The 288,358-nt window shown below is 47.4% G+C and overlaps 1 protein-coding gene and 1 long non-coding RNA gene across 4 annotated transcripts; both read right to left on the reverse strand.

The window, feature by feature from the left end:
• Nucleotides 1–18,097: 18,097 nt before the first annotated feature.
• On the reverse strand, nt 18,098–234,197 carry WHRN (whirlin). Of its 3 annotated transcripts, XM_063936429.1 has the most exons (14): nt 233,612–234,197; nt 231,977–233,048; nt 140,243–140,461; nt 122,179–122,304; nt 120,735–120,940; nt 110,899–110,935; nt 109,012–109,224; nt 101,505–101,702; nt 70,089–70,121; nt 29,273–29,344; nt 25,950–26,487; nt 22,784–22,947; nt 21,442–21,564; nt 18,098–18,947 (listed from the first exon to the last, which is right to left on the reverse strand). In XM_063936429.1, exons 2-14 carry the CDS (start codon nt 232,940–232,942, stop codon nt 18,765–18,767), a joined length of 3,078 nt encoding a protein of 1,025 aa, XP_063792499.1. In that variant the 5' UTR covers nt 232,943–233,048; nt 233,612–234,197; the 3' UTR covers nt 18,098–18,764. The 3 variants fall into 3 exon arrangements, with proteins under 3 accessions (XP_063792499.1, XP_063792498.1, XP_063792500.1); XM_063936428.1 differs by having other exon boundaries at nt 231,977–234,197; XM_063936430.1 differs by lacking the exon at nt 140,243–140,461 and having other exon boundaries at nt 231,977–234,196.
• Nucleotides 234,198–249,025: 14,828 nt separating this feature from the next.
• On the reverse strand, nt 249,026–257,110 carry LOC134948451 (uncharacterized). Its single transcript, XR_010182958.1, has 3 exons — nt 257,033–257,110; nt 252,974–253,095; nt 249,026–249,108 (listed from the first exon to the last, which is right to left on the reverse strand). It is a non-coding gene; the product is annotated as an uncharacterized LOC134948451 (long non-coding RNA).
• Nucleotides 257,111–288,358: the final 31,248 nt, after the last annotated feature.

Consider the following 288,358-nt stretch of genomic DNA (forward strand, 5'->3'; position numbering starts at 1 on the left):
GAACAATGGGAACAAATAGGGGTTTACGCTTCCAAACTATAATCCATTGACTGCTGTAACTGAAGCCAACATATACCAGACCCCGTAGTAACTGCAGGATTTCTGTATTCCTTTCCATAGAGCCAACCATAAGGACACCGCACATATACCCAGTATCACTGGACTTATGAGACGCACTGCGTACATACTTTGTGCCTGATTCCGATGTGTAAGGTATTGGCACAGCTGCAGGGAAGCGCAGGGAGCGGCTGTGCAATTCCGTAGACGTAAAATGCAAATGCAGCAGGAGGTATCTGTAGGAGATAAATCTGCGAGATCTGGGGACACCGCATCAAATTACCATTGAAAGCATTGGTCGCGACTTGTGATGTTAGCAGACTGTGGTCAGTTTAAGCACACTCAGACTGGCCATACGATATGGACAGCTGGGTCCAGGCAGGGCAGCCATCAGGGGGGGACTATGGGGACTGGTGTCCTGGGCCCTTACAGAGAGGGGGGCCCACCCCTGGCTCCTGCCGCCAATACCTGTAGAGCTGCACCAGTCTGTGAATCAACAGCGGGTTGATGTGCAGGGAGGACTTCTTAAAATAAGGCTTCCCTGCGCATCAGATCTCTGTGAACTGTTCCTGTAGGCAGGGCCGGTACTAGCCCTTGTGGCACCCCGGGCCAAAATAGGGGCGTGGCTTCATACAGGGGCGTCGTCAGTTATGCTCCATGTAGAGTTGTGCCCCCATTTGTGCCCCCTGTAGAGTTGTGTCCCCATTTGTGCCCTTAGTAGAGTTGTGCCCCCGTTTGTGCCCCCAGTTGAGTAGCGCCGCTTACAAAAAAAAATAAAAAATGAATACTTACTATCCCCGCTCCTGATTCCCGACCGCTGATGACCTCCGCCGGCGCCGCTCCTCGGATCTATGGGAGAGACGTCATGACGTCTCTCCCATAGCACAGCATAGACACTAGAGGTCAATTATGACCCCTAGCGTCTATGTGCCAGTCCCACAATGCTGTGCGGTGCGCGATGACGTCATCGCGCACCGCACAGCAAAGGTACTCTCCTCGAAGGGAAACTAGACGGGTAGCGTCTAGTTTCCTTCACAGCACCGGGGGGCACTGACCAACTGATAAAGCTAAATATTTATCTTATATAATACCCTTTATGAGGTCTAAGAACACTGTACGCTAACTACGTATGAAGTACCGTAAGGGTACGCACGTTGCGTAACAATCGCTTAGCCGTGGTCGAGACGCTCAAGCGTTACGTTCGCTCACGGCCAAGAGATCACTGGCAGGCACTCTATTGGCTGCCGACTACCGTAATGATTCGCTATAGCGATGCGACCGCTCGAGACCACGAAGAGATCACCAGCGGCACACACGCTCACAATGTAAAACCTTTATATCTAAACCATAAACAGTGTATTATGCAGTAAACCCTTTGTGTAGTGATATGGTGTAAATGCAACACAGTATAACCTTACTAGCTTAAAAGCAGTTTGAGCGTCACCGACGCTCTGAGAATACTTAACTCTATAAGAAATACACAGATACCTGGGCTTAGGGTCCAACGCCTAATATATATATATTTGATTGATATACTTGCAAAAGAATTAATACAAATACAAATCATACACTACAATATAACATAGACTAACTAACTAGGTAACTACACAGTGAATACAATACAATTAAGTTTAAGAGAAAAATGAGAGAAAGAGAAGAGAGAGAAAGATATGGCCCATAATAACAAGAGAGAAACAGTATGATTACGGAGAAAAACTTACGCACAAAGGAAACGATCGCATGCGCCTCTGGACATCCAGCTCCCGATTTTCAGCAATGATAACCGTTGAAGAGTGAGCTGGATGTGATCGGCCTTCCTATTTATGCCCCACACACAATGCAATTCAATGGTCCCTACAATCTCATTGTTCATTGGACACAGGAATTCGGCTTCGCATTATAACAAAAGGTCATAGGTTGATTCATACAGGTGGGCTGTGACTATTTCCAACAGCTCAGGTGGGAGGGAAACTGGGTTTCCCGCCGCATGGGTAATAAAGTGCAAATAAAGTAAATGTTCATAAACTTCTTATGTCCATAACTATTCGCACGAGCGATTGATCTGCTTCAAACCAACACCGGAATATTTCTAATTAAATATTCTTCCGATGGATACTAAACACCACTGTATTACTCCTGTCTGACCCTTCGTATCAAACAAAGAGGGATTTCTCTGTTCATGAACATTCTATATTAACCAAACTTTCAGAATCTATCAAAGGGACCATGATCTACAAAATACATTATATAGTGAAAATATGTAACGATTGAGTCGCACGCTACGATCACATAAACTCTACCGTAAATACGCATACCGTGCGCCTGCGGGTGCCCGCGACTGTGAGTATGCGCACGTACGGGAGAGCGTACGCATGCGCAGCACGGACCTGTGTGAGGTGCAAATATGGTAGTGTGCATAGAGATATTTTTCTGACTTTGACAGTCCACCCTTTGGCAGTCAACAATAACTGCCACTTCCTGAAAACATTTCAAAAAGAGAAAAATATATGTTAGGGGTTAATACATTTACATGGTTGGGTAAGGGAGGAGAGGAGATGGTAGGAAAAGGGTATGACCTAGTGAGATAGCAGAAGCATGTGTGTATGAATCCGTGCTTGGGGGTCATGTATCATCGTGCCGTACGTGTTTTAAATCAAGCTTCGAGGTATTGCGAAGTATACATTTGAATTCCTTCTTATCCCGTGGTACGGGTCTGTGGATGGGCTGTCAAACTTTACCGAGCTCTTTTCGGCTTTGGTTGTAACAAAATGGGGGAGCACATTTTAGTTGATGATACATGAATGGGGGAGATATGTGATTGCTGATATCTGTGCCTGTATTCCCTATCGACTATGTGTGTCATTACCTGAGGGTTGTAGAAATGAAGAAAAGACATAATTACGGTAAATGCGGTGGTATTCTATGTCAGGTAAATGTACATTCGTCGATTGAGGTCTTGTTTGGTGTCTGTTGAATGCAGTCTTCTTTGTGCTTTTGCTCATAAGGTGCGAGCAAAGCTGTCAATGTCCATAGATTTACAAAAGTGTTGGGCTAGCGTAATTTTAAAATTTCTAGGGAAACTGGGGATCCATGGCATAGTTCATCAAAAATCTGTGTATCAGGTTGTCAAACTTCTTCTTTAATCCCTCTGTTGTCTGTATATCGGCTCATCAAATTCCTCGTCCAAGTGGGTCTTGTTACCTTGGAGGAAACGGAAAAACAGGTGAAAGAAACGGACCGTAGAAATCGCATTTTCATCACATCATTGTTTCTACATTTGGGTCATAAATCAAGTCCATTGGAATTACAGTTTCCTCACTCCTTAAACTCATTACCCTAGTACGATGATTGCACTTCATTAAAGCCTGACCGCATCTAAATATCAATCCAATCGATATGACAACACCTAAGATACATAGGAGAAACTTCCCAACATCCATTATGACTCCTTGAGCCCAGTCTCCTAAACCAGAAAACCAATTTCGCGGGTTCAACCATGACACCCAACCAGTCAGCTCATTACCTACAGCAGCAAGAGTGAGATTGTGTCTCCTGCGAAATTCCCACTTCAATTGGAGAATATCGTCCATCTTTTGGTCTATGACCTTGACCGGATCCTCGGTGCTATTCGTAATATATGTGCAACATTTCACGCCGTATTGTGTTGCCAGTGTGACACAATATCCGCCTGTCACTGCTGTGAGGTAATTAAGAACCATTCTATGCTGTACCAGTTCTGTTTTATAAGCCTGAAGTTCCCTTCCAGTATACCTAAACGTGTCATCATACATTTCAGTGATATTATCTAACAAATTTGCGAGCGCAGAAATGTATTTATAATTCAGCACTCCTCTAGCGGTGCGGGTGAAATCTAACGCGATTAAGAATTGAATCCCGGTGGATTCACTTATCAGATCAGAGGCCGGATGCTCTGTCTTCTCTATCAGGTGCCTTTTAACAACGTGCTCGTAATGGGTGTGAGTATAAGGAGCTTGGGCACCACGGTGTATGTCTTTCATTTTGTCATGTGATACAGTCATTACTTCAGGCAGTACTTTTCCAATATAACACAATCCTTCAGAGTTTGGGGCAAGCCACTTATACGCCTTTCTCCCGCATATGAAATATGCATCATCAGGGAGAACATATGGGACGGAGTAGGACATAACCATATTACACACCTTCCATGTGAAATCTCCTAACCCTAATTCTTCCATCTGCTTAATACACGTATCAGGTTGTACGATATGTGCACAGTATCCTGGTGATACCTCTCCAACTCTAGTAATCCTATTTCCTAAGGTATACCTATACCGGAAAGATTTTCCTCTACTGTCTATGTGGCGTACAAGCTCTGTATCTGTAGGCATTCTATCTGCTCTATGCGAAAAGGTCATGGTTTGGTTACTCCATGACACTTCCCAATTTCCCGGCTTTCGGGGATTGGAGATGTTGAAACATAATAGGGACCTATCCACATGGTATTGGTGGAGCTTCAAACTAGGAGGACTGGAGATATTAAACCTTCTGTCCACCGGTCTCCCACCACTTAACTCAAGTACCTCCCCTATCGTTAAAGGAAATGGTACTAGCCCTGATTTGCTATGACCTTGAGGTACTTGAGAGCATACCCAACAATCTGTTTTATTTAACACACTACCCACTAAGGAGTGATAGTCACTCAATGGATGCCGGTCCATATGGATATTAAAACTGGATTGGCATTTCTTTATGCACCCATCCTCAATGACATTGTTACAGAGCCGACAGATACAGTTTTCTTCAGCTAACAATCCTTCACAATTCCTTCTATGGTCAATGCTATCGGATCGTTTTCTGATACTCGCCTTTGCTTGTTGATTATGTTGTTCTCGGAAAACTACGCCTCCATTTCTGTCATCAGAACCCATTCCAGAACCTCTCTCGAACTCCATGGTACTCTCGCCGGAACAGACTGCTCTGGTCAACATCATGGTCAACAGGAAAATCCGGATCACAGTCTCTTGAGGCAAGTCCATCTTAGGAGGAGACGAAGAAGAATGAGAAGGGGGGAAAAATAATTTGAGGGAGAGGGGATGGGAAGTGGAGAAAAACAATAAAAGGGAACAGGGGATCGACAACTGCTTTTGATCTTGTGGTTCTCGATGCTTAGGTGCCGCCTTATTCCTCCTGGAACAGACACTCTAGTGATACAACCTCTACCGTCTGTTCCTTATCACAGGACTTCTCTGGATCAACGACCTTCTTACAGTGGGACGAATGAACCCAAGTCTCTCTCTCAGCAACCTTCAATGCTGTAGTGCTAGTCAATAAGACCTGGTATGGTCCTTCCCATCTGTCAATAAGGCAACCTGAGCGTAGAAAATTCCGTATCATTACATAATCCCCAGGTTCAATGTCATGACAATTACTATCTGGTAAATCAGGAATCACTAACTTCAGATTATCATTTTGATTCCTTAACTGTTTACTCATGTTAATCAAGTATTTTACAGTCACTTCATTGTTACACTTCAAATCATCCTGAGGGTTAATCATGACATGCGGTTGTCGACCAAACAAGATTTCAAAGGGAGACAGATTAAGAGGGGACCTGGGAGTGGTTCTGATGCTGTACAGTACAATGGGTAAAGCTTCTGGCCATGTCAATCCTGTCTCTGCCATCACTTTACTTAGTTTATTTTTAATAGTGCTGTTCACTCTTTCCACTTTCGCACTCGCCTGTGGACGGTATGGAGTATGCAGCTTGCTATCAATTCCCATCAATTTACACATTCCTTGAAAGACATCACCTGTAAAATGGGTACCCCTATCACTTTCGATAATTCTGGGGATACCATATCTACATACAAATTCCTGCACAATTTTCTTAGCAGTAAACATAGCGGTATTTGTGGCCGCCGGAAATGCTTCGACCCAATTTGAGAAAACATCTATACAAACAAGTACATATTTCAAATTTCGACAAGGGGGTAATTGAATTAAGTCAATCTGTATTACCTGGAAAGGGCCGCCGGCAGGTGGGATATGGGATGGTTCTGTAGGTATTGCCTTTCCAATATTCTTTCTCAAACAGGTAAGGCATGACATGGCTCTTTTACTCGCATGAGAGGAGAATCCTGGGGCGCACCAATATGCTCTTACCAACTTGCACATCCCTTCCTTGCCTAGATGAGTCAGCCCGTGAGCTGCTTCAGCCAAACACGGAAGATATGCTCTGGGGGCCACTGGTTTACCATGTCCATCCGTCCAGAGTCCTGAGGACTCCTGGCCATATCCCTTTGCCTTCCAGACTGCCTTTTCCTGTGTGGAACACAAATTTTGCATTTCACACAACTTCTGTGTGTTGATGGTATTAAATACCATCAATTGTGTGGTGTCTGTCTGTCTGGGGGTACCAGCTGCTAATTTAGCCGCTTCGTCTGCTCGGCTGTTACCAAGCGATACTGGGTCTTGGCTATATGTATGTGCTTTACATTTGATAACAGCCACTCTGTCGGGTTCCTGTATCGCTGTTAGAAGCCTTTTTATGTGAGCTGCATGCGCTACCGGTGTACCAGCTGCCGTCATGAAATTTCTGAGGCGCCATAGGGCTCCGAAAACATGGACTACCCCGAATGCGTATCTAGAGTCGGTGTAGATATTGGCTGATTTGCCCTTAGCCAATTCACATGCTCTGGTTAGGGCGACCAGTTCAGCAACCTGGGCTGAGTGAGGTGGGCCTAGCGGTTCCGCTTCTATGGTGCCTTGGTCATCTACGACTGCGTATCCAGTACACAAGTCTCCCGAGTCTGACTGTCTATGACAACTACCGTCCGTGTAGAACGTAAGTTCTGCATCTTCCAGTGGGTTGTCACTGATGTCAGGCCTTGCGGTAAAATTTTGGGTCAAATATTCCATACAATCATGAGTGTCTTCCTTTGTATTAAATCCTCCTTCCCCACCACTCTCATCCTCCACCCTTTGTGCCTGTCCAGGCACACCTGGGAGATATGTTGCAGGATTTAATGCACTGCATCTCCTTATGGTGATGTTTACGGGGGCCATTAGTGCCAATTCCCATCTTGTAAACCGCGCTGATGAGACGTGCCTGGTTTGGGCAGAATTTAACAAGGCTGACACTGCATGTGGTGTATGAATTGTGAGGTTGTGACCTAGCACGACGTCTTCGCTTTTCGTTACTAGCAATGCTATCGCAGCAACGCTTCGCAAGCATGTGGGGAGGGATCGCGCTACTGTGTCTAGCTGAGCGCTGTAATATGCTACTGGCCTGCTGGCATCACCGTGCTTTTGGGTTAGTACGCCTGCCGCGCAACCAGCACTTTCTGTTCCGTATAGTTCAAAGGGTTTCCCATAGTCCGGCATACCTAATGCTGGTGCCTGCGTTAGGCACTGTTTAAGTCTCTCAAATGCTGCCTCAGACTCGTCTGTATGCGAAATCCGATCAGGTTTGTTTGAGGAGACCATCTCCTGCAAAGGTAACGCTAGGATGGAAAACCCTGGGATCCAGTTACGGCAATACCCACACATTCCTAAAAATGTTCTGATCTGTTGCTGGGTTTGTGGCAGAGTCATGTCTCTAATTGCTTGAATTCTATCAGCGGTCAGGTGTCTCAGTCCTTGTGTTAAACAGTGTCCCAAATATTTTACCTTAGTTTGGCATAATTGCAACTTGTCTTTGGAAACCCTGTGTCCTGTGTCTGAAAGATGAAACAGGAGCTGTTTCGTATCCTTCAGGGATGCCTCCAATGAATCAGAACACAGTAGTAGATCATCCACGTACTGTATTAATACTGATCCACTCACTGGTTGGAAAGACTGTAAACAATCATGCAAAGCCTGAGAAAATATACTTGGGCTATCTATGAATCCTTGTGGTAATCGAGTCCATGTGTATTGGACTCCTCTGTATGTAAATGCAAACAAATATTGTCAGGGTGCAGAGGTACCGAAAAGAAAGCGGAGCAGAGGTCAATAACAGTGAAAAATTTCGCAGTGGGAGGGATTTGCATTAGGATGACAGCTGGATTTGGCACTACGGGGAACTGACTCTCAACTATTTTGTTAATCCCCCTTAGATCCTGCACTAGCCTGTAACCCCTCCCCCCACTCTTTTTCACAGGGAAGATGGGACTATTAGCAGTGCTGGACGTTCTTACCAGAATGCCCTGTTGTAGCAAGCGCTCTATTACTGGGTAAACTCCTAACTCCACCTCTGGCTTCAGAGGGTACAGTGGGATTTTTGGAGCTATCCTACCATCTTTTACTTGTACAACTACCGGAGCTACGTTTGCCATTAATCCAGTGTCCTGTCCATCTTTTGTCCAAAGTGACTCTGGTATCTGAGATGTAATTTCTTCTACTTGGGAGGGAGTCCTATTTGTCATAATGGTATGTGACATTAATTTTGACGGGGAGTCTAACATGTCTCGTACTTCCTGAGCGTGATTCTCAGGTATGTCCAAGAATACACCTTCAGGAGTACAATAAATGACGCACCCCATTTTACACAGTAAGTCTCTTCCCAGGAGATTGGTCGGTGCCGATGCAGCCAGCAAAAAGGAATGCTTGGTATGTAAAGGCCCTATTGTAATCTCTGCTGGTTTGCTAACAGGGTAATGCTGGACTACTCCTGTTACTCCCACGGCTGGAATTGTCCTACCAGTGGTCCTCATGCCCACTGTCGAATTTATCACTGATTTGGCCGCCCCTGTGTCTACAAGAAAGTTTAATGATTTACCAGCTACATTGATTGCAATTTCTGGTTCACTTCCAAGGCTTGCAATCAATTTTACTGGCTGCAGATTACAGGTATGGCCACACCCCTATTGGGTATGGTGACCTCCCTGAATCCCGCTGGCAGCAACTACTTGTGAGGGAGTTAGCTGGGAACTACCAGAGGTTTGCCAATCTCTGTTTGGGGGGTATCTTTTTGTTTCCCCTGCATGTGGCTCATAACTCCGTTTCTGCGGACCTTGCTCCCAATGTCGTGTGTCGTGTCGTTGTCTAGGGGGTTGATAAGATTTTTGTACATTTCTCGATCTACAGTCTCGTGCAAAGTGTCCCTGTCTGTGACAAAAATAACATGTTACCACATTTGACTTACCCACAGGGTTTGGTGATGTTAACACAGGCTGTTTTGTGGTCAGGGCCTGTATACTTACTGCCATTAACTTATCACTTTGTTGTTCCCTGTGTCTGGTGATGTTCCTATCGTGATCAATAGCAGCCTCTCTCAAAGTAGCCACAGACAGACCTCGCCAACATGGTTGTGTGGTCTGTACCCTAGTCTTTAATGATTCTTTTAAACCATCCATCAGTACCGATACTGCTACTTCTCGATGGTTTATGTTTGTTTTAATGTCCTCTATGCCTGTGTATTTTGCCATTTCTGATAATGCTCTGTGAAAATACTCTGCAGCTGTCTCTGACTCCTTCTGTTTAATGGAGAATATCTTGTTCCATCTGACTACCGCTGGGAAATACTCTTTTAACTGTAAGTTTATTCTTTTTACATTATCTTTGTTGTACACATCTGTAAGAGGTACATCCTGATCTAATCCGCAATCAGCTAAAAATTGAGTTGCGTCAACATTGGAGGGTAAACATGCTCTCGGCAATATCTGCCAGTCTTTATTGTTGGGCTCTACAGTGTTACCTAAGTCTCTGATGTATTTTTGACTGGCAACTAAGTCTTTTCTAGGGTCAGGGAATTCAGACACTATGGTCCTTAATTCCATTCTGGAAAATGGGCTATACATGGCAATGTTCCTCACAGGGGTGACTCCTGATGTGTCAGTTTTCCCATTTGGAACAGCTATTACCCTAACAGGAGTAACTCTAACAACATCACTCTGTGTGGGTTCTACAGCCTGTGGTGAAATGGCTTCAGCATAGTGTATGGTGCCGTACTTACCTGTAGATACGACCTCACCTATCCCTCCGCTAGGGGCCTTTGTTACTAATCTCGTGGGTGGAGCTGTGCCTACTGTGGTCTCTGCTATGGTGGCTGCTAGAGAGAGCGCTGAAATTGTTGCCGATTCGTCTTCTTGATCACACTCCTGAGGAAAGTTCAAAACAGGGTACAACTTGCACGGGTTAATACTTGCATTGGTTAATTGGTTAACATTATCTTTAACATTTACACAGTTGCTAAGTGTTTGTGTGTTACACCTTAGTGCGTCATTCTCCGCAACCAATTTCTCTCCTGATATGTATGGTGGCGGTGGGGCCGTGGCTATCAGTTTTCTGATTGAGCCAGATCCCGCCGCCTGAGCCAATCCTCTCTGTATGTCACCCTCCTGTTGCCACAACTGCAAATAATCATAATGCTTGATTCGTCTCTTTGCTGATTTAATGAGACATATCCTTCTCCTTAAATTCGTTAACACTTCTGTGCTGAAGCTACCTACTCTTTGGAATTTCTCCCCGTCATGTACTGTCATTCTCTCCCATTCATCACATAAAGCTTCTGTGTGACTTCCGTATTTCTCACACATTACATACCTTGCCGACCCAATTGGTCGGTTCACTGAATCAACCCGAACCGAGGTTGATCGCCCCCTACCTGAACAAGTGGCCCCCATAGTTCGAAGGTGTTGCTTTATTCAACCAACCCTTACGCAAACCAAATGTCCAAAATAGGCTGACGGTGGCGGTTTACCGAGTACCCCACTCACTCGCCCACGCCGACCAATACGACCTGATCACACCGATATGGTGCTGGCGTACTCGACCTAGGGCCCCTGCGACCTGAACCTCTATTTACTGGAACCTGTGAGGGTGATCCGAAGAACACTTACTCTTTCCAGTAACTATTGGTTGCTGGATAGTTCCTGAGTGAGCAGCGAACTTCCCTTAAAATAAAAAAGTTACACAAATCACGTTAGAATGTACAAATAGCGTTTATGACCTTCGTACACAAATAGTACCGGTCAGGTTTACTAATGTACACAATTACGTGCGGTACAGTCGTTCAGCACATAAGCAACTAATCTTATGTACGGAGCGACCAGTGGAATCGAAAATTGCGGCTGCGAATTCCTTCAGCAAGAGCTTGTATGGCCTATATGGGTGTTGCACCAACCCTTTCTTGGTGTTGTGCCTGTGGACTGTATAGCGGACTTCCTTGTCTGCTGTACCTGAACCTGCTGGTCTGCTATGACCTCCTGGTCTGTTACAGTATGACCTCCTGGTCTGCTACACTCTAATGCTCAAATTGTATATTTAACCAGGGATGCCTCCCTAGCCACCATGTACGTCACTTACACGCATGTACCTCACGAGAACTCGACTTTTCTTGTGGTTCAACCTGTAAAATTGTATACAACACACTCACTCACCATATGTACACTTTTGTTTCTATTTCTATTTCTGCGCAGAAATTTCTCTTTAGACCAGATGTGTTACAAATTAGGAGAAGGATCTATTAATTTAAATTTAGAATTAAAAAAAAAAAAAATAGATTTGCGCGATTTATCGCCTGGCGTTATTTACCGCGTGGCGCTACTTATCGCGTTGAGAGGAGAGAAAAAAAACTTGTGATTTGAGTTACGTGGGCGTACCCGTACGCTCCGTTGCGTAATATACGCTGCGTGCGTCGGCCCTTGGATTGCGTACGCAAGTCTCAGTCTTTTGTTAGAGACACGTGTACGCAAAGCAAAGATCCACCGTAACACAATTTATACGTTTATCAATGTAGATGATCCTTGATCATCTACCGCACACCACACTGACTTCGCCTTATCTCCCAGGCAAAACTGTGTGTTTGTCTATACTTTAACTATGTTACCTTTACTCTTAAACTATAAAATAGTGACAAATCTTTCTTAGCACGTTTATCAACTATAAAACTGGCAAACAGAAGAGTGATGTACGAAAATACACAAATGAAAAAGAAATGCAGATATATATGTGCGTGCGTGTGTACGCAAGACAGAAAAAAAAATAAACAGTTTAAAAAAAAAACACTATTGTTTTGTTCTTACCTCCGGTTCCCGGATTCCTTCAGCACCCTTTACTAAGAGAAGCAGACGCTTATCCAAACAGCACTACGAGGAATATGATCTCCCGCCCTTTGCTGCTGGATAATGTCTGCTGAAATTACCTAGTGTAGATATGTGAAGGACAGGACGAGCCCGCAATTGATAAAGCTAAATATTTATCTTATATAATACCCTTTATGAGGTCTAAGAACACTGTACGCTAACTACGTATGAAGTACCGTAAGGGTACGCACGTTGCGTAACAATCGCTTAGCCGCGGTCGAGACGCTCAAGCGTTACATTCGCTCACGGCCAAGAGATCACTGGCAGGCACTCTACTGGCTGCCGACTACCGTAATGATTCGCTATAGCGATGCGACCGCTCGAGACCACGAAGAGATCACCAGCGGCACACACGCTCACAATGTAAAACCTTTATATCTAAACCATAAACAGTGTATTATGCAGTAAACCCTTTGTGTAGTGATATGGTGTAAATGCAACACAGTATAACCTTACTAGCTTAAAAGCAGTTTGAGCGTCACCGACGCTCTGAGAATACTTAACTCTATAAGAAATACACAGATACCTGGGCTTAGGGTCCAACGCCTAATATATATATATTTGATTGATATACTTGCAAAAGAATTAATACAAATACAAATCATACACTACAATATAACATAGACTAACTAACCAGGTAACTACACAGTGAATACAATACAATTAAGTTTAAGAGAAAAATGAGAGAAAGAGAAGAGAGAGAAAGATATGGCCCATAATAACAAGAGAGAAACAGTATGATTACGGAGAAAAACTTACGCACAAAGGAAACGATCGCATGCGCCTCTGGACATCCAGCTCCCGATTTTCAGCAATGATAACCGTTGAAGAGTGAGCTGGATGTGATCGGCCTTCCTATTTATGCCCCACACACAATGCAATTCAATGGTCCCTACAATCTCATTGTTCATTGGACACAGGAATTCGGCTTCACATTATAACAAAAGGTCATAGGTTGATTCATACAGGTGGGCTGTGACTATTTCCAACAGCTCAGGTGGGAGGGAAACTGGGTTTCCCGCCGCATGGGTAATAAAGTGCAAATAAAGTAAATGTTCATAAACTTCTTATGTCCATAACTATTCGCACGAGCGATTGATCTGCTTCAAACCAACACCGGAATATTTCTAATTAAATATTCTTCCGATGGATACTAAACACCACTGTATTACTCCTGTCTGACCCTTCGTATCAAACAAAGAGGGATTTCTCTGTTCATGAACATTCTATATTAACCAAACTTTCAGAATCTATCAAAGGGACCATGATCTACAAAATACATTATATAGTGAAAATATGTAACGATTGAGTCGCACGCTACGATCACATAAACTCTACCGTAAATACGCATACCGTGCGCCTGCGGGTGCCCGCGACTGTGAGTATGCGCACGTACGGGAGAGCGTACGCATGCGCAGCACGGACCTGTGTGAGGTGCAAATATGGTAGTGTGCATAGAGATATTTTTCTGACTTTGACACAACAGTAGCGGATCTTGCCATGGCGGCGGCGCCCTCCGGAAGGCGGCGCCCCGGGCAAAAATCCTGTGTCCTCGTAGCAAGATCCGCTACTGCCTGTAGGCCCGCAACACTCCAGCTATGTGTAACGTCACAGTGTATGACATCACATAGGGGTAGAGCAGTGCTGCTGAATTTTTTTTTTTTTAAGGAGACAGGGTCCCTGTCCGTTTTGTCAGTCCTGTACCCCACAATTTCTGATGGCAGCCCTGGGTCCAAGAAGCCTGCACCTAAACACTGCAGCATGCCAATTGTGCTGCAGCTAAGAGGGATCTGCCAGCGATATGGCAAGACCTATTCTGCACATGCTCAGAACCACAAACATCGGATGTATATGTAAACCATCGAAGTTACGTACAAATCCGGATCATGCTTTGTGCAGATATCGCTTGAACAATATGTAACACTGTAATTTATGGATAGAAATGGAAAATGATGAAAACATTATTTATAGATAAAAACAGATTATTCCAAAGTATTTTGTTAGCTAATACTATTTTAATGCTAATCGTAATACACTATTATATCTAGTTATGGATACCATTCATATCTATAGATTAATTCTATAAGGTTTTTTACTGTAAGACCTATTTTGAGACGGTTGCTCGTAAAAGATATGGTTGAGGTATCAAAATAAAGGCCTTACCGTGTAGATTTGCCAGTGGCTGAGGAACATTATATTGGGGCAACGGTTCGGACGTTGCGGAAGAAATAACCCTAGGTTTTGACGGGTTTCCACTAGTTACAATAATCTTGGCTATATTTGCATCTCATTAACTATGATATATTAGATTTTATTTAAAATGTCATTGTAATATATGTGTATTTCTATATAATAATGTAGAATAACTGATGAGTTTAACATAAAAATGAGCAGGAAAATGTTCCAATGAGGTGAATCAGCCCAGGAAGGTTGTATAATTGATGTTCTCATGGAGTCATTTAGTTGCAATGGTGTCTGCGTTCCCTGTTCAGGGGTTAACTGCATAAGTTGCCCCCTGAGGTCCCTATGCCAAGACAACAGCTGGCTACACCTGGGGTAAGTGCTTTAAGTGATGGGGTCTTTTGAGGAAGCAGTAAAAAGTGTAGAGAAGTGAGCCAGTGGAGAAGTTTTCCATGGCAACCTATCAGCTGCTGCATATAATTTTATGGAATGCATTTTATAAATGTTACCTCAACACTACTTGGTTGCCATGGGCAACTATTCCACTGGCTTCTACACTCTTTTCACTGCTTCATGAATAGACCCTATGGTGGCTTACTTACCTTTACTTTATGTTCTACTATTTCTGCATATCTGAGTCTTACCAATATAACACTTCTTACAATGGCATTTATAGGTTATACTGCTGCTCCAGTACAGTTTTGAAAAATGAAAAATAAGTTTCTAATAATTGAATTGACCTTACAGAACCGTAGGCCCCGATGATTGTACATTAAATAAATATAATTTGTAGTCTTAGATTTATTGCGTCCAACAGGGGACAGTTCCATAAGATAAGCTAAATAGAAAACTAAGAAATGTGAACAAATAACTTCCAGATAACACTAGAAAAACAGATATAGTCCAATTCTATATTATATATCTAGTCATCCATTATAGTATTTTATAATGAAGCTATCTTTGTTATAAAATATACCGCTTCATTTCTATTTCATTTATTCTGTCCTTGGGGATATGAGAGCAGTTACCCTTCCCTCCGGCTGCCAATAGTCTTACTTCTTTGTGTCACCGCCTTGTACCACCACTTAAATCTTGCTGCATCAGGGTCAACGTCCCGCTCTGCATCAGACCCAACGTCCAGCTCTGCATCAGGCCCAACATCCAGCTCTGCATCAGACCCAACATCCAGCTCTGCATCAGACCCAACGTCCAGCTCTGCATCAGGCCCAACATCCAGCTCTGCATCAGACCCAATGTCCAGCTCTACATCAGACCCAACATCCAGCTCTGCATCAGACCCAACGTCCAGCTCTGCATCAGACCCAACGTCCAGCTCTGCATCAGGCCCAACGTCCAGCTCTGCATCAGGCCCAACATCCAGCTCTGCATCAGACCCAACGTCCAGCTCTGCATCAGACCCAACGTCCAGCTCTGCATCAGACCCAACGTCCAGCTCTGCATCAGACCCAACATCCAGCTCTGCATCAGACCCAACGTCCAGCTCTGCGCCAGGCCCGACGTCTAGCCCTGTATCAGGCCCGATGTCCCACTGTGCACCAGTCCCGATGTCCCACTGTGCACCAGTCCCGATGTCCCACTGTGCACCAGTCCCGATGTCCCACTGTGCACCAGTCCCGATGTCCCACTGTGCACCAGGCCCGACGTCCCACTGTGCACCAGTCCCGATGTCCCACTGTGCACCAGGCCCGATGTCCCACTGTGCACCAGGCCCGATGTCCTACTGTGCACCAGTCCCGATGTCCCACTGTGCACCAGTCCCGATGTCCTACTGTGCACCAGTCCCGATGTCCCACTGTGCACCAGTCCCGATGTCCTACTGTGCACCAGTCCCGATGTCCCACTGTGCACCAGTCCCGATGTCCTACTGTGCACCAGGCCCTAGCTCCCAGCTCCTTCCTGCTTTGAATCCTATTTGTTATAGCTTGTATCACTTGTTTAAAAGACCTGCTGATGTGTTATCATAGATAGGTGTCTCTTTCATTGATCAAATTCATTCTATCTTACTATTGAGGTTGACAGTAATGTACGGCCCTATTGAGGTAATTGTTTCTAATTGATATCAAGTAGCATCATATACAATATTTGAAGAGTTATTAAAGGGACTATATTAATTCTGCTTAACAACGATGCAAGTTTCCATTTCTAAACAAACCTATACATGTGGCCTCAATGTGCACCGACAAAGGGCCTAATTCAGATCTGATCGCAGCAGCAAATTTGTTAGCTAATGGGCAAAACCATGTGCAGTGCAGGTGGGGCAGATACAACATGTGCAGAGAGAGTTAGATTTGGGTGGGCTATGTTGTTTCTGTGCAGGGTAAATACTGGCTGCTTTATTTTTACACTGCAATTTAGATTTCAGTTTGAACACACCCCACCCACATCTAAAGGGCCCTACACACTGGCAGATAACACTGCACGATATGAACGTTCTCGTTCATTATGAACGAGAACTCGTTCATACCGTTCAGTGTGTAGGCACCAACAATGAACGATGCACAGCCCCGCACTCGTTCATCGTTGGTGCCCCGTCGCTTATGCATGCAGGCCAATATGGATGAGATTGTCCACATTAGCATGCATTGCTATGGAGCCGGGTGACGGGGGGTGTGAAGAAACTTCACACCCCCGTCACCTCCCCCCCTGCCGCCGGGTCACCCGTCTGCCGTATCGGCGGCCGGGCAGCTTGGCGGCGGGACGCCCAGTCTGTAGGGCCCTTTACTCTCTCTGCACATGTTATATCTGCCCACCTGCAGTGCACATGGTTTTGCCCATTAGCTAACAAATTTGCTGCTGCGATCAGGTCTGAATTAGGCCCAAAGTCACAGTAACCTGGATTACCAACGTTTGTCATACAAATGATCTTCTGTAAAGTCATTGAGACAGGACATTACTGCCAAAAAGACTCTATCGTTCAATCTGGAAGAGATTCTTTTAATTGAGCAGTATAGTTATTTAAGTATACTGATAGTGTTTGATATTGATTGATTTAAATATTTATACAATTCCATTACAGAATGTAATACAAGCTGTATTGTTGGTCTGTAGGAATTCATGAAACACATTAATTAGGACTTTAGGAAAATTTAATTGTATCTAATATTTAGTATTTAATCAGGTAATTTGTACTTAAAATAAGCTAATTGTTGATATTGTCGTAATTATGTACCATACTCAACCAGCTAAAGAAACAGTCTTGGTTCTAGTGGTCTATTCCAGCCGTCCTGTGTTTTTATTAATGTTGTCAAACAGTTGTCTGTGTCTGGGGAACCCTTGCCTCTCTGCCTGGGCCTAAAGTTACTGCCAAGGAAGAGAAACCACCAAGAAGGTAACTCTGGTTTGCATCCTCTCCATAACATTCCAGTTGTGTCTGTTACCTTCGTGCTCAGGACCTGGAAGTGACAATACTAGAGGGCAGGAGAGCACTTTCGCCCTTACAGCACCTAAATGTTTTCTTCGTTCTCCGTTCGTTTGGGGTAATTTTATTTTTATATGCAGCATTGGATCGTCGCGGGCTCTTTTCGCTCGCCATGCTTCGGGCTCGGTGTCTCGCTTCGCTGGCCACACTTTACTATTCCAAATAGATTGTGACATGGACCCAGGGGTTTATGGGAAAGGTCCTCTCCACGAAGGTAAACTAGACGCTACAATAACATTACACAGATCCTCACTTTCAGGGTATATTACACATACAAGACCCTATTACGCTGCCATATCAACCCCCACTAATTCATGACACACTGTATTACATTCGGATTATACTTCTTTATCATCCACGCAATTATACCGCATTCCTTTGATATGAGGTTTATTGAAAAATAAATGTGACAGGCTCTGTAATTACATAGCTATTACATGAATGGTCACGGCGTGGGCTGCACGTCACTACACACACTGCAGCAGGATGGAATTGGGGTTCCGTCACCGCCATAAAAGCGCAATAAGTCACAGAGCAGAACTGCGCAGACGAGATCAGCACTGTCTTATTCTAGAAGCTACAGTAAGCTCTCCACCTGTATCTATGACTTTAGCAGTGACTGGAGTATACAGTATTCTATTTATTTGATCTTGTTTATATATATATATAATTGTTGTGTCTCTTTATAGGCTCATTTATATATTTCTATCTTTCTCCTGGAACTATCATCAGTTGACTTCCCATGGACTGTTGTCTGTTTGCCCAACAGGTTGGAGTCTCCAGTTCTGTATATAACTGATATTTGGTAGACAGTCCTATGTTATGTTTTCCTCTCCTAGCCACCGCCCCAGCTATAAGCTGACACCACATTTATTGTATACTGAGAGTATATAAGCCACACATCGGACAGAAGGACCACGTATGCAGCAACAGCACACAGATGGCAGCCACGCAGTATACACAGTAGCATGTCGGACGTGTCTTTCGTGGCAGTGACCCCTGGCTGGGTTACATGCTGACGTGGATACCCTGAATAGCCACTATAGTGACACATTGAACTCTGTGACCAGAAAGTCCATGTAATCCTTTTCTTTGGTCTTGAAGGCTTCAGCAATGATCCTGGCAGCGTCCCGATGTTCTTTATCTTGTAATGAGACCCCATTCACCTCTAGGATGACCTGACCCACGCGTAGCTTGCTGCAGTTGTGAGCAGAGCCGCCTCTCTGTAACAAAGACGTAAGAAAGACAATAAGTTACAATGGTGGAGGCAGTGCTAACCGTACGATATTCGGTCTCTAGGTTGACAAGACTTAAGTCGACAGTGTCTTGGTCGACCACTGTTGGTCGACAGTAAGTAGGTCGACATGTTCTAGGTCGACATGACAAAATGACAAAAGGTCGACATGAGTTTTTCAATGTTATTTTTTATTTTTTTAACATTTTTATACTTTACGATCCGCGTGGACTACAGTTGGGAACGGTAACCTGTGCCGAGCGCAGCGGTAGCAGAGCGAAGCACCTTGCCCGAAGCATGGCGAGCGGACATGGTGCAATAATTGGGGTTCTTGGTCACTTTACGGAAAAAAACAACACCCAAAAAAGTGGAAAACCCCCCCTCATGTCGACATTGTATTATGTCGACCTAGAGTCCCTGTCGACCTAAAACCCATGTCAACCTACTTACTGTCGACCAATAGTGGTCGACCTATACACTGTCAACCTAACTCTTGTCAACCCTCCATACCACACCCAACCGTACTTATGGGTCTATTCAGGAAGCAGTGAAAAGTGTGGAGAAGTGAGCCAGAGGAGAAGTTGCTCATGCCAACCAATCAGATGCTACGTATCATTTTATAGAATGCACTTTATAAATGTTACCATAACACTGATTGGTTGCCATGGGCAACTTCTCCACGGGCTTCTCCACTCTTTTCACTGCTTCATGAATAGACCCCAAATCACCAGATAGTAATAGTAATGACTTCACCGCCATGTCCGGCACTCTCCCATACCGCTCCCATAAAATGTGTCTGACTAGCCGCTCCTCTGTCACCACCTAGGAGAGCCGCTCTGGGTGAACAGATGGAAATGATATATGTCAGGAGGTATGTAATCGGGACGCATTCGCAGTGAGACTTAGACGCATGCACAGTATAAAAGCATTGCTCCATCGAGTCTGACATTGGCAGTGAATCAAACCCATAGAGTACAAAGGTTTTTTTAGGTGGCCCAGCTCAGTCTTGCACATCTCAACAGCGCTAGATAAGAATCACTGGCTTCTTGGAAAGTACATAAACAATGCGACAATTAGGGCTGTTGGGGCAGATTTATCAAAGGGTGACCCCCCGTACATGCAGACGACGGTATGATTTTGCTAAACTCCATGTATAAAGAAGGCTACCATTTGTCATAACCACATTGACTCTCTTTAGCATGGGGGAGACTATTTATCTATTTACTGCGACAATACTTGTATCACCGCTATCCTGTGATTCTATACAATAAGAAGCAATTAAAACATTACACTTATCGCAGTGGTATCTGAATTAAAAGTCCCCATAGTGAGGTGGGTTAGATGCTCTGAGAACTGTACACTACACTCAGGGCCTAATTTAGGCCCTCATTCCGAGTTGTTCGCTCGTTGCCGAGTTTCGCTATATTGCGATTAGTCGCTTACTGCGCATGCGCAAGGTTCGCAGAGCGCATGCGCTTAGTTATTTTACACAAAAGTTAGGTATTTTACTCACGGCATAACGAGGATTTTTCATCGTTCTGGTGATCGGAGTGTGATTGACAGGAAGTGGGTGTTTCTGGGCGGAAACTGGCCGTTTTATGGGTGTGTGCTGAAAAACGCTGCCGTTTCTGGGAAAAACGCGGGAGTGGCTGGAGAAACGGTGGAGTGTCTGGGCGAACGCTGGGTGTGTTTGTGACGTCAAACCAGGAACGAAACTGACTGAACTGATCGCAGTGGCAGAGTAAGTCCCGAGCTACTCAGAAACTGCTAAGAAATTTCTATTCGCAATTATGCGAATCTTTCGTTCGCAATTCTGCTTAGCTAAGATTCACTCCCAGTAGGCGGCGGCTTAGCGTGTGCAATGCTGCTAAAAGCAGCTAGCGAGCGAACAACTCGGAATGAGGGCCTTAGATCTTATCGCAGCAGCAAATTTGTTAGCAGTTGGGCATAACCATGTGCACTGCAGTGTGTGTGTGTGTGTGTGGGGGGGGGGGGGTGTGTCAAATATAACATGTGAAGAGAGAGTTAGATTTGGGGGTGGGGGGGTTGAAACTGAAATCTAAACTGCAGTGTAAAAATACAGCAGCCACTATTTACCCTGCACAGAAACAATATAACCCACCCAAATCTAACTCTATCTGCCACCCCTCTGCAGTGCACATGGTTTTGCCTATTAGCTAACAAATTTGCTGCTGAGATCAGGTCTGAATTAGGCCCTTAGAACAATTACAGGATTCTTATTATGGAAGATAATCAGAGTCCCATAACTAGGTTACAGCAGCCAGAATTATTCCACAGAACCACGGAATGAAAGGTCAGAACTCCTAAACCCAAGGTATTCTGGGTAGAGCTATAGCATTCCCGCTGTGCAGTTTATCTGTTCTATTTTTCTGCAGGACAGTACGGTTTCTTGTATACACACAGCATTGGATAGTATTTGATTTACGGTTGTATGAAAAGTGATACCGTATGGTGATAGGTACCTGTATGGTGACAATACGTGGCAAAGGTTGGCGTGTCTTGGCCCCTCCTTCAATAGCTATTCCCAGGCTAGGCGCACTTTTCATCACCCGCACTAAGGTGGCGGAAGGCTCCAGCAGACCTGGCTACAATAGGACAATCCATCAGTGCCCATCATAAGTGAGGATTAGTGTCATGAGCGGATAAAGATTAGCACAGAGCAGAATACATACAGCCACACAAACAGAAGGGAGCTGTAGAATAGGACATCTCTCTGTTACAGAAACACAATGGTGACACAATGGCCTAACATTTATCCTTCCCGGAAGTCATCATACACAGCATGCTGCTGATACAGCGAATCAGGGGGCAGACTAAAGATAGAACAATAATGCTTTAATCAGCACGGTGACATTAAGATTCTTTAAAAAAAAAAGCAAATACAGCGATGAGCCCCAAGACAACCATTGCCCATGCTATAAACAGAATGATGCGGCTTTTATTGAATTCATCAAGATCTTAACATATGGGGCCCGATTCTGAACACACGCTGCCGCGACTGCTTTACTGGCTTTTGCCGTAGTCACATCTGCAGCTTTATACTAATGCTAGAAACAGCCCTTCTCCTGGTGTACAAGCTGCTTCTGACTGCTAGGGCTGAGACAGCCACTCTGAGCATCTATAAGCGATATAATACTGCTTGGTGCTTAGACGCCACCATCGAAACTTGCCCTTGCCCCACGCTAACTGCAGATTCTCTGTTTGAGTATGGCTTCCAATGGGAGAGATTAAAGGGTGGATTCTATCAAATGTCAGCCCTGAGCGATTCAATGAAGTGTCGCTACCCCACACGTTAAGCCCCAGCGGATGCACTTAAAGTGGATTTTTCCTTGCAAATGTCATTTTTCAAACACAGGTGCTCGTCTATCAACGAAAAACTTGTTGTGAGTGATAAAACTCATTGCGTATGATAAATGGTGATCCAGCCAATCAGCTCCCAGCTGTGGTGTTCAGTTCCTGTCATGTGTTTGAAAAATGACAGCTGTGAGCTGATTGGCTGGGGCACCAATCATCAAATACAACAAGTTTTATCATTCACTACGAGTTTTATAATTTACAATGAGTTTTATCACGTGTTGATAAATGGGCGCCACAGCAAAGGCAAATCCCACCAATACCAAGCAACTTGTGTCACAATGTTCCATCCACTGTAGCGTGATGATGCAATTTGTGCCATCATGTTGCACTGGGCGGGGCACTATGGCACAAGTGGTGTAATTATGTACCACTGGGCCCCAAGTTCACGGATGTCTGAAAGTTGGCCACAATGGGGTCAAGGGGTAAAAGGTCACTACTCCGCCTTACCGGCTTTGCTATGCTCTCAGATCCTTTGAATTTCTGAGGCTGAGGACTGCTGTGCTTGCTGCCCCCACCAACGTCCCCTGCGTCCACGCCGCTGTCCTCGCTGAGGGTCAGTCCGCTGTCAGACAGCTGGGAGAGAGAGGCCGGGAGAGAGACGGGCAGGACAGCTGAACAGAAGAAAAACATCACAGATGAGCAACATGTAAATACACCAAAACAGGACACAGTTACGGATACGAGGGGTCTTATGTAACAGTCTGTGAGACGCAGGTATGGGCGCGATCCCAGCGAGCTAGCCTGTTCTTAAAGCGGCAATCATTTTAAAAGCAAAACAAACTTGCTTTGGCCTTTTAAATGCTTGGGCTAACTCACCGGAATCGCACCCATGCCAGCGCCTCTTACATAAAGCCCAATACAGTCAATCACAGTAACACTTGTGTTTAAAGCCTCGTTCCCCTGCAGCAGATTGCCATGGTGCCAGGATAGAGGTGCAGACAGCAGCAACCAGGTTTGTGCTACGCAAATGCACTGTGAGGGATTGGTAGGCTCATACACAGGGGCGGGGCCAGTAATGTTGCTCGGCCTAGGGGGTCATTCCGAGTTGATCGCTAGCTGCCGTTGTTCGCAGTGGAGCGATCAGGCTAAAAATCGCCATTTCTGTGCATGCGTATGCACCGCAATGCGCACGCGCGACATACGGGTACAACGTCCTTTGTGGTTTTGCACAGGTTCTAGCAAAGCTTTCAGTCACATGGCACAACGCAGAGAGATTGACATGTAGTGGGCGTTTCTGGGTGTCAACCGACCGTTTTTAGGGAGTGCTTAGAAAAATGTAGACGTGTCAGGGAAAACGCAGGTGTGGCTGGGTGAACTCTGGGCGGGTGTGTGACGTCAAAAGCCGTCCCACCGTCATTCTGCAAAGTGAAAATACACTCCCTGGTGGGCGGCGACAATGCGTTTGCACGGCCGCTAAAAACTGCTAGCAAGCGATCAACTCTGAATGACCCCCTATGTTTCATACGTGTCTTTGGGGCGATGCGTAGGGAGGTATGAGAAGAGGAGGTGGGATTGACATATGATGACGCTCTCATCTACTTAGTATTCACTGAAGTGGGCGGTGCTTGAATATTTCATTTGCATAATCCCTGTCACCTTGCTGCCAGGGTAAGCACCCGTATGGGAGAATTGTCTGCACTTTCAGGAGGATTCTAGGAAGTATGAAACTAAATTGAGCTTTTCATGGACCTTACTATGGCTAAATGGAATCTGTATTAGTTACCTTTAAGGTTCATTGAATACAAATGTCCATCATAAAGGTGGACATATACAGTGGTCAGTACATGTTACTTACACCCCAGCTATCCATATTTTGCTGGGATAGTCCAGATTTCAGGAAATGTGTGATGTATTAAATTGCGTCTAACTATCTAGGCATGGAGGGTGGTCTAGCACTTCTGGAGTACTAAGCACGCCCTATGTGGGTGTGGCCATGACAACAATCACACAGTCCCTCCCTCAGCATGTTGCAGCCACGGCCACAAATTTGGAGTCTACTAATATGGAAGGTATGCACGTAGACTTACAGAAGTCTCAGACATCACCCGTTAGAACTGAAGTGAATATGCAAATAATTTCTTCATACCGCAATTGCACAACTGACAGACTTTCAAGGGCATAGCTATCATGAATTTTATATTATGCTATGTATCTGTAAAGCGCCTTGAGTCCTATTGGAGAAAGAGCGCTATATAAATAAAATTATTATTATTATAATTTGCGGTAATGTCAGAAGACATTCTGACGTAGTGGCTCATTTATCAACGAGTGATAACACTCGATGTGAATGATAAAACTCGTAGTGTATGATAAATGTGCCCCAGCCAATCAGCTCCCAACTGTCACTCTTCAAACACATGACAATTAGGAGCTGATTGTCTGGAGCACCATTTATCATACGCAACAAGTTTTATCATCCACAACGAGTTTTAACACTCGTTGATAAATGAGCCCCTTATAGTGACGATCATTGTGATGACATGGTCAAATTTTTTGTGCAAATTTCTTTGCCGGAGATTATATTATTTTGTTTGCATAGAGAATCGCATCCATGTGTCGCAGATGCAATGTTCTTTTGTAATTTGCGCATGCGCTGAATTGGCGTCGGGCATGCACATTGTTTGGATGAGGCCGGCTGTGTCCACTTGCCTAGAAGGCATCTGGACAAAAAGAACATTACAAAGATCATCTGACCTTCCTCCTGCAGAGACATAGCAGCAAGTCTTGTAATGAATGATGCAGCCTAAATGTAATACTGCAGCAACAAAAGATGGCGTTACAGAAACACTACAAGCTCTGATGCATTCCTTAACATCACCGTGCCCATAGAGGACAAAGAAACACTAACACATCACAGTAAATGATGAGAGTTTAGGAACGCGGGAGACTATTGCGATATCTCCTGCGTAACCTTGTAATTTATGCAGACACCTAAAAATGCGTTATACCATAAAACCACAAGAGGGCACTATTTGCTAGCAATATTTTATGGTCTGCAGTGTCTGTACGCTTGACTATGAAAGGCTTATGCAAACATGTATTAGCTTTACCGTAAATGTTTGACAACTAATGCCTTATCTACATTATGGGGTCAATCCAATTGCAGGTGATGTTCTCGCACCTGTGAGTTAGTGTGGCAACAGCTGCATTTGGACTCGCACAATTTTGTTCGTAGCCCCATATGGGAACATGGCACTGTCACTGCATCACTGCCTCCAGTGTACAATGCCGCAATACACATCTCATTCCCGCAATGACGCAATTCACCATGACCTGGCGAATCTGTGGAGCATCATTTTACGTTCTACGGCAGTGTTTCCCAACATCGCTCCTCAAGGCACACTAACAGTCCAGGTTTTAAGGATAGCCTTGAGTACAAATGGTTAAATCAAAATAACTGAGGTACTAATTAGGTCACATGTGCTCAAGTATGGCTATCCTTGAAACAAGGACTGTTAGTGTGCCTTGAGGAGCGAGGTTGGAAAACACTTCTCTACGGACTCTCTGGGAGAGTAGACATGTATGGCTTAATGGTAAATATTGGCTCCATTATTGCAGATGTGAGGTACATGTTGCTGCAAGAATCTAACACTAAGTTAAGAAGTATTCATACCTCGAGTTTGGGGTACAGCTCGAATTTCATTCACATCAGGTTCACCGTTAGGCCGATGGACTTCCACCATCACAAAATGCTGGCTTGTGTGAGGATCTGATGTTTCTGGGTGTGAGGGAGAAGGTGGGTGAGGAGCACTTTCTACCACAGGCTTTAACCTAGTAGGTGACTGCACTCTTGGGAAGGGGGTCATCGGAAGCTGCGTAACCAGAGCCAGCTGGGCGGCAGGACATATAGGAATCAGATTTTTAGGAGCGATGGTGGCATATATCGCTTGGTTTTGGTTATGTGGAGACGTTGGGGGTGTACTGAGAGGTGGTAGTGGAGGGCTTGGTGTTGAGGGTGATGTAAGAGGTGGAAGTGGTGGACTTGGGTGAGGTGGAGCTGTGAAGAAAAGGCCAGATTGTGATGATCCGGAGGAGGGACGCTTGGCTCGCTCCCCACTCTGTCGCCGAAATACTGCAGGTGATTCTTCTTTAGGGAGAGGAGGTGGAGGCCTATAGGCTGGAGGCTCCTCCAGGAGGGAGTTGACATCATCCTGTAAATAATAACCCAACAAAAAACAACTTTACTAGGCAACCTAAAAATGTTGGTGTTGTGCCCCAATAGAAGTTGATATTCAGTAAGATGCTGCCTTGCCTGGAGCCAGACTACAATGTACTATGTAGAGAACAGACTAAAATGTAGGACACCTACATTCCTACCACTTTCAGTGGGACAGTACCGCTCTTTGGCTTCTGTTCACAGTGCTGGGAGAGCTCGGGCCAGCCGTGTATCTCTGAGTGTTGGGCAGGACCCCAGAGTGATGAAAATGGGGGCATGTCGCAAACTCTTGCCCCATCTTAACAAGGCCATGCCCCCTTCAAAAGAGATCACGCGCCCTTTTTGGATGCTCGTGCCTTTGGTGTGCTCAGGGGTCCTAATTTTCCAATTCGAAATGTTGGGATGTGTATCTCTAGAACGTGTGCGCATACAGTCTGTGCTCACTGTAGGGGAGTTCTATCAAGCCTTGGTGAAAGATAACTCATTTCAAAGACAGACTTTTTTGTGTGTACAGTATGTGTGTAAGCGGTGCTACTAGGGGGCACAATGGCTCGGGACACAATGGCTGGGGGCACAATGGCTAGGGGAACATCTACTGGGGACACAATGGCTGGGGGCACAATGGCTGGGGTCACATCTGCTGGAGCACATCTGCTGGGAGTACAATGGCTCGGGACACAATGGCTGGGGGCACAATGGCTAGGGGCACTGGGAGTACAATGGCTCGGGACACAATGGCTGGGGGCACAATGGCTAGGGGCACATCTACTGGGAGTACAATGGCTCGGGACACAATGGCTGGGGGCACAATGGCTAGGGGAACATCTACTGGGGGTACAATGGCTCGGGACACAATGGCTGGGGGCACAATGGCTAGGGGAACATCTACTGGGGGCACAATGGCTGGGGTCACATCTGCTGGAGCACATCTGCTGCTGGCACATCTACTGGGGGGCACATCTGCTGGGGGCAAATCTGCTGCTGGCACATCTGCTTGGGGCCACATCTGCTGCGGGCACATCTGCTGGGGGCATAACTTCTGACTGGGGGCACAACTACTGGGGACACATCTATTGAGGGCATAACTTCTGACTGGGGGCATAACTATTGGGGGCACAACTGCTGGGGTCATGTCTACTGGGGCACAACTACAGGGGCATAACGTCTGACCGGGGGCATATCTACTGGGTGCATAACTACAGGGGGCATATCTACTAGGAGCATATCTACTGACTGGGGGCATAACTACGGGGGACATAACTACTGGGGGCATAACTACTGACTGGGAGCATAACTACTGGGGGCGTAACTACGGGGGCATTACTACTGGGGGCAACACTACACGGGGCATTACTACTGGGGGCACTACGAATGAGGGCATTGCATAGGGGGCACTTTATAAGGGGCATTACTCCTGGGGACATAAGGGGCACTACTACTGGGGGCATTGTATAAGGGGCTCTATTGCTGTGGGCATTATGTGTATTTGGGGTGCTACTACTGTGGGCTTTGTGTATAAGGGGCACCAATGTGTGTCATAACAAGAATAAGGGACACTACTATGTGGTGTAATGTTAATAATATTGTGCTACTGTGCTGCATAATTTGAATTGGGGATAGCCAAAATTGCGGACAAAAAAATAAAATTGCAAAATAATGCGCAATTAAATGTATGTATAAGTTTAATATTAGTATATATGCACAAAGTACCCTTAATAATTTTAATCATGAGATGTATAAGTATTATACGCAGACTAAAGCCCCCCCCCCTTCCCCCCCCCAGCACCTTGCTCAAAGCATAAACTAGGAGCGTCAAAATTAGGGTGACACACAGAGTAGGATCCTCCAGCAGAACAAGGCTGGCCTGATCCTGCTGCATGAGAGATCGCACTTCTGGCAATCTACTTTCTTTCAAAAGCAAGTGTGATAATCTGCCAACATGTGCAGGAAATCCGTGCGACTCAAAGTGGAACCCTGTCCCACCCATTGGGATTCCATCTCAGTCATAACGGAACTTGCACCAGCCCCATGCTAAGTGCAAAAGATCCGTCTAAAACGGTTGTTCTAGCTCTGCCTGATTGTGGGTGTCAGGACTAGGATGACCCGATGTAATTGCACCATCCAACCTCTTAGCCACCCACCTCAGTCGGAAAGTGGGTGTTACCGGGAGACTGACAACTCTGTCAGGAGGTTGGGACAGCCCTCCCAAATTCGTGACTCTCCCTACCTTTCCGGGAGAGTTGGCAAGCATGCTTTATATTCCATCCCTCTCTCTGCGTGTGCAGGGTAATGATTGGTCAGTGGGTTTAAAGAAACCAATCAAGTTGCTGTGTGTATGGGAAGCTGCTTACTTATGTCAGAAAATAATCTTTTCCAGATATCTGCTTTGCATGCCAATGACTTGTCTGCTGAAATGGGTCTATTAAAGTGAGAAAGACTATGGCCGTCCAGATTAATGGAAAGATCATATATAATGCATGGACTTTAATTTGTAGAGCTGAGCAATCGGCCCTTAGGGTGGAATGTTTCATTTTCGGATGTGCTGGACTGGACTATTTTTAGCGCTGGCTGTCCCTTCCGTCTGTCCCTTGTGGCTTCGGATAAAATATAACGAAACCTTTCTAATGTTATCAGCGGTTATTACCTTATTATCTGTGTTATTACCGGCGTCCTTTCTGCCTTTGATGTGTGTTTGTCATTAAAGAGTACAATACTGGGTCTGTCAGTGACTAGCGGGCAACCTCATGATTAGCAATCCCAACATAGACCATTATACTGACCAGGGAGATGTCAGGCAGCGTCGTCCGTGTGAGGCTCCCGGAGTCGCTGCTACCCTCAGGGTCTGCGCCATTCTGGTAGAGGTACAGGAGAACACAATCAGGACAAAAATGGATAAAGAAAAAATTCTGAATAAACTGTAATAATACACATAATGTGCCTTATTCAGCTTCAGTTGTAGTTTGGCTAATATAGCAAATCTGTAACTGCTATCACTCGCAATAAAATTGAGATCGCTGATTTAAGGTACAGTAGCTCTCCTGTTTCCAGTCGCAACGGACACGTGTGACATCACAAGGCCACCCCGAACCCGTCCCCATTCCCGACGGCACCCCCCAGCTACACAGAGTCAACGCCCCTGCAATGCCGCGTTGACGCCCCAGACCACCCTGAAACACCTCTGCCTGATTGATCACATCTCACTGTGTGCGCACTGGGCATAAATACGTCAGTACACGATCGCCCATACTGAATGAGGCCCAATGTGTAGACATCACGGGACAACATGAGCAGGGTCCACGTATGGATCAGGCCTGTTTTCTTCCATATGTACACCCAGTTGCACCTATTTCATGGACTGAGAGAAATGTCTGCGATGCCTCATATTGTAAAATGTATTACTATTCCAGTTAGTAATGTCTGAATAGTGCACCTGCATTCGGTTTCTTTGTGTGTGGCACTACAGGTCTCAGCAAGGTAGGACCTCTTACTACTTGTAGTTAGGGTACGCAGTCTAGGGCCCCTTCCTTAAATATCTGAGATGCGTCTGACTCAGTCTTATCCGGGGATAAGCAGAAATGCATATGTTCGCTGGGGCGCGTGTGCAGTTTGCTAAAGCTCACAGGGGGCTGATTTATCAACAAGTTTTATCATGCGCAATGAGCTTTAAAACTCATTGCATATGATAAATGGTGGCCCAGCCAATCAGCTCACAACTGTCATTTTTCAAACATTGACAGTCAGGAGCTGATTGGCTGGAGCACTATTTATCATACACAGCAAATTTAAAACTCGTTGCGAATTATAAAACTCGTTGATAAATGGGTCCCTATATGTGGCCTCATTCAAACTTACAGTGCATCCAGAAAGTATTCACAGCGCTTCACTTTTTCCACATTTTGTTATGTTACAGCCTTATCAAAAAATGGAATCAATTAATTCCCCCCCCCCCCCTCAAAATTCTACACACAATACCACATAAAGACAACGGGGAAAAAAAGTTTTTGTTTTAGATTTTTTGCAAATTTATTAAAAAATAAAAAAAACTAAGAAATCACATGTACATAAGTATTCACAGCTTTTGCTCAATACTTTGTTGATGCAGCTTTGCCAGCAATTACAGCCTCAAGTATTTTTGAATATGATGCCACAAGCTTGGCACACCTATCTTTGGGCAGTTTCGCCCATTCCTCTTTGCAGCACCTCTCAAGCTCCATCGGGTTGGATGGGAAGCGTCGGTGCGCAGCCATTTTCAGAACTCTCCAGAGATGTTCAATCGAATTCAAGTCTGGGCTCTGGCTGGGCCACTCAAGGACATTCACAGAGTTGTCCTGAAGCCACTCCTTTGATATCGTGGCTGTGTGCTTAGGGTCGCTGTCCTGCTGAAAGATGAACCTTCGCCCCAGTCTGAGGTCAAGAGCGCTCTGGAGCAAGTTTTCTTCCAGGATGTCTCTGTACATTGCTGCATTCATCTTTCCCTCTATCCTGATTAGTCTCCCAGTTCCTGCTGCTGAAAAACATCCCCACAGTATGATGCTGCCATCACCATGCTTCACTGTGGGGATGGAATTGGCCTGGTGATGAGCGGTGCCTGGATTCCTCCAAACATGACGCCTGGCATTCACGCCAAAGAGTTCAAACTTTGTCTCATCAGGCTAGAGAATTTTGTTTCTCATGGTCTGAGAGTCCTTCAATTGCATTTCGGCAAACTCCAGGCTGCCATGTGCTTTTTACTAAGGAGTGGCTTCTGTATGGCCACTCTGCCATACAGGCCTGATTGGTGGATTGCTGCAGAGATGGTTGTCCTTCTGGAAGGTTCTTCTCTCGCCACAGAAGAATGCTTTAGCTCTGGCAGAGTGACCATCGGGTTCTTGGTCACCTCCCTGACTAGGGCCCTTCTCCCCCGATCGCTCAGTTTAGACGGCCTGCCAGCTCAAGGAAGAGTCCTGGTGGTTCCGAACTTCTTCCATTTACGGATGATGGAGGCCACTGTGCTCATTGGTACCTTCAAAGCAGCAGATATTTTTCTGTACCCTTCCCCAGATTTGTGCCTCGAGAACAGTAGCGGATCTTGCCACGGGCATGCAGGACTTTTGCCCGGGGCACCGCCTCCCGGAGGGTGCCGCACCAGGGCAAGATCCGCTGCTGCTGTGCCCCCCGCTGCCGCTGGCCGCTGTGAAGGGAAACTAGACGCGTACGCGTCTAGTTTCCCTTCGTGGACAGGTCCTTTACTGTGCGGTGCGCGATGACGTCATCGCGCACCGCACAGCAAAGGTCCTCTCCACGAAGGGAACTAGACGCTACGCGTCTAGTTTCCCTTCGTGGAGAGGACCTTTGCTGTGCGGTGCGCGATCGCGTCTAGTTCCCTTCGTGGAGTGGACCTTTGCTGTGCGGTGCGCGATGACGTCATCGCGCACCGCACATCATTTCAGTCTGTACAGGGGGCGTAAATGACCACGCCCCCTGCACGAAGCCACGCCCGCTATTGCCGCCCGGGGCGCACAGAGCCCCAGAATCGGCCCTGCTCGAGACAATCCTGTCTCGGAGGTCTACAGACAATTCCTTTGACTTCATGCTTGGTTTGTGCTTAGACATGCACTGTCAGGTGTGGGACCTTATATAGACAGGTGTGTGCCTTTCCAAATCATTTCCAATCAACTGAATTTACCACAGGTGGACTCCAATTAAGCTGTAGGAACATCTCAAGGATGATCAGTGGAAACAGGATGCACCTGAGCTCAATTTTGAGCTTCATGGCAAAGGCTGTGAATACTTATGTACATGTGATTTCTTAGTTTTTTATTTTTAAGAAATTTGCAAAAATCTAAAAAAAACTTTTTTCACTATGTCATTATGGGGTATTGTGTGTAGAATTTTGAGGGGAAAAAATTAATTTATTCAATTTTTGAATAAGGCTGTAACATAACAAAATGTGGAAAAAGTGAAGCACTGTGAATACTTTCTGGATGTACTGTATGTTAGACGATTCAGGCTCTATATCAGTGATTTCCAAACTTGGTCCTCAAGTCACACTCAGGTTTTAAAGATATCCATGGCTCAGTATAGATGGTTCCATTAAATTGATTGAGGTATTAATTAAGGCATACCTCCCAACATTTGTATCGTCCAAGTCGGGACTCCTGGGCATGGCGAAGCCGTGCGGTGCCTATAAGGGGCATGGCCTGTTGAAAAGGGGTGTGGCTTTACGTGAATGACGCGATCGCGGGCCACGCCTCCAATTCCCATCACAATGGTCCCAGTCCCTCTGCCTCACTGGAATAGACGCGGAGTTCATGCGCACAGCGTCTATTCACCGCTGCTCGGCACTGAACTTAGCAGAGCAGCGAGAGCTAGGGAGCCTCCCAACTGCCCCCCCACCGCAGGAGGGACTGCGGGACAGACCCAAAAAACGGGACTGTCCCGTGAAAATCTGGACAGTCGGGAGGTATGATTAAGGGGGTTCTTCATAGTTGTTGGCAAACCAAAAAGTTAGCAATTGGTCAAAACCATGTGCACTGCAGGGGGGGGGGGGGGGCAGATATAACATGTGCAGTGTAGGTGGGGCAGATATAACATGTGCAGAGAGAGATAGATTTGGGTGGGGTGTGTTCAAACTGAAATCTAAATTGCAGTGTAAAAATAAAGCAGACAGTATTTATCCTCATCCAAATGTAAATCACTCTGCACATGTTACATCTGCCCAACCTGCATTACACACTAGACTATGGGTCCTTAACGATATATCAGGTATAAATGTAGGCAGTCCATACACACTGCATGATGTGCTAAACATCGTTAGCGACATCCTCAGATTAAGCAGCACGTAGGGCCAACAAATGACGCGACGAACGACTCTCGGGAGTGTGCAATAGTGAGTACACACTGTACGATGTGATTGATTTATTATTATGATTCGTTGCTGAACGACAAATCGTCTAAAAAAATCATCTATTGCGTACCCAGCGTTAGTGTACAGTATGCTTCCTCCAGTGTGTGGGCCTGTTCACTGACAGTCTAATAGCTACGGTAACCTAGCAGCAGGGGCAGATGATTTAGGGATCAGGCTGCCCCTAGGCACAACATTACTGGCATCCTCCATTTCTGTTATTTACTTTAACATGATTGGTTTTCCCTGCCTGGAAGGTGAGACACATGTTTCTGTCCAGCAGATGAATTAGCATTAAGTATCTGTGTCAGGGGACAGAGCTGCTGTGCAAGATGTCCCTGGTATGTGAGAAGTGAGCGGAACACGGGCCCGTCTGTCACACACTCAGGTAGTCCCCAGGTGACAGCTTACACGGGAGGGTTTCCATGTATGTGCTGTTCCCTCAACTGATGACTCGCACTACAGCTGAAAGTGTCGGTCTGCTTCATCACAAGGGAAATATGGAATTATTCACCCTCCCAGTGTTCCAACCAGGCCAGCGGTCTATCAGGCTTATAATGTAATGGGGGAGGGGGGGGGGGGGGGGGGTTGTGCTGCCCTCAGCAAATGCCCCTAGACATATGCTCCTGGGAAATCGACTACTGCCTATCAGAAGTCCTTTTCTATCTTCATATCCATAAATCAATTAACAATCATCCATATTAATATACAATAAACATGACATTAACAGATGCAGATTATAAAATGTGTCATAACATTTTTGGGATTTCATTCAGTTTAAATTTCAAGCTGTTATATAGGAAGCAGCAAGCTCGAGATTCATCTCTTATTCAATGGATATTCCTGGTGGAATGCAGTAATTGGCAAATTATGCCAGACGTGCATAATAATGTGTGCCAACAATTTATTCTTTAGCTGCTGTAAATTTAGAATAAATCACCAGCCAGGATCCACTTTGCTAGGACTATGGGGTAAATTTACTAAGATTCGTATTTTCCCGTTTCAGGTCAAAGTTCAATCACGAATGACATCGAAAGTGTAAAACTGCAACTTTTTGAATTTGTTACGATGGATTTACTAAGCTGTCGTATTCGGGTTTTTCTTTTCTTCCGATGTCGATGTCATTCGTGTTTTTTTTGTGTTTTTTACGGCAGTGATTAGCAAAACACTGCCGACTTTTTTACAATTAATCTCGGCCGGATCTGTGTGATCCATGCTGGGGTTCTATTTTTTATTTTTTTTTAATTAAACACTGTAAAATTTTAAAAAAAAATTGCGTGGGGTCCCCCCTCCTAAGCATAACCAGCCTCGGGCTCTTTGAGCCGATCCTGGTTGCCGAAATATGGGGAAAAAAATGACAGGGGTTCCCCCATATTTAAGCAACCAGCATCGGGCTCTGCGCCTGGTCCTGGTTCCAAAAATACGGGGGACAAAAAGAGTAGGGGTCCCCCGTATTTTTAAAACCAGCACCGGGCTCCACTAGCTGGACAGATAATGCCACAGCCGGGGGTCACTTTTATATAGTGCCCTGCGGCCGTGGCATCAAAAATCCATCTAGTCACCCCTGGCCGGGGTACCCTGGGGGAGTGGGGACCCCTTCAATCAAGGGGTCCTCCCCCCCCAGCCACCCAAGGGCCAGGGGTGAAGCCCGAGGCTGTCCCCCCCCATCCAATGGGCTGCGGATGGGGAGGCTGATAGCCTTTGTTGTAAAAGAAAAGATATTGTTTTTAGTAGCAGTACTACAAGGCCCAGCAAGCCTCCCCCGCATGCTGGTACTTGGAGAACCACAAGTACCAGCATGCGACGGAAAAACGGGCCCGCTGGTACCTGTAGTACTACTACTAAAAAAATACCCAAAAAAAGACAAGACACACACACCGTGAAAGTATAATTTTATTACATACATACACACATACATACATACTTACCTTAAGTTCCCACGCAGGTCGGTCCTCTTCTCCAGTAGAATCCAAGGGGTACCTGTTGAAGAAATTATACTCACGAGATCCAGGGGTCCAGGCTCCTCGGGAAATCCAGGGGTAATCCACGTACTTGAAAAAAATAACAAAACGGTGTCCCGACCACGAACTGAAAGGGGACCCATGTTTGCACATGGGTCACCTTTCCACGAATGCCAGAAACCCACTTTGACTTCTGTCTAAGTGGGTTTCTTCAGCCAATCAGGGAGCGCCACGTTGTAGCACTCTCCTGATCAGCTGTGTGCTCCTGTCCTCACTGACAGGCAGCACACGGCAGTGTTACAATGTAGCGCCTATGCGCTACATTGTAACCAATGATGGGAACTTTCTGCCCTGCGGTTGACCTAAAGTGACGTCACCGCTGAGCAGAAAGTTCCCAGCATTGGTTACAATGTAGCGCATAGGCGCTACATTGTAACACTGCCGTGTGCTGCCTGTCAGTGAGGACAGGAGCACACAGCTGATCAGGAGAGTGCTACAACGTGGCGCTCCCTGATTGGCTGAAGAAACCCACTTAGACAGAAGTCAAAGTGGGTTTCTGGCATTCGTGGAAAGGTGACCCATGTGCAAACATGGGTCCCCTTTCAGTTCGTGGTCGGGACACCGTTTTGTTATTTTTTTCAAGTACGTGGATTACCCCTGGATTTCCCGATGAGCCTGGACCCCTGGATCTCGTGAGTATAATTTCTTCAACAGGTACCCCTTGGATTCTACTGGAGAAGAGGACCGACCTGCGTGGGAACTTAAGGTAAGTATGTACTGTATGTATGTGTGTGTGTATGTATGTAATAAAATTATACTTTCACGGTGTGTGTGTCTTGTCTTTTTTTGGGTATTTTTTTAGTAGTAGTACTACAGGTACCAGCGGGCCCGTTTTTCCGTCGCATGCTGGTACTTGTGGTTCTCCAAGTACCAGCATGCGGGGGAGGCTTGCTGGGCCTTGTAGTACTGCTACTAAAAACAATATCTTTTCTTTTACAACAAAGGCTATCAGCCTCCCCATCCGCAGCCCATTGGATGGGGGGGGACAGCCTCGGGCTTCACCCCTGGCCCTTGGGTGGCTGGGGGGGGGGGGACCCCTTGATTGAAGGGGTCCCCACTCCCCCAGGGTACCCCGGCCAGGAGTGACTAGTTGGATTTTTGATGCCACGGCCGCAGGGCACTATATAAAAGTGACCCCCGGCTGTGGCATTATCTGTCCAGCTAGTGGAGCCCGGTGCTGGTTTTAAAAATACGGGGGACCCCTACTCTTTTTGTCCCCCGTATTTTTGGGACCAGGACCAGGCGCAGAGCCCGATGCTGGTTGCTTAAATATGGGGGAACCCCTGTCATTTTTTATCCCATATTTCTGCAACCAGGATCGGCTCAAAGAGCCCGAGGCTGGTTATGCTTAGGAGGGGGGACCCCACGCAATTTTTTTTGAAAAAATAAGCACTTTCCCACCCCTTCCCACTGATATACATGCACGGATCTCATGGATCCGTGCATGCCTATCCAATCACGAATAAAAAAAAAAGGTCTGTTTTTTTTTAGCACTTTTTTACGAGTTGTAATTTTTCACGGCAGTGTTTGTTTTTTTTTTGCTTTGCACTTCTTAGTAAATGACCGAGATTCATACTTAAACAGCCGCGTTTTGACCGATGGTGTATTCATTCGTAATTTTTTACTTGGACTTGCAAAAAATTACGAATGCCCTCATCTCGTGATTAGTGTTTAGTAAATTACCGAGATGACACTTTGATGAAAAAACGGCATCTCGGTCAAAATCGGGAGCTTAGTAAATTTACCCCTATGACTTCTACAAAGTGTGTCTGAGACGAGCTCTTGTTGGATATTTTACTATCTGCCCAGCAGGGGGCAGCACATGCAGAATTGATATATAACAGCTCCTCCTTCTAACAGGCCCTTGATCATTTCCAGCCCCAGGCCCATGTGGTCCCTAATCCGGATTTAATCCGGACTTGATGCCAACATCTCACCCCTTTTATTATTATTATTATTTATTAACAGTTATTTATATAGCACACACATACTCCACAGCGCTTTACAGAGAATATTTGCCCATTCACATCAGTCCCTGCCCCAGTGGAGCTTACAATGTATATTCCCTACCACATGTACACACACGTTCATGTTAGGGTTAATTTTGTTGTGAGCCAATTTACCTACCAGTGAATTTTGGGAGGAAACCGGAGTACTCTGAGAAAACCCACGCAAGTACGGGGAGAATATACAAACTACACACAGTCAGGGCCATGGTGGGATTCGAACCCATGACCTCAGTGCTGTGAGGCAGTAATGCTAACCATTACACCATCTGTACTACCCCGCACCCCTCTCTCTGCCAAAATCACCTTTCCCACTCTCAGAAGAGTTGCATAGATTCAACCTCACCATCGCATCCCTTATAATACTCTACTAACCCTCAGTCCTCACACCCCTCACTCCTCACACCACTCATACACCTCAGCCCACACACCCTTCATACACCTCTCATTCCTCACAACCCTCATCCTCCTCACAGCCTTTCACACCTCTCATACACCTCACGCTACTCATACTCCTCACATCCCTCATACTCCTCACGCCCCTCATTATCCTCTCAGCCCTCATCCTCCTCACGCCCCTCATTATCCTCTCAGCCCTCATCCTCCTCACGGCCCTCATCCTCACATCCCACATCCTCCTCACGCCCCTCATCCTCCTCACACCCCTCATCATCCTCACATCCCTCATACTCCTCACGCCCCTAATCTTCCTTACATCCCTCATACTCATGACTTTCATCCTCCTCCCACCACTCAAACTCCTCATGCCCCTCATACTCCTCACATCCCTCATACTCCTCACGCCCCTCATCCTCCTTACGACCCTCATCATCCTTACATCCCTCATCCTCCTCACGTCCCTCATCCTCCTCACATCCCTCATACTCCTCACGCCCCTCATCCTCCTTACGACCCTCATCATCCTCACATCCCTCATACTTCTCACATCCCTCATACTCCTCACACCCCTCATCTTCCTCACACCCCTCATACTCCTTACACCTTTCATACTCCTCATGCCCCTCATCCTCCTCACAGCCCTCATCCTCACATCCCTCATACACCTCACACCCCTCATACTCCTCACGCCCCTCATACTGCTCACGCTCCTCATAGTCCTCACGCCCCTCATACTCCTCAGTCCTCACACCCTTCATACACCTCTCATTCCTCACAACCCTCATCCTCCTCACAGCCTTTCACACCTCTCATACACCTCACGCTACTCATACTCCTCACATCCCTCATACTCCTCACGCCCCTCATTATCCTCTCAGCCCTCATCCTCCTCACGCCCCTCATTATCCTCTCAGCCCTCATCCTCCTCACGGCCCTCATCCTCACATCCCACATCCTCCTCACGCCCCTCATCCTCCTCACACCCCTCATCATCCTCACATCCCTCATACTCCTCACGCCCCTAATCTTCCTTACATCCCTCATACTCATGACTTTCATCCTCCTCCCACCACTCAAACTCCTCACGCCCCTCATACTCCTCACATCCCTCATACTCCTCACGCCCCTCATCTTCCTTACATCCCTCATACTCATGACTTTCATCCTCCTCACACCACTCAAACTCCTCACGCCCCTCATATTCCTCATCCTTCTCGCACCCCTCATCCTCCTCATAGCCTTTCACACCCCTCATACACCTCACGCTACACATACACCTCATACTCCTCATGCCCCTCATCCTCCTCACACCCCTCATACTCCTCACAACACTCATCCTCACATCCCTCATACTCCTCACGCCCCTCATCCTCCTCACATCCCTCATACTCCTCACGCCTTTCATACTCCTCACATCCCTCATACTCCTCACGCCCCTCATCTTCCTTACAACCCTCATACTCATGACTTTCATCCTCCTCACACCACTCAAACTCCTCACGCCCCTCATCTTCCTTACATCCCTCATACTCATGACTTTCATCCTCCTCACACCACTCAAACTCCTCACGCCCCTCATATTCCTCATCCTTCTCGCACCCCTCATCCTTCTCGCACCCCTCATCATCTTCACACCCCTCATCCTCCTCATAGCCTTTCACACCCCTCATACACCTCACGCTACACATACACCTCATACTCCTCATGCCCCTCATCCTCCTCACACCCCTCATACTCCTCACAACACTCATCCTCACATCCCTCATACTCCTCACGCCCCTCATCCTCCTCACATCCCTCATACTCCTCACGCCCGTCATACTCCTCACACCCCTCATACTCCTCACGGCCCTCATACTCCTCACGGCCCTCATCATCCTCACATCCCTCAATCTCCTCACGCCCCTCATCCCCCTCACGCCCCTCATCCTCCTCACATCCCTCATACTCCTCACGCCCCTCATCCTCCTCACACCCCTCATCCTCCTTACGACCCTCATCATCCTTACATCCCTCATCCTCCTCACGTCCCTCATCCTCCTCACATCCCTCATACTCCTCACGCCCCTCATCCTCCTTACGACCCTCATCATCCTCACATCCCTCATACTTCTCACATCCCTCATACTCCTCACACCCCTCATACTCCTCACACCCCTCATCTTCCTCACACCCCTCATACTGCTTACACCTCTCATACTCCTCATGCCCCTCATCCTCCTCACACCCCTCATACTCCTCACAGCCCTCATCCTCACATCCCTCATACACCTCACACCCCTCATACTCCTCACGCCCCTCATACTGCTCACGCTCCTCATAGTCCTCACGCCCCTCATACTCCTCACGCCCCTCATACTCCTCACGCCCTCATCCTCCTCACATCCCTCATACTCCTCACGCCCCTCATCCTCCTTACGACCCTCATCATCCTCACATCCCTCATACTTCTCACATCCCTCATACTTCTCACATCCCTCATACTCCTCACGCCCCTCATACTCCTCACGCCCCTCATCTTCCTCACACCCCTCATACTCCTCACACCCCTCATACTCCTCATGCCCCTCATCCTCCTCACACCCCTCATACTCCTCACAGCCCTCATCCTCACATCCCTCATACTCCTCACGCCCCTCATACTCCTCACGCCCCTCATACTGCTCACGCTCCTCATAGTCCTCACGCCCCTCATACTCCTCACGCCCCCCATACTCCTCACGCCCCTCATACTCCTCACGCCCCTCATACTCCTCACACCCCTCATCCTCCTCACGCCCCTCATACTCCTTACACCCCTCATACTCCTCACGCCCCTCATCCTCCTCACATCCCTCATACTCCTCACGCCCCTCATCCTCCTCACATCCCTCATACTCCTCACGCCCCTCATCTTCCTCACATCCCTCATACTCCTCACGCCCCTCATCCTCCTTACGACCCTCATCATCCTCACATCCCTCATACTTCTCACATCCCTCATACTCCTCACGCCCCTCATCCTCCTTACGACCCTCATCATCCTCACATCCCTCATACTTCTCACATCCCTCATACTTCTCACATCCCTCATACTCCTCACACCCCTCATACTCCTCACGCCCCTCATACTCCTCACGCCCCTCATCTTCCTCACACCCCTCATACTCCTTACACCCCTCATACTCCTCATGCCCCTCATCCTCCTCACGCCCCTCATACTCCTTACACCCCTCATACTCCTCATGCCCCTCATCCTCCTCACATCCCTCATACTCCTCACATCCCTCATACTCCTCACGCCCCTCATCCTCCTTACGACCCTCATCATCCTCACATCCCTCATACTTCTCACATCCCTCATACTTCTCACATCCCTCATACTCCTCACACCCCTCATACTCCTCACGCCCCTCATACTCCTCACGCCCCTCATCTTCCTCACACCCCTCATACTCCTTACACCCCTCATACTCCTCATGCCCCTCATCCTCCTCACACCCCTCATACTCCTCACAGCCCTCATCCTCACACCCCTCATACTCCTCACACCCCTCATACTCCCCGTGCCCCTTATCCTCCTCACGCCCCTCATACTCCTCAAATACAAGCCCCTCAGCCTTACTCATACTCTGTAAGCTGGATATCATCTTCTCACTTGACTATGATAGTAATACATTGCCAGTATGCTCCGCCAGAACATATTTTTGCAGTTTTAGATATTTCTCCTGAAAACAGCAAGATACTTGTCACAGAACACTGTGACTGATGAGCTAATGTGTTATTTCTTTCCCAGAATATGCTCTGCGAGTGAGCTGCTATCAGTACAACATCCAATCACTGCAGATTTGTCAGATATGATGTAAATGAATTTGATTCTTCTACAATGTACAAAAAAATGACAAAGTTATGCTGCTTCCTTACTTGCAAAACGGCACCTAATTGTCTGCACCGTGTATCTGTGTGCATGTGTGGCTGCCACCCACGCTTATTCCAATCTCATCTGTCATGCCATTCGTCTGAAATAGCGTCCATTTATTTATATTCTGCCTATTAGTATTGGTCATGTATGTCATTCTGTTGTCCTGTGTGTCCCTGTTACTCGCCTACCTTGTGATGTTGTAGTAATGCGTTGTACTTACACTATGGTTATCTGTTGTGTTGAATACTTGTGCTCTGTAATTTTTATATATTTTTTTATGTCCAACCCTTGTATGGCGCTTGTGAAACTTTGTGCCACCTTATAAATAAAAAATAATAGTAAATTAAGCACCGGCATTCTCAATTAAATTACAATAAAAGAGAGACTGTGCCTGATTCTATGTCGTGAGCAAAAGTGAACGCAGCAGCGGTCAGCCATCTGGGGGTTTATGCAAATTGCATCCAAGCTCCTTCTTTTGTGTACATCTGTGTGGCGAATGTGTAAGGACTGAGATAGGGAGGTGGGAAGAGCCCACCCATTGTCCCACAGAGAGACACAAAAAGCCGGTACTCTCTCTGCTCTGCACTGGGAAGGGGAAGGAGGCTTTCTGTTTTCACTGACTCCCATGCAGACAGCCTGGGCCTGATGAGGTGTATCAGGCAGTGGGTGGGATGTACTAAATGGAACATGCATTTTCATATGTATTAACCCCCGGGCGCCGGGTTTTCGCTGCCGAGGGTATCACCATCTTTTGATGGTGATACCCTATTGAAGCCTATGGCTTCTTATCGCCGGCTTCTGCATCCCGCTGCCCCGCGCCGCTCACACCTCCCCCCGGCATATCTGTGTGTAGGCAGCCCTGGTCCCGGAACCCCAACACCTCCTCCCCTTAGCAACACAACCGGAGATCCTTTCCGGCTGCAGGGAGGAGGAAGAGGAGCCTGGGACTGACTGCTGCCTGCTTGCCGGTCTAGGAGCTGACGAAGACCCCCCACACACACACACACCTTCTCACAGGTATCGCGGGGGGCCTCCGTCACTGCATTGCGATGTTAATCGCTTGTGTTAGTACATATGTGATTAGCATCGCTGCGGTAGGTGGCGAGGGGTGGCGGTGTATTTTAATTCATCCCGCCCTGTGTATTACAGATGTGGGGTCACTGCCAGGTCACAGTGTCTGCTCAGGGTTGGGTTAACAATGGGGGTTGAGGTGCAGTTCCAGGCTCCCCTGTGAAATTAAGCCATAGCACATGGATCCACTGAAGATAGTTCTAGCAGAAAAAATAAAAATAAAATCCCGTCACCACTCCCCGACACTGCCTCTGCCTGAGATAACCTTCTGTACTCAGATCCCCAGGGCCAGGCATAAAATTAAATCACGATGTGCAATGGTCCTGCAGAAATTGCGTCAGTCTGCCTCTGCGCAATGGAGAACAGGGGGGGGGGGCACAGTAATGGAAACAGATGAGTAGGAGGAGGGGGGAGACAAGGGAAGGAGATGATAGTGTGACTGAGGGGTGCAGGGAGGAGATGATGGTGCGGCTGAAAGACAAACGCAGGAGATGATGGTGTGGCTGAGAGATGGAGGGAGGAGATGATAGTGTGACAGAGATGGAGGGAGGAGATGATAGTGCGGCTGAGAGATGCAGGGAGGAGATGATGGTGTGCCTGAGAGATGCAGGGAGATGATAGTGTGACTGAGAGATGCAGGGAGGAGATGATGGTGCAGCTGAGAGATGCAGGGAGGAGATGATGGTGCGGCTGAGAGATGCAGGGAGGAGATGATGGTGCAGCTGAGAGATGCAGGGAGGAGATGATGGTGCAGCTGAGAGATGCAGGGAGGAGATGATGGTGCGGCTGAGAGATGCAGGGAGGAGATGATGGTGCGGCTGAGAGATGCAGGGAGGAGATGATGGTGTGACTGAGAGATGCAGGGAGGAGATGATGGTGCGGCTGAGAGATGCAGGGAGGAGATGATGGTGCGACTGAGGGATGCAGGGAGGAGATGATGGTGCGGCTGAGGGATGCAGGGAGGAGATGATGGTGCGGCTGAGAGACACACGCAGGAGATGATGGTGCGGCTGAGAGATGCAGGGAGGAAATTATGGTGTGGCTGAGAGATGCAGGGAGGAGATGATTGTGCGGCTGAGGGATGCAGGGAGGAGATGATGTGCGGCTGAGAGATGCAGGGAGGAGATGATGGTGCGGCTGAGAGATGCAGGGAGGAGATGATGGTGCGACTGAGGGATGCAGGGAGGAGATGATGGTACGGCTGAGGGATGCAGGGAGGAGATGATGGTGTGGCTGAGAGACACGCAGGAGATGATGGTATGGCTGAGGGATGCAGGGAGGAGATGATGGTGTGGCTGAGAGACACACGCAGGAGATGATGGTGCGGCTGAGAGATGCAGGGAGGAAATTATGGTGTGGCTGAGAGATGCAGGGAGGAGATGATTGTGCAGCTGAGGGATGCAGGGAGGAGATGATGGTGCGGCTGAGAGATGCAGGGAGGAGATGATGGTGCGACTGAGGGATGCAGGGAGGAGATGATAGTACGGCTGAGGGATGCAGGGAGGAGATGATGGTGTGGCTGAGAGACACGCAGGAGATGATGGTGCGGCTGAGAGATGCAGGGAGGAGATGATGGTGCGGCTGAGAGATGCAGGGAGGCTATGATGGTGCGGCTGAGAGATGCAGGGAGGATATGATGGTGCAGCTGAGGGATGCAGGGAGGAGATTATGGTGCGGCTGAGGGATGCAGGGAGGAGATGATGGTGCAGCTGAGCGATGCAGGGAGGAGATTATAGTGTGGCTGAGAGATGCAGGGAGGAGATGATGGTGCGGCTGAGAGATGCAGGGAGGAAATTATGGTGTGGCTGAGAGATGCAGGGAGGAGATGATTGTGCGGCTGAGGGATGCAGGGAGGAGATGATGGTGCGGCTGAGAGATGCAGGGAGGAAATTATGGTGTGGCTGAGAGATGCAGGGAGGAGATGATGGTGCGGCTGAGAGATGCAGGGAGGAGATGATTGTGCGGCTGAGGGATGCAGGGAGGAGATGATGGTGCGGCTGAGGGATGCAGGGAGGAGATGATGGTGCGGCTGAGAGACACACGCAGGAGATGATGGTGTGGCTGAGAGACGCAGAGGGCACAAATCTGGTTGAATCTCTGTTGTATGATCATGACATTGGTTATATTCCTACACAAACAGGTATCTTCTGGACCATGTCATTTTTTCTACATGAATAGTGAATACTGACTGAAGATACCATCTGCCCGGGAAGGATACATTTCTTCAGAGGTTCCCCGTTGTGAAAAAACACTATATAGGTAAGGTGCATATGGATTGGAAAGGAATGCCGTTAGGTGGCGCTAGACACACCCCTCTGACGGTGCACCCTCTCATAAAATGTGCTGCGCACGCCTATGGATATAATGTTTTTTGTATATCATTGTTTTCTTTTTTATGTATAGTCACTTTGTAATATTTTTATATGAAACCTGACACCTTTTGATTACAATAACCTGACATGTGGTGCACTCCAGTGAGGCTTTCTCTGTTTCTTCCGTGTCCGGGTTCCCTGTGAAATCTTGGGGCCCGGGTACAGCTGCAGTGGTATCCGCACCCCTCTTGAGTGTGGAGTGGGAGGTTTTGGGTTGCTGCAGCCTGGTAATTGTTTGTTTACTTAATTTGGGGGCACACTATGAGAAGCATTTTTAGTCACTGCAAGCCCATTTATTTAGGGACCCAGATCTTAGGGGTCCCCCTGAACTTCGGGGCCCTGTACAGGTGTCCACTTTGACCCCCCCCTGTCGCCGGGCCTAGATACGCACCACAGGTTGCAATTCCTACTGTATCTCATTGTTCCCAGGTGTTGATGATGTCTAGGAGTATTTACAGTAGATGACCGTCTTTCTGTAATCAAATTGTCCCTGTTGAAAGTCTCGGTTTAGCAGAATTGTCAACTTAAAGGATTGTGTGTTTAGCGGAATCTTGTTTCTTCATAGGATGGCAACAGAGGAGAGGATACTTTTATGCTGCATGGGGGGGATCCTGCCCCCCCTCGACAGCCTCCACCCTCTCAACAGACTCCGCCTCCGTTAGGGCTGCATTCAGAAATTTTCCGGGCTGGTTTTTGATCCCAATTCGCTCCTGCTTAGTGCTAATATTTGTATTCATACTAATACTTATATTATGCCTTATACTAATCTCCAAAGTTTAAAGTAAAATTTGAATTTACAGAACTTCGTTATATACACAAGATTTTTTAAAAGGAGAGTATACATAAAGATTTGTATCTGTTCCTACTCTAGAGCATCCTACATACAGTTGACCATGGGAGAAGCCGTCCTCTTGTCGGCCGTCCTCTTGTTGTTGAAGCCCAACAACTTTAAGGGGTATATTCAATTGAAGTAGAAACCTGCCGTCTGTCGAAAAGACGTCAGTTTTCGACTTTTTAAGGTCGAATCGTGATTCGACCTATTCAATATAACCCAAAATTTTTCGAAAAGTCGAGGAATTCGACTTGTTGAAAAGCACGTGGATCGGCGAAATAGCTGCCGATCCACGTGCTTGTTTCGAAACGTTGGTTTTGGCCCCCTTTTCGACCATCTCAGTCCGACATAAAAAAATGTCGGACTGAGATGTGGGACCCAGAGGAGGAGAGGCGGTGTAGCTGCAGGGAGACGGGGGACAGCCGCGGGCATATAGGGGAGATCAGCGCTATAGCACAGCGCTGCAGCAGGATGTCTCACACCCGTGTCGCTCACAGCAGCGTCCACCCGGCTCCAGCAAGTGAGGTCACGCTTGCTGGAGCCGGGTGGACACTGCCGTGAGGTCGGGCGGCTGTGTGACATCCTCCTGCAGCGCTGCTGTAGCGCTGATCTCCTCCGTCTGCCGGCGGCTGTCCTCGCTGGTCTCCCCGCGGCTCCCCCCCCCCCCTCCCTCTCCTCCTCTGAGTCCCTCATCTCAATTCGACTTGAAAAAGTCGAATTGAGATGAGATTTGAATAGGGGTTGTCGGATCCGTTCCAACAAATGCATGTCGGAATGGATCCGACGCTAATTGAATATACCCCTAAGTGTTTCTCCCTGGGGTTTATTGATCAACATGGCAAAACGTAATCTCACTGGAAATTGCAAGCGTTTAAAGTGAACCGGTGTCTCAGATGTTATTGGTGGTATTTTAGGAATAAAAGTGTCTTCTCTTTTGCACAACCAATTATCCTTCTGTATAACATACTAGATTTGAATTTAAAGTTATACTTTCACTTAATACATGCATATTTTGCGAGATTTGTTGCATTGTTGCGTTGACCTTATGTCGTGTTGTCTGAAGGATTGCTTCCATCAGTCAAACAATTCTTTACAACCCAAAAATGTATGTTTTCAATATTTTATTATTATTATTACAGTTTATATTATTATTATAATGATGATTATTATTTTAGATGTTAACTTCTTTCACTAGAAAGTCAGGGCAAGGTTGAAGAGAACATTTTAATCCCACAGCCTTCATCTGTCCTCTATAATGTATTATCCCACCACAAATCTATGACAAAACAAACTGCAACAAACAAATACTATAACACAACCTTTCTATGAAACTACAAGAGCGTCACCCCAGTGACGGTTCAGAGAAGGAAATCAAAGAGACGCATAGGCAGAAATAAATTGGTCTAAGCTGAAGGGTAAAAAAAATCGATACAAACAAAAAAAGTTTTATGGTCTAATCTCAGACCACTAAAGATAACAATCTGGAACCAGACTGCAGATGCAAGCGGCTCGTCTAACACCTGGCATTAATAACCCCTTTATTGGAAGTGGCCTGGATCTCACTTACTTCTCCCCTTGACAAGTTTGAAGAACTTTGGAGTTTTTGACGCAGTTGTTCAGTTGGGGATCCGGTCTGAAGATCGACAGTATCTAGGTCGACAATGTTTAGGTCGACCACTATAGGTCGACAGTCACTAGGTCGACATGGATGGAAGGTCGACAGGGTTTCTAGGTCGACAGGTCTAAAGGTCGACATGAGTTTTTCACATTTTTTTTTCTTTTTTTGAATTTTTTCATACTTAACGATCCACGTGGACTACGATTGGAACGGTAAAGTGTGCCGAGCGAAGCGGCAGCGGAGCGAAGGCACCATACCCGAAGCATGGCGAGCGAAGCGGTGCACTAATTTGGGATCCCGGTCACTCTACGAAGAAAACGACACACAAAAAAAACCCCTCATGTCGACCTTTAGACCTGTCGACCTAGCACATGTCGACCTAGAAACCCTGTCGACCTTCCATCCATGTCAACCTAGTGACTGTCGACCTATAGTGGTCGACCTAAACATTGTCGACCTATATACTGTCGATTTGATGAACCACACCCGTTCAGTTGCTGCAGCTGACTTCCTCTGACTATGATATAGTACTGGCACCATTGTGGGGTCATTCCAAGTCACACGGTGCTGCGTCGCACAACTGCGGCACGTCTGCGACTGTATACTAATGGTAGTGTCAGCCCTTCCCCCAGTGTACAAGTGTGCGTCTGAGTGTGCACGGAATGAGGTGCCCACTTTGTGAATCTTTGGATGCCACAAATTGGATGCACTACCAAAACTAACACCTCCCTTACAGTTGTTGCAGATTCTCCATCAGAGTATGGCCTCCAATGTAAGCGTCTGAGTTTGCAACCCATTCATGTCCGCGACAGTCCCATAACACGATACCGTCTATATGCGTCTGAATAGTCACCATGCAGGAACGCCCTATAAATTTCCAATACACTTCTGAGACCCTGTGTGTCTCAGTCTCTACTGCAACTCAATGGGGTGCATGAGCTGGAGACTATAGCAACTCTGGGGGAGATGTACTAAGCAGTGATAAAAGTGGAGAAGTGAGCCAGTGGAGAAGCTGCACATGGCAACCAATCAGCATTGACGTAACATTTATAATTTGCATACTATAAAAGTATACAGAGCAGCTGATTGGTTGCCATAGGCAACTTCTCCACTTTTAGCACTGCTTAGTACTTCTCCCCCTTAGACACACGCGCAGTTGAAAAACATCGACCATTTGCACGATTATTGGGATTGCGCGTGACTCAGGTGCTTAGTGAGCTGGCACAGTCTCTACCACCTGGAAATAACTTTTACCTGTAACTGTTTCTGTACTGTTTGTCTGCGACCAATAAAGCTGGGGAAAAAACTTTGCTTTTTTGCCTGTTGTTCTCATTATTGGAATTTACATCTTTGCTGCCTGGTTACAGCTGCAAAATTAGCTCCGCCTTCGGTCAGCCCAAACTCCACCCTGTTCGCCCAAGCCCTGCCCCAATCTATCCAGAAACACATAGGCCAGCTACACACATTAGCGATAGCCAATCGTCCCGATGGTCAGACTGAATTCCCTACTGCCTGGACCACCGGAGATTGGCCGTACACACCTGCCCGATGTTATGAATGACGGAGCGAGATGCGTTCCATCCTTCATTTCACTGCACTGGGTCGCAGGAGATATTTTCTGTTTGGCCATGCAGCAGGGCCAACCGGAAGATGTTGCTTGCGACCGACAGGAACGCACCATAGTGCATACACACTAGGAGATATGATATCAGACTCGTGTGTACCCACCCTTACTTAATTTCACAAGTGCTTGGGGACTATGAATTGGGAATGGAGTGCCCAAATCAAGACAATTGAGCGTTATGGATAATGGATGAGGGATGATGAAGGCAGGGCCGTCTTAACAGCAGTGTAGGCCCCTGGGCAAAGCAATGCACTGGGGTCCCTACCCATCCTCCAGCAATAGGGGTTGGGGTGCTATCAGCTGCAAATTTGATGACCACCGTTTGTCACGATCCGGGTATCTGGACGCCATTTCTTACCCATCAGATGCCTCCTAAGGCTGGCTCAGCGCTCCAGGACCGGATCCCATCTGTTATCCTAATGTTCACATTCCTGCATCCTCTCCTGTCTCTCTGAGACGCTGTCACAGTAACGCCTTATTACATCTGGCATGGCGTCTCCCGCGGCCTCCGCCGCCGTCCCTGAGCTTCTGCATGCAGAGTGTCAGAGTGGCGATTACGTCAGCCGCGGCCTCCGCTGTGTCCGCGTGGTTGGATGTGCACTTGTCAGCCTGGCGTCTCCTGTCTCCAGTGGCCGGCGCCGCCATTACTGTTTTCATTACCACATGGATTACAAACCAAACTTCCCTCCAAGTGTCTGCATGGGCGCAGCCATCTTGGATTCTGTCAGCTGATCATTTCCTCCAATCTGTTGTCAGTATTGTTAATCTGCATAATTGCCTAGCCAATCCCTTCCTTGCTGCAGGTATAAATACACTGTGCCTGAGCAAGGAAGGCGTCAGTGCTTTGGTTGTCAAACCTAGTTCCTGTTTGTCTCTCTCCTGTGATTGTCTTCCAGGTTCCAGCTCCTGTCTCAAGACTTCCACCATAGAGACCCGCACCAGCATTCCACCTGCGGTGTAGCCTGACTCTCCAATCCATTGTGGATTCATCTGTTTCCAGCTACAACATTACCTGCTTCCAGCTCAGCTTCCAGCAGAGTACAGCTTCCCTTAAAGGGCCGGTGTCCTTTCTACACTTTACCACTCTCCACCGGTATTATTATTTCTCCGCTCTCAAGTTCTACATTTCAGTTCATATTTCATCGCTCCCAAGTTCATTTATTATTTAACTGGTTCCAGCCAGTATCCACTCCGTGCTAACAACAGTCTGGTTCCAGCCAGTATCCACAGCAGCTGTTTTACCTTCAGCAACCCAGCTTTTCCTGGAACACCAGCTGGCACAATCCTGGGTTATCTCCATTGCTACAGTCGGGCCTGGTAAGGACTTTCCATCTAGAAGATCATAAGAACTATCTCACACTACCAGTGCCCTGTGGCTCTTGCCATCCTGTAGTACCCAGGAACTGTATTTTTTATTTGCTGACTTTTACGTTTTCTTTTACTGCTGCTGTGTTGCGGAGTTGTCATAATAAACATCATTGACTTTTATCCAAGTTGTCGTGGTCACGCCTTCGGGCAGTTATTATTCATGTTACTTACATGTCCAGGGGTCTGATACAACCTCCCAGGTTCCGGTACATCTCAGCCCCTACAACTGAGGCTGCCTCCCGTCAGCTCAGGCCCTCAGTTGTGACAGTAAGCACTGACCTAATGAATCCAGCCGGAGACCAGGATCAAGCGGCCAGGCCGATGCAAGAACTGGCAGCCCGACTAGAACATCAGGAGGCTGCACAGGGCCACATCATCCGCTGTCTCCAGGATCTCTCTACTCGGCTGGATGGGATTCAGACAACTCTCCGTGGATCAGGCGCATCTGGTGCGTCAACCACAGTGACTCCAGCTATAACCCCACCCACCTTACCCATTTTTGCTCCACGTCTTCATCTTCCAACGCCAGCAAAATTTGACGGATCTCCAAGATTCTGCAGGGGATTTCTCAATCAGTGTGAGATTCAGTTTGAGCTACAACCTGGCAATTTTCCCAGTGACCGTACAAAAATTGCCTACATCATCTCTCTTCTCAGTGGCTCCGCCCTTGACTGGGCATCACCGTTATGGGAGAGGTCCGACACCCTGCTATCTTCTTACACTGCATTCGTGTCAACATTCAGGCGCATCTTCGACGAGCCAGGCCGGGTAACCTCAGCTTCATCCGAGATTCTCCGTTTACGCCAGGGGTCACGTACTGTAGGACAATATCTGATACAGTTCCAGATCCTGGCATCCGAACTGGCATGGAACGACGAGGCCCTGTATGCTGCATTCTGGCATGGCTTATCTGAGCTTATTAAAGATGAGTTAGCTACCAGAGACTTACCTTCTAAGTTAGATGAGCTAATCTCACTCTGCACGAAAGTTGATTTACGTTTCAGAGAGAGAGCAACTGAGCGTGGAAGATCATCTGCTCCAAAATCTTCTGCTCCTCCTCCTCGTCAACTGTCACCATCTAAAGATGAGCCCATGCAAATTGGCCGTTCCCGTTTAACTCCTGCTGAGCGCCGAAGACGTCTCTCTGAGTCTCTTTGTCTTTACTGTGCAGCTCCGTCTCACACCATCAATGCCTGTCCCGAACGTCCGGGAAAACTCCAAACCCTAGCTCGCCCAGGAGAGGGCCGGCTAGGAGTAATGATCTCCTCTCCATCTCCTCATGATTGTAATCTCCCAGTCTCGCTTCAAGTTGCTCAACGTTATCGGAACGTCATTGCTCTCCTTGATTCCGGAGCAGCTGGGAACTTTATTACTGAAGCCTATGTTAAACGGTGGTCCCTACCCACCGAGAGACTTCCTTCCTCCTTTTCCTTAACTGCCGTGGATGGCAGTAAAATTTTTGATACTGTTATTGCTCTAAGGACTCTACCAGTTCGTCTGAGAGTGGGAGTTCTTCATTCCGAACTTATTTCACTTTTAGTGATTCCAAGAGCCACACATCCTGTGGTCCTGGGCCTTCCATGGCTCCGTCTTCACAATCCTACAATTGATTGGACGACTACGCAAATCCTGGCATGGGGTTCCTCCTGTGCAGAGACATGTTTGTTTAAAGTATTGCCTGTCTGTTCTTCCTCCCCCAGGTCGTCTGATGTTCCACCTCCTCCATATCAAGATTTCACGGATGTGTTCAGTAAAGCTTCTGCTGATATCCTTCCTCCTCATAGAGAATGGGACTGCCCGATTGATCTCGTTCCAGGGAAGGTTCCACCTCGGGGCCGAACTTATCCGTTGTCTCTGCCTGAGACGCATTCTATGGAGGAATACATTAAAGAGAACCTAGCAAAGGGGTTCATTCGACCTTCTTCTTCCCCAGCCGGCGCAGGCTTCTTTTTTGTAAAAAAGAAAGATGGTGGTCTGCGGCCGTGCATCGACTACAGAGGTTTGAACGACATTACCATCAAGAACCGTTATCCTTTACCCCTGATTACTGAGCTCTTTGACAGAGTTAGCGGAGCTACCATCTTTACAAAGCTGGACTTGCGAGGTGCATACAATCTCATCCGGATCCGTGAGGGTGACGAGTGGAAGACCGCCTTTAACACCCGTGACGGACATTATGAGTACCTCGTCATGCCCTTCGGATTGAGCAATGCTCCAGCTGTCTTCCAGCATTTTGTCAATGAGATTTTCAGAGACATTCTATACCGTCATGTCGTGGTCTATCTAGACGATATCCTCATTTTTGCCAACGATTTAGAGGAACATCGTTTTTGGGTTAAAGAGGTTCTGTCCCGTCTCCGTGTCAATCATCTCTATTGCAAATTAGAAAAATGCGTCTTTGAAGTCAAGTCCATTCCGTTTCTAGGGTACATTGTGTCCGGTTCCGGACTAGAGATGGATCCTGAGAAACTACAAGCAATTCAGAATTGGCCGGTACCCTTAACCCTCAAAGGGGTCCAGAGGTTCTTAGGGTTCGCCAATTATTACCGAAAGTTTATACGAGACTTTTCCACCATTGTGGCGCCTATTACTGCTTTCACCAAGAAGGGTGCTAACCCGTCCAAGTGGTCTGAAGAAGCCATGCAAGCTTTTCATCTTTTAAAACAGAGGTTCATCTCTGCGCCTGTCCTGAAACAGCCTGACATCGACTCTCCTTTCATCCTAGAGGTGGATGCCTCCTCCGTTGGAGTAGGAGCGGTGTTATCTCAGAGGGCTAAATATGGCCATTTACATCCTTGCAGTTTCTTCTCCCGGAAGTTCTCCCCAGCTGAGCGCAACTATGCCATTGGCGACCAGGAGTTGCTAGCCATCAAGCTCGCTCTAGAAGAGTGGAGGTATCTGTTGGAGGGAGCTTCTCATTTAATCACCATACTTACAGACCACAAGAACCTTTTATACCTGAAGGGCGCACAATGTCTCAACCCTCGTCAGGCCAGATGGGCACTTTTCTTTTCCAGGTTCGACTTTAAACTCCAGTTCTGTCCGGGCTCTCAGAATCGCAAGGCCGATGCCCTTTCCCGCTCATGGGAGCAAGAAAATGAGTCAGAGTCTTCAGACAAGCATCCTATTATAAATCCGTTGGCATTCTCCACGGTAGGGATGGACTCTACGCCCCCATCAGGGAAAAGTTTTGTGAAGCCGATGCTAAGGAAGAAGCTCATGCATTGGGCCCATGCTTCCCGTTTTGCCGGACATACAGGTATCCAAAAAACCCTGGAGTTTATCTCTAGGTCCTATTGGTGGCCAACTCTGAAAAAGGACGTCTTGGAGTTTATTGCATCTTGCCCAAAGTGTGCCCAACATAAAGTATCCCGCCAGTCGCCTGCGGGGCAACTGGTTCCACTATCCGTTCCCCGTCGACCATGGACCCACTTGTCGATGGATTTCATTACAGACTTACCCATGTGCAACAAGTTCAATACCATCTGGGTGGTAGTTGACCGGTTCACCAAGATGGCACACTTCATTCCTCTCACCGGTCTTCCGTCAGCTTCCAAGTTGGCTCAAGTATTCATACAAGAGATCTTCCGACTCCACGGTCTTCCTGAAGAAATTATCTCAGATCGAGGAGTTCAATTCACAGCCAAATTCTGGCGAAGTTTATGTCAAGTCCTCCAAGTCAAGCTAAAGTTTTCCACGGCTTACCATCCTCAGACCAATGGTCAAACCGAGAGGGTGAATCAGGACTTGGAGGCCTTCCTCCGCATCTATGTGTCCTCCTCTCAAGATGACTGGGTTCAATTACTTCCCTGGGCCGAGTTCTGTCATAACAACCAGTATCATTCTTCATCTGCTTCAACACCATTCTTCACTAACTTTGGATTCCACCCTAAAGTTCCTGAGTTCCAACCGCTTCCAGCAACTTCTGTTCCCGCAGTGGATATCACCTTGCATCAGTTTGCCAATATCTGGAAAAGCGTACGATCAGCTCTGCTCAAGGCATCGTTCAGGTACAAGAAGTTTGCGGATAAGAAGCGTCGAGCAGTTCCTGCTCTCAAGGTGGGTGATCGGGTATGGTTATCCACGAAGAATTTGAGGTTAAGAGTTCCCAGTATGAAGTTTGCACCTCGCTATATCGGTCCTTTCAAGATTGAACAAGTCATCAATCCTGTTGCTTACAGACTCCAGTTGCCTCCCTTCTTAAAAATACCCAGGACATTCCATGTTTCCCTGTTGAAACCGCTGATCTTGAATCGGTTTCATTCCTCACTTCCTCCAACTCCGAAAGTCCAAACTCAACGAGGCGTTGAGTATGAAGTGGCCAAGATCCTGGACTCACGTCACCGTTACGGTCAACTACAATATCTTATTGACTGGAAGGGTTATGGTCCTGAGGAACGTTCATGGACCAATGCTTCTGATGTCCATGCTCCTGCCTTGGTCCGGAGATTCCATTCCAAGTTTCCTCAAAAGCCAAAGAAGTGTCCTGGGGCCACTCCTAAAGGGGGGGGGTGCTGTCACGATCCGGGTATCTGGACGCCATTTCTTACCCATCAGATGCCTCCTAAGGCTGGCTCAGCGCTCCAGGACCGGATCCCATCTGTTATCCTAATGTTCACATTCCTGCATCCTCTCCTGTCTCTCTGAGACGCTGTCACAGTAACGCCTTATTACATCTGGCATGGCGTCTCCCGCGGCCTCCGCCGCTGTCCCTGAGCTTCTGCATGCAGAGTGTCAGAGTGGCGATTACGTCAGCCGCGGCCTCCGCTGTGTCCGCGTGGTTGGATGTGCACTTGTCAGCCTGGCGTCTCCTGTCTCCAGTGGCCGGCGCCGCCATTACTGTTTTCATTACCACATGGATTACAAACCAAACTTCCCTCCAAGTGTCTGCATGGGCGCAGCCATCTTGGATTCTGTCAGCTGATCATTTCCTCCAATCTGTTGTCAGTATTGTTAATCTGCATAATTGCCTAGCCAATCCCTTCCTTGCTGCAGGTATAAATACACTGTGCCTGAGCAAGGAAGGCGTCAGTGCTTTGGTTGTCAAACCTAGTTCCTGTTTGTCTCTCTCCTGTGATTGTCTTCCAGGTTCCAGCTCCTGTCTCAAGACTTCCACCATAGAGACCCGCACCAGCATTCCACCTGCGGTGTAGCCTGACTCTCCAATCCATTGTGGATTCATCTGTTTCCAGCTACAACATTACCTGCTTCCAGCTCAGCTTCCAGCAGAGTACAGCTTCCCTTAAAGGGCCGGTGTCCTTTCTACACTTTACCACTCTCCACCGGTATTATTATTTCTCCGCTCTCAAGTTCTACATTTCAGTTCATATTTCATCGCTCCCAAGTTCATTTATTATTTAACTGGTTCCAGCCAGTATCCACTCCGTGCTAACAACAGTCTGGTTCCAGCCAGTATCCACAGCAGCTGTTTTACCTTCAGCAACCCAGCTTTTCCTGGAACACCAGCTGGCACAATCCTGGGTTATCTCCATTGCTACAGTCGGGCCTGGTAAGGACTTTCCATCTAGAAGATCATAAGAACTATCTCACACTACCAGTGCCCTGTGGCTCTTGCCATCCTGTAGTACCCAGGAACTGTATTTTTTATTTGCTGACTTTTACGTTTTCTTTTACTGCTGCTGTGTTGCGGAGTTGTCATAATAAACATCATTGACTTTTATCCAAGTTGTCGTGGTCACGCCTTCGGGCAGTTATTATTCATGTTACTTACATGTCCAGGGGTCTGATACAACCTCCCAGGTTCCGGTACATCTCAGCCCCTACAACTGAGGCTGCCTCCCGTCAGCTCAGGCCCTCAGTTGTGACACCGTTGGTGGTAGTGGGTGGTCTGCTCAGCATGTAGGTCCTGGAGCAGTAATTTTTGCTAATTACTCCTTTACTGCACATATGTAGGGAGATGGGGCGGGAGGGAGAACACTAAAGTGTAGAAGAGGGCATTGGGCTGAATGAAGGGTCCCCGGTACATGACTTCCAGGGTGGTAGCGGGTGTTTAATATGCAGGGGAGGGGTGGATAGTGAAGTGGGCTTACTAGTCATCATTTTCCAGTGGGAGGGCAGCTTGCTTGACTGCAGATATCTCAAGTTCCTGGAAATAGATTTCTTAGCTTTCAATGGCATAAAAAAAAAACTAGAGAGTCCCACTTTTCAGGATGTACTGGGGAGTGGAGGATCAGAGTTCAGGATCAAGAGCAATCCACCGCTGAAAATATAAAACTGCATACCAGGCATGTGGTGCTGGATCAGGGACTGGCTGCTGGAAGGCTTAGTGGAGACATCATCCAGAAGGGAAGAGTCTCAGCTATTAGAGTATAACCTCAGAAAAACTCTAGATCAGACAGAACCCAAGATATCTGGCTGAGAAGAGCAATCAATGGGCTTGGATGGGGACAAATTCTTTGAAGTCGGATATTTCCGGTTCCCCAGGGCTGATTTTCAAAAATCTGGTACCCCTGGAAAAAGGTGACCCTCAGCTATTAGCCTAGGGCCCTTATACTCCTATGGGCCTTGGGCAATTGCCCATTGAGCCCATACGAAAAGATGGCCGTGGATGAAGGTAATTCCTACTATCCTTTTGGGGGTTTCTTCCCACAATCCAAAAATATACTGGTAGGTTAACTGGCTCCTGACCAAAAATTAACCTTAGCGTGTGCATGTACATAGGCAGACTAGATGGGCCAAGTGGTTCTTATCTGCCATCAAAGTCTATGTTTCTGTGTTGAAGTGGAGGCTACAGTATGACGTATGTACAGTCCAGATCATAATGATCCACTTCTAAACTCACCTACCTTACTGTGTACAGCTCTGGAGACCATTAATAAACCTATAATTACAGAGGAGGACTACTAAATGGTGCATTGGCTGTATCAGGAAAGACTGAATATCTACAGCGTGAAATAAATAAATTACAGAGGAAGTATTAAGGTATATTCCATTACATTAATAATAGTGCTCAGGAAGAAGTATTTTTTTTTAAATGGGCAGATTTTAGAAGAAGACGGACACTGGAATCGGAAAGAAGAACTGTCCCCACATGGTTAACCATCTAGCTTAGATTACACAAACAACATCCCTCAGCACAAACAGCAACAGATTACCACTTGAAATGCAAAGGACGCCTTTGTAGTACAGCATTGGAAATTGAATATACATTTTAAAATGAATTGATTAATGCAAGAAGGCGTTTTGCTAAATATATGCTAATAAACATTAGAGATGAGCGGGTTCGGTTTCTCTGAATCCGAACCCGCACGAACTTCATGTTTTTTTTCACGGGTCCGAGCGACTCGGATCTTCCCGCCTTGCTCGGTTAACCCGAGCGCGCCCGAACGTCATCATGACGCTGTCGGATTCTCGCGAGACTCGGATTCTATATAAGGAGCCGCGCGTCGCCGCCATTTTCACACGTGCATTGAGATTGATAGGGAGAGGACGTGGCTGGCGTCCTCTCCATTTAGATTAGAAGAGAGAGAGAGAGAGATTGACCTGATTTACTGGAGCTTAGGAGTACTGTAGAACTGTAGAGAGTGCAGAGTTTACTAGTGACTGACCACAGTGACCACCAGACAGTGCAGTTTTATTTAATATATCCGTTCTCTGCCTGAAAAAAACGATACACAGTGACTCAGTCACATACCATATCTGTGTGCACTGCTCAGCCCAGTGTGCTGCATCATCTATGTATATATCTGACTGTGCTCAGCTCACACATCTTATAATTGTGGGGGAGACTGGGGAGCACTGCAGTGCCAGTTATAGGTTATAGCAGGAGCCAGGAGTACATATTATTATTAAAATTAAACAGTGCACACTTTTGCTGCAGGAGTGCCACTGCCAGTGTGACTGACCAGTGACCTGACCACACTGACCACCAGTATAGTTAGTAGTATAGTATACTATATTGTGATTGCCTGAAAAAGTTAAACACTCGTATCTGACTGTGCTCAGCTCACACATCTTATAATTGTGGGGGAGACTGGGGAGCACTGCAGTGCCAGTTATAGGTTATAGCAGGAGCCAGGAGTACATATTATTATTAAAATTAAACAGTGCACACTTTTGCTGCAGGAGTGCCACTGCCAGTGTGACTGACCAGTGACCTGACCACACTGACCACCAGTATAGTTAGTAGTATAGTATACTATATTGTGATTGCCTGAAAAAGTTAAACACTCGTCGTGTGACTTCACTTGTGTGGTGTTTTTTTTTTTATTCTATAAAAAACTCATTCTGCTGACAGACAGTGTCCAGCAGGTCCGTCATTATATAATATATACCTGTCCGGCTGCAGTAGTGATATATATATATTTTTTATATCATTATTTATCATCCAGTCGCAGCAGACACAGTACGGTAGTTCACGGCTGTAGCTACCTCTGTGTCGGCACTCGGCAGTCCGTCCATAATTGTATACCACCTACCCGTGGTTTTTTTTTCTTTCTTCTTTATACATACATACTACTACTACATCTCTTTATCAACCAGTCTATATTAGCAGCAGACACAGTACAGTACGGTAGTCCACGGCTGTAGCTACCTCTGTGTCGGCACTCGGCAGTCCGTCCATAATTGTATACCACCTACCCGTGGTTTTTTTTTCTTTCTTCTTTATACATACATACTACTACTACTACATCTCTTTATCAACCAGTCTATATTAGCAGCAGACACAGTACAGTACGGTAGTCCACGGCTGTAGCTACCTCTGTGTCGGCACTGGGCAGTCCGTCCATAATTGTATACCACCTACCCGTGGTTTTTTTTTCTTTCTTCTTTATACATACTACTACTACATCTCTTTATCAACCAGTCTATATTAGCAGCAGACACAGTACAGTACGGTAGTCCACGGCTGTAGCTACCTCTGTGTCGGCACTGGGCAGTCCGTCCATAATTGTATACCACCTACCCGTGGTTTTTTTTTCTTTCTTCTTTATACATACATACTACTACTACTACATCTCTTTATCAACCAGTCTATATTAGCAGCAGACACAGTACAGTACGGTAGTCCACGGCTGTAGCTACCTCTGTGTCGGCACTGGGCAGTCCGTCCATAATTGTATACCACCTACCCGTGTTTTTTTCTTCTTTCTTCTTTATACATACATACTACTACTACATCTCTTTATCAACCAGTCTATATTAGCAGCAGACACAGTACAGTACGGTAGTCCACGGCTGTAGCTACCTCTGTGTCGGCACTGGGCAGTCCGTCCATAATTGTATACCACCTACCCGTGGTTTTTTTTTCTTTCTTCTTTATACATACATACTACTACTACATCTCTTTATCAACCAGTCTATATTAGCAGCAGACACAGTACAGTACGGTAGTCCACGGCTGTAGCTACCTCTGTGTCGGCACTGGGCAGTCCGTCCATAATTGTATACCACCTACCCGTGGTTTTTTTTTCTTTCTTCTTTATACATACATACTACATCTCTTTATCAACCAGTCTATATTAGCAGCAGACACAGTACAGTACGGTAGTCCACGGCTGTAGCTACCTCTGTGTCGGCACTCGGCAGTCCGTCCATAATTGTATACCACCTACCCGTGGTTTTTTTTTCTTTCTTCTTTATACATACATACTACTACTACATCTCTTTATCAACCAGTCTATATTAGCAGCAGACACAGTACAGTACGGTAGTCCACGGCTGTAGCTACCTCTGTGTCGGCACTGGGCAGTCCGTCCATAATTGTATACCACCTACCCGTGGTTTTTTTTTCTTTCTTCTTTATACATACATACTACTACTACATCTCTTTATCAACCAGTCTATATTAGCAGCAGACACAGTACAGTACGGTAGTCCACGGCTGTAGCTACCTCTGTGTCGGCACTCGGCAGTCCGTCCATAATTGTATACCACCTACCCGTGGTTTTTTTTTCTTTCTTCTTTATACATACATACTACTACTACATCTCTTTATCAACCAGTCTATATTAGCAGCAGACACAGTACAGTACGGTAGTCCATGGCTGTAGCTACCTCTGTGTCGGCACTCGGCAGTCCATCCATAATTGTATACTAGTATCCATCCATCTCCATTGTTTACCTGAGGTGCCTTTTAGTTGTGCCTATTAAAATATGGAGAACAAAAATGTTGAGGTTCCAAAATTAGGGAAAGATCAAGATCCACTTCCACCTCGTGCTGAAGCTGCTGCCACTAGTCATGGCCGAGACGATGAAATGCCAGCAACGTCGTCTGCCAAGGCCGATGCCCAATGTCATAGTACAGAGCATGTCAAATCCAAAACACCAAATATCAGTAAAAAAAGGACTCCAAAACCTAAAATAAAATTGTCGGAGGAGAAGCGTAAACTTGCCAATATGCCATTTACCACACGGAGTGGCAAGGAACGGCTGAGGCCCTGGCCTATGTTCATGGCTAGTGGTTCAGCTTCACATGAGGATGGAGGCACTCAGCCTCTCGCTAGAAAAATGAAAAGACTCAAGCTGGCAAAAGCAGTAGCACCGCAAAGAACTGTGCGTTCTTCGAAATCCCAAATCCACAAGGAGAGTCCAATTGTGTCGGTTGCGATGCCTGACCTTCCCAACACTGGACGTGAAGAGCATGCGCCTTCCACCATTTGCACGCCCCCTGCAAGTGCTGGAAGGAGCACCCGCAGTCCAGTTCCTGATAGTCAGATTGAAGATGTCAGTGTTGAAGTACACCAGGATGAGGAGGATATGGGTGTTGCTGGCGCTGGGGAGGAAATTGACCAGGAGGATTCTGATGGTGAGGTGGTTTGTTTAAGTCAGGCACCCGGGGAGACACCTGTTGTCCGTGGGAGGAATAGGGCCGTTGACATGCCTGGTGAAAATACCAAAAAAATCAGCTCTTCGGTGTGGAAGTATTTCACCAGAAATGCGGACAACAGGTGTCAAGCCGTGTGTTCCCTTTGTCAAGCTGTAATAAGTAGGGGTAAGGACGTTAACCACCTCGGAACATCCTCCCTTATACGTCACCTGCAGCGCATTCATAATAAGTCAGTGACAAGTTCAAAAACTTGGGCCGACAGCGGAAGCAGTCCACTGACCAGTAAATCCCTTCCTCTTGTAACCAAGCTCACGCAAACCACCCCACCAACTCCCTCAGTGTCAATTTCCTCCTTCCCCAGGAATGCCAATAGTCCTGCAGGCCATGTCACTGGCAATTCTGACGAGTCCTCTCCTGCCTGGGATTCCTCCGATGCATCCTTGCGTGTAACGCCTACTGCTGCTGGCGCTGCTGTTGTTGCTGCTGGGAGTCGATGGTCATCCCAGAGGGGAAGTCGTAAGCCCACTTGTACTACTTCCAGTAAGCAATTGACTGTCCAACAGTCCTTTGCGAGGAAGATGAAATATCACAGCAGTCATCCTGTTGCAAAGCGGATAACTGAGTCCTTGACAACTATGTTGGTGTTAGACGTGCGTCCGGTATCCGCCGTTAGTTCACAGGGAACTAGACAATTTATTGAGGCAGTGTGCCCCCGTTACCAAATACCATCTAGGTTCCACTTCTGTAGGCAGGCGATACCGAGAATGTACACGGACGTCAGAAAAAGACTCACCAGTGTCCTAAAAAATGCAGTTGTACCCAATGTCCACTTAACCACGGACATGTGGACAAGTGGAGCAGGGCAGGGTCAGGACTATATGACTGTGACAGCCCGCTGGGTAGATGTATGGACTCCCGCCGCAAGAACAGCAGCGGCGGCACCAGTAGCAGCATCTCGCAAACGCCAACTCTTTCCTAGGCAGGCTACGCTTTGTATCACCGCTTTCCAGAATACGCACACAGCTGAAAACCTCTTACGGCAACTGAGGAAGATCATCGCAGAATGGCTTACCCCAATTGGACTCTCCTGTGGATTTGTGGCATCGGACAACGCCAGCAATATTGTGTGTGCATTAAATATGGGCAAATTCCAGCACGTCCCATGTTTTGCACATACCTTGAATTTGGTGGTGCAGAATTTTTTAAAAAACGACAGGGGCGTGCAAGAGATGCTGTCGGTGGCCAGAAGAATTGCGGGACACTTTCGGCGTACAGGCACCACGTACAGAAGACTGGAGCACCACCAAAAACTACTGAACCTGCCCTGCCATCATCTGAAGCAAGAAGTGGTAACGAGGTGGAATTCAACCCTCTATATGCTTCAGAGGTTGGAGGAGCAGCAAAAGGCCATTCAAGCCTATACAATTGAGCACGATATAGGAGGTGGAATGCACCTGTCTCAAGCGCAGTGGAGAATGATTTCAACGTTGTGCAAGGTTCTGATGCCCTTTGAACTTGCCACACGTGAAGTCAGTTCAGACACTGCCAGCCTGAGTCAGGTCCTTCCCCTCATCAGGCTTTTGCAGAAGAAGCTGGAGGCATTGAAGAAGGAGCTAAAAGGGAGCGATTCCGCTAGGCATGTGGGACTTGTGGATGCAGCCCTTAATTCGCTTAACAAGGATTCACGGGTGGTCAATCTGTTGAAATCAGAGCACTACATTTTGGCCACCGTGCTCGATCCTAGATTTAAAACCTACCTTGGATCTCTCTTTCCGGCAGACACAAGTCTGCTGGGGTGCAAAGACCTGCTGGTGACAAAATTGTCAAGTCAAGCGGAACGCGACCTGTCAACATCTCCTCCTTCACATTCTCCCGCAACTGGGGGTGCGAGGAAAAGGCTCAGAATTCCGAGCCCACCCGCTGGCGGTGATGCAGGGCAGTCTGGAGCGACTGCTGATGCTGACATCTGGTCCGGACTGAAGGACCTGACAACGATTACGGACATGTCGTCTACTGTCACTGCATATGATTCTCTCAACATTGAAAGAATGGTGGAGGATTATATGAGTGACCGCATCCAAGTAGGCACGTCACACAGTCCGTACTTATACTGGCAGGAAAAAGAGGCAATTTGGAGGCCCTTGCACAAACTGGCTTTATTCTACCTAAGTTGCCCTCCCACAAGTGTGTACTCCGAAAGAGTGTTTAGTGCCGCCGCTCACCTTGTCAGCAATCGGCGTACGAGGTTACATCCAGAAAATGTGGAGAAGATGATGTTCATTAAAATGAATTATAATCAATTCCTCCGCGGAGACATTGACCAGCAGCAATTGCCTCCACAAAGTACACAGGGAGCTGAGATGGTGGATTCCAGTGGGGACGAATTGATAATCTGTGAGGAGGGGGATGTACACGGTGATATATCGGAGGATGATGATGAGGTGGACATCTTGCCTCTGTAGAGCCAGTTTGTGCAAGGAGAGATTAATTGCTTCTTTTTTGGTGGGGGTCCAAACCAACCCGTCATGTCAGTCACAGTCGTGTGGCAGACCCTGTCACTGAAATGATGGGTTGGTTAAAGTGTGCATGTCCTGTTTATACAACATAAGGGTGGGTGGGAGGGCCCAAGGACAATTCCATCTTGCACCTCTTTTTTCTTTTCTTTTTCTTTGCGTCATGTGCTGTTTGGGGAGGGTTTTTTGGAAGGGACATCCTGCGTGACACTGCAGTGCCACTCCTAGATGGGCCCGGTGTTTGTGTCGGCCACTAGGGTCGCTAATCTTACTCACACAGCTACCTCATTGCGCCTCTTTTTTTCTTTGCGTCATGTGCTGTTTGGGGAGGGTTTTTTGGAAGGGACATCCTGCGTGACACTGCAGTGCCACTCCTAGATGGGCCAGGTGTTTGTGTCGGGCACTTGGGTCGCTGAGCTTAGTCACACAGCTACCTCATTGCACCTCTTTTTTTCTTTGCGTCATGTGCTGTTTGGGGAGTGTTTTTTGGAAGGGCCATCCTGCGTGACACTGCAGTGCCACTCCTAGATGGGCCAGGTGTTTGTGTCGGCCACTAGGGTCGCTTAGCTTAGTCATCCAGCGACCTCGGTGCAAATTTTAGGACTAAAAATAATATTGTGAGGTGTGAGGTATTCAGAATAGACTGAAAATGAGTGGAAATTATGGTTTTTGAGGTTAATAATAATATGGGATCAAAATGACCCCCAAATTCTATGATTTAAGCTGTTTTTTAGGGTTTTTTGAAAAAAACACCCGAATCCAAAACACACCCGAATCCGACAAAAAAAATTCGGTGAGGTTTTGCCAAAACGCGGTCGAACCCAAAACACGGCCGCGGAACCGAACCCAAAACCAAAACACAAAACCCGAAAAATTTCAGGCGCTCATCTCTAAAACATAAGCAGCTGTTTGTCTTACATGAAATGTCATTGTAATGTCAGAAGCTGAGAGAAAACAAGCAGGGAGGGGTAACAGGAGAGGATACACTGTAAAAAAAAAAGTGGTGGGTACAAATTCGCTAGAGACAGAAGAGGATTTACTGTAAAAGAAAAGCGCGGGAAAGCGAATAAGTAACAGCAGAGGATTATAGAGCAATGTTTCTTGTAATCTCAGTGATCTATAATTAGGCATACCATACTGTCCCTTTAAACCGAGACACCCATGAATTACACAGGTTCTGGGACTGGCTGACTGCAAGCCTGCATATCCCTGGTTTTCATCAGCCACAGAACCTGTGTAATTTGTGAATGTCCCAGTTTATAGGGACAGTATGGTAAGCCTATCTATATATGTAACGGGTAAAAGTATAATCTAGTCTACTCTGCAAATTGATGCCTAAAGAAAGTGCTATTCAGTGCAACCTTGCACAATGGTTGTTTCAGTGCATAGGTTCTTATTTTAACTACTGTAACTTGGAGACCACTCAACCAACAGAGCATTGCATGCTAGCCAACCCATTAGTCACAGGTGTGTATGCTAGAAGCCAGGCTAAGCTTGGGATTGTATACTGATTGCACAATAGGGCTCATTTTTGCACACTAGTATACAAATCTTGCCTATAGCTTATAGCAGGGGTTCCCAAACTCGGTCCTCAAGGCACCCTAGCAGTCCAGGGTCTCTGACGCATGCGCAGCAAAAAAACATAGTCCAACTGCCTCAGTCAGGCCCATTGTGCACTAAGAATTAGAGTTTGGGTAGGAGCGAGATTTTGGCAGAGGAGAACGCATACTTGCCTACTCTTCTGCAATTTACGGGAGACTTACATTTTTTCGAGAAGTCCCCCGCACCCACAGAAGAGTGGCCGCATTTCCCGCATCCCATCCGCTTCCTAGTGAAGTGGGCAAAATGAGATTAAACCTGGTATTTTCTGGTCTGTAAGAGGGGGCATGGCTAAGTGTCATGAATTTGCATCATTTAGCCCCACCTCCTGTTTGTGGACACAAGAATCGTGGCATTTTCCAATGCTAGGGGTAGGGCTTTAGCGACATGACAACCCTGCTCCACCCCCTTGGGGCTTCCTACAGTAGCTCCTCTCCGGGCTTCTCCCGGGTGGAGACCATAAAAGTAGGTAAGTATGGGAGAACATGACAAGACCAATGGGTAAAGGTAAGGTTGATCTACAAGAGTGTAAGTGGTGCTATGATTATATAACATGTAATAGGCAATAACAGGTATTATTTAGTGTGGTTGCATTCTTATCACATTATCATTTATTTAAAATATACAGTAGCTACAATTAATGACCATATAGTAGTTAGTTGCCCAGAGGATGATGTCACAGGATATAACAGGAGAAAAACAAATCGATTTAGGTCCCGATTCAGACATGTACGCTATTATAATGTTTAAGCAACTGAACGATTAACTGCAGTCTGTACATGGGTCTGAGTCGCACGGCGCGTGTGCAGCGATGGTCTGAAGACGTCGGTCACAGAGATGAATCTTCACAAACTGACTGACAGCCAGAGACCATTTGTTGGATTAATGGGGGAGTGGGGGCAAAAATGCAGGCGTGTCATGACTGTTTTTGGTGATTGCAAGAGCCTGAGGCTACAATCACATATATGCCCGAACAGTGACTCTGGCGCAGTGGCGTCACTAGGGTGGTGCGGGCAGCACCCAGAGGTTTCACCCTCGGAAGGGGTGACACCAACATGCCAGCTCCTTTGCAGTGGCAGGAGCCGGGTGCTGCAGTGTGAGTCTCCTGCTGCACTCAGCTCCTGTCAAAGAGGAGGAGCTGACAGTGCAGCCACTAGTCACCGGGGGCAGCCCATCATCTCTTGGGATGCTGGGCACGCCCCCAAAGTGGTGTCATCGGGATTTCCTGTGATGCAATGCTCCTTCAAATTAGGCCACCCCCCTATGTGTGCCTCTAGCAAGGGGGGGGGGGGGGGGGGGCGTTCAGAGTGTTGATCATCTGAACTGCAGAGATTTGCAAAGCCACCTGTTGGCGTCTCAATACGCATTCCAGCAGCTGCGGCAATTCTAGATTTTTTGCACAGTACCTGCGTACAAATTTGCAATGGCAACACTATTACCGTACATCTGTGAATCAGTTATTTGCTGGGAAATAAAATGTCTGTAGTAACTAAATAAGTTATGTACAATACTATGCTATTCTTCTATTTTACATTATGAGCATTGTGTGTGTTATATGTTTTTTGTTTATTACCAGAAATTTTATTTGCCATTTTTTGGTAAAAAAATAACAAAACAAAGACAAAACAACTAAAAACATTAAATCCAGGCAAAGGAATGCATGGGAATCTTCTGATTGCCAAAAACACGTGACCCAAGCATAATGCTCCCTGACATTTACTATAAAAAAACTAAGAAATTTGAAACGTCACCGAGACTCTTGGCAGGACTCTATAGCAAAGGATAGGTAATTACATTGGGGCTTCATTATTACTGCTGACATAATGATTGTATGGTATGGTTTCTATCATGTCTAATACTGTGACAGGCATTTTATATATACTGAGTTTTTGGTGCATTTCTGTGACTTATTGGTGTTGCAGTGATTGATGAGCGCTATTCTGCTTTTAGTATACCAGGAACCCATTTTGTTTTGCTAATATTTCTTTTGAATGCTTGATTGCTTCGGTGTATTGGTCTGTGTTGTTCGCAGCAGTGTAAAGGCAATCGGTAAGTGCTGGCTTTCAGTTGAGAGGAGGCGCACAGAAGGGTAAATGGCATGAGCGCTCAGAGATGCTGAAGAAAAAGAATATGATGGAAAGAAAATCTGAGAAGTCTTAGTAAAGAAAACAGTGAGCTGTTAGATTAGCAGTGAGATGTCTAATGTAGTAGGGAACGTACAGAAGGAAAGGGGAGTATGGCTGCAACAGAGAGGCTGTTAGATTAGCAGTGAGATGTCTAATGTAGTAAGGAACGTACAGAAGGAGAGATGAGTATGGCTGCAACAGAGAGGCTGTTAGATTAGCAGTGAGATGTATAATGTAGTAAGGAACGTACAGAAGGAGAGGTGAGTATGGCTGCAACAGAGAGGCTGTTAGATTAGCAGTGAGATGTCTAATGTAGTGGGGAACGTACAGAAGGAAAGGTGAGTATGGCTGCAACAGAGAGGTTAGATTAGCAGCAGTGGTGCAAGTAGAATTTTTTTCTTAGTGGTACTGATAGTAAAAATGGGTGTGGTCACGCGTCATGAGGGGGCATGGTCACACGAAACTAGGAGAGTGGCTACATGACAATAGGGGCATGGCCACATTATGCCACACACCATAATGCTGCTTACACATTATGCCAAACACCGTAATGCCCATTACACATTATGCCACACACCGTAATGCTTATTACACATTATGCCACACAACGTAATGCCCATTACACATTATGCCAGACAGCGTAACACCCATTACACATTATGCCACACACCGTAACACCCATTACACATTATGCCACACACCGTAATGCCTTACATATTATACCACGCACTGTAATGCCTATTACATATTATGCCACACACAGTTATACCACTGACACCATTTCATGTCCCACACACAAAAATGCCCCTTATAAATTATGCCCCAGCAGTGGGCTGGTAGTAACCATATTTCTTAATGGTACCCGTACCACCCTACTTTCAGCACCGATTAGCAGTGAGATGTCTAATGTAGCTGGGAAAGTACAGAAGGAAAGGTGATTATTGCTGTAACAGAGAGGCTGTTAGATTAGCAGTGAGATGTCTAATGTAGCGGAGAACATACAGAAGGAATGGTGAATATGGCTGGAGCAGAGAGGCTTTTAGATTAGCAGTGAGATGTCTAATGTAGTAAGGAACGTACAGAAGGAAAGGTGAGTATGGCTGCAACAGTGAGGCTGTTAGATTAGCAGTGAGATGTCTAATGTAGTAAGAAACGTACAGAAGGAAAGGTGAGTATGGCTGCAACAGAGAGGCTGTTAGATTAGCAGTGAGATGTATAATGTAGTAAGGAACGTACAGAAGGAGAGGTGAGTATGGCTGCAACAGAGAGGCTGTTAGATTAGCAGTGAGATGTCTAATGTAGTGGGGAACGTACAGAAGGAAAGGTGAGTATGGCTGCAACAGAGAGGTTAGATTAGCAGCAGTGGTGCAAGTAGAATTTTTTTCTTAGTGGTACTGATAGTAAAAATGGGTGTGGTCACGCGTCATGAGGGGGCATGGTCACACGAAACTAGGAGAGTGGCTACATGACAATAGGGGCATGGCCACATTATGCCACACACCATAATGCTGCTTACACATTATGCCAAACACCGTAATGCCCATTACACATTATGCCACACACCGTAATGCTTATTACACATTATGCCACACAACGTAATGCCCATTACACATTATGCCAGACAGCGTAACACCCATTACACATTATGCCACACACCGTAACACCCATTACACATTATGCCACACACCGTAATGCCTTACATATTATACCACGCACTGTAATGCCTATTACATATTATGCCACACACAGTTATACCACTGACACCATTTCATGTCCCACACACAAAAATGCCCCTTATAAATTATGCCCCAGCAGTGGGCTGGTAGTAACCATATTTCTTAATGGTACCCGTACCACCCTACTTTCAGCACTGATTAGCAGTGAGATGTCTAATGTAGCTGGGAAAGTACAGAAGGAAAGGTGATTATTGCTGTAACAGAGAGGCTGTTAGATTAGCAGTGAGATGTCTAATGTAGCGGAGAACATACAGAAGGAATGGTGAATATGGCTGGAGCAGAGAGGCTTTTAGATTAGCAGTGAGATGTCTAATGTAGTAAGGAACGTACAGAAGGAAAGGTGAGTATGGCTGCAACAGTGAGGCTGTTAGATTAGCAGTGAGATGTCTAATGTAGTAAGAAACGTACAGAAGGAAAGGTGAGTATGGCTGCAACAGAGAGGCTGTTAGATTAGCAGTGAGATGTCTAATGTAGCGGAGAACATACAGAAGGAAAGGTGAGTATGGCTGCAACAGAGAGGCTGTTAGATAAGCAGTGAGATATCTAATGTAGTGGGGAACATACAGAAGGAGAGGTGATTGTGGGGAACGTAATGTAGTGGGGAACATACAGAAGGAAAGGTGAGTTTATGGGCGGTAGATGCAAGAGGGCAGAACAATTGGAAATGGGAAAAGAGCTACATTGAGAATGACACTATATACACTGAGAAAAGATGGTACAAAGATCAAATATACTGACCTCCATCACATCCAGGAGCCAGAGCAGCCGTTCCTAAAAAAACATAAGCGGACACTTTCAATACAAATCCATAAACACTTTTGAGGCTCTCGTTCTGTAGTGTTAACGAGTGAATGACCCTAGAACCTCACCACCCAATGACAAATGATGGCTTTAATGTTATGAAGACAATCAATGTGCATGTGGAATGACGTCACTCAGCTAGCACTAAAATGCTCAAACTATTTCTGGCCAACAGTGTTCACAGGTTGTATTTAACAATCAGTTACAACCAACCAGCGTCTGTCATTCTATAGACTGTGCTAGATAAATGATAGCTAGAAGCGCATTGGTTTCTATAGGCAACGCCTGCACTCTCTGGAAGGTTTGATACATCTCCCCTTTGATGCTAACACTTGAGAATCAATAGGTCCTCTGTATAACCGCTAAACGTTGGAGGACCAGAGCGGTGCTACAGTATGGGCTATGACTATAGGTGAACGTAATGGTAATTTCTGTGCTGAATTCAAACATAATTTTAGTATGTCTTTATCACGTACGGATTTTGAGTGAGAACTAATTAAAGTTTACTAATACATACATAGTAAACAATTAACTCACTTATAATGTAGAATTATAGGATTTTCTGCTGTATTTTGCCTCTGGAGTAACCCCTTTAAGGATCCAACAATATTGATCAGGGGTGTGGATCATGGGGTTGACCAGAATTAGGTCAACAGTCAACAGGTCGACCCCATATGAGTCGACATGCAACAGGTCGACAGGATCACAAGTTTTTTGCGTGTCACTTTCTATGATAAGCCACTTGTGACCCCAATTTGTGTAATGCTTTGCTCGCCATGCTTCGGGCAAGGTGTCTCGCTCCACTACCGCTGTGTTTGAAGAAGGTTACTATTTCCAATCATAATCCAAGTGGATGGCAATGATGAAAAAGTAGAAAAATGTAAAAAGTCCAACAAAAAATCTGTGTTGACCATATGTGTCGACCACTGAACCTGTCGATCTTTTGTACCTGTCAAGCTAATACATATTTACCATATGGGGTCAACCTATGGACTGTTGACCTATTATCCAGAACCCAGTCAGCAAGCATACTTGGGGGTAAATTTACTAAGGTGGGAGTTTTTTAGAATCAGATTCCACTTAATATTTATCTAGCTGCTTCTAGAAGATAATAGATATAATCTGATTGGTTGCTATGGGCAACATCAGCAGTTCTAAAAAAAAACCTACCACCTTAGTAAATGTACCTCCAAGTATGCTTGCTGACTGGGTTCTGGGTAATAGGTCAACAGTCCATAGTCCATCACAGAAATATCCTGGTGGAACCATTCGCCATGCTTATAACTCATCGCTGACTGCTCAAAGATTTTCTGGGAATAAATCCAGGTCCGACTCCCAGAAATGGATTTTCTAAAACATGTTACACCCCATGGTCTTAATCTGTTATGCCCTGTGACTCTAGGGGAACACTACCAGCACTATACTATTCAAAACGCACCAAGGCCATTGGGAAGGTGCTTCCGAACCAAAGTTAAGTATTAACATATTCTGATTATGAGTTGGTTTCACAATAACATTGACAATTGGGCGGTATTCAATTCTTTTCACCCCCTTCCACACCCGTTCTGTTTCTGCTGACGGGCGTGGTATAATCATTTTAGCTCGCTAATCCTGGGGTAACGAGGTCACCCAACCCTTTATGCAGCTAAACCTGATTAGTATGGGCGCAATATGCACTATAACGGGGATCACTTTAGAAAGGAGATTGGGCGTGATATATTATTTGAATACCGGCCATTGTGAGTCAATATCCACACTAACTGTGCACCTACCAATTTCCTATTCTAAGCCAAAAAATCTATACAACAATGAGAATGTGCTACTTCAATCTGATGTAGATTTTAATATACAGAAAAATAATCCACACACATCATATTGATACCGGCCAGTATCATATAAACAACATTAAAAGACATATAAAAAGGGGGGGGGGGGGGGGGGGGAACACATATACAGTAAAATAAAATTGCTCCTCTTATATCCTTAAAACATATGGAACTTTAACCATACATTTACTTAACTGCATGAACCATCAATATATGTTTTCAGCTGCTTCAAATATAATATATATACTTTGAGTGTCCACGTATCTCTATATAGCTTTAGTGGAAATACAAAAAGCCTTGTCGTAAGCTTTTCAATTTGCAACTTTTGTTAGTATCCAAGCAGAAAAGATCTGTAGTCAAGGGTAAGAGCCACTATCATGCGCACGCAAAGCCACACCCCATTTTTATGCGCACACCTTTCGGTTTGACGTTTGTAGGCGTATGACCTTATGTCATAACCAGGGCCGGCAACAGAAATCTCGGGGCCCGGTACACTGATACCCCTGGGGCCCCCCTCTCCCCCCCCCCCCCCCCGGATATCAGACCCGCACATCCGTCCCTTGCATGTGCCAATAAATGTATTGCCATATAGGTGCATTGTTCAGGTGAACACAAAGAAATAGAGAATTTGACAGCAGATAAGATCCACTTGGCCCATTTAGTCTGCCCTAAACACGTGTACACACACTGATTTACACACAGTATATCTTTGGAGTGTGGGAGGACACTCAAGTACCCAGAGGAAACCCACACAAGCATGGGGAGAATGTACAAACTCCACACAGTTAGGGATGTTACTATACATACAGTACACTGCACTACTGCTGAGCAAAGTGGACCATAATATATTATCTGCACTTTGAATAGAAGTCCTCTACAAGTGAAATTAGTATTTGTTATTAATATTGTTGAATTGCTGGCATAATGTTATTTAATTCTAAAATAACAACAATTCAACAATATTAATAAAAACCACTAATGTCACTGCTATCAGGTAGAGACGTTCTATTGAAAATGCAGATAGTGTTATAGCATATCCTCAGCAGTAGTGCAGTATATTTTTATTACATTGCATATTGAATGTTTTTTTAAATATTATAAAAAAACACAGATAATATTCACTATGCACTTTAATAAAAATATGCTGCATTACTTTGAAATAGCATTGCATTATTGAATATTATCTGGTTTGTTTGTTTTCTCTGACGTCCTAGTGGATGCTGGGAACTCCGAAAGGACCATGGGGAATAGCGTTTTAGGTCACCTGGTGTGCACTGGCTCCTCCCACTATGACCCTCCTCCAAGCCTCAGTTAGATTTTGTGCCCGGCCGAGGTTGGATGCACACTAGGGGCTCTTCTGAGCTTCTAGAAAGAAAGTATATAATTAGGTTTTTTATTTTACAGTGAGACCTGCTGGCAACAGGCTCACTGCAGCGAGGGACTAAGGGGAGAAGAAGCGAACCTACCTGCTTGCAGCTAGCTTGGGCTTCTTAGGCTACTGGACACCATTAGCTCCAGAGGGATCGACCGCATGGAACTGGCCTTGGTGTTCGGTCCCGGAGCCGCGCCGCCGTCCCCCTTACAGAGCCAGAAGCAAGAAGAGGTCCGGAAAATCGGCGGCAGAAGACATCAGTCTTCACCAAGGTAGCGCACAGCACTGCAGCTGTGCGCCATTGCTCCTCATGCACACTTCACACTTCGGTCACTGAGGGTGCAGGGCGCTGGGGGGGGGCGCCCTGAGCAGCAATAAAAACACCTTGGCTGGCATATATATCACAATATATAGCCCCAGAGGCTATATATGTGATAAATACCCCTGCCAGAATCCATAAAAATGCGGGAGAAAAGTCTGCAAAAAAGGGGCGGAGCTATCTCTCTCAGCACACTGGCGCCATTTTCTCTTCACAGTGCAACTGGAAGACAGCTCCCCAGGCTCTCCCCTGTAGTTTTCAGGCTCAAAGGGTTAAAAAGAGAGGGGGGGTACTAAATTTAGGCGCAATATTGTATATACAAGCAGCTATTGGGAAAAATTCACTCAATATAGTGTTAATCCCTAAATTATATAGCGCTCTGGTGTGTGCTGGCATACTCTCTCTCTGTCTCCCCAAAGGGCTGTGTGGGGTCCTGTCCTCAGTCAGAGCATTCCCTGTGTGTGTGCGGTGTGTCGGTACGGCTGTGTCGACACGTTTGATGAGGAGGCTTATGTGATGGCAGAGCAGATGTCGATAAATGTGATGTCGCCCCCTGGGGGCCGACACCAGAGTGGATGGATAGGTGGAAGGTATAAACCGACAGTGTCAACTCCTTACATAAAAGGCTGGATGACGTAACAGCTATGGGACAGCCGGCTTCTCAGCCCGCGCCTGCCCAGGCGTCTCAAAGGCCATCAGGGGCTCAAAAACGCCCGCTCCCTCAGATGGCAGACACAGATGTCGACACGGAGTCTGACTCCAGTGTCGACGAGGTTGAGACATATACACAATCCACTAGGAACATCCGTTACATGATCCCGGCAAATAAAAAATGTGTTACGCATTTCTGACATTAACCCAAGTACCACTATGTTTGGGGAGAAAAAGCAGGCAGTGTTTTGTTCCCCCATCAAATGAGTGAATGAAGTGTGAAAAAGCGAAGGTATCCCCTAGGGTGGATAAGGCGCTCACACGTTTGTCAAAAAAGGTGGCACTGCCGTCTTAGGATACGGCCACTTGAAAGTACCTGCTGATAAAAAGCAGGAGGCTATCCTGAAGTCTGTATTTACACACTCAGGTACTAGACTGAGACCTGCAGATAGTGCTGCTGCAGCGTGGTCTGTAACCCTGTCAAACAGGGATACTAGTTTGCGAACATAAGACGTCGTCTTATATATGAGGGATGCACAGAGGGATATTTTGCCGGCTGGCATCCAAAATTAATGCAATGTCCATTCGGTCAGGAGGTTATTAGAGACCCGACACTGGACAGGTGATGCTGACTTTAAAAGGCACATAGAGCCTTATAAGGGTGAGGAATTGTTTGGGGATGGTCTCTGGGACCTCTTATCCACAGCAACAGCTGGGAAGAAAATTTTTTACCTCAGGTTTCCTCACAGCCTCAGAAAGCACTGTATTAACAGGTACAGTCCTTTCGGCTTCAGAAATGCAAGCGTGTAAAACGAGGGAAGAGGGAAAAAGCTGCACCAGTCAGCCAGTTCCCAGAATCAAAATTCTTCCCCCGCTTCCTCTGAGTCCACCGCATGACGCGGGGGCTCCACAGGCGTAGCCAGGTATTGTGGGGGGCCGCCTCAAAAATTTCAGCGATCAGTGGGCTCGCTCACAGGTGGATCCCTAGATCCTTCAAGTAGTGTTTCAGGGGTACAAGCTGGAATTCGAGGCATCTCCCACCCGCCGTTTCCTCAAATCTGCCTTGCCGACAACTCCCTCAGGCAGGGAGACTGTGCTAAAGGCAATTCACAAGCTGTATTCCCAGCAGGTGATAGTCAAGGTGCCCCTACTTCAACAAGGACGGGGTTACTATTCCACACTGTTTGTGGTACCGAAACCGGACGGTTCGGTGAGACCCATTTTATATTTGAAATCCTTGAACACATACATGGAAAAATTCAAGTTCAAGATGGAATCGCTCAGGGCGATTATTGCAAGCCTGGAGGAGGGGGATTACATGGTATCCCTGGACATCAAGGAGGCTTACCTACATGTCCCCATTTACCATCCTCACCAGGAGTACCTCAGATTTGTGGTACAGGATTGCCATTACCAATTCCAAACACTGCCGTTTGGACTGTCCACGGCACCGAGGGTCTTTACCAAGGTAATGGCAGAAATGATTATACTCCTTCGAGAAAGGAAGTTTTAATTATCCCGTACTTGGACGATCTCCTTATAAAAGCGAGGTCCAAGGAGCAGTTGTTGGTCGGAGTAGCACTATCTCGGGAAGTGCTACAACAGCACGGATGGATTCTATACATTCCAAAGTCACAGCTGGTTCCTACCACACGCCTACTGTTCCTGGGGATGGTTCTGGACACAGAACAGAAAAAAGTGTTTCTCCCGCAGGAGAAAGCCAAGGAGCTGTCATCTCTAGTCAGAGACCTCCTGAAACCAAAACAGGTATCGGTGCATCACTGCACACGAGTCCTGGGAAAAATGGTAGCTTCTTACGAAGCAAAATTCCATTCGGCAGGTTCCATGCAAGAACCTTTCAGTGGGACCTCTTGGACAAGTGGTCGGGATCGCATCTTCAGATGCATCGGCTGATAACCCTGTCTCCAAGGACCAGGGTATCTCTACTGTGGTGGCTGCAGAGTGCTCATCTTCAAGAGGGCCGCAGATTCGGCATACAGGACTGGGTCCTGGTAACCACGGATGCCAGCCTTCGAGGCTGGGGGGCAGTCACACAGGGAAGAAATTTCCAAGGACTTTGGTCAAGTCAGGAGTCGTCCCCTACACATAAATATTCTGGAACTGAGGGCCATTTACAATGCCCTAAGTCTGGCAAGGCCTCTGCTTCAAAACCAGCCGGTACTGATCCAATCAGACAACATCACGGCAGTCGCCCATGTAAACCGACAGGGCGGCACAAGAAGCAGGATGGTGATGGCAGAAGAAACAAGGATTCTCCGATGGGCGGAAAATCACGTCTTAGCACTGTCAGCAGTGTTCATTCCGGGAGTGGACAACTGGGAAGCAGACTTCCTCAGCGGACACGACCTACACCCGGGAGAGTGGGGACTTCATCCAGAAGTCTTCCAACTGTTGGTAAACCGTTGGGAAAGGCCACAGGTGGACATTATGGCGTCCCGCCTAAACAAAAAACTAGAGAGATATTGCGCCAGGTCAAGGGACCCTCAGGCGATAGCTGTGGACGCTCTAGTGACACCGTGGGTGTACCAGTCAGTTTATGTGTTCCCTCCTCTGCCTCTCATACCAAGGGTACTGAGAATAATAAGAAAACGAGGAGTAAGAACAATACTCATGGTTCCGAATTGGCCAAGACGAGCGTGGTACCAGGAACTTCAAGAGATGATCTCAGAGGACCCATGGCCTCTGCCGCTCAGACAGGACCTGCTGCAGCAGGGGCCCTGTCTGTTCCAAGACTTACCGCGGCTGCGTTTGACGGCATGGCGGTTGAACGCCGGATCCTGAAGGAAAAGGGCATTCCGGAGGAAGTCATTCCTACGCTGATTAAAGCCAGGAAAGATGTAACTGCAAAGCATTATCACCACATATGGCGGATGTATGTTGCTTGGTGTGAGGCCAAAAAGGCCCCAACAGAGGAATTTCAACTGGGTCGATTTCTGCATTTCCTACAAGCAGGAGTGACTATGGGCCTGAAATTAGGCTCCATTAAGGTACAGATCTCGGCTCTGTCGATTTTCTTCCAGAAAGAACTAGCTTCACTACCTGAAGTTCAGACGTTTGTTAAGGGAGTGCTGCATATTCAGCCCCTTTTGTGCCTCCAGTGGCACCTTGGGATCTCAACGTGGTGTTGAGTTTCTTAAAATCACATTGGTTTGAGCCACTTAAAACCGTGGAGCTAAAATATCTCACGTGGAAAGTGGTCATGTTATTGGCCTTGGCTTCAGCCAGGCGTGTGTCAGAATTGGCGGCTTTGTCATGTAAAAGCCCTTATCTGATTTTCCATATGGATAGGGCAGAATTGAGGACTCGTCCCCAGTTTCTCCCTAAGGTGGTATCAGCTTTTCACTTGAACCAACCTATTGTGGTGCCTGCGGCTACTTGGGACTTGGAGGATTCCAAGTTACTGGACGTAGTCAGGGCCTTGAAAATTTATGTTTCCAGGACGGCTAGAGTCAGGAAAACTGACTCGCTATTTATCCTGTATGCACCCAACAAGCTGGGTGCTCCTGCTTCTAAGCAGACTATTGCTCGCTGGATTTGTAGCACAATTCAGCTGGCGCATTCTGCGGCTGGACTGCCGCATCCTAAATCAGTAAAAGCCCATTCCACAAGGAAGGGGGCTCATCTTGGGCGGCTGCCCGAGGGGTCTCGGCTTTACAACTTTGCCGAGCTGCTACTTGGTCAGGGGCAAACACGTTTGCAAAATTCTACAAATTTGATACCCTGTCCTCCTCAGGACCTTGAGTTCTCTCATTCGGTGCTGCAGAGTCATCCGCACTCTCCCGCCCGTTTGGGAGCTTTGGTATAATCCCCATGGTCCTTTCGGAGTTCCCAGCATCCACTAGGACGTCAGAGAAAATAAGATTTTACTCACCGGTAAATCTATTTCTCGTAGTCCGTAGTGGATGCTGGGCGCCCGTCCCAAATGCGGATTGTCTGCAATACTTGTATATAGTTATTGCCTAACTAAAGGGTTATTGTTGAGCTATCTGTTGAGAGGCTCAGTTGTTTTCATACTGTTAAACTGGGTATTGTATCACGAGTTATACAGTGTGATTGGTGTGGCTGGTAAGAGTCTTACCCGGGATTCAAAATCCTTCCTTATTATGTCAGCTCGTCCGGGCATAGTGTCCTAACTGAGGCTTGGAGGAGGGTCATAGTGGGAGGAGCCAGTGCACACCAGGTGACCTAAAGCTTTCTTTAATTGTGCCCAGTCTCCTGCGGAGCCGCTATTCCCCATGGTCCTTTCGGAGTTCCCAGCATCCACTACGGACTACGAGAAATAGATTTACCGGTGAGTAAAATCTTATTTTTTAAAACATTGTATGCTCTGGCTCATGAGAGACACTGCGTGACAGCGTTTCCAGACTCTGACTGCTGTCACTTACCAAAATACCACTGCTATCCTCCAGTTCCAAGCTGCCTGGGCTGTTTCTCCTGCAGTCCAGTGTTTCTCCTGGGCACTGGACTGGGCTCCTCTTAGGACCGTCGCCACTGCAAAGACTTAAGTGAACTGTGAAAGGCGGGGAGTAAGTGAAGGGTGTAGCGTTGCATGGATGCGTCATGTGATATCTACGCACACAGTGGGACACAGACAGGTGAATGTGGGCAGTGGCTGGGTTACCGCCGCAGAGGGGGGGGGGGGGGGGTTCCAGTGGCAAACGCAGGATTTCCATAGGGGGGTTTCCGTACATGTATGTATTCATGTGTTTGTATACGTATATGTGTGGGTGGGTATACATGTACTGTGTTTGAATATACTGTATATAATCCCAGTAAAAAAGGCAGGTGCACTCAGATTTTACAAAAAAACTGTAATGATGCAAAGTCACAGCATATCAACATGTCAGGGCTGTGGCCCCCGAAACGTGAATATGCTGTGACTTTGCATCATTACAATTTTTTTGTAATATCTGAGTGCACCTGCCTTTTTTATCGGGATTATAATTATTTACAGAGGGCACTTGAGTATTATTTTGAATGTCAGAGGAGTGGCGGACCACCGTACATACACATACAGTAGCATACACACACACACACACACACACACACACACACACTATACATGGACACAGCATACATGCATACACACACACACACACACAATAATAAGAATTTACTTACCGATAATTCTATTTCTCGGAGTCCGTAGTGGATGCTGGGGTTCCTGAAAGGACCATAGGGAATAGCGGCTCCGCAGGAGACAGGGCACAAAAAGTAAAGCTTTAGGATCAGGTGGTGTGCACTGGCTCCTCCCCCTATGACCCTCCTCCAAGCCTCAGTTAGGTACTGTGCCCGGACGAGCGTACACAATAAGGAAGGATTTATGAATCCCGGGTAAGACTCATACCAGCCACACCAATCACACTGTACAACCTGTGATCTGAACCCAGTTAACAGTATGATAACAGCGGAGCCTCTGAAAAGATGGCTCACAACAATAATAACCCGATTTTTGTAACTATGTACAAGTAATGCAGATAATCCGCACTTGGGATGGGCGCCCAGCATCCACTACGGACTCCGAGAAATAGAATTATCGGTAAGTAAATTCTTATTTTCTCTATCGTCCTAGTGGATGCTGGGGTTCCTGAAAGGACCATGGGGATAATACCAAAGCTCCCAAACGGGCGGGAGAGTGCGGATGACTCTGCAGCACCGAATGAGAGAACTCCAGGTCCTCCTTAGCCAGGGTATCAAATTTGTAGGATTTTACAAACGTGTTTGCCCCTGACTAAATAGCCGCTCGGCAAAGTTGTAAAGCCGAGACCCCTCGGGCAGCCGCCCAAGATGAGCCCACCTTCCTTGTGGAATGGGCATTTACATATTTTGGCTGTGGCAGGCATGCCACAGAATGTGCAAGCTGAATTGTATTACACATCCAACTAGCAAAAGTCTGCTTAAAAGCAAGAGCACCCAGTTTGTTGGGTGCATACAGGATAACAGCAAGTCAGTTTTCCTGACTCCAGCCGTCCTGGAACCTATATTTTCAGGGCCCTGACCACATCTAGCAACTTGGAGTCCTCCAAGTCCCTAGTAGGCGCAAGACACCACAATAAGCTGGTTCAGGTGAAACACTGACACCACCTTAGGGAGAGAACTGGGGACGAGTCCGCAGCTCTGCCCTGTCCGAATGGACAAACAGATATGGGCTTTTTTGAGAAAAAAAAACCACCAATTTGATACTCGCCTGGTCCAGGCCAGGTCCAAGAGCATGTTCACTTTTCATGTGAGATGCTTCAAATCCACAGATTTGACTGGTTTTAAACCAATGTGTTTTGAGGAATCCCAGAACTACGTTGAGATCCCACAGTGCCACTGGAGGCACAAAAGGGGGTTGTATATGCAATACTCCCTTGACAAACTTCTGGACTTCAGGAACTGAAGCCACTTCTTTCTGGAAGAAAAATCGACATGGCCGAAATTTGAACCTTAATGGACCCCAATTTGAGGTCCATAGACACTCCTGTTTGCAAGAAATGCAGGAATCGACCGAGTTGAAATTTCTTCGTGGGGCCTTCCTGGCCTCACACCACGCAACATATTTTCGCCACATGTGGTGATAATGTTGTGCGGTCACCTCCTTTCTGGCTTTGACCAGGGTAGGAATGACCTCTTCCTGAATGCCTTTTCCCTTAGGATCCGGCGTTCCACCGCCATGCCGTCAAACGCAGCTGCGGTAAGTCTTGGAACAGACATGGTACTTGCTGAAACAAGTCCCTTCTTAGCGGCAGAGGCCATAAGTCCTCTGTGAGCATCTCTTGAAGTTCCGGGTACCAAGTCCTTCTTGGCCAATCCGGAGCCATGAGTATAGTTCTTACTCCTCTACGTCTTATAATTCTCAGTACCTTAGGTATGAAAAGCAGAGGATGGAACACATACACCGACTGGTACACCCACGGTGTTACCAGAACGTCCACAGCTATTGCCTGAGGGTCTCTTAACCTGGCGCAATACCTGTCCCGTTTTTTGTTCAGACGGGACGCCATCATGTCCACCTTTGGTAATTCCCAACGGTTTACAATTATGTGGAAAACTTCCCCATGAAGTTCCCACTCTGCCGGGTGGAGGTCGTGCCTACTGAGGAAGTCTGCTTCCCAGTTTCCATTCCCGGAATGAAACACTGCTGACAGTGCTATCACATGATTTTCCGCCCAGCGAAAAATCCTAGCAGTTTTTGCCACTGCCCTCCTGCTTCTTGTGCCGCCCTGTCTATTTACGTGGGCGACTTCCGTGATGTTTTATCCCACTGGATCAATACCGGCTGACCTTGAAGCAGAGGTCTTGCTAAGCTTAGAGCATTATAAATTTACCCTTAGCTATATTTATGTGGAGAAAAATCTCCAGACTTGATCACACTCCCTGGAAATTTTTTCCTTGTGTGACTGCTCCCCAGCCTCTCGGGCTGGCCTCCGTGGTCACCCACATCCAAAACTGAATGCCGAATCTGCGGCCCTCTAGAAGATGAGCACTCTGTAACCACCACAGGAGAGACACCCTTGTCCTTGGATATAGGGTTATCCGCTGATGCATCTGAAGATGCGATCCGGACCATTTGTCCAGCAGATCCCACTGAAAAGTTCTTGCATGAAATCTGCCGACTGGAATTGCTTCGAAGGAAGTCACCATTTTTTTACCATGGCCCTTGTGCAATGATGCACTGATTTTAGGAGGTTCCTGACTAGCTCGGATAACTCCCTGGCTTTCTCTTCCGGGAGAAACACCTTTTTCTGGACTGTGTCCAGAATCATCCCTAAGCACAGGAGACTTGTTGTCGGGATCAGCTGCGATTTTGGAATCTTTAGAATCCACCCCTGCTGTTGTAACAGTATCCGAGATAGTGCTACTCCGACCTCCAACTGTTCCCTGTACTTTGCCCTTATCAGGAGATCGTCCAAGTAAGGGATAATTAAGACGCCTTTTCTTCGAAGAAGAACCATCATTTCGGCCATTACCTTGGTAAAGACCCGGGGTGCCGTAGACAATCCAAACGGCAGCGTCTGAAACTGATAGTGACAGTTCTGTACCACGAACCTGAGGTACCCTTAGCGATAAGGGCAAATTTGGGACATGGAGGTAAGCATCCCTGATGTCTCGGGACACCAGATAATCCCCTTCTTCCCGGTTCGTTATCACTGCTCTGAGTGACTCCATCTTGATTTGAACCTTTGTAAGTGTTCAAACTTTTTAGATTTAGAATAGGTCTCACCTAGCCTTCTGGCTTCAGTACCACAATATAGTGTGGAATAATACCCCTTTTCGTGTTGTAGGAGGGGTAATTTAATTATCACCTGCTGGGAATACAGCTCGTGAATTTTTTCCCATACTGCCTCCTTGTCGGAGGGAGACCTTGGTAAAGCAGCCTTCAGGAGCCTGCGCAGGGGAAACGTCTCGACATTCCAAACTGTACCCCTGGGATACTACTTGTAGGATCCAGGGGTCCTGTACGGTCTCAGCGTCATGCTGAGAGCTTGTCAGAAGGGTTGGAACGCTTCTGTTCCTGGGAATGGGCTGCCTGCTGCAGTCTTCTTCCCTTTCCTCTATCCCTGGGCAGATATGACTCTTATAGGGACGAAAGGACTGAAGCTGAAAAGACGGTGTCTTTTTCTGCAGAGATGTGACTCAGGGTAAAAACGGTGGATTTTCCAGCAGTTGCCGTGGCCACCAGGTCCGATGGACCGACCCCAAATAACTCCTCTTCCTTTATACGGCAATACACCTTTGTGCCGTTTGGAATCTGCATCACCTGACCACTGTCGTGTCCATAAACATCTTCTGGCAGATATGGACATCGCACTTACTCTTGATGCCAGAGTGCAAATATCCCTCTGTGCATCTCGCATATATAGAAATACATCCTTTAAATGCTCTATAGTCAATAAAATACTGTCCCTGTCAAGGGTATCAATATTTTTAGTCAGGGAATCCGACCAAGCCACCCCAGCTCTGCACATCCAGGCTGAGGCGATCGCTGGTCGCAGTATAACACCAGTATGTGTGTATATACTTTTTATGATATTTTTCCAGCCTCCTGTCAGCTGGCTCCTTGAGGACGGCCCTATCTATAGACGGTACCGCCACTTGTTCTGATAAGCGTGTGAGCGCCTTATCCACCCTAAGGGGTGTTTTCCAACGCGCCCTAACTTCTGGCGGGAAAGGGTATACCGCCCATATTTTCTATCGGGGGGAACCCACGCATCATCACACACTTCATTTAATTTATCTGATTCAGGAAAAACTACGGTAGTTTTTTCACATCCCACATAATACCCTCTTTTGTGGTACTTGTAGTATCAGAATATGTAACACCTCCTTCATTGCCCTTAACGTGTGGCCCTAATAAGGAATACGTTTGTTTATTCACCGTCGACACTGGATTCAGTGTCCCTGTCTGTGTCTGTGTCGACCGACTAAAGTAAACGGGCGTTTTAAAACCCCTGACGGTGTTTTTGAGACGTCTGGACCGGTACTAATTGTTTGTCGGCCGTCTCATGTCGTCAACCGACCTTGGCGCGTGTTGACATTATCACGTAATTCCCTAAATAAGCCATCCATTCCGGTGTCGACTCCCTAGAGAGTGACATCACCATTACAGGCAATTGCTCCGCCTCCTCACCAACATCGTCCTCATACATGTCGACACACACGTACCGACACACAGCACACACACAGGGAATGCTCTGATAGAGGACAGGACCCACTAGCCCTTTGGAGAGACAGAGGGAGAGTTTGCCAGCACACACCAAAAACGCTATAATTATATAGGGACAACCTTATATAAGTGTTTTCCCTTATAGCATCTTTTTTATATATTTCTAACGCCAAATTAGTGCCCCCCCTCTCTGTTTTAACCCTGTTTCTGTAGTGCAGTGCAGGGGAGAGCCTGGGAGCCTTCCCTCCAGCCTTTCTGTGAGGGAAAATGGCGCTGTGTGCTGAGGAGATAGGCCCCGCCCCTTTTTCGGCGGCCTCGTCTCCCGCTCTTAACGGATTCTGGCAGGGGTTAAATATCTCCATATAGCCCCCGGAGGCTATATGTGAGGTATTTTTAGCCAAAAAAAGGTTTTCATTTGCCTCCCAGGGCGCCCCCCTCCCAGCGCCCTGCACCCTCAGTGACTGCCGTGTGAAGTGTGCTGAGAGGAAAATGGCGCACAGCTGCAGTGCTGTGCGCTACCTTAAGAAGACTGAGGAGTCTTCTGCCGCCGATTCTGGACCTCTTCTCGTTTCAGCATCTGCAAGGGGGCCGGCGGCGAGGCTCCGGTGACCATCCAGGCTGTACCTGTGATCGTCCCTCTGGAGCTAATGTCCAGTAGCCAAGAAGCCAATCCATCCTGCACGCAGGTGAGTTCACTTCTTCTCCCCTAAGTCCCTCGTTGCAGTGATCCTGTTGCCAGCAGGACTCACTGTAAAATAAAAAACCTAAGCTAAACTTTTCTAAGCAGCTCTTTAGGAGAGCCACCTAGATTGCACCCTTCTCGGCCGGGCACAAAAATCTAACTGAGGCTTGGAGGAGGGTCATAGGGGGAGGAGCCAGTGCACACCACCTGATCCTAAAGCTTTACTTTTTGTGCCCTGTCTCCTGCGGAGCCGCTATTCCCTATGGTCCTTTCAGGAACCCCAGCATCCACTAGGACGATAGAGAAATAGCACACATAGTATACATGCACACAGCATACATACAAACACACACACAGACTATACATGCATGCAGCATACATACAGTATACATGCACGCAGCATACATACACACTGCATACATACATACATACAGTATACATACGCATAGCATACATACACACAGTATACATGCATACATACACCCACAGTATACATGCATTCATAGTATACATACACACACACTATACATGCATATAGCATGCTTTGCATACACACACACTACACATGCCATACATACACACACCATTATAAGTAACTACAGCCTTCCATCACCATCCCCCCCAGCCAGCCAGCCTATTTTATTACACACCACCGGCCTCTCCTTCAATCCCAACATACAGTATCTAACACCCACCTGGATTCAGTGAGAGTATTGGACACATCCACTGCCGCCTACCCAGTGCCCTCACCGTCACCAGCCTTTTTCTCTTTCACCTCACGTACAAGTACAGTACCTCCTGAGAGGAGCTGTGTGCTGCGCTGTCACTGCAGCTCCCTCTACAGGCACCAAGAAGCAAGCGTCTCTGTGTAAGGATGGAGCTGCTGCAGCCTGTCAGTTCCTCACGCTGTATACACACACAAAAAACGATCAGCAGCGCAGATGGATCGGCGACCAGGGGGGGTTTCTAGGTACTCGGAACCCCCCCCTGCGTGCACGTCTGGGTTCCACCGACGGAGTTATCAACTATACAGTGCCACGGCTCTCTTCCGGCCAGCGCAATCCATTTAAATTTTACCCCATCCTACGTGTTGCACTGACACAGCTTGATGCCATGGTTGATGCCCACAGGCGTGCGCAGAGACTGACTGGCGGGTGCCGCTCCGGACTTCCCCCCCTCCACGGCATTATAGTGTTCTCTCACCTCCCCTGTCCTGGATATAAACTGCTCACCTGGGCGGCCCAGGTGAGCGGACCAGGTGAGCAGTCTATATCCAGGACAGGGGAGGCGAGAGATCACTATAATGCCGTGGAGGGGGGGGGAGTCCGGAGCGGCACCCTCCAGTCAGTCTCTGCGCACGCCTGTGTTGATGCCCAGATCCTTGGGGCCCCTCACAACGTCTGGGCCCGGTACGGGTGTCCCCTTTGACCCCCCCTGTCGCCGGGCCTGGTCATAACCCCATTTTTAGTTATGTTGTAGAGTGCCACATACAAATAAAGCCCCTGCACAGTTCCACATACATATAAAAGCACCAAAAAATGGGTGATCCACAGTGCCAAATACATATATGCCCCCACAGTGCCAGATACATATATGCCCCCACAGTGCCAGATACATATATGCCCCCACAGTGCCAGATACATATATGTCCCCACAGTGCCAGATACATATATGTCCCCACAGTGCCAGATACATATATGTCCCCACAGTGCCAGATACATATATGTCCCCACAGTGCCAGATACATATATGTCCCCACAGTGCCAAATACATATATGCCCCCACAGTGCCAGATACATATATGCCCCCACAGTGCCAGAAACATATATGTCCCCACAGTGCCAGATACATATATGTCCCCACAGTGCCAAATACATATATGTCCAGGGCCGGATTAAGGTCTGTGGGGGCCCCTGGGCAACAAATTTGTGGGGTCCCAACACACTGTCCTCACAACTGCAAAAAAAAACATCGGAGTAGGAGTAGAGCATTTACCTGTCTCCTGACCGTCCTCCTCGGCAGCTGAGCTGTTCCTTTACTGCTGCGGCCGTATGTAAAAATCAACTAAAGAGAGTATTTTGTTTAAATGTATGTATTTATTTAATTGTATTTAAATGTATCCTATTCCATGTGCGTATTTAACTATGTATATGCACCCCTGATTTATATTGCTGCCTCATCATCTACTATACATAAACATACACATTAAATACAAAATATTTTTATCTTTTTTATGTATACATTTATACATTTGATTATTGTCTTATTCATCTGCTTATCTTATGTAATTGATTTAATTGATTTCATTTATTTTTATCTAACTCAATTTATCTAATGTTTTTATCTGGTATAATTATAATGTAAAGATTGCGTAGGTCATGAATGTGGCCGAGACAACATAAACTCACCGCTGGGCATGCGGCACGCCTCTTAATGCATCACTCTGGCACGGAAGGGGTTACAGTTTTTGTGGGAGGAACGTAAGGGAAACTGCCTGGATTGTGATTGGCTGGATTCTGTATAGGGGCCGGTCTGACATACATATAGTCTTCAGACCTAGGAAATCCTGCCTCTTTCAAGTTTTTTCGTGGAACTGTTGAGTACTGCTGATATTACAGTGTTTTATTGCTGCATATTAATTATTTTATCCTCTCATCTTTCCTTCTGCTCTCCTTATCTATAATTCTCTCTGTATCTTCTACTAAACTCTACTCCTGTTCTACCTCCTTCTCCCCTACTTTCCCCCTTCTCCTTTCTCATTCACTGTTCTATTTGTGTTTGCTTATGGCCGCCAGACCCAGGGCAGCGCTGTCCTGCCTGCTCGGGGTCCGGCCGAGCGGAGCGGGCTTGCAGCGCCTAAAGCGTGGGATCCCCTTGGCGTCCGCGGCTGTTCTTGCCCGTCCGCGCTGTGGTCCGGCCGGCTCAGGGCAGGCATGCCGTGCCTGCAGTGCGGGAGACCCGTGGCGTGCGCGGCCGGGCTCGGCCGCCCGCCCGTGGTCTCTTACTGCCGCTCTCTCTGTCTCCGTCCCCGCCGCTGGCTGCGGCCGGGGACGGAGCGCCGGGGGTCTGGGGGTGGCTTAGGCGGCCTGCAGGGGACGGGATTGTGCAGTCCCTGCACCCGCCACTGTGAGGCTATGACGTCGGGCGGCTGGCTGGCGCGCTGGTCTCTTCCTCTCCACTAGCCTGCTCTGATGGATCGGCGCTCCCGCCCAGCTGCCCCCCCTCCCTCCCTCCCTTTCCAACAACAGCTTCCAACGGGCGGGCGGGGGGTCGCGCGGCTGCCGGACGCGGTGGGTCCGGGCAGCGCGTGTGTGGGGCATAGGATTCACTCTCCCTCTCCACTAGGCGGACGGGAGGTCGTGCGGCTGCCGGACGCGGTGTGTCCGGCCAGCGCGCGCATGCTGCATTTGAGCTAGTCCACCACAGTGGGGGCGGCCTCCATGACCCACGCCCCCTCTCCTCTGGACAGGCAGGGAGTCGCGCGGCTGCCGGACGCGGTGGGTCCGTGCAGCGCGCGCGTACTGCCATATCTCGGGCCCGCACCTGGGAACCCCCAGGGAGACCTCCTCTTGCTGGGCCCGGTGGCGATCGTAATGTCCCTGCTCAGGGACGGGTTGGGCGGGGCGGCGCGACGCGCCCGCTCTGCCGTTGGCTGATGTGGCGGTGCCGCCGGCGGAACTTTCAGGGGCTGTTGCGCAGGGATGCTCCGCGTCTGCCCGCAGTGGGAGAGGCTACCAGCCCCCTCCTGCCGTGGTTGGACCTGTGGCTCCGCCCCCATATGGGGTTACACGCGCGTCGTACTGTGACGCCGCCAGCCGTGGCCGTGCGGTCCCGGCCGGTCCTAGGCTAAGGGGCCCGGTCGCAGGGTTCACTGGCGGGTACAGGGTTGTCTGTCCCTCACCGCGTCCATACTGAGAACTCGGACGCTGCTGCGGACACCCCTCTGTCGGACGATGCGCTGCATCTTTCTAGTAGTTACGGCGCTCGGGTATTTTATCGTGAGTCCAATGATCGAGATAGGAAGGGGTCGCAGCGCAGGCGGTCAGGCAGAGCTCATTGCAGCAGGACTGCGAAGACGTTATACCCGACAACGAGGGTTCGTCCGGGTCCTGGCTCCCTACGGGTGGTTTGTGAACCTCCTGTGGGGGCGCGGGACTCGTGTGCCGTGTCTGAGCTTAGAGCTACGGTGTCCGCACCTTTGGTGGACGTCACCGTCTTGTCCGCCATTCGGGCCGCAGTCGTGTCGGCGGTGCCCCCCTTGCATCCTCCGTACCCGGGGGTCAAGGGCCGGCCACCGCTTCTTTGGCTGATAGCATTGTGCAGACACTTCTGAAGCTCCTGTCCTCTGGCAGAACGCTTGCGGCAGCTGCGGGACCGATGGGGGTCCCGGGAACAATGTCTCTTTTGTTTCCCCAGTCTTGGACGTCGGGACTGGAATGGAGTCGGCCGGTGCCTCAGCAAGTCATCCGGTGGGTGCAGGGACGGACGGAGTTGCTTCTCGTGCAGGTGAGTCTTCATCGCACCCTGACTGGTCCCGGGGTAGTGCGGTTACCCCCCGAGCGGGTTGGGATCTAGTCCTCAGCCCGCTCCTCTAGCGTGGGTGACAGTACGCATAAGGTTTTCCGGCAAGCGCTGTAGACACAGGCGTAGGCATCGGGGCACAGACTCATCCCTTGGCTCCACATCCTCGGAGGGGGTGTCCTCCTCCGACGGCGGTTTACACAGGGTCAAACGGCGTGTGCGGCGGTGTTCAACCTCTTCCACCTCGCAAGTATCGGTTGAGTCGGACACCGGTCACTGCGCTAACACGGCGGTGCAACGTGGTTTGAGGCCCCAGGTCTGGGGCAGGATCCGTAGGGCCAATACGTCCATATCTTCGCCCTTCCTGGCGATGCTCCTAAAGCTTTGCTTTCGACTAGACAACAGGACTGGGCAGCAAAGACGCTTTGCGATCCCCCCTACTTGAGTTAGGTGCATGTTAATCTTCATGGCGTGTTCTTTAGAGACGCGTCCGGACAAGCACAGGACCCTAGTGCGCTACCAATTCCTTATACACGTACTGTACCATGAGTATAAGGGGTCGGCTTGGCGACATTACGGTAAGGGCTTCCGGCGCAAACAGCATGGCCGGGAGATCTACTAAAGGATGTCGAATTGGGCTCGGAGCACACACAGGGTTCCGAGGCACCGAGGACGGCGGGATGGCGAGACGATGGCCAAATCGGCCTGGCTCTCGTTCTGCCATTCTTCGAGCGGGTCCATCGCGCACGGGGCATGGTGAATGCTTCTATTTCCATAATGCCCACTGTGACCCACTCCTGCATCGGATGTGGCGGAGCCCATGGAATCAAGGACTGCACCAGTCCTGGGACAATGGGTAATTCGGGCCCGCAGGCCCGGCAGAGTTGCGTTCCCGCGGCCCCAGGCGCTGGCCTTGGCCCCCACCCCAATTCAGATTACTGGCGCTCATACCCTGGCTGCGAGGGTACCCGCGGCGGGTGGCCGTCCAATTTTTTGGTCTCGGGTTTCACCTCCGGTTTCCCATTACCGATATCTAGGCTAGTAGGTCCCGGGGCTGGTATGAACCTGCGTTCAGCTTGGGAGTTTCCGGACATGCTCCGCTGAACCTTCCGGGTGAGCTGTCGTTGGGCAGGATGATAACCCCCACCCCCTATTTTCGGACCCCCCCCCCCCCCCCCCCTTACAGGGTTTGATCTTGTTCCCCATCGGGATAGTGCCCCAGAAGTCCGCGGGCACATTTAGGCTCCTACAACATCTTCTTGTCCCCTGGGGTCATCAGTACATGATGCTAACCCCGATGATCGGTGTAGGGTCATTTACCTGTCCTTTGATTCGGCCATAGCCACCATTAGGTCCTTTGGAACGGGGGGTCGTGATGTGTAACTTGGACATCCAGTCAGCATTTCGTCTTCTCCCTCTGCACCCTTCCGCCTTTCGGTTTATGGGTTTTTTATATTTGACGATGGCTATTACTTAGATCGGTGCCTCCCTATGGGTTGTTCTCTCTCTTGCGCATACTTCAAGGGATTCAGTTCTTTCCTTCCTTGGTGGGGGGAGCATAGGACGAGCGAACGGCGTATTTCGCACGGCTTGGATGATTTCCTTTTGATCGTGCCACAGGACTGGGATCGCTGCACTAGCTTCTTGCGGAGGGAACTCGCCCTCTTTGCACACTTCGGTGTTCCTGTGGCGCCTGAGCGGCTTTATGGCCCTCTGCATCCGTAGTTTATCTCGGAATTCAGATTGATTCGGTCGCCGGGCTCTGTAGGCTCCCAGTGGATACGGTGTTACGTCTTCACGAGGACATCCTTTACGCACTTGCTGCGGCCAAGCTTACTTTCAGTCGGGCTCAATCCCTATTGGGCCTGTTTAATTTTGCTTGCAGGATTGGAGCGGGCGACAGTTGGGATTCGACGCCTGCATCACTTTTCTCAGATGGTCCCTCGAAATTCGACGAATTACGTACAAGGGATGAATTTCTGGATCGTTTCAGCGGCGTCTGTGTTGGGTGGGAGGCGGTCGTGTCTGGCGCATCCCTGGAGCTTTTCACGGACACCTCTGGTGCTTGCGATTAGCGAACGCTTCCTGACACACTTGCTATCGCTGTATATTTTTCCCGTACTGGGCGCATCGGAGCTCTGGCGCTATGCCTGAGTAACACACAGGGTGTCTTCTGGTGCGACCAGTTTGGCTGTGGCTTTTGCCATCATTAGGCAGGAGTCCACATCCTTGCCGGTACTGCTGGTCTTCGCACAGATAGTCTTGCTATGCTGGGTGAACACCATTACGTTGCGAGCCGCGCATGTCCCGGCCGAGTGCAACGACATTGATGATACTTTTTCTCGCGTCGACTGGCAGCGGTTTAGGCAGTTGGCTCCTGCAGCTCTAATCCAAAGGGACTTCTGCGGATTGGTGGACTTAGCCCACAGGTTTTTGGCTCCTGCAACTTTCGCGGCTTGTCTGGCCGCTTGGGAGCGGTGGAGTCGCTACCTTCTGGAGCGGGGCCATAGTGGTAAGACCCCTCACGAGGCAGATGGCCCACAGTTGCATTGGATTCGGGATGTCAGGGATGGTGGCAACAGGCCGATCCCTGAACATTTGGGCAGCCGGCCCTCAGGGATGGTGGCAGAAGGCCAATCCCGGAACATCGGGGCAGCAGGCTCTACAACATTTAGGATATTATTTCACTTATAATTTTGAGATATTTTATTTTCATGTGCTGTATGCTTTCTGCTATGTGTGATCAATATTTCAACCGTCCCTCAGTTAGTGAGAGTTTTTCATCCAAGTTTGGATTTAATAGGCATTCCTTTCCGTCAATAACAGCCGTCAACATATGCCTCGACGGTTTGCGGTGTAGGATTCCGCGCTCACAAAACGGGGATACGATGCGGGGATACGAGGTTCACCTCTTCATTGACTAGGTATCAATTCCTGTTGGTTTTGGGACGTTGTATTTTATACCTGGGTCTATCTCTGGCCGGCTATGGGGCTCACTCTTTCCGCATCAGCGCTGCTTCGGCAGCCGCTGCGGCGGGTTGGTCCGAAGTCGATGTCCGGGCACTGGGTAGGTGGAGGTCTGGTGCAGTCAGACGCTATATGAGGCCTTTTCCTCCCAGTGCGCCCCTTTTGAGGATTAGCCGCTCGTCACAGTTGCACTTTGCGATTGCGGGGGCCTTGAGGAATTTTTGTTTTATCGTTGGTTTTAATTACGGCTTTTGCCGGCTGACGAAGTTTTGCGTTTTTGCCTCAAGTCAAATTGGGCGACCCGCCTCCCCCCCCTTCCTGTTAGGGATGCAGGTTAGGTTACCCAATTTCTCCTTATATTTCGTTTCTTAACCTCAGTGGTGGGCCTAACACCCTTCTTTTGCAGGCAGGCGGCTGGATCCGCGCTTATGTGGCTTGTCGGCCGGGGGTGGCAATTTCTCTGGTGCGCCGGGTCTTGAGGTCTTTTTATTTTCGTATTCTGTTTTCTTTAGTTTGAGTTGAGTGAGTTTTCTTCGTATTCTGTTTGTTTAGTTGAGTTGAGTTTTCGGTTCAGGTGGCGGTGGCAGGTTGGTAACCTGGCAATTGGCCGGTTTCTGAACGGTTATTTTAGTTCAACTTAAGGAGTTTATTGTTAGTAAGTTCGGGTGAACTTTTAGGTAATTTTATAGTCGTATTATTAATTGATGGGCACCACCGTACCTGGTGGGCCCATATGATAGATCATAAACATGTGTGGATATCGGGGCCGGTGGCCCTATTTTTTAACCCATAGGGGCGGAGCGTACCTCCATCCCTACAACTGTTGGTGGACAGGGGTAGTGGCAGAAGGTCGACCCCTGGCCTTGGATTTTGGATTTACGATGTCTGGGATGGAGGCAGGAGGCCGATCCCGGAACATCTGGGGCAGAAGGCCCCCTCACACTTATGTTTTTATTGTTCGGGATGGAGGCAGGAGGCCGATCCCGGAACATCTGGGGCAGAAGGCCCCCTCACACACACATGTTTATTGCTCTATTTCGTCATATCATTTTGGATTACCCTTATTAAGTTGTTTATCATGCTTAACCGTTCTTCTCCCCGCCACCTTAGTTAGAGAGGGAAGTCTGCATTTTAGTTTTAGTATTAATAGGCCTCCCTCTCAGTCAAAATAAAAAGCTGACCCCTTTCACGCCAATTACGGTTGTTGTGTCTTTATTTACTAAGATAAGTGTGCTTGAGTGGCGTGCGTATGCATCTGACGTGTGAAGTTTAAGATTGCGTAGGTCATGAATGTGGCCGAGACAACATAAACTCACCGCTGGGCATGCGGCACGCCTCTTAATGCTTCACTCTGGCACGGAAGGGGTTACAGTTTTTGTGGGAGGAACGTAAGGGAAACTGCCTGGATTGTGATTGGCTGGATTCTGTATAGGGGCCGGTCTGACATACATATAGTCTTCAGACCTAGGAAATCCTGCCTCTTTCAAGTTTTTTCGTGACCCACCCTCCCGCCCTGGGGAGTTGGTTTTTGTTGCTCCAATGGGGTTACTTGTGTCGGCTTTTGGTGGCCGGTTTCTGAACGGTTATTTTAGTTCAACTTAAGGAGTTTATTGTTGGTAAGTTCGGGTGAACTTTTAGGTAATTTTATAGTCGTATTATTAATTAATGGGCACCACCGTACCTGGTGGGCCCATATGATAGATCATAAACATGTGTGGATATCGGGGCCGGTGGCCCTATTTTTTAACCCATAGGGGCGGAGCGTACCTCCGTCCCTACAACTGTTGGTGGACAGGGGTAGTGGCAGAAGGTCGACCCCTGGCCTTGGATTTTGGATTTACGATGTCTGGGATGGAGGCAGGAGGCCGATCCCGGAACATCTGGGGCAGAAGGCCCCCTCACACTTATGTTTTTATTGTTCGGGATGGAGGCAGGAGGCCGATTCCGGAACATCTGGGGCAGAAGGCCCCCTCACACACACATGTTTATTGCTCTATTTCGTCATATAATTTTGGATTACCCTTATTAAGTTGTTTATCATGCTTAACCGTTCTTCTCCCCGCCACCTTAGTTAGAGAGGGAAGTCTGCATTTTAGTTTTAGTATTAATAGGCCTCCCTCTCAGTCAAAATAAAAAGCTGACCCCTTTCACGCCAATTACGGTTGTTGTGTCTTTATTTACTAAGATAAGTGTGCTTGAGTGGCGTGCGTATGCATCTGACGTGTGAAGTTTAAGATTGCGTAGGTCATGAATGTGGCCGAGACAACATAAACTCACCGCTGGGCATGCGGCACGCCTCTTAATGCATCACTCTGGCACGGAAGGGGTTACAGTTTTTGTGGGAGGAACGTAAGGGAAACTGCCTGGATTGTGATTGGCTGGATTCTGTATAGGGGCCGGTCTGACATACATATAGTCTTCAGACCTAGGAAATCCTGCCTCTTTCAAGTTTTTTCGTGACCCACCCTCCCGCCCTGGGGAGTTGGTTTTTGTTGCTCCAATGGGGTTACTTGTGTCGGCTTTTGGTGGCCGGTTTCTGAACGGTTATTTTAGTTCAACTTAAGGAGTTTATTGTTAGTAAGTTCGGGTGAACTTTTAGGTAATTTTATAGTCGTATTATTAATTGATGGGCACCACCGTACCTGGTGGGCCCATATGATAGATCATAAACATGTGTGGATATCGGGGCCGGTGGCCCTATTTTTTAACCCATAGGGGCGGAGCGTACCTCCGTCCCTACAACTGTTGGTGGACAGGGGTAGTGGCAGAAGGTCGACCCCTGGCCTTGGATTTTGGATTTACGATGTCTGGGATGGAGGCAGGAGGCCGATCCCGGAACATCTGGGGCAGAAGGCCCCCTCACACTTATGTTTTTATTGTTCGGGATGGAGGCAGGAGGCCGATTCCGGAACATCTGGGGCAGAAGGCCCCCTCACACAAACATGTTTATTGCTCTATTTCGTCATATAATTTTGGATTACCCTTATTAAGTTGTTTATCATGCTTAACCGTTCTTCTCCCCGCCACCTTAGTTAGAGAGGGAAGTCTGCATTTTAGTTTTAGTATTAATAGGCCTCCCTCTCAGTCAAAATAAAAAGCTGACCCCTTTCACGCCAATTACGGTTGTTGTGTCTTTATTTACTAAGATAAGTGTGCTTGAGTGGCGTGCGTATGCATCTGACGTGTGAAGTTTATGAAATTTATCTGATATTTTTAAAAATGTAACAAAAAATCTAACATTCATTAGTATTGATATATTACAGTGTTATAAATGGATAATAGTTTAAATACAAATGCTTTTCCACGTATAGTTATCACACACCCTTTTAGACATTACTTCAGGTGTCCTTACTAATTAATTAATTGGACTCCTGCCTCTACAAGAATAGAGACAGGGAAGGAAGTGACTATTCATTCCTCTGAAGAAACGACCAGTCGGCACGGTCGAGAAACGCGTCAGAAGTTAGGACTCTTAACCTTCAATACAGACGCAAATCATCTCTATCTGTCATTATCAGCCTCATCCAGAGCCGCCTTGCACAGGCTTCTCTGCTACATAGAAAGCCGCGGCAATTACTACGAGGCTGACCGCCAGCACATCTCCTTCATCCAGCGGCTCACGCACCACTCCAGTGCCGCTTGCCCGGCGGCCCGGGAAGCGGCTAGCCGCATTACTCTGCAGAACGGTTATCGGACGAAACAGATCACGGGTCGGTCAGCACCTCTGCCTGCATGCCCTGCTACCAGTGAACCCGGCTCATTGGAAAAACAGTACATCCACTGTTGCCCCTCTGGCTCACTTTAACAACAAGCCGCGGCTTACAATAACGCTGATATCAGATGACTGCACCATTTCCAGTTTCCACGTGAGTTAATCACCTTTTGGTTCATTACACCTTCCTTCAATTGAGATAAGAAGATGTTCTATGACTTTAATCATATACTTTAAATACCAGTCATTCAGACCTTTTTCAGCTTACTAAGCAAGTATACTGGGTATCGCCATTTATCACCACAGAGATCTCACCACAACGGTTATCTGATTCATACTACTACTAAATGAACATCACAGCGGTATAATTTTTGAGGGACTTTTTGGACACTCATACCCAGTGGCGTAAGATAATCACAGTTGCCCGGAGGCAAAATAAATATTGGTGCCCCCCTATTTTATTTTAAATCACACATTTCTTAGCAGTCATATCCAGGATTAGAACCCATGACCTGTTACACTAACAGCAGACACCTTACTGATGGAGTTATTTGCTCCTGTACAGGAAGCATGAGAATTCTAACTATATGAAGTTACGTGTAATTGTCAGAGAAGTATCTTCATATAGTTAGAATGCTCATATTTCCTATACAGGATCAAATCAAATAGGTCGTGGTTTCTAATCCTGGGTGTGATACTTGTAAAATGTGTATATTCAGTATAATAAAGAGGGTGTGATTTGTAAGGTGGAGGAACCAGTGAGGAAGTCGGCCACTGAAGAGATAGCGGCAACTATCAATTAGCTTAATTCAATGGTGTCACAGAATGGGAGTAGAGGTGCCCCCCTTGAGAGCAGGAGCCCGGCGGCAAATGACTCCGTTGCCTCCCAGAGTTACCAATTTTCTTTTATATCTGATATTTGCCTCAAGGATTTCATTCATCTTTTGACTTTTTTTAGTTATTGTTTATCTGTTTATTGGAAATGGCAGATGTGCCTTCACTAATGCAGTATTAACTCAGTCTGTATTAATTTGTATAGGTCATTCCTTTACTCATTATTAAACTTTAATACAATAAATTTTATCACATTCATTTTTCTGTTTGCGCTCCCTACTTTTCTTTTTTATCCTCAGATACATATATGCCCAGGGCCGAATTAAGGTCTGTGGGGGCCCCTGGGCAACAAATTTGTGGGGCCCCCACACACTGTCCTCACAACTGCAAAAAAACATTGGAGTAGGAGTACAGCATTTACCTGTCTCCTCTCCGTCCTCCTCGGCAGCTGAGCTGTTCCTTTACTGCTGCGGCCGCCAAGGAGCTTCACTCACAGCAGTCTCGCGAGATAATGTCAGAGAGTGAAGCTCCTCTGTGGCCGCAGCTGTAATGGAACATCTCAGCTGCCGAGGAGGACGGAGAGGAGACAGGTAAATGCTGTACTCCTACTCCAATGTTTTTTTGCAGTTGTGAGGACAGTGTGTGGGGGCCCCGGGACGACCGCCCCTTCCGCCCCGCCAATAATCCGGCTCTGTATATGCCCCACAGTTCCAGATACATATATGCCCCGACAGCGCCAGATACACATGTCCCCACAGTGCCAGATACATATATGCCCCCAGTGCCAGATACACATGTCCCCACAGTGCCAGATACACATGTCCCCACAGTGCCAGGTACACACATATGCCCCACAGTGCCAGGTACACACATATGCCCCACAGTGCCAGGTACACACATATGCCCCACAGTGCCAGGTACACACATATGCCCCACAGTGCCAGGTACACACATATGCTCCACAGTGCCAGATACACGTCTCCACAGTGCCAGATATGCCCCAGTGCCAGATATGCCCCAGTGCCAGATATGACCCCACTGCCAGATACACATCTCCGCAGTGCCAGATATGCCCACAGTGCCAGATATGCCCACAGTGCCAGATATACATGTGCCCCCAGTGCCAGATATACATCTCCCCAGTGCCAGATATGCCCCCAGTGCCAGATACACATATCCCTCCCGGTGCCAGATATGACCCCAGTGCCAGATATGACCCCACTGCCAGATACACGTCTCTGCAGTGCCAGATATGCCCCCAGTGCCAGATACACATGTCCCCCCGGTGCCAGATATGCCCCCACTGCCAGATACATATCTCCCCAGTGCCAGATATGACCCCATTGCCAGATACACGTCTCCGCAGTGCAAGATACGCCCACAGTGCCAGATATGCCCCCAGTGCCAGATACACATGTCCCTCCCGGTGCCAGATATGCTCCCACTGCCAGATACACATCTCCCCAGTGCCAGATATGCCCCCACTGCCAGATACACATGTCCTCCCAGTGCCAGATATGCCCCCACTGCCAGATACCCATGTCCCCCCAGTGCCAGATATGACACCAGTGCCAGATACCCATGTCCCCCCAGTGCCAGATATGCCCACACTGGCAGATACACATGTCCCCCCAGTGCCAGATATGCCCCCACTGCCAGATACACGTCTCCCCAGTGCCAGATATGACCCCAGTGCCAGATACACATGTCCCCCCGGTGCCAGATATGCCCCCAGTGCCAGATATGCCCCCAGTGCCAGATATGCCCCCACTGCCAGATACACGTCTCCACAGTGCCAGATATGCCCACAGTGCCAGATACACATGTCCCCCTGGTGCCAGATATGCCCTCAGTGTAAGATACACATGTCCCCACAGTGCCAGGTACACACATATGCCCCACAGTGCCAGGTACACACATATGCCCCACAGTGCCAGGTACACACATATGCCCCACAGTGCCAGGTACACACATATGCCCCACAGTGCCAGGTACACACATATGCTCCACAGTGCCAGATACACGTCTCCACAGTGCCAGATATGCCCCAGTGCCAGATATGCCCCAGTGCCAGATATGCCCCAGTGCCAGATATGACCCCACTGCCAGATACACATCTCCGCAGTGCCAGATATGCCCACAGTGCCAGATATGCCCACAGTGCCAGATATACATGTGCCCCCAGTGCCAGATATACATCTCCCCAGTGCCAGATATGCCCCCAGTGCCAGATACACATATCCCTCCCGGTGCCAGATATGACCCCAGTGCCAGATATGACCCCACTGCCAGATACACGTCTCCGCAGTGCCAGATATGCCCCCAGTGCCAGATACACATGTCCCCCCGGTGCCAGATATGCCCCCACTGCCAGATACATATCTCCCCAGTGCCAGATATGACCCCATTGCCAGATACACGTCTCTGCAGTGCAAGATACGCCCACAGTGCCAGATATGCCCCCAGTGCCAGATACACATGTCCCTCCCGGTGCCAGATATGCTCCCACTGCCAGATACACATCTCCCCAGTGCCAGATATGCCCCCACTGCCAGATACACATGTCCTCCCAGTGCCAGATATGCCCCCACTGCCAGATACCCATGTCCCCCCAGTGCCAGATATGACACCAGTGCCAGATACCCATGTCCCCCCAGTGCCAGATATGCCCACACTGGCAGATACACATGTCCCCCCAGTGCCAGATATGCCCCCACTGCCAGATACACGTCTCCCCAGTGCCAGATATGACCCCAGTGCCAGATACACATGTCCCCCCGGTGCCAGATATGCCCCCAGTGCCAGATATGCCCCCAGTGCCAGATATGCCCCCACTGCCAGATACACGTCTCCACAGTGCCAGATATGCCCACAGTGCCAGATACACATGTCCCCCTGGTGCCAGATATGCCCTCAGTGTAAGATACACATGTCCCCACACTGCGCAGTCCCCCCCACACTGCCCACCCACCCACCCAAGTGCTGCTCAAGACCGTGCTGCTGCTCTGCTCAGTCTGCTGCTTGTGAGGGGAGGAGAGCGCAGTGTGCGCCTCTCCTGCCCCTCAGTCTCTAGCAGCATTGATTCTCTCTAATTAGGTGCCAGTCCGTGAGCCAATCAGAGCTCGCGGACCGGCAGCTAAGACACTGATTGGCTGCCGGCCTGCGAGCTCTGATTGGCTCACGGGCCAGCGCCGGGCACTGCAGTAGGGCAGCAGAAGGCTCCACGGGAGCTTATGAGCCGCATGCGGAGATAGAAAGAGCCGCAGGTTGGCCATTGCTGTTGTATTGTATATATGGGTTTTCCCCCCTTTTTTATATGTCTTTTAATGTTGTTTATATGATACTGGCCGGTATTAATATGATGTATGTGGATTATTTTTCTGTATATTAAAATCTACATCAGATTGAAGTATCGCATTCTCATTATTGTATACATTTTTTTGGCTTAGATATTAAGGGCTTATAAATAACCAATTACTCTTGAGATTTGCTGCCTTCAATTCTGATCAATCACAACGCCAGGAGATTTTGGTTGTTAATTTCCTATTCTATATCCCATGGTCTAGTAAGATTTTACAAGACCGTCCACTATTTCTTTGTAGTTGTCTGCCTTATGTTTGCCTAAGAAGTTCCGGTAAATACTCTTGAAAGAATCCCATGCTGCTTTTTCTGCCTGATTCAACTGACCATCAAAGCTCTCATCCTGAATCACGTCTGAGCATAATGATTTCTCTGGTCTCTGCTGTCTTACAAAAAAGTTGTGAAACCAAGTTGTAGTCCACGCAAAAGAACAATGACTTGTAAGTCACCACAGACATTCCATGTCTACTCTTCATACTTGTTTATATCCAGCAGGAGTTCCATTCTCTCATATGTTTCTTTCACTAGCTACTGGCAGGGCTGCCATCTCAAATTGTGGGGCCCGGGACTGACAAAATAAACAGGGCCCCTCCCCCCAAAAAAAAGATTCTGCAGCAGCGCTCCACCCCTATGTGATGTCCTACATTGTGACCTTACATATAGGTGGAGCGTAGCGGACCTACAGGAACGGTACACAGAGAGCTGGTACGCAGGAAAAGCTTGTTTTAGGAAGTCCTTCCTGTGTATCAGCCCGCTGTTGTTTTACAGCCTGGTGAAGCTCTCCTGGTATTGGCGGTAGGAGCCAGAGGACACCAGTCCCCTCAGTCCCCCCCCCCAAGGGCTGCCCTGGCTACTGGTACCAATGCAAACTTAGCACTACTTTCAAGTTAACGTTAGAACTATGGGAGTAATTCCAAGTTGATCGCAGCAGGATTTTTGATAGCAATTGGGCAAAACCATGTGCACTGCAGGGGAGGCAGATATAACATGTGCAGAGAGAGTTAGATTTGGGTGTGGTGTGTTCAATCTGCAATCTAATTTGCAGTGTAAAAATAAAGCTGCCAGTATTTACCCTGCACAGAAATAAAATAACCCACCCAAATCTAACTCTTTCTGCACATGTTATATCTGCCTCCCCTGCAGTGCACATGGTTTTGCCCAATTGCTATCAAAAATCCTGCTGCGATCAACTTGGAATTACCCTCTATGGGTAATAGAAAGATTCTGAGATAATTTTTGAAATCAGCATAGAAACATACAGTATATAATGCCACTTACAAGGCAAAACCACGCATTGAAGGTCATTGCCCCTTTTAAAAAAAACTCTCAGAATTCGGCCGGCATCCCGCACGCTCGCCGAACTGTGGCGTCATTACATCCGGCCCGATATCTTTGTTTACCAGGGCAATTAAATAGTATATTAGGTGCAGTATTCTTACCCGGGCAGCGCTGGAAGTGCTGGCAGTCTGGTGGCTGTCTGTGGATGAGGTGCTGGGACTCTGGGAGAGGACAGAGATGGTGTCTCCAGAACGGTGACGAGATTTCATTGACTCGATCTCTCTTTTCAGCACCATGTTATCAAACACAGCCAAATCGTGAGGATAAATCTGGGGTCGCAACTCGGACAACAGAGCAAACTGCAAGGGATGAAAGTTTGGTTTCCATAATGAGTAGAGCTGAAGCAGGTATCATACTGTTGCTGAAGCCCACTCCCAACACCAGATATCCCTAAGGTAGGTGTGGAATTAGAAAGGTCTGGACTAACAGTTAAATCACAAATATGCTGGGGAAGGGGGGGGGGGGGGGGTATTTGTCCAACTAAGCATGAGCTTATATCTGATGCTAACAATAAATGGGCGTTGCTTCAATGGAACCTTTGACCATAAGACAGACATCGCCAATTTGGAAAGTGATTAGTTTGAAGCAGATCTGTCTTTATCAGTAGGGGGGAACGGGTACTAATTACCCGGGCACGGACTTGTTGGAGCAGCCTGGGTCTACCCCAACCATCTTATCTGTCAGCAGCAGCCCCTCTCCCCAGTCCAGCACATGCTGCTATGTGCTGGGCTGCAATGGGGCAGGTAGCAGCAGCAGTCTCCTCTGCCTGCTCTTTTGGGTAGCGATCACACTGATCCCCCTCACCTCAGCCCTTCCACTTGAGTTGACCTTGGCTGAGGTGCTCACGGCACCCTCCTGTTCAGCGACTGGTGCTGAAAATACTATTATTTCTCATACGTCCTAGAGGATGCTGGGGACGACATCAAGACCATGGGGTATAGACGGGATCCGCAGGAGACATGGGCACTCTAAAGACTTTTCATTGGGTGTGAACTGGCTCCTCCCTCTATGCCCCTCCTCCAGACCTCAGTTTTAGAAATGTGCCCAGGCTGACTGGATGCACTCTGAGGTGCTCTACTGAGTTTCTCTGAAAAGACTTGTTAGGTTTTTTATTTTCAGGGAGATCTGCTGGCATCAGACTCCCTGCTTCGTGGGACTGAGGAGGCAGAAGCAGAACCAACTTCCTAAAGAGTTTCATGGCTCTGCTTCTGGCTGACAGGACACCATTAGCTCCTGAAGGGAACTGAACGCTAGCCGTGTCTAGATGCTCACTCCCACAGCACGCCGTCACCCCCCTCACAGAGCCAGAAGTCAGAAGACAGGTGAGTATAAGAAGAATGATCTTCTATCAAGTAAGTGAAGGCTGAGGTGCGGCGCGGCTGGCGGGAGCGCAGCGCGCCATTGCTGCCCACATACACAGGCACTGCAGGGTGCAGGGCGTGCGGGGGGGGGGCGCCCTGGGCAGCAAGAAAAATATCTCAAACTGGCTAAAAGGGGGCATAAGTTGCTGGCACAGCCCTACCCCTGCCAGTATAAATATTACAGTGATTTTATGAGTGTAAGGACGCGCCATTGCGGGGGCGGAGCTTCTTCCTTAGGCAGCCAGCACACTACTCAGCGCTATTTTCTCTCTCTCCTCAGGCTGCAGAGAACACGCTGGTCCTCTCCACTTCTGACAAGTACAGGGTGCTATTAAGGGGGGGGGGCACAAAGCAATTGTGGTGCATTTGATAGTGTATATTACTATTTAAAAGCGCTGTTGGGCTGTGGACATACTGTGTTCACAGGCAATACTGGCGCTGGGATTGTGAACTGGCTGCTCCTATCCTGTGTCCCTCTGACAGATTTTACTGTGGGTCTGTCCCCAAAATAAGTCCCAGTGTGTCTGTGAGTGTGCTGTACACGTGTGAGGCATGTCTGAGGCAGGGAGTTCCTCCCCGGAGGAAGCCATTTTAGGGACACAGAGTTGTAATGTGGTGGCGCTACCGGCACATCAAGAGCCTGCATGGGTGATATGTGACAGTATGCATCTGATTAACCGTAGATTAGATAAGTCTGAATCTAAGGCTGCATGCTGGAGAAAATCTGTGAAAGTTGTGATTTTTTCAGGATGCTGTTATTCCTTATGCGGGCGGCCCCTCTGGGTCACATAAGAGACCATTTGCAAATGTTGTAAACACTGATACCGACACGGATTCTGATTCTTGTGTCGACAATAGTGAATCCAGAGAGATAGATCATAAATTGGCAAAAAGTATACAATATATGATTGTGGCTATAAGGGACGTGTTGGAGGTTACAGAAACCACTCCTGTACCTCAGGAGAAGGCTTATTTATGTAAGGAAAAAAAGTCCAAAGTCACGTTCCCTCCTTCACACGAACTAAATGCTCTGTTTGAAGGGATGTGGGTGAATCCTGATAAAAGATTTCATATTCCCAAAAGGATTCACATAACTTACCCTTTCCCGGCTGAGGACAGGAAAAAATGGGAGAAACCCCCTGTGTTAGACAGTGCACTTTCCAGGTTGACAAAGAAGATAATTCTCCCTGCTCCTGGCACGGCTTCTCTTAAAGAGCCGGCAGACTGCAAAATGGAAACGACATTGAAATTTATTTTGGTTACCAATGGTACGCTGCTCAGGCCCGCTATTGCCTGTGCATGGGTGAGTCGCGCTATTGAAAAATGGTCAGAAAGCGTATCATCAGAAATTGACACGACTGATAAAGATGAGATACTCCTTAAGTTAGAGAATATCAAGGACGCTGCCGCCTACATGCTGGAAGCTATGAAAGATATTGGACTCTTGAGTTCACAAGCCGCTACCATGGCAGTATGGGCTAGGCAGGCATTGTGGATTCGCCAGTGGAATGCGGATACAGATTCCAAAAGAAACATGGAGGCTCTCCCATATAAAGGTGAGGCCTTATTTGGCGATGGCCTGGATGCGTTAGTCTCGGCGGCTACCGCAGGTAAGTCGACATTTTTGCCCTCTGCGCCTGCACCGGCAAAAAAGACCAAACACCCGCAAATGCAGTCCTTTTCGGCCCAATAAATACAAAAAGACGAGAGGTTCCCCCTTCTTTGCAGGTAGGGGAAGGGGAAAGAAGCCCACAGCGGCTCCAGGTTCCCAAGAGCAGAAGTCTACCCCTACTACAGCCAAATCCCTAGCATGACGCTGGAGCTCCCTTGCAGGAGGCCGCTCGGGTGGGGGCACGTCTCGAACTCTTCAGCCAGGATTGGAATCTGTCTGGCTTGGACCCCTGGGTGTTGAAAATGGTATCCCAGGGATACAAACTGGAGTTTCGAGACGTTCCCCCCATGCCGATTTTTCAAATCGACCTTGCCAGTTTCTCCGCCAGAAAGAGAAGCAGTAACAGCGGCAATCCAAAAATTATGTCAAGACCAGGTCATAGTCCTGGTACCGTTGTCACAACAAGGGAGGGGTTTTTATTCAAGCCTCTTTGTTGTTCCGAAGCCGGACGGCTCGGTCAGACTGATCCTAAATCTAAAAGATCTGAATTGTTACCTAAAAAGGTTCAAGTTCAAGATGGAATCACTTCGGGCAGTGATTGCCAGTCTGGAGGATGGGGACTACTTGGGTGTCGGTGGACATAAAGGATGCTTACCTGCATGTTCCCATTTATCCTCCTCACCAGGCTTATCTGAGATTCACGGTTCAGGATTGCCATTACCAATTCCAGACGTTACCTTTCGGTCTCTCCGCGGCGCCGAGGGTATTCACCAAGGTGATGGCGGAGATGATGGTCCTCCTTCGTCAGAAAGGAGTCAATATAATTCCTTATCTGGACGACCTCCTGATAAAGGCGAGATCCAGGGAGCAGTTGTTACAAAACATATCACTCTCTCTGTCAATACTCCAACAACACGGGTGGATCATAAATTACCCAAAGTCACAGCTGGAACCGACGACAAGGTTGTCTTTCCTCGGGATGATTCTGGACACAGAAGTTCAGAGAGTATTTCTTCTGCTGGAAAAGGCTCTGGAAATCCAGAAAATGGTAAAACAGATATTGAAACCATCAAGTGTGTCGATCCATCAGTGCATTCGGTTGTTGGGGAAGATGGTGGCGGCCTACGAGGCCATACAGTTTGGCAGGTTCCATGCCAAAGTATTCCAGTGGAACCTGTTGGACAAGTGGTCGGGGTCACACCTACACATGCACAGAAAGATTATCCTGTCGTCAAGAACCAGGATTTCGCTCCTGTGGTGGTTGCACAACTCTCACCTGCTAGAGGGACGCAGGTTCGGGATTCAGGACTGGGTCCTGGTAACCACGGATGCAAGTCTCCGAGGCTGGGGAGCAGTCTCTCAGGGAGAACACTTCCAGGGACGTTGGTCACATCAGGAAGCCTGCCTTCACATAAACGTTCTGGAGCTAAGAGCCATTTACAACGGCCTTCAACAAGCGGTACATCTTCTTCAAGACCGTCCCGTGCAGATCCAGGCGGACAATGTAACAGCAGTCGCATACATAAACAGGCAGGGCAGAACGAAAAGCAGAGCGGCAATGGCAGAGGCGACAAAAATCCTCCGCTGGGCAGAAAAACATCTACAAGCTCTGTCGGCAATATTCATTCCGGGAGTAGACAACTGGGAAGCAGACTTCCTCAGCAGACACGATCTCCATCCAGGAGAGTGGGGCCTCCAGCAAGAAGTCTTTGCAGAGGTGACGAGTCTTTGGGGAGTTCCTCAAATAGACATGATGGCATCTCGTCTCAACAAGAAGCTTCAGAGATACTGTTCCAGGTCGAGAGACCCTCAAGCAGTAGCAGTGGATGCACTGGTGACCCAGTGGGTTTTTCAGTCAGTGTATGTTTTCTCTCCACTTCCGCTGATCCCAAAAGTACTCAGGATCATAAGAAAAACAAGGGTTCGAGCAATCTTCATTGCCCCAGACTGGCCAAGGAGGGCTTGGTACCCAGATCTTCAGCAGTTGCTCATAGAGGATCCTCGGCCTCTTCCTTCTCGAGAGGACCTGCTGCAGCAGAGGCCGTGCGTGTACCAAGACTTACCACGGCTACGTTTGACGGCATGGCTGTTGAGCGCCGCATCCTAGCCAGGAAGGGTATTCCCAAGGAGGTCATCCCCACCCTTATTCAGGCCAGAAAGGGAGTAACGTCGAAACATTACCACCGTATTTGGACAAAATATGTGTCTTGGTGTGAATCCAAGAAAGCTCCTACGGAAGAGTTTCACTTAGGACGTTTTCTCCATTTTTTGCAGGATGGTGTGGAGGCGGACCTCCGATTGGGGTCAATCAAGGTCCAGATTTCAGCCTTGTCAGTGTTCTTCCAGAAACAATTGGCCTCTCTTCCAGAGATTCAGACCTTTGTGAAAGGGGTTCTACACATCCGGCCTCCATTCGTGCCTCCAGTGGCACCATGGGACCTTAACGTGGTATTGCAGTTCCTTTAATCGGATTGGTTTGAGCCTCTACAAAAGATAGAGTTGAAGTTTCTCACTTGGAAAGTGGTGATGCTTTTGGCTTTGGCATCCGCAAGGCGGGTGTCTGAATTGGGGGCCTTGTCTCGCAAGAGCCCTTACCTGATCTTCCATGAAGGTAGGGCAGAGTTGAGGACTCGTCAACATTTTCTTCCGAAGGTGGTTTCATCTTTCCACATAAACCAACCTATTGTAGATGCCAGTAGTTACTGACACATTCACTGATTCAAAATCTCTAGATGTGATTAGAGCTTTGAAAATCTATGTTGCTAGAACGGCTCGTATACGGAAAACAGAGGCTCTGTTTGTCCTGTATGCTCACAACAAAATTGGCTGTCCTGCTTCCAAGCAGACTATTGCACGTTGGATCAGAAATACGATTCAGCAAGCTCATACTACGGCTGGATTGCCGTTAACGACATCGGTAAAGGCCCACTCCACTAGGAAGGTGGGCTCATCCTGGGCGGCTGCCCGGGGGGTCTCGGCATTGCAACTTTGCTGAGCAGCTACTTGGTCAGGGTCAAACACATTTGCTAAGTTCTACAAGTTTGACACCTTGGCCGATGAGGACCTAAAGTTTGGTCAATCGGTGCTGCAGGGTCATCCACACTCTCCCGCCCGTACTGGAGCTTTGGTATAGACCCCATGGTCTTGATGTCGTCCCAAGCATCCTCTAGGACGTATGAGAAAATAGGATTTTGATACCTACCAGTAAATCCTTTTCTCCTAGTCCGTAGAGGATGCTGGGCGCCCGTCCCAGTTAGTTTTTTACCTGCAGTTTAGTTATTACAGTTACACAAGTTGTGTTATCTTAGTTTCAGCATGTTGCTGCAATTGGTTCATGCCTGTTGGCGTGTTATGTTGAATGCCATGTGTGCAGCATGGTTCAGGGTGTGAGTTGGTAGATATCTCACCACTAGTTAAGTAATTCTTTTCTTTGAAATGTCAGTCTCCCTGGGCACAGTTCTTACAACTGAGGTCTGGGGGAGGGCCATAGAGGGAGGAGCCAGTTCACACCCAATGAAAAGTCTTTAGAGTGCCCATGTCTCCTGCGGATCCCGTCTATACCCCATGGTCTTGATGTCGTCCCCAGCATCCTCTACAGACTAGGAGAAAAGGAGTTACCGGTAGGTATCAAAATCCTATTTATTTTTTTAAATTTTGCTTTTTTTTCTAAGGGGGCACCGGAAACTAGTACTGTACCAAACATTATCAATTGGCTGGCACCAAAAGCTAGTACTGTACCTGTGGTTATTCACTGCATGAAGTGATGCATTCCTATAGTGTAATTAATCTCCAAGTGCCCAGGGCCTAGAGCTAGTGGTTCACCTGTCATTGTCAAATGCCTGGCGCTATGAACTAGAACAGTATCGGTGATCAGCAACTGTTCAGAGCCTGGAACGTGCACAGTTCCTGCATCCAGGAATATGTATCCTCTTTTGTGCATAAAGGGGGTAATTCAGAGTTGATTGCAGAAGCAAATTTGTTAGCAGTTGGGCAAAACCATGTGCACTGCAGGTGTGGCAGATGTAACATGTGCAGAGAGAGTTAGATATGGGTGGGTTATATTGTTTCTGTGCAGGGTAAATACTGGCTGCTTTATTTTTACACTGCAATTTAGGGGTATATTCAATTAGGGTTGAAAGCTGCCGTTTGTCCCTGCTATTTTTATTCAACAAGTCGGGGAATTCGACTTGTCGAATTGAGATGGGATTGAATAGGGGTTGTCGGATCCGACCCTAATTGAATATACCCCATAGATTTCAGTTTGAACATACCCCACCCAAATCTAACTCTCTCTGCACATGTTATATCTGCCCCCCCCCCCCCCCCCCCGCAGTGCACATGGTTTTGCCCAACATGGTTTTGCTGCTGTGATCAACTCTGAATTAGGCCCAAAGTGCATCCAGCATACCTGAGCCTGTAACCCTGCTTGGCCGTCTTAACCTTCTGCTTCATACTACTTCTGCTTCATATTATTTGTTAGTAACGTGAGCCCCTTAATATACAGAGCTGCCTGATAGATTGGATCTCTATAATTAGTGATTTCCACAATAACTATGTTCCACAGCAAATTTGCACAGCACACACCTTGCTCTAATCCCCAGAGCTAGCACTCTTCACCCAGCAGTTCACGAGTACCTTAGCTTGCGTGTTGAGAAGCTCGAACATAGCCATTATGAAGGCGTGTACTGGGATGTGGCTCTCCTTGTACTGATGGAGATAGTAAGACATGGTGCTCCTCTCGGGTTCAGTCAGGAGCAGACGTGCCCTCTCCTCTAGGAGGGCCAGGGTCTGGTTCCCCAGGCTACTCAGAGTGACCTGTGATCCTGCTGGTCCTCTGTAGAAGACTGGCTGTGTGAGACACGGGCACAATAGACAGTGTTATGTGCAAGCACTACATCAGCATCCGGTCAGGCAACATATTATTTTAGACCCCTGGGATATAATGATGACTATCTGTATCTGACTGTACAATCTACTGTAAGCAATATGTAATTATGTTCTCTCATGTTTGTTTAAATACATGACCATAAGCAAGATCATATTGGGGCACATTTACTAAGCTTTGAAAAGTGACAAAGTGGAGAGAGAGACAAAGTACCAACCAATCAGCTCCTAACTGCCATGTTACAGGCTGGTACTTTGGGGGCCATTCCGAGTTGATCGTAGCTGTGCTAAATTTAGCACAGCTACGATCATCCACACTGACATGCGGGGGGACGCCCAGCACAGGGCTATCCCGCCCCGCATGTCAGTGCCGCCCCCCCCCCTGCAGAAGTGCAAAGGCATCGCACAGCAGCGATGCCTTTGCACTTCAAGAGTAGCTCCTGACCAGCGCAGCTTTAGCATGCTGGCCGGGAGCTACTCATCGCTCCCCGTCACGCAGCCGCTGCGGCCCGCCTTCCCCCCCCCCCCATTAGGTCCGGCCACACCTGCCATTGGCCGGACCGCGCCCACGAAACGGCGGCCAAAAGCCGCCGTTATGCCCTCCCCAGCGACCACCTCTGCCTGTCAATAAGGCAGAGTCGATCGTAGCGGCCCGGCGGCCTTCGGCCGTCTGGCATGCGCCGGCGCATGCGCAGTTCTGACCCGATCGCACCACTGCGATAAACTGCAGCATGCGATCGGGTCAGAATGACCCCCTTTATCTCTTTCCACTTTATCACTCTCCAAAGCTTAGTAACTGCCCCAATATTATCTTGCTAATAATATAACTAATAATCTGCAGGACATAGTCATTTGGTCGACAGTAATGCTGTTGACGGTCAAAATTTTAACAGCAGTGTGTCTACACTGGAATGCCAACTAAAGATTACTAGCAGAACATTCCACAGCTCATACACACTAGCAGCAGCAGATGCTGATATGGGTTGGGTGTGGGTTACCAACCCCGGGATCCCGGCCGCAGAATGCCAGCGGGGGTAGGGGGGCAAACGCAACAAAGCCCGTGGGCACCCACAAGTGGGAATAGTCCCTGTTAGTCTGCATGCCGGCTGTCGGATTTGAGAGTCAGCAGAATGTCGTGATCGGAATTGTGACCGCCAGTCTCCTGACCGCCGGTCACATAACTACATCCTGTTGATATAAGAAGACACAGATCACAGGGCTCAGGAAAGCTGTATTCTCTACTGCCAGGGGTCCTACAAGGTTTTACTGAGAGTGGACAGAAGTCACAATATTGACTGCAGCAAATCACTGTTCTTGCCCAGAAATAACTTGGTGGAACCCTGGCTGCAGCGAAGAATCCAAACGAATCGTGAGATCTGATTTATAATGTAGGACAGCGGGAGATACAGGACTCTCCCGCAGCTTCCGGCAGTGTAGGCAACTATGTTTATGCGCCCTGCTGTATTGCAGTTGTTGTGCTGTCCTCAGCCACCTTATCTTCTGCTGTGTTATACTAACAGTAACAGACATGGAATAGTTGCAGTCTGCAGAAATTATAACAATAACATCTTTTATTATACAGAGTAGTTTGTGGAAATTATTAAGCAAAGCATTATATCATCAACCAGTCAGGCTCACCTTGGTGGTGGGTTCTGGTGCGGAGTTCCCCAGGATCCTGTGGGGAGACACAAACCCCTCTTTATCAGTAGAGATTTACCAAAAAAGACTGTTACATTGTTACGGTAGAAGATAAAGAGCTGGCTCGGTGGGTAAGAGATCTGATAGTGAAATAATAACTCGCAAAGGACATTGGTAACCTGAAAAAAGTAAAGAGACTACCGAGCATCTAGGTCTGAGTGATCGCCCCTTGCTCTCCCTAATGAATTATCAGACTAGAATAGTGCTGGTATGACATTTTAATAATCGATAAGGGTAAAAATGCTGGTTTACTGCATAAAAACCTTTCAAAATCATGAACATGGAAGAGCTTCCCAGACACAATTTGATGGCTACAATACTTAATGGCCAAATGTAATAGAGTGAGAGTTTCAAAAAGTGAGAGATTTGGTAAGTTTTTGCTGTTTTTTTTTTTAAAGTGGCAATCACACAGCAAGATCAACCTGGTTTTGCAGTGTAAATGATTGCCACTTTAAAAAAACAAACTGAAAAACCTTACCAAATCTCTTACTTTCTGAAACTCTCACTCTATTACATTTGGGTGTGGTGTGGAAGGTAGATAGTAACTAGGTCAACAGTGTCTAGGTCGACCACTAATGGTCGACAGTAACTAGGTCGACAAAGTCTTTAGGTCGTCAGGGTCTAGGTCGACAGGTCAAAAGGTCGACATGAGTGTTTTATGGGGGGTTTGTGTCGTTTTCTTCGTAGACTAACCGGGAACCACAATTAGTGCACCGTGTCCCCTCTTCGGGCAAGGTGCCTCGCTTCGCTCGGCACAGATTACCGTTCCAATCGTAGTTCACGTGGATCGTTAAGTATGAAAAGTTCAAAAAAAAGAAAAAAACTTGAAAAACTCATGTCGACCTAGAACATGTCGACCTAGAAACCCTGTCGACCTAGTTACTGTTGACCAATAGTGGTTGACCTAGAGACTGTATCCCATTACATTTGGCCCCAGGTCTTCATATTTGGACATACTGTATAAAGGCAAATGCATGCTCAGACATAATAAGAATTTACTTACCGATAATTCTATTTCTCGTAGTCCGTAGTGGATGCTGGGGACTCCGTAAGGACCATGGGGAATAGCGGCTCCGCAGGAGACTGGGCACAAAAGTAAAGCTTTAGAACTACCTGGTGTGCACTGGCTCCTCCCCCTATGACCCTCCTCCAAGCCTCAGTTAGGATACTGTGCCCGGACGAGCGTACACAATAAGGAAGGATTTTGAATCCCGGGTAAGACTCATACCAGCCACACCAATCACACCATATAACTTGTGATCTAAACCCAGTTAACAGCATGATAACAGAGGAGCCTCTAGAAAAGATGGCTCACTACAGCAATAACCCGATTTTTTGGTAACAATAACTATGTACCAGTATTGCAGACAATCCGCACTTGGGATGGGCGCCCAGCATCCACTACGGACTACGAGAAATAGAATTATCGGTAAGTAAATTCTTATTTTCTCTGACGTCCTAGTGGATGCTGGGGACTCCGTAAGGACCATGGGGATTATACCAAAGCTCCCAAACGGGCGGGAGAGTGCGGATGACTCTGCAGCACCAATTGAGAGAACTCCAGGTCCTCCTCAGCCAGGGTATCAAATTTGTAGAATTTTACAAACGTATTTGCTCCTGACCAAGTAGCTGCTCGGCAAAGTTGTAAAGCCGAGACCCCTCGGGCAGCCGCCCAAGATGAGCCCACCTTCCTTGTGGAATGGGCTTTTACAGATTTTGGCTGTGGCAGGCCTGCCACAGAATGTGCAAGCTGAATTGTACTACAAATCCAACGAGCAATAGTCTGCTTAGAAGCAGGAGCACCCAGCTTGTTGGGTGCATACAGAATAAACAACGAGTCAGATTTTCTGACTCCAGCCGTCCTGGAAACCTATATTTCCAGGGCCCTGACAACGTCTAGCAACTTGGAGTCCTCCAAGTCCCTAGTAGCCGCAGGCACCACAATAGGTTGATTCAGGTGAAACGCTGAAAACCACCTTAGGGAGAAACTGAGGACAAGTCCTCAATTCCGCCCTGTCCGAATGGAAAATCAGATGAGGGCTTTTACAGGATAAAGCCGCCAATTCTGACACGCACCTGGCCCAGGCCAGGGCCAACAGCATGACCACTTTCCATGTGAGATATTTTAACTCCACATATTTAAGTGGTTCAAACCAATGTGACTTTTGGAACCCAAAAACTACATTTAGATCCCAAGGTGCCACTGGAGGCACAAAAGGAGGCTGTATATACAGTACCCCTTTCACAAACGTCTGAACTTCAGGGACTGAAGCTAGTTCTTTTTGGAAGAAAATTGACAGGGCCGAAATCTGAACCTTAATGGACCCCCATTTCAGGCCCATAGACACTCCTGTTTGCAGGAAATGTAGGAATCGACCTAGTTGAAAATTCCTCCGTCGGGGCCTTACTGGCCTCGCACCACGCAACATATTTTCGCCAAATGCGGTGATAATGTTTTGCGGTTATATCTTTCCTGGCTTTGATCAGGATAGGAATGACTTCATCCGGAATGCCTTTCTCCTTCAGGATCCGGCGTTCAACCGCCATGCCGTCAAACGCAGCCGCGGTAAGTCTTGGAACAGACAGGGTCCTTGCTGGAGCAGGTCCCTTCTTAGAGGTAGAGGCCACGGATCCTCCGTGAGCATCTCTTGAAGTTCCGGTTACCAAGTCCTTCTTGGCCAATCCGGAGCCACGAATATAGTGCTTACTCCTCTCCATCTTATAATTCTCAGTACCTTGGGTATGAGAGGCAGAGGAGGGAACACATACACTGACTGGTACACCCACTGTGTTACCAGAGCGTCTACAGCTATTGCCTGAGGGTCCCTTGACCTGGCGCAATACTTGTCGAGTTTTATAAACATGTGGAAGACTTCTGGGTGAAGTCCCCACTCTCCCGGGTGGGGGTCGTGTCTGCTGAGGAAGTCTGCTTCCCAGTTGTCCACTCTCGGAATTAATACTGCTATCCCATGATTTTCCGCCCAGCGAAGAATCCTTGCAGCTTCTGCCTTGCCCTCCTGCTTCTTGTGTCACCCTGTCTGTTTACGTGGGTGACTGCCGTGATGTTGTCCGAATGGATCAACTCCGGGTGACCTTGAAGCAGAGGTCTTGCTGAGCTTAGAGCATTGTAAATGGCCCTTAGCTTCCGGATATTTATGTGAAGTGATGTCTCCAGGCTTGGCCATAAGCTCTGGAAATTCCTTCCCTGTGTGACTGCTCCCCAGCCTCGCAGGCTGGCATCCGTGGTCACCAGGACCCAGTCCTGAATGTCGAATCTGCGGCCCTCTAGAAGATGAGCACTCTGCAACCACCACAGGAGAGACACCCTTGTGCTTGGTGACAGGGTTATCCGCTGATGCATCTGAAGATGCGACCCGGACCATTTGTCCAGCAGGTCCCACTGGAAAGTTCTTGCGTGGAATCTGCCGAATGGGATTGCTTCGTAGGAAGCCACCATTTTTCCCAGAACCCTTTCATTGATGTACTGAGACTTGGCTCGGTTATAGGAGGTTCCCGACTAGCTCGGATAACTCCCTGACTTTCTCCTCCGGGAGAAACACCCTTTTTCTGGACTGTGTCCAGGATCATCCCTAGGAACAGAAGACGAGTCGTCGGAATCAGCTGCGATTTTGGAATATTGAGAATCCAATCGTGCTGCCGCAACACTACCTGAGATAGTGCTACACCGACCTCCAACTGTTCCCTGGATCTTACCCTTATCAGGGAATCGTCCAAGTAAGGGATAACTAAAATTCCCTTCCTTCGAAAGAGTATCATCATTTCGGCCATTACCTTGGTAAAGACCCGGGGTGCCGTGGACCATCCATACGGCAGCGTCTGAAACTGATAGTGACAGTTCTGTACCACAAACCTGAGGTACCCTTGGTGAGAAGGGTAAATTGGGACATGAAGGTAAGCATCCTTGATGTCCCGAGACATCATGTAGTCCCCTTCTTCCAGGTTCGCAATCACTGCTCTGAGTGACTCAATCTTGAATTTGAACCTCCGTATGTAAGTGTTCAAGATTTTAGATTTAGAATCGGTCTCACCGAGCCGTCCGGCTTCGGTACCACAACAGCGTGGTATAATACCCCGTTCCCTGTTGCAGGAGGGGTACCTTGATTATCACCTGCTGGGAATACAGCTTGTGAATGGCTTCCAAAACTGCCTCCCTGTCAGAGGGAGACATCGGTAAAGCCGACTTTAGGAAACGGCGAGGGGGAGACGTCTCGAATTCCAATTTGTACCCCTGAGATATCACCTGAAGGATCCAGGGGTCTAATTGCGAGTGAGCCCACTGCGCGCTGAAATTCATTGAGACGGGCCCCCACCGTGCCTGATTCTGCTTGTAAAGCCCCAGCGTCATACTGTGAGCTTGGCAGAGGCGGGAGAGGGCTTCTGTTCCTGGGAACTGGCTGATTTCTGCAGCCTTTTTCCTCTCCCTCTGTCACGGGGCAGAAAAGAGGAACCTTTTGCCCGCTTGCCCACGAAAGGACTGCGCCTGATAATACGGCGTCTTCTTATGTTGAGAGGCGACCTGGGGTACAAACGTGGATTTCCCAGCTGTTGCCGTGGCCATTAGGTCTGAAAGACCGACCCCAAATAACTCCTCCCCTTAATAAGGCAATACTTCCAAATGCCGTTTGGAATCCGCATCACCTGACCACTGTCGTGTCCATAACCCTCTACTGGCAGAAATGGACAACGCACTTAGACTTGATGCCAGTCGCAAATATTCCGCTGTGCATCACACATATATAGAAATGCATCTTTTAAATGCTTTATAGTCAATAATATACTGTCCCTATCTAGGGTATCAATATTTTCAGTCAGGAAATCCGACCACGCCAACCCAGCACTGCACATCCAGGCTGAGGCGATTGCTGGTCGCAGTATAACACCAGTATGTGTGTAAATACATTTTAGGATACCCTCCTGCTTTCTATCAGCAGGATCCTTAAGGGCGGCCATCTCAGGAGAGGGTAGAGCCCTTGTTCTTACAAGCGTGTGAGCGCTTTATCCACCCTAGGGGGTGTTTCCCAACGCACCCTAACCTCTGGCGGGAAAGGATATAATGCCAATAACATTTTAGAAATTATCAGTTGTTATCGGGGGAAACCCACGCATCATCACACACCTCATTTAATTTCTCAGATTCAGGAAAACTACAGGTAGTTTTTCCTCACCGAACATAATACCCCTTTTTGGTGGTACTCGTATTATCAGAAATGTGTAAAACATTTTTCATTGCCTCAATCATGTAACGTGTGGCCCTACTGGAAGTCACATTTGTCTCTTCACCGTCGACACTGGAGTCAGTATCCGTGTCGGCGTCTATATCTGCCATCTGAGGTAACGGGCGCTTTAGAGCCCCTGACGGCCTATGAGACGTCTGGACAGGCACAAGCTGAGTAGCCGGCTGTCTCATGTCAACCACTGTCTTTTATACAGAGCTGACACTGTCACGTAATTCCTTCCAACAGTTCATCCACTCAGGTGTCGACCCCCTAGGGGGTGACATCACTATTACAGGCAATCTGCTCCGTCTCCACATCATTTTTCTCCTCATACATGTCGACACAAACGTACCGACACACAGCACACACACAGGGAATGCTCTGATAGAGGACAGGACCCCACTAGCCCTTTGGGGAGACAGAGGGAGAGTTTGCCAGCACACACCAGAGCGCTATATATATAGGGATAACCTTATATAAGTGTTTTTCCCCTTATAGCTGCTGTATTGTTTATACTGCGCCTAATTAGTGCCCCCCTCTCTTTTTTAACCCTTTCTGTAGTGTAGTGACTGCAGGGGAGAGCCAGGGAGCTTCCCTCCAACGGAGCTGTGAGGGAAAATGGCGCCAGTGTGCTGAGGAGATAGGCTCCGCCCCCTTCTCGGCGGCCTTATCTCCCGTTTTTCTGTGTATTCTGGCAGGGGTTAAATTCATCTATATAGCCCAGGAGCTATATGTGATGCATTTTTTTGCCATCCAAGGTGTTTTTATTGCGTCTCAGGGCGCCCCCCCCCAGCGCCCTGCACCCTCAGTGACCGGAGTGTGAAGTGTGCTGAGAGCAATGGCGCACAGCTGCAGTGCTGTGCGCTACCTTGTTGAAGACAGGACGTCTTCTGCCGCCGATTTTCCGGACCTCTTCTGTCTTCTGGCTCTGTAAGGGGGCCGGCGGCGCGGCTCTGGGACCTATCCATGGCTGGGCCTGTGATCGGTCCCTCTGGAGCTAATGTCCAGTAGCCTAAGAAGCCCAATCCACTCTGCACGCAGGTGAGTTCGCTTCTTCTCCCCTTAGTCCCTCGATGCAGTGAGCCTGTTGCCAGCAGGTCTCACTGAACATAAAAAACCTAAAACTAAACTTTTCACAAAGCAGCTCAGGAGAGCCACCTAGTGTGCACCCTTCTCGTTCGGCACAAAAATCTAACTGAGGCTTGGAGGAGGGTCATAGGGGGAGGAGCCAGTGCACACCAGGTAGTTCTAAAGCTTTACTTTTGTGCCCAGTCTCCTGCGGAGCCGCTATTCCCCATGGTCCTTACGGAGTCCCCAGCATCCACTAGGACGTCAGAGAAAAATGGGTATTTCAGCCACATCTATGCTCTGCCCCTTTCCCTCTTCTGCTGAATGTAGACATCAGACAGCAGAAGCACACATGTGCACCAGCCCTATCCTTGGTGCAGATAAGGCGACTGAAAGAGGCCAGTTCTTTGCATACCCTAACCTCTGAATGGGGGTCAGGGTCGCTAATGTTTCCCGCAGATGACCGTTGTGTAAGCCTCAGCCTACTCGGGCTGGCCGACACAGGGCGCCTTGCAAGGCCAAGAAGTATGCATCCAGAGACGCCTTGTCACTATCGGAATATGCCGTCCGTCCCCGCATCCACACCACTCCCCGAACACCTCTGCTTGTCAATCAGGAAGAGGCAGAAGGGGGACTGCGTACACTCACTCAGGACCAGTTCTGCACATGTGCACATTCCGATAATCGGGAATTTGCGTGGGCATTTGAATAAGTGTCTACTGTTGAATCACATAGGGCCAAAAGTAAAACCCTATGATTTGAGGGGTATCCAGTTGAGTAAAAATATGGGCAGTAAATAGGTCGACCCGAAATGGTCGACATGCAATAGGTTGACAGGATCAAAAGGTCGACAGGTAAAAAGTAGACAGTGCTTAAGGTTGATAGGCACAAAACGTGAACATGACAAAGGTTCACACTCACATATGGTCAACAAACTTCAACTTTTTCATCATTTACCATCTACGTGGACTACGACTGGGAATAGTAACCTCCATGCCCGAAGCGTGGTGAGCGCAGTGAGCCCGTGATGGTACACGTTTACACTAATTTGGCTCAGGTATGGTGAAACATACAAAATGACACAAAAACAAACTTGTATTTTTGACTATTTTTGTGTCAACCATTTTCATGTTGACCTTTTGTACCAGTCGACCTTTTCTACTGTCTACCTTTTCCTTGTCGACCTTTTAACCCTGTTGATGTTTTGCATGCTGACCATTTGGGGTTCACCTATTGACTATCTGTCTTTTTACTGTAGATCTCTTGGCCCGCACCCGATTTGGGGGAGGTGGCGTGAGTGTCTGTGCCCCCCACATTGTTATCTAGCATGCATTCACTGGCGTATATATAACGGGTGCAGTGTGTGTGGTGCACACGGGCCCCCAGGGTCCAGGGGGGGCCCACATCGCACACCCTGTACCCATTATTTTTAATACTTACCCCCCGGAGACCCGCAGCGCAGCAGCAGCGCTGCAAAAAATCACTGGGAAAATGGCACAGCGCCATTTTTCCAGTGTTTTGCGCATGTGCAGTTGGAAAATCACTGGAAAAATGTCCGCCACGCCATTTTCCCGGGGATCTGGGCATGCGCTGTAGACTCTGGGACAGCGCTAGGGAACCTAGTGCCCAGAGCTAAGTGCTGCCGGCTAGAGAGGAGGCGGCCCAGACAGATCCCCGACACGGGCCATCCTCTCTAGATGCTCCCCTGCATGCATTGCTGATATCCATACCATCACCAAGGGTGATTTTCTTCCCCTTCATTCTCATAAATGTTTCTTAATCCCAAATTGCAGCCTCCACTAAGTATAGATAACAGGTGCACCTGCGTTAAGAGCTATTTCCTGTATGGTGCAAACATAAATAGAAGTGTATTTAATAAGAATGCATTACACAGAAGTGCAGAATATTCTGAACGCGTTCCACCAGCACAATCTATTTAATGATAGCATTTGTAGAAATCATAAAACAAAAGCAATTAAAACGGATTATGTGTGATCAGTGTGAGTGCTGGCAGTTACGTTCCCTCCCCTGGGTGTAAGTAGTTCCCAAAGGCTAGCAATGTCTGTATCTGCAATTCATTTCTAATAGTTCTCCATGTGACATTACATATTACTTCTTATTTCAAATTGGAAAGAACATTCCCTCTCTCAGGCCGTCCTCATGCTATCTCTGGGAAATCGTATCGTACGGGGATATACCGCAGTCAATATAATTAGATCTTGCAAGCAAAAGGAAACACAAACTATGCTTGCAACTCTTGTGGTAATAAGCAGATGTAATGAAGTACGAATTCCGCAGCCATGCGCGATGCAGGCAAAACTCTGACTTTTTTTTAAAGGGGCAATCATGTAGAAGGCATGGTTTAGCCTTGTACATGAATGCCCCTTTAAAAAAAGCAAGAGTTTGTCCGGCATCCCGCTCGGCCGGCGAACTCAGACTTCGTTACATCCCGGATGTTACGTGAACTGGTCTTAGACATCCTCTGCTAGTTATTTCTAGTATTCCCCAGCGTTAGCTGCCTGTTCCACGCATTCAGGGGCCAATGTAGAATCGCACACATATACGCATCTCAGTCGTAACTCTACTTTCACTTAGAGTGGGTAATTGGGCATGTGAGCGTAACTATAGCCAACCTGTGTGCAACTCTGATTCGTTGCATGCGCTACTAGATTGAGCAATGGCAACATAGGAAGCCAGGGCCGGATTAAGCCTTGGGGGGGCCCGAGGCACTTTAAACAGGGAGAGAGCATTTTGTCCAATCTGGAATGGGTCATGTTGGGATGTATCGATTGTGTATATTAAATTTAGCCCAATGGTGTATATTAGATTTAAACTAATAGTTTAATAATGCCTGCGTACTGTTAATAGCTCCACCTAACTGAAAGACAACTTTGTAGTGGAACAAAGACAACTTAAACAACCTTAAAATACACATTAAAAAAATAAAATCTACACATGCAAAAATAGCAGCAGCCTCTGTACTACTTACACGCTGGGACAGGACTCAGGAGGACTCTATGTGTGTGTGTGTGTGTGTGTGTGTGTGTGTGTGTGTGTATGTGTGTCTCTCTCTCTCTAAACCCTCATAGGTAAGAAGTTACACAGGACTCAGACACCCAGGTGTGGAGAGAGCTGTAAGTGACACAGGGATCCCACTCTGTGTCACTTACATCTCTCTTCACCCTCCTATCTCTCCTCTGGATGAGAAGCTCCGTTGATAGTTCATAAAATCTGATACTCCTGTGTCTCTGCCTGCACTGCATACTGTCCTGCTCACATTCTGGCTGTTTGGTTCTGCTGCTGCATAAGAGGGAAAGCTAGTGATGTCAGTGTACTCTGGCCGGGGGGACAGTATGCCCTGCATCCCCCCCTTAATCTGGCTATGTAGGAAGCCCCTTACTAATATCATGTTGTCCACCCAGGTGGACTATGTATTGTGTGCCCAGCATTAGTTAAATATACAGTACTCACCCTGTAGATATGTGGGGGTCTCCAGTTCCTGTGTAAGTGCTACTGAGCCACTGAGTCTCATCCACTATGGTGCGAGCATGTGGGATACGACCCACATCCCTCACAGTCATCATGAGATGCCGCGAAGAGCGGAGAACTCTAACTGCCTCATCGTGTGGGATGGAGAGGAAGCTGAGGCCGTTTATATCCAGGATCTGATCTCCCACCTGCAGAGAGTGAGACAATCAGTGTGCAATATACTGTACCACATGACCACATTCTAGAGCAGCTCTGCTTACACACAAAACCTCACATGCTTTACCCAATGATGTTCTCTTGTTGTTTTACTCTCCAAGGGCACCAAGTAAGGGGGTACAGCTAGCCCCCCATCAGCTGGCAAGACAGCAGGTAAAAAAGTGCTCCGCTATTCCCCACAGGCATAGGGGTAGATTTACTATAGCTTCTAAAATAGACAAGTGGAAGAGTTGCCCATAGCAACCAATCAATTCTGTCTATTATTTTCCGCATCTCTCACTCTGCTCTCGTTCCTCTCCTTACATTGTATTGTACATATAGTATACGGGATAAAGCATCCTCTTATGTAAGTGGTTATACTGTACATAGTAAAGGTCACCTCCTATCTCTGTAACCTGTACTGATCTGCAGTGGTTTTCTGATATATAGATAGATAGTGTGACCGGAAAGTCATGGAGTCAACGCTGGATAGGTGGGCCTATAGTTGTTCTCAGACACAGAGGGAGGTGGGACACACTCATCATCTGATAACCTAGGTGTAATGTGTTTGGCAGGTCTGTTCCGGGTTTTGCTGCCTACTGGGAACAACAGTCAGGTAATCACTAATCAGCAACACCTAAGAGCTTGACTTAAACCCTGCAGAGTTCAGGGCTCCTGATACTGCACAAGTCGGCCAGGCCATAGGCTGGAGTTGGTAGGTATCGTCAGGGTGCTGGAACCAGGAAGGTCCACTGATCTCATGTATGTCGGCTATGGCCAGAAGTTGTGTGCCTACGCAACTGTAACCTGCTGTTATATAAGACCTGACACTTGCTGTGCAGGGGCCTGCTAATTGTAGGTTATAAAGAACCCACTATTTACTGTACTGCCGGACGTGGTTCTTCCCGAGTTGTCGCAATAGATATACAGCCTCTTACTGATACATAGGCAGACAGATATACAGCCACTTGCTGATATATAGGTATATACATATACATTAGATACAGTCTCTTATATAAAGTTACAGAATTCTATGATGACTTTTGTTCTCCCTATAATTTCCGGTATGGAGTGTATAATCCTATATAGACATTCAAATAAGTAGAATAAAAAGGAAAAAAAAAGTAGCAACTCAAATGATAGAAGAACAGCAAAATAATATTTCTAAGGTAAGCCTGAAGGTTTTGTGTAAGAGAGAAGGAGAACCTGAGAATAGCACCAGAAGTGTTACCTTAAGTCCAGCACTCTCAGCCTCCGAGCCCTGATCCACACCTGTGATGTAAATCCCCAGAGAATACTCAGCACCTCCACGGATGAGCAGCCCGAGGGAACTCCCCTCTCCCAGCACCAAATTCACCTAAGGGTGAGAGCCGCTGATGAGATCCTCATGGAACGAAATATTCATATACATTTATAGGGTCACCATATTTTCAGTTAATATTTGGCATGTGACGTGTTATATATAGAAGAAAAACATAATTTTCTATACTGTTATGTAAAATACAGCAGAGGAAGAAAATAAAAAGGTAAGGGGGGCACTTACTGTGAGGCAAACAGGAATAAGTGGCACTATTGTGTTGCATAATGTGTATAAGGGTCTCTACCATGTGGCATAATGTGAATAAAGGGCTCTACTGTGTGGCATACTATGTATAAGGGGTACTACTGTGTAGCATACTGTGTATAAGGGGTACTACTGTGTAGCATAATGTGTATAAGCGGTACTACTGTGCAGCATAATGTGAATAAGGGGCACTACTGTGTGGCATAACAGATATAAGTGGCACTATTGTGTTGCATAATGTTCATAAGAGTCTCTACTGTGTGGCGTTATGTGAATAAAAGGCTCTACTGTGTGGCGTAATGTGAATAAATGGCTCTACTGTGTGGCATACTGTGTATAAGGGATACTACTGTGGCATACTGTGTATAAGGGGCACTACTGAAGAACAGGAATAAGTGCACTATTTTGTTGAATAATGTGTATAAGGGTGTGGCGCGTAATGTGAATAAAGGGCTCTACTGTGTGGCATACTGTGTATAAGGGGTACTACTGTGTGGTGTTGTTTGAATAAGGGGTACTACAGTGTGACATAACATGACTTAAGGAGGACTACTGTGTGGTGCAATGTGAATAAAAGGCACTACTGTGTGGCATAATGTGAATAAGGGGAACTACTGTGCGGCTTTATGTGAACAAAGGGAATTACTACATGGCATAATGTGAATAAGCGGCACTTCTGTGCTGCGTTATGTGAACAAAGGGAATTATTGTGTGGCATAATGTGATTAAGGGGCACTACTGTGCACTGTAATGTGAATAAAGGGTACTACTTTGTGGTATAGTGTGAAAAAGGGGCACTACTGTGTGATGTAATGTGAAAAAATAAGATTTTACTTACCGATAAATCTATTTCTCGTAGTCCGTAGTGGATGCTGGGACTCCGTCAGGACCATGGGGATTAGCGGCTCCGCAGGAGACAGGGCACAAAAATAAAAGCTTTAGGACTAGCTGGTGTGCACTGGCTCCTCCCCCTATGACCCTCCTCCAAGCCTCAGTTAGGATACTGTGCCCGGACGAGCGTACACAATAAGGAAGGATTTTGAATCCCGGGTAAGACTCATACCAGCCACACCAATCACACCGTACAACCTGTGATCTGAACCCAGTTAACAGTATGACAAACGTAGGAGCCTCTGAACAGACGGCTCACAACAATAACAACCCGATTTTTTTGTAACAATAACTATGTACAAGTATTGCAGACAATCCGCACTTGGGATGGGCGCCCAGCATCCACTACGGACTACGAGAAATAGATTTATCGGTAAGTAAAATCTTATTTTCTCTGACGTCCTAGTGGATGCTGGGACTCCGTCAGGACCATGGGGATTATACCAAAGCTCCCAAACGGGCGGGAGAGTGCGGATGACTCTGCAGCACCGAATGAGAGAACTCCAGGTCCTCTTTAGCCAGGGTATCAAATTTGTAGAATTTTACAAACGTGTTCTCCCCCGACCACGTAGCTGCTCGGCAGAGTTGTAATGCCGAGACCCCTCGGGCAGCCGCCCAAGATGAGCCCACCTTCCTTGTGGAATGGGCCTTGACAGATTTAGGCTGTGGCAGGCCTGCCACAGAATGTGCAAGTTGAATTGTGCTACAAATCCAACGAGCAATCGTCTGCTTAGAACGTAGAGATGAGCGCCGGAAATTTTTCGGGTTTTGTGTTTTGGTTTTGGGTTCGGTTCCGCGGCCGTGTTTTGGGTTCGACCGCGTTTTGGCAAAACCTAACCGAATTTTTTTTGTCGGATTCGGGTGTGTTTTGGATTCGGGTGTTTTTTTCCAAAAAACCTAAAAAACAGCTTAAATCATAGAATTTGGGGGTCATTTTGATCCCAAAGTATTATTAACCTCAAAAACCATCATTTCCACTCATTTTCAGTCTATTCTGAATACCTCACACCTCACAATATTATTTTTAGTCCTAAAACTTGCACCAAGGTCGCTGGATGACTAAGCTAAGCGACCCTAGTGGCCGACACAAACACCTGGCCCATCTAGGAGTGGCACTGCAGTGTCACGCAGGATGGCCCTTCCAAAAAACCCTCCCCAAACAGCACATGACGCAAAGAAAAAAAGAGGCGCAATGAGGTAGCTGTGTGAGTAAGATAAGCGACCCTAGTGGCCGACACAAACACCGGGTCCATCTAGGAGTGGCACTGCAGTGTCACGCAGGATGTCCCTTCCAAAAAACCCTCCCCAAACAGCACATGACGCAAAGAAAAAAAGAGGCGCAATGAGGTAGCTGTGTGAGTAAGATAAGCGACCCTAGTGGCCGACACAAACACCGGGCCCATCTAGGAGTGGCACTGCAGTGTCACGCAGGATGTCCCTTCCAAAAAACCCTCCCCAAACAGCACATGACGCAAAGAAAAAAAGAGGCGCAATGAGGTAGCTGTGTGAGTAAGATAAGCGACCCTAGTGGCCGACACAAACACCGGGCCCATCTAGGAGTGGCACTGCAGTGTCACGCAGGATGTCCCTTCCAAAAAACCCTCCCCAAACAGCACATGACGCAAAGAAAAAAAGAGGCGCAATGAGGTAGCTGTGTGAGTAAGATAAGCGACCCTAGTGGCCGACACAAACACCGGGCCCATCTAGGAGTGGCACTGCAGTGTCACGCAGGATGTCCCTTCCAAAAAACCCTCCCCAAACAGCACATGACGCAAAGAAAAAAAGAGGCGCAATGAGGTAGCTGTGTGAGTAAGATAAGCGACCCTAGTGGCCGACACAAACACCGGGCCCATCTATGAGTGGCACTGCAGTGTCACGCAGGATGTCCCTTCCAAAAAACCCTCCCCAAACAGCACATGACGCAAAGAAAAAAAGAGGCGCAATGAGGTAGCTGTGTGAGTAAGATAAGCGACCCTAGTGGCCGACACAAACACCGGGCCCATCTAGGAGTGGCACTGCAGTGTCACGCAGGATGGCCCTTCCAAAAAACACTCCCCAAACAGCACATGACGCAAAGAAAAAAAGAGGCGCAATGAGGTAGCTGTGTGAGTAAGATAAGCGACCCTAGTGGCCGACACAAACACCGGGCCCATCTAGGAGTGGCACTGCAGTGTCACGCAGGATGTCCCTTCCAAAAAACCCTCCCCAAACAGCACATGACGCAAAGAAAAAAAGAGGCGCAATGAGGTAGCTGTGTGAGTAAGATAAGCGACCCTAGTGGCCGACACAAACACCGGGCCCATCTAGGAGTGGCACTGCAGTGTCACGCAGGATGTCCCTTCCAAAAAACCCTCCCCAAACAGCACATGACGCAAAGAAAAAAAGAGGCGCAATGAGGTAGCTGTGTGAGTAAGATAAGCGACCCTAGTGGCCGACACAAACACCGGGCCCATCTAGGAGTGGCACTGCAGTGTCACGCAGGATGTCCCTTCCAAAAAACCCTCCCCAAACAGCACATGACGCAAAGAAAAAAAGAGGCGCAATGAGGTAGCTGTGTGAGTAAGATAAGCGACCCTAGTGGCCGACACAAACACCGGGCCCATCTATGAGTGGCACTGCAGTGTCACGCAGGATGTCCCTTCCAAAAAACCCTCCCCAAACAGCACATGACGCAAAGAAAAAAAGAGGCGCAATGAGGAAGCTGTGTGAGTAAGATAAGCGACCCTAGTGGCCGACACAAACACCGGGCCCATCTAGGAGTGGCACTGCAGTGTCACGCAGGATGGCCCTTCCAAAAAACACTCCCCAAACAGCACATGACGCAAAGAAAAAAAGAGGCGCAATGAGGTAGCTGTGTGAGTAAGATAAGCGACCCTAGTGGCCGACACAAACACCGGGCCCATCTAGGAGTGGCACTGCAGTGTCACGCAGGATGGCCCTTCCAAAAAACCCTCCCCAAACAGCACATGACGCAAAGAAAAAAAGAGGCGCAATGAGGTAGCTGTGTGAGTAAGATAAGCGACCCTAGTGGCCGACACAAACACCGGGCCCATCTAGGAGTGGCACTGCAGTGTCACGCAGGATGTCCCTTCCAAAAAACCCTCCCCAAACAGCACATGACGCAAAGAAAAAAAGAGGCGCAATGAGGTAGCTGTGTGAGTAAGATAAGCGACCCTAGTGGCCGACACAAACACCGGGCCCATCTAGGAGTGGCACTGCAGTGTCACGCAGGATGGCCCTTCCAAAAAACACTCCCCAAACAGCACATGACGCAAAGAAAAAAAGAGGCGCAATGAGGTAGCTGTGTGAGTAAGATAAGCGACCCTAGTGGCCGACACAAACACCGGGCCCATCTAGGAGTGGCACTGCAGTGTCACGCAGGATGGCCCTTCCAAAAAACACTCCCCAAACAGCACATGACGCAAAGAAAAAAAGAGGCGCAATGAGGTAGCTGTGTGAGTAAGATAAGCGACCCTAGTGGCCGACACAAACACCGGGCCCATCTAGGAGTGGCACTGCAGTGTCACGCAGGATGGCCCTTCCAAAAAACACTCCCCAAACAGCACATGACGTAAAGAAAAATTAAAGAAAAAAGAGGTGCAAGATGGAATTGTCCTTGGGCCCTCCCACCCACCCTTATGTTGTATAAACAGGACATGCACACTTTAACCAACCCATCATTTCAGTGACAGGGTCTGCCACACGACTGTGACTGATATGACGGGTTGGTTTGGACCCCCACCAAAAAAGAAGCAATTAATCTCTCCTTGCACAAACTGGCTCTACAGAGGCAAGATGTCCACCTCATCATCATCCTCCGATATATCACCGTGTACATCCCCCTCCTCACAGATTATCAATTCGTCCCCACTGGAATCCACCATCTCAGCTCCCTGTGTACTTTGTGGAGGCAATTGCTGCTGGTCAATGTCTCCGCGGAGGAATTGATTATAATTCATTTTAATGAACATCATCTTCTCCACATTTTCTGGATGTAACCTCGTACGCCGATTGCTGACAAGGTGAGCGGCGGCACTAAACACTCTTTCGGAGTACACACTTGTGGGAGGGCAACTTAGGTAGAATAAAGCCAGTTTGTGCAAGGGCCTCCAAATTGCCTCTTTTTCCTGCCAGTATAAGTACGGACTGTGTGACGTGCCTACTTGGATGCGGTCACTCATATAATCCTCCACCATTCTTTCAATGTTCAGAGAATCATATGCAGTGACAGTAGACGACATGTCCGTAATCGTTGTCAGGTCCTTCAGTCCGGACCAGATGTCAGCATCAGCAGTCGCTCCAGACTGCCCTGCATCACCGCCAGCGGGTGGGCTCGGAATTCTGAGCCTTTTCCTCGCACCCCCAGTTGCGGGAGAATGTGAAGGAGGAGATGTTGACAGGTCGCGTTCCGCTTGACTTGACAATTTTCTCACCAGCAGGTCTTTCAACCCCAGAAGACTTGTGTCTGCCGGAAAGAGAGATCCAAGGTAGGCTTTAAATCTAGGATCGAGCACGGTGGCCAAAATGTAGTGCTCTGATTTCAACAGATTGACCACCCGTGAATCCTTAAGCGAATTAAGGGCTCCATCCACAAGTCCCACATGCCTAGCGGAATCGCTCCGTGTTAGCTCCTCCTTCAATGTCTCCAGCTTCTTCTGCAAAAGCCTGATGAGGGGAATGACCTGACTCAGGCTGGCAGTGTCTGAACTGACTTCACGTGTGGCAAGTTCAAAGGGCATCAGAACCTTGCACAACGTTGAAATCATTCTCCACTGCGCTTGAGACAGGTGCATTCCACCTCCTATATCGTGCTCAATTGTATAGGCTTGAATGGCCTTTTGCTGCTCCTCCAACCTCTGAAGCATATAGAGGGTTGAATTCCACCTCGTTACCACTTCTTGCTTCAGATGATGGCAGGGCAGGTTCAGTAGTTTTTGGTGGTGCTCCAGTCTTCTGTACGTGGTGCCTGTACGCCGAAAGTGTCCCGCAATTCTTCTGGCCACCGACAGCATCTCTTGCACGCCCCTGTCGTTTTTTAAAAAATTCTGCACCACCAAATTCAAGGTATGTGCAAAACATGGGACGTGCTGGAATTTGCCCATATTTAATGCACACACAATATTGCTGGCGTTGTCCGATGCCACAAATCCACAGGAGAGTCCAATTGGGGTAAGCCATTCCGCGATGATCTTCCTCAGTTGCCGTAAGAGGTTTTCAGCTGTGTGCGTATTCTGGAAACCGGTGATACAAAGCGTAGCCTGCCTAGGAAAGAGTTGGCGTTTGCGAGATGCTGCTACTGGTGCCGCCGCTGCTGTTCTTGCGGCGGGAGTCCATACATCTACCCAGTGGGCTGTCACAGTCATATAGTCCTGACCCTGCCCTGCTCCACTTGTCCACATGTCCGTGGTTAAGTGGACATTGGGTACAGCTGCATTTTTTAGGACACTGGTGACTCTTTTTCTGAGGTCTGTGTACATTTTCGGTATCGCCTGCCTAGAGAAATGGAACCTAGATGGTATTTGGTACCGGGGACACAGTACCTCCAACAAGTCTCTAGTTGGCTCTGCAGTAATGATGGATACCGGAACCACGTTTCTCACCACCCAGGATGCCAAGGCCTCAGTTATCCGCTTTGCAGTAGGATGACTGCTGTGATATTTCATCTTCCTCGCAAAGGACTGTTGAACAGTCAATTGCTTACTGGAAGTAGTACAAGTGGGCTTACAACTTCCCCTCTGGGATGACCATCGACTCCCAGCAGCAACAACAGCAGCGCCAGCAGCAGTAGGCGTTACACGCAAGGATGCATCGGAGGAATCCCAGGCAGGAGAGGACTCGTCAGAATTGCCAGTGACATGGCCTGCAGGACTATTGGCATTCCTGGGGAAGGAGGAAATTGACACTGAGGGAGTTGGTGGGGTGGTTTGCGTGAGCTTGGTTACAAGAGGAAGGGATTTACTGGTCAGTGGACTGCTTCCGCTGTCGCCCAAAGTTTTTGAACTTGTCACTGACTTATTATGAATGCGCTGCAGGTGACGTATAAGGGAGGATGTTCCGAGGTGGTTAACGTCCTTACCCCTACTTATTACAGCTTGACAAAGGCAACACACGGCTTGACACCTGTTGTCCGCATTTCTGTTGAAATACTTCCACACCGAAGAGCTGATTTTTTTGGTATTTTCACCAGGCATGTCAGTGGCCATATTCCTCCCACGGACAACAGGTGTCTCCCCGGGTGCCTGACTTAAACAAACCACCTCACCATCAGAATCCTCCTGGTCAATTTCCTCCCCAGCGCCAGCAACACCCATATCCTCCTCATCCTGGTGTACTTCAACACTGACATCTTCAATCTGACTATCAGGAACTGGACTGCGGGTGCTCCTTCCAGCACTTGCAGGGGGCGTGCAAATGGTGGAAGGCGCATGCTCTTCACGTCCAGTGTTGGGAAGGTCAGGCATCGCAACCGACACAATTGGACTCTCCTTGTGGATTTGGGATTTCGAAGAACGCACAGTTCTTTGCGGTGCTTTTGCCAGCTTGTCTTTTCAGTTTTCTAGCGAGAGGCTGAGTGCTTCCATCCTCATGTGAAGCTGAACCACTAGCCATGAACATAGGCCAGGGCCTCAGCCGTTCCTTGCCACTCCGTGTGGTAAATGGCATATTGGCAAGTTTACGCTTCTCCTCCGACAATTTTATTTTAGGCTTTGGAGTCCTTTTTTTACTGATATTTGGTGTTTTGGATTTGACATGCTCTGTACTATGACATTGGGCATCAGCCTTGGCAGACGACGTTGCTGGCATTTCATCGTCTCGGCCATGACTAGTGGCAGCAGCTTCAGCACGAGGTGGAAGTGGATCTTGATCTTTCCCTAATTTTGGAACCTCAACATTTTTGTTCTCCATATTTTAATAGGCACAACTAAAAGGCACCTCAGGTAAACAATGGAGATGGATGGATACTAGTATACAATTATGGATGGACTGCCGAGTGCCGACACAGAGGTAGCTACAGCCGTGGACTACCGTACTGTGTCTGCTGCTAATATAGACTGGTTGATAATGAGATGTAGTATGTATAAAGAAGAAAGAAAAAAAAACCACGGGTAGGTGGTATACAATTATGGATGGACTGCCGAGTGCCGACACAGAGGTAGCTACAGCCGTGAACTACCGTACTGTGTCTGCTGCTAATATAGACTGGTTGATAATGAGATGTAGTATGTATAAAGAAGAAAGAAAAAAAAAACCACGGGTAGGTGGTATACAATTATGGATGGACTGCCGAGTGCCGACACAGAGGTAGCTACAGCCGTGGACTACCGTACTGTGTCTGCTGCTAATATAGACTGGTTGATAATGAGATGTAGTATGTATAAAGAAGAAAGAAAAAAAAACCACGGGTAGGTGGTATACAATTATGGATGGACTGCCGAGTGCCGACACAGAGGTAGCTACAGCCGTGGACTACCGTACTGTACTGTGTCTGCTGCTAATATAGACTGGTTGATAATGAGATGTAGTATGTATAAAGAAGAAAGAAAAAAAAACCACGGGTAGGTGGTATACAATTATGGATGGACTGCCGAGTGCCGACACAGAGGTAGCTACAGCCGTGGACTACCGTACTGTACTGTGTCTGCTGCTAATATAGACTGGTTGATAATGAGATGTAGTATGTATAAAGAAGAAAGAAAAAAAAACCACGGGTAGGTGGTATACAATTATGGATTGACTGCCGAGTGCCGACACAGAGGTAGCTACAGCCGTGGACTACCGTACTGTGTCTGCTGCTAATATAGACTGGTTGATAATGAGATGTAGTATGTATAAAGAAGAAAGAAAAAAAAAACCACGGGTAGGTGGTATACAATTATGGATGGACTGCCGAGTGCCGACACAGAGGTAGCTACAGCCGTGGACTACCGTACTGTACTGTGTCTGCTGCTAATATAGACTGGTTGATAATGAGATGTAGTATGTATAAAGAAGAAAGAAAAAAAACCACGGGTAGGTGGTATACAATTATGGATGGACTGCCGAGTGCCGACACAGAGGTAGCTACAGCCGTGGACTACCGTACTGTACTGTGTCTGCTGCTAATATAGACTGGTTGATAATGAGATGTAGTATGTATAAAGAAGAAAGAAAAAAAAAACCACGGGTAGGTGGTATACAATTATGGATGGACTGCCGAGTGCCGACACAGAGGTAGCTACAGCCGTGAACTACCGTACTGTGTCTGCTGCTAATATAGACTGGTTGATAATGAGATGTAGTATGTATAAAGAAGAAAGAAAAAAAAAACCACGGGTAGGTGGTATACAATTATGGATGGACTGCCGAGTGCCGACACAGAGGTAGCTACAGCCGTGGACTACCGTACTGTGTCTGCTGCTAATATAGACTGGTTGATAATGAGATGTAGTATGTATAAAGAAGAAAGAAAAAAAAAACCACGGGTAGGTGGTATACAATTATGGATGGACTGCCGAGTGCCGACACAGAGGTAGCTACAGCCGTGGACTACCGTACTGTGTCTGCTGCTAATATAGACTGGTTGATAATGAGATGTAGTATGTATAAAGAAGAAAGAAAAAAAAAACCACGGGTAGGTGGTATACAATTATGGATGGACTGCCGAGTGCCGACACAGAGATAGCTACAGCCGTGGACTACCGTACTGTACTGTGTCTGCTGCTAATATAGACTGGATGATAATGAGATGTAGTATGTATAAAGAAGAAAGGAAAAAAAAACCACGGGTAGGTGGTATACAATTATGGATGGACTGCCGAGTGCCGACACAGAGGTAGCTACAGCCATGAACTACCGTACTGTGTCTGCTGCTAGTATAGACTGGATGATAAATAATGATATAAAAAATATATATATATCACTACTGCAGCCGGACAGGTATATATTATATAATGACGGACCTGCTGGACACTGTCTGTCAGCAGAATGAGTTTTTTATAGAATAAAAAACACCACACAAGTCACACGACGAGTGTTTAACTTTTTCAGGCAGACAATCACAATATACTGGTGGTCAGTGTGGTCAGGTCACTGGTCAGTCACACTGGCAGTGGCACTCTGACAGCAAAAGTGTGCACTGTTTAATATGTACTCCTGGCTCCTGCTATAACCTATAACTGCTCCCCAGTCTCCCCCACAATTAAGCTGTGTGAGCACAGTCAGATATTATACATAGATGATGCAGCACACTGGGCTGAGCACAGATATGGTATGTGACTGAGTCACTGTGTATCGTTTTTTTCAGGCAGAGAACGGATTATATTAAATAATAATAAAACTGCACTGGTGGTCTCACTGGTCAGTCACTAGTATAACTAACTAACTACTATCAGCAAAATTCTGCACTCTCTGAGTACTCCTCCTAAGCTCCAGTAAATGAAGTGTCTCACTGTCACTCTCCTATCTATTTCTAAACGGAGAGGACGCCAGCCACGTCCTCTCCCTATCAATCTCAATGCACGTGTGAAAATGGCGGCGACGCGCGGCTCCTTATATAGAATCCGAGTCTTGCGATAGAATCCGAGCCTCGCGAGAATCCGACAGCGTGATGATGACGTTCGGGCGCGCTCGGGTTAACCGAGCAAGGCGGGAAGATCCGAGTCGCTCGGCCCCGTGTAAAAAAACCTGAAGTTCGGGCGGGTTCGGATTCCGAGGAACCGAACCCGCTCATCTCTACTTAGAAGCAGGAGCACCCAGCTTGTTGGGTGCATACAGTATAAACAGCGAGTCAGATTTTCTGACTCCAGCCGTCCTTGAAATATATATTTTCAATGCTCTGACAACGTCCAGCAACTTGGAATCCTCCAAATCGCTAGTAGCCGCAGGCACCACAATAGGCTGGTTCAGGTGAAACGCTGAAACCACCTTAGGCAGAAACTGAGGACGCGTCCGCAGTTCTGCCCTGTCCGAATGGAAAATCAGATATGGGCTTTTATACGATAAAGCCGCCAATTCTGACACTCTCCTGGCTGAAGCCAGGGCCAGTAGCATGGTTACTTTCCATGTAAGATATTTCAAATCCACCGATTTGAGTGGCTCAAACCAATGGGATTTGAGAAAATCCAAAACTACATTAAGATCCCACGGAGCCACTGGGGGCACAACCGGGGGCTGTATATGTAGTACTCCTTTTACAAAAGTCTGGACTTCAGGAACTGAAGCCAATTCTTTCTGGAAGAAAATCGACAGGGCCGAAATTTGAACCTTAATGGACCCTAATTTGAGGCCCATAGACAATCCTGTTTGCAGGAAATGTAGGAATCGACCCAGTTGAAATTCCTCCGTCGGGGCCTTCCTGGCCTCACACCACGCAACATATTTTCTCCAAATGCGGTGATAATGTTGTGCAGTCACCTCCTTCCTGGCTTTTACCAGGGTAGGGATGACTTCTTCCGGAATGCCTTTTTCCCTTAGAATTCGGCGTTCAACCGCCATGCCGTCAAACGCAGCCGCGGTAAGTCTTGGAATAGACACGGTCCCTGCTGAAGCAGGTCCCGTCTTAGAGGTAGAGGCCACGGATCTTCCGTGAGCATCTCCTGAAGTTCCGGGTACCAAGTTCTTCTTGGCCAATCCGGAGCCACGAGTATCGTTCTTACTCCCCTTTGCCGTATAATTCTCAGTACTTTTGGTATGAGAGGCAGAGGAGGAAACACATACACTGACTGGAACACCCACGGTGTTACCAGAGCGTCCACAGCTATTGCCTGAGGGTCTCTTGACCTGGCGCAATACCTGTCCAGTTTTTTGTTGAGGCGGGACGCCATCATATCCACCTTTGGTTTTTCCCAACGGTTCACAATCATGTGGAAGACTTCTGGATGAAGTCCCCACTCTCCCGGGTGTAGATCGTGTCTGCTGAGGAAGTCCGCTTCCCAGTTGTCCACTCCCGGAATGAACACTGCTGACAGTGCTATCACATGATCTTCCGCCCAGCGAAGAATCCTTGCAGCTTCTGCCATTGCCCTCCTGCTTCTTGTGCCGCCCTGTCTGTTTACGTGGGCGACTGCCGTGATGTTGTCCGACTGGATCAACACCGGCTGACCCTGAAGCAGGGGTTTTGCCAGGCTTAGAGCATTGTAAATCGCTCTTAGCTCCAGTATATTTATGTGAAGAGACATCTCCAGGCTTGACCACACTCCCTGGAAGTTTCTTCCCTGTGTGACCGCTCCCCAGCCTCTCAGACTGGCATCCGTGGTCACCAGGACCCAGTCCTGTATGCCGAATCTGCGGCCCTCTAACAGATGAGCACTCTGCAACCACCACAGAAGAGACACCCTTGTCCGTGGAGACAAAGTTATCCGCTGATGCATCTGCAGATGCGATCCGGACCATTTGTCCAGCAGATCCCACTGAAAAGTTCGTGCGTGGAATCTGCCGAATGGAATCGCTTCGTAAGAAGCCACCATTTTTCCCAGGACTCTTGTGCATTGATGCACAGACACTTTTCCTGGTTTTAGGAGGTTCCTGACAAGTTCGGATAACTCCCTGGCTTTCTCCTCCGGAAGAAACACCTTTTTCTGAACCGTGTCCAGAATCATTCCCAGGAACAGCAGACGTGTCGTCGGGGTCAATTGAGATTTTGGAAAATTCAGAATCCACCCGTGCTGTTGCAGCACTACTTGGGTTAGTGCTACTACGTCCTCCAGCTGTTCTCTGGACCTTGCCCTTATCAGGAGATCGTCCAAGTAAGGGATAATTAATACGCCTTTTCTTCGCAGAAGAAACATAATTTCGGCCATTACCTTGGTAAAGACCCGAGGTGCCGTGGACAATCCAAACGGCAGCGTCTGAAACTGATAATGACAGTTTTGCACCACGAACCTGAGGTACCCTTGATGTGAAGGGCAAATTGGGACATGCAGGTAAGCATCCTTGATGTCCAGGGACACCATAAAGTCCCCTTCTTCCAGATTCGCTATCACTGCTCTGAGTGACTCCATCTTGAACTTGAATTTTTGTATGTACAGGTTCAAAGATTTCAGATTTAGAATAGGTCTTACCGAGCCGTCCGGCTTCGGTACCACAAATAGTGTGGAATAATACCCCTTTCCCTGTTGTAGGAGGGGTACCTTGACTATCACCTGCTGAGAATACAGCTTGTGAATGGCTTCCAATACCGTCGCCCTGTCTGAGGGAGACGTTGGCAGAGCAGACTTTAGGAACCGGCGAGGGGGAGACTTCCCGAATTCCAACCTGTAACCCTGAGATACTACCTGCAGGATCCAGGGGTCCACCTGTGAGTGAGCCCACTGTGCGCTGAAATTCTTGAGTCGACCCCCCACCGCCCCTGAGTCCGCTTGTAAAGCCCCAACGTCATGCTGAGGGCTTTGCAGAAGCCGGGGAGGGCTTCTGCTCCTGGGAGGGAGCTGCTTGGTGCACTCTCTTACCCTTTCCTTTGCCTCGGGGCAGATATGACTGTCCTTTTGCCCGCTTGTTCTTATAGGAACGAAAGGACTGCGGCTGAAAAGACGGTGTCTTTTTCTGTTGGGAGGGGACCTGAGGTAAAAAGGTGGATTTCCCGGCTGTTGCCGTGGCCACCAAATCCGATAGACCGACCCCAAATAATTCCTCCCCTTTATACGGCAATACTTCCATATGCCGTTTGGAATCCGCATCACCTGACCACTGTCGCGTCCATAAACTTCTTCTGGCAGATATGGACATCGCACTTACTCTCGATGCCAGAGTGCAAATATCCCTCTGAGCATCTCGCATATAAAGAAAAGCATCCTTTAATTGCTCTATAGTCAATAAAATACTATCCCTATCCAGGGTATCAATATTTTCAGTCAGGGAATCCGACCAAACCACCCCAGCACTGCACATCCATGCTGAGGCGATGGCTGGTCGCAGTATAACACCAGTATGAGTGTATATACTTTTCAGGGTAGTTTCCAGCCTCCTATCAGCTGGATCCTTGAGGGCGGCCGTTTCAGGAGACGGTAACGCCACTTGTTTTGATAAGCGTGTGAGTGCCTTATCCACCCTAGGGGGTGTTTCCCAGCGCGCCCTAACCTCTGGCGGGAAAGGATATAATGCCAATAACTTCTTTGAAATTAGCAGTTTTCTATCGGGGTTAACCCACGCTTCATCACACACTTCATTCAATTCCTCTGATTCAGGAAAAACTACAGGTAGTTTTTTCAGACCCCACATAATACCCCTTTTTGTGGTACTTGCAGTATCAGAGATATGCAAAGCCTCCTTCATTGCCGTGATCATATAACGTGTGGCCCTACTGGAAAATACGTTTGTTTCTTCACCGTCGACACTAGATTCGGTGTCCGTGTCTTGGTCTGTGTCGACCGACTGAGGTAAAGGGCGTTTTACAGCCCCTGACGGTGTCTGAGACGCCTGGACAGGTACTAACTGGTTTGCCGGCCGTCTCATGTCGTCAACTGATTTTTGTAACGTGCTGACATTATCACGTAATTCCATAAACAAAGCCATCCATTCCGGTGTCGACTCCCTAGGGGGTGACATCACCATTACCGGCAATTGCTCCGCCTCCACACCAACATCGTCCTCATACATGTCGACACACACGTACCGACACACAGCAGACACACAGGGAATGCTCTTATCGAAGACAGGACCCCACTAGCCCTTTGGGGAGACAGAGGGAGAGTTTGCCAGCACACACCCAAGCGCTATAAATATATAGGAACAACCCTACAGAAGTGTTGTTTCCTTTATAGCAGGTTAATATATCAATATCGCCAAAAAAGTGCACCCCCTCTCTGTTTTTTTACCCTGTTTCTGTAGTGCAGTGCAGGGGAGAGTCCTGGGAGCCTTCCTCGCAGCGGAGCTGTGCAGGAAAATGGCGCTGTGTGCTGAGGAGATAGGCCCCGCCCCCTATTTCGGCGGGCTCTTCTCCCGGTGTTTGTGAGACCTGGCAGGGGTTAAATACATCCATATAGCCCCAGGGGCTATATGTGATGTATTTTTAGCCAGAACAAGGTATTATCATTGCTGCCCAGGGCGCCCCCCCCCCAGCGCCCTGCACCCTCAGTGACCGCTGGTGTGAAGTGTGCTGACGACAATGGCGCACAGCTGCAGTGCTGTGCGCTACCTCATGAAGACTGAAAAGTCTTCTGCCGCCGGTTTCTGGACCTCTTCACTTTTCGGCATCTGCAAGGGGGTCGGCGGCGCGGCTCCGGGACCGGACTCCATGGCTGGGCCTGTGTTCGATCCCTCTGGAGCTAATGGTGTCCAGTAGCCTAAGAAGCCAATCCATCCTGCACGCAGGTGAGTTCACTTCTTCTCCCCTAAGTCCCTCGTTGCAGTGAGCCTGTTGCCAGCAGGACTCACTGAAAATAAAAAACCTAATAACTTTTTCTAAGCAGCTCTTTAGGAGAGCCACCTAGATTGCACCCTGCTCGGACGGGCACAAAAACCTAACTGAGGCTTGGAGGAGGGTCATAGGGGGAGGAGCCAGTGCACACCACCTAGTCCTAAAGCTTTTATTTTTGTGCCCTGTCTCCTGCGGAGCCGCTAATCCCCATGGTCCTGACGGAGTCCCAGCATCCACTAGGACGTCAGAGAAATGGGCACTACTTTGCGAGGTAATGTGAAAAAGGGGCACTATTGTGTGGCACAATTTGATTTGGTACTATTATGTGGCCCACCCCTGTTCTGGAACATTATGTCCTCTGGCCCATGTTCCAAGGTTGAGGGGACAGCATTGACGTTGCCCTTATTGTCCACCCTTTTCCACCTTGCAGGGTGCTTAGGACACACCCATCTTCTTCTAAAGTTCCTGGCTTCCTGGTCCTCCAGCTCTTATTCTGTAATGTCATGTATGGGGGCAGGGGGGAGGGGACACCGGCCCAGTATGCTACTTTACTCTTCTATGGCACTGGCTAAGGCCATTGGCTATGCCACTTTGTCTCCTATCCTTTATCCATGTCTTTATCCGTTGCACTGTCTAATAAGCCACTGCCAAGGATTTTCAGGTTCTTAATACATCTTCTGTGTTTATTTGACATAATCTCTCAACAGCAATTCCATGTTGCCTTAGCTCTTGTAATTTGTTTGCCTCTAAATAGAACACAATCATTCTTATGTTTTGTAATGCTTAGCATTTTTTAAATTGTCAGATTTCCAGATCTCTAGTTATCATTTTCTTCCTTAATGCATGTTCTGTGCAATAAAACAATTTAAGCCATTATCTACATATCTGTAATTGCACCTATAAGCAGCGACTGATCAGAGTTTTATAAATGGTACTGCAAGCACGTACCACTCTTTTAGGAGTCTATTTATCACTGAGAGACCCACTGTGACGACAAGTCTGATTGTTTTATCACTATGATATCTATCTAAGAAAATGTCACCCGGGTGGGGCAGAAATCCTGGCCTGCAGCAGTAACAGCTAACATACAGCTTCACCAGACAGTCAATTCAGCATTTCAGGGCTGGGATCCATTAGATAATAACATACAGTAGCTGGAATTAGCCACTGTATCCCATAGGCTACATTACTGCATTGCTTTTTTGGAGAGGGTAGTACATGTCGCCCCGCCGTCTGCGCCGTAATAATTAGCTCTGAACAAGCATTACAATCCCCATAATATGTTGCATTAAGGATTGATCATTTTGGGGGCCAGAGTGAAATTACTGATAAATAGGCCCCTCTAGTCAACCCTTATTATAATTGTTATTATTATTATTATTATTATTATTACTATTATTATTATTATGATCATGATCATTTATTTATATGGCGCCACAGGGGTTCTGTAGCGCCTAATAAAGTACATAATCAAATTAGCAAAACAAGAAAACAGCGCCTTACAGCACAAGACAATGCAGGACAAGTACAAGGTATATAACATTACTGCATCGGGGGACAGGACACTGAAATAAGCATCAGGGTGGCAGAGACTGAGGGTTAGGTGCCGTTATAGGGAGTATGGAGTAGAAGATAGTCTAAGAGAGGGAAAAGCACACAAGGGCTCGTGAGAGCTTACATTGTGAAGAGGAGAAGGGGCAGACGGACAAGGGTGACACAGGTGGGGTAGGCACTGCAGCATGGAACAAAGGGTTAGAATGAGAGACGGCTGGGTTTAATGTGTCTTGAGAGCCCCGTTTGGAGTTTTGTAGAGAGGTGGAGCGTCTGATAGGGAGAGGAAGAGAATTCCATAGGTAGGGAGCACCACGGGCAAAATCTCAGAGGCCGGAATGGGCAGGAGAAGCAGCATGTATTTGTGGAGCAAAGTGGGCTGTGGGAGTGTAAAGGGAGATAAGGTCAGATAGGTAAATGAGAGAGAGAGGAAAGGGCGAGGGCTTTGTGAGTGTGAGAAGCTTGAATCGGATTCGGAAGGGGAACAGGAGCCAGTCCAAAATGTAAAGCCTTTGCTTTAGGTTCTGATTTATTGCTGTACATTTAATTCAATTGACAGGTAGTAATAAATCCCATTATTGTTTTCTACTATCGCTGAGAACTTAATTCTAGTCACCACGGTCCACAGCATTCTCCCTTCTGAGAAACATCGCTCAATTTTTAAATCGATGTTAACACTGGATGATCTGATAAAGTGGCACATCATTATATATAGGGGGTGCAGTTACTATAGCTGGAGTCTGATTGTCTCTTAAGGGGTTATGTACCAAGCCCTGGAGAGAAATAAAATGAAGCAGTTTCACAAAGAAATTAATCAGCTTATAACTGTCATTTATCTGATTATGCAACTTCTCCACTTTATCTCTCTCCGAGCTTTGATGCATTTCCCCATAGCAGTGTATATAGAGGGTGTAAAACTATGCAGTGAGTGCAGAGAATACAGTGTTACCCCCACACCTTCTTCTCATCCCCCTCCTGAAGTAGCTGGAAGTGACTCCTCTTCTCCTTCTCTGGGTCCCCCATAGATGGGCTGTGTGGGTACGGCGGTCCTCCAGGAGGGGAGACGCTGCGTCCGTGTGGATCTATCCAGGTGTAGATATGACTGGAGACCTGTCCGCCAGGGACCCGGCCTGATGACAGCACAGAGAGAACCAGCTTCTGAGAACCACGCAGAGCCTGGAAGAACCAGCACAGAGACACAGAGTGTATATACTGAGCAACGTACAGATGCAAGAAAGCCTTACTCAGATGTAATATGCAACAGAGAAGTGGGGAACCAGATTATGGCTGTGACTCTCTTTAAGGGGGAGCTGTATCAAGCATTGGAGAGAGATAAAATGGACTAGTTTCCCATAGCAACCAATCAGATTCTGTTATTTCAAAGACTGCTTGATAAATTAGTTAGAACCCGATTGGTTTCTGGGGACATTTTTTATCATTCTCCAAGGCTTGATTCCTCTACCCTTTAGTACTGTGAAAGAAATGGTCATGCTTCTCAGATAATTATTCTCTGTCAGGCCTAACATTACAGCGTTATGCTGCCTCATTAATACCGTGTGAATGGCCGCACTAGGCATGTAAAAGGCTCTATAACTGATTTCATACGCCTAATAAATGAAGCAGAATTTCTGGCAGCTCTCAGCCCTGTGACCTGTGACCTGTATGCCGCTTGGTTGCGTTCTGATCGGAACACTGAAAGAGCGTGAAGAAGTGAAACTTAATAGAAGCCATTGACGAATGCAAGGCTGTTTAAGCTGCTATAGTATGTGTGCTCTATGAGAGCAAAATCTGATCACAGAGTACACCACGGTGGTCATTCCGAGTTGATCGCTAGCTGCTTTCGTTCTCAGGGCAACGATCAGGCAAAAAAACATAACTTCTGCGCATGCGTATGGGGTGCAATGCGCACGAGCGACGTACTTTCACAAAAGCTATTGCAGTTTCACACAAGGTCTAGCGACGCTTTTCAATCGCACTGCTGGCCGCAGAGTGATTGACAGGAAGTGGGTGTTTCTGGGAGGTAACTGAGGTAACTGACCGTTTTCGGGGAGTGTGTGTAAAAACGCAGGCGTGTCAGATAAAAACGCAGGAGTGGCTGGGGAAACGTAGGCGTGGCTGGGCGAACGCAGGGCGTGTTCGTGACGCAAAACAGGCACTAAGTAGTCTGCAGTGATCGCTAGCTGGGAGTAGGTCTCGAGCTACTCTGAAACTGCACAATCTTTTTTTGTAGCAGCGCTGCGATCCTTTCGTTTGCACTTCTGCTAAGCTAAGATACACTCCCAGAGGGCGGTGGCATAGCGTTTGCACGGCTGCTAAAAGCAGCTAGCGAGCGAACAACTCGGAACGAGGTCCCACGTTCAGCTCACTCAGAGTCCTAGGGACTAGATTTACTTACCTATAACCTAATCATGACCAGGAAGTAATATACTGAGAATTGTATCATGCCTATAACTATAGCTCACATAGTGCAACTTATTATTATTATTATTACTACTTATTTGTATGACGCCATGGGGGTCTGCAGCACTTTACATATTATATAATCAGAAGTAGTGCAAACAAAATGAGAAAAAAAAGCAGAATATTGCATAACATGGGTTGTTGCATAAACATATTGCATAACAGAATATTGCATAATATGCTGCAATGGTAGTGCAAGCTACACTACCAATGCAGCATATGTAGACGGGTGTGGTATGGTATGCCGGTGGCCGGGCTCCCGGTGACCAGCATACCGGCGCCGGAAGCCCGACCGCTGGCATACCGACAGCGTGGCGAGCGCAAATGAGCCCCTTGCGAGCTCGCTGCGCGCCACGTTATTTATTCTCCCTCCAGGGGGGTCGTGGACCCCCACGAGGGAAAAAAACTGTCGGCATACTGAAGACCACCCTATATAGACATAATACCCACAAAAACAGCACTAGCTGAACCCAAAGTTTAGCTGCCCTGCTTGGCAATGGGGAGATGATGGTATAAGTGAGGAAGAGAAAAGCACATGAGGGAAGACCCTGCTCGTCAGAGCTTACGATCAGAGTCGGCCCTAACCAATATGATGCACTAGGCAAGATTTTGGCTGGTGCCCCCTAGCACCGCTGCTAGTTCCGCATCTGACAGTGCACCCCTTTCCCAGAACCATCACCCCTCACCCATGGCAGTTCTTAATTTAAGTTTTCCTACCCCCTATATTTTAAATAGGAACAGTGTGCACATTCGGCACACAGGCCAAAAAGGGGTTCACTACGATATGCCGGCGGTCGGGCTCCCGGCGACCAGCATACCGGCGCCGGGAGCCCGACCGCCGGCTTACCGACAGTGTGGCGAGCGCAAATGAGCCCCTTGCGGGCTCGCTGCGTTCGCCACGCTACGGGCAAGGTGGCGCGCTACGCGCACCACACTATTTTATTCTCCCTCCAGGGGCGTCGTGGACCCCCACGAGGGAGAATAAGTGTCGGTATGCCGGCTGTCGGGCTCCCGGCGCCGGTATGCTGGTTGCCGGGAGCCTGACCGCTGGCATACTGAAGACCACCCCCCAAAGAGGGGTGCGTTTTTGCTGGCAAGGGGCATGGCCACACAATAGTACCCACAATTCAAATTGCGCCACACAGTACTGCAACTTTATTCACATTTTATCATGCGATAGTGTCCCTAATTCAGGTTACATCACACAGTAGTATCACTATACCTTATATACATTACTCCTCATAGTAGTGCCCCTTATTCACAATACACCACACTGAATTGCTCCTTATTCACATTATACCACACCATATTGCTCTTTATTCACATTAGACCACACAGTAGTGCCCTTTCTATACATTACGCCACCCAGTAGAGCACCTTATACACATAATGCCACACATTAGTAATGCATTTATACACATAATACCACACTTATGCCCCTTGCACATATGACGCGCATTAGTGTCCTTATAAACATAATGCGCCTTACACATTACAACCTTTATTAATGCCCTTATACACATTAAGAGGCAGATGTATTAACCTGGAGAAGGCATAAGGAAGTGATAAACCAGTGATATGTGCAAGGTGATAAAGGCAGCAGCCAATCAGATCCTAACTGTTAATTTACTCATTGGAGCTGATTGGCTGGTGCCTTTATCACCTTGCACATTTCACTGGTTTATCACTTCCTTATGCCTTTTCCAGGTTAATACATCTGCCCCAATGTCCCTTACACATATGCCGCACATTATTAATGCCCTTATACACGTAATGACACACATAGTGGTATATTCAATGAGAGTCGGATCCATCCCGAAACGCATTTGTCGGAATGGATCCGACAACCCCTAATCAAAGAGTGGCCAGATCCGACTGTCAGATTTGGCTGGTGTCTGTGCAGCTGTCAGCAGCTCCCCGTGTGTGAGAACACAGGGAGCTGCTGGAGCCGCACAACACACCCAGTGCCGCGCTGCAGGGAGAGAGGTACCTGGCCGGGGGATGGCCGTCAAAGTACCTCTCATCCCTGCTTCCCATAGCCGCCGTACACCTCCCCCTAGCTGCTGCACTGCTCCCCCTAACCATCGCACCGCTCCCTGCAGCCAGCGCACCGCTCCCCTTGGCCGCCGCACCGATCACCATATGCCGCCACTCCGCTCACCTCAATCCAACTTGTCAGAAAAAAACTACCTCTAATGAACAGGTCGGAACCCCTTACTACCTATTTCTGTCGGAAGCTGCCGTCTTTCCGACAAGATGGCAGCTTCCGACACTTATTGAATACCCCCCATAGTGCCCCTTACATATTTGCTGTACATTATTAATGCATTTTTATACATGACACACATAATGCCCGACACATATGCCGAACACTACTGCACAACCAACCCACTCACACACAGCGCTCACACAGCCGCTAACACTGTGACCTCTGCTTCTGCTTAGATACAGATGTGTCCTCATAAATCTTGCCTCAATGCGAACGTTGGGCGCTTTTTTTTATGAAAATGCATCTTACTTGCATTGCTATGTGGCTAAGATGCACAAGCAGCATCTGCTAATTAAATTGATATGCAGCATTATAAACTGTGTGAGACTGTGGCTGTATCTGCATATGAAATATAGGCATGAGGCAGAATATAGGCATGCCGCATATATAGGCAGAATATAGGCATGCCGCATATCATTTTAATGAGCAGAAGCTGCTGATGCCCCTAGGCATACAAAAAGCCCTAGGCAATTGCCTAGTTTGCCTATGCCTAGGGCCGGCTCTGCTTACGATCAAAAAGGGGAGGGGCAGACAGACATGAGTGACAACGAGTGACAACTCTTAAGCATTTCACTTGCACGGTCAGTACGGTGCTTCCTGTGCAGTAAGTAGAGGTGAACCATTAGGGGCTTCAGTAGCGCACGGATGGGGGGTTTCTGAGTACCAGGAAACCCCCCGATGGACCAATTTTTTTCAACAGCAGCGGTCACCCGGCCGACGTTCAGAACACCGCCCCCTCACAGATTCGTGGGTTGGTGGTGTGGGAGACAATATGATATTATTCTCATAGAATCAGCAAATCATGGCATTATGCTGTGAGGGCGAGCCTAATGGTGAAACGTGCCCCTGCCCACGGCATCAATGATTTCCTGCTGCGCACTGGCGTATTTATAATGGGTGCCGTGTGTGCAGTACACATGGGCACCCAGGGTCCAGGGGGACCCACACCGTACACCCTGCACCCATTATTTTTCATACTTACTCTCCGGAGTCGTGCGGCGATGCAGCAGCGCTGCAGAAATCACTGGGAAAATGGTGCCAGTTTGTTTTGCATATACGCAGTAGGAAAGTCACTGGGAAAATGGCCACTGCACCATTTTGCTGGAGATCCGCACATGCGCTCTACACTGTGGGACCCTAGTGCCCAAAGCAACAGTGCTGCCGGCTAGCGAGGAGGGGTCCCAGACGGATCCTGCACACGGGCCTCCTCCTTTCTCGCCCCTGTTGCTGCAGCATCCTCTTCCCTCAGGGCAGGCTCCTGAAGTCATTGTAGGTGTGTGTATGTATGTATGTATGTATGTATGTATGTATGTATGTATTTATTCTATGTATGTGTGTATGTATTTATGTACAGTATATGCATGTATGTTTGTCTATGTGTATATGTATGTATTCTATGTATGTGTGTATGTATGTATGTACAGTATATGCATGTATGTTTGTCTATGTGTATATGTATGTATTCTATGTATGTGTGTATGTATGTATGTATGTATGTATGTATGTACGTACGTACGTACGTACGTACGTACAGTATATGCATGTATGTTTGTCTATGTGTATATGTATGTATTCTATGTATGTGTGTATGTATGTATGTACAGTATATGCATGTATGTTTGTCTATGTGTATAATGTATGTGGATGTATATACTGTATTATGTATGTATGTGTTCTATGTAACATGTGTGTGTACATACTGTCCCCCTACGAATCCTGCGTTTATGTGCAGTTGGAAACATTTTATGTCAGAAACTTAGAGATGTGGCTTGACCAGGGCCGGATTAAGGGCTCAAAATGCTCAAGGGCCTATTGTGAGAAGCAGGAGAGCTGAGACCAGTGCTGTGTGGGTGTGGTCAGTGGTGTGTGGGTGTGGCCAAGGACGTGTGTGTGTGTGGCCAGTGACATGTGGGCCCACTGTCTCCCTATATAAATTCACCCGTTTGCAGAATGTGTTGTGCGTGTGCACTACAGTTCTGTATCCACCGGCAACAGAAGGAGTTATTCTGGGCTGTTACTGGCGATACTCAGTGAAGGCGTGTCGGCAGAATTTATGGGTGGTGCAGAGTAGGGTGAGAACTGTTAATACATATGTTTCCAGGTGTAACATTTGTACAAAGAATAGTTATGGTGCAAATGCAATGATGATGATAATGACGATGACGATGGGTATCAAACCAATCGTACAGATATCACAAAGATGTGTACAACGTAAGGGTGAAATTACACATGTAAACTACTGACTAGGGAAGGCTATCTACCACCAATGTTTTAACAGGCCCGATGGCGAATACTTTTACCATCGATGGGGGAGAAACCAGATGTTTTCCCATAATCGATAGCATTAAACTATTCAACAGTTTTTTTACTTTTTTTTTTTTTTTTGCATGGTAGAGGGACACCCATGAAGCCCCCACCCCCTGACACTCACGAAGCCCCACATCCAGTCTCTGATTGGCCTGCAGCCAAAAGAATAGAAAAGCAGAGATGACCATAGGTGGGTGAAACCATCGATGGTTCCCTTGCAAATAGTTTTTAAACCATCAAGGTTAATCATCAATGGTACCATCGATAGTTAACCCACCAATGGCCATCCCTACTGTTGACGCAATGCAGGAGCAATTATATCCGACTTGCATCCAACTGTGCATCAGTTCCATCAATAACAAAGATTTTCTATAGCTTCTTATGGCAGCAATGATATTAATACTCAGATACCGAGCTCCAGGCAATACTGGCAGTGGTAATAGGTGTCGTACCAGTTCGACAATTTTGCGCATAGCACCATAGCTTAGTTTGCAGATTCACAAATACACAGTGCACTCAGTGGGGGCCACTGTGCAAACATAAATATAAAGTTAAAAGACAAGATTTTTTAAAGTATATATTTAAACTAATAAAAATGTAAATAATAATAATTATAATTAGCATTGTTTCCACTATAGGAGTGCTATGGCGTTACTCGCTGCCCTTAATAAATAGGCAAGGAGATGCCTTCACTAGAGAGACTCGGCAGCAGCTGTCACCTGTGATACCCGGAGGAAGCCATCACCAGTTATGGGGATGTAATAGATTGGGAGAGACTTTATAAGTACAAATGACATTAAATACAAACATATGTTCTCTTCCCATTACAATATCCAATGGGAATCATCTTTCTTGCTGCAGTCTGAATGGAAACATCAGTTATATAATGCTAATAGATGGTCACAGCTTTGTATAATATAGGGACCATGAGCCCAAGTTCATAATATCTCATTTTTACCATACTAATTATTTATATATAAGTACAGCCAATTATCATATATTACACCAGGGTTTAGGGCTCACAGGAATAGTCCTCCAAAGAGGCATACTATACAGGGTGATTCAAAAGTCGCAGTACACCCTTTTGTTTCAAAAACTGTGCAGAAAATTGGAAAACTGAATACTCAAGTAAGGTATGGGTGAGGTGGGCTATCTTTTAGGGTATGTACCGAACATGGGCGCCATCTTGAAATTGGCCATCTTAAATCTAAGTCAGTTTTTTCAAATGTAAAGGTGGTTGTGTAACATGTCAAACAATAATGGTCGACCTAATGAGTGTCGACCTAAGTGCTGTCGACCTAAAGCACGGATCCCCCCCTAGTTATGGCGTTGTGAGAGACTGAAACATGTTAGGAAGGGGTTAACCCCCTTGGATTCTGGAGACATGTCTAGTTATTCCTCATATGGAGCGGCAGAGATCTGCCTTTCCGAGGCCTCAAGCTCAGTCACTCAATGGCTAGTGTGTGGGAAGGTCAATATGACCCATGACTATGAACTCTCATGCACTGAATAGGCTGTAATTAGTTGTAAAAAGAGAAAATGCAGATGCACACCCTAAATACTAAACACTGCAAATCAGAATAATTATAATAAATTCTGCAATATAACTTAGTGTAAATGTGCGGTGCTTAGCATAATTATGGCCAAAAATATGGGCCCACCAACCATGACCAGGTGACCTCATTTGGTGGTTCCCTAACACTAAGGTTCAAGTCCAGGAAACGGGGTCCCCCACATCAGCGTAAGCCAACTGCCTCAAGGCACCACACTAGTGAGAGGTTTACTTGTTAGGAAAAGTCACATTAGTAAGAAGCGGCAGCTATGTGTTGAGAGGTGAGAGGTAATAATTAGAGCGTTAAAAAGTGTCTCAATAGTATGAAACAATTAAGGTACTAAAAAAGTGCTAGATTAAGTGTTACAATATGAAAAAAGTGCTAAAGTGCAGAGTTTATTATAATTATTCTGATTAGCAGTGTTTAGTATTTAGGGTGTGCACCTCCATTTTCTCATTTTTTATGTGTGGAACTACGCATCTCAGCATGGTAGCGCCTCTCATTATATTTAGAATTTTGGGGTAGTCCGAAGTACATGCATATAGTTCTGCACACTGTGTACAAATACATGCATATAGTTCTGCGCACTGTGTAAATACATGCATATAGCTCCTTGCACTCTGTACATATAAAAGCATATAGCTACGTGCACTCTGTACAAATACATGCATATAGCTCCGCGCACTCTGTACATATACATGCATATAGATCTGCGCACTTTGTACAAATACATGCATATAGCTCCACACACTCTGTACACTTACATGCATATAGCTCCATACACTCTGTACACATACATGCATATAGCTCCACACACTCTGTACACATACATGCATATAGCTCCACACACTCTGTACACATACATGCACATAGCTCCGCACACTCTGTACACATACATGCATATAGCTCCGCGCACTCTGTACAAATACATGCACATAGCTCCGCACACTCTGTACAAATACATGCATAGAGCACTGTGCACTCTGTACAAATACATGCATATAGATCTGCGCACTCTGTACATATACATGCATATAGATCTGCGCACTCTGTACATATACATGCATATAGATCTGTGCACTCTGTACAAATACATGCATATAGATCTGCGCACTCTGTACATATACATGCATATAGATCTGCGCACTCTGTACATATACATGCATATAGATCTGTGCACTCTGTACAAATACATGCATATAGCTACACACACTCTGTACACATACATGCATATAGCTCCATGCACTCTGTACACATACATGCATATAGCTCCGTGCACTCTGTACAAATACATGCATATAGATCTGCACACTCTGTACATATACATGCATATAGATCTGCGCACCCTGTACAAATACATGCATATAGCTACACATTCTGTACACATACATGCATATAGCTCCGTGCACTCTGTACACATACATGCATATAGCTCCGTGCACTCTGTACAAATACATGCATATAGATCTGCACACTCTGTACATATACATGCATATAGATCTGCGCACCCTGTACAAATACATGCATATAGCTTCACACACTGTACACATACATGCATATAGCTCCGTGCACTCTGTACACATACATGCATATAGCTCCGTGCACTCTGTACAAATACATGCATATAGATCTGCACACTCTGTACATATACATGCATATAGATCTGCGCACCCTGTACAAATACATGCATATAGCTACACACTCTGTACACATACATGCATATAGCTCCGTGCACTCTGTACACATACATGCATATAGATCCGTGCACTCTCTACAAATACATGCATATAGATCTGCACACTCTGTACATATACATGCATATAGATCTGCGCACCCTGTACAAATACATGCATATAGCTACACACTCTGTACGCATATAGCTCCGTGCACTCTGTACACATACATGCATATAGCTCCGTGCACTCTGTACAAATACATGCATATAGATCTGCGCACTTTGTACAAATACATGCATATAGCTCCACACACTCTGTACACATACATGCATATAGCTCCATACACTCTGTACACATACATGCATATAGCTCCACACACTCTGTACACATACATGCATATAGCTCCACACACTCTGTACACATACATGCATATAGCTCCGCACACTCTGTACACATACATGCATATAGCTCCGCACACTCTGTACAAATACATGCACATAGCTCCGCACACTCTGTACAAATACATGCATAGAGCTCCGTGCACTCTGTACAAATACATGCATATAGATCTGCGCACCCTGTACAAATACATGCATATAGCTACACACTCTGTACACATACATGCATATAGCTCCGTGCACTCTGTACACATACATGCATATAGCTCCGTGCACTCTGTACAAATACATGCATATAGATCTGCACACTCTGTACATATACATGCATATAGATCTGCGCACCCTGTACAAATACATGCATATAGCTTCACACTCTGTACACATACATGCATATAGCTCCGTGCACTCTGTACATATACATGCATATAGATCTGCGCACTCTGTACAAATACATGCATATAGCTACACACACTCTGTACAAATACATGCATATAGCTACACACTCTGTACACATACATGCATATAGCTCCGTGCACTCTGTACACATACATGCATATAGCTCCATGCACTCTGTACAAATACATGCATATAGATCTGCACACTCTGTACATATACATGCATATAGATCTGCGCACCCTGTACAAATACATGCATATAGCTACACACTCTGTACGCATATAGCTCCGTGCACTCTGTACAGATACATGCATATAGCTCCGTGCACTCTGTACTGTCAAAGTCGAAAAATATCATGCTGCACGTTGCCATATATTAACCCCATGCGCTCGCCCGCTGCACGTGCACATTCTCTCCCGTGCGTGCGCATATTCGCAGTTGCGTAATGGAGCTTCTACGGCCGTGCGCATTGGCGCGTGGTATGCGCACTTACGATAGAGTTTGTGTGCGTCTGGTGGGCGACTCGATCGTTACATAGTTAATCCGAATAGTATGTTTTATAGGTAATGGTTCCCTTAATAATAACTGTTAGTTTGTTTATTGTAACTGGTCGCTGGACAGAGGAATTCCTCTTTGCATGATACGAAGGGTCAGACAGGGTTTGAGCAGTGGTGTTTGGTACCTAACTAAAGAACATTTTATTAGAAACAATCCGGTGCTGGTTAGGTAAAGATTAATCGCTCCTGCGTATAGTTATGTCTATTAGTAGTTTCTGGACATTTACTATATTTGCGGTTCATTATCCATGCGGCGGGAATCCTGAGATTCCCTCCCACCTGAGCAGTTCGATATAGTCACAGCCCACCTGTTCAAACTAACCTATGACCTTTTGTTATAGTGCGGGGAGACATTCCTGTGTCCAATGAACAATGAGATTATAGGTCCCTTTGTAGTGTACTGTACGCAGTGTATATAAGGACAGCCAGCCTGGCCAGCTCGGTCTTCTCTCCACAACGGTTTTCATCATTGACTAACTAGAGAGCTGGTACCAGGACTGCGCAGCGATCGTTCCCAGTGTGTAAGTTATTCTCTGTGACCAACTTGTTCTCTATTTGTATTTGCCATATTCTCTCTCTCTCTCTCTGTTATTGTTACGCTGTTGTATATTGTATATGTGTAGTTATTCTGCTTAGATATTGATGTTAGTCTGTAGTGTATGAACTGTTAACTGTTTTCCCTTTTTTTACATAGCTAAATATTGTTAGTAAAGGTGTTGGAACCTTAGCAAGGTATTGTGTGTTTATTACATTACTGAGGGTATTTGGAGCGTCTCAATCGCTCAAACAGCTTTCACATTAACAAGGTCAAGCAGCGTTATATCGCTACAGTATTTCAGTAGTAAGGTTTACAGTACAAATTTAATCTTTCAGTGTGTTGCATACAAGGTTTACTGAGTGTCATCCCGTGAGCGGCTGCGCCGCTCGTGTTCCCCTCGTGGTCACGAGCGTCCGCTACGCTGGTAGCGTAGCATTACGGTAGTCGGCCGCCTATAGCGTGCTCGATACCCAGCTAAGCTGTGAGCGAGCGTGCCGCATGTGCGTCTCGACCACGGCTAAGCGTCTGCTACGCTAAGTGCGTACCCTTACGGTACCACATGCGCCAATTGCGTACTGAGTCTCTTACCAATATATAGTAAATGTTATAAGATAAATATTTAGCTTTATCAATTGGCGGCTCGTCCGTCCTCCACATATCCGCACTAGCGAACACAGACTTTATCTGTCAGCAAGGGCGGGAAGGCAGTATCCCTTCGTATCCGTATTGGTGGTGAGGGATACAGTAGTGCTGACTAGATAAGCGTCTGCATCGCTACGCTGTAGGAGTGCTGGTGGAATCCGGAACCGGAAGGTAAGAACAAAACGCTATTGTCTTTTAAAACTGTTTATCTCTGTTTTGCGTACGCAACACATGCACACACCTGCATTTCTTTTTATTTGTGTATTTTCACATCTCACCTTCCTGCTTGCCATTTATCATTGATAACGTGCTGAGAAAGATTTGTTGCTATTGGTAGTTAAAAGTAATATTAATACGTTAAGGAGTAAATTGTAAAACACGCACACGGCTTTACCTAAAGATACAAGGAAAGATCTGTGGGGTGCTCGGTAGATGATTACAGTTATAGATCATCTACATTGATATAAACGTGTTAGTTGTATTTCTATGGATATATCTGGCTTGCGTACATGTGTCTCTAACAAAGGGCGGGACTAGCGTACGCGACGCAAGGGCCGACGCACGGAGCGTCTGGGTACGCCCACATAATACAAATCACACGATAGTATTGTTTTAGTAGGCGATATGGAGGCAACGCGATAATAGCGCAAATCAATCTCAGTGTCCAAAATTTGAAGCTAATAGATCCTTCTCTAGTTGCAACTCCTCTAGATTAGCCTGCGATACTGAATGAAAGGGATTTCTGCGCAGAAACGAAAGTAAAGAGTATATGAGGTGAAAGTGTGTGTATACATATATATAAGTTTCTAATTTTTGGGTGGAACCACAGGAAATCATCGAGTTCTCGTGAGGTACATACGTGTAAGTGACGGCACGGTGGCTTGGGAGGCATCCCTTGTTAAACATATTAAAAGAAGAGCATTAGAGTATAGCAGACCAGGAGGTCTACTGTAGCACAGACCAGGAGGTCACGGACCAGGAGGTACAGGTACAGCAGACTAGGAAGTCCGCTATAGATAAAGAGTAAAGAAGCACAACACCAGGAAGGGTTGGTGCGGTACCCATATAGGCCATTAAGCTCTGGCTGAAGGAATTCGCAGCCACAATTTTCGATTCCACTGGTCGTTCCGCACATAAGATTAGTTGCTTATGTGCAGAACGATTGTACCGCATGTAATTGTGTGCATTAGTTAGTAACTTGACCCAGTACCATTTGCGTACGCTAGAAGGGTCATAAACGCTATTTGTACATTCTAACGTGATTTGAGTCATTTTTTTTTATTTTAAGGGAGGTTCGCTGGTCACTCGGGAATTCTCTAACAACCAATAGTTACTGGGAAGGGTTAAGTGCTCTTCGGATCACACCCACATGTTCCAGTAAATAGAGGTCCAGGTCGCAGGGGCCCTAGGTTGAGTACGCCAGCGCTAAGGCAGTGTGTGGGCGTATTGGTCGACGTGGGCGAGTGAGTGGAGGTACTCGGTAAACTTCCGCCGCCGGCCTACTCCGGACATCTTGGTTTTTGTAAGGGTTCGCTGAAGACCCTGATTTGAAGGTCAGAGGTAGTGAAAGCAACACCTGCAAAGATGGGGGCCAGTTGTTCAGGTAGGGGGCGATCAACCTCGGTTCAGGTTGACTTAGTAAACCGACCAATCGGGTCGGCAAGGCATATCATGTGTGAGAAATACGGTTCACACACAGAGGTTTTTTGCGATGAATGGGAAAGAATGACTGTGCATGACGGGGAAAAGTTCCCACGGGTAGGCAGTTTTAGTCCCGAGGTGTTACAAAATCTAAGGAGAAGGATATGTCTCATTAAATCTGCAAAGAGACGGATCAAACATTATGATTATTTACAATTATGGCAACAGGAAGGTGAAATACAGAGAGGATTGGCTCAAGCGGCTGGATCTGACCCTATCAGGAAACTGATAGCCACCGCTCCACCACCACCATACATAACAGGAGAGAAAGTGGTTACAGAGAATGGCACACTGGTGTATGATAAACATGCACTTAGTAACTGTATAGATGTTAAGAATAATGTAACTAAGATTGTTGATGCTAATACTAACTCGTGCAAGCTGTACCCTGTTTTAAACTTTCCCCAGGATTGTGACCAAGAGGATGAACCCACAACAATATCGCACTCTCTCTAGCAGCCACCATAGCAGAAACAACAGTGGGCACGTCCCAAAAAGTAAGAGCAGTATCAAAGGCCCCTAGTGGAGGCACAGGTGAGGTCGTATCAACTGGTAAGTACGGCACTGTACACTATGCTGAAACCATTACACCACATGTTGTAGAATCTACTCAGAATGATGCTATTGAACTTAATCCCGTTAGGGTAATTGCAGTACCAAATGGGAAAACTGACACTTCAGGAGTCACTCCTGTCAGAAACATCGCCATGCACTGCCCCTTTTCCCGAACGGAATTAAGATCAATGGTGTCTGAATTCCCTGATCCTAGGAAAGATCTAGTTGCAAGCCAGAAGTACATTAGAGAGCTAGGACATACTGTGGAGCCCAATAACAAAGATTGGCGGACATTGCTGAGGGCATGTTTACCCTCCAATGTTGACTCAGCGAGTTTTATAACTGACTGTAGACTAGACGAAGAAGTACCCCTTACTGAGGAGTACAATCAAGATAACGTGAAAAGACTAAATTTGCAGCTGGGAGTATATTTCCCAGCTGTTGCTAAATGGAACAAAATTTTCTCCATCAAGCAAAAGGAGGGAGAAACAGCTGCTGAGTATTTTCATCAGGCACTGCAGGAAATGGCTAAGTATACAGGGATAGAAGACATTAAAACAAATGTGAATCATAGAGAAGTAGCAGTATCTGTGTTAATGGATGGTTTAAAGGAAGTATTGAGGACGAGGGTACAGACCACCCAACCATGTTGGAGAGGTTTGTCAGTGGCTACTTTGAGAGAGGCCGCTATTGATCATGATCGAAACATCACCAGACACAGGGAGTCGCAGAGTGATAAGTTAATGGCCGTAAGTATACAGGCCCTGACCACAAGGCCACCTCAGTATAAGTCTCCGACCCCTGTAGGTAAGTCAAATGTGGTAACTTGTTATTACTGTCATAAAGAGGGACATTTTGCACGAGACTGTAGATCGAAAAATGCACAAAAATCATATCAACCCCCTAGACAACGACATGACACACGAAATTGGGATCAAGGACCGCAGAGACGGAGTTATGAGCCACACGCAGGGGAAACAAAAAGGTATCCCCCAAGAAGAGACTGGCAAGTCTCTGATAGTTCCCATTTACCCCCTTCACAGGTAATAGCTGCCAGCGCAATGCAGGGAGGCCACCACATACAATAGGGGTGGGGCCACACCTGTAGTCTGCAGCCAGTGAAATTAATTGCGAGCCTTGGAAATGAACCTGAGGCCACAATTGATGTAGCTGGTAAATCTTTAAATTTCCTTGTAGATACGGGGCGGCCAAGTCAGTGATAAATTCGACCGTGGGATTGAGAACCACTGGTAAAACAATTCCAGCCATGGGAGTAACAGGAGTAGTACAGCACTACCCTTTAAGCAAACCTGCAGAGATTACGATAGGGCCTTTGCATACCAAGCATTCTTTTCTGCTGGCCGCATCGGCTCCGACTAATCTCCTAGGGAGAGATTTACTGTGCAAAATGGGATGTGTCATATATTGTACTCCTGAAGGTGTGTTCTTGGACATACCCGAAAACCACGCTCAGGAAGTGCAGGATATGCTAGACTCCCCAACAAGATTAATGTCCCACACTGTTGTTGTAAATAGGTGTCCGTCCAAGGTAGAGGAAATGATTTCCCAGATACCGGAATCACTTTGGACCAAGGATGGACAAGACACTGGATTAATGGCAAACGTAGCCCCAGTAGTTGTACAAGTAAAAGATGGTAGGATAGCTCCAAAAATCCCACAATACCCTCTGAAGCCAGAGGTGGAGTTAGGAGTTTTTCCTGTAATAGAGCGCTTGCTACAACAGGGCATTCTGGTAAGGACGTCCAGCACTGCTAATAGTCCCATCTTCCCTGTTAAAAAGAGTGGGGGGAGGGGTTACAGATTAGTGCAGGATCTAAGAGGGATCAACAAAATAGTTGAGAGTCAATTCCCCGTAGTGCCAAATCCAGCTGTCATCCTTATGCAAATCCCTCCCACTGCCAAATTTTTCACTGTGATTGACCTCTGCTCCGCCTTCTTCTCGGTACCTCTGCACCCTGACAGTCAATACTTATTCGCATTTACATACAGAGGAGTTCAGTACACCTGGACTCGATTACCACAAGGTTTCATTGACAGTCCAAGTATTTTCTCTCAGGCCTTGCATGATTGTTTACAGTCTTTCCAACCTGAGAGTGGATCAGTATTAATACAGTACGTGGATGATTTACTGCTGTGTTCTGATTCACTAGAAGCGTCCCTGAGAGATACGAAACAACTCCTGTTTCATCTTTCAGACACAGGACACAAGGTTTCCAAAGATAAGTTACAATTATGCCAGACCAGGGTGAAGTATTTGGGACACTGCCTAACACAAGGACTGAGACACCTTACCGCTGATAGAATTCAAGCAATTCGTGACATGACCCTGCCACAAACCCAGCAACAGATTAGAACGTTTTTAGGAATGTGTGGGTATTGCCGTAACTGGATCCCAGGTTTTTCCATACTAGCCTTGCCTTTGCAGGAGATGGTCTCCTCAAACAAACCTGACCGGATTTCGCACACAGACGAGTCTGAGATGGCATTTGAGAGACTTAAACAGTGCCTAACGCAGGCACCAGCATTAGGTATGCCAGATTATGGAAAACCCTTTGAACTGTACGGAACAGAGAGTGCTGGGTGCGCGGCAGGTGTTTTAACCCAGAAGCATGGTGATGCCAGCAGGCCGGTAGCCTACTATAGCGCTCAGCTAGACACGGTAGCGCGATCCCTCCCCACATGCTTGCGAAGCGTTGCAGCAATAGCATTGCTAGTAAGTAAAAGCGAAGGTGTAGTGCTAGGACACAATCTCACAATTCATACACCACATGCAGTGTCAGCTTTACTGAATTCGGCCCAAACCAGACACGTCTCATCAGCACGGTTTACAAGATGGGAATTGGCATTGATGGCCCCCGTAAACATCACCATAAGGAGATGCTGCGCACTAAATCCTGCAACATATCTCCCAGGTGTACCTGGACAGGCACAAAGGGTGGAGGATGAGAGTGATGGTGAAGGAGGATTTAGTAAGGACAGCGACACACATGATTGTATGGAATATTTGACCCAAAATTTCACGGCAAGGCCTGACATCAGTGACAACCCACTGGAAGATGTAGATTTTACTTTCTACACTGACGGCAGTTGTCACAGACAGACGGACTCGGGAGACTTGTGTACTGGATACGCAGTCGTAGATGACCAAGGTACCATAGAAGCGGAACCCCTAGGCCCACCACACTCAGCACAAGTTGCTGAACTGGTTGCCCTAACCAGAGCATGCGAATTGGCTAAAGGCAAGTCAGCCAATATCTACACAGATTCTAGGTACGCCTTCGGAGTAGTCCATGATTTCGGGGCCCTATGGCGCCTCAGAAATTTCATGACGGCAGCTGGCACACCCGTAGCACATGCAGCCCACATCAAAAGACTTCTAACAGCGATACAGGAACCCGACAGAGTGGCTGTTATCAAGTGTAAAGCTCACACGTATAGCCAAGACCCGGTATCAGTTGGTAACAGCCGAGCAGACGAAGCTGCTAAATCAGCAGCCAGTAACCCCATACAGACAGACAGCACACAACTGATGGTATTTAATACTGTAGACACACAGAAATTATATGAAATGCAAGATTTGTGTTCACCACAAGAAAAGGCAGTTTGGAGGTCAAAAGGATATGGCCAGGAGTCCTCAGGACTCTGGACAGATGGACAGGGTAAGCCAGTGGCACCCAGAGCTTACCTTCCAAGTCTAGCGGAAGCAGCACATGGACTGACTCATCTAGGCAAAGAAGGAATGTGTAAGTTGGTAAGAGCTTATTGGTGCGCCCCAGGATTTTCTTCCCATGCGGGTAAAAGAGCGATGACATGTCTCACCTGCTTGAAGAAGAATATCGGAAAGGCAATACCAACAGAGCCATCCCATATCCCTCCTACAGATGGTCCTTTCCAGGTAATACAAATTGATTTCATACAATTGCCACCTTGTAGAAATTTAAAATATGTATTGGTTTGTATTGACGTGTTCTCAAATTGGGTTGAAGCATTTCCCGCGGCCACAAATACCGCTGTGTTTACTGCAAATAAAATTGTACAGGAATTTGTGTGCAGGTATGGTATCCCTAGAATCATTGAGAGTGATAGGGGTACCCATTTTACAGGTGAAGTCTTTCAAACAATGGCCCTCATTCCGAGTCGTTCGCTCGTTCTTTTTTTTCGCATCGCAGTGAAAATCAGCTTAGAGCGCATGCGCAATGTTCGCACTGCGACTGCGCTAAGTAATTCTGCTATGAAGAAAGGATTTTTACTCACGGCTTTTTGTTCGCACCGGCGAACGTAGTGTGATTGACAGGAAATGGGTGTTACTGGGCGGAAACACGGCGTTTTATGGGCGTGTGGCTGAAAACGCTACCGTTTCCGGAAAAAACGCAGGAGTGGCCGGAGAAACGGGGGAGTGTCTGGGCGAACGCTGGGAGTGTTTGTGACGTCAAACCAGGAACGACAAGCACTGAACTGATCGCACAGGCAGAGTAAGTCTGGAGCTACTCTAAAACTGCTAAGTTTTTTTTGTTCGCAATATTGCGTAAACTTCGTTCGCACTTTTAAGATGCTAAGATACACTCCCAGTAGGCGTAGACTAAGCGTGTGTAACTCTGCTAAATTCGCCTTGCGACCGATCAACTCGGAATGAGGGCCAATGTGTAAGTTGATGGGAATTAATAGTAAGCTGCACACTCCGTACCGCCCCCAGGCGAGTGCGAAGGTGGAAAGAGTAAACAGCACTATTAAAAACAAATTAAGCAAGGTAATGGCTGAAACAGGATTGTTGTGGCCCAAAGCTTTGCCAATCGTATTATACAGCATCAGAACCACTCCCAGGTCCCCTCTTAATCTGTCTCCTTTTGAAATTCTGTTTGGTCGACAACCCCATGTTATGATTAACCCCCAGGATGATTTGAAGTGTAACAATGAAGTAACCGTAAAGTACTTGGTTAAGATGAGTAAGCAATTGAGGAATCAGAATGATAATCTAAAGTTGGTGATTCCTGATACATGCATATAGATCTGCGTACTCTGTACATATACATGCATATAGATCTGCGCACTCTGTACAAATACATGCATATAGCTACACACACTCTGTACACATACATGCATATAGCTCCACGCACTCTGTACACATACATGCATATAGCTTCGTGCACACTGTACAAATACATGCATATAGCTCCGCGCACTCTGTACACATACATGCATATAGCTACACATACATGCATATAGCTCCGCACACTCTGTACACATACATGCATATAGCTACGTGCACTCTGTACAAATACATGCATAGAGCTCTGTGCACTCTGTACACATACATGCATATAACTCCGGGCACTCTGTACACATACATGCATATAGCTCCGCACACTCTGTACACATACATGCATATAGCTCCGCGCAGTCTCTGTACATATACATGCATATAGCTCCGCACATCCTGTACACATACATGAATATAGCTCCGCACACTGTGTACAAGTACATGCATATCGCTCCGTGCACTCTGTACAAATACATGCATATAGCTTCACGCTGTCTGTACACATACATGCATATAGCTCCGCACACTCTGTACATGTACATGCATATAGCTCCGCACACTCTGTACACATACATGCATATAGCTCCGCACACTCTGACACATACATGCATATAGCTCTGCGCACTCTGTACAAATACATGGATATAGCTCTGCACACTGTGTTCACATACATGCATATAGCTCCGTGCACTCTGTACACATACATGCATATAGCTCCGCGCACTCTGTACACATACATGCATGTAGCTCTGCGCACTCTGTACACATACATGCATATAGCTCTGCGCACTCTGTACAATACATGGATATAGCTCCACGCACTCTGTACACATACATGCATATAGCTCTGCACACTGTGTTCACATACATGCATATAGCTCCGAGCACTCTGTACACATACATGCATATAGCTCCGCGCACTCTGTACACATACATCCATATAACGTTTTGCATGATTTAAGGCTAGATAAACCTGCTGCTGTAACAAAATAATAAGGTAACTGGCAGAACTTGTACACACACTATCTGACAAACAAGCTTCGCTTTACATCTATTTTTATGTTGCCTGCAGCGTTCAGGAGCGCCTGGTGCTTGGTACAATATAACAGAGTTCTATTGGTGCACTTATTACGTGCGCAGTACACCATGCTGCAGGGGCCCTGGCAAATGTGAACTCTCTGAGGGCAGCTACATGATGTGTCTGTGGTTTTAACAAGTGTTGTTTTTCAGCGTCCTTGTGTAGAGCACTTAAGCTGATGCTGTTTGCAGGAAACACTCGTGCTGAGCAGAAGCTACAGTGCGCTGCTAAAGACACATAAAAAAAAGCTGAGAGACGGAATTTTCTCTTTCTGCACCGCTATGGAAGCATTCTCCATCCTTCTGTATAGAAGAAATCAGACTCAGAACTGCACTTGTTTATTTCCCGAGCCAAATCAGCCCTCTCTGTAAATGTAGCTTACACGGCAGGAGTCTGCGTCATGTAGCGTTAGATGCATTTTACGCAAAATACGCTGATAAAACGCAGGCAAAGAACAGATGCAATTACAGGTTGATTATCCCTTATCTGATATGCTCCAAAATCCTACATTTTGGAGCACTGACTGAGATAGTGACATCTTGATGGTTCAATGGGCCTAATTCAGACCTGATTGCAGCAGCAAAATTGTTCGTTAATGAGCAAAACCATGGGAGTAGTTCCAAGTAATTCCAAGTTGATCGCAGCAGGAAATTTTTTAGCAGTTGGGCAAAACCATGTGCACTGCAGGGGGGGGGGGGGCAGATATAACATTTACAGAGAAAGTTAGATTTGGGTGGGTTATTTTGTTTCTGTGCAGGGTAATTACTGGCTGCTTTATTTTTACACTGCAATTTAGATTGCAGATTTAACTCCCCACACCCAAATCTATCTCTCTCTGCACATGTTATATTTGCCTCCCATGCAGTGCACATGGTTTTGCCCAACTGCTAACAAAAATCCTGCTGCGATCAACTCAGAATTACCCCCCATGTGCACTGCAGGGGGGGGGGGGGGGGGGGGGGGGGGGCAGGGGCAGATATAACATGTGCAGAGAGAGTCCAAGTCCTCACTGCGACTGCCGTCTCAGATGCGCTGTCTCAGATGCGTGCGTGGTACAAAGAAAATCGCTCAGATCCGCAAACACCATCTCAACCAGGCCCTATGTGTATAAGGTGTATATGAAACATAAATTAACGGAACGTCCAATACATTTCCAGTACACTTTCATGAGTCTAAATCTATACTGCGACGCTATACAAAATTGGGATGCACGTGTGGTGTGACTCAGGCGCATGCACAGACAAAAAAACATTGCTCCAATGCGTATGACATTGCCGCTGAATCCCAGGCCTAATATATAACTTTGGGGGTAATTCCAAGTTGATCGCAGCAGGAATTGTGTTAGCAATTGGGCAAAACCATGTGCACTGCAGGGGAGGCAGATATAACATGTGCAGAGAGAGTTAGATTTGGGTGTGGTGTGTTCAATCTGCAATCTAAATTGCAGTGTAAAAATAAAGCAGCCAGTATTTACACTGCACAGAAACAAAATAACCCACCCAAATCTAACTCTCTCTGCAAATGTTATATCTGCCTCCCCTGCAGTGCACATGGGCCCTCATTCCGAGTTGATCGGTCGCAAGGCGAATTTAGCAGAGTTACACACGCTAAGCCGCCGCCTACTGGGAGTGAATCTTAGCTTCTTAAAATTGCGACCGATGTATTCGCAATATTGCGATTACTAACTACTTAGCAGTTTCAGAGTAGCTCCAGACTTACTCTGCCTGTGCGATCAGTTCAGTGCTTGTCGTTCCTGGTTGACGTCACAAACACACCCAGCGTTCGCCCAGGCACTCCCACCGTTTCTCCAGCCACTCCTGCGTTTTTTCCGGAAACGGTAGCGTTTTCAGCCACACGCCCCTGAAACGCCGTGTTTCCGCCCAGTAACACCCATTTCCTGTCAATCACATTACGTTCGCCGGAGCGATGAAAAAGCCGTGAGTAAAAATACTTTCTACATAGCAAAGTTACTTGGCGCAGTCGCAGTGCGAACATTGCGCATGCGTACTAAGCGGATTTTCATTGCGATGCGATGAAAAATACCGAGCGAACAACTCGGAATGAGGGCCATGGTTTTGCCCAACTGCTAAAAAATTTCCTGCTGCGATCAACTTGGAATTACCCCCTATATCCAGCTCACCCCATTTCCCTTGTATTTCTGCTGCACACTACAGACAACCAGATCTCAACTTCTCAGCTGTCTCCCGTCACTTTCAAGAGCTTTACATGTGCTCATTACAATGAGGATAGTTATGCATCAGGATAGCATAAATGCCAAGCCAGAGTAGAGTTGGTGCAGAGACAGTGGGCCCATTGGCTTTTCTATAATGGGTGCAGTGTGTGTGATGCAAACGGGCCCCTGAGTCCAGAGGGGGCCCGCACCACACACACTGCATCCATTTTTTTAATACTCACCCCTCCAGAGTCTTGCGCCGACGTCACTGGCGCTGTTAAAATTAAAACCCCATGAAAATGGCACAGCGGCCATTTTCACAGAGTTCTGCGCATGCCCAGTAGAGAAATCTCTGGGTAAATGGCTGTTGCACCATTTTCCCGGAGATCTGCGAATGCGCAGTAGAGTCTGAGCCCTCTAGCGCTCAGACTCTACAGCGCTCCTGCAGAGAGGAGTGGGCCCGTACGGAGGAGGCAGCACACGGGCCTTTTCCTCTCTTAAAGCGCCCCTGAGTAGGCCTGAGTCACAGGGAGGCGCAATGCTGATCTTTGCGCAGCTGAGCAGTTAGATGTCTATTTGCTAAGCCTTGGAATGAGATAAAGCGGGCGGAGAAAAAAATAGTACCAGCCAATCAGCTCCTCACAGTCATATTTCAAACACAGCCTTTGACATAGCAGTTAGGAGCTGACTGGCTGGTGCTTTATCTACGTCCAATGTTTTTCCATCCAAAACTTAGTACATAGACCCCTTCATTTGCTACTGCGCATGCGCCAAAAGTCCAGGAAGTCCACTTCAGCTCATGCGTTCCCTGTCTTTACGCAGAGCCCAACCATGGGTGTTCCTGGCTGGTGGCTGAGAGCTGGGCTGAAATGTTCACAAAAAAGGCAGTCTCATGGGCTTGTTATGGGCGTGTCATGGGTGTGTTATAGGCGTGTCTGTGAACTCAGCTACATTCCCAAACACAGATCCACAACCTCAGAGGCCACATTCAGACTTGTCTGAGGTGCGATCACTTGGCAGCTCATACCCTGTGGCAACTGTCAGTGGTGGTCGCGATGGCGCTCCTATGCTGGACTGTCAGCGCCACCCACGCAGCTACACTGACCCCGGTCTCAGAGAGTGGGCGTGTCAGTGCTTGAAATCTTCGTCACACGCTGGAAGGGACAGATCAGCATTTGCATATTATCGTTCCCACTGCTATAGCGAATGCCACTCCGCCAACTACCGCATTACTCTGGGGCAGATTTATTAAGCCTGGTGAAGTGATAAAGTAGAAGGTGATAAAGGACCAGCCAGTCAGCTCCTAACTGTCATTTTTCAAACTCAGCCTGTGACATGAAAGTTAGGATCTGATTGGCTGATACTTTATCACCTTCCACTTTATCACTTCACCAGGCTTACTAAATCTGCCCCTCTGTCTCTACACAATGTAATACCACAATGCAGTGCCATGGCGTTACAGAGAATGCTGTCTGTAAAGTGTTATTAATGAAAGCAGAAGCCGCGCATACCATGTAATAAATATATATAATTAAATACAGACTCAAAGTACAAATTAAATCCAATTAAAGACAACCAGCTGTTGTTTTCATCTTTAAGAACGGAATGGGAATTCTTTGCTGCGGCACCTCAAATGAAAATATCAATTAAGCACTGCAAATACACACGACAGTCTCTAATATAGCAGTCACACTTAGGGCCAAGCTGCAGTCAGCCAATCAGAAGCGGCCAAGTAGAGCTACCATTCGTTATGATAATGATCAGTGCATTTAGCTGCACCAGCCTCCAGCACCACCCGATTCACCTCCAGACTGGGGTATTATGTGTCTGCTACCTCGTAACCACATCCTGTTCTAGACATTCCCGCAGTCGGAAGTTAGGCGGTATTCTGGCGCATGTGGCATAAACAGCAGAATTTTCCTGACACTAACGCAACCAGAGGTGTAGCCGCAACCACCGTGGGGTGTGCCGAATATTGGGAGGCATGCGGAAAGGCTTGTTTTATTCAAGAATAAAACTGACACATGTCCAGCCCTACATATGTCACTCTATCCAGAGCCGGATTGAGGGCTACATGGGCGTGGGGTTGAAAATGTTCAAGGGCCTATTGTGAGAAGCAGAAGAGGTGTGGCCAGTGCTATGTGGGTGTGGCCAGTGCCGTAGGGGTGTGAACACCACTAAACTATCCGCGGCCACTTCACTCCTCTATCGGGACCCCTGCAGCGCTACTGCACATTCATGGTGTACTGACTACTGCGCATTCGTGGTCTACTGACTGCTGTGCATGCATGGTTTACTCATCCATGTGTGTCGGCCATTGTTGGGGAGGGGTCTGGGAAGAACACCCTCAGCAAGTTTTGCAAAATAGGCTATAGCAGCTAACGCCATCCCCAGATACTGTTAGCCGCTCGGGACAAACTAGATTGTGCGGCCCTCACAGAAACCTTTGGATGTTGCGGCTGCGGTCAGTAATGTGCGGACAGAGGCAGATACAGAGATATCTGCTGTCAATCTTCTGTGGTTCTCTGTGGTAATAATAAAACACTGGCAAACACTGAATGATAAACAGGCCCCTAAAAGATACCAATATATTAACTTTACCGGGGAAGCTATTACGTGCCAGACACTGAAAATAGATCAGCAGTTTATTTACATGCCGAGCGGGCCGACTTTATTAAATTGATGCATCAACTGGAGCCAAGACGCAATAGTTCATCACGCCGCTTCTCCCCTGACAAATTAATACCTGACATATAGGAAAAGGTGATGATAAAACAAATGTTTGGGCTCTCACCTATGACACTTGAGTCTATTATCCAGTATGTATAATTAAGTAGCACATCAGACTGATTAAGAATACATTTACAGTGCTGGATTGAAATGAGAAGCTTATACAGTAGTAATACCAACCACACTGGCGGACAAACTGCAGACACAAGACGAGCTGAATGCCAGGGACAGCCCAACAAAAATCGCCGTGCATGTGACCGCGGACTGCGACTTTATGCTAATGATGGTTACAGTCCTCCCCAATTGTAGAACTGTGTGGGGGAGATGTCAATGTCTTGGAAAGAGAATAAGTGGAGAGAGATAAAATACCAGCCAATCAGCTCCTAAGTGCCATATGACAGGAGCTGATTGGTTGGTACTTTATCTCTCTCCACTTTATCACTCCCCAAGGCTTAGTACATCTGCCCCTGTGTTTGAGTGTGCAAGGACTTTGACACACTTTGTGCGTCTTTAGATGCAACAATCCCGCTTCATGTGACTCTAGAGACAACCATCCAGCACACCATCAAAACTTGCATCAGCCCATGCTGGGTGCAGATTCTCTGGGGTCTATTCATGAAGCAGTGAAAATGGTGGAAAGTTGAGCCAGTGGAGAAGTTGCCCATGGCAACCAATCAGCATTGAAGTAACATTTATAATTTGCACACTATACAATTGTACGAAACAGCTGATTGGTTGCCATGGGCAACTTCTCCATAGGCTCACTTCTCCACAGTTTTCACTGCAGGGGTCTGATCTGCCACCTACCAGTCACCACCCAGGAACACCCTATACATTTCCCATACATTTCTGAGACCACGCATCTCAATTGCTATGGCGACTCAGTGTGTACACACCACAGGACGCATGCGCTGTGCTACTTTTATTTACTGAGACGCATCCGCACTTGAGAAACAACAGCATTTGGACCGACTAAGAATCAGGCCTGCAGTCCCTTGTCCTAGATATAATAACAGTCTTAGGGGTACATTTACTAAGCAGCGATAAGAGCAGAGAAGTGAGCCAGTAGAGAAGTTGCCCATGGCAACCAATCAGCACTGAAGTAACATCTATAATTTGCATACTATAAAATGATACAGAGCTGCTTATTGGTTGATGGGGAAATATCTCCACTGGCTCACTTCTCCGCTCTTATCACTGCTTAGTAAATGTACCCCTTAATGCCCGTACAAACTAGTCAATATAGTAAACGACATTGCTCATTTTGACCGTTCCTGAGCAATATTGTTTACTATATTTCCCAGTGGTATGCAGTAAACAATGGACGATGCGCTGCCCCGCACCTCATTAACTAGGCTCATTGTCGCCTGGCCAGACAGCTCAATTTGGACTCATCACCCAAAGTTACATGCGCGGCCTGGCCAAGGCATGACGTCACTGTGCGATATGGTTAGTGATATCGCAGTGTGTAAGCCCACGTCGAGTGGACCAGGCTGGGAGGGGCACACACTATGCAATGTCGGTCATGGAGCAGTGTGTACCCACCTTTCGGTATTTATAATGGGTGCAAGGTTTGCACATGGGCCGCTAAGTCCAGGGGAGCCACACTGCACACCCTGCATGCATATAAATAAACCCCCCCCCCCCCTCCCCCCCCCCCCCCCCCCCCCTTCATAGTCCCCTTCAGCAGGCGCTGCAGACAGAATTCACTGAGAAAGTGGCTGCCTTCCCAGTGATTTGCGCATGCACAATAGAGATGTCCCCAGGAACAGTGCACGGGCGCCATATTCCTGGAGACATGCTCATGTGCTGTAGACTCTTGGGGAAATGTACTAAGCAGTGACAAGCATAGAGAAATGAGCCAGTGGAGAAGTTTCCAATGCAACTTGCAACCAATCAGCTGCTCTGTATAATTGTAAAGTATTCAAATTATAAATGTTACTTCAATGCTGATTGGTTGCCATGGGCAACTTCTCCACTGGCTCTCTTCTTCGCTCTTTTCACTGCTTAGTACATATCCCCCTGTGATAAATCCAGAGTTTACTCACTGCCAGAGATGAGGGGGCCCACACGAAGCCTGTACACCAGCCCTCTCCTCTCTTAAACGTCCCTGATGTCCACAAAAAACAATGGTTCATGTTAATGACTTATGTGGGCCAATTTAGTTACATGTGAGGAGGGCGAGTTGTCGTTACAACTGCGTAGAAACAACGACAGCAGCAGAGAAACTTCCCTCCCTCGTGGAGCGATCTCACCTCGGACTCGTGGACTTTTGTATGCAGCCCTATGTCTGTCACGAGCTGTACAGTAAGGGTGGCATGTAGAATTCAGACTAAACCCATATAATTATTGTTGAGTGCGACAGTCTGTCTACATAACGGAAAGAAAACAAAAGGGCCTCTGGTGGCCAGAGATGTTGTGCGACAATCTTTCATTTGATACCGGTCTCCCAGGGTATAGAAATTAAATCAGTTTTATCTACACCGAGAGGATTTTCTAAACGTAATATCACACGAAAAATGAATGAAATGGTGCTGCGGAGAATTATGCTGCTCAATTATTGCTGGGTATAATAAGATGAGTGACGGAACGCTATACAGGAGACGAACACAGATTACCATAACAGCAGGATCAGGAGACAGGAACACTTTATTTATACTAGGATGAGATTTATAATAGACCCAGGGCCAAATGATGCTTCCAGAGATACATTTAGGAATGAGACTTGCGGTTGCTGGATCAATGTAAGACTGTAGAGGAGATTAAATTAGCCTTCATCTTTTATTAAAAGGCATAATCCCTTTCACCTTCGCTGCTGCTTGCCTGCCTACGGGTATTAGAACAATAAACAATTCGTTTTTACACTGAAGTGATGACTTTTACATTCCCAGGCGGATGCACAGATCTCAGGGAAACATCCTAGTGCAGCCATTATTAATTGTAGACTGCCTGCCTCTCCATCTACATACAGAGACGGAACACATTATATATATATATATATATATATATATATATATATATACATACATACAGTACATACTCATGTGAGTACGTACAATAAAAATAAATAAAAGAAAGGAATAGAACTCAGATGACATCCGATTAGAAAAACACAGACAATACTGCAATTATGTGCTATCTATCTATCTATCTATCTATCTATCTATCTATCTATCTATCTATCTATCTATCTATCTATCATCTATCTATCTATCTATCTATCTATCTATCTATCTATCTATCTATCTATCTATCTATCTATCAAATCTTCTATACATTTTATAAATGAGAACGTCTGTTTTTTTTCTAATTGCGATAAACTGTGAAACCACTGAACCGTCACTGAACCGATTGCGCTGCGGTTTTCACCATTGTGTAGGTAATTCTCCCAAGCAGGATTGAGGAGGAAATGTACTTAGCAGTGATAAAAGTGGAAAAGTGAGCCAGTGGAGAAGTTGCCCATGGCAACCAATCAGCACTGACGTAACATCTATAAATTGCATACTATAAAAGTATACAGAGCAGCTGATAGGTTGCCATGGTGAATAGGGGGTTTGGCGTAGAGCGCTACAGAATTCAATACTCATGTCGGGGGCTGCTGGTATCTGCTGAGTTGTTCACACTCTGAATTCTGGTATACTTAGGAAAAGGGGGGGATGCGGTGCCGTACCTGCGCTCACCAATGTATGTGGTGGTGTTTCTAAGTATGTGAATGAGAGAATGCCTGTGTAGTCTGTACACCACTTTATATTCAGTCACAGGGCGGGGTGTACTAAAGCAAAAATGCGGTAAAACCCCCGAAAACGGGGGTTTTACCGCATTTTCATATTTACTAACACCCTACCGCCGCGTTTTCGGCGTCCAGGGTATCGCCATCTCTGGATGGCGATACCCTAGAGAAGCCTATGGGCTTATTTTCGCCGACCGCCGCAACCCGCCGACACCGTCGACACCGCCGCAGACGCCACCCCCCCTCCCCCCCAGCTTACCTTCCTCCATGATGCCCCGGACCCGGAAGGTAATCTCCTCCTCCCCCTAGCAACGCAGCCGGACGTCCTTCCGGCTGCAGGGGGGAGGAGGAGGCGCCGGGGGCAGCCTGCTGCTGCTTCCCTGCATCTATCCTGTGTGGGGACCCCATGGAGGTGACGGAGACCCCCCGCAGACCACCTAACAGGTATCGTGGGGGGCCTCCGTCACCGCATCGCGATGTTGATCGCATATGTTAGTACATACGCGATCAACATCGCTGCGGTAACCGGCGAGGTGCGGCGATGTATGTTAATACATCCCGCCCACAGTGCTGAATGAGTACAGATCTGTTTATAATACAATTACAGATCGATTTACAAATACATTGGTTAGCGCAGGTACTGCACCCCCCCTTTTCCTGATTGGTTGCCATGGGCAACTTCTCCACTGGCTCACATCTCCACTTTTATCACTGCTTACTACCTCTCCCCCTAAGACTAAGGGGTAAATTTACTAAAGCTTCTAAAACATCACCAATTCTCTGTTTTAAAATCTTAACTAAATTTACCCCTAAGTATCATAATGATCAGTCGTTAGTGGACTGTGGGCAGGGCGCGGCGGGGGAAGGGTCCCATGCACTGCTCTCGGCAAGTCAGCAGCGACAGGAGTACGTGCCTCAATAGCAACCGATCAGTGAAGAGGTGCTGGGTACACACTGGCAGACAGTGGCGGATTTAGGAGGGGGGCACCAAGGCACGTGCCCCCCCTGTCATTTTTAGTTGATTTTTGTATTTTTATTTTTATTATATTTTGTGCACTGATTTAGTGCAGACTGACATGCGGACGAGCGTCCGCATGTCAGTCTGCGGTCTCGTTTCCTCCCCTGCTGTTAGGAGGGACACGGAGGGCACAGTGCACGCCTCCCTGTGTCCCTCCTGGGTCTCCGGCGGCCGCGGGTCTCATAAAGGAAGTGCCGTTCGTGAGCACTTCCTTTATTAGAGTGACCCGCGGCCGCCGGAGACACAGGAGGGACACAGGGAGGCGTGCACTGTGCCCTCCGTGTCCCTCCTAACAGCAGGGGAGCGGGGGGAGCGGCGGAGGAAGCGGGGGGGGACGCACTGAGGGGGCATATCTGGCACTGGGGGGGAATATCTGGCACTGGGGGCATATTTGGCAGGGAGGGGGGGGGGGGGAATATCTGGCACTGGGGACATATATGGCACTGGGGGGAATATCTGGCACTGGGGACATATATGGCACTGGGGGGGGATATCTGGCACTGGGGGCATATGTGGCACTGGGGGGGGAATATCTGGCACTGGGGGCATATGTGGCACTGGGGGGGAATATCTGGCACTGGGGCATATGTGGCACTGGGGGCATATATAGCACTGGGGGGGGGGGATATCTGGCACTGGGGGCATATGTGGCACTGTCGGGGAATATCTGGCACTGGGGACATATGTGGCACTGGGAGCACAGCCCTAGCAACAAGGACTACCTCCTAGCAACGAGCATGACACCCAGTGCATGAAACCCCTGGCAACGAGCATGACACCCAGTGCATGAAACCCCTGGCAACGAGCATGACACCCAGTGCATGAAACCCCTGGCAACGAGCATGACACCCTGAGCATGAAAACCCCTGGCACCGTGCATGGAACCAAGAGCATGAAACCCCTGGCAACGAGCATGACACCCAGTGCATGAAACCCCTGACAACGAGCAGGTATTTGATAAGTAATTAGAAGCCTTACTGTAGGACTTAATGTGTAATGGGCATTACGGTGTGTGGCATAATGTATCACGGACATTGCGGTGTGTGTCATAATGTGTCACATGCATTACGGTGTATGGTATACTATATCGTTGGCATTGTGATATGTGGTATAATGTCTCAGGGTCATTGCAGTGTGTGGCATAATGTATCACGGACATTGCGGTGTGTGTCATAATGTGTCAGGCATTACGGTGTGTGGTATACTATATCACGGGCATTGTGGTATGTGGTATAATGTCTCAGGGTCATTGCAGTGTGGCATAATATATAACGGGCATTGCAGTGTGTGGCATAGGGTATAACGGGCATTGCGGTATGTGTCACAGGCATTACGGTGTATGGTATACTATATCACGGGCATTGTGGTATAATGTCTCAAGGTCATTGCAGTGTGTGGCATAATGTGTCACAGGCATTGTATGTGCTATAATGTATCGGGCATTGCAGTGTGTGGTATAATGTATCACGGACATTGCAGTGTGTGTCATAATGTGTCACAGACATTGTATGTGCTATAATGTATCAGGGGCAGTGCAGTGTGTAGCATAATGTATAACGGGCATTGCAATTCCTGTCATAATGTGTCACAGGCATTATAGTGTGTGGCATAATGTGTCGGGGGCATTACGGTGTGTGGCATAATGTGTCGGGGGCATTACGGTGTGTGGCATAATGTGTCGGGGGCATTACGGTGTGTGCATACTGTGTCATGTGCATTATTGTGTGTGGCATAATGTCTAAGGGCCATTGCAGTATGTGGCATAATGTATACTGGGCATTACTATAAGGAGGAAAAATGACAAATAATGTAAGGGGCATGAATCAGGATTATTTTTCTTTCCTGTGGTGGCCAACGTCTGGGCGTGCAGGTTGCAAAACTGGGGTATAAGGTAGTCTTTTCCTGCAATACCACGCCCATTCCAACGAAGCCACGCCCATTCCAACGAAGCCACGCCCCTTATGGTGCCCCCCCTGTAATTTTTTTCTGGATCCGCCCATGCTGGCAGATATATTGGCCAATCAGTTGGTTGTCCAACATATCTTTTGCTGATCTGCAAGTGTGTACAAGCAATATGTCTGTGAAAGACGTCTTTCACAGATATATTGCATCTGCTGTGCAACACAGCAGATGACCAATATATCTGCAGATATATTAGTGCATCTTTCAGTGTGTATGAACAATCCCCATCTGCATATATAGCTGCAGATAGATTTAACAGCAGATATATCTTTAAGATAAATTGGCGCCTCTTTCTGTGTGTATGAACAACCACCATCTGCAGATATATCTGCAGATCGATTTAACTGCAGATATATGTACCCAGCTTAAAGAGTGAGGTGCCCCCTGCACTGCTCTCAGCAAGTCGGCAGTGACAGGTTATCACCAGATATCGGTGGATTGATACAATTCTAAAGATGGACACTGATTTTTATTATGTCATCAGGTATACGTTCAAGCCGTGCGTGCATGTGTTTTCAGTGTACTGTGGATCCTGGCAGCCGAACCAGCAGTGGGTACTGACGGCCACCCCAGCAGTGGGTCCTGACGGCTGAGCCAACAGGGGGAATATTCTCCCCCACACTCAGCACTGGCTCACGGCTGTCAGTACAGAAGAGGTCCGGGACCCCCTGGCAGTGCGATACTGGTGAGCTGGCTCCTGCAGTTCAGAGTTCTTTAAGGTGATGGTTTCGGGCACAGAGGAGGCACATGATAGATTCAGGCTCCATTTCCGACAATGGGGACCGAGCGCAGCCTTTTCCGGCTTCAGCGAAGTCTTCCTGGCACTGCCGCTGGGTGAAAGAGTCATACGGATATGCGGACTGACCATCACAGACGCACATGACTCAGCAGCGGTAGGCTGCCAGCAACAGCAACTAAGAAGCTGCTGATGAGGGGGATGTTGCTCGGCCTCGCCGGAGAGGTAAGTAATGTTAAATACCAACAGCATATCCGCTATGATACTAAACAAAATATGCTGCTGGTATTGAGGACTCTTTGTTAAATGGGGCCCTCCGTTTGCTCAGGTTAGGTGGATAATTTGTAGTCTAGAGACTAAAGGGCCACATTTATTACTATCTACATGAATAATGCAGGTAAAATAACTGCGCCTAAATTCACAAAGTGAAAATACTCCATGAGAATTTGGACATATGCTCTTGCTGGGAGAGGGGTGCCAATTAGAGCCTGTCTCAGTGAAGAGCTGGAAACAGTGATATCACTTCCTGGTATGGATCCACCGCGGGTAATGTGCATTCATGTCCGGATTGCGTCATTAGGGGCAGGCGGAGAAGGTCTAGGTGGCAGCTAAGCACAATCTTTTGCTTTTAATATTTTTGGTGAGCTTGTGAATAAGGGTTCGGTACGTGATACTGGCAGTCGGGATGCCAATGGTCAGAATACCGACACCAGCATCCCAACTATTTGAAATCTCGACAGGGGTGCAGGAGGCAGCTAACCCTAATCCTCTCCCTCCCCATAACCCTCCCTCCCACAGCCTAAACCTAACCCTCCCTCCCCGCAGCGTAAACCTGGCCTTCCCTACCCGCAGCCTAACCCTAACTTTCTCTGCCTACAGCCTGACCCTAACCCTCCCTTCCCGCAGCCTAACCCAAACCACCCCTCACGCAGCCTAAACCTAACCCTAATCCTCTCCCTCCCCCTAACCCTTCCCTACCCGCAGCCTAACCCTAACCTTCCCTCCCACAGCCTAACCCTAACTTCTCTGCCCACAGCCTGACCCTAACCCTCCCTTCCCGCAGCCTAACTCAAACTACCCCTCCCGCAGCCTAAACCTAACCCTAATCCTCTCCCTCCCCCTAACCCTTCCCTACCCGCAGCCTAACCCTAACCTTCCCTCCCACAGCCTAACCCTAACTTCTCTGCCCACAGCCTGACCCTAACCCTCCCTTCCAGCAGCCTAACCCAAACCACCCCTCCCGCAGCCTAAACCTAACCCTAATCCTCTCCCTTCCCCTAACCCTCCCTTCCCGCAGCCTAAACCCAACCTTCCCTACCCTCAGCCTGACCCTAACCTTCCTTCCCGCAGCCTAACCCTAACCCTCCTTTAGCGCAGCCTAACCCTAACCTCCCCCCCACAGCCTAAACCTAACCCTCCCTTCCCGTAGCCTAACCCTAACCCTCCCTTCCAGCAGCCTAACCCTAACCATCTCTGCCCACAACCTAAACCTAACCTTCTCTGCCCACTGCCTGACCCTAACCCTCCCTTCTCGCAGCCTAAACCTAACCCTCCGTCCGCAGCCTAACCCTAACCCACCTGGATTACTTATGTTCGGGATCCTGGCTGTCGGAATGCCGGCATCGGTATTCTAACAGGTGTCAGCATTCTGACTGCCGGGATCCCGAGTGCCAGGAACCCAACTACATTTCACAAATAAGTAACATTTGGTCCAGTACTGGTCCTATTCATCAAGCTTACAATTCTATAGTGACACACGCCAATGGTGCTTCCAATGTGCGCTTGAGGTAGCGATTTGTACTGATTGCTGCAATCAAACAACAAGGGCTACTGAAGTGTACAGGTTGCTGAATACAAAATGTGGATGAAACATACTTGCCAATTCTCCTGGATGTCAGGGGGACTCCCTGACATAGCAGCAATCTCCCTGACTCCCTGAATAGTTTACCAATCTCCCTGATTGCACCCACATTATGCAGCTGTCATGTACTTGGAAAAATGAAAGAAATCAGAGATCTATATGAGATAATGAGATCATCAGTGCCATATCCCTGCATTGGTTATAAGACCCAATGGGGCATATGTATTAACCTGGAGAAGTGATAAGTGCAAGGTGATAACGCACCAGCCAATCATTACAGATTTGAAAAATGACAATAGCTGACTGGCTGGTGCGTTATCACCTTGCACTTATCACTGACTTATCACTTCTTTATCCCTTCTTCAGGCTTAATACATCTGCCCCAATGTTTCCCACTGTCACTTATATGGAACCATATGTAAGAGTAAAACACAAATATGACCAAACCCCGAAAATTCTCAGTGTGCTTTCATCAACAAGTAGATCTAATATGGTCTTTGGCCAACATTAATAGATTCGCACAGCAGCCGATCAGGTCTGAACTGCGCATGCTCAACCCTGATTGACAGGCAGAGGCGGTCGCTGGGCGGAAGGGGGCTGGCCAGTGGCGTTTGGCCGCCATTTTAGGGGCACGGCCCGGGAAACGCAGGCGTGCCCGGACTGTGTGGGGGGCGGGCCGCAGCGGCTGCGTGACATCACAGCCTCTCCGACCCAGACAGCGACGAGTAGCTCTCTGCCAGCACGCAGGAGCTGCGCTGGCTGGGAGCTACTCTTCAAGTACAAAAGCATGGCCGCTGTACAATGCTTTTGTACTTGTGCGGCGGGGTAGGGCCTGACATGCGGGGCGGTCTAGCCCTGTGCTGGGCGTCACCCCGCATGTCAGGGAAGCTGATCGTAGATGTGCTAAATTTAGCACATCTACGATCAGGTCTGAATTAGGCCCCAAGTCCGCCTCTAAGTTGGGACACAATTTTTTTACTGAAATTTCGCTCATTGGTTGTGCAGAATAAATATCGAGTGAAACAAACTCAGAATCAGATGAGAATCCAACTGTGAGAGACAGAGACAGAGACAGAGAAATCAGCCAACAAGCACTTAGCGATGCAATTATCTCAAATAGCTGATTTCTTCCCAGGGATGTCCCAGTAATGAGGCGATTGTCTCAGACAGGCAGGTTTTTTTGTTTGTTTTTTTTATCTGGGAAGCAAAGTGAAGGGAATTTGCTTTCAAAAATATATTTACTAGGTCTGTTTTATTTACTTTTAGCCTAAATTGGAACCTTTTAGACTTGTCACATTGGAACATTTATGTAAGCCTGTGCAGAATCTGCACAATTCATTCCTTGGGGAATATTTATTAAGTGGCAGGTCTGAAGTCTCAGCGGGATTGCAGCATTTTCCAGACGTGGGAGCTGCAGTACTCTCACCAGTCAGAGCTCTCCCATTATTCCCATGGCAGAGACTGCAAGCGAGCTGCCACCAGCAGTGGGAACCCCATTAGAGGTGGCAGCGATATCTTGTATGGTTTGTTTTTTTAGCTTAGTTGTTTGTTGGATACTTACGTGTAACAAAACAGAATCTCTCTCTACAAATCTGAAAAATAAAGATGGAAGGAGAGGTGCGGGGAAGTGGTTACTTAAATACTTTTTCTGCAACCTTCGTGACCACCGTTTTTGTAACAGGTGCACTACAGGTGCCAGTGGACCCTGTCTGCCAGGCAGGGACGGACTGGGGCTGTTATACAGCACTGGCATTTCATCGTGCGTGCGCTCCACAGGCACGTGCGCACGTATAGGGGGCAAGGTCACGGCTCACAAAGGGCGTGCCGCAAGTCACGTGGGGCCTGGCCGCGTCGGCACACCCCTATCTCTCTATGCCGGGTGGTCCAGCAGAGTGCTGGGAGGCGGAGCTACTTGGCCAGCCCTGGTCTTTCTGCATGACATGGCAGGACCGACCCATCAGCCCATTTGCCAGAAGTGCCTAATGAGCAGTTCGACCCGACTGGCAGGACATGTTGGTACTTGTGCTTCTGCAAGTGCTAGCATACCCCAGCAGCTGTATGAACTGGGCTAACTGGGACTTTTTGTGCACCAGTCAATTAGAATATTATTTTTTGCATTCTGAACATATCCCACTGCCCAGGAGGTGTGAGCAGCAGGCCTAGTGCTATCATAACACGCAGGGGTTAAAGTGGAGGGGAACGAGGTGGAACTGAGTTCCACCACCTGTAATGCCGGGGGAACTAGTTCCCCCTCCTCCATTGCCCTGCACAGTAATTCCAACTGAAAAACCTGCCCCATCACCTACGTCAATTGATGATGCAGACGGCGTTAGTGTTACTGATGAGCTGCAGCCATCTCCCCTTTCCACAGGTCCTGGTTCCCCTCCATCTACAGCCCACCCCTCCTGGTACTCATACACGCTGTGTTTGTTGGACAGTATTCATCCTCTCCTCAGGTCCTAGTGGCTTCCTTTTCCGGCACAGCGTATATGATGTCATGCTTTCACCGCTGCTGAAGTGAAGAAGATCCATGAAGTGGAGCAGGCTCTGTGCATCTTGAAGACATGAGAGGGGGCTGGAGGGACAAGAGAGGTGGGGAAGCTGCTGGAGGTATACAGGGCATGGAGCTGCTGGAGGGACACAGGCAGTGAGCTGCTGGAGTGACAGTGGCAGAGATGTGTACAAGGGGCACTACTGTGGGCATAATGTGTAAAGGTGGCACTACTGTGGTCACTATGTGTAAGGGCACTACTATTGTGGGCATTATGTGTAAGAGGCACTACTACTGTGGGCATTCTGTATATAAGTGGCACTACTACTGGGGGCATTTTGTGTATAAGTGGCAATTCTGTGGGCATTATGTGTATAAGCGGCACTACTGTGGTCATTATGTATAAGGGGCACTACTACTGTGGATATTGTGTATAAGGGGCACTACTGTGGACATCTGTGGGCATTATGTGTTTAAGCAGCACTATTGTGGTCATTAAGTGTAAGGGGCAGTACTATTGTGGAAATTGAGTATAAGGGGAACTATTAGGGACATTGTATATAAGGGGCACTACTGTGTGGCATAACGTATATAAAGGGTACCATTGTGTAGCGCAATGTGACTAAAGGACACTACTGCGTGACGTAACCATAATAAGGGGCATTACTATGTGGTGTAATATGAATCAGGGGCACTACATGCAGTGTAATGTGAATAAGATTGTGGTACTGTGTGGTATAATTTGAATTAGGGGGTACTATTGTGTGACCAAGCTGCTACTTTGTGAGATCAATGTCCCTTTAAAAAGTATGGGAAGTAGGACCCTAGTTTGTAGTTTGAGAGGGGGGGGGGGGGGCGTAAATACTGGCACAGGCCCTGGCTCCGCTTAATGTGAGGGGGAAGGGGTAGGTGGTGGGTTAATGAGTTCTCCCACTTCTTCAAGACCACTTTAAGCCCTGATCACACGGCTGGTTGGTCCTGAGTTAGAGGGTGTGCATTTTGTTTTACTGGCCCCACTTCCCTAGGGATCCCAGCCCTGTGCTTATCCAGCCCTGGTTGATAAAGTCACAGTGCTGGTCAGTGTTCCTTAGAACTTTTCCATTACTAGCCTAGGTTCAAACTACGTCACAGATTTATCAAGCCTTGGAGAGTGATAAATAGCACAGTGATAAAGTACCAACCAATCAGCTTCTGTCATTTTTCAAACACAGCCTGTGACATGGAAGTTAGGGGTCTATTCATGAAGCAGTGAAAACAGTAGAGAAACAGACCAATGGAGAAGTTGCCCATGACAACCAATCAGCATCTGCCTTACATTTTACAGAATGTACTTGATAAGGCTTACTTCAAAGCTGATTGGTTGCTTTGGGCAGTGATGCAGAGAGAGGGGGGGAGTGGGTACAAATTACCCGGGCCCAGGTCTGATGGAGGGGCCCAGAAAGGTATATACCAAGGTATATTCAGGCGCTATCGACGTGGGGTGCCTTACTAAGCAGCTGCCTCAGAACACAGGTGGAAGTCACTCTCACAATTATATATAGAAAACCAACAACAAAAGAGAGGCTGCGCTGGATGGTGAATATATATAATACAATATGAGAGAGCAAATTAATTTCTCTAATAAAACAATTTACTACATGATTAATAGCAATTTATAAAAACATTTGTGTCACGTTAGATTAAAAATTGTAGATTCAAGGTGAAAAAGCTGCCAGCTGAGTGCAGCGAAACCGGTAAGGTGCTTGTGTTACCCATCTACAAGTGCGCTGGAGAAAGGATCCGGACCAACCCCTGGACATTACAATCCACCACATCTCAGGAGCAGCCCAGCAACACTTTGTGTTAGGAGGCCGTAGACCGTAATGCATGAGGAGCTCATCATCAAGGGACACTTGGAGCAAATTTACCTCTAACGGTCCAATTGCTGTTTTCCTCCACTGGACTCCCACCCAAGTTGGGTACTTTTGCACTGGACTTGGTTATCCGCTACAGGGGTGATAAATTAATAGGAACGGACTATTTCAGCACAAACCCTTTACTCCAGACGCACATGGATGGTAACATTCTATCAACCTAATATATGAATCTACAATTTTTCATCTAATGTGATACGAATGTTTTTATAAATTGCTATTAATTGTGTAATAAATTGTTTTATTAGAGAAATTCATTTGCTCTCTCATATTGTATTATACATATTCACCATCCAGCGCAGCCTCTTTTTTGTTGTAGGGCCCAGAAAGGGCCTCGAAACCCCTCCCCCTTACCTGGCAGCAGCAGCTGCAGCTCTTTTCCTCAGCCCAGCACATGCTGCCATATGTAAGAGTACTGGGCTGCAGTGTGGCCATGGACGTACTTAAAATTAGAGATGAGCGGGTTCGGTTTCTCTGAATCCGAACCCGCCAGAACTTCATGTTTTTTTTCACGGGTCCGAGCGACTCGGATCTTCCCGCCTTGCTCGGTTAACCCGAGCGCGCCCGAACGTCATCATGACGCTGTCGGATTCTCGCGAGGCTCGGATTCTATCGCGAGACTCGGATTCTATATAAGGAGCCGCGCGTCGCCGCCATTTTCACACGTGCATTGAGATTGATAGGGAGAGGACGTGGCTGGCGTCCTCTCCGTTTAGAATTAGAATAGATTAGAGAGACACTTGATTTACTAATTTTGGGGAGCATTAGGAGTACTCAGTAGTGTACAGTGCAGAGTTTTGCTGATAGTGACCAGTGACCACCACTTTTATTTATAATCCGTTCTCTGCCTGAAAAAAGCGATACACAGCACACAGTGACTCAGTCACATACCATATCTGTGTGCACTGCTCAGGCTCAGGCCAGTGTGCTGCATCATCTATTATCTATATATAATATTATATATATCTGTCTGACTGCTCAGCTCACACAGCTTATAATTGTGGGGGAGACTGGGGAGCACTACTGCAGTGCCAGTTATAGGTTATAGCAGGAGCCAGGAGTACATAATATATTATATAGTGAGTGACCACCAGACACACAGTGCAGTTTATTTAATATATCCGTTCTCTGCCTGAAAAAAGCGATACACACAGTGACTCAGTCAGTCACATACCATATCTGTGTGCACTGCTCAGGCTCAGGCCAGTGTGCTGCATCATCTATATATATATTATATATCTGTCTGACTGCTCAGCTCACACAGCTTATAATTGTGGGGGAGACTGGGGAGCACTACTGCAGTGCCAGTTATAGGTTATAGCAGGAGCCAGGAGTACATAATATTATATTAAAATTAAACAGTGCACACTTTTGCTGCAGGAGTGCCACTGCCAGTGTGACTAGTGACCAGTGACCTGACCACCAGTATATAATATAGAGATGAGCGCCTGAAATTTTTCGGGTTTTGTGTTTTGGTTTTGGGTTCGGTTCCGCGGCCGTGTTTTGGGTTCGACCGCGTTTTGGCAAAACCTCACCGAATTTTTTTTGTCGGATTCGGGTGTGTTTTGGATTCGGGTGTTTTTTTCAAAAAACACTAAAAAACAGCTTAAATCATAGAATTTGGGGGTCATTTTGATCCCAAAGTATTATTAACCTCAAAAACCATAATTTACACTCATTTTCAGTCTATTCTGAATACCTCACACCTCACAATATTATTTTTAGTCCTAAAATTTGCACCGAGGTCGCTGTGTGAGTAAGATAAGCGACCCTAGTGGCCGACACAAACACCGGGCCCATCTAGGAGTGGCACTGCAGTGTCACGCAGGATGTCCCTTCCAAAAAACCCTCCCCAAACAGCACATGACGCAAAGAAAAAAAGAGGCGCAATGAGGTAGCTGTGTGAGTAAGATTAGCGACCCTAGTGGCCGACACAAACACCGGGCCCATCTAGGAGTGGCATTTTTGTTCTCCATATTTTAATAGGCACAACTAAAAGGCACCTCAGGTAAACAATGGAGATGGATGGATTGGATACTAGTATACAATTATGGACGGGCTGCCGAGTGCCGACACAGAGGTAGCCACAGCCGTGAACTACCGCACTGTACTGTGTCTGCTGCTAATATAGACTGGTTGATAAAGAGATAGTATACTCGTAACTAGTATGTATGTATAAAGAAAGAAAAAAAAACCACGGTTAGGTGGTATATACAATTATGGACGGGCTGCCGAGTGCCGACACAGAGGTAGCCACAGCCGTGAACTACCGCACTGTACTGTGTCTGCTGCTAATATATAGACTGGTTGATAAAGAGATAGTATACTCGTAACTAGTATGTATGTATAAAGAAAGAAAAAAAAACCACGGTTAGGTGGTATATACAATTATGGACGGGCTGCCGAGTGCCGACACAGAGGTAGCCACAGCCGTGAACTACCGCACTGTACTGTGTCTGCTGCTAATATAGACTGGTTGATAAAGAGATAGTATACTCGTAACTAGTATGTATGTATAAAGAAAGAAAAAAAAACCACGGTTAGGTGGTATATACAATTATGGACGGGCTGCCGAGTGCCGACACAGAGGTAGCCACAGCCGTGAACTACCGCACTGTACTGTGTCTGCTGCTAATATATAGACTGGTTGATAAAGAGATAGTATACTCGTAACTAGTATGTATGTATAAAGAAAGAAAAAAAAACCACGGTTAGGTGGTATATACAATTATGGACGGGCTGCCGAGTGCCGACACAGAGGTAGCCACAGCCGTGAACTACCGCACTGTACTGTGTCTGCTGCTAATATATAGACTGGTTGATAAAGAGATAGTATACTCGTAACTAGTATGTATGTATAAAGAAAGAAAAAAAAAACCACGGTTAGGTGGTATATACAATTATGGACGGGCTGCCGAGTGCCGACACAGAGGTAGCCACAGCCGTGAACTACCGCACTGTACTGTGTCTGCTGCTAATATAGACTGGTTGATAAAGAGATAGTATACTCGTAACTAGTATGTATGTATAAAGAAAGAAAAAAAAACCACGGTTAGGTGGTATATACAATTATGGACGGGCTGCCGAGTGCCGACACAGAGGTAGCCACAGCCGTGAACTACCGCACTGTACTGTGTCTGCTGCTAATATATAGACTGGTTGATAAAGAGATAGTATACTCGTAACTAGTATGTATGTATAAAGAAAGAAAAAAAAACCACGGTTAGGTGGTATATACAATTATGGACGGGCTGCCGAGTGCCGACACAGAGGTAGCCACAGCCGTGAACTACCGCACTGTACTGTGTCTGCTGCTAATATAGACTGGTTGATAAAGAGATAGTATACTACTAATATTATATACTGGTGGTCAGGTCACTGGTCACTAGTCACACTGGCAGTGGCACTCCTGCAGCAAAAGTGTGCACTGTTTAATTTTAATATAATATTATGTACTCCTGGCTCCTGCTATAACCTATAACTGGCACTGCAGTAGTGCTCCCCAGTCTCCCCCACAATTATAAGCTGTGTGAGCTGAGCAGTCAGACAGATATATAATATATATATAGATGATGCAGCACACTGGCCTGAGCCTGAGCAGTGCACACAGATATGGTATGTGACTGACTGAGTCACTGTGTGTATCGCTTTTTTCAGGCAGAGAACGGATATATTAAATAAACTGCACTGTGTGTCTGGTGGTCACTCACTATATAATATATTATGTACTCCTAGCTCCTGCTATAACCTATAACTGGCACTGCAGTAGTGCTCCCCAGTCTCCCCCACAATTATAAGCTGTGTGAGCTGAGCAGTCAGACAGATATATATAATATTATATATAGATAATAGATGATGCAGCACACTGGCCTGAGCCTGAGCAGTGCACACAGATATGGTATGTGACTGAGTCACTGTGTGCTGTGTATCGCTTTTTTCAGGCAGAGAACGGATTATAAATAAAAGTGGTGGTCACTGGTCACTATCAGCAAAACTCTGCACTGTACACTACTGAGTACTCCTAATGCTCCCCAAAATTAGTAAATCAAGTGTCTCTCTAATCTATTCTAATTCTAAACGGAGAGGACGCCAGCCACGTCCTCTCCCTATCAATCTCAATGCACGTGTGAAAATGGCGGCGACGCGCGGCTCCTTATATAGAATCCGAGTCTCGCGATAGAATCCGAGCCTCGCGAGAATCCGACAGCGTCATGATGACGTTCGGGCGCGCTCGGGTTAACCGAGCAAGGCGGGAAGATCCGAGTCGCTCGGACCCGTGAAAAAAAACATGAAGTTCTGGCGGGTTCGGATTCAGAGAAACCGAACCCGCTCATCTCTAATATAATATTAGTAGTATACTATCTCTTTATCAACCAGTCTATATTAGCAGCAGACACAGTACAGTGCGGTAGTTCACGGCTGTGGCTACCTCTGTGTCGGCACTCGGCAGCCCGTCCATAATTGTATATACCACCTAACCGTGGTTTTTTTTTCTTTCTTTATACATACATACTAGTTACGAGTATACTATCTCTTTATCAACCAGTCTATATATTAGCAGCAGACACAGTACAGTGCGGTAGTTCACGGCTGTGGCTACCTCTGTGTCGGCACTCGGCAGCCCGTCCATAATTGTATATACCACCTAACCGTGGTTTTTTTTTCTTTCTTTATACATACATACTAGTTACGAGTATACTATCTCTTTATCAACCAGTCTATATTAGCAGCAGACACAGTACAGTGCGGTAGTTCACGGCTGTGGCTACCTCTGTGTCGGCACTCGGCAGCCCGTCCATAATTGTATACTAGTATCCAATCCATCCATCTCCATTGTTTACCTGAGGTGCCTTTTAGTTGTGCCTATTAAAATATGGAGAACAAAAATGCCACTCCTAGATGGGCCCGGTGTTTGTGTCGGCCTCTAGGGTCGCTAATCTTACTCACACAGCTACCTCATTGCGCCTCTTTTTTTCTTTGTGTCATGTGCTGTTTGGGGAGGGTTTTTTGGAAGGGACATCCTGCGTGACACTGCAGTGCCACTCCTAGATGGGCCCGGTGTTTGTGTCGGCCACTAGGGTCGCTTATCTTACTCACACAGCGACCTCGGTGCAAATTTTAGGACTAAAAATAATATTGTGAGGTGTGAGGTATTCAGAATAGACTGAAAATGAGTGTAAATTATGGTTTTTGAGGTTAATAATACTTTGGGATCAAAATGACCCCCAAATTCTATGATTTAAGCTGTTTTTTAGTGTTTTTTGAAAAAAACACCCGAATCCAAAACACACCCGAATCCGACAAAAAAAATTCGGTGAGGTTTTGCCAAAACGCGGTCGAACCCAAAACACGGCCGCGGAACCGAACCCAAAACCAAAACACAAAACCCGAAAAATTTCAGGCGCTCATCTCTACTTAAAATACAATTTTTTTTCCAGTATTTTTTTTTTAGTGCATGACCACGCCTCCTGTGATTAGGCCACCCCCCCTGAAAAGCACCTGGGCCCAGCCAGTCTCTCTACTGCCCTGACTATGGGCATCTTCTCCACTGGTCCTTTTCTCCACTCTTTTCACTGCTTCATGAATAGACTGTTTAGGAGCTGATTGGTTGGTACTTTATCATCGTGCTATATCTCACTCTCCAAGGCTTGATAAATGGGGGCCTAAATGCTTAGGTCTAGTTAAAAAAATTGTGAGGGAGCCCACACAATTTTTTATTTTTTATTTTAAACATCTTACTCTATAGAAGCATGTCCGATCCTAGGGTTACATGCAGCACTTCTAAGCCGTGGATGGACCATGGCGGGATTGGGGTTTAGAAACCAATGATGACTGACGGCAGGTTCTGTTTAGAAGCTTCCTTACTATAAACCTCCCTGCACATTCTACGTCTGCCCCACCTGCAGTGCAGCACGGTTTTGCCAAGGTCTTAGTTGCTCCTTAATTTGAGATGCAACTAACTTTAAATTTGGCCCGAAATCTCATGATTGCATGTTAGTGTAATATGATTATAAAATAAAAACTTTTGCACCTCCTGCAAGTAGGCATAGGCAGCACAGGCAAATGCCTATGGGCATCTGAAAAAGCCTAGGGGAATCTCGGCAGGCTGGACATCTGAGCGCAGATGTCCCAGCTGACAGTGACTGTCCTCCATTGGGCAGCACAGGCATTCCAGCACAGCTGCACATTATATGACAGGCAGCAGAGCAGCAGAAAGCCTGTACAGTCCAGTGCCGACCACACAGCTTCTGCAGCTTCTATCATTGTGATGCTGGTGTGACCTCTGGTCACGTCAGCGTAAATCATAGCAGAGAGTGCACCACGGAGGAGAGAAGCGGAGGGAACACAGCAAATGTAAGTACATTATGAGAACTTGTTAAGGAGATAGGTTGGGGATTGGATTGTTGGAGATACAAACACGCACAAAAGGGAGAGACTTGTTGACTGGAGACACACAAGGGGGAGAGACTTGAGGGCTGGAGACACACAAGAAGAAGCTGAAGCTCCAAGGTGGGGAAGAGACTTGAGGGCTGAAGACACAAGGTGGGGGGGAGACTTGTTGACTGGAGACACACGAGGGGGAGAGACTTGAGGGCTGGAGACACAAGGTGGAGAGACTTGTTGACTGGAGACACACAAGGGGGAGAGACTTGAGGGCTGAAGCTATAAGGTGGGGAAGAGACTTGATGACTGGAGACACACAAGGGGGAGAGACTTGAGGTCTGGAGACACAAGGTGGGGGGAGACTTGATGGTTGAAGACACAAGTGGAGAGACTTGATGGCTGCATACACTGACACCCTCTGCCTTTCCAGTCACCCACTGTCACAAGGCCACGGCCATTTGGTGAAGCCACGTTGGAGGGGAGAGCCAGCCAGAATCTTGCTAAGGGCATCACATTGGTCAAGGCCGGCCCTGTCTTTAAGTGCAGATCGATGAGTTTCAAGAAAAGTCACAACTGCGCAAACATAAGCGTATGACATCACACAGCGCAACTGTGCATGTTTTGGAAAGCATGATCAGTTTTGTAAAGGATGGTATATTTTTCCTATTTTTTATTATTTTTTTACAATACTTTGCCCATTTCCCAGAATTTGCACAATAATTTATAGTGGTATCAAGTATGAAAGTTGTCTCAAGAGGCCACTGTAGGCTGATTGTCCCGGGCAATGCTCTCTTTGCACACATTTAAAACATCCCTGACTCCAATAGTAATCAAATTATAAAATGCTCCGATTAAGCACTGTAAAAGTGTCAGGCTGCAGTCTGAATGCGGTTTAAATCAATACTAATAAAGCTTAGAAAGATATATAGTTACTGTCAAGTGGTTTTCTGGAGCTGTAAAATTCCCTGCTAACACTCTGAGGGGATTCTGATAGGCCTGCAATATTGCCTCTGTATAATGCACTGAGTTCCCATACCAGCCTATATAATAAAAGGCTAACGCCTATATAGGGGAATTCAAGTGTTGCGCCGTTTAGGCCCACACAACCGCCGACGCTGACATTATTGTTATGTTGTTCCATCATTTTGACGAGCTGGTAACTAGTTACACTATAAAGGCGGAGCCAAAGTAGGAAACAGAGATTTCAAATGTGCAGAGAGATTCAGATATGAAAGGGAAGTGTCCAAACTCAAATGTAAATTGCAGTGTAAAAATAAAGCATGTCCAGTATTTGTGGGTTCTATGCAAAAGCTGGTAGTATTTATCCTGCATGAATTGCACTGCAATATGGATTGCCCAGGTGCAGTTATTTGCTTTTTTGATTTTCCCCAACTCAGAATTGTTGTAAATAGTTACACGCTGAGAACTAGGACCCAGGGAGGTCCGCCCTTCAATCTGATGTACTGCTGCACCATGTGACTGCAGCGATTGTGTAGATTAGTCGTTCATAACCACGGTCCTCAAGGCACACTAACAGTCCAGATTTTAAGGCTAGCCATACTTAAACACAGGTGACTTAATTAGTACCTCCGTTATTTTTATTTAACCATCTGTACTCATGTATGGTTATCACTAAATCCTGGACTGTTAGTGTGCCTTGAGGACCGAGGTTGGGAATCACTGGTGCAGATCCTTACTTAGTACTTTGTTAGATGCGCCTTGAGTCCTGTTGGAGAAAGAGCACTATATAAAATTATCATTAATATTATTATTAGTATTAGAATGTGTGAGAATAGACATGATGAAGAAACAAGTCTCCCACTTAGCTCCATAGAGACCTGCAATATACAGCTGTTCCAGCAGCCCTGCACCACTACCCATTAACAGCATACACTCACCGGCTGGTGAGCAGTATCGATCCCCACTTCGCTTAAAGCTCCACCATTACCAGTGTGTATACAACAGTGAGTACAGATGTACCTGTTATACTTAAATAAACCAACACCATTTGTTAAGTAACTGGGCTGTTCATAGTTTGAGTTATCTGCTGGTGTTTGCCTATATAACTCTGCAGATTACAACATCTGCACACACATCATTCCCAACAAGAATTAGCCCTTATATCTCTAAGGGCTACGGCCACACATAGCGGCCAAGCAGGTTGAAATGTATGTGTTCACAAAGAAATCCCATTGTACTGCCGTCCGGACCAACCACAGCATGCTGCGGTTGGATCCGGCGGCGGCGGGACTGTCGCACATATGTGGGCGAATGCATAGGTGCCCATGTGCAGTCTATTTCAAGCCAAGCGGGTCCCGCTGAATGGGATCTGCTTGGCCGCTATGTGTGGCCCTACACTAAGTCATTCAAGGTTCTAGTAGCACTCTGCCTTTCTATGTAAGATGTACAAATATCTCTTGTTCTGATGCCTTCTAATTAAGATACACACACTATAATCGCTATATAACTTTCACTATTATAGCGTGCCAGTACCTATCCCAGAATTACTCATGTAACATCAAACACTGCTATCTATGGACAGCATAATTATATGGTATACATTATTGTAATTATATAGAAACATGGCTCACACAATCAGACACGGCCACCCCTGCAGCACTGTCACATGGTGGTTTCCACTTCACACAAACATCCAGGCCTAATAATAGTAAAGGTGGTGGGGTTGGAATCTTACTGTCACAAATTTTCACATACACTGTTCTACCTCAGGTTCCATCACTCGCATTCACATCATTTGAAGTTCACTCTATCTGCATTTTCACCCCCTTCTCTCTGCGTGTTGCAGTTATCTATCACCCTCCTGGGCAACCCAAACAACAATTTCTAGAAGATTTTTCTGCCTGGCTCCCACACTTCTTATCCTCTGACATCTCCACCATCATTATGGGCGATTTCAATATAGCTCTTGACATTCCACAATCTGTTCATGCCTCCAAACTCCTCTCTCTAACCTCTTCTCTTGGCCTCACCCAATGGTCTGACTCCTGTACTCACCAGGAGGGCCACTGCTTATATTTTGTGTTCACCAGGCTCTGCTCAGTTTCCGAATTCATTAACACTACTTTCCCTCTCTCTGATCACAACCTGATCACCTTCACAATCTCTTCTATTACTCTAAATTCTATGACACTAAAACCAAGCAAGCCTCCGTTAACTAGAGATGAGCGGGTTCGGTTCCTCGGAATCCGAACCCCCCAGAACTTCAGCCTTTTTACACGGGTCCGAGGCAGACTCGGATCTTCCCGCCTTGCTCGGTTAACCCGAGCGCGCCCGAACGTCATCATCCCGCTGTTGGATTCTCGCGAGGCTCGGATTCTATCGCGAGACTCGGATTCTATATAAGGAGCCGCGCGTCGCCGCCATTTTCACACGTGCATTGAGATTGATAGGGAGAGGACGTAGCTGGCGTCCTCTCCGTTAGAATAGCTAGAGACACTTGAGTTGATTTACTACTAACTTAGTAATTTTGGGGAGCATTAGGAGTACTCAGAGTGCAGAGTTTTGCTGATAGTTACTAGTGACCACCACCAGTTTTATTTATTATTTAATATAATCCGTTCTCTGCCTGAAAAAAAACGATACACAGTCACATACCATATCTGTGCTCAGCCTCAGTGTGCTGCATGATAATATCATCTATGTATATCTGACTGTGCTGAGTGCTCACTGCTCACACAGCTGAATTGTGGGGGAGACTGGGGTGCAGTTATAGCAGGAGTACAGTGCACACTTTTGCTGCCAGTGTGACTGACCAGTGACCACCAGTATATTGTCTGCCTGAAAAAGTTAAACACTCCTGTGGTGTTTTTTATTTTTATTCTATAAACGCATTCTGCTGACAGTGTCCAGCAGGTCCGTCATTCATTATATTATATAAATATTTACCTGCAGTAGTGTTATATTTTTTTTGTTCATCTCTATCATCTTTATCATCTCTATATTAGCAGACGCAGTACGGTAGTCCACGGCTGTGGCTACCTCTGTGTCGTCAGTGCTCGTCCATAATTGTATACCTACCTGTGGTGGTTTTTTTTTTTCTATCTTCATACTAGTAGTTTAGGAGTCTGCTGACAGTGTCCAGCAGGTCCGTCATTATATTATATATACCTGCAGTAGTGATATATATATATTTTTTATATCATTATCATCTCTATTCTAGCAGACGCAGTACGGTAGTCCACGGCTGTAGCTACCTCTGTGTCGTCAGTGCTCGTCCATAATTGTATACCTACCTGTGGTGGGTTTTTTTTTTCTATCTTCTTCATACTAGTAGTTTAGGAGTCTGCTGACAGTGTCCAGCAGGTCCGTCATTATATTATATATACCTGCAGTAGTGATATATATATTTTTTTTATATCATTATCATCTCTATACTAGCAGACGCAGTACGGTAGTCCACGGCTGTAGCTACCTCTGTGTCGTCAGTGCTCGTCCATAATTGTATACCTACCTGTGGTGGTTTTTTTTTTTCTATCTTCTTCATACTAGTAGTTTAGGAGTCTGCTGACAGTGTCCAGCAGGTCCGTCATTATATTATATATACCTGCAGTAGTGATATATATATATTTTATATCATTATCATCTCTATACTAGCAGACGCAGTACGGTAGTCCACGGCTGTAGCTACCTCTGTGTCGTCGGTCACTCGTCATCCATAAGTATACTAGTATCCATCCATCTCCATTGTTTACCTGAGGTGCCTTTTAGTTGTGCCTATTAAAATATGGAGAACAAAAATGTTGAGGTTCCAAAAATAGGGAAAGATCAAGATCCACTTCCACCTCGTGCTGAAGATGCTGCCACTAGTCATGGCCGAGACGATGAAATTCCATCAACGTCGTCAGTCAAGGCCGATGCCCAATGTCATAGTACAGAGCATGTAAAATCCAAAACACAAAATATCAGTAAAAAAAAGGACTCAAAAATCTAAAATAAAATCGTCGGAGGAGAAGCGTAAACTTGCCAATATGCCATTTACCACACGGAGTGGCAAGGAACGGCTGAGGCCCTGGCCTATGTTCATGGCTAGTGGTTCAGCTTCACATGAGGATGGAAGCACTCAGCCTCTCGCTAGAAAAATGAAAAGACTTAAGCTGGCAAAAGCACAGCAAAGAACTGTGCGTTCTTCAAAATCACAAATCCACAAGGAGAGTCCAATTGTGTCGGTTGCAATGCCAGACCTTCCCAACACTGGACGTGAAGAGCATGCGCCTTCCACCATTTGCACGCCCCCTGCAAGTGCTGGAAGGAGCACCCGCAGTCCAGTTCCTGATAGTCAGATTGAAGATGTCAGTGTTGAAGTACACCAGGATGAGGAGGATATGGGTGTTGCTGGCGCTGGGGAGGAAATTGACAAGGAGGATTCTGATGGTGAGGTGGTTTGTTTAAGTCAGGCACCCGGGGAGACACCTGTTGTCCGTGGGAGGAATATGGCCATTGACATGCCTGGTGAAAATACCCAAAAAATCAGCTCTTCGGTGTGGAAGTATTTCAACAGAAATGCGGACAACAGGTGTCAAGCCGTGTGTTGCCTTTGTCAAGCTGTAATAAGTAGGGGTAAGGACGTTAACCACCTCGGAACATCCTCCCTTATACGTCACCTGCAGCGCATTCATCATAAGTCAGTGACAAGTTCAAAAACTTTGGGCGACAGCGGAAGCAGTCCACTGACCAGTAAATCCCTTCCTCTTGTAACCAAGCTCACGCAAACCACCCCACCAACTCCCTCAGTGTCAATTTCCTCCTTCCCCAGGAATGCCAATAGTCCTGAAGGCCATGTCACTGGCAATTCTGACGAGTCCTCTCCTGCCTGGGATTCCTCCGATGCATCCTTGAGTGTAACGCCTACTGCTGCTGGCGCTGCTGTTGTTGCTGCTGGGAGTCGATGGTCATCCCAGAGGGGAAGTCGTAAGACCACTTTTACTACTTCCACCAAGCAATTGACTGTCCAACAGTCCTTTGCGAGGAAGATGAAATATCACAGCAGTCATCCTGCTGCAAAGCGGATAAGTGAGGCCTTGGCATCCTGGGCGGTGAGAAACGTGGTTCCAGTATCCATCATTACTGCAGAGCCAACTAGAGACTTGTTGGAGGTACTGTGTCCCCGGTACCAAATACCATCTAGGTTCCATTTCTCTAGGCAGGCGATACCGAAAATGTACACAGACCTCAGAAAAAGACTCACCAGTGTCCTAAAAAATGCAGTTGTACCCAATGTCCACTTAACCACGGACATGTGGACAAGTGGAGCAGGGCAGGGTCAGGACTATATGACTGTGACAGCCCACTGGGTAGATGTATTGACTCCCGCCGCAAGAACAGCAGCGGCGGCACCAGTAGCAGCATCTCGCAAACGCCAACTCTTTCCTAGGCAGGCTACGCTTTGTATCACCGCTTTCCAGAATACGCACACAGCTGAAAACCTCTTACGGCAACTGAGGAAGATCATCGCAGAATGGCTTACCCCAATTGGACTCTCCTGTGGATTTGTGGCATCGGACAACGCCAGCAATATTGTGTGTGCATTAAATCTGGGCAAATTCCAGCACGTCCCATGTTTTACACATACCTTGAATTTGGTGGTGCAGAATTATTTAAAAAACGACAGGGGCGTGCAAGAGATGCTGTCGGTGGCCAGAAGAATTGCGGGACACTTTCGGCGTACAGGCACCACGTACAGAAGACTGGAGCAACACCAAAAACGCCTGAACCTGCCCTGCCATCATCTGAAGCAAGAAGTGGTAACGAGGTGGAATTCAACCCTCTATATGCTTCAGAGGTTGGAGGAGCAGCAAAAGGCCATTCAAGCCTATACAACTGACCACGATATAGGAGGTGGAATGCACCTGTCTCAAGCGCAGTGGAGAATGATTTCAACGTTGTGCAAGGTTCTGCAACCTTTTGAACTTGCCACACGTGAAGTCAGTTCAGACACTGCCAGCCTGAGTCAGGTCATTCCCCTCATCAGGCTTTTGCAGAAGAAGCTGGAGACATTGAAGGAGGAGCTAACACAGAGCGATTCCGCTAGGCATATGGGACTTGTGGATGGAGCCCTTAATTCGCTTAACAAGGATTCACGGGTGGTCAATCTGTTGAAATCAGAGCACTACATTTTGGCCACCGTGCTCGATCCTAGATTTAAAACCTACGTTGTATCTCTCTTTCCGGCAGACACAAGTCTGCAGGGGTTCAAAGAACTGCTGGTGAGAAAATTGTCAAGTCAAGCGGAACGCGACCTGTCAACATCTCCTCCTTCACATTCTCCCGCAACTGGGGGTGCGAGGAAAAGGCTCAGAATTCCGAGCCCACCCGCTGGCTGTGATGCAGGGCAGTCTGGAGCGACTGCTGATGCTGACATCTGGTCCGGACTGAAGGACCTGCCAACGATTACGGACATGTCGTCTACTGTCACTGCATATGATTCTCTCACCATTGAAAGAATGGTGGAGGATTATATGAGTGACCGCATCCAAGTAGGCACGTCAGACAGTCCGTACGTATACTGGCAGGAAAAAGAGGCAATTTGGAGGCCCTTGCACAAACTGGCTTTATTCTTCCTAAGTTGCCCTCCCACAAGTGTGTACTCCGAAAGAGTGTTTAGTGCCGCCGCTCACCTTGTCAGCAATCGGCGTACGAGGTTACTTCCAGAAAATGTGGAGAAGATGATGTTCATTAAAATGAATTATAATCAATTCCTCCGTGGAGACATTCACCAGCAGCAATTGCCTCCACAAAGTACACAGGGAGCTGTGATGGTGGATTCCAGTGGGGACGAATTGATAATCTGTGAGGAGGGGGATGTACACGGTGATGAATCGGAGGATGATGATGAGGTGGACATCTTGCCTCTGTAGAGCCAGTTTGTGCAAGGAGAGATTAATTGCTTCTTTTTTGGTGGGGGTCCAAACCAACCCGTCATTTCAGTCACAGTCGTGTGGCAGACCCTGTCACTGAAATGATGGGTTGGTTAAAGTGTGCATGTCCTGTTTATACAACATAAGGGTGGGTGGGAGGGCCCAAGGACAATTCCATCTTGCACCTCTTTTTTCTTTCATTTTTCTTTGCGTCATGTGCTGTTTGGGGAGTGTTTTTTGGAAGGGCCATCCTGCGTGACACTGCAGTGCCACTCCTAGATGGGCCAGGTGTTTGTGTCGGCCACTAGGGTCGCTTATCTTAGTCACACAGCTACCTCATTGCGCCTCTTTTTTTTCTTCTTTGCATCATGTGCTGTTTGGGGAGTATTTTTTGGAAGGGCCATCCGGCCTGACACTGCAGTGCCACTCCTAGATGGGCCAGGTGTTTGTGTCGGCCACTAGGGTCGCTTAGCTTACTCACACAGCTACCTCATTGCGCCTCTTTTTTTCTTTGCGTCATGTGCTGTTTGGGGGGTGTTTTTTGGAAGGGCCATCCTGCGTGACACTGCAGTGCCACTCCTAGATGGGCCAGGTGTTTGTGTCGGCCACTTGGGTCGCTGAGCTTAGTCATCCAGCGACCTCGGTGCAAATTTTAGGACTAAAAATAATATTGTGAGGTGTGAGGTGTTCAGAATAGACTGAAAATGAGTGGAAATTATGGTTATTGAGGTTAATAATACTTTGGGATCAAAATGACCCCCAAATTCTATGATTTAAGCTGTTTTTTAGGGTTTTTTGAAAAAAACACCCGAATCCAAAACACACCCGAATCCGACAAAAAAATTCGGTGAGGTTTTGCCAAAACGCGTTCGAACCCAAAACACGGCCACGGAGCCGAACCCAAAACCAAAACACAAAACCCGAAAAATTTCCGGTGCACATCTCTACCGCGTTAACCCGCAGAAATACTAACAATATAAATTTTCAACAACTTTCCACTTATCTGCAACAACTTCTCTCACCAATGTCTACATTTACCACACCTGACACTGCTGTATCCCACCTGCAGCAGATCTTAGAGAGTGCCCTTGATGAAGTGGCTCCAGCTACCCATCACACTCCACGTAGGCTTAGATGCCAACCATGGCACTCTCGATCAACAAGACACCTACAAAAACTGACACGTAAAGTAGAACGTCAGTGGCGTAAATCTCAGAATCCAAGTGACTTTCTCACATATAAGACCACCTACCACTCCTATTGTCAGGCCCTGGACACTGCCAAACAAACATATTTCCAATCTCTCATCTCTTATCATGCCACCAACCCCAAGCGACTTTTTAATATATTTAAATCACTTCTTTACCCTCTCTCACCTCACCCACTAGCTACTATTAGTGCACAAGAACTTGCTTCCTACTTCAAGGATAAGATTAATAAAATCCGAGATGAAATGGTATGCTCTAACTCAGCCAGTGACCTGCTCAATTCCCTACCTGAACCCTCTGGCACTTTCTTTTCATTTGATCCCACAAGTGAAGATGAAGTATCAACACTCTTTTCATCCTCCTACTCCACTACCTCTCCTCTTGATCCTATACCCTCACAGGTCAGTAAAACTTTGTGTCCTGTGCTTATCCCAACCTTAACTAAAATCTGTAATCTCTCTCTTTCTACTGGCATCTTTCCATCTCTGTTTAAACATGCAGTGATTACTCCCATTATAAAAAAAAACACAGCTCTGACCCAAACACACACTATAACTACCGTCCCATTTCTCAGCTACCAGGTCCCTCCAAGCTACTTGAGAGACTTGCGTACACTCGCCTTACACACTTTCTTAACTACCACAACTTATTGGACCCACTTCAGTCAGGTTTTCGTTAGAGATGAGCGGGTTCGGTTTCTCTGAATCCGAACCCGCACGAACTTCATGTTTTTTTCACGGGTCCGAGCAGACTCGGATCCTCCCGCCTTGCTCGGTTAACCCGAGCGCGCCCGAACGTCATCATGACGCTGTCGGATTCTCGCGAGACTCGGATTCTATATAAGGAGCCGCGCGTCGCCGCCATTTTCACACGTGCATTGAGATTGATAGGGAGAGGACGTGGCTGGCGTCCTCTCCATTTAGATTAGGGTTGAGAGAGAGAGAGAGAGATTGACCTGAGGCTGTGATACTGTAGAAGAGAGTGCAGAGTTTAGTGACTGACGACCACAGTGACCACCAGACAGTGCAGTTGTTTGTTTTATTTAATATATCCGTTCTCTGCCTGAAAAAAACGATACACACAGTGACTCAGTCACATACCATATCTGTGTGCACTGCTCAGCCCAGTGTGCTGCATCAATGTATATATATATCTGACTGTGCTCAGCTCACACAGCTTATAATTGTGGGGGAGACTGGGGAGCACTGCAGTGCCAGTTATAGGTTATAGCAGGAGCCAGGAGTACATAATATTATATTAAAATTAAACAGTGCACACTTTTGCTGCAGGAGTGCCACTGCCAGTGTGACTAGTGACCAGTGACCTGACCACCAGTATATATAATATTAGTAGTATACTATCTCTTTATCAACCAGTCTATATTAGCAGCAGACACAGTACAGTGCGGTAGTTCACGGCTGTGGCTACCTCTGTGTCGGCACTCGGCAGCCCGTCCATAATTGTATATACCACCTAACCGTGGTTTTTTTTTTCTTTCTTTATAGTCATACTAGTTACGAGTATACTATCTCTTTATCAACCAGTCTATATTAGCAGCAGACACAGTACAGTGCGGTAGTTCACGGCTGTGGCTACCTCTGTGTCGGCACTCGGCAGCCCGTCCATAATTGTATATACCACCTAACCGTGGTTTTTTTTTCTTTCTTTATACATACATACTAGTTACGAGTATACTATCTCTTTATCAACCAGTCTATATTAGCAGCTGACACAGTACAGTGCGGTAGTTCACGGCTGTGGCTACCTCTGTGTCGGCACTCGGCAGCCCGTCCATAATTGTATATACCACCTAACCGTGGTTTTTTTTTCTTTCTTTATACATACATACTAGTTACGAGTATACTATCTCTTTATCAACCAGTCTATATATTAGCAGCAGACACAGTACAGTGCGGTAGTTCACGGCTGTGGCTACCTCTGTGTCGGCACTCGGCAGCCCGTCCATAATTGTATATACCACCTAACCGTGGTTTTTTTTTCTTTCTTTATACATACATACTAGTTACGAGTATACTATCTCTTTATCAACCAGTCTATATATTAGCAGCAGACACAGTACAGTGCGGTAGTTCACGGCTGTGGCTACCTCTGTGTCGGCACTCGGCAGCCCGTCCATAATTGTATATACCACCTAACCGTGGTTTTTTTTTCTTTCTTTATACATACATACTAGTTACGAGTATACTATCTCTTTATCAACCAGTCTATATTAGCAGCATACACAGTACAGTGCGGTAGTTCACGGCTGTGGCTACCTCTGTGTCGGCACTCGGCAGCCCGTCCATAATTGTATATACCACCTAACCGTGTTTTTTTTTTCTTTCTTTATACATACATACTAGTTACGAGTATACTATCTCTTTATCAACCAGTCTATATATTAGCAGCAGACACAGTACAGTGCGGTAGTTCACGGCTGTGGCTACCTCTGTGTCGGCACTCGGCAGCCCGTCCATAATTGTATATACCACCTAACCGTGGTTTTTTTTTCTTTCTTTATAGTCATACTAGTTACGAGTATACTATCTCTTTATCAACCAGTCTATATTAGCAGCAGACACAGTACAGTGCGGTAGTTCACGGCTGTGGCTACCTCTGTGTCGGCACTCGGCAGCCCGTCCATAATTGTATATACCACCTAACCGTGGTTTTTTTTTCTTTCTTTATACATACATACTAGTTACGAGTATACTATCTCTTTATCAACCAGTCTATATTAGCAGCAGACACAGTACAGTGCGGTAGTTCACGGCTGTGGCTACCTCTGTGTCGGCACTCGGCAGCCCGTCCATAATTGTATATACCACCTAACCGTGGTTTTTTTTTCTTTCTTTATACATACATACTAGTTACGAGTATACTATCTCTTTATCAACCAGTCTATATATTAGCAGCAGACACAGTACAGTGCGGTAGTTCACGGCTGTGGCTACCTCTGTGTCGGCACTCGGCAGCCCGTCCATAATTGTATATACCACCTAACCGTGGTTTTTTTTTCTTTCTTTATACATACATACTAGTTACGAGTATACTATCTCTTTATCAACCAGTCTATATATTAGCAGCAGACACAGTACAGTGCGGTAGTTCACGGCTGTGGCTACCTCTGTGTCGGCACTCGGCAGCCCGTCCATAATTGTATATACCACCTAACCGTGGTTTTTTTTTCTTTCTTTATACATACATACTAGTTACGAGTATACTATCTCTTTATCAACCAGTCTATATATTAGCAGCAGACACAGTACGGGCCCTCATTCCGAGTTGTTCGCTCTGTATTTTTCATCGCATCGCAGTGAAAATCCGCTTAGTACGCATGCGCAATGTTCGCACTGCGACTGCGCCAAGTAACTTTACTATGAAGAAAGTATTTTTACTCACGGCTTTTTCTTCGCTCCGGCGAACGTAATGTGATTGACAGGAAATGGGTGTTACTGGGCGGAAACACGGCGTTTCAGGGGCGTGTGGCTGAAAACGCTACCGTTTCCGGAAAAAACGCAGGAGTGGCCGGAGAAACGGTGGGAGTGCCTGGGCGAACGCTGGGTGTGTTTGTGACGTCAACCAGGAACGACAAGCACTGAACTGATCGCACAGGCAGAGTAAGTCTGGAGCTACTCTGAAACTGCTAAGTAGTTAGTAATCGCAATATTGCGAATACATCGGTCGCAATTTTAAGAAGCTAAGATTCACTCCCAGTAGGCGGCGGCTTAGCGTGTGTAACTCTGCTAAATTCGCCTTGCGACCGATCAACTTGGAATGAGGGCCACAGTGCGGTAGTTCACGGCTGTGGCTACCTCTGTGTCGGCACTCGGCAGCCCGTCCATAATTGTATATACCACCTAACCGTGGTTTTTTTTTCTTTCTTTATACATACATACTAGTTACGAGTATACTATCTCTTTATCAACCAGTCTATATATTAGCAGCAGACACAGTACAGTGCGGTAGTTCACGGCTGTGGCTACCTCTGTGTCGGCACTCGGCAGCCCGTCCATAATTGTATATACCACCTAACCGTGTTTTTTTTTTCTTTCTTTATACATACATACTAGTTACGAGTATACTATCTCTTTATCAACCAGTCTATATATTAGCAGCAGACACAGTACAGTGCGGTAGTTCACGGCTGTGGCTACCTCTGTGTCGGCACTCGGCAGCCCGTCCATAATTGTATATACCACCTAACCGTGTTTTTTTTTTCTTTCTTTATACATACATACTAGTTACGAGTATACTATCTCTTTATCAACCAGTCTATATATTAGCAGCAAACACAGTACAGTGCGGTAGTTCACGGCTGTGGCTACCTCTGTGTCGGCACTCGGCAGCCCGTCCATAATTGTATATACCACCTAACCGTGGTTTTTTTTTCTTTCTTTATAGTCATACTAGTTACGAGTATACTATCTCTTTATCAACCAGTCTATATTAGCAGCAGACACAGTACAGTGCGGTAGTTCACGGCTGTGGCTACCTCTGTGTCGGCACTCGGCAGCCCGTCCATAATTGTATATACCACCTAACCGTGGTTTTTTTTTCTTTCTTTATACATACATACTAGTTACGAGTATACTATCTCTTTATCAACCAGTCTATATTAGCAGCAGACACAGTACAGTGCGGTAGTTCACGGCTGTGGCTACCTCTGTGTCGGCACTCGGCAGCCCGTCCATAATTGTATATACCACCTAACCGTGGTTTTTTTTTCTTTCTTTATACATACATACTAGTTACGAGTATACTATCTCTTTATCAACCAGTCTATATATTAGCAGCAGACACAGTACAGTGCGGTAGTTCACGGCTGTGGCTACCTCTGTGTCGGCACTCGGCAGCCCGTCCATAATTGTATATACCACCTAACCGTGGTTTTTTTTTCTTTCTTTATACATACATACTAGTTACGAGTATACTATCTCTTTATCAACCAGTCTATATATTAGCAGCAGACACAGTACAGTGCGGTAGTTCACGGCTGTGGCTACCTCTGTGTCGGCACTCGGCAGCCCGTCCATAATTGTATACTAGTATCCAATCCATCCATCTCCATTGTTTACCTGAGGTGCCTTTTAGTTGTGCCTATTAAAATATGGAGAACAAAAATGTTGAGGTTCCAAAATTAGGGAAAGATCAAGATCCACTTCCACCTCGTGCTGAAGCTGCTGCCACTAGTCATGGCCGAGACGATGAAATGCCAGCAACGTCGTCTGCCAAGGCCGATGCCCAATGTCATAGTACAGAGCATGTCAAATCCAAAACACCAAATATCAGTAAAAAAAGGACTCCAAAACCTAAAATAAAATTGTCGGAGGAGAAGCGTAAACTTGCCAATATGCCATTTACCACACGGAGTGGCAAGGAACGGCTGAGGCCCTGGCCTATGTTCATGGCTAGTGGTTCAGCTTCACATGAGGATGGAAGCACTCAGCCTCTCGCTAGAAAAATGAAAAGACTAAAGCTGGCAAAAGCAGTAGCACCGCAAAGAACTGTGCGTTCTTCGAAATCCCAAATCCACAAGGAGAGTCCGACTCCAATTGTGTCGGTTGCGATGCCTGACCTTCCCAACACTGGACGTGAAGAGCATGCGCCTTCCACCATTTGCACGCCCCCTGCAAGTGATGGAAGGAGCACCCGCAGTCCAGTTCCTGATAGTCAGATTGAAGATGTCAGTGTTGAAGTACACCAGGATGAGGAGGATATGGGTGTTGCTGGCGCTGGGGAGGAAATTGACCAGGAGGATTCTGATGGTGAGGTGGTTTGTTTAAGTCAGGCACCCGGGGAGACACCTGTTGTCCGTGGTAGGAATATGGCCGTTGACATGCCTGGTGAAAATACCAAAAAAATCAGCTCTTCGGTGTGGAAGTATTTCACCAGAAATGCGGACAACAGGTGTCAAGCCGTGTGTTCCCTTTGTCAAGCTGTAATAAGTAGGGGTAAGGACGTTAACCACCTCGGAACATCCTCCCTTATACGTCACCTGCAGCGCATTCATAATAAGTCAGTGACAAGTTCAAAAACTTTGGGTGACAGCGGAAGCAGTCCACTGACCAGTAAATCCCTTCCTCTTGTAACCAAGCTCACGCAAACCACCCCACCAACTCCCTCAGTGTCAATTTCCTCCTTCCCCAGGAATGCCAATAGTCCTGCAGGCAATGTCACTGGCAATTCTGACAAGTCCTCTCCTGCCTGGGATTCCTCCGATGCATCCTTGCGTGTAACGCCTACTGCTGCTGGCGCTGCTGTTGTTGCTGCTGGGAGTCGATGGTCATCCCAGAGGGGAAGTCGTAAGCCCACTTGTACTACTTCCAGTAAGCAATTGACTGTTCAACAGTCCTTTGCGAGGAAGATGAAATATCACAGCAGTCATCCTGCTGCAAAGCGGATAACTGAGGCCTTGACAACTATGTTGGTGTTAGACGTGCGTCCGGTATCCGCCGTTAGTTCACAGGGAACTAGACAATTTATTGAGGCAGTGTGCCCCCGTTACCAAATACCATCTAGGTTCCACTTCTCTAGGCAGGCGATACCGAGAATGTACACGGACGTCAGAAAAAGACTCACCAGTGTCCTAAAAAATGCAGTTGTACCCAATGTCCACTTAACCACGGACATGTGGACAAGTGGAGCAGGGCAGGGTCAGGACTATATGACTGTGACAGCCCACTGGGTAGATGTATGGACTCCCGCCGCAAGAACAGCAGCGGCGGCACCAGTAGCAGCATCTCGCAAACGCCAACTCTTTCCTAGGCAGGCTACGCTTTGTATCACCGCTTTCCAGAATACGCACACAGCTGAAAACCTCTTACGGCAACTGAGGAAGATCATCGCGGAATGGCTTACCCCAATTGGACTCTCCTGTGGATTTGTGGCATCGGACAATGCCAGCAATATTGTGTGTGCATTAAATATGGGCAAATTCCAGCACGTCCCATGTTTTGCACATACCTTGAATTTGGTGGTGCAGAATTTTTTAAAAAACGACAGGGGCGTGCAAGAGATGCTGTCGGTGGCCAGAAGAATTGCGGGACACTTTCGGCGTACAGGCACCACGTACAGAAGACTGGAGCACCACCAAAAACTACTGAACCTGCCCTGCCATCATCTGAAGCAAGAAGTGGTAACGAGGTGGAATTCAACCCTCTATATGCTTCAGAGGTTGGAGGAGCAGCAAAAGGCCATTCAAGCCTATACAATTGAGCACGATATAGTAGGTGGAATGCACCTGTCTCAAGCGCAGTGGAGAATGATTTCAACGTTGTGCAAGGTTCTGATGCCCTTTGAACTTGCCACACGTGAAGTCAGTTCAGACACTGCCAGCCTGAGTCAGGTCATTCCCCTCATCAGGCTTTTGCAGAAGAAGCTGGAGACATTGAAGGAGGAGCTAACACGGAGCGATTCCGCTAGGCATGTGGGACTTGTGGATGGAGCCCTTAATTCGCTTAACAAGGATTCACGGGTGGTCAATCTGTTGAAATCAGAGCACTACATTTTGGCCACCGTGCTCGATCCTAGATTTAAAGCCTACCTTGGATCTCTCTTTCTTACTGGCAGGAAAAAGAGGCAATTTGGAGGCCCTTGCACAAACTGGCTTTATTCTACCTAAGTTGCCCTCCCACAAGTGTGTACTCCGAAAGAGTGTTTAGTGCCGCCGCTCACCTTGTCAGCAATCGGCGTACGAGGTTACATCCAGAAAATGTGGAGAAGATGATGTTCATTAAAATGAATTATAATCAATTCCTCCGCGGAGACATTGACCAGCAGCAATTGCCTCCACAAAGTACACAGGGAGCTGAGATGGTGGATTCCAGTGGGGATGAATTGATAATCTGTGAGGAGGGGGATGTACACGGTGATATATCGGAGGGTGATGATGAGGTGGACATCTTGCCTCTGTAGAGCCAGTTTGTGCAAGGAGAGATTAATTGCTTCTTTTTTGGGGGGGGTCCAAACCAACCCGTCATATCAGTCACAGTCGTGTGGCAGACCCTGTCACTGAAATGATGGGTTGGTTAAAGTGTGCATGTCCTGTTTTGTTTATACAACATAAGGGTGGGTGGGAGGGCCCAAGGACAATTCCATCTTGCACCTCTTTTTTCTTTTCTTTTTCTTTGCGTCATGTGCTGTTTGGGGAGGGTTTTTTGGAAGGGACATCCTGCGTGACACTGCAGTGCCACTCCTAGATGGGCCCGGTGTTTGTGTCGGCCACTAGGGTCGCTTATCTTACTCACACAGCTACCTCATTGCGCCTCTTTTTTTCTTTGCGTCATGTGCTGTTTGGGGAGGGTTTTTTGGAAGGGACATCCTGCGTGACACTGCAGTGACACTCCTAGATGGGCCCGGTGTTTGTGTCGGCCACTAGGGTCGCTTATCTTACTCACACAGCTACCTCATTGCGCCTCTTTTTTTCTTTGCGTCATGTGCTGTTTGGGGAGGGTTTTTTGGAAGGGACATCCTGCGTGACACTGCAGTGCCACTCCTAGATGGGCCCGGTGTTTGTGTCGGCCACTAGGGTCGCTAATCTTACTCACACAGCTACCTCATTGCGCCTCTTTTTTTCTTTGCGTCATGTGCTGTTTGGGGAGGGTTTTTTGGAAGGGCCATCCTGCGTGACACTGCAGTGCCACTCCTAGATGGGCCCGGTGTTTGTGTCGGCCACTAGGGTCGCTTATCTTACTCACACAGCGACCTCGGTGCAAATTTTAGGACTAAAAATAATATTGTGAGGTGTGAGGTATTCAGAATAGACTGAAAATGAGTGGAAATTATGGTTTTTGAGGTTAATAATACTTTGGGATCAAAATGACCGCCAAATTCTATGATTTAAGCTGTTTTTTAGGTTTTTTGGAAAAAAACACCCGAATCCAAAACACACCCGAATCCGACAAAAAAAATTCGGTGAGGTTTTGCCAAAACGCGGTCGAACCCAAAACACGGCCGCGGAACCGAACCCAAAACCAAAACACAAAACCCGAAAAATTTCCGGCGCTCATCTCTAGTTTTCGTGCCCAACACTCCACAGAGACGGCACTGACCAAAGTAGTGAATTATCTAGTCACTGCTAGATTGAAAGGCCATTACACACTACTTATTCTTCTAGATCTCTCTGCTGCTTTTGACACTGTTGACCACTCTCTTCTCATACAAACACTACAATCCCTAGGTCTTCAGGATACAGCCCTTACTTGGTTCTCATCTTACCTATCTAATCGCTCTTTCAGTGTTCACTTCTCTGATTCGACCTCTTCTTTTCTACCTCTATCAGTTGGAGTACCGCAAGGTTCAGTCTTGGGTCCTCTGCTGTTCTCAATCTATACCTCATCTCTTGGTAAACTAATCAGCTCCTTTGGATTTCAGTATAATTTGTACGCTGATGATACTCAAATCTACCTATCCTCCCCAGATTTATCATCATCATCTGTATTGGCTCGTGTCACTGGATGCCTGTCTGCCATTTCATCTTGGATGTCATCTTGCCACCTCAAACTCAACATTTCCAAAACAGAATTAATTATTTTACCACCAGCCAAGAGTAGTTACCAACCTGATATCTCCATAGCTGTTGACAATGCGACTATCCACCCTACCCCACAAGCTCGCTGCCTAGGTGTCACCCTTGACTCTAAACTGTCCTTTGTTCACACATTCAATCTGTCTCTAAATCATGTTACATGCACCTAAAAAACATATCCAAAATACACTCTTATCTTACACAAGACACTGCAAAAACTCTAATCCATGCACTCATCATCTCCCGCATTGATTATCGTAATAGTCTCCTTACTGGTCTTCCCAAACATAGGCTCTCACCACTACAATCCATTTTAAATGCAGCTGCGAGGCTAATCTTCCTCGCTAGACATTCTTCGTCTGCTGATCCGCTCTGTCAGTCCCTCCATTGGTTACCGGTATTCTACCGTGTTAAATATAAAATACTTTTACTTACATACAAGGCTATTAACCAAACTGCACCATAATACATCTCCTCGCTCATCTCAAAATATCTACCTACCAGACTTCTCCGCTCTGCACAAGATCTGCGTCTCTCATCCACATGTATTACCTGTATCCACTCAAAATTACAGGACTTTACCCAGGCTTCACCCACTCTGTGGAATGCCCTCCCACGCACAATAAGACTCTCCTCTAGTCTCCAAACCTTTAAACATTCCCTGAAAACTCACCTCTTCAGACAAGCCTACCAAATTCCAGACCCACCCACATAACCTTCAATGCTTCCCTATCCAGTTACATCCTCTCTGTACAGTCCACATAACCTCACATTTTGTCTTCCAACATTGCTGGGTGATCATATCATACAACCCATTAAGAACCTAGCAATCTGGTGGACCATTATGTAACAGGTAGCATCTATCCTTGTGTATCAATGCCTAATTCCCTATAGATTGTAAGCTTGCGAGCAGGGTCTTCCTACCTCTGTCTGTCTTTGCCCAGTTTTGTTCTATAACTGTTGTTCTAATTGTAAAGCGCAACGGAATATGCTGCACTATATAAGAAACTGCTAATAAATAATAATAAATGATAAATATTGTGGAAGCTTTCCTTTCTATTTAACGTTTATATTTTATAGTGTGTTCTCTCCCTGCATAAGAGCAGCAATAGTTTAACCATACCTCTGGGAGGTGAAAATAGGGGCACCAAGCAAGCGTGGGAAAGCGCGCCCCATGAAAAGGGCTGTGACTTCATGGTGATGGGACGTGCCCAGCACTCCTGGTAATGCTGGGCTGCCCCCATGCTCATCCCTGAATTATGTAGAGTGCATGAGCAGAGGGTGCTGAAAACGTGCTTCCCCCCCCCCCCCCCCCCCCCCAAGTCTCCCAGTAGGACACTGCAGAAAGCGAGTGGACAAGCAGAACAGTTTCCAGAAGCAGAAATGTCCTAAAAGTGGGAACGTTGGGCGGGAAGAGGGAGATGATTTAACAGTATTCAAGTGAAAAGGAATATCCAGGACACTCATAATAACAGTCCCCTAACACAGGGCTGTATTATGTGTTAGACCGTACAGGCGGCTGGCTGGGGCCTAATAGCGGGTTCTAGCAGTCCCAGCAGCCATTGACGCTGGCTGATTAAATTTATTTATTTATTTAAGACTAGCGTTTTTCTTTTTGTATTAAAATGCTCTTGTTTAAGTGGAATGCCATTGGGGGGAACCTTTGTTTTTGTAGTTTATTGTTTACTTTACCGTTTTGTAAAATCTGTCCCATTGTTCAGATAGTGAATGCCATAATGTTGCGTTTGCCAACTAGAATCCTCTGATACATGCACTGTCAGCGGCTTCAGAGGGGAGGTACAATATGGCTGACTTTCTCCCGCTTACTGGTCCTTATTCAGTATGGACCACATTAGCTTTTTCTCGGTTTTTATCGCATTTCAAATTTATACATCTTAGTTCACTAATTTCTTAGAGCGAATGCACAGAGAGAGAGAGAGAGAAAGAAAGAGTAGGGGCAGAGAGACAGGGGAAGAGGAGGAGAGATAAGCAGAGAAGATGAAGAGATAGAAAGGGAGGGAGGCAGAGGGAAGGAAACATATGGGAAAAGCAAGGGGGAGAAAGAGAGAGAGAGAGAGAGAGAGAGAGTACGGCAGATGGATTGGAAGGAGACAGAAAAATTAGTCCGGCAATACTAGACACAAAGCTTGCGAGCTGGCGAATGACGGGTTCCGTGATACTGGTTAGCTATAAAGTGCAGTTGGCACCTCTCTATCTTTACCTTCAGTTTTACGTTGTTGTCTGTTATCTGTTTGTATCATGATCCCCTCAATGTACAGCACTACCGTAATATATTGGTGCTTAGAAATATAAAGTCATAGCAGGGATCATTTTCAAAGAGTTTTCCCCTTGGTGCAAATGATTCATTGATAGTAGGAGACTGCTGCAGTGTTATGCCACGCAGAGTTGACATTACTGTCTGCTACTGTGCTGATTGACGCCTTCTCTCGGAAGTACTCGAGCACGCCTGTTGGGGCATCACCTTGTGACATACCCTCTGGGAATAACGTCTCTGCTGTACTACTGTTAATATTTGTTTGTCCTCGCCTCACACAACCAGTAAAGTTGCTCATCCAGCAGCCACGTCCTGTGACCCTGCAGCTCAGACTCCGTAGAACAGAAGTGCCCCTGGTTAGCACCAGCTTTCTCGCTTTTAAAAACAAATAAGCCAGCGCTGTCACATTTGATTAGCGCCTCTGGCTGGCCAGGCCAGTAATTGCAAGAACAGGAAAGTATACCTGAAATACTGGACTTGCCTTGCAGACATGCTGCTTGGAACAGGTTCAGAGTGTGTCTGAGCGAAATAAGTTTCAGCGTATATATTTCATATGTGCTCTGTTTTAAACAGTTGTCATAGTAACTATCACATACGTTCTCCTTGACATTATACTGCTGCAGCACCTACTGTATATGGCCCCCTTGCACTGGCGTGCGCAGCACATTTTATTAGGGGGTGCACCGTCGGAGGGGTGTGTCTAGCACCGCCTTTTGGGCATGTTTAGTACCATCTATTGATGGTCAACACATATAAAATATCCATCTTTGTACCAATCCTAATAAAGCAGATACATTGTCAGATGTTGTGGTGTGCACCAAACAAACACCCCTGATGGCACTCACTGCAATTACACTGCTCCTCCTCAGCCTGGTCTTGCTGCCCCTCTCTTTCCCCTGCAAGCTGCAGCAGCTTACTTACAAGTCAGTCACTCACTCACTGACACTGACAGTCGCAGACTAGTACTGATGCTGCTGGAAAAATAAGTGATGTGTCAATGCTCCTGCCGGCCGTCTTCTAGTATTGAATTTGTCTTCCTAAGAAGAACGCTGGCTGCATGCTGCTCCTAATCAGTGGCTGGCGTTGGCATAGCATTGAAGGAGAGAGGTGTGTATGTGGCGGGTGTGACGGGTGGGCATGTGAGCAACATGACGTAATCACGTCACATCACATCACACTGTTTTTGTACATGGAGGTGGAGCTGGGAATTTGAAAGCCGGTGTCAGTGGCACCCTTGATTAACCCAGGCGTCCAGTCAGTAATGCATTCCTGACAGGGTGCAGCACAGAGGGGACAGTAATCAGCCTGCTCGGCGATCGCTGCATCAGGCATGTGAGATCGGGGTGCCAGACATTAGGGGGTGCCTGTGCGCACCAGGCACCCCCCCTGCGCACACCTATGCCCCCTTGTCCCAGGTCTGCCTGCCTTGTTACATAACCTTCCTTACAGTAAGATAAAACCGCATAAGAAGACGCTTATACACATATCCAAAAGAGGACAAAGAAGTCATGTTGCAGGGGGTGCACTCACGTCTCTTCTGAAAATAATTTTTTGTTTATGAAAAAATTATTTTAATACTGTTGTTATGCTTATATTAAGAATAGTATGCTGTTTATTGCTTATATTCTCTATAAGAAATATGCAAATGGTTCAATAAACCCTTATCCGGGCGGATAATAGGACCTGCATCAAATGTATAGCTCCTTACTCCAATAATGTACCTGCATCATGTGTATTGCTGCTCGGTCTTTTGGATAAGATCAAGTGTAGTACCTGCTCAAGGGAAACACTTGGTGGAGTACCTGTTCTTACACTAGGAGCGTGAGAGGTCCCTAATGTGGAATGGAGAAACACCTGGTGGAGTACCATGCCGGGGTGTGGCAATGCCTCTGGTCGAGAGTGGAGAAAAACTGGGCTTAGTATCCGTCGTCCTAAGAAGGGGTTGAAATAGGACTCCTTGCATGGAGCGGGAACGGCCTGGTTTAGTATCTACTCTCGTACTGGGGGTTGACCCTTGCACAGAGTTGGTATGAAGCTTGGTCTGGCTGGAGGTCGGGAGCAGCCTGAAGCCCGAGGTTGCTATGTGCCCCTGGTGCTGGGAGAGCCAGGGGTGCCTGATAATGCACTGGTGGTCTGACACACCAAGCACTAGTACGGCACTTTTGCACTGAGCACCTCATCCTTCCTGTCTGCACCTACTTTCCTTTGCACTGGCCTTTTGGCTAGGGCAAGGATAATTTTTATTTTCCCCCCGGCCTTCGGGCTTTGGCTTATTTATTTATGTATTATTCACGTGTGTTGCACTTTTTTGCACTACACTGCACTTTTGTTTGTGTTTGTCACAGTTTTGTCGGGGTTTAGGAGAGACCCTTATGGGCCACCCTCTCCCCTAGTTGTCGAGGTCCTCCTTTTGGGGAGGGCTGGAGACTGTTTCGTTCCCCAGTGGGAAGCTTCGGCCAACCCTGGGGATACTCGAGGGTCCCTCTGCGCTTCAGCAAGTAGGGACCCACAGGCCCTTTTTCTCCTCAGTAGACCTTTTGGCTCTGAGGGGTCAGGGAGTAACAGGGCCCTTCTCCTTTAGGAGAGGGTCCAAGGTCCTATGCCCCAGCACGTTTTGCACAAGACACTGGGTGATGAAGCCACGCACCTCGGGATTCAAGAAATATATATATTTCTTATGTGTATAGCTCCTTACTCCACTAACAGATGTACCTGCATCACGTGTATAGCTCCTTACTCCACTAACAGATGTACCTGCATCATGTGTATAGCTCCTTACTCCACTAACAGATGTGCCTGCATCACGTGTATAGCTCCTTACTCCACTAACAGATGAGAATATACAGATAAGATAGCAGCGCTCAATGGAATGAATAAAATTGAAGGTTTGAGTGAAAAAATTATCACAATTTAATAAAACATAATTCTAAAAAACACATATTAAACCATATAATAGACCGTATAATAAACCATATTATGGCCACACATATGCTAAATCAATAGTATTAACTGCTGCCGTTAGGGTGTAGTCCGTTCCTAATGATATATGGACTGGCAAGGTATTTTGTGGTATACCACTGAATGAACCAAATATACAGTCCCACATAGGTTGTTACCACTTTAAGCCGCTGGAGGTGTAGTCCCTTGAGATTGTCCCTTTATTGATCTCAGACCCAGGCGAGGGTGTTGTGGGATCCTCACTGCATTGCGGTATCCTCCTGTTCTGAAAGGATGAGTGGTATTCCAGATGAATTGGTTCTTTGTGGGTTCAGTGTCCCAGTCCTGGTCCGGACACCCTAGGCAGCTGGATTTAGCAGGGAATGGTGGCCTGGCAAGCCTCCTGACGCGTTTCACTGCAAGGCACTGCAGCTTTATCCAAGACCTTTGATAAAGCTGCAGTGCCTTGCAGTGAAACGCGTCAGGAGGCTTGCCAGGCCACCATTCCCTGCTAAATCCAGCTGCCTAGGGTGTCCGGACCAGGACTGGGACACTGAACCCACAAAGAACCAATTCATCTGGAATACCACTCATCCTTTCAGAACAGGAGGATACCGCAATGCAGTGAGGATCCCACAACACCCTCGCCTGGGTCTGAGATCAATAAAGGGACAATCTCAAGGGACTACACCTCCAGCGGCTTAAAGTGGTAACAACCTATGTGGGACTGTATATTTGGTTCATTCAGTGGTATACCAAAAAATACCTTGCCAGTCCATATATCATTAGGAACGGACTACACCCTAACGGCAGCAGTTAATACTATTGATTTAGCATATGTGTGGCCATAATATGGTTTATTATACGGTCTATTATATGGTTTAATATGTGTTTTTTAGAATTATGTTTTATTAAATTGTGATAATTTTTTCACTCAAACCTTCAATTTTATTCATTCCATTGAGCGCTGCTATCTTATCTGTATATTCTTTTTTGTGGTTTTTGGGTGTGACTACCCCAATTTATAGCAGCAGCATTAGAAACGCAACATCCAATAAGCGCCTGAACCTTTTTTACCTTGGTAGAAAACAAACTGCCACTAACAGATGTGCCTGCATCACGAGTATAGCTCCTTACTCCACTAACAGATGTACCTGCATCAAGTGTATAGCTCCTTACTCCACTAACAGATGTGCCTGCATCACGAGTATAGCTCCTTACTCCACTAACAGATGTGCCTGCATCAAGTGTATAGCTCCTTACTCCACTAACAGATGTACCTTCATCACATGTATAGCTCCTAACTCCACTAACAGATGTACCTTCATCACGTGTATAGCTCCTTACTCCACTAACAGATGTACCTGCATCACGAGTATAGCTCCTTACTCCACTAACATATATACCTGCATCATGTGTATAGCTCCTTACTCCACTAACAGATGTACCTTCATCACGTGTATAGCTCCTTACTCCACTAACAGATGTACCTGCATCACGAGTATAGCTCCTAACTCCACTAACAGATGTCTGCATCACGTGTATAGCTCCTAACTCCACTAACAGATGTACCTGCATCACGTGTATAGCTCCTTACTCCACTAACATATATACCTGCATCATGTGTATAGCTCCTTACTAAACTAACAGATGTACCAACTTGGTTCTGCCTTATAAATGATTGCTGCTTTAAAAATCCGACCATTCTCTGCCGACATTTCGCACTTCCGGCAAACTTGGACCCTATTACATATGGCCGCAGATCTCAACCTAGTAGAACACCTTTGAAATGTGGTGGAACGGGAGATTTGCGAAATCGCACTCTGCTGTGACCGTGTTAGTGTCTTCTGCCATAATCGCGCCTGTGACTTTATGTAATGGTGGTACCAGCCCTTCCCCTGGTGTACGCCGTGTCTCTGACTGTGCAATGACTAAGACGTCCACTGACAGCATCTTTATATGCGATTCTCTGTCACAGTGTTTTCTCCAATGGGAGCGTTTAAGCATCTTCGTTCGCAACCAGTGCTGCATCATGACATTCCCATAATAGTCTGATAACATGGATCATCTCCCTGATTCTCTTTATCCACCACCTGGTGACCGGCCAGGAATGCACAACACATTTCCAAGACAGGCTATTCTGTGGGCAAACAGCAGTCCCATCCAGTACTAGAAAGGTGTACCCAATGGATATTGGGGGTAATTCCAAGTTGATCGTAGCAGGAAATTTTTTAGCAGTTGGGCAAAACCATGTGCACTGCAGGGGAGGCAGATATAACATGTGCAGAGAGAGTTAGATTTGGGTGGGTTATTTTGTTTCTGTGCAGGGTAAATACTGTCTGCTTTATTTTTACACTGCAAATTAGATTTCAGTCTGAACACACCCCACCCAAATCTAACTCTTTCTGCACATGTTATATCTGCCTCCCCTGCAGTGCACATGGTTTTGCCCAACTGCTAAAAAATTTCCTGCTGCGATCAACTTGGAATTATCCTCATTGCTGGGGAATAATATGTTGACCATTGATTGATCTACCTTGCTTGGCAAGGAATTCTGCGAGTGTGTTCATATGTTGCGCATGTACGCTTGTGCAGGCTTAACGCCCAATCGAGCCACATCCACTTATTTGTATCACTACACAGTACCCTCCATAAGCCTTCCGCAGTGCTCTCGGGTTAATTGTTCCTAGACATCTGTTAGTGTGAGTGACCCTGCTTACATTAATCCTAGATGCCCAGCCATGGCGTGTCATTTGTTGGGAGTAATGATAATGGACTCGCTATGACTGATGGACACAGTTACACCTCCAGATCATACATACTGTGGTTATCTCTGTTCCGTTCTCTTTTACCATCGCAGAATTAACTGCACTCCTTTGTATGAAATCATTGCTGACACATATATCTCATTGCTACCTGACACCATGTCCCCCATGGCCCATATTTCATAGGGATTAATGACCCACCCCCCACGCACAGTGACACACAGTCTGCTCCTGCTCTGGATTAATCAGACGAGCAATCGTGACCAATTAATGTGACAGAGTCTCTTTTCTGTATCCTAAACATCACTGATCCAATTAAAGCCACAATGTATGCTCAAGGCAACAAGAGAAGTGTCACAGCAGATAAATGCAGAGCTTTATTTATGGAATGTATAATAAAGAGTGTAACCACCCGTCTTCTCATGTATGGCATTTCAAAGCTACGATAATGTCTGCTGCCCGTCACCATTAGATAATGCCTGGTTATTGTTACGATAAGACTACAGGCCTGTTCTTGTTTGTATGCAACTTCAATTGCAATTGCGATTTTCTAGGCTATGGTGCTGCTAACATTAGCAAGCGAGGATGCCGCCAAGGAATGACGAGAGATGCCCACAAGAGCCATTGTAAATGCATGTTTAATTGCGTACATATTAGCAGACTATACACAAAGACGAGGAACATCAGAGCTGAGGGTTGGTCTATGGCTATGCAGAGTGGACACAGCAGTAGCGACTCAGACACCATGTTTTTTGCACATATACGTACTCACAGCCGTCAGCAGATACATGCACCGGAAACGGTTTTCACAACCCCTCCCCGTTAATGCTTCCAAACGGTCACTTCCTGTCACTCGCTTTTCCATTAAATCTACATTGCGAGCGGGATCACAGCGGCTCCTTCGCAAATGCGCATTGCGATTAATTGATTATGTCTTTTTCCTAGAGAAACATTATAGAATGCTAAATTCATCAAAGAAAAACTAAACCGAAAGGATATAAATAGATTTTTCAGTTTCACTTTATGGATCTTATTTACTAAGCGACTGTGATATGTATAATTTATCAAGAAAATACCTTAAGGGCAGCTAAGCAATACTCAATTGCCCCGGCGATAGCTGTAAGGGCTGACTTACTCTGTCGTCTATGCTGAAATGTACTTGTAAGCAGCTGGTGGAAATGAGGGGCTAATTTATGTTTGTACACACATGCCCAGGCAGCTGCTTTTCCTTCAGTTTACAGACTTGCAAGTGAAGCATCTGCCCAGAGAAGAATATAGACGGCCACCGGAGCCATCACAAAATCCTCAGCAACTGTGTACACATACGCAACACTGACACAATAACGAGGACCATCGGCTCCCCGAGTGAGACTACGGTGCATGCACAACATACCGATAATTGCTCAGTTGCGTGAACATCGCATTGCGTACAAACATGAATACGGCCATGAGTGTTCAAGTTTGGGCTTTCAGTTCCACTAATGTAGAAGAAGAAAAAAAAATTCTAAATAGATATATAAAATATTGAATGAAAATAAATATTTTAAAAATGTTCATCATAAAAAAAATGCTTAAAGCAAATAATGAAGCATTTAGTAAATACTTTTGATCTGTTACAACAGAATAGATACTTGTTAAATAGCTTTCCCTATGCAAAGCATTGCTGGAAGAGTCCCGAAACTCTCTCCGATGGGTGGGGGGCATGGTAACTGCGTTTGTGTTGTAGTGGCCCCGTCCCTGACTATTAAAAGCTGAGATTCTTCGCATTTCATATTATGGCTCCCTAATGCTATTTAAAGACCCAATTTGTGGCATTTTACAGCGATGGGCGGAGCTAGTATGATGCAATTCAATGCGAGTCGCCTCATCCAACTGGGCCAGAGGGAGACTGGGCAAACCTGTTAGTCAGGCTGGAGAGCCCCCCTATATATACAGGACTCTCCCGAACCTTCCTCGGAGAGTTGTCAGTATGATGTAAATACATGTGAAAGCCATTGATGCCAAATGTTATTACCAGCAGGGATAATCTTCTCCCACTTTAGGATTGTCCCACTTTTTGAAAAACTTTTACGTTTTTCTCCTACAATCCAGGTAGATTCAGTTTAAGTTATGTGTTTAGTTAATCAAAAGTGGGGGCATTAGGACTTTTCTTTATTACACATGCCATCTTTGTGGCTATGAAGATCTTTATTACAACGCTCAAAATGCACCCACAATTGGAATTTCCTCAATGAGAGACACTGGAAAGGTTGTCTCTCAGGTTGTAACATGCATATATATATATATATATATATATATATATTAAATTGGATCTATGTGTGTTTGTATATATGTTCCAGCATCACTCTGGAATGCCTGGAGCAATTTACACCGAACTTGGTACACACATGACCTACAATCTGGAAACAAATACTGTGGTACTGTGGGGGGTAAGACACCCATAGCACCACTAGGGGTGAGGGTGGGAAGGGGGTGACATGTAAAAATCCATAGTTTTTGGGCATAACTATGGAACGCCTGGAACAATCTACACCAAACTTGGTACACATGTGATTTACAATCTATAAAAAAATACTGTGGGGATGGGGGGAAGGGGGGGGGGGGGGGTAAGCCACCCCTAGCAATACCCACAAATCACGGCATTACGCCACGAGGGGCAGGGCTCCGATTGTGGACAGTTGGGGGGGTTTCTGGGCACTGAGAAACCCTCCATGCATGCGCCACTGGGCTACACAATCATGGAGGTATACAGCATCCGGTAACTAGGAGTAGGGATGAGGAAATAACACAGGAATTCCTTGCCCCACTAAATTATACCTAATTTTTGTACTTCGACACCTGCATTTAGCAATGAACAACCTTGATCCACCCAACTACCTCCCAGCAGAGGGTAAAACATGTTTGTGCCCCTACAGCCACTGGTATCTGTGCCCGCAGTCCATATGCTTCCTCTGTAAAGCTCGGTACATTTTTGCTGCGATTGTGCTCTTCTGTGGATCATAGATGCCCATTAATGCCATTGTTTTGTTGTTTATGGGAGTTTAAGGCAACTTTCAGACTCGACACAAGACCGTAACTCCATCCAACATTATAACAGCTATGACTTCATCTAATAGCGGGAATGTGAAGCTGCTAATTCATTTCCCAAATAAAAAGCAATAGAAAAAGTAGTGTTCAACACAGAACAATATGAAATAGTGTAATAATATATGTTTTTATTTCCACTGGATTTGCCCAATTTTGGACAAGCTTAAACTGCGGTTTATCTCGTAGAACAATAACATTTTATTACCTAGCTGTACCAATGGCCCATAATAGTTTAATATTGTCACGACAAAGTAAGATTTAAAAAATGTGTAGTTCACATATATACACAACAAACATTTTCTAATAGAACTCAATGGGTCTGTGTTTTATGTCGCAGTTTCGTCAACATCGTTCTACTAATGCCGCATTCAATTTTTCAACAACTAGGATGCGCACTTTCCGTCACTGTGTGTACTTAGACGCACCATCTGTCGCACCATCGAAACTAGGCAGGTGTAGTTTTTCACTCTGAGGGGCAGATATACTGTACTAATCCTTGGAGAGAGATAAAGTGGAGAGAGATAAATTATCAGCCAATCAGCTCCTGACTCTCTCCAAGGCTTAGTACATCTCCCCCTGAATGAGTATAGCCTCCTGTGAAAGCGGCTGTGCGTCTTCGAACACCAACGCTTTCAGCGACATGCCCGCAACACCTTCACCACCCCCGTTACATGCCAGGAATCCCTACTAAAATTCTCAGACTGTGCATCCGATTTGGTGCCGTGTCGCTGTACACAGATAATCAGGACCACTGGCGTATCTATAATGGGTGCAGACGGGCCCCTGGGTCCTGAGGGGGCCCGCACCGCACACACTGCACCCATTTCTTCTATACTCACCTTTGCGGCGTCCATCGGTGACTGTGTGTGGGCCCCTCCTCTCCTGTAGCCGCCACCGCCGCTGCTATCGCACTGAGCGCTAGAGACTCTGGCACAGTGTCAGAGTCTACAGCGCATGCGCAGGACTCCAGAAAAATGGCGCGGCGGACATTTTTCCGTGTCCTGTGCATACGCTGTAGACTCTGGCACTGTGCCAGGGTCTCAGCGCTGAGAGAGCTAGCAGCGGCGGTGACGGCTACAGGAGAGGAGGGAGCCCACACACGGAGACTGCACACCGGTCCCCTCCTCTCTAGAAACGCCGCTGGTCAGGATGCATGCACTGCGCGACTCAGGATGCTTGCACAGGATTAAAACATCGGACATTTGCATACAACATCGATACCGCATCTGACTCTGAATCAGGCCCAAAGATCGTCCCGAAGCAGGTCCATTTTAACAGCAGTGTAGGCCCCTGGGCAAAGTAATGCACTGGGACCCCTACCCATCCTCCAGCGGTGGGGTGTGCTACCGGCGGCGGCTGTGATGTCACGTAGGCGTTAGGGGATGTTCTATCGTCCGCTCAGCATGCAGGACCTAGAGCAGTCATTTCTGCTAATTACTCCTTTACTGCATGGATGGGGGAAGGGGTTTGGTAGGTTTAGTGAGATGGGGCGGGAGGGAGACAACAAAATTGTAGAAGGGAGGTGTTGGGCTGAATAAATGGGACATGGTACATGACTTCCAGAGTGCTAGGGAGTGTTTAATATACGGGGGAGGGGTGAATAGTGGGGTGGGCTTAATATTTATTACATTTAGCATATCTATGATCAGATCTGCATTAGGCCCTTAGTAAAAAAATAATCATCATTGCAATTGAGCAGATCTATGTAGTGTGCAGCCACACATCCAATCTCTTGCAGCCACACACTACATAGATCTGCTCAGCCGCAATGCTGATAATTTTTTCACAGAGTACAAGGTAAGCTTTAAATAGTTAGAATTCTCTATCTTAGAATTATCTCCCATGCTATGCAAGGACAGATAGCTCAATGAATAGATTGTCTGGCTGCAATGCCAGAGGCAATGGGTTTGTATCCCGGATATGTCAGTATTTTGAAATGTAATAAAGGACAGTGTGACTGAATAACAAAGAAATCTCAAGTTGAGATCATGAATGTTGTATTAGTGACAGAAGATAACAGGGTAGGAGACAGAGGTGGTCAGGAGATGCTGGGCTTCTGCAAGTGAAAGTAGTTAAAACAGATAACTGACAAGTGCCGCCAACAGCGCCCCCTACCCTGCAGCGCTATGTGCGGTGCCCCCACAGCACAACCCTAGTTACGGCCCTGACGAACAGGTCCATTTTTCAAAACGGGGGTGTGGTGCCCCAACTTTGTAGGTGTGCCAGGTCCAGGGCCTGCGTCGTCAGACGCAGCCTTCCTGCAACCGACTGAACGGTTCCAATGGCCAAGCTGGGTAAGCTTCGGCATATGCAGCCTGGCCAATTGCTGCAACCATCGGCGACCGATGGTCGCACTGGTGATCCGATGCTGCGTCTCCGGAAGAGGCACTGGAATCTCTCTGTATGACTTTACTTGGCCCCCGCCCACCACCTGCTTATCTGTTACCTACTTGGCTGTTGTATAGCAAACCAAAGACAAATTCCTAGTATACGCAAGTATACCTGGCCAATAAAGCAGATTCTGATTCTAGATCTGATCTCGCAAATGCATTCAGGAGGCATCTACCCTCTTACAGATGCCTCCTGCCGCATTTAAATTTTATTTGTTCGGTATTGCACAGCCGCTTTCCAGAATCAGACCCCGTGCATGTTACAAAATGTATATACCTATAAATATATATTTGCATCCCTTACATTGCAGCATGCTCTGTACAGGTGCACAGTTACTTGCTCTGTTTTGTTTTACTCCCTCTCAGAATCGGGCCCAAAATGCAAGTGACAGAGTAAGATAAATGTCACATTATCAGAATGCAACATGCTATTATTATTAGAATTTATTTATACGGCCCGACCATATTACACAGCGCTTTCCAGAGCGCCGTCCCATGAGACCCGAGCGCTCTACGGATGATAGTCAGGGTATTGTCACTACCAATAGACACCGGAGGGAATGACACGAGCATCTATATTCCAGTATAATTCTAAACCTAATCATTTATTGGCTGAGGACAAGTACGGCTCAGCTGGCTCATACACTACAGATTATCACAGGAGGCTACTTTCCCAGTCTACAGACCTCTTCACCGTAATTTGATCATTTTAGGGAAGAAAAGGAGTGCTATAAGCTGCGCCAAACGCACGTGTGTCCATAATATTAGGTTATTTTGCTTTGCATTGATAATATGAACATTGAATACAGCTCCTAGCACCTGTGCTCCAGCTACCTTGTAATCTATAGATAGTAAAGGAGAATCCACAATATGCATTAATTAGATTTTACTCAAGTATTATCTTGTTTGATTGAAGACCTTATTGAGAGGTATCTTATTCATTGCCAATATGTAGAGAGGGGGTGGGGGATGGGGGTCTTGGATTGCACACCCTTATTCTAAACATGATGGGGTAAAATTACTAAGATGGGAGTTCTATTTAAGATGGGATGTTGGCCATAGCAACCAATCAGATTCCAGGTATTATTTTCTAGAAGGTGCTAGATAAATGAGAAGTAGGATTTGATCGGTTGCTATAGGTAACATCCCATTTTAAATAGAACTCCCATCTTAGTAAATCTACTCTGATGAGAGGTGTTACCGTGCTGAAAAACTTGTAGTTCCACACAGAAAAAAGGAGAAAATGCAAGTGCACACTCTACATACTAAACCATGTTATTCAGAATAATTATAATAAACTCTGCAATATAACATAGAGTAAATTTGAGGTGCTTAGCGTAATTTTGGACAAAAATATGAGCCCACCAACCGCGACCAGGTGATCTCATCTGGTGGGTCCCTAACACTAAGGTTTAAGTCCAGGACACGGGACCCCCCAAGCCAGCACAAGCCAACCGCCCCGAAGGCATCACACTAGGGAGAGGTTTAAGTGTTAAAAAGTGTCACATTAGTAATAATCAGCAGCTATGTCTTGAGTGTTACATAGGTAATAATTAGAGGGTCAGTTTGTATCAACTTTGTATCAACTTTTGTGTGTACGGCCACCATCAGATATCTTGCACTTTCCTTATGTAGCAGTCAGGTACAAGTACATAGAGTGGCTCCCTACCAGTGCTGAAAGTAGGGTGGTACGGGGTGGTATGGAGTACCATTGCGTACCACCAGCCCACCGCCGTTGCTGCAAGGCATAGGGTTCCTGTCCGCAATGAGCATGCAACCCCTGGCAACGAGCAAGAAACCCCTGGTGATGAGCATGTAGGGCGGTAAGTCCTACTAGAAGCATTAGGTGTGTAAGCGGCACTGCAGGGGGCATTATGTGTGTAGGTGACACTACTGGGCCATTATGTAAGTAAGCAGCACAGCAGGGGGCATTGTGTGTGTAAGTGGCACTACAGGAGGGTATTATGTGTGTTAGCAGCACTGCAGGGAGCAATCTGCGTGTAAGCGGCACTACAGGGGGCATTATGCGTGTAAGCGGCATTAAAATGCCATGGGGGGGGGGGGGAATTTATAATTACGCCTCTGCATGTATAGCTTTACTCAGAAGTGCCAGGAACACTGACACTGCCAGGAGAAGGTGCAAAAAGCCTTACTGTGGGGCATAATTTATAAGGGGCATTTTTGTGTGTGGGACATAAAATGGTGTTAGTGGCATAACTGTGTGTGGTATAATATATAACAGGCATTACTGTGTGTGGTAGAATATGTAATAGGCATTACGGTGTCTGGCATATTGTGTAATGGGCTTACGGTGTGTGGCATAATGTGTAATAAGTATTACGGTGTGTGGCATAATGTGTAATGGGCATTACGGTGTGTGGCATAATGTGTAATAAGTATTACATTGTGTGGCATAATGTGTAATGGGCATTATAGTGTGTGGCATAGTGCGTAATGGGCATTACGGTGTTTGGCATAATGTGTAAGGGGCATTACGGTGTGTGGCATAATGTGGCCATGCCCCTATTGTCATGTAGCCACTCCCCTACTTTTGTGTGACCATGGCTCCTCATGACATGTGACCACACCCATTTTTCCTATCAGTACCACTAAGAAAAATTCTACTTACACCACTGCTCCCTACCATCATGTCTAATCACAGCCTTCTTCCAGCCATTGTATAACCAATACAGTAACTGGACAGGAAGAAGTGGGGAACATGCTTTGTTGTCATTGGCTAGAGACGAAATTAGATCATCACAAGTGTCCCATTCCTCAGCACTGATTGCTACTCCGAGCCAGAGGACACCTTCTCTCCTGTACCTATATGGTTTGATACAGAGCTGAACGCGCACCTGTATTTATGGAGTATGCTTGATTATATTTGCGCACGCGCTAAAAAAGTGCACAGACATGTATGGGCTATACAGAGCTGTGCGGCACTGGAGTGTGACAGAGGCAAAATTCAGGGAGGGTTGGTTCATACAAAACACCAGTTACGGCGACCAGGATGGAGGTGAAAATACGCCAATTGGTATGCAGTCAGTAAATCACCAATCAAAATGTCGACACCAGGAGGTCGACATTCATTATGACTACATGGTTAAAATGGCAACACCTGTGAATTGCCAACATTGATTGAATGTCAACATATGAGATGTTGACATTGTCATAAAGTTAACATTTCCATTAGTCTTACGGTTACCATTAGGGTAAGGGGTAGCGCTAGGGTTACTTAGGACTATGTTTAGAGTTAGTATTAGTGTTAGGGTTGGGGTTACAATTAGGGTTAGCATTAGGGCTAGGGTTGGGGTTAGTATTAGAGGTTAGCGATAGGGTTATTTTGGGGTTAGTGTTACAGTTAGGGCTAGGTTTGGGTTAAATGCTAGGGTTAGTGTTAGGGCTACCATAAGGGTTAGCAATAGGGGTAGGGTTGGAGTCATATTAAGGGTCATGTTTGGGGTTAGTGTTGGGGTGAGGACTACTGTATGTTTCGGGTTAGCGTCAGGGCTATGTTTAGGGTTAGTATTAGGGTTTCGGTTACCATTAGGGCTAGGACTGGGCTTACCATTAGGGTTAGCAATAGGGTTAGGGCTAGGTTTTGGGTTAGCGTTAGGGCTAGGGTTAGGGTTAACCTTAGGGTTAGTCTTAGAGCTAGGGTTAGTGTCAGGGTTACCTTTAGGATTAGCATTAGGGCTGGGATTACCATTAGGGTTAGCATTAGGGCTATGTTTGGGTTAGTATTATGGTTAGGGTTACCATTAGGGTTAGTGTTAGGGTTACCATTTGGGTTAGCATTAGAGCTACAGTTGGGGCTACTATTTGGGTTAGCGATAGGGTTAGGGCTAGGTTTGGGGTTAGTGTTAGGGTTAGGATTAGCAATAGGGCTAGGGTTGGGGTTACTATTAATGTTAGCTATAGGGTTAGGGATAGGTTTGGGGTTAGCATTAGGGTTATTATTAAGTATAGAATTACACTAAAAGAAACATTGTTATATCAGTATTAGTCAGTGTCGATATTCTGGCCACTGACTTGGTCAATGACGACAAAGCGACCATGTAGACATTGTCATGCTGACCTAATGAATGTCAACATTGTGATCATCTATATAATATACACCACCCGCCTCTTTGGAGCAGGGTCTTTTAAACCTTGTATGGTGCAGTTGCTAGCGATCACTAATGATGAGGATTTGTACAAAGCCAGACACGCGGTCGTATCTCCATATGTATAATTCTCCATATGGACCATTGGACCTTATTCAGCATCAGTTGCAGTTATTTAGCAAAACTGCAACTGCTGACACTCTAATGCTGGCACGGCAGCCCAGCATGGTAGTAGCGATGCCCTGGGGCAGTTGGCTTGTGCTGGCTTGATGTGATCAATTGTGATTGCAGACTTGGCAAAATTAGTGTAGTCCCCTGCCTGCGCAGCCTGGATACGAAGAAAGAAGCACGATCGCCATGTTTTTTTCTCGCAGTAGCTGCGTGTGATGTTGCGCAGTCACACCAAAAACAGCCCAGACCTGCCCACATTTCCATCAGCGCCGCGTCCGCGCTCCTGACCGCCCCGTGAACGCCTCTGCCTGTCAATCAGGCAGAGGCATTTGCATCTCTGCAATGCAATTAAATTTCCGGGCCCATGCAGCACGCTTAGAAGGGCCATACGCTTGCGCACTGACCCGGTAATCGTCAGGGTGCAATGTACGCATGACTCTTTAGTCCTATATTCATTTTATATAATTCAAGGGTGAGAAATACTGTATACTGTATGTACAAGTTGGTTTATATATAAGTATAACCTGCAATTCTTAGTACATGCAGGTGGGTAGCGTTGAAGGGGTGTAGTAGGGTATGCCGGCGGCCTGGCTCCCGACGGCCAGCATACTGGCGCTGGAATCCCAACCGCCGGCATACCGACAGCTTGGCGAGCGCATATGAGCCCCTTGCGGGATCGCTGCGCTCGCCATGCTGCGAATCCCGACCACTGGCATACCGACAGCTGGGCGAGCGCAAATGAGCCCTTTGCGGGCTCGCTGCGCTCGCCACGCTGCGAATCCCGACCGCCGGCATACCGACAGCAGGGCGAGCGCAAATGAGCCGCTTGCGGACTCGCTGCGCTCGCCACGCTATCTATTTTCCTTCCAGGGGGGTCATGGACCCCCAAGAGGGAGAAAAGGTGTCGGTATGCCAGCTGTCGGGATTCCGGCGCCGGTATACTGTGCACCGGGATCCCGACAGCCGGCAATCTGAAGACCACCCGCGTTGAAGCACAGGGTGAAACACCAACCGAGAAGTCAGGTATTTATGCACAGTGGCAATGACACCAGAAAAGGGGGGGGGGGGGAGTTTTGCAATATGTAGGGAACCAACGGTGAGCTCAGTACTGTACACTGTATAACAAGCTAGCTTAATTTAGGTGTCCAGCAAGTTTAAATTAGAACTAAGCCTAAAAAATATCCTTCATGTGTGGAGGAGCGGTTATTATTACGTTTCGGCATGATGCCCAGATGGAGCATGCTGCGGGACCAATAAATCATTTTAATAATGTCTTCTCTTTTTTTTTTTTTTTTTTTTTTTATTACTGTAGTCACATATATTAGTTCTGGTAATATATGACTGCTTGGAAACGTGTTACTTTTAGAAAATCATTTAAAAATGTGATGAATAATTTTGTTAGCTGCTTATCTTACTATAATAAATAGGATCTTGGTATCTGCCGCAATAACATAGGGACACATTATATGTCCACCTGTAACAGAGACATTTAGGTGTCACATAAAATACGAGTGACATTAAATTATGTAGAAACGCCAGTAAAATATATCTGGCAGCTAGGGCTATCTTCATTTATGTTTGGAGAGTTCAGTATCAAACCACTCATTTTAACCACTTAACTGATGATTTTTTCCCCATTTAACTCACGGAGCGATATTCTAAGCAATCTGACTAGATTGCTTAGAATATAAGCCTGATCGCTCCGTGTGTACCCCTTACAGCGATAGCGATGCGCAGCCCGGCGCATCGCTATCGTTGCTGCTAGATTGGCCTGCCGTGCAGGCCAATCTAGCGGGTCGCTCACTTCACTGGGTGAAGTGACCGGCCCCCCGTCTCCTCCCGCACGCTCAGCACAGATCGCACTGTGCTGAGCGGCGGGAGAGATGTGTGCACATCTCTCCCCGCATCGGCCCGTCTATATGGGCCTTAAAATTTGGGTGTGGTGTGTTCAATCTGCAATCTAATTTGCAGTTTAAAATAAAGCAGCCAGTATTTACCCTGCACAGAAACAAAATAACCCACCCAAATCTAACACTCTCTGCACATGTTATATCTGCCTCCCCTGCAGTGCACATGGGGGGTCATTCCGAGTTGTTCGCTCGTTGCCAATTTTCGCAACGGAGCGATTAAAGTGAAAATGCTTAGTAGATTTACTCACGTCCGAACGAAGAATTTTCATCGTTGAAGTGATCGGAGTGTGATTGACAGGAAGTGGGTGTTTCTGGGCGGAAACTGACCAATTTCTGGGACTGTGCGGAAAAACGCAGGCGTGCCGTGATAAAACGCGGGAGTGTCTGGAGAAACGGGGGAGTGGCTGGCCGAACGCAGGGCGTGTTTGTGACGTCAAACCAGGAACGAAACTGACTGAACTGATCGCAGTGTAGGAGTAAGTCTCGAGCTGCTCAGAAACTGCTAAGAATTTTCTATTCGCAATTCTGCTAATCTTTCGTTCGCAATTCTGCTAAGCTAAGATACACTCCCAGAGGGCGGTGGCTTAGCGTGTGCAATGCTGCTAAAATCTGCTAGCGAGCGAACAACTCTGAATGACCACCATGGTTTTGCCCAACTGCTAACAAAATTCCTGCTGCGATCAACTCAGAATTACCCCCATAGTACAGAGACCCCTGAGAGAGGAAAGAAACATGGCAGCTCATTTGGACTCTGAGCAGAATTTCATTTTGGAGCTCTAGGGGTAGATTCACAAAAGCTTATAAAAAAATAAAAATAAACGTTGCTTTGTTGTCTATTGCAACAAATCAGATTCTAGTTACCATTTCTCTATTGCATCCTAGAAAATGATAGGCAGACCTGATTGGTTGCTATGGAAAACACCACCCCTTTGTGTGATGCCCAGTATCTGTCCCAGCCACTGCTGGATCCCTTAACCCACCAGGGACTGCAGGGGTTAATGTGTCTGGTCGGCTGGTTGCTAGGCAACCGCATCTGGCCGCAGGGCTAGCTGGAGGGCACTAGGACCCAGTGCCTCCTAACTAAGAGAAATGCGGGGATTGGCTGCCCGCAGAGCGGGAGAAGGTAGGCGGGACTGGCGCCAAGAAGAGAGGTCCGGGACGAGACAGGAGACGAACTGAGCAGCGGGGCGCGCCTCAGACCCCCCCGGGCGGAGAGAGTCGCGGACAGAGACGAGCGGGACCGCTACTGTCAGCAGCCGGGGAATCGCCGCACAAGCGAGGGCGCCGCTGAGTGACGTCACGCCCGGCCGCCGGGCGGAGAAGACGCGCTGCTGCTGGGCGCCGGGAATGAGCTGCCGCTGGCCGCCACCAAGGAGCTGAGAGTCACAACGGGGAAGAGACGAGGGAGTGCGCGCTGTGTAGCACACGAGTAGAGCTGCGGCCCCGACAGGAGGAAGAACCGCCCGGAGCCCCCACCATTGCCATACTGAACTCCACGGAGGCAGAGGCTGGAGACAGGTACTCCTCACACTGCATCCCCCCACACACTCCTTACGCCAGGGGACGCTTAGTAGGGGAACTGAGGCATCTTCCCCCCCTCTACTCTAACCCCAGCTAACTATCTACGCACTTCCACAGATATGGGAGCCTTACTCCCGACCGCACTCTAAAACCACACTGTACCTCAACCCGGGCGACCCCTAAGTTGCTACCTAAGCCACCGCCTCAAAGAGACGCACTGACCCAAAGGAGCAGTACCACTACGCTGCACCCCAGTTGTTATACGCCCTTCCCCCTTGCCAAGTTGTGTTAAGGGAAGTGATCCCCGGAAAGCAGTCAGAACTGTGTATTGTGTGCCGGACGTATCAGCCCCACCAGACGGCGAGCAGACATACCTGCCTTCAGTTGCTTCGCTGTGCGAATCCATATGTGGACTTCTACGGATTTTGTGTAGGGCCAGAGACTTCCCTTTAAAGAGACTATAGTGTTGCCTAGTAGCCTACTACTATACTGTTTGAACATTCCCGAACCTTCTTTTTTTCTCTTAAAGGCCAGTTTAGGTATTGAAATTTCGAAAGTACTTATGTGGTTATGACTGTTTCATTATGCAAATGACCTGTATTATTTAGTAATGTGCCTTACCGAAATGTGCTAAATATACTGACTAGTAGCTCACGTTACGTAAGTGGTACAATAAACCTTTGTTACCGTATCCCACTGTAGTGGTCCTTACACACTTGGGGGTGTTGTCTGTACTGGGGTATCTCCGTCCTTCTGCCCAGGTCCTATACAGGTGTTCTACGCAGGTCCCGGTAGACTTAGCACCAGCAAGAATTGGACGACTGGACGGGCCACCACCGGACAGACGCAAGACTCCAGGTACGCTTTTGCATATATTACATTTGTATTTTAGAAGCTTAAAGGCCCCCATACATACATGGAACTGTAGTAATGTGGCAGAAAGCAGGGATTGTCCCATCCACATTGGGAACGTTGCGATGCATGATGTAATACTGTCTTAGAGGATGTAGATCTACAGGCTCACAATATATACAACAAGTATACAGGAATACAGTAAGAATTGCATCCAGATCAAGAAAAGAATATGACAGAGAGGATCTGGATTCAAAAACAGGTGGCATCTGTCAATTCATCTACAGTGACTTTAAGGATCCAATCCTTTGGCATTTATAAAATTTTAGTTTTCTTACATCACGGAATTAAAATGAATTAATTGGTTAGAATATTCATATACGCAATTACAACTAAAGAAAAAAAAAATGATTACATAAGTATTAACTCATTTTGCTAAGCTGGCGCTAAATAAACCTGGTGCAATCAGTTATCGTCACAGGTTGTATAAATCATTGATTGGAGCTCACCTGTGTACAATTAACGTGTTTTGGTTGATTTCAAAATAAATACACCTGTCTGTGAGAGCGCCTGCACTGGTGACTGCTTTTCCAAACAAGCCGCATCATGAACGTTACAGAACATTAAAATCAAATGAAAGAAAAGGTTAATAAAATGCCAAAATCAAAGGTAGGATATAAGAAGATTTTTCTAAACGTCTAATGTCCTCCGAAGCACTATCAAGTCCATCATGAAGAAAGTGAAAGAATATGGCACAACTTAGAATTATCCCAGAATAGGATGACCTCCAAAACTGACCATCTGTGTGAGAAGGGATCTCAGCAGGGAAGCCACCAAGAGGCCTTTAGCCATTATACCAGGGTTTCAAGGGACAATATAGGGCCAGATGTAATGAAGTCTGAGTAGGCCGGAGGTGCGGGTTTCTTCCGAATTTGGATGTTTTTAAAGCGTCAATCATTTACAAAGCATGGTTTTGCCTTATACATGATTACCACTTTAAAAAAATAAAAGTCAGAATTCGGCAGGGAACCCGCACCTCCGGCCAACTTCATTACATCCGAGCCCATTGTCTGTACACTGTGAAGAAAACACACAGAAAAATCAAGGATTTATCTCATACCAAGCAAAGGAAGATTCATTTCTGGCCTCCACACCAGATCTACACTGCACACTATCACAAGAAAACTATTGCTACTCTAAAGCAAGATAATTACCCAAAGTATACGGCTTAAAAAGTAAAAAATCCAATGTCTGGAGTTGACGACTCACAGCTATGACCCCAATCCCCCTTTTATGCCATTACATAGAATTTTGTTTCGATCCTAAATAGAAACATTTCAAATCCAGGAGATAGAAATAATGAGAAAAATTACAGTAGGTGGTGACTCATGTTAAGATGAGAGACTGTGGAAGTTGTCAAGTACCCCATCAGGTAAAGGACATTTTTAATAATTAGAGATGAGCGGGTTCGGTTTTACTCGGATTTACTCGGTTCTCAAAACGGCATCTTATTGGCTCACGGGTGTCACGTGTTTTGGATAGCCAATAGAAAAAATCCGGATAAAACTGAACTGGCGTTAATTCTGGTGTTAAATCCGAACCCGCTCATCTCTATTAATAATACACTGGACCCTTACTGGGGTATAGTAGGAATTACTGACAATGGCATCCCGGCCGTCAGTATGCCAGCAGCGGGGCGAGAGCAAAGAGTCCCCTTACGGGCTCGCTGCGCTCACCACAGGTTCAGTTACCACTTTATGGGTGTCGTGGACACCCACGAGTGGGAATAGCCCCTGTGCGCCAGGATTCTGGCTGTCGGTATTGTCAGCTGTCGGGATTCCGGCGTCGGTATCCTTACCGCTGGGATCCCGATTGCCGGCAATGTAACTGCATCCCAATTATTGGACAAGTCAAGCAGTATTAATGACTTTTCTGCAATAAATAACCCCATATAATCTTCAAGCAGAACCTGTTGGGTTTCTTGAAGGTGGGGATTGTATGACTATAATACTCATCAGGGGTGACCATCGGATACATACGATATCCTGGCATATGGGATGGCGGCGGTCATATGCACTGGCATCCCAAAGTAGAGAATCCCGACAGAGGTCGAATAAGTATGTACTCCCCCCCCCCCCAACCCCCCGTTCCCGCAGCCTAACCATAACCCCCTGCAACCTAACCCTCCCCGGGGGTGACTAACCCCCCCTCCCCGCAGCCTAACCCTAACCCCCCCCATACACACACAGCCTAAACCTAACAGACCCACCCGCCACCACCACTACACGCAGCTTAGCAATGAGGAGTCCTGGCAGATCTCGATCGGGATTCCAGCGTTCGGGATCCCGGTGTTGGCATTTCGATCCATGTCTGGATGCCAGCGCTGGTGTAGTGACTACAGCGTCGGCATTCCGACTGCCGGGATGCCGAATGCCAGTATCCTGTGAATAACTGACAGGACTGCGGACAAGAGGCCATTTTTTTATACCTGAATAACTGGTGTACCAATCTGTGAAGTATTAGGTTGCACCAGGTTTGCATTAAAGCAGTGGCGTCAGAAGGCGGGTGCGGCCCGCACCCGGGTGTCCCCCTCGGAAGGAGTGACACCAAAGTGCCAGCTCTTTTGCAGTGACAGGAGCCGAGTGCTGCTGTGAGATAATCTCCTGCAGCACTCGGCTCCTGTCACAGATAAGAGCCAGCACACAGTCCAGTCTCCGAGGGGCAGCCAGCATCTTCGGGGAAGCTGGACATGCCCCCGGAGCAAAGCAGAAAAGATCAGTGAGGTCACGCCCATTTTAAATTAGGCCATGCCCCCTTTTCGGGCGCCCGCAGCTCCGGCGGCCAGAGGGTGGGGGTCTAATAGTACAGAGTTGTCACCACACCCGGAGACGCCTCTGATTAAAGTCTATAGATTTGTCCTCCTACATCTAGCGTCAGTACACCCTACGTTGCAAGATGCCCTACGGCACGATATGTCCCGCTCCCAGAGGTGTAGCATGGCATCTTTTACTTTAAATTATGGATCTTATTTGCAATGCAGACACTACCCCCAGTCTGCGGAGGAGAGGAGATATGGATCCCCAGGTCCTGGCACTGGCGCAATAGGACCGGCACATGCGCAGACGCTGCGGTGTGGCTGCGCATGCGCAAACCCCCAGCTTCTATGGACTGCACCGGCTGAAACCCATAGAAGCCGTATTGGGCTGTGTGAACGGCAGGAAGTTGCTTCCTACAGGAAGCTAGCTCTCTGCCTATCACAGCCCAGTCTGGCAGTCACGGAGGGAGGAAACACCTCCCAATGGTACTGCCTTGTGTGTCTGTGACTGGCAGGTAGGGCTTCCAATAGGAAGTCACAGGGAAGCCAGTGCAATCACAGGTTGCATCTGGCTCCACGAACACAGAGATGGGTGGCAGATTTCACTTGGAGAGGGCTGCAGTCCTGCAGCCCATAGGTAAAATCCGCCACTGATCCAGTGCACTCATTATTTCCTTGCGAAGTTCTCAAGAATACTGGTTCAGTTTCCAAAAGGTTTTGTCTCAACTGTGCATCTACCGATGATGTCAGAAAAATGACGAAACGCATCAGTGTTTGAGGAGCGGCTTAGATTGTGTTTCAGGAGGAATAAGCGGCTGGAACAGACTATGTGAATTTACACATTTTTAGTCCTACATTACAATGAATATATTGGACATATTTCAGTATCCTGCAAACTCTATTCTTTTTATGACAGGTACAATTTACAAATGTTTTTACCTTCAACTTTTTAAGGTTTTCTTACAGTTTATTACAAAATACATATCTTATTCCTCTAAATCAGGGGTGGGCAACATGCGGCCCGCGAACCGATCCTGCCTGGCTCGCTGTCTCCCATCAGTGTGCAATGACAAGCGGCCCGACTGGCTGAGCCGCTTGTCATTGCGCTACACTGCTGCCAGACGCGGCGCCGCTGAGGAAATCCCGGTCACGTCACAGGATCTGTTGACCGGGATTTCCTCTGTGATGTCATGCGCTGGGCGGCACGGGGGCGGAGCCACAGCAGGAGCGGCGGGCAGCAGCAATGACTCCGGGAAGCGGACAGCAGCAGTGACTCCGGGCAGCGGGCAGCAGCAGCGACTCCGTGAAGCACGAGCAGCGGGGATCAGGCAGCGGATCATCTTCCACTGTGAAAAAAAGGTAACCCCCTACCCAGCCAGTACCTGAAATGGATCTGTACTTAAGCTGCAATATGGGTTCAGGGGAGGCGGGGGGGGGGGGGGGGGGAGATAAAAACTGCTATATAGGTGGGGGGAAGGGGGGTAGGGACTGCTACATAGGTTCAGGAGAGAGGAGGGGGAAGGGGGGTAGGGACTGCTACATAGGTTCAGGGAAGGGGGGTAGGGACTGCTATATAGGTTATGGGGAGGGGGGGAAGGGGGGTAGGGACTGCTACATAGGTTCAGGAGAGAGGAGGGGGAAGGGGGGTAGGGAGGGACTGCTACATAGGTTCAGGGAAGGGGGGTAGGGACTGCTATATAGGTTCAGGGAAGGGGGGTAGGGACTGCTATATAGGTTATGGGGAGGGGGGGAAGGGGGGTAGGGACTGCTATATAGGTTCAGGGGAAGGGGGGTAGGGACTGCGGTGCATGCACAGTTCAGACCCGATTTACAAGATATTTTGTGTGTGGACCTCGACTATTCACTGGAAGTGTTAAGCAGCCCCCCAGCTGAAATAATTGCCCACCCCTGCTCTAAATGTACCTGTGAATTGTTGACAATTAAGGGGTCTATTCAATTGGTGCCGGTTTTTCTGACAGTCGAATTTGCATTTGACCTATTCAATGACAGTGCCGTTTTTCCAACAGTCGGAAAAAACGGCACTTGTCGAAAAACACGTGGATGGGCGGATTAGCTGCGGATCCACGTGTTTTGTCGAATTAGCAGCCAATTCCGACAGGATTTTGGCCCCTTTTCGACAATGCTGATACGACTTTAAAAAAAAGTAGGACCAGCATTGTCGAAAACGGGCAAAACCTGTTGGAATTGCCCGCTAATTGAATACTGAAATGTCGGATCCTCTCGGACAGGATCCGACAGTCATAGAATAGACCCTTAAACAGACAATATATCCAGCAACCCTGCAATACTGTGTGCAGAGAATACACATTCTCAATATATTTTAATTTACATATATGCATTGCATTTGCTGTTGTACGTAGTCATACGGAAACTGCCAATAGAAACCAACAACAGCAACCTTATAGCCATGCTGGAAAGTAAGGTGTGCAATAAAAAAATGTCTCTCTCACAACACATGTTCAGGATAGACAAATCATGGATGATTTACATCTAGACACGGAAATGTTTCATCGTAGAACAGATGGTATATCAGCTTACATTTCAAAAATGTGTTAACTGTTGAAAATGTAAATTTAATTGATATAGGTAAGGTGGTTCTACACTGAATGTTGAACTCTGCATGATTACTGTATTTTGCAATATAGAGTTTATATTTTTCTAGAAAAACCATGGCAAGTTATTCCTACTCCCATTAAACACTATGGGGGGTATTTATCAAATAAATACAGTAAATAAAATGAAGAGAGGTAAAGCACTAACCAATAAGCTTATAACTCTCATTATACAGTCTGTGTTTGAAAAATGTCAGGAGCTGATTGGTTGGTGTTTTACCCCACTCCACTTTCTCTCTCCATGCTTTGATAAATACCCCCCCTATATATGACATTGCAGGAGCCTTCTGCAAAAATCTAGCACTTTCTAGCACCACATGCTGTTTGCACTTTAGATAGAATTATCTGGCTTGTTATCATGATAGCTTAACATAGGAGCCTCTGAAGTTGGGGATCATGCATGAATAATACATTAATAAAAAATAATTCACCTTAACGGCCTCGCTGTGGCTGACCCGGTCCAAAGATCGCCCATTTGCTTTTAGAATCTGGTCCCCAACTCTTAGCCCTTCTTCCTCTGCCAAAGAACCAGGTTCAACCAATGACACATAGATGCCGATGCCATGTTCCACACCACCCCGGATGCTGAAGCCAAGACCTTCTTGGTTCTTGTTTCTTTTAAGGATAACCTTGCGCACATCAGATTTGGCAGCACCACCTGGGGAGTTGCTGTACCCTGACGGTGGCACAGAGGGTGATGCTACAGTTGATAAACTGGGACCAATTATTTGAGTGCTAAAGGCAGAAGCTGTCCCTAGTACTGGGGAACTAAGGGCAGAAGCAGTCCCTAGTACCGGGGAACTGAAGGCAGGAGCAGTCCCTAGTACCGGAGAACTAAAGGCAGGAGCAGTCCCTTGTCTGGAAGTGCTCAAAGCAGGAGACGTCCCTGTTACTGGGATGCTAAAGGTGGGACTTGTGCCAGGTATCGGCGTGGTAAAGGCAGGCGCTGTCCCAGATATTGGGGTGTTAAATGCTGAAACACCATCATATAAGACTCCGCTGAATCCAGAAGAGCCTGGAGACAAATCCTTTATATAAAGGCCCTCTGAAGTGTACTGGTCAAATAAGAGTTGGTCCGACCGTGGGATAACAAGGCGTAGCATGGGGAACAGTTGCCTCTGGTCCTCGAGACGTAGTATAAGACGCAATGTCCTCACCAGGTCAAAAACATTTCTGCGAGAATGGTAGAGCCGCAAACAGTGCAAAAGCTGCTCCCGCTCCCGCTCACTTAGCAGTCGGTTTAGGGCGCCATGCAGTCGGCGAACATTGGAGGAAAGGACACGTCCTATGTCCCCTGAACAAATTGAATCAGATGATGAAGAATGTATGGACCCTGCTATTGACTGATGAATGGAGCCCCCTGGAGTGGGGTAAAGAGTACCTGGATCTGAATTCATTGCCCAAGGGCTGCAGGAAGTGTCATAGCATCTCACATGAGGGCAACCTGGACGACTCAGACAGTCCCATGAGGCACATGCCAGGAAATGCTCCTCTCAGGACCTCCTGAAGAGAAAAACAGAATATGTCCTGATCTCCTCGCAGGCTCTTACGCATTTGCCATATTCAAGCTGTATGTAGTCTCCAAGGCTTTCTAAGAATCAACATTCGGCGTTCTAGCAGACTACTGTCCACAGCATCAGCCATGGTCCGTGACATCTAGCAGTCTCCATGCACGATTCGTCTCCCACCATACAGCTTCCCTATCACACTCGGTCACAGTGCTTTAAGTCTCTGCTGCTGCTTCGGTGCTGTCCCTCCCCCCTCCCAATTCTCTCTCTCTGTTTCTCAAGGTGATTCTCTGTGGGTCTCGTTTGCCCGGCTCTGTCTCGCTCCTTCCCAGGCACTAGCAGCCGACTACCCTTCTTGTTACAAATACTGCTTCTGTCTTCTTCTCTAACTGCCTCTGTCATCTCTTATTAGTTCCACAAAGTCTGATCTTTCATCTCTCCCCTCTCCGTCTCTCCACAGGTGAAAACGTCTACAGCCTCACTTCGGCTCCACTCGCCGGGTCCCTCTCACACTAGAACGCATCACTCTCTCATAGTGTAACAGGTGTTATGCCATACCTCTCTCACACAGATGACCACTTTCAGACACAGCAGATGTCTCTCCCCATCTGTGAAATTACGCGGTAAGGTCTCCTTTGCTCAGATGTCCCTCTTCTTCTTAAAGACAGAGGTCAGTGAATCATTTCGAAGACCGTCTTACTTTTGGACACAGCTGTCCCTGAATGTGACGTCTTTTGTATATCTCCGTCTTTAAACAGACGTCTCTATAACTCTCTATTAAAAAAAATAATAAAAATAATTCCTGTCTTTCGGACTAAGAACATAAATATATTTCCACTATATATGTGTCAGTCAGTACTGCTTCTATATATTCTTCAACTGGCTCTTGTTCACTAACTATCTCTTGCCCCTGCAGGTAATTAGCCAACCCCTGATGGATCCTCTGCCTGGTGTCCTAAGGAGTGCCTGCTAGGTGGCGGCCCCTCTTCTCAGATGAGAGCGACCTTATCGCCTGCTCTCTCTGCACTATGCCTCAGTCTATCTCAGGTAGCTGTCTCGCTGGTTCCCCTGGTCCCTGTCTGTCACAGGTGTCTCTCAGTTCATCTCTTGGTCTCTCCCGGATCTGACGTCCCTCAGAAATGTCAGCGTTGCCAGGAGACTGCGAAGACAACACTAATATGCATGGTGCTTAACCCTGCACTGCCAGACGGCTGTGCATCCATTGTGTTGTCCTATAATACTCCCTGTGTAACCCTTCCCAGGCAGCTGCTGCTTAGTCACATGACCTCTAATCTACTCAGTACCGATGCATAAAGATGCATACACAACACTACTGTGGTACTTACGCAGAGTTGGGCTAGGGCTGTATGACAAGACTAAACAAGTATACACACTGGTAATCCAGCATTGCTGCAGTAAGGCTTCTCCTGGCAATGAAAATGATTGTACTTAGAAGCTGGGTTTATTTTCCATGGTTTATTCTGTTACTGTATTGTGCAACATCAATACTTGTCATCCTGTACAATTAATTATATAACCACAATTTTTATTGTCAGTAAATGATGGGTTTTTTTCACTGAAAAAAAATAAAAAAATAAAAATAAAATATATATATGTGTGTGTGTGTGTGTGTGTGTGTGTGTGTGTGTGTGTGTGTGTGTGTGTGTGTGTGTGTGTGTGTGTGTGTGTATATATATATATATAATTTTTGGAAGATAACTTTTAGGGATCCAAAATATAAGTTGCTAGGGAAAAATAGGCAGTGGCGTAGCCAGAACTTTGTGGGCCCCATTGCAACATTTTGAAGGGGCCCCTGTGCCAATACTTCTAGAGAGACACCTCCTGCAGCACTTGTTAATTTGATGCTGCATAATAGTGTCCTACTTCATTCTCTGAATCATAGTAGTGCCCTAGCTAATGTTATGCCCCATAGTAGTGCCCTAGCTAATGTTATGCCCCATAGTAGTGCCCTAGCTAATGTTATGCCCAATAGTAGTGCCCTAGCTAATGTTATACCCCATAGTAGTGCCCTAGTTAATGTTATGCCCCATAGTAGTGCCCTAGCTAATGTTATGCCCCATAGTAGTGCCCTAGTTAATGTTATGCCCCATAGTAGTGCCCTAGCTAATGTTATACCCCATAGTAGTGCCCTAGTTAATGTTATACCCCATAGTAGTGCCCTAGTTAATGTTATGCCCCATAGTAGTGCCCTAGCTAATGTTATACCCCATAGTAGTGCCCTAGTTAATGTTATACCCCATAGTAGTGCCCTAGTTAATGTTATACCCCATAGTAGTGCCCTAGCTAATGTTATGCCCCATAGTAGTGCCCTAGCTAATGTTATGCCCCAAAGTAGTGCCCTAGTTAATGTTATGCCCAATAGTAGTGCCCTAGTTAATGTTATACCCCATAGTAGTGCCCTAGCTAATGTTATACCCCATAGTAGTGCCCTAGTTAATGTTATACCCCATAGTAGTGCCCTAGCTAATGTTATGCCCCATAGTAGTGCCCTAGCTAATGTTATGCCCCAAAGTAGTGCCCTAGTTAATGTTATGCCCAATAGTAGAGCCCTAGTTAATGTTATGCCCAATAGTAGTGCCCTAGCTAATGTTATGCCCCATAGTAGTGCCCTAGCTAATGTTATACCCCATAGTAGTGCCCTAGCTAATGTTATGCCCCATAGTAGTGCCCTAGTTAATGTTATGCCCCATAGTAGTGCCCTAGCTAATGTTATGCCCCATAGTAGTGTCCTAGCTAATGTTATGCCCCATAGTAGTGCCCTAGTTAATGTTATGCGCCATAGTAGTGCCCTAGTTAATGTTATGCCCCATAGTAGTGCCCTAGTTAATGTTATGCCCCATAGTAGTGCCCTAGCTAATGTTATGCCCCATAGTAGTGCCCTAGTTAATGTTATGCCCCATAGTAGAGCCCTAGTTAATGTTATGCCCCATAGTAGTGCCCTAGCTAATGTTATTCCCCATAGTAGTGCCCTAGCTAATGTTATGCCCCATAGTAGTGCCCTAGTTAATGTTATGCCCCATAGTAGTGCCCTAGCTAATGTTATGCCCCATAGTAGAGCCCTAGTTAATGTTATGCCCAATAGTAGTGCCCTAGCTAATGTTATGCCCCATAGTAGTGACCTAGCTAATGTTATGCCCCATAGTAGTGCCCTAGCTAATGTTATGCCCCATAGTAGTGCCCTAGCTAATGCTATGCTCCATAGTAGTGCCCTAGTTAATGTTATGCCCCATAGTAGTGCCCTAGCTAATGTTATTCCCCATAGTAGTGCCCTAGCTAATGTTATGCCCCATAGTAGTGCCCTAGTTAATGTCATGCCCCACGGTAGTGCCCTAGCTCATTTTATGAACCATAATAGTGTCCTACTCATGTGTTCTCATACATCTAGGCTCAATAAGCCATGGAGCGCGAGATGGCGTGAGTGAGCAGGCAGGTCCTGTGAAACTCTGCTAACGTTAGGCATCTTTTTTTTTTTTTGCCAAAAATGTGCCTTAGTTGCAATGCTAATACACATGAGGATACTGTGCTGATTAATGTGATATATGACACTTGGATATTGTGTGTGAGTCTGTATACCAAGCAGAACAGAACTTGCATTGGAAAATACAGTAGCTGCGGCTGCTACATTGCAGCACTTCATATACAGATTCAGAATCACACACAGATATACAAGTATCATATATCAAATTATTCAGCACATTGAGATTAAGACGCATTTTGGCTGAAAAGAAGCAAAAAAGCCACCCTACACTAGAAGATTCACATTTGGACGCTTAGGACCTCATTCAGTAAGGATTGTAAATTCTACTAAGCAGCAGAATTTACAATCCTTTTTTTCGCATGCAGGCCACCACCCACCCACTGTGATCACACTGTAATTGCGATCGCAGAAATTATGGACATCACACGCAGCCGCCGCAACAGGTAAGATGACGCCGGACTCCTGTGGCCGCAGCTAAGCTGCGCCGGCAGGAGTCATCCTTAGTTTCTGCTGACAAGTAGAAATTGCAAGGCGATCGCAATTTTTGCTTGTTGCAGGGGGAAGAGGCGCTGGTCAGCATGCTGGGCAGCCTTGCCCAACGTTGGGCGGCCCCCAGCATGCAAGCAAAAGGATAGCAAATTTTGCTGATTAGCAGAATTTGCTATCCTTATTGAATTGGCCCCATTACGCGCTTGATTCTGCGTTGCACACAATTCTGCATGCAGACATATCTCGTGATTTTCAGCAACTGACTTCACAACTTCTAGCATCTCAATTCCCGTGATCATTCTGTGACAACTTACGGTTACTCAGGGATCTAATTATGGAAGGATCTGTGACCACTGCTGTTGCTTGGATTTGTGATGCCGCCTGTTGGCGTCTCAATACATTTCCAAGCGGCTACAGCATTATATTTTTGCACATTAACTGCGACCAAACTCACAGCTGCAAATGCATTAGTGTCCATCGAGTTATTGAGTGGAAAAGGGTTGTACGTAGAAGTGTCCCGTGAGGGTGTTGTGGGAGTGTAGTCAAGCTGCAACCTAGTCTGAGTTCAGCGTATGCAGAGTCAGGGCTATTGAGACATTCACGGGGCCCTGGTACTGAGGGGGCGTGGCTAAATCCGGGTGACATAACCACGCCCCCTCAAAATTAAAACCTGGGCCAATATTTACTAAGAATTCGAGTTTGTCCGTTTTGTGTTTTTTTTTTCTAAGTCCCAATCCGGGAATTCACTAAGCACCAATCTCGGCAGTGTTTGGACTATTCGTTATGGTTTGATTTGCAAAGTTCCGAAATACGAATGAATAGACCATCGGTCAAACACGGCTGTTATTTCATACAATACGGGCATTCACTATTCATTCGTATTTGGGTGTTAGTTTCTGAGTGCTCAAGTGCGGGTCTGTTTTTTTTCGAATCGTTAAAAAAAGCAGCAAAAAAATAGACCTGCTTTTTCCAGTCGAGTTTGGATAACCATGCACGGATCAGTGAGATCTGTGCATGGTTATCTATGGGAAAGGGTCTGTTTAGTGTAAAAACTGGGAAAAAAAATTGCGTGGGGTCCCCCCTCCTAAGCATAACCAGCCTCGGGCTCTTTGAGCCGGTCCTGGTTGAAAAAATATGGGGGAAAAAATGACAGGGGTTCCCCCATATTACTTCGACCAGCACCGGGCTCTGCGCCTGGTCCTGGTTCCAAAAATACGGGGGACAAAAAGCGTAGGGGTCCCCCGTATTTTTGAAACCAGCACCGGGCTCCACTAGCCAGATACATAATGCCACAGCCGGGGGACACTTTTATACTGGTCCCTGCGGCCCTGGCATTACTTACCCAACTAGTCACCCCTGGCCGGGGTACCCTGGAGGAGTGGGAACCCCTTAAATCAAGGGGTCCCCCCCCTCCAGCCACCCAAGGGCCAGGGGTGAAGCCCGAGGCTGTCCCCCCAATCCAAGGGTGGCGGATGTAGGGCTGATAGCCTTTTGAAAAAATGTGAATATTGTTTTTAGTAGCAGTACTAAAAGTCCCAGCAAGCCTCCCCCGCAAGCTGGTACTTGGAGAACCACAAGTACCAGCATGCGGTGGAAAACCAGGCCCGCTGGTACCTGTAGTACTACTACTAAATAAATACCCCCAAAAAAACAGGACACACACACCGTGAAAGTATAAGTTTATTACATACATGCACACCTCCATACATACATACTTACCTATGTTCCCACGAGGCTCGGTCCTCTTCTCCATGTAGAATCCTTGGGGAACCTGTGAAAATATGATACTCACATAATCCAGTGTAGAATCAGACCTTTGTATAATCCACGTACTTGGCAAAATAATAAAACGGAAACCCGACCACGCACTGAAAGGGGTCCCATGTTTACACATGGGACCCCTTTCCCCGACTGCCAGGACCCCCCCCCTGACTGCTGTCAAAGAGGGTCCCTTCAGCCAATCAGGGAGCGCCACGTCGTGGCACTCTCCTGATTGGTTGTGTGCTCCTGTAGTGTCTGTCAGGCTGCACACGGCACAGATACAATGTAGCGCCTATGCGCACCATTGTAGCCAATGGTGGGAACTTTGCGGTCAGCGGTGAGGTTACTTTCGGTCAACCGCTGACCGCAAAGTTCCCACCATTGGCTACAATGGAGCGCATAGGCGCTACATTGTATCTGTGCCGTGTGCAGCCTGACAGACACTACAGGAGCACACAGCCAATCAGGAGAGTGCCACGACGTGGCGCTCCCTGATTGGCTGAAGGGACCCTCTTTGACAGCAGTCAGGGGGGGTCCTGGCAGTCGGGGAAAGGGGTCCCATGTGTAAACATGGAACCCCTTTCAGTGCGTGTTCGGGTTTCCGTTTTATTATTTTGCCAAGTACGTGGATTATACAAGGTCTGATTCTACACTGGATTATGTGAGTATCATTTTTTTCACAGGTACCCCAAGGATTCTACATGGAGAAGAGGACCGAGCCTCGTGGGAACATAGGTAAGTATGTATGTATGGAGGTGTGCATGTATGTAATAAACTTATACTTTCACGGTGTGTGTGTCCTGTTTTTTTTGGGGTATTTTTTTAGTAGTAGTACTACAGGTACCAGCGGGCCGGTTTTCCACAGCATGCTGGTACTTGTGGTTCTCCAAGCACCAGCTTGCGGGGGAGGCTTGCTGGGACTTGTAGTACTGCTACTAAAAACAATATTCACATTTTTTCAAAAGACTATCAGCCCCCCATCCGCCGCCCTTGGATGGGGGGGACAGCCTCGGGCTTCACCCCTGGCCCTTGGTTGGCTGGAGGGGGGGACCCCTTGATTTAAGGGGTTCCCACTCCTCCAGGGTACCCCGGACAGGGGTGACTAGTTGGGTATGTAATGCCAGGGCCGCAGGGACCAGTATAAAAGTGTCCCCCGGCTGTGGCATTATGTATCTGGCTAGTGGAGCCCGGTGCTGGTTTCAAAAATACGGGGGACCCCTACGCTCTTTGTCCCCCGTATTTTTGGAACCAGGACCAGGCGCAGAGCCCGGTGCTGGTTGATTAAATATGGGGGAACCCCTGTCATTTTTTTCACCATATTTTTTCAACCAGGACCGGCTCAAAGAGCCCGAGGCTGGTTGTGCTTAGGAGGGGGGACCCCACGCAATTTTTTTCAGATTTTTTAAGACTTTAAACAACTTTTTAAGGTACACAATGAAGCCCTGCACGGATCTCACAGATCCGGCCGGGATTCCTTGTGTTTTGTCAGGCAGTGTTTTACTCAACACTCCCGTAAAACACTGCCTGATATTACGAATCACATCGACATAGGAAAAAACGATTGTGCAAAACTCGGCAGCTTAGTGAATGATCGTATCAGGATTCAAAAAGTTGCAGTAAAATGCACCCGATACCATTCGAGTTCAAACACCCTTCAAAACGGCAAAAACACGAATCTTTGTAAATATACCCCCTGGTGTACAATACAAAGCACATCGCTGTAATGGGGGACAAATGGGGGCCAAGCTAATTAACAGTGGCTCCGAAGGCAGGGAGGGGGGACGGGTGGAGGGAAAACGGGTTCTTCGGCCAGGCACAGAAAGGAATGATTACTGCTGCCAGCCTCTCTCCCCAGTACAAGCACATGACACACGCTTGCTGTATGCTGGGCTGGAGAAAGAGGCAGCTACAGAAGCAGTCAGTCTTCTCTCTCCCATAATTGCACCACCTCACCCACCCGCCTGCTGCCTACCGGATCCTTCACTGGCGGCCACATATAACCTATTATTTTTTACATTTCCAACCAGGGGATCTGGCCACACCTCCACACATTGGCCACACCCCCTCCCAGTACTTGGGGCCCGACAGAGCTATCAGCATCCCTGCTAATCAATACACACATGCACCCCCCCCCCCCCCCCCCCCCCCATGCCACCTCTGTGCAGGGTTCGCACCATTTTCAAATGCATCTTCTGCCCTAAACATTAGCATTGGTGTATGTATAATGGGTGCAGGGTGTATAATAGGTGAACGCACACCCTGAACCCATCTCCTATATATTAGCCCAGATCTGTGACTTTGTGCTTCATTTGCTAACGCTGGGTGGAGTCACATAACTGGGCGGAGTCACATAGTTGAGCGGACTGGCCTAATCTGGATCTGGGCTAATATATAGGAGATTAGGAGATAGCCATAGGAGATCCCTAATCTATATGTGAACAATACCTCACACTGTATTCTGGCCGCGATTGTGCAGACACAACTGCACCACATTAAGCCTCCGTCGCGGCTCCGCCCCCCCTCGCCATCCATTGGTGCCCACTGCTATGCAGCCTGCCCCCCCTCGCCAGCCATTGGTAACTACAAACTCCACTCCACACCCATGCAGCCCGCCCCCCCTCCCCAGCCATTGGTGCCCACTCCTATGCAGCCCGCACCCCCTCGACAGCCATTGGTGCCCACTGCTATGCAGCCCGCCCCCCCTCGACAGCCATTGATGCACGCTCCGATGCGACCCCCCCTCGCCAGCCAATGGTGCACACTCCGCTCCGCCCCCCCCCCCCCCTCCGCAAATAACTAAGACTGTCACAGTGGCCGCGATTGTGCACAGACAACTGCACCAGCTTCAGCCTCCGTCGCGGCTCCGCACCCCCTCACCAGCCATTGGTCCCCACTCCTATGCACCCCCCCCCCCCCCTCGCCAGCCATTGGAACAAACTCCACACCGGCCCCCCCTCCTTTGCTAACGCTGGGCGGAGTCACAGGCACAGATCTGGGTGGCTGGATGCAGGCCAGGAACAGTCCCCTCCCTCGGTCCGCCCATCCCCGCCCAGTCCCCTCCCCATCTCCGCCCACTCCCCTCTCTCCCCCCTCCCTGCACCCTGGTGACACTGCAGCCGATGTCTGCTCACCTGCCGCACAGTCCGGAGGAGAATGCCGTGGACGACCACTGACTGCCGCACCATCCCACCCACGGCACCCACAGCCTTCACATCATCCGTCACCCACCCGCGGCACACACCCCACACCCTCCCACCCGCGGCACACACACCTGCAGCACCCCCCACCCGCGGCACTCCCGCCCCTCCCCCATCCGCGGCACTCCCGCCCCTCCCCCACCCATGGCAGCCACATCTGCAGCACCCCCTCCCCTCTCCCACCCGCGGCACTACCGCCCCTCCCCCACCCATAGCAGCCACATCTGCAGCACCCCCCACCCCTCCCCCACCAGGGCACTCTCGCCCCTCCCCCACCCGCGGCCCTCCCGCCCCCTCCCCCACCCATAGCACCTACAAACCGCGCCGCCCCCCTCCTCTCCCACCCGTGGCACCCCCGCCCCTCCCCCACCCCCGTACCCACCTCTCCCCCCCTACACCCCCGCAACCCTGCACCTCCCCCACCCCATACCCACCTCTCCCCCAAACCCCCCCCCCCGCACCTTCCCCACCCTCGGCACCCACAGCATCCACCACATCTACCCCCCACTCGCGGCACACGCCCCTCCCCCGCCCGCTGCACTCCCTCCCCCACCCATGGCACCCCCGCACCTCACCCATCCCACCCCCATACCCGCCTCACCACCCCCCCCGCTACACCCCCGCACCATCCACCCCACCTGCCCCTCCCCCACCTGCTGCACCCACAGCATCCACCACACCCCCCCCACCCATAGCTAACACCACCCCTCCCCCACCCGCGACACCTCCATACCCACCTCTCCCCCCATACACCACCGCTCCCTCCACCCTTCCTGCCCCGCCCCTCCCCCACCTGCAGCACCCACAGCATCCACCACATTCGCCCCCCACCCGCGGTACTCCCGCCCCCTTCCCCACCCATAGCACCCACACCTGCAGCACCCCCTGCCCGCAGCGCATCCAGACCCCACCACACCCCTGCAGCCGCACCTCACCCACCCCGATACCAACCTCTCCCCCCTCTCCCACACCCTCCACCCCACCCGCACCTCCCCCACCCGCAGCACCCACAGCATCCACCACTTCCGCCCCACACCCGCGGCACACGCCCCTCCCCCACGCGCTGCACTCCTGCCCTCTCCCCCACCCGCAGCACCTTCGCACCTCCCACACCCCACCCCCATACCCACCTCACCCCCCCGCTACACCCTCGCACCCTCCACCCCACCTACCACATCCATCCCCCACCCACAGCACACGCCCCTCCCCCACCCACAACCCGCGGCACCCCCTACCCCTTCCTTACCCGCGGCACTCCCACCACTCCCCCCCCCCCCCCCTACACCCCGGTCCATAAAACCCGCCCGCCCCTCCCCCACCCGCGGCACCCACAGTATCCACCACATCCGCCCTCCACCCGCGACATCCACCTCGCACCCCTACCCCACCCGTAGCACCCGCAGCACCCCCACCCCTCCCACACCCACGGCACTCCCGCCCCCACACGCAGCACCCCCCGCCCCTCCTCCACCCACGGCATATCCACATCCACCCACCACATCCGTTCCCCGCACATACCCCTCCCCCACCCGCGGCACTCCCGTCCCCACCCGTATCACCCACAACCCGCAAACCCCCCCCGCCATTCCCCCACCTGCAGTACCCCCCCACCTCTCCCCCCGCTACACCCCTGCACCCTCCCCCAACCCACCCCCATACCCACCTCTCCCCCCTCTTTCCCTCCCCGTCCCTCCCCCCACCCGCGGCACACACAGCATCCACCACATCCGCCCCCACCCACGGCACATGCCCCTCCCCCACCCGTAGCACGCACACCCGCAGCACCCACCACCCCTCCCCCACCCGCGGCACCCCCGCACCCACCTCTCCCCCCCGCATCCTCCACTCCACCTGCCGCACCAATAGCATCCACCACATCTGCCCCCCAACCACTGCACATGCCCCCCCTCCCACCCACAGCATCCACCACATCCCCCTCCCACCCGCGGCACTCCCGCTTCCTCCCCCACCCTTAGCACCCACACATGCAGCACCCCCTCCCCTACCCACAGCGCATCCGGACCCCCGCCACACCCCCGCAGCCGCCACTCCCCCAACCACAGCACCTCCGGCCCCCTCCCCCACCCACATCACCTATAGACACCTTCCCCCATTCGTGGACCTACCACACCTCCCCCACCCGCAGCACCTCCGGACCCCATCCACGGCTCCCCTGCAGCCACCCCTCCACCCACAGCACTTCTAGAACCTATCACCCAACCTCACCCCCCCTGCAACCCCACCTCCCCAAACACCCCCCCACTACATCGCCCCTCCCCCATGCACACCACCTCCAGACCCCCTCCTTCATCCACAGCCCCCCGCACCCACCCCTCCCCCACCAACAGCATCTACACTACCCTTCCGCACCCGCACCTCCCCCACCTGCAGAACCTCTAGACCCCCTCCCCCATACGCGCCCCCTCCACACCTACGCCTCCCCCACCCACAGCACCTCTGCACCCTTTCCGCCATCCGTGCCACTGCACCCACACCTCCACCACCCGCAACACCTCTGAACCCCCTCCCGCACCCACCCCTCCACCACACGTAGCACCTTGGACACCATCCGCAGCCGCTACAAGTGATTCCCTGAATCGGGGTGATCAGCGGCATGGATAGGCACCTCCACCTCACTGAACCCACCCCCTTTCCAAACCCCCCACATACACACTGAACTTCTGTGAGTATAGTTGCTACCAATGGACATTGGATTAATAAAAAAAAAAAGTAATACTGTGGCCATTATGTGTCTAAGCGACACTGCTACCTGTGGCCATTGTGTATAAGTGGAACAGCTCCCTGTGGCCACTGTGTGTATACGCGGCTCTGGTACCAATGGCCATTGTGTGTGTATAAGTGACACTGCTACCTGTGGCCATTGTGTGTATAAGCGCCACTGCTGCCTGTGGCCATTGTGTGTATAAGTGGTGCTGCTACCTGTGGCCATTGTGTGTATAAGTGACACTGCTACCAGTGGCCATTGTGTGTATAAGCGGTGCTGCTAAAAGTGGCCATTGTGTGTATAAGCGGCTCAGCTACCTGTGGCCACTGTGTGTATAAGTGCCTCTGTTACCTATGGGAATTGTGTGTAGAAGTGGCACTGCTACCGGGGTCCATTGTGTGTATAAGCAACACTGCTACCTGTGGTCATTGTGTGTATAAACTGCTTTGCTACCTGTGGGCACGTTGTGTATCAACGTCTCTGCTACCTGTGGGCACTGTGTGTATCAACGGCTCTGCTACCTGTGGGCACTGTGTGTATAAGCGGCTCTGCTACCTGTGGGCACTGTGTGTATAAGCGGCTCTGCTATCTGTGGGTATTGTGTGTATAAGCTGCCCTGCTACCTCTGGCCACTGTGTGGATACGTGGCTCTGATACCTGTGTCCACTGTGTGTGTATAAGCTGCGCTGCTACCTGTGGGCACTGAGTGTATAAGCGGCTCTGCTACCTGTGAGTATTGTGTGTATAAGCGGCTCTGCTACCTGTGGGTATTGTGTGTATAAGCTGCCCTGCTACCTCTGGTCACTGTGTGGATACGTGGCTCCGTTACCTGTGGCCATTGTGTGTATAAGCAGCTCAGCTACCTGTGTCCATTGTGTGTAGACACGGCTCTGATACCTGTGGCCACTGTGTGTATAAGCTGCGCTGCATACACTAGTAGTATATACTACACTATGTTATTCGTTGTGCCCTGCGGCCACTCTTTACGCCCTCACAAAGGGCTACGCCCTCTTGACAATCGCACGCCCTTCCCCCTTGCAATATTTACCCAATAACAAACTTTTTTGCAGGTAAAACTCCATATAATAACAATTATAGCACAGCTGAGGCCCGTGCAGGGGTTAACGGGTCGTAGCCTCTTGCAACGGTATTTTCTGTCTAACACCTTCCCTCTCTTTATCCTCTCCCTACCACCCTGACTCTCCCTATTCTTTACCGATTGCACAGCATTTCTGTACATTCCCTTTCTCCCTCCCCCTACGCCTCTCTATCTTTTCTCAACCGGACACCATTTCTGTATGCCCTCTATACTGCCCTGTGTTTCTGATTCTGTTATCTACCGGCCTGCGTATGTCCAAAGGTGTGCAGGGGTTAACGGGGCGTAGCCCCAAACGACGGAGTGAAGAGCGCCCGTAGGGCGCGATGAATCACCTAGTATAATTATACTTACCCCTTTGGAGTCCCGCGGAAGCAGCACTGGTGATATAAATCAGATTTGCATATTTGCAGTAAATGTGTCCCCGGAAAAAAGGAGCAGGCTCCATTTTCCTGGAGACATGCGCAGGTGCAGTAGACTCTGGAACAAAGCCTGCACATGGGTTTTCTACCCTCTTAATCTGCCCCTGTGGGGTAAATAGAAGTGCCATTACCAGTGATGGCAGCATCTCTCTCGGCAGGAAGGCGGGGAGCCGTGCGGTCGTACAGGCGGATGCTCACATAGGACCTCTGATCGCCAGAGCAGCTGGAATTGCAATCGCAGCACGTGCGACTAAGAATCAGGCACTATGGGGGTCATTCAGACCTGGTCACACGCAGGTGGATTTTTGCACTGCTGCGACCAGGTAATCGCCGCCTACAGGGGAGGGGGTAAACGCTGTGCAGGGGAGCGATCGCTTGTGCAGAGAGCTGCACAAACAGTCTCTGCACAGCTCAGGAATTACTCACCCGCTGCGACGATCTGGCCTGGAGGTGACGTCAGGATCTCTTCCTGGAAACGACCGGGCACGCCTGCGTGTTCTCCCGGACACTCCTTCAAAACGGTGAGTTGACACCCCCAGCCGGCCTCTTCCTGTCAATCTTCTTGCGTTCGTTCTTTCCGCCACCGGGCAGCGACGCGCCTGCGCATTGCAGCCTGCATTTTGCGCAGTTGAGACCCGATCACACGGCTGCAAAAAACTGCAGCGTGCGATCGGGTCGGAATGACCCCCTATGACTTCTCCATAAATACACGCAAAATAAACATAAACCCAGTTTACAGGAAAGATGACATTTCACTATCATTAACTGCTCTTCTGCCACATCTGACATTCTAGCTGCCTAGAACCCTGATACCAGTCACGGCTGTTGGTGCAGAAAGCAATTCCCTGAATTCAGGAACACACACATAGTAATATCATCAATCCTCTGACACGCACGTATTCATTATATCCTATTAGCTGGTCACATGGAAACAGGTGGGCGGAAGGTGAAAGGCAGTGTAAGATGGCTGTATTCATATCTGAACAAACTATTAGTACATATAAGCAGCGCTGCGTGTGGTACAGGCACCAGCGCTTTGTCACTGCTTTCAAGAATCAGATTCATTCAGGAACATCCAATGTACAGCGCTTATTAAATACCTTTCAGGGTGAGGTGTAAAAATAGCAGATTATTTCCAATGGATAAATGCGTCATATTTTTAAACCTAATGGTCATACAGGTTGAGTATCCCATATCCAAATATTCCGAAATACGGAATATTCCGAAATACGGACTTTTTTAAGTGAGAGTGAGATAGTGAAACCTTTGTTTTTTGATGGTTCAATGTACACAAACTTTGTTTAATACACAAAGTTATTAAAAATATTGTATTCAATGACCTTCAGGCTGTGTGTATAAGGTGTATATGAAACATAAATGAATTGTGTGAATGTAGACACACTTTGTTTAATGCACAAAGTTGGCTAAAATGACCTTCAGGCTGTGTGTATAAAGTGTATATGAGACATAAATGCATTCTGTGCTTAGATAGAGGTCCCATCGCCATGATATCTCATTATGGTATGCAATTATTCCAAAATATGGAAAAATCCGATATCCAAAATAACTCTGGTCCCAAGCATTTTGGATAAGGGATACTCAACCTGTATTTAATACTACCATTCAAGTCTTAAAAATGTCCCTTGACAGAAAAGTCACTAGCTCCCTCAGTAGTGTAATACGGTATATCCGGTCTATAGACCTACACTACAAAGGTCTACAGTCAATAGTATTTGGTCGACAGGGTCAAAATGTCGCCATGTAAAAGGATCACAATGCCAACTCCGCCATCCCCAAACCCGGTATCCCGATCGACGGACTGACGGGCCGTGGGAGATGTAAGCCGCACGTGCGTGTGGGGGTGTTTAGGATTAGGCTGCACAAAAGGGGGTTAAGCTTAGGCTGCGGGGAGGGGATTAGGGTAATGCACCCCCCCCTGGAGGGTAAGGGTTAGTCTGCGGCGGGAGGGAAGGTTAGGTTTAGGCTGCGGGAAGGGAGGATTAGGGTTAGGCACCACCGGGGAGGGTTAGGGTTAGGCTGTGCGGGAGGGGGGGTTAAGTTTAGGCTGCGGGGGTCGGGTTAGGGTTAGACTGCGGGGGGTGGGGGGGGGGGGTTAGGTTTAGGCTGTGTGAAGAGAGAACTAGGGTTAGGCACCACCGGGGAGGGTTCGGGCTAGGCTGCGGGCGGTGGGGGTCGGTTAGGTTTAGGCTGCGGGGGTCGGGTTAGGGTTAGACTGCGGGTGGTGGGGGGGTTAGGTTTAGGCTGCAGGAAGGGAGAACTAGGGTCAGGCACCACCGGGGAGGGTTAGGGTTAGGCTGCGGGGGGTGGGGGTCGGTTAGGTTTAGGCTGCGGGGGGAGGGTTAGGCTGCAGGGGGTGGGGGGGTTAGGTTTAGGCTGTGGGGGAGGGTTAGGGTTAGGCTGCAGGAGGAAGGGGGGGTTAGGTTTAGGCTGTGGGAAGGGAGAACTAGGGATAGGCTGCGGGGGGGTGGGGGGTTAGGTTTAGGCTGCGGGGGGGAGGGTCAGGCTTCGGGAAGAGAGGTTAGGTTTAGGTTGCAGGGATGTGTCCGACGCTGGAGTTTTGTGGAGTATGATGATAAAATATTAGATGGAATGTGTAACAGAACGTCACAAGTCACAACATATAGACACAAGTTGTTTGGAATGGAATTGGAACTATAATTCCACTAATATGACACATGATGCTGGGTCCACACTATGTCGACGGATCTGTTGAATGGCGGATCTACCGACATAGCAGCCAATTTGGTAAGCATACAAACTTACCAATCAGGCGGTCGATGTGTCCTTCAGCAAGCCACAACTGGACGGACATCTGAATTTACTGGTCCTGCTGTCATGTCAGTCCCTGCAGCCAGTGTACAGGCGGTCGGCGGGTCGCCATACATAGAGGAAGACAGGCATGTCATATCATATGAAAAATCCCTCGTAAAGTAAATATAAAAATAAAAGCAATTCTCCCTTGGGAGAGACTGTGATACAAACACAATGTTTCAGGCTAATGGCTCCTTTGTCGTGTGCTCAATAATTACAGTAAAAATACTGTGTTACATCAACCACACTATATTGTTTTTATTTAACTAAAATACAGCATGATAGCATAGTGGTCAGTTTCTTTCAGGACTAAAATTAGACTAAAATGAAAACTGAGATTCGCTGAGTAAGGACATTGGGGGTCATTCCGAGTTGATCGCTCGCTAGCAGTTTTTAGCAGCCGTGCATTGTCGCCGCCCACTGGGGAGTGTATTTTCATTATGCAGAAGTGCGAACGCTTGTGCAGCAGAGCGCCTGCAAAATCTTTTTGTGCAAAACAAGACCAGCCCTGTAGTTACTCTTCGTGTGCGTTGATTCTAACGACGGAGGGGCGGCTTTTGATGTCACACACCCGCCCAGCCACGCCTGCGTTTTTTCTGCCACGCCTACGTTTTTCTAAGCTCTCCCTGACACCCAGAAACGCCCACTTCATGTCAATCTTCCTGCGTTCGGCCGTGCGACTGGAATGTTCGTTACACTCTGTGCAAAACCACGATGCTCATTATATCTGTACGACGCGCCTGCGCATTGCGGTGCATACGCATGGGCAAAAATTCAGATCTTTATCCTGATGGCTGCATTGCGAACAACGGCAGCTAGCGATCAACTCGGAATGACCCCCATTATTCAGCTTCTGTTGCAGTTTTGCTAAAATAGCAAACCTGCTACTGTATCTGCCACCCAGCGATGCGTGTGACATCACACGGCCGCCGCTAAAACGGTCCGGACACGACTGCATTGTGTGGACCACTCCCCCTAACGCCGCATGGTCACACCCCCCCCCCACCGCTGTCAATCTAGTTGCAATCGAATCGATCGCAATCTAAAATTCCACGCACTCACCATGCGGTCGAAGAACATGCGCCCATTTGCGATTTTTGGACTTCTGTGTGTGATGCTGAATAAGGACCTAAAGCTTAACTAAACCAAAGCAAAAAAAAAGTGACTAAAACTAAATTTAAAATACTTGTCAAAATTTACACTGGAAGTAGGGTTTTACATTTTTAAAGAACAGTTATGGTATATATTCAATTAAGGTCGGATTTTCCGACCCGTCGAAAAACAGGCATTTTCATACGTTTTTCAGGCAAATTTGTGCATGCCCTATTCAATAAATTAGACGAATTTTAGAGCAATGTTCTTCAGCAAAATCCATTACATTATCATTAAACTGTTTTCAAAAGGTATAACTATAACAGAGGTTCTCAAACTCGGTCCTCGGGGGCCCACACAGTGCATGTTTTGCAGGTCTCCTCACAGAATCGCAAGTGAAATAATTAGCTCCACCTGTGGACCTTTTAAAATGTGTCAGTGAGTAATTAATACACCTGTGCACCTGCTGGGTTACCTGCAAAACATGCACTGTGTGGGCCCCCGAGGACCGAGTTTGAGAACCTCTGAACTATAACATTGACTAAAATTACACTAAAATGAAAACTGAGACCCACTGACTAAGGGGTACATTTACTAAGCAGTGATAAGAGCGGAGAAGTGAGCCAGTGGAGATATTTCCCCATCAACCAATCAGCAGCTCTTTATCATTTTATAGTATGCAAATTATAGATGTTACTTCAGTGCTGATTGGTTGCCATGGGCAACATCTCCACTGGCTCACTTCTCCGCTCTTATCACTGCTTAGTAAATGTACCCCTAAATCTTGACTAAAACAAAGCAAAAGACTAAAATGTGACTTTAAACCGACTACAATTTTTATATGCAAGTAGTATTTATTGAAATTTTCTGGATATAGACAAAGAAAATATCTGCGTAACAAGGCATAAACCTACTACAATTTTAAGTAAGCGGTTAAGACTAAAGCTAAATTGAAAGTCCCTGTCAAAATTAACACTGTTCCATTCCAACCAGTGTCCTATATGTGTGGAGTTTGTATGTTCTCTCAGTACTTATATGGAATTAGTATACACGATCTAGAAATAGTCTGGTAGGCTAATTGGCTGCTAACTAAAATGTGTGCTAGGGTATTTACACTGTAGGTTGCAATATGGCAGGGACTGATGTCAGTAATAAATATTCTCTGATCGCCATTGCCTAATATGGTAATATAATATACATAATCAATGTGGCTGCATTTCTTGAAGAATGGCATCCCATTTTTACAACTAATATAATATTGACATTTAAATATAATTATTTTCTGTATATTTCACTAATACACTTTTTCCATGGCAAGAGTGAAAAGATTTATTTCTTTATTTATTACCAGTTATTTCTAGTATAGCGCAGACATATTCCGCAGCACTTTAGAGAGAATATTTGTTCATTCACATCAGTCCCTGCCCCAGTGGAGCTTACAATCTAGATTCCCTACCACACAGGTTCTCAAACTCGGTCCTCGGAGCCCACACAGTGCATGTTTTGCAGGTAACCCAGCAGGTGCACAGGTGTATTCATTATTCACTGACACATTTTAAAAGGTCCACAGGTGGAGCTAATTATTTATTTTGTGATTTTGTGAGGAGACCTGCAAAACATGCACCGTGTGGGGTCCTGAGGACCGAGTTTGAGAACCTGTGCCCTACCACATGTACACACAGACACATTCACTAGGGTTAATTTTGTTGGGAGCCAATTAACCCACCAGTATATTTTTGGATTGTGGGAGGAAACCGGAGAACCCGGTTTAAAGATTAATGCCAGACATTGTTATAGGGGCTTATCCAATTAGGTGCGGGGTTTACCGCGTGTTAAATTTTAACCTGGACTTTTTCTTAGGAGCTCCTTAGACTGCGCGGAAAATAACACCCTTGGTGCTTAATACGTGGGGTAAACTCTGCTGATTTAATTGGTCAGCACTGGGTAAATCCAGCTGCTAATTGGATATGCCCTAAAAACTAAACACTACAGGCGGCATTTAATGAAACCTTGTGAAAAATAAAATGAAGGTGTTGTACACAGAGACGGGTATGGATATGCAGATCTACGTGAAATGGTCTACAGTCATTACGTCGGCCACTAATGGTCGACATGCTTTTAGGTCAACGGGGTCAAAATGTCGACATATGAAAAAGGTTGACCTGACAAAAGGTCGACAGTAGGGAAGGTTGACAGAGTCAAAGATCTACACATGAAAAGGTCGACATGACAAAAGGCCGACACAAAAAAGGTTGACTCAACATTATTATTTTTGGTGTCGTTTTCGCCGTCAAAGGACGTGTAAGTACATTTAGTGTATTGCGTCCCCTCGCATAGCTCGTTTCTCGCAAGGTTACTATTCCCAATCGTGAATGGTACAGTAGGAAAAAAATGATTAAAATGCTAAAAACCCCAACAGAACTGTATCGACCATGTGTGTCAATCATATGTGTGTTGACCATTACAGCCTGTTGACCTTTTGTAACTGTCGACCATAAGCACTGTCAACCTTTTACATATCAACCTATTAACCATGTCGACCTTTTGTCTATGTCGACCTAATGCATGTCCACCTTTAGAGGTCGACCTAATGACTGTTGACCTTTCAATGGTCGACGTAGACCCCGGATATCCACAGCAACAATGTTTGTGATCGTTGTATTATTGTTTTTGAAAATAAAAGTAGAATGTTATTGGCTACAATACACAATAACATATTTTCCCGTTGCATTGATTTTCATAAACGCTCCTCATCCTCTTAGGTTTAAAGAAACTGATTGCCTTAGAATCCTGATGCATTCACTCACCTAGCCAGAAAAGCGCTGTATTGCCTATATGGACATTGAATATTACTGCAGTGTTTCAACATAACACTTCAGCTGCTTTCAACTTCATCCAGGTAAAAGTGCAGATCTCACGTTAAGTAGTTCTGCAAGACACAAGAAACAACGTCAGTTTTGCATAAAAATAAACCAAAAGGTTAAACTTCAGCAAAATTGATATATAATGTTCCTCTCAGGCGTCTCCCTCTCTTGTGTCTTTGCATCAATCAGTAACTTTTCTGCTATTTTTTATGTCTTGGGAATGACTCACTGCTACCTTAATTACTATTATCTAATAATTAATTATCTAATTATCTGATAATTACTTAATTATCTATTTTTATAATATATCTACCTAATCTGACTACTTTTGGATTACCAAATATGATGCCAATTTGGCACATGCTTAGTAAAACACACAAATTAGCAATCTGCTGAAAAAAGTGTTCAACAGAAAGGTAGGATATACCTTAAACTAAAGAATATATACAATTAAGACTTACAGACCATGGTAATAATATATGAGCTGTCTTCTGCTCACAAACTTTCTATAATTACATTACCGAATGCTTTCCTATAAAAAAAAAAAAATGTCTTCTTATTTTCACCAGAACAACCACTGCTGTGCTGATTTTTCTTTCTTGGTTTGATCTCACTTCAATTTCAGCAGCACTTTAATGGCTTTCTCCACCTGGTGTTTTCTGCTATATAATGATCAGATTTACATGCTCAGAGACGCTTACTATTATAAGTTTTTACTTTTAACTGAAGCCTGAGTCGGTACATTTCTGTAGATTCCAACTCCAACCAAAATTGCCTCCGACACCACTTCCATAACCCTTCGGGTGTGTATCGCGTTACCGGTGGCCGGTCAGCATCCCAATGCCGGTATCCCAGCTGCAGTTTGCTGGTGGTGGTGGTGGTGGGGGGGGGGGGCGAGTGCAACGAAGTCCCGCGCAGGCTCGCCATGCTGCGGGCTTGGTCACGAGGGTTCTGTTGGTTGGCATGTTTACCATCGGGATAGTGAGGGGGCGGGATGTAGGTGGAGGTATTCTGACCACCAGTCACATAACTACATCCCAACCCTTCCTACTCAAATGAGTTTGATTCTATCAATTTGCATACAGGGAGAAGTAATATACACTACCTTCAGTCTCTTTGGATTCACGTTTGGCCTCCTGAAGTTTTCTACACTACAGTAGGTCACATTGCAGGTCTCTCATTTCCCTATCAAACTGGAACTTAACTCGCCTCAGATGCTTTCATGCTAGCCACCTAATGGGCCTACAAAGTATTTGACTGTCTACCATGTAGATATCGGGTAACTCAATTGTATGTGTTCTGTTTCACTTCTTGTCTTTGTTGCAATGTCCAATTTTCTGTATCTAGGTTTTCTATTCTATTACTTCAACCACTTCAGATCCACAATGGATGTGTGCAATCTACACACCAGCATCCCCCACCAAGACGGCTTAACAGCAATGGAGCAATTTTTACATAAAGAAAAAGTACAGGCAATTCATCAAGCACTCTTCTTGCAATTATTGGAACCAACCGTAACAAGAAAAACAAGAAATTACTTTCTATTCAGTGGGCGATATTATCAACAACACTTGGGCTCTGCGATGGGCAGCAACATGGCCACGTCATATGCTAACATCTACATATTCAGGGAAGAAAAAAAGTTGTTCTTCTCAGACCCCAATGTGTCTAAAAAAAATTACTATTTGCTCGCTTTATAGATGATTTATTGATGCTTTGGACAGGTGGAGAAACAGCATTTCAATTAATGGAAAGTTTCAATCGGGGACTTTATCTATAAAATTCACTTATCAACATAGCCCCTCCACATTCATTATTTGGATGTACAAATCTCCTTGAATCATAACAAACTTATTACATCGGTTTACGCAAAGCCCACTGACAAAAACACAATGCTGAGGGCCAATAGACACCACCCTAAAGCACTTATCAGGGGTCTACCCAGAAGTGTCACCGGGTCTGGTGACACCCAATGCGTGCTCTGTATCCCGTGGCCGAAAAGGGGGAGTGTCCTAAATCGGAGGGGGGTGGTCTATTGGAAATACCGATTACATCACTACGAGGGAAGCCCAGCATCCCTGGAGATGCTGGGCTGGCCACGGAGCTGGGCTGTCTGCACCGTCAGCTCCTCTTCTAGGACAGGAGTTTGGTGCTGCAGGAGAATGTCACACTGCAGCAACTGGCTTCTGTCACTGCAGAGGAGCCGGCATTTTGGTGTCACTCCATCTGTGGGTGATTGTTGCCACCGACAAGGACTTACCGGTTTTCCGAAACAAAAGACCTGGCTTCTGGCGTGTTGGGCAGGGAGCGCAGCTGCCATGGGGCCCAGAGCTGTCAAAGTTACATGTGTTATATACATTTTTCCCCATTGGGTGATACAAAGGGACCCTTACAAACGACTACCTTGGGGCCTAAACTATATCTAGTTTTACTCGTGGCCCCGCTCAGTGTATCACTGGAGGGCATTATGTTACATAATATGAACTGGGGCACTGTAATGTGGCACAAAATGAAGTGGAGGCTCTATAGTGTGGCATAATATGAAGTGGAGCCACTATAGTGTGACATAATGAAAACTGGGGGCACTGTATTGCATAATATGTACTGGCAGCCCTACAATGTGACATAAGGAGAATTAGGGCACTACTATAGTCCATAAAATAAACTAGGACAATACTATGGGGCATAACATTAACTATGGCACTGCTATGACTAGGGCACTATTTTCAGGTGTCTCTCTAGAAGCATTGGGACAAGGGCCCCTTCAGAATGATGCTATGGCCCCCACAAAGTTCTGTCTATGCCTCTGGTGCTGGGCATCCCCCCCCCCCCAGAGTGATGAAAATGGGGAGCGTGGCTTGCGACTGCGGAACTTACTCCTTGGCACAAGGCCACAACCCTGTTCTTTTGCACATGTCCAGCCGACGTTTCCTGTACGTTGGGAGGTAAGTCTGTACGTTGGGAGGTAAGTGTGACGGTGCCATGCTCACTCTGGCAGTACAAGAATATTTTATGGATTCTGCATGGCATAGATGATCCCCACTGCGCTTCCGTTATATAGAGATGCTGTCAAAATATAGTTTTAGGCATTGTTGATGAAACAGCAATAGCTGCCAAATAATAGGCAGAATCTCTGCAGTTGGCCAAATCCCTCCCCTGGAGTTAATAGAGAGATTTGTACCTGATTAAAAGAGCACATGCTGTGGTACCATTCAATGAAGCAATATTCTGCAGCTGTTAAGCCAATATATCCCTCTTTCATCTATGAAAAAGAACTTGTATATTCTCAAAGGCTATAAATCAAATCTTATGAGGATATGGCTAAAGACAATTCACGCTACTGCTTAGTTATCATCCCTTGAGTACACATTTAGCAGCAGTTAGCCCTGAAGATGTTCAGGTTTAAAGCCTTCCCAATCTCTTTTGTGTGGTGTGATACCTCTGCCTCACCACAGTCCCATGAGATTTCTTGGCAGAAGGCAGCGGAGCAGGAATCCTATTTAATTAAGAAGACGGGAGCCTTTAGCTGGGAGAGGCGTTTAGTAAGGATAGGAGATGGGAATCAGCACTGCAGAACGGAGCTAATTACACCCCAGAAATTCATTCTATCTTCATTGTTCTATTAACAACAGAGATTGCAGTGGCTGTCTTTCAGGGAACAGCTCCACCTGTCACTTTAGCCTCAATGGAGCCGTTAATGTTCTGTTAGACGTCAGAAGCTTCAAATGTCATTGAGACAGAATTTTACAGCCAATATGCAGATTTACTGCTGACCTTCAGACGGACTGACCGCTATAGCCTGGGATTCTCGCGGCTGCCCATAAATATTTTCATTTAGCCTTTGGCAGATTTTTAGTATGACAGACCAACTAGGGGGATATCCAATTATCCCCGGTAAAACATTGAGTCCGAAAAACGTCAATTTTTCTGACTTTTTTCCGATGTTTCACCGATTTTTTTTACATGCTATCCAGATGGATCGCCTGTAAAAAAAAAACCTACCTTCTCCTGAAAACACACAGGTTCAGCGAAACCTGTGTGTGTTTGCGTGAAAAAGCCCCGTTTTCGCTGTTTCGCTTCGCCTGCAGGAGACAGGTGCAACAAAATCCCTGATAAGCCGGCGCGTGCCGCGGGTTTTATCGGGGCTAATTAGCTAGCCCCCGGTGGGACAATTAGCCCCGCTAATTGGATATCCCCCCTAATCTCAGTTTTAGCCTACCCATTTTCATTATTGTACGTTCCAAGGCAACTCAGAAAGGCCGAAACTACCCCATACAGTACGTAGAGAAATTAAGGATTCGGTATCATTTGCCGGCTGTTGGGATCCCGACAGCTGGAATACCATGTGGGCTCGCTGTGCTTCAGGCCCGGTGGCAACCGGTTACACTCCCCCTCGAGTGGGGATTTCGGCCGGTGGCTGGTATTCCGATCAGAGGTATTTCACCGGGTGTCAGGATTCCGGCATCGGTCTCCTGACAGCCAGGATCCCGACAGCCGGCAAATCGAATGCCTCCCAAAATCAATTCAGATGCGAGTGTGCAAATTTGAACTCGCAACATAAAACTTGCATAATTTGGGTCAGATGTATTAAGCCTGGAGAAGTGATAAAGCTGTGATAAGTGCAAGGTGATAACGCACTAGCCAATCAGCTCCAGTATGTAAATTGACAGTTATGAGCTGATTGGCTGGTGCGTTATCACCTTCCACTTATCACTGCTTTATCACTTCTCCAGGTTTAATACATCTGCCCCTTTGTGACAACGCCTGCACCGGAACAATGTGAGACTCAATTGGAAATGCCAGTTTGCTGGACTCGCAGTGAGGTTGCACAAACTTTCAACAAAAAGCAACTTGGGAAAAGTGCATCCTTAACCCCAATAAATTGGCTACGGAGATAGCAGGACTAAAGTATATAGGGGGTTATTCCGAGTTGATCGCTCGCTAGCAGTTTTTAGCAGCCGTGCAAACGTTAAGCCGCCGCCCACTGGGAGTGTATTTTAGCTTAGCAGAAGTGCGAATGAAAGGATCGCAGAGCGGCTACAAAAAAAAAATTGTGCAGCTTCAGAGTAGCTCCAGACCTACTCCTAGCTTGCGATCACTTCAGACTGTTCAGTTCCGGATTTGACGTCACAAACACGTCCTGTGTTCGACCAGTCACGCCTCAGTTGGCACCCAGAAACGCCCACTTCATGTCAATCACTCTGCGGTCAGCAGTGCGACTGAAATGCATCGCTAGACCTTGTGCAAAACCACATCAGCCATTGTGAAAGTACGTCGCGCGTGCGCATTGCGCCGCATACGCATGCGCAGAAGTGCCTTTTTTTTGCATCATCACTGCACAGCGAACATTTTCAACTAGCGATCAACTCGGAATGACCCCTATAGTTAGTGGCCATGAGGAAAGCACCAGAGGTTCTTAAAAGGTGTAAACTGGCTGATTTTTGTATTAATTAATGATTGATAAATTATAGTCAGCAAGTGTTTCTCAGCAAATTAAAGTCTTTCCAGTATTTTGGGGTACAGAAAAATGTGTTTAATGTATTTCACATTGTTTATATACAATGTTGTAAACAGTTGGGGGGGGAAACACTTTTAGCTCCCATGTACAGAACAAGGTAAAAAAAAAAACGTAGTTCCCATCAATAAAACACATCCACAGCCTTGTCCCACATAATTGTATTTATTGGCTAAATTATACTATTATTCACTTGGAGGGGTGTACCAGAGGACCTGTGCTGTGGGGGTTATTTTGAGTTGTTAGCAAACACAAAAAGTTAGCAACTGGGCAAAACCATGTGCACTGCATGTGGGGCAGATGTAACATGTGTAAAAGATTTAGATTTGGGTGGGTTATATTGTGTCTGTATAGGGTAAATACTGGCTGTAATTTAGATTTCAGTTTAAACAACCCAAATCTAACTCTCTCTGCACATGTTACATCTGCCCTACCTGCAGTGCAGCATGGCTTGAATAACGCCGTGTCCTGACATTTTTACTTTCAAATAAAGACTTTCCCTCACATTTCACCTGTTCAGAAGTTTGTGCACAAAAAAACAAAACACAAAAAAACACAGGAAGTTGCTGGTAAAATGCAATTCCACATTTGGAATTGAATTGCTAATGTAATTTGCAGTGCGAATTCTCAGTGAAATGCAGAACCCAAATTACAACTGAGTTGACGCAATGTGCTTGAGGATGGATTCCCAGGTCATTGAACCCGGGGTTTATTTTTGGGGGTCCTTTTCCACTGAGCAGCGACCTGGGTTATCCCGCCAATAATCTAGGTTATTGTGGCAGTGGAAAAATAGGATTTTAATACCTACCGGTAAATCCTTTTCTCTTAGTCCGTAGAGGATGCTGGGGTCACATCAAGAACCATGGGGTATAGACGGGATCCGCAGGAGACATGGGCACTTTAAGACTTTGAATGGGGGTGAACTGGCTCCTCCCTCTATGCCCCTCCTCCAGACCCCAGTTATAGAAACTGTGCCCAGGGAGATGGACATTTCGAGGAAAGGATTTATTGTTAAACCACGGTGAGCATCTTACCAGCTCACACCTCAAGCATGCCGCAGAACGTGGTATTCCACAGAATACAAGCCAACGGCATGAACAATTGCAGCACCTGGCTGACAAGAAACATAACACAACATGTGTGTAACCACAAATAATCACTGCAGATATAGTACGCACTGGGACGGGCGCCCAGCATCCTCTACGGACTAAGAGAAAAGGATTTACTGGTAGGTATTAAAATCCTATTTTCTCATACGTCCTAGAGGATGCTGGGGTCACATCAAGAACCATGGGGTTATACCAAAACTCTAGAATGGGCGGGAGAGTGCGGACGACTCTGCAGTACCGAATGACCAAACATGAGGTCAACCTCGGCCAAGGTATTAAACTGTATTACTTAGCCAAATTGCTTGCTAAAAGGTTGCTCGGCAAAGTTGCAATGCCGAGACTCCCCGGTCAACCGTCCCGGATGAGCCCACCTTTCTAGTAGAATGGGCCTTCACCTATTTCGGTAACGGCAATCCTGCCGTGAGATGAGCATGCTGAATCGTACCACAGATCCAGCGCGCAACGGTCTGCTTGGAAGCAGGACACCCAATCTTGTTGGAAGCAAACAGGACAAACAGAGCCTGTGTTCCTAAACGGAGCCGTCTTGGCAACATAAATTTTCAAAACTCTGACCACATGCAGAGACTTCGACTCAGCGAAGGCGTCGGTAGTCACAGGTACCACCATAGGTTGGTACATGTGGAAAGAAAACCACCTTTGGTAGAAATTGTTGACGAGTTTCCAACTCTGCTTTAACTTCATGGAAGATCAAATAAGGTCTCTTGTGAGACCAGGCCACAAACTCAGACACTCGCATTGCGTATGTCAAGGCCAACCTGACGACCACTTTCCAAGTGAGGAAATTCACTCCTCCTTACTTAAAGATTCAAACCAATGTGATTGAAGGAACTGCAACACCCCATTAAGATCCAATGGTGCCACTGGGGCACAAATGGAGGTTGGATGTGCAACACGAACTTCACAACAGTCTGAACTTCTGGAAGGGAGTCCAACTTATTCTAAAAGAAACCCGCTAAGGCCGATTTTAATTGAGCCCAAGTTTAGGCCCGCATCCACACCTGTTTGTAGAAAATGGAGAAAACGTCCTAGCTGATAACTCTGCCGTAGGAGTCTTCTTGGATTCGCACCAATAAACTTATTTTCTCCAAATATGGTAGTAATGTTTAGACGTTACCCCTTTTCTAGCCTGAGTAAGTGTGGAGAACTAATTCCGTGGGAATAGCCTTACGGACTAGGATTTGGCGGTCAACCGCCATGTCGTCATAGCCGCGGTAAGACCTAATACACGCACGGCCCCTGCCGCAACAGGTCCTCGCACAAAGGAAAAAGCCAGGGATCTCCTATGAGTAATTCCTGAGATCTGGATACCAAGCTCTTCTTGGCCAGTCTGGGACCATGAGGCTCGCACGAATTTCCTTTTTATGATCCCAGAACTTTTGGAACGAGAGAACCCGTAGGGAATACATATACCGACTGAAAACACCCACGGTGTCACCAGTGCATTCACTGTTCCCGTTTAAGGGTCCCTTGACCTGGAACTCTGAAGCTTCTTGCTGAGACGAGATGCCATCACTCCTACTTGAGGAAATCCCAACGACATGTCACCTTTTAGAAGACTACTTGGAGGAGGTCTCCCCTCTCCTGGATGGAGATCGTGACTGCTGAGGAAGTCTGCTTCTCAGTTGTCCACTCTTGGAACGAACATCGCCGACAGAGCGCTTGTATGTTTTTCCGCCCAGCGGAAAACCCTTGTGGTGTCTGCCAATGCTGTTCTGCTTTTTCGTCTGTAGAAAACCGTTGAAAACGTCCCTTAACTCTAGACCGTTTATGTGGTGACAAGTTTCCTAACTTGACCATCTTCCTTGGAAGTTTTCCCCCTGTGTGACTGCCCCCCCCGCCTAGGAGGCTTGCATCCGTGGTCGCTAGGATCCAGTCTTGGATCTCGAACTTGCGCCCCTCTAGGAGGTGAGGACTGCGCAGCCACCACAGGAGTGAGATTCTGGTCTTGGAAGACAGGATTATCCTCCGGTGTATGTGTAGGTGGGAACCGGACCACTTGTCCAACAGGCCCCCCTGGAACACCCTGGCATGGAACCTGCCAAACTGAGTGGCCTCGTAGGCCGCAACCAGCTTTCCCAGCAACCTAATGTATTGATGAATTGACACTCTTGCTGGTCTCGGAATTTGTTTGACCAGACTCTGGATCTCCAGAGCCTTTTCCCCCTGGAAGAAAAAACTCTCTGTAGTTCTGTGTCTAGTATTATTCCCAAAACCGACAACCGCGTCGGGACCAACAGTGATTCCGGCAAGTTCAGGAACCAACCCTGTTGTTGAAGAACTGTCAGGGAGAGCGCAATTGTGACTCCTTACTAGCGACGGAGAACCATCATTACCGCCATCACTCCGAAATTGGTAATGACAACCCTGAATTGCAAACCTCAGGTAAGCCTAATGAGGAGAAAAATGTAATTAGGCCTCCGTTATGTCTACTGAGACCTTGAAAAAACTCCTTTTTCCAGATTGGAAATCACTGCCCTGAGAGATTCCATCTTGGATTTGAATTTCTTTAAGTAGAAATTGATGGATTTCAGATTTAGGATTGGTCTGACCGAGCCGTCTGGCTTCGGACCACGAAGAGGCTTGAATAAAAGCCTTTTCTCCCTGTTGCGACAGGGGAAACCAGGCCAATGATTTGATCCTGATACAACCTTTGTATTGCGTCGCAAACTACCTCCCCGTCCGGAGGAGAATCGGTAATTTGAAAAATTAGTGAGGGGAAATGTCTGGAAACTCCAGTATGTACCCTTGGGACACTATTCGTAAAAACTCCCGGGTCCAGGTCCGTTCCAGGACTGACTGAAGAGTTTTAGTCGTGGCCCCACCAGTGTGGGCTCCCGCAGGAGAGTCCCAGTGTCATGCGGTGGATGTGGCAGAAACAGAGGATGATCTCCTCTCCTGTGATCTTGAAGAGGTTGCGGACCTCTTCCCTTTTCTCCTTCCTCTACCTGCAAAGAAAGAGGAATCTGTATCTATTGGGCCGAAATGACTACATCCGACAATGATGTGTCATCATCCATAGTGAGGGAACATAGGGCAAGAAGGCGGACTTACCCGCGGCAGCTGTCGAGATGAAATTAACTAGACCGTCACCAAACCAGGCTTCACCTTCATAGGGAAGAGACTCCCCTTCTTCTCGGAGTCAGCATCAGCATTGCATTGGTGAATCCACAACGCCCTCCTAGCCGAGACCGCCATGGAATTGGCCTGTGAACCCAAGAGTCCTATATCCCTTGCAGTCGCACGAAAGTATGCTGCAGTGTCTTTGATATGACCCAACATAAGGAGTATCCCATCTCTCCCCAGGGTATCTACATCGGATGACAAGGTACCCGACCATATTTGAATACTACTACTTCCCCATGCGCATGTAATGGCAGGACTAACTAACGTAGTCTCGGACACATAACTAGAATATAACGTAGCTTCCTGCATACAATCCACTGTATTTGTGACAGGGCCCCATGCAGAACAGGGGGCGACTCCCACTTTATTCTGTCCGCGGCGGGAAAAGAAATAAACAATCAGAATCCTCATGAGGATTTGAAACCATTTTGTCAGGGCTGACCCAGACTTTCTCACACAGAGCTCTCAGCACATGAGAATGAGGAACGATACCTCAGCTTTCATCATAACTTTATATATACATACACAATTATATATACATATATATATATATACATATACATATCCACACATAGACCCTTCTGTCAGGAACAGCCAGAGTCCTCAGTGACGTCTTTAATGTGCACTACTCATGTACTGAATGCTTTTTTTTTTTTTTTTTGGCGGATGTAATCAGAAAACATTATGGTCGACATAGGAAACAGTATCCGTGTCGATATCAGGGAGTAGTAACTGGGCAAAATAACATTTTTGCGACCCCGAGGGGTCTGAGGGAAATATAGCTATGAACATGACATTTCTACGTCTGTGTTGGGGACACAGAGTTATTCAACCTTACTTTATATATATATATATATATATATATATACCCTTTCTGATATGCAAATGTTCTACCCAGTCAGATAATGGTGGTGCCTACATGGCCACCCACATCCGTCTGTGTCCCTAATATCGTTTTCTCTTGGGAAACACATTCAGCCACCGACGTGTCGACACACAAGTACCAAGATGCATCAAGAGCCGGCGGTGTCGACAGGGTCACTCCCACAGCCTCAGATATGCCGACACACGTGTACCAAACACCCACCGACACCCCGGGCATATAGGGGACAGACCCACAGTAAAGTCTGTCAGGAAGACACAGATGGAGTTTGCCAGCTCACAACCCAGCGCTCAATCCCGGTTCTGAAACCTTTATATATTGCCTCAAATCAACTGTGCCCCCCCCCCCCCCTGTTTTTCACTCTGTTATGTATACAGTAGTGTGAGGAAGGACCAGCATCTCTACAAGAGAAAATGGCGCTGATGAGAGCTGTGAGGGCTAAGCCCCACCCCCTTAATGGCGCGCTTCACCCCTGCTATTTTTTATTATATTTATACTGGCGGGGGTCAGGATTTAGTGCCTAGGCACTCATACCCTTGTTTTCCAGTCACATATGAGGATTTTATGCTGCCCAGGACGCCCCCCACCCGTGCCCTGCACCCTACAGTGCCGCTGTGTGTGGGAGCATGGCGCGCAGCGCGATCGCTGTGCGGTACCTCAGAAGCCGTCACTGAAGTCTTCTTTTCTTCTTCTACTCACCTGTCTTCTGGCTCTGCAAGGGGGGTGACGGCGGGCTCTGGGAATGAACTCCTAGGCGTACCTAGTGTTCCAAACCCTCAGGAGCTAATGGTGTCCTGTTGCCAGCAGTCTCCCTGAAAATAAAAAACCTAACAAAAGTCTTTATCCGAGAAACTCAGTAGAGCTCCTCAGATTGCATCCAGTCTGCCTGGGCACAGATCTAAACTGGGGTCTGGAGGAGGGGCATAGAGGGAGGAGCCAGTTCACACCCATTCAAAGTCTTAAAGTGCCCATGTCTCCTGCGGATCCCGTCTATAACCAATGGTTCTTGATGTGACCCCAGCATCCTCTAGGACGTATGAGAAAGTGGTATAACGTACATTTACATAATGCAACGGCAGCTAATGCTTTGTATTACAGCTGCAAAATGAGTTACCACTGTAATTCAGAGGCATACCCTTACTGCGGTAACCCATGGTAACTGCCCTCCGCAGGAAAGCAGCAGCCAGTAACGCAATTCTCCAGAGATAAGCTTTGTGATAGTTTTCCAGATTTTCTCTAAAGAAGATATCTCTTCACCATTTAAAATGCTGTAGCAAAACTGTAGTGTTTCTCTAGCAATCTAATTGAGCCTGATGGACCTATTACTCTGTAATCTTTAATCAGAGCAGCTCCCTTGCTGGATCTCCGGGGGATAATTAAATGAGCGAGGTGGAATGTCGGCTAGAGGATGTATAAAACCTCCAGCTCTGCTGCAGCCTAATCACACTGTAGGGAACAGGGAATACATATTGATTCCCGGCGGACAGGATGCCGGCCGTTAGTATCCCGACAGCGGCATTCCGCCCGCCAGAATGCCGGCAGCGGGGCGAGCGCTAGGAGTCCCCTTGCGGGCTCGGTGGCTCGCCACAGGATCTATCCCGCTCTGTGGGTGTTGTGGACACCCAAGAGTGGGAATAGCCCCTGATTGTCGGCTGTAGGGATTCTGGTCAGCTTTTCCCCGGTAAGAGGCTTTTCACAGTTTATTAAATTGCTGACAACCGAAACTCCCGTCGGGACCGCCTGAGAAATCCATTATTTCTCTGCGGAAGCCTGTTTTGTATTTCAGAAAATATTGCTACTTTGTAAATATACGCCGTAATGTGGTGGCTAGATGAGAGGAGGGATGTCTAGAGTATTCACTTACTACTCCGGCTTCCATATATCATTTACCTATACATGTCCCAAACAGTCCTCAACATAACTAGGATCATGGGGGTGATTCAGACCTGATCACTGGGCTGCTAACTTTACTGTCCTGCGTTCAGATAGTCGCCGCCCCAGGGGGAGTATAAAGTCGCCGTGCAAGTGTGCGATCCCATGTGCACACCAAGCTGCTAAAATCCAGTGTGTGCAGTCTCTGCGCAGCCCAGGACTTACTCCTACAGTGCAATGAGAACAGGCTGATCAGGGCCGGAGCTGACGTCACACACCCTCCCTGAAAACGCTTGGGAACGCCTGGGTTTTTCCAGACACTCCCTGTAAACACTCAGTTACCACCCACAAATGGCCTCCTCCTGTCAATCACTTTGCGAACGCCGCCCGTGCAATCAGAATTTTTGCACCATCTTGTCGCTGACCAGCGATGCCCGTTGTTGTTGTCCGACGAGCCGGCGCATTCCGGTGCATACGCATGCGCAGTTAGGATCTTATCGCCTGCCGTGCGAAAACACACAGCAGACTCTGTTGCCGCTGTGCCACATGTTTTACACGCCTGTCCTAGTGGGAAGGGGGGGGAGGGGGATATCTGGAGTGTTGTGTTTGAACTAAAGACCACAATCATTCATCATTATCATACAATACTGGCAATATTTTGAAATGGGATCCCAACTTTCCAAGAGCCAGACAAATAGCAACAAAGCTCAAGAGCAGGTAAGACAGAACAGCAGGTCGCAAAGCTCAAGAGCAGGTAAGACAGAACAGCAGGTCATATAGCTCAAGAGCAGGTAAGACAGAACAGCAGGTCCAGAGGCGGAACTACCGCCAGTGCAACCAGTGCGTTGCACTGGGGCCCGCCACTGTCCAGGGGCCCAAAGCATGTAATGAGTCAAAGTGACTCATTACAAGCCGCTGTGTGCTGCGGGCAACCGCTGCCCGCAGCTGCCCGCGGGACACAGGAGAGAAGAGCAGCGCAGCGGTCACGGGGGTAAGGAGAAGGAAGGAGGTGGAGGAGGGAGCCGCAGCAGCGCTTTGCTACTGGTTGAGGCACTGCTGCTGCTGTCCCTCTGCTTCACTATAGGCTGTCTTCCGAGAACAGCCTATAGTGAAGCAGAGGGACAGCAGCAGCAGCGCCTCCACCAATAACACAGCGCTGCTGCGGCTCCCTCCTCCACCTCCCTCCTCCTCCTTCTCTCCTGCCCGGGAATCGTGATCTGCCAGAAGCTGCACCGAGGAGCCTGAGCCAGCGGAGAGGGTAAGTATAATTCTTTCTTTCTTTCTTTCTTTCTTTCTTTCTTTCTTTCTTTCTTTCTTTCTTTCTTTCTTTCTTTCTTTCTTTCTTTCTTTCTTTCTTTCCATGTGCAAAAAGGGGGACTGTCTTCCGCAATGTGTAAAAATGGGGAATATGCCTGCCGCAATGTGTAAAAAGGGGGAATCTGCCTGCCTAATGTGTAAAAAGGGGGAATCTTTGCCGCAATGTGTAAAAAGGGGGAATATGCCTGCCGCAATGTGTAAAAAGGGGGAATATGCCTGCCGCAATGTGTAAAAAGGGGGAATCTGTCTGACGTAATGTGTAAAAAGGGGGAATCTGCCTGACGTAATGTGTAAAAAGGGGGAATCTGCCTGACGTGATGTGTAAAAAGGGGGAATCTTTGCCGCAATGTGTAAAAAGGGGGAATCTGCCTGCCGCAATGTGTAAGAAGGGGGAATCTGCCTGACGTAATGTGTAAAAAGGGGGAATCTGTCTGCCGTGATGTGCAAAAAGGGGACGCTGTCAGCCGCAATGTGTAAAAAGGGTGAATCTGCCTGCCGTAATGTGTAAAAAGGGGGACGCTGTGTGCCGTAATGTGTAACAAGGGCACGCTGTCTGCCGTTATGTGTAAAAAGGGGACGCTGTCTGCTGTAATGTGTAAAAAGAGGAATCTGTCCGCCGTAAGGTGTAAAAGGGTCTCTACCTGGTGTAGTGGTGCTATTGTGCGGCGTAATTTGAATAATGGAGACTACTGTACACCGTTTTATGAATTGGTATTATTTTGTGGCCACACCCCTTCCCCATGAAGCCACGCCACTATGTATTTTTGCGCGCGCCTACGGCGCGCACTGCCCGTTTTACATGCATGGGTGGAGCTCCGATGCCGTTTCTTGCACACAGTGCTAAAATGTCTAGTTACGGCACTGTTGCTAGGTATCCATTTCTCTGGCCCTGAGCAGGTCCCCCTCACCAGATCCTCTCCAAAGGTGAGGGGGTGGACTCGGATGGGATGGGGGAGGTCCAAAGCATTTTGTCACACCTGGGCCCACCGCTCGCTAGTTCCACCACTGAGCAGGTCATATAGCTCAAGAGCAGGTAAGACAGAACAGCAGGTCATATAGCTCAAGAGCAGGTAAGACAGAACAGCAGGTCATATAGCTCAAGACAGAGCCGGCCCTAACCAATATGATGCCCCAGGCAAGATTTTGGCTGGTGCCCCCTAGCACCACCGCTGGTTCTGCCTCTGACCTTGCACATCTTTCCCAGCACCATTACCCCTCACCCATAGCAGTCCTTGTACCCCCTATATTTTAAATAGGAACAGTTCGCACATTTGACGCACAGCCCAAAAAGGGGCATCTTCTTGCTGGGAAGGGACATGGCTACACAATAGTAACCCCAATTCCAATTACGTCACACAGTACTGCAACTTTATTCACATTTTATCTTGCGATAGTGTCCATAATTCATATTCGATCCCACAGTAGTATCACTTTACCTTATAAACGTTATTCCTCACAGTAGAGCCCCTTATTCACATTACATCACACTGAATTGCTCCATATTCACATTACACCACACCTTATTGCTCTTTATTCACATTAGATGACACAGTAGTGCCCTTTCTATTTGCAACGCCACATAGTGGAGCACCTTATACACATAATGCCACACATTAGTAATGCATTTATACACAATTCCACACAGTAATGCCCCTTACACATATGAGACACATTAATGTCCTTATAAACATAATGCACCTTACACATAATGACAACCTTTATTAATGCCCTTTTACACATAATGTCCCTTACACACATGCCGCACATTATTAATGCCCTTATACACATAATGACACACATAGTGCCCCCTACACATTTGCTGCACATTGTTAGTGCCCCTATACACATAATGACACACATACAGTAGTACCCTGTTACACATATGCCGCACATTATTAATGCCCTTATACACATAATGACACACATAGTGGCCCTTTACACATATGTTGCACATTATTAATGCATTTTTACATGACACACATAATGCTCCTTACACATATTCTAAACACTACTGCACAACCAACCCACTCACATGCACACAGCACTCACACTGCCACTAACACTGTGACCTCTGCCTCTGCATGGATACAGATGTGTCCTCACAAATCTTGCATCAATGCTAACGTCGGGCACTTTTTTTTTATGAAAATGCATCTTATTTGCATTGCTATGTGGCTAGGATGCACAAGCAGCTTCTGCTGATTAAAATGATATGCAGCATGCCTATATACTGTGTGAGACTGTGGCTGTATCTGCATATGAAATGCTACATACAGAATATAGGCATGTCGCATATCATTTTAATCAGCAGAAGCTGATGATGCCCCTAGGCATATCAAATGCCCTAGGCAATTGCCTAGTTTGCCTATGCCTATGGCCAGCTCTGGCTCAAGAGCAGGTAAGACAGAACAGCAGGTCATATAGCTCAAGAGCAGGTAAGACAGAACAGCAGGTCGCAAAGCTGCAAGAGGAGATAAGAGAGAGCAGTATGTATTCAAAGCTGCAGGAATAGGAGAGTACAGCAGATCGTCAAAGCTGCAAAAACAGGTAAGAGAACAGCATGTAGTGAAAGCTGCCGGAACAGATAAGAGAACTGCACATTCTGTCACTGTTACTGGTATTCAAAGACGACTGGCGGCCAATTTAGGGCAAACGTATGATAAATGAGGAGGATGTGCTAAGCATCCCCTTTTCTAATTATGAAATATTGGAAGAAGTTGATATTATTATAAACTGCAACCTGGATTAAACGTATGAATGAATAAATGAATTAATAAATAATTAACCAAATGATTGAAGGCGGGGGGGGGGGGGGGATTTTTATAGAACAGTTGCATTAATAATAAGAATTTACTTACCGATAATTCTATTTCTCGTAGTCCGTAGTGGATGCTGGGACTTCCGTAAGGACCATGGGGAATAGCGGCTCCGCAGGAGACTGGGCACAAAAGTAAAAGCTTTAGACTAGCTGGTGTGCACTGGCTCCTCCCCCTATGACCCTCCTCCAAGCCTCAGTTAGGATACTGTGCCCGGACGAGCGTACATAATAAGGAAGGATTTTGAATCCCGGGTAAGACTCATACCAGCCACACCAATCACACCGTACAACTTGTGATCTGAACCCAGTTAACAGTATGATAAACGTAGGAGCCTCTGAAAAGATGGCTCACAACAATAAACAACCCGATTTTTTTGTAACAATAACTATATGCAAGTATTGCAGACAATCCGCACTTGGGATGGGCGCCCAGCATCCACTACGGACTACGAGAAATAGAATTATCGGTAAGTAAATTCTTATTTTCTCTGACGTCCTAGTGGATGCTGGGACTTCCGTAAGGACCATGGGGATTATACCAAAGCTCCCAAACGGGCGGGAGAGTGCGGATGACTCTGCAGCACCGAATGAGAGAACTCCAGGTCCTCCTCAGCCAGGGTATCGAATTTGTAAAATTTTGCAAACGTGTTTGCCCCTGACCAAGTAGCTGCTCGGCAAAGTTGTAAAGCCGAGACCCCTCGGGCAGCCGCCCAAGATGAGCCCACTTTCCTTGTGGAATGGGCTTTAACAGATTTTGGCTGTGGCAGTCCTGCCACAGAATGTGCAAGCTGAATTGTACTACAAATCCAACGAGCAATCGTCTGCTTAGAAGCAGGAGCACCCAGGTTGTTGGGTGCATACAGGATAAACAGCGAGTCAGATTTTCTGACTCCAGCCGTCCTGGAAACATATATTTTCAGGGCCCTGACTACGTCCAACAACTTGGAGTCCTCCAAGTCCCTAGTAGCCGCAGGCACCACAATAGGTTGGTTCATGTGAAACGCTGAAACCACCTTAGGGAGAAATTGAGGACGAGTCCTCAATTCTGCCCTGTCTGAATTAAAAATTAGGTAAGGGCTTTTATATGACAAAGCCGCCAATTCTGAGACACGCCTGGCTGACGCCAGAGCTAACAGCATGACCACCTTCCATGTGAGATATCTTAATTCCACAGTGGTGAGTGGTTCAAACCAATGTGATTTTAGGAACCCTAAAACTACATTGAGATCCCAAGGTGCCACTGGTGGCACAAAAGGAGGCTGTATATGCAGTACCCCCTTGACAAACGTCTGAACTTCAGGCACTGAAGCCAGTTCTTTCTGGAAGAAGATCGACAGGGCCGAAATCTGAACCTTAATGGATCCTAATTTTAGGCCCATAGACAGTCCTGCTTGCAGGAAATGCAGGAAACGACCCAGTTGAAATTCCTCTGTGGGGGCCTTCTTGGCCTCACACCACGCAACATATTTCCGCCAAATGCGGTGATAATGTTTCGCGGTTACATCCTTCCTGGCTTTGATCAGGGTAGGGATGACTTCATCTGGAATGCCTTTTTCCATCAGGATCCGGCATTCAACCGCCATGCCGTCAAACGCAGCCACGGTAAGTCTTGGAACAGACAAGGTCCCTGCTGGAGCAGGTCCTTTCTTAGAGGTAGAGGCCACGGGTCCTCCGTGAGCATCTCTTGCAGTTCCGGGTACCAAGTTCTTCTTGGCCAATCCGGAGCCACGAGTATAGTTCTTACTCCTCTCCTTCTTATGATTCTCAGTACTTTGGGTATGAGAGGCAGAGGAGGGAACACATACACCGACTGGTACACCCACGGTGTTACCAGAGCGTCCACCGCTATTGCCTGAGGGTCCCTTGACCTGGCGCAATATCTGTCCAGTTTTTTGTTGAGACGGGACGCCATCATGTCCACCTTTGGTTTTTCCCAACGGTTTACAATCACTTGGAAGACTTCTGGGTGAAGTCCCCACTCTCCCGGGTGGAGGTCGTGTCTGCTGAGGAAGTCTGCTTCCCAGTTGTCCACTCCCGGAATGAACACTGCTGACAGTGCCACCACATGATTTTCCGCCCAGCGGAGAATCCTTGCAGCTTCTGCCATTGCCCTCCTGCTTCTTGTGCCGCCCTGTCTGTTGACGTGGGCGACTGCCGTGATGTTGTCCGATTGGATCAATACCGACTGACCCTGAAGCAGAGGCCTTGCTTGACTTAGGGCATTGTAAATGGCCCTTAGTTCCAGAATTGCATGGAATCTTCCGAATGGAATTGCTTCGTAAGAAGCCACCATTTTTCCCAGGACTCTCGTGCATTGATGCACTGACACTTGGCCTGGTTTTAGGAGGTTCCTGACTAGCTCGGATAACTCCCTGGCCTTCTCCTCCGGGAGAAACACCTTTTTCTGGACTGTGTCCAGAATCATCCCCAGGAACAGTAGACGTGTTGTTGGAATCAGCTGTGATTTTGGGATATTTAGAATCCACCCGTGCTGACGTAGCACTACCTGAGACAGTGCTACTCCGAACTCTAACTGTTTCCTGGATCTTGCCCTTATCAGGAGATCGTCCAAGTAAGGGATAATTAAGACGCCTTTTCTTCGAAGAAGAATCATCATTTCGGCCATTACCTTGGTAAAGACCCGGGGTGCCGTGGACAATACAAACGGCAGCGTCTGAAACTGATAATGACAGTTTTGAACCACAAACCTGAGGTACCCCTGGTGAGAAGGGAAGATTGGGACATGGAGATAAGCATCTTTGATGTCCAGAGATATCATATAGTCCCCTTCTTCCAGGTTCGCTATCACTGCTCTGAGTGATTCCATCTTGAATTTGAACCTTTTTATGTAAGTGTTCAAGGATTTTAGATTTAAAATTGGTCTCACCGAGCCGTCCGGCTTCGGTACCACAAACAGCGTGGAATAATACCCCTTTCCCTGTTGTAGGAGGGGTACCTTGATTATCACCTGCTGGGAATACAGCTTGTGAATAGCTTCCAATACTGCCTCCCTGTCGGAGGGAGACGTTGGAAGAGCAGACTTCAGGAATCGGCGAGGGGGAGACGTCTCGAATTCCAATTTGTACCCCTGTGATACTACCTGCAGGATCCAGGGGTCCACTTGCGAGTGAGCCCACTGCGCGTTGAAATTTTTGAGACGGGCCCCCACCGTGCCTGAGTCCGCTTGTAAAGCCCCAGCGTCATGCTGAAGACTTGGCAGAAGCGGGGGAGGGCTTCTGCTCCTGGGAAGAGTCTGCCTGGTGCAGTCTTTTTCCCCTTCCTCTGCCCCGGGGCAGAAATGAGTGGCCTTTTGCCCGCTTGTTCTTATAGGAACGAAAGGACTGAGTTTGAAAAGACGGTGTCTTTTTCTGCTGAGAGGTGACCTGGGGTAAAAAGGTGGACTTTCCAGCCGTTGCCGTGGCCACCAGGTCTGATAGACCGACCCCAAATAACTCCTCCCCTTTATACGGCAATACTTCCATATGTCGTTTGGAATCTGCATCACCTGACCACTGTCGCGTCCATAACGCCTTTCTGGCAGAAATGGACATCGCACTCACTCTTGATGCCAGGGTGCAAATATCCCTCTGTGCATCTCGCATATATAGTAATGCATCCTTTAAATGCTCTATAGTTAATAAAATACTGTCCCTATCCAGGGTATCAATATTTTCAGTCAGGGAATCCGACCAAGCCACTCCAGCACTGCACATCCAGGCTGAGGCGATTGCTGGTCGCAGTATAACACCAGTATGTGTGTATATACCTTTTAGGATATTTTCCAGCCTTCTATCAGCTGGTTCCTTGAGGGCGGCCGTATCAGGAGACGGTAACGCCCCTTGTTTTGATAAGCGTGTGAGCGCCTTATCTACCCTAGGGGGTGTTTCCCAACGTGCCCTAACCTCTGGCGGGAAAGGGTATAGTGCCAATAATTTGTTAGAAATCAGCAGTTTTTTATCGGGGGAAACCCACGCTTTATCACACACCTCATTTAATTCCTCTGATTCAGGAAAAACTACTGGTAGTTTTTTCACACCCCACATAATACCCTTTTTTGTGGTACTTGTAGTGTCAGAAATGTTCAATGCCTCCTTCATTGCCGTGATCATGTAACGTGTGGCCCTACTGGACATCTCCTCACCGTCGACACTGGATTCAGTATCCGTGTCTGGGTCTGTGTCGACCATCTGAGGTAACGGGCGTTTTAGCGCCCCTGACGGTGTCTGAGACGCCTGAACAGGCACTAACTGATTTGCCGGCTGTCTCATGTCGTCAACAGTTTTTTGCAAAGTGCTGACATTGTCACGTAATTCTTTAAATACGACCATCCAGTCAGGTGTCGACTCCCTAGGGGGTGACATCACTAACCCAGGCAATTGCTCTGCTTCCACATCATTTTCCTCCTCATACATGTCGACACAATCGTACCGACACCCAGCACACACACAGGGAATGCTCTGATAGAGGACAGGACCCCACTAGCCCTTTGGGGAGACAGAGGGAGAGTTTGCCAGCACACACCAGAGCGCTCTATATATACAGGGATAACCTTATATAAGTGTTACTCTCTGTTATAGCTGCTGTATTTATATATTAGCTGCCAATAGTGCCCCCCCTCTCTGTTTTACCCTGTTTCTGTAGTGCAGGACTGCAGGGGAGAGTCAGGGAGCCGTCCTTCCAGCGGAGCTGTGAAAGAAAATGGCGCTTGTGTGCTGAGGAGAAAGGCTCCGCCCCCTTCACAGCGGCCTTTTCTCACGCTTTTTTCAGGAAAACTGGCAGGGGTTAAATGCATCCATATAGCCCAGGAGCTATATGTGATGCATTTCTTTAGCCATATAAGGTTTTTACAGTGTTTTATTGCGTCTCAGGGCGCTCCCCCCCAGCGCCCTGCACCCTCAGTGACCGGAGTGTGAAGTGTGCTGAGAGCAATGGCGCACAGCTGCAGTGCTGTGCGCTACCTTATTTGAAGACAGGAACGTCTTCTGCCGCCGATTTCTCCGGACCTCTTCGCTCTTCTGGCTCTGTAAGGGGGCCGGCGGCGCGGCTCCGGGACCCATCCAGGCTGAACCTGTGATCGTCCCTCTGGAGCTAATGTCCAGTAGCCAAGAAGCCCAATCCACTCTGCACGCAGGTGAGTTCGCTTCTTCTCCCCTTAGTCCCACGATGCAGTGAGCCTGTTGCCAGCAGGACTCACTGAAAATAAAAAACCTATTTAAACTTTTACTTCTAAGCAGCTCAGGAGAGCCACCTAGCATGCACCCTTCTCGTTCGGGCACAAAAATCTAACTGAGGCTTGGAGGAGGGTCATAGGGGGAGGAGCCAGTGCACACCAGCTAGTCTAAAGCTTTTACTTTTGTGCCCAGTCTCCTGCGGAGCCGCTATTCCCCATGGTCCTTACGGAAGTCCCAGCATCCACTAGGACGTCAGAGAAACAGGTGTTACTAGAGGAAGGGGTTGCGAACAGTAATATGACTGCAATTAATAAAAATTGGAGGATTCAGGAACGTCCCGTAGGATGTGGAGAAGGGCCGTGTCTGGGTAGGGGAGCGAAGGACATAGGATCATCTGAGAGAAGGGGGTAGAATGAATCATTACAGCAATGGTGTAATGCTGTACCTTGTAAGTAATGATTTCTTTTTATTAATGCAGACAGGTCACAGGTGAAGCGGGAAAGCACAGCAGTCAGCAGAAGACCGGGGGACAGTCCTGTAGATTGCAGTTAAAATGCTTTGTACAAACCAGGAAAAAGTGGTGAGATCCTCAGGGTAGGGACAGGGCTCCGGGGGGAGGGGGAATAGTTGGCATTAGCAGTGTAGTTTCTTAGCCACTTTGTTCCTGAGATTTGTTAAATACAGCTCTGACCTCTTTCCACCAAACCTTTCTCCCTGTCTTTTAGCTATGCGGCTCCGACTCTCTGGAACTCACTTCCGCGCACAGTTCTAGAGGCCCCTACTCTAGAATCCTTCAAAAACAGATTCAAGACTTTCCTGCTTACTCAAGCACTTCCGTAATGTCCCTTTAGTATCTCAGTACTCTCTGCATTTTATGAAAAACTTTTCTGAACTTCATTATTTTTGTACTATAGTATATTATTGTACTATATTATGTTCATTATATCTGTTATATAGTGCTTTGTCTCCTATTGGAGAAAAAGCGATATATATATATATATATATATATACGTTATGGTAAGAACTTACCGTGGATAACGGTATTTCTCCTAAGTACACAGGTTCCACAGGATAACAATGGGATATGATGGAGCGACCAATCGATCAAAACTTTCTGGCCTCCCAGGATGCAACGGGCCCGTCCATATATCCCCGCCCACTGGCTCAGGCAAATCAGTTGTATTCCAAAGCACAAGGCAGGAGCATCATGTAGAACCCTAATCAGGCGATAAGAACACACATGCACACCCTTCTGTACAAAAAGGAAGAGGTGAGTAAAAGAATCCTCAAATCAGGTTTGTCAGGGTGGGATACCTGTGGACTTAGGACAAATACCGTTATCCACGATAAGTTCTTACCATAACGTATATTTCTCCGGCAGGGTCCACAGGATAACATTGGGATTTCCCAAAGCAATTTAGTGTTGGGGACGCTCCTGATTGGACAGGAGAACCTTGCGCCCGAAATCAGCATCATGAGAGGCAAAAGTATCCAAGGCATAATGTCTAATGAATGTGTTAATGGAAGACCATGTGGCTGCCTTACATATCTATTCTGCTGAAGCACCATGTTGTGCTGACCATGAAGGACCTACCTTATGAGTAGAGTGAGCAGAGACATTAGCCGGAACAGGGAGATCAGCTTGAGAATATGATTCTGAAATCGTCATTCGCAGCCATCTTGCCAGCGTCTGTTTTGTAGCAGGCCATCCTCTCTTGTGAAATCCGTAGAGAATGAAGAGAGAATCTGTCTTTCTGATGGCACTAGTACGATCCACGTAAATCCTTAATGCACGGACCGCGTTCAGCGATGCATCTCCCGCAGAAAGTCCCGATACCTGAAAAGCCAGGACTACAATTTCTTCATTAAGGTGGAATTTATACACCACCTTAGGAAGATACCCAGACCTAGTTCTGAGAACTGCTTTATCTGGATAAAAAATCAGAAATGGGAAACGACATGACAGCGCTCCTAAATCTGATACTCTTCTAGCTGATGCCATAGTCATTAGAAAGAGCACTTTAGCTGTCAACCATTTAAGATCCACTTTATTAAGTGGTTCAAATGGGGCAACTTGAAGGGCTTTCAGGACTAAACATAAGTCCCACGGTACTGTAGGCGGAACAAAAGGAGGTGGAACAAAAGGAGGTTGAATGCGCAGCATTCCCTGGAAAAAAGTACGCACATCCTGTAAATTGGCTATTTTGTTTTGGAACCATACAGTCAATGCCGTTACTTGCACTCTCAAGGATACCACCTTCAAACCTTTATCCATTCCTGCCTGAAGGAATGCTAAGACCCTGGAAGCTCTGAAAGATTTCGGGGTCCACAATTCCTTTACTTCACCAATGAGTATAGGCTTGCCATATTCGGTGATAAATAAGAGCTGAGGAGGTTTTCCTTGCTTTGAGCATTGTTTGAATTACCTGTTGTGAGAATCCTCTTGACTTCAGGATAGAGGTTTCAAGAGCCACGCCATCAAAGTAGAGATGAGCGGGTTCGGATCCTCGGTATCCGAACCCCCCCGAACTTCACCTATTTTACACGGGTCCGAGGCAGCCTCGGATCCTCCCGCCTTGCTCGGTTAACCAGAACGCGCCTGAACGTCATCATCCCGCTGTCGGATTCTCGCGAGATTCGTATTCTATATAAGGAGCTGTGCGTCGCCGCCATTTTCACTCGTGCTTTGGAGATTGAACGGAGAGGACGTGGCTGCGTTCTCTCCCTGAAAAGCTCCGTAATCTGTGCTCAGTGTGCTGCAAATATCTGTGCTCAGTGTGCTGCAAATAATCTGTGCTCAGTGTGCTGAAAATATCTACGTTCTCTGCCTGAAAACGCTCCATATCTGTGCTCAGTGTGCTTCAAATATCTGATCAGTGTGCTGCATTGTGGGGACTGGAGACCACCAGTATATAATAATTATAGTAGTACAGTACAGTAGGCCATTGCTGTATCTTGCAGCTCTGTGTCACTGCAAGTATCCGTTCCATATCTGTACTGCATTTTTGTGAGCAGTATATATATAGTATTACAGTGTAGCATTTTGGTGACCCAACAGTATATAGTTGTATACAGTAGGCCATTGCTGTATCTTGCAGCTCTGTGTCACTGCACATATCCATTCCATATCTGTGCGGCATTTTTGTGAGCAGTATATATAGTATTACAGTGCAGCATTTTGGTGAACCAACAGTATATAGTTGTGTACAGTAGGCCATTGCTGTATCTTGCAGCTCTGTGTCACTGCACGTATCCATTCCATATCTGTGCAGCATTTTTGTGAGCAGTATATATAGTATTACAGTGCAGCATTTTGGTGACCCAACAGTATATAGTTGTGTACAGTAGGCCATTGCTGTATCTTGCAGCTCTGTGTCACTGCACGTATCCATTCCATATCTGTGCAGTATTTTTGTGAGCAGTATATATAGTATTACAGTGCAGCATTTTGGTGACTCAACAGTATATAGTTGTGTACAGTAGGCCACTGCTGTATCTTGCAGCTCCTTGTCACTGCACGTATCCATTCCATATCTGTGCGGCATTTTTGTGAGCAGTATATATAGTATTACAGTTCAGCATTTTGGTGACCAACAGTATACATATATAGTACAGTACAGTAGGCCATTGCTATTGATATATTACTGGCATATAATTCCACACATTCAAAAAGGGAGAACAAAAATGTGGAGGGTAAAATAAGGAAAGATCAAGATCCAATTCCACCTCGTGCTGAAGCTGCTGCCACTAGTCATGGCCGAGACGATGAAACGCCATCAACGTCGTCTGCCAAGGCCGACGCCCAATGTCATAGTAGAGAGCATATAAAATCCAAAAAACAAAAGTTCAGTAAAATGACCCAAAAATCTAAATTAAAAGCGTCTGAGGAGAAGCGTAAACTTGCCAATATGCCATTTACGACACGAAGTGGCAAGGAACGGCTGAGGCCCTGGCCTATGTTCATTGCTAGTGGTTCAGCTTCACATGAGGATGGAAGCACTCATCCTCCCGCTAGAAAAAATAAGATTTTACTCACCGGTAAATCTATTTCTCGTAGTCCGTAGTGGATGCTGGGAACTCCGTAAGGACCATGGGGAGTAGACGGGCTCCGCAGGAGACTGGGCACTCTAAAAGAAAGATTAGGTACTATCTGGTGTGCACTGGCTCCTCCCACTATGACCCTCCTCCAGACCTCAGTTAGGATACTGTGCCCGGAAGAGCTGACACAATAAGGAAGGATTTTGAATCCCGGGTAAGACTCATACCAGCCACACCAATCACACCGTATAACTCGTGATACTATACCCAGTTAACAGTATGAAATATAACTGAGCCTCTCAACAGATGGCTCAACAATAACCCTTAGTTAGGCAATAACTACATACAAGTATTGCAGACAATCCGCACTTGGGATGGGCGCCCAGCATCCACTACGGACTACGAGAAATAGATTTACCGGTGAGTAAAATCTTATTTTCTCTGACGTCCTAGTGGATGCTGGGAACTCCGTAAGGACCATGGGGATTATACCAAAGCTCCCAAACGGGCGGGAGAGTGCGGATGACTCTGCAGCACCGAATGAGAGAACTCAAGGTCCTCCTCAGCCAGGGTATCAAATTTGTAGAATTTAGCAAACGTGTTTGCCCCTGACCAAGTTGCAGCTCGGCAAAGTTGTAAAGCCGAGACCCCTCGGGCAGCCGCCCAAGATGAGCCCACTTTCCTCGTGGAATGGGCTTTTACCGATTTAGGATGCGGCAATCCAGCCGCAGAATGCTCCAGCTGAATTGTGCTACAAATTCAGCGAGCAATAGTCTGCTTAGAAGCAGGAGCACCTATTTTGTTGGGTGCCTACAGGATAAAAAGCGAGTCAGTTTTCCTGACTCCAGCCGTCCTGGAAATATAAATTTTTAAGGCCCTGACTACGTCCAGTAACTTGGAATCTTCCAAGTCCCTAGTAGCCGCAGGCACTACAATAGGTTGGTTCAAGTGAAAAGCTGATACCACCTTAGAGAGAAACTGGGGACGAGTCCTCAATTCTGCCCTATCCATATGGAAAATCAGATAAGGGCTTTTACATGACAAAGCCGCCAATTCTGACACACGCCTGGCCGAAGCCAAGGCCAATAACATGACCACTTTCCACGTGAGATATTTAAAATCCACAGTTTTAAGTGGCTCAAACCAATGTGATTTTAGGAAACTCAACACCACGTTGAGATCCCAAGGTGCCACAGGAGGCACAAAAGGGGGCTGAATATGTAGCACTCCCTTTACAAATGTCTGAACTCCAGGCAGTGAAGCCAGTTCTTTCTGGAAGAAAATCGACAGAGCCGAAATCTGGACCTTAATGGAACCCAAGTTTAGGCCCATAGTCACTCCTGACTGTAGGAAGTGCAGAAAACGACCCAGCTGAAATTCCTCTGTTGGGCCTTCCTGGCCTCACACCACGCAACATATTTTCGCCAAATACGGTGATAATGGTTTGCGGTTACTTCTTTCCTGGCTTTTATCAGCGTAGGAATGACTTCCTCCGGAATGCCCTTTTCCTTTAGGATCCGGAATTCAACCGCCATGCCGTCAAACGCAGCCGCGGTAAGTCTTGGAACAGACAGGGCCCCTGCTGTAGCAGATCCTGTCTGAGCGGTAGAGGCCATGGGTCCTCTGATATCATTTCTTGAAGTTCTGGGTACCAAGCTCTTCTTGGCCCATCCGGAACCACGAGTATCGTTCTTACTCCTCGTTTTCTTATTATTCTCAGTACCTTTGGTATGAGAGGCAGAGGAGGGAATACATAAACCGACTGGTACACCCACGGTGTCACTAGAGCGTCCACAGCTATTGCCTGAGGGTCCCTTGACCTGGCGCAATATCTAGTTTTTTGTTTAGGCGGGACGCCATCATGTCCACCTGTGGCCTTTCCCAACAGTTTACCAACAGTTGGAAGACTTCTGGATGAAGTCCCCACTCTCCCGGGTGTAGGTCGTGTCTGCTGAGGAAGTCTGCTTCCCAGTTGTCCACTCCCGGAATGAACACTGCTGACAGTGCTAAGACGTGATTTTCCGCCCATCGGAGAATCCTTGTGGCTTCTGCCATCGCCATCCTGCTTCTTGTGCCGCCCTGTCGGTTTACATGGGCGACTGCCGTGATGTTGTCTGATTGGATCAGTACCGGCTGGTTTTGAAGCAGAGGCCTTGCCAGACTTAGGGCATTGTAAATGGCCCTCAGTTCCAGAATATTTATGTGTAGGGACGACTCCTGACTTGACCAAAGTCCTTGGAAATTTCTTCCCTGTGTGACTGCCCCCCAGCCTCGAAGGCTGGCATCCGTGGTTACCAGGACCCAGTCCTGTATGCCGAATCTGCGGCCCTCTTGAAGATGAGCACTCTGCAGCCACCACAGTAGAGATACCCTGGTCCTTGGAGACAGGGTTATCAGCCGATGCATCTGAAGATGCGATCCCGACCCCTTGTCCAAGAGGTCCCACTGAAAGGTTCTTGCATGGAACCTGCCGAATGGAATTTTGCTTCGTAAGAAGCTACCATTTTTCCCAGGACTCGTGTGCAGTGATGCACCGATACCTGTTTTGGTTTCAGGAGGTCTCTGACTAGAGATGACAGCTCCTTGGCTTTCTCCTGTGGGAGAAACACTTTTTTCTGTTCTGTGTCCAGAACCATCCCCAGGAACAGTAGGCGTGTGGTAGGAACCAGCTGTGACTTTGGAATGTATAGAATCCATCCGTGCTGTTGTAGCACTTCCCGAGATAGTGCTACTCCGACCAACAACTGCTCCTTGGACCTTGGCTTTATAAGGAGATCGTCCAAGTACGGGATAATTAAAACTCCCTTTTTTCGAAGGAGTATCATCATTTCTGCCATTACCTTGGTAAAGACCCTCGGTGCCGTGGACAGTCCAAACGGCAGTGTTTGGAATTGGTAATGGCAATCCTGTACCACAAATCTGAGGTACTCCTGGTGAGGATGGTAAATGGGGACATGTAGGTAAGCATCCTTGATGTCCAGGGATACCATGTAATCCCCCTTCTCCAGGCTTGCAATAACCGCCCTGAGCGATTCCATCTTGAACTTGAATTTTTTTATGTATGTGTTCAAGGATTTCAAATTTAAAATGGGTCTCACCGAACCGTCCGGTTTCGGTACCACAAACAGTGTGGAATAGTAAACCCGTCCTTGTTGAAGTAGGGGCACCTTGACTATCACCTGCTGGGAATACAGCTTGTGAATTGCCTCTAGCACAGCCTCCCTGCCTGAGGGAGTTGTCGGCAAGGCAGATTTGAGGAAACGGCGGGGGGGAGACGCCTCGAATTCCAGCTTGTACCCCTAGATACTACTTAAAGGATCCAGGGATCCACCTGTGAGCGAGCCCACTGATCGCTGAAATTTTTGAGGCGGCCCCCCACCGTACCTGGCTACGCCTGTGGAGCCCCCGCGTCATGCGGTGGACTCAGAGGAAGCGGGGGAAGAATTTTGATTCTGGGAACTGGCTGACTGGTGCAGTTTTTCCCCTCTTCCCTGTGCAGAAAGGAAGCGCCTTTGACCCGCTTGCTTTTCTGAAGCCGAAAGGACTGTACCTGATAATACAGTGCTTTCTTAGGCTGTGAGGAAACCTGAGGTAAAAAATTTTCTTCCCAGCTGTTGCTGTGGATACGAGGTCCCAGAGACCATCCCCAAACAATTCCTCACCCTTATAAGGCAGAATCTCCATGTGCCTTTTAAAGTCAGCATCACCTGTCCACTGCCGGGTCTCTAATACCCTCCTGGCAGAATGGACATTGCCTTAATTCTGGATGCCAGCCGGCAAATATCTGTCACAACTGAGGGCCTGAGCTGACGGGAGGCAGCCTCAGTTGTAGGGGCTGAGATGTAACGGAACCTGGGAGGTTGTATCAGACCCCTAGACATGTAAGTAACATGTAGAATAACTGCCCGAAGGCGTGACCACGACAACCAGGATAAAAGTCAATGATGTTTATTATGACAAACTCCGTAACACAGCAGCAGTAAAGGAAACATAAAAGTCAACAGAGGATAAATACAATTCCTGGGTACTACAGGGTGGCAAGGGCCACAGGCACTGGTAGTGTGAGACAGTTCTTATAATCTTCTAGTTGGAAAGTCCTTACCAGGCCTGACTGTAGTAATGGAGAGAACCCAGGATCGTACCAGCTGGTGTTCCAGGAAAGGCTGGGCTGCTGAAGATAAAACGGCTGCTGTGGATACTGGCTGGAACCAGACTGTTGTTGGTACGGAGTGGATACTGGCTGGAACCAGTTAAATAATAAACGAACTTTGAGAGCGAAGAAATAATAATACCGGTGGAGAGTGGTAAACTGCAGAAAGGACACCGGCCCTTTAAGAGAAGCTGCACACTGCTGGAAGCTGGGCTGGAAGCAGGTGATTGACTTGAGAGCGATGAAATAATAATACCGGTGGAGAGTGGTAAACTGCAGAAAGGACACCGGCCCTTTAAGAGAAGCTGTACACTGCTGGAAGCTGGGCTGGAAGCAGGTGATTGTTGTAGCTGGAAACAGGTGAGTCCAGAATGGATCGGAGAGTCAGGCTACACCGCAGATGGAATGCTGGTGCGGGTCTCTATAGCAGAAGTCTGGAGACAGGAGCTGGAACCTGGAAGACAACCACAGGAGAGAGACAAACTGGAACTAGATTAGACAACCAAAGCACTGACGCCTTCCTTGCTCAGGCACAGCTTACTTATACCTGCAGCAAGGAAGGGGTTGGCTAGGCAATTATACAAATCAACAATACAGACAGCAGATTGGTGGAAATGATCAGATGACAAAATCCAAGATGGTTGCGCCCATGCAGACACTTGGAGGGAAGTTTGGTTTGTAATCCATGTGAGAATTGAAACAGTAATGGCGACGCCGGCCACAGGAGACAGGAGACGCCAGACTGACAAGCGCACATTTAACCACGCGGGCACAGCGGAGGCCGCGGCTGATGAAATCACCACTCTGACATTCTGCATGTGGAAACTCAGGAACAGCGGGATCCGGTCCTGGAACGCTGAGCCAGCCTTAGGAGGCATCTGAAGGGTAAGTAATGGCGTCCAGATACCCGGATCGTGACAGCACCCCCCCCCCTTTAGGAGTGGCCCCAGGACACTTCTTAGGCTTTAAAGGAAACTTTGCGTGGAAATTTCGGACCAAGGCAGGAGCATGGACGTCTGAGGCATTGGTCCAAGAGCGTTCTTCAGGACCATAGCCCTTCCAGTCAATGAGGTATTGTAACTGACCGTAACGGAAACGTGAGTCCAAAATCTTGGCCACCTCGTACTCGACTCCCCGTTGAGTCTGAACTTTGGGAGCTGGAGGAAGTGCGGAATGAAACCGATTCAGGATCAGCGGTTTCAACAAAGAAACATGAAATGTCCTGGGTATTTTCAAGAAGGATGGTAACTGTAACCTGTAGGCAACAGGATTGATGACTTGTTCAATCTTGAAGGGTCCGATGTAGCGAGGTGCAAATTTCATGCTGGGAACTCTTAACCTCAAATTCTTCGTGGACAGCCACACACGATCACCCACCTTGAGAGCAGGAACCGCTCTACGCTTCCTATCGGCAAACTTCTTATACCTGAATGAGGCTTTAAGCAGGGCTGCGCGGACGTTCCTCCAGTTATTTGAAAACTGACGCAAGGTGACATCCACTGCTGGAACAGAAGTTGCGGGAAGCGGTTGGAATTCTGGGACTTTAGGGTGGAATCCATAATTAATGAAGAATGGTGTAGAAGAAGATGAGGAATGGTATTGATTGTTGTGGCTGAACTCGGCCCAAGGAAGGAGTTGAACCCAGTCATCTTGAGAGGAAGACACATATATACGGAGGAAGGCCTCCAAGTCCTGATTCACCCTCTCGGTTTGACCATTGGTCTGAGGATGGTAAGCCGTGGAAAACTTTAACTTGACTTGGAGGGCTTGACACAAACTTCGCCAAAATTTGGCTACAAATTGTACTCCACGATCCGAGATGATCTCTTCAGGAAGACCGTGAAGTCGGAAGATCTCTTGTATAAACACTTGAGCCAACTTGGAAGCTGACGGAAGACCGGTGAGAGGGATGAAATGTGCCATCTTGGTGAACCGGTCAACTACCACCCAGATGGTATTAAACTTGTTGCAGATAGGTAGATCGGAAACAAAGTCCATCGACAAATGGGTCCAAGGTCGACGGGGAACAGATAATGGAACCAGTTGCCCCGCAGGCGACTGGCGGGAGACTTTGTGTTGGGCACACTTTGGGCAGGAGGCAATAAATTCCATAACGTCCTTCTTCAGAGTTGGCCACCAGTAGGACCTAGAAATAAATTCAAGGGTTTTCTGAATGCCTGTATGTCCAGCAAAATGGGAAGCATGGGCCCAATGCATGAGCTTCTTCCTTAGAACTGGCTTAACAAAACTTTTCCCTGGTGGAGGCGTAGAGTCCATCCCTACCGTGGAGAATGCCAACGGATTAATAATAGGATGCTTGTCTGCAGACTCGGACTCATTTTCTTGCTCCCATGAGCGGGAAAGGGCATCGGCCTTACGATTCTGAGAACCCGGACATAACTGGAGTTTAAAGTCAAACCTGGAGAAGAAAAGTGCCCATCTGGCCTGACGAGGATTCAGACATTGTGCGCCTTTGAGATATAAAAGATTTTTGTGGTCGGTAAGTATGGTGATTGAGTGGGAAGCTCCCTCCAACAGGTATCTCCACTCCTCCAGAGCGAGCTTGATGGCTAGCAACTCCTGATCGCCAATGGCATAGTTGCGCTCAGCTGGGGAGAACTTCCGGGAGAAGAAACTGCAAGGATGTAGATGTCCATCTTTGGCCCTCTGGGATAACACTGCTCCTACTCCAACGGAGGAGGCATCTACCTCTAAGATAAAAGGAGAGTCGGTGTCGGGCTGTTTCAGAACTGGTGCAGAGATGAACCGTTGCTTCAGAAGGTGAAAGGCCTGTGTAGCTTCCTCGGACCACTTGGACGGATTAGCACCTTTCTTGGTTAATGCAGTGATAGGCGCCACAATGGTGGAAAAGTCTCGTATAAATTTTCTATAATAATTGGCGAACCCTAAGAACCTCTGGACCCCTTTGAGGCTTAAGGGTATAGGCCAATTCTGGATTGCTTGGAGTTTCTCAGGATCCATCTCTAGTCCGGAACCGGACACAATGTAACCTAGAAACGGAATGGTTTTAACTTCAAACACACACTTCTCCAATTTACAATAGAGGTGATTGACACGGAGACGGGAAAGAAGCTCTTTTACCCAGAAACGATGATCTTCGAGATTATTAGCAAAGATGAGGATGTCGTCTAGATAAACCACGACATGGCGGTACAAGATGTCCCTGAAAATCTCATTCACGAAGTGCTGGAAGACTGCTGGAGCGTTGCTCAATCCGAAGGGCATGACGAGGTACTCATAATGTCCGTCACGGGTGTTAAAGGCGGTCTTCCACTCGTCACCCTCACGGATTCGGATGAGATTGTAGGCACCCCTCAAGTCCAGCTTTGTGAAAATGGTTGCACCACTAACTCTATCAAAGAGCTCGGTAATCAGGGGTAAAGGGTATCGGTTCTTGACGGTAATGTCGTTCAGACCTCTGTAGTCGATGCACGGACGCAGACCACCGTCTTTCTTCTTAACGAAGAAGAAGCCTGCGCCGGCTGGAGAAGAAGATGGTCGGATGAAACCCTTCACCAGGTTCTCTTTGATGTACTCTTCCATGGAGTGTGTCTCAGGCAGAGACAACGGATAAGTTCGGCCTCGCGGTGGAACCTTCCCTGGAATGAGGTCGATTGGGCAGTCCCATTCTCTATGAGGAGGAAGGATATCAGCAGAGGCTTTACTGAACACGTCCGTGAAGTCTTGATATGGAGGAGGCGGAACATCAGATGACCTGGGGAAGGAAGAACAAACAGGAAGAACTTTGGCTAAACAAGTCTCAGCACAGGAGGAACCCCATGCCAGTATTTGCGTAGTCGTCCAGTCAATTGATGGGTTGTGGAGACGGAGCCATGGAAGGCCTAAAACCACTGGATGTGTGGCTCTTGGAATCACTAAAAAAGAAATATACTCAGAATGAAGAACTCCCACTCTCAGACGAACTGGAAGAGTCCTTAAGGAAATGACTGCGTCAAAAATCTTGCTGCCATCCACGGCAGTCAAAGAGATGGACGAGGACAGTCTCTCGGTGGGTAGGGACCACCGTTTAACATAAGCTTCGGTTATGAAATTCCCAGCTGCTCCGGAATCAAGGAGGGCAATGACGTTCCTGTAACGTTGAGCAATTTGGAGCGACACTGGGAGGTTACAGTCATGAGGAGATGGAGAGGAGATCATTACTCCTAGCCGGCCCTCTCCTTGGCGAGCTAGGATCTGGAGTTTCCCGGACGTTTGGGACAGGCATTGATAGTGTGCGACGGAGCTGCACAGTAGAGACAGAGAGACTCAGAGAGACGTCTTCGGCGCTCAGCGGGAGATAGACGGGAACGACTAATTTGCATAGGCTCATCCTTGGATGGAGATGGTTGACGAGGAGGAGGAGCAGAAGATTTAGGAGTAGATGATCTTCCTCGCTCGGTTGCTCTCTCTCTGAAACATAGATCAACCTTCGTGCAAAGAGAAATTAGCTCATCCAACTTAGAGGGCAAGTCTCTGGTAGCTAACTCATCCTTGATGCGTTCTGATAAGCCATGCCAGAATGCAGCATACAGGGCCTCGTCGTTCCATGCCAGTTCGGATGCCAGGATTTTAAACTGTATAAGATACTGTCCCACAGTACGTGTTCCCTGGCGTAAACGGAGAATCTCAGATGAAGCAGATGTTATCCGGCCTGGCTCGTCGAAGATGCGCCTGAATGTAGCTACAAAGTCAGTATAGGAGGATAGCAGGGGATCAGACTTCTCCCATAAAGGTGATGCCCAGTCAAGGGCTGAGCCACTGAGAAGGGAGATGATATAGGCAATTTTGGTACGGTCACTGAAGAAATTGCCAGGTAGAAGCTCAAAGTGGATTTCACATTGATTGAGAAATCCCCTGCAGAACCTTGGAGATCCATCAAATTTTGCTGGCGTTGGAAGATGAAGATGTGGACTGGAAATGGGTAAGGTGGGTGGGGTTACAGCTGGTGTCACTGTAGTGGACGCACCGTACGTGCCAGGTCCACGGAGGGTCGTTTGAATCCCATCCAGCCGTGTAGAGAGATCCTGGAGACAGCGGATGATGTGGCCCTGTGCAGCCTCCTGATGTTCAAGTCGGGCTGCCAGTTCTTGCATCGGCCTGGTCGCTTGATCCTGGTCTCCGGCTGGATTCATTAGGTCAGTGCTTACTGTCACAACTGAGGGCCTGAGCTGACGGGAGGCAGCCTCAGTTGTAGGGGCTGAGATGTAACGGAACCTGGGAGGTTGTATCAGACCCCTAGACATGTAAGTAACATGTAGAATAACTGCCCGAAGGCGTGACCACGACAACC

Source organism: Pseudophryne corroboree, chromosome 8, assembly GCF_028390025.1.
Source record: "Pseudophryne corroboree isolate aPseCor3 chromosome 8, aPseCor3.hap2, whole genome shotgun sequence".
NCBI classification, from domain to species: Eukaryota; Metazoa; Chordata; class Amphibia; order Anura; family Myobatrachidae; genus Pseudophryne; species Pseudophryne corroboree.

Coding starts and splice junctions, on each gene's coding strand:
- WHRN (XM_063936429.1), bottom strand. CDS start 232,942: ATGAATTCAGATCCAGGTACTCTTTACCCCACTCCAGGGGGCTCCATT. Junction 120,941..122,178: donor CTGAGAGTGCTGGACTTAAG/GTAACACTTCTG, acceptor CACTCTCTGCAG/GTGGGAGATCAGATCCTGGA. Junction 22,948..25,949: donor AGCTGTACCCCAAACTCGAG/GTATGAATACTT, acceptor TCTTCTGTTCAG/CTGTCCTGCCCGTCTCTCTC.